The 270,281-nt window shown below is 43.1% G+C and overlaps 1 protein-coding gene across 2 annotated transcripts; it reads left to right on the top strand.

Annotated features, from left to right (window-relative positions):
- The first annotated feature begins 73,159 nt into the window (after window positions 1-73,159).
- On the top strand, window positions 73,160-231,691 carry RAPGEF4 (Rap guanine nucleotide exchange factor 4). Of its 2 annotated transcripts, XM_056861640.1 has the most exons (30): window positions 73,160-73,298; window positions 75,637-75,725; window positions 86,846-86,992; window positions 152,776-152,848; window positions 154,172-154,236; window positions 168,819-168,872; window positions 170,539-170,645; window positions 176,663-176,784; window positions 177,851-178,034; window positions 185,840-185,924; window positions 186,321-186,381; window positions 186,766-186,842; window positions 188,017-188,163; window positions 190,378-190,496; window positions 198,483-198,565; window positions 201,325-201,403; window positions 204,945-205,095; window positions 205,877-205,965; window positions 206,634-206,664; window positions 207,239-207,317; window positions 207,805-207,951; window positions 211,350-211,447; window positions 218,126-218,251; window positions 220,781-220,959; window positions 223,043-223,133; window positions 225,268-225,318; window positions 226,143-226,230; window positions 226,652-226,716; window positions 230,933-230,987; window positions 231,556-231,691. In XM_056861640.1, exons 4-30 carry the CDS (start codon window positions 152,791-152,793, stop codon window positions 231,681-231,683), a joined length of 2,619 nt encoding a protein of 872 aa, XP_056717618.1. In that variant the 5' UTR covers window positions 73,160-73,298; window positions 75,637-75,725; window positions 86,846-86,992; window positions 152,776-152,790; the 3' UTR covers window positions 231,684-231,691. The 2 variants fall into 2 exon arrangements, with proteins under 2 accessions (XP_056717618.1, XP_056717619.1); XM_056861641.1 differs by lacking the exon at window positions 168,819-168,872.
- The last annotated feature ends 38,590 nt before the right edge of the window (window positions 231,692-270,281 follow it).

Raw genomic sequence — 270,281 nt, forward strand, 5'->3', positions numbered from 1 at the left:
CACTGTGACAGTGTGATATCACTGCATTGACGTGATGCTCTAGGATTCACTGGAAACTCTATGGTAAAACCATAGTTTCTGTTGAATCCTGGAACATTACACTGATGTGATGATGTGCTTTCCAGGTTCACCCCAGAAGTATCATGCCATTGGAACGACAGTGACCCCTATGTCCCCACCTCTGAGTCACTGGCAGCTGCCAGCCCTACTTGTAACTAAAACAATAAAACAAAACCACTAAATACAAGCCAAAGCAATTCAAAGAAGCCAAAGCATAAAAGAAGAGTTGGTTTTTATACCCCGCTTTTCTCTACCTTTCAAGAGTCTCAAAGCAGCTTACAATTGCCTTCCCTTCCCCTCCCCACAATAGACACCTTGTGAGGTAGGTGGGGCTGAGAGAGTTCTGAAAGAACTGTGACTGGCCCAAGGTCACCCAGCAGGCTTCATGTATTGGACTGGGGAAACAAACTCAGTTCCCCAGATCAGAGTCCGCTGCTCATGTGGAGGAGTGGGGAATCAAACCCGGTTCTCCAGATTAGAGTCCGCTGCTCTTAACCACTACACCGTGCTGGCTCTCTAAGCTACAAAAGGCACAAAAACACGTACTGAGAAGCCTAAAATGACATAGTTAAAACAATCCTCAGCTGAGAAGCAGACCATAGAACAACTAAAAGAGGGAAAAAAAACCTGTCAGTTAAAAGCCTGGCTACAAAGGAATGTTTCAGCCTTGCAGCTAAGGGACTATAAACTAGGCACTAGGTGAACTTCATGGTAGAGGGCATTCCAATGGCGAGGTGCTGCCATTGAAACTACCCTGGCCCTGGTTGCTACCTGCCTCATATCTGCAGGCTGGAGCCCAGAGAGCAGGGCTACATAAGAGGATATTAACTGGCAGGCTGTAACGTATGGATAGAGGCAGTGTTTTGGGAGTCTAATCAGAAAGAAGCAAATGTAGATGCAGCTTTTCATGCCTAGCAATTCATGTGGTTTGTGGTTTCTGTAGCTGCTGTGGTTTTAGGGCTTCCTTAGGAACCACCCAACACTTTCACTGATTTTACCACTGTGTCATAAGTCTCTCAAGTTTCATGAACATAATGGTTGTACATGCTTATACATACTTGTATAAAAGATCCACAGGCAATTTTCCTCCAAAAGAAGGAGGTGATTTTTTTTTAATTAGAAGAAGAAGCATAATAATTGGTTTTTATATGCCAACTTTCCCTACCACTTAAGGGAGAATCAAACCGGCTTACAATCACCTTCCCTTTCCCTCCCCACAACAGATACCTTATGGGGCTGAGAGAACTGTAACTAGCCCAAGGTCATCCAGCTGACTTCATGTGTAGGAGCGGGGAAACAAACCCAGTTCACCAGATTAGCCTCCGCCGCTCATGTGGAGGAGTGGGGAATCAAACCCGGTTCTCCAGATCAGAGTCCACCTCTCCAATTAACCCCCTACTCTGCCCCCATATTTCCCCCCCACTTTGCTCCCAATGGGTCGGTCCCCTGTCCTGCAGAAGCAGAACTTCAGGAGCTCAGTGGGAAAGGGAAAGTTCTCTTCTGCTGAAGGAAGCACTTTGCTGACCCAGTGCTTAATTGGGAGGCAGATGGAGCCAGCTACCTAGGATGCCTATCTAGAGACAACCTGCATGGATGAAAATGGCCACAACTTTTATTGTTTTCAGCATAAGGGCATTGGCATAGCATAAGGGCTGGATCCATGGCATCAGCCAACCTGCCTGCTGACTGATGCATCCCTTACTCCCTTACTTCCCTCCTGGGAAGTAGCCTGGGATGGCAGTATGCAGGACCCACTTGGATGGGAGCCTGCTGTGTGCTCCCCTGCCGCTTGGCGGGAGGCTGCCCTGACAGACCCCAAGCTGGTCATGTCCTGTTCCAGGCCTCCCCCAAAATCTAGGGTTGCCAGCTCCCTCTTCAATTGGCCCATTTGAATTCAGGGGCGGGCCAGGGAGCAAGCAGCCGGGCAGGAAAGTTCCTGCCGAAGCAGAAAGATGCTGCGCCCCCTCTGAGCCTCCCAGCTGGCCACCATTTTGCGGCGGCACACCGGGAGGCCGTGCCAAGTCCCTGTAACCCCTACAAGGCCTAGGCCGAGCCGAACGAGCCCTCCGACTTCCAGAGCTCTCTCCAGCCTCTCCCAACATGGGCCAGCAAACCGGGACTCGGGGGTAAGTCTGAGCTCATGCTTATCTTAGTAGAGCACCACTTTTTATGTCATTGTGCAAAAAAAATTCTCATAAAATGTATGCCTTTTCAATGTTATTTACACATCATTTGCACATGGATAGCATATAATGTATAAAGAGAATATGTGATGTGTACATTGGGAATGCAAGCAACAAAAATGGGGGGATGAAAAGGCTCACAATGACAGCATACAAAAACAAAAAAAGGTCATTCGGGCATCCCCACTATCTCATCTCAGTCTGGTTAACTAGCTAATCAATCACCATTTGATCCATCTGAAATATCGAGATTTATGTTTGCACTTCCAAATACCTCTAACCCATTCTAGATATTTAGTTTGAATCCAATTTGTAAACTCCGAAGTTGTCTTTAGTACCCGATTGTCTAATTTCTTCCAGTCATGTAAATACTGATCTGGCTACAGGTAGCATATAGCCAAAGGTTCCTTACAGAACCAGTGGCTTGTTAGTACCTGTCACAGTGTTAACAATGCTGCCTGGGATGAAGAAATTCAGAATGATTCACAATGTTTTCCCCGCTCCCAATTCATAAGTGAGAAGGTGAACAAAGCAAATTCTGAAGATGTGGAAACACACAGCCACGCACCACCTCCTTTTGACTTTGGTCCCTGGCCATGAGTCAAACTACTGTGCATGTTTGGAATAATTAAAGTGTGTACTTTGTTGGGCGGGGGGGGGGATGCATTCCAGGAAGCAAACAGAGTTCACCGACATGCAGACCAATCCGGGTGCAGGTTACACAAATAACCAGACTTACACTCCCGACAATGTGGTCTAGGTAGGCAGTCAGCCTTTTCCACCAATCTGTTGTGATGTTTCTGTATGATAAATGTAAAGACAATGTTGACTTAAAATTTATATACTTGATTAAAAAATTTAAAAGAAAAAATATTTTCTGTTTGCTATATTATATTCACAAGGGACTCAATGTAGACTGGAAGGGGAGCTTCTTCTTTTTTTAAGCATTGGTTGTGAAAATGACCTGACTGCTTGGGTGCCAAAGTTTCAGTACCATAGAAACAAGCAGTTTCCTTTTAAACTTAAAGAACAGAGACATCTGTATCATAGAATCATAGAGTTGGAAGGGATCATGCAGGCTATCTAGTCCAACCCCCTGGTTAATGCAGGATCAGCCTAGAGCATCCCTGACAAGTGTTTGTCCAGCCTCTGCTTAAAGACTTCCAGTGAGGGGGAGCTCACCATCTCCCTAGGAAGCTGATTCCACTGATGAACAACTCTTACTGTAAACATCTTTTCCTAATATCCAGCTGGTACCTTTCTGCCTGTAATTTAAACCCATTATTGTGAGTCCTATCCTCTGCTGCCAACAGGAACAGCTCCCTGCCCTCCTCTAAGTGACAGCCCTTTAAATACTTAAAGAGAGCAATCATGTCCCCCTTCAACCTCTTCTTCTCCAGACTAAACATTCCCAAGTCCCTCAGCCTTTCCTTGTAAGGCTTGATTTCCAGGCCCCTGATTATCCTCATCACTCTCCTCTGCACCTGCTCCATTCTGTCCACATCCATTTCGAAGTGAGGCCTCCAGAACTGCGCACAATACTCCAGGTGTGGCCTGAGCAATGCAGTGTACAGTGGAATTATGACATCTTGCAATTTTGATGTTATGCCTCTGTTGATACACCCCAAGACTGCATTAGCTTTTTTGTCATTGCATCACACTGGCTGCTCATATTTACCTTATGGTGCATGCATACCCCAAGATCCTATTCATACATGCTGCTACCCAGAAGTGTATCCCCCATCCAGTATGCATGACCCTCATTTTTGTTACCCAGATGTATAACTCGGCACCGATCCTTGTTGAATTGCACCTTCATCCAGATCATTTATAAAAATATCGAAAAGTACTGGGCACAGAACCGAGCCCTGCGGCACCCCACTGGACACCTCTCTCCATTCAGATGAAATGCCACTGGCAACTACTCTTTGAGTGCGGTTCTCCAACCAGTTCCCTAGCCACCTAACTATCCTAAAGTCCAGTTCACAGTCCTGTAGTTTACCCATCAGAACATCATGGGGAACCCTGTCAAAAGCTTTACTGAAATCCAGGTAAACAGCATCCTCAGCATTCCTTCGATCCAGTAAGCTCGACCCTCGAGCAAAGAAAGAAACGAGGTTGGTCTGGCAGGACCTAGAATCATAGAATCATAGAGTTGGAAGGGACCACCAGGGTCACCTAGTCCAACCCCCTGCACAATGCAGGAAATTCACAACTACCTCCCCCACATACCCCCAGTGACCCCTACTCCATGCCCAGAAGATGGCCAAGATGCTTTCCCTCTCATGAACTGCCAAGGTCATAGAATCAGCATTGCTGACAGATGGCCATCTAGCCTCTGCTTAAAAACCTCCAGGGAAGGAGCACTTTCCACCTCCCGAGGAAGCCTGTTCCACTGAGGAACCGCTGTTAGAAAATTCTTCCTAATGTCTAGACGGAAACTCTTTTGATTTAATTTCAACCCGTTGGTTCTGGTCCGACCTTCTGGGGCAACAGAAAACAGCTCAGCACCATCCTCTATACAACAGCCCTTCAAGTACTTGAAGATGGTTATCATATCCCCTCTCAGTCTTCTTCTCTTCAGGCTAAACATACCCACCTCCTTCAACATTTCCTCATGGTCTCCAGACCCCTCACCATCTTTGTTGCCCTTCTCTGGACTCGTTCCAGCTTGTCTACATCTTAAATTGTGGTGCCCAAAACTGAACACAGTACTCTAGGTTAGGTCTACCCAGAGCAGAGTAAAGTGATACCATCACTTCACGCGATCTGGACACTATACTTCTGTTGATGCAGCTACCACATCACACTGCTGACTCATGTTCAGAATTTGGTCTACTAAGACCCCAAGATCCTTTTCGCACACACTAGTGCTGAGCCAAGTCTCCCCCAACCTATAATTATGCATTAGATTTTTCCTACCTAAATGCAGAACTTTACATTTATCTCTGTAGAAATGCATTTTATTGGTTTTAGCCCAATTTTCCAGCCTGTAAAGGTCATCCTGTATTATGGCTCTGTCTTCTACCGTATTTGCCACTCCTCCCAATTTAGTATCATTTGCAAATTTAACATGCATCCCCTCTATTCCTTCATCCAAATCATTTATAAAGATAGGCAACCCTGCCCGTGTCCAGTTCTCATGAATTTCTTTCCTGCTGTTGTGACATTTGTAAAGTTCTTGATGACGTCATGCCCTTGCTGAAGAAATCAACACTGAGGCCATTCTCAGCCAGCCGCTACCCCTTTTACTAACAGCATCTTTTTGGGAGAAAGGGGTGGTAACTTTGCATAGTCTATTGTATCTAGATGGCACAGGCTTCCTGAACCTGTGCCAAGTTCTGTTTTCAAAACAACTCATGCTCATTCATGAGTTAACTTTCTCTAGACCTGTGGGGGGGGGGGATCTTATTGTCTTTTCCAGCAAATCTGATGATAAAGGGAGCTAGTGATGCTATCGCAACATACTACATTTGGTTAGAGAGCTCTAGATCCAGTAAAATCAGGTTTACATTTTGTCAGTTTGTTCTCTTGGATAGCATATTGACCTGGATAGCATATTGCCAAAAGCCAGACATACGGTATGTGGAATTATTACGAGAAAAGTGGAAATTCTAGAGTATTGATATAGGTCCCAGAGGATGAGGCATGTACAGCCACAATCTGTACATAATGTGAGCAAAATTTTTAGTCTTCACAAACATTACCATTTAACTCCAGGTTAAGAAACCAGTGGGGCAGTGAGATGAAGCCACAGGCAAACAGTACAAGTTGAAGGAATGAGATCTCATCTTGTACTGTTCTTGTGACTGTAAATGAATGGCTGCATTTTTGTTTTGTTTTTCTTTCTCTGATGATCTGTGAAAATATCTTGTCTGTGGCAGTATACTATACTAATAACACAACCAACCAACAAATAATCTGAAGGAGATCGTAACTGGATTTACCAGAAGCTCATGGTTAGAAAGTGCAGGATTCTAATGAGATGACCTGCCTTGATTATAGGTAAGTCTGTATACCACTAGAAGAGAAATTTACATTAATTGAACTCACAGAGAGAATTATGAATTGGAAGATCTGGAATGTTTTGCTTTTAGAGGTACAACTGATGAGCAAAAATTGTGTATTTGATGCACTACAAGTTGATCACCTGGAAAGTCTCTGGGTATATTCTACACAAGTAGTCTTCAACATTTTCCAGTGCTGGATCCACTGAGCATGGGACTGGAAGTCGTGTGACAGTAAGAGGGGGAATCAAGGCCAGGATCCTGTTGAACTTACTTCAATTCAACATTTACTTAAGTTCAACATTTAAGTAAGTTCCAGTATAATGTAAGAATCTGATGTGTATGTTTGTATCTTTTGTTTATCTGTTTGAAAAATAACCACCAAAATTTGTTTACCAACTTCACACCATGATTTCAGATCCTGGTCTGGTGGACCCTAACTAACCATAGTTAGTGGAATGGCCTGTGTTCACAATGATCAACTAATCATAGATTAATGAAACCATGGTTTTACACTGTGTCTGAACTGAGCTTCTAACTGGTAGCCAATCAAGGTTGCCAACCTTCAGGTACTAGCTGGAGATCTCCTGCTATTAAAACTGATTTCCAGCTGATAGAGATCAGTTCCCCTGGAGAAAATGGCCGCTTTGGCAATTGGACTCTATGGCATTGAAGTCCCTCCCCAAACCGTGCCCTCCTCAGGCTCCGCCCCAAAAACCTCCCGCTGGTGGCAAAGAGGGACCTGGCAACCCTATAGCCAATGTAAGCTGGTAGTGTAGCTCATCCTAAGGTCTAAACTAGACCTAAGGGAAGTCATGTGGCTGCTCCCAGCCACTGCAGTCTCCCATGTCCTCCTCTCTTTAATCATCATCAGTCATCATCTTTCACCCCAGTAATCCCTCAGCAATACAAAATATGTATCATCATAAATGAACTTCTCCACCAACAACATGGTAGCTATTAAAGAGGAATTGAACAGTGAAACTTGGGCTGTGATGACATCATATCACTTTTTACAGAGAAAGCAGGGCTCCAGCTACACTTCATGGGTTCTAGTTCCATCTGAAAATCCAATGCAAAAGGGTAGCAGGAACAAGAGAGGTATGACAAGTTACCAGAGAAGACTAAACCTCCAAGCAGGGCATCTATCGATACCTTGCATGCACAGACATTCATGAACAGAACAGAAGCAGTCATCAGGCATATACTGAAGGCTGAGTTATCATTTATGAAGTTATTATACTACATGGTCCCCAAGCCAGCACACAGTCCAATAAATGGTAATGCCATTTGACTACAGCTGATTACAATCAGAAATATAATCATGATTTAGAACTGCAAGGTGTCTTGTCCCATTTCTAGGCCTCGAGGTGTTAGGTTTATAGTCTTAACCAAGATCCCACTGCCTTAGAAGAACTGCATTCTTTTGGAAGCATGATTAATGCTCCAGTTGACAGGAGTTTTTGGCTGGCTGAAACTCAGCTATGCACAGATCTCTATCTTAACTGTTTCAGTGGAGAAACATTCTTCATGCACCAATTCCATACTTAGCACAATAAAGCATTACTAGCTAATTAAAATGTACATGCCTATTACAGTGTCATTTATTGTGTTATTTGTGTTGGCTTTATCTGCATATCTCAGCTTAGAAAAAAAATCTAACATGCATGTATATCTTAGGCTTTCTGAAATCGATGTGCTGAACATCTAAAATTCTGCATCCACAGATGATGAGGTCATTGCTAGTGTATTCAAAAACATACTTCAGTTGCAGAATTTGGATTTTTTTAAAAAAAGCCATAGGAGAAAAAAATGCACTGAGCGCTGTGGGTAGCACTTAAGTCATTCTCATCTTAGCATATATCATTCATCATTTAATTTTTGCTGTCACTGGTAATTCAAGATAGGCCTCTTAATAACAGATGCTTTGTGCTAGATGTTTAAAGGCTCTAGTTCTAGGACTTGAGACTTTTGTTTCTTTTCCATTATTTTTAAGAAAACAATGGTCTCTGTATGTATGGTTTGTGTGTGTCCAATACAGCTAGCACATTTATAATATCTACCATTATTTCTGGGGGGAAAAGTACCTTCATTAGCTTTCCATATAGTTCCTGAGTGATGCAATTAAATCCATCCTATTTGTCTGACAGGTCAAGTAAAGTGTAGGACATAAGTTTTATGCATATATGAGAATGGATATGCTTTTGTCTACTGAGATGGAGGGTGAAAATTACAAATAATGGCTTAGTTCAAACATCACACAGAACCATGGTTTAATTAAACCAGTTACGGACCGGTTAGTGTGAGTGTCTGAACAGGACCAATCCACTGTCTCTGGTTAGCAAGGGTAGTTACATAAGATATGTGAGCTCATACATTCCTGGCTGGTTCCTTGGCCCTACCCTCCCTGGTGGCAGTGGAATATGAAAGTGGAATATGGAATATGAAAGAAACCAGCATTTGTCCAGGCAAACCAGGATTTGAGAGATCATCAGCTAACCAAATCTCCGTGTCACAAGCTAACAATAGTTAAAAGTAATTGGTAACTGGTAACTTGGTCTGAACTGAGTCAATATGTAGTTACAACAATTTCAATAAAATGCATCCTCCCTCACTTCAAAAAATGTAAAATGCCCAAATATATGTGTTTTGTGGAAAATGTTTTGTCTTAGTCTTGGCAATGTTGTAACCTTTGAGAATTTATCAATAACTTTTAAAGCTTGCCTCCAAGTATAGTTTGTCAATTGATATAATCACCTATTATTTCATTTGAATGTTGTTGCTGGCCTTGATTGGGCATATATCTGAAGGTCAATTCATGTTGTTTAGATCATTGGTTCCCAACCATATTAGTATGGTGACCCACAAGTTCAAACTTACTTGGTATAGTGACCCATTGATTTATTATCACATGAATTTTGGATCATAGGTTTTTGACAGCCATTGTTTTCATGTATTTTAGTGGCAAGTTTGCCTGTTTTATAACCATTACTTAAATTTAAGTTATCCAGGCAAAAACGTACTTAAAACACCTATTAATGTTTAATTTGTTAAAATATTTATTGCACATATATAAGTTGTTCACAGTTTTTTAATGCAAATGTGTAAGAACACAACTATCTGATTGCAGGTTATAGCTTCAAGAGCTATACAAATTACAGTTACAGCAACTGGATCTTGGTTACAGAAATACCTAGCCAGAGGAAACGTGATAAAACCACAGTTGGTTGAGGCAAATCAGGATATTAGTGATAGTCTCCAAGGAGAATCCTGGTGTCACAAACTAACCATTGTAAAATAAACCATGGTTACATAGGTCTTTTATGCATGGCTGTTTCACTCGCTGTCATCCTTCCGACGACTTTGGGTCTTTGTGTTGATTATGCATGCTGTTTCCAACGGTCAGAGGTCACCTCGCTCTCCCCCTGCATTTCCCCACGTTTTGCTTGCATTTTGATATTACCTCGCTTGCATTTTGCATTACCTCGAATTTGAAAAAGCCTCTCGTAGCCTAGTCTAGCCTAATGAGTAAGTTTTTATTGCAAACACATTTGTAGTCTGTTGTACTAGACATTTTATGTTTTACTATCTGGCATTTTCTGTAAATGACACCAGCTGCTCTTGCTGGGATGATTACTGTACTGCCATTTAGATTTCCCCCTAAAGCACACAGCACTTCACAAAATCCGGATTATAAAACATCCAGAAAATGACTGTAAGTCATATTAAATCTGTGACACTTGACAACAGAAATGGCACGAAACGGCACTACTGAAGCTCCTAATAGAAGACTAAGGATTTATACAAAAATAGAATGATGTTTACAATGTAAGTTCTTCTACATTTTCATACAGCCATGTGAATATTTACACTGCACAGTAAAATATAGTGATAAAGTTGCCTTGCATTATATTTTTGACTATGCACATTTCAAGGCTTGAAAGAAACTGGTGGCAGTAGGATACAGACGCATTACCAAAACAAATTCTGAGTCTATGTATTTATTGTTTTGCATATGCATTACCATACATACGGGGAGGAGTCATGACTCAGTGGTACAGCATCTGCTTGGCATGCAAGAGGTCCCAGGTTCAAACCCTGGCATGTCCAGATCAAATAATCTGGTTCTGTGAAAGAGCTTAACCCAATATCCTGGTGAGCTGCTGCCAGTCAGAGTAGATAATGATAATACTGACCTGGATAGGCCAATGGTCTGATTCAGAATAAGGCAGTTTCATGTCTTCAGGGATACAAAGCAATGCTTTTAATGTATAATTATGATGAGATTGATAACCAGGAGCTGCTTCAGACGCTTGACAGAAGCAGGGACAAAAGGGATCGTAACTTTTACACCCCTTTCTGTGCTCAAGCAAAGTGTGGAGAGATGAGTATTTCCCCTGCTGGAAGATAATGCACATCTCCTTACTGGGGGATATAAAGTTCTTCTCCTTTTATAGGAGATTTGGAGGTAGGAGAATGGGAAGCTGGAGTTATTCACAATTCTTCTATCACCATGAGAATAATCAGTGACAAGGTTCAATCCTAAACAGAGTTATGCTCTTCCTGTTGAAGTCAATGGGCTTAGAAACGTATATCTGTGTTTAGGACTCCACTGTTAGTGTCTGGGATGTAGGGAAAGAAATGTTTGCATGGTTGCATGCAGTAACGATTCTGATTGTTGTTGCGTCATGGTAAACTGGCTTGAAAGCTACTGATGAAATTACTGAGAACATCAAAATTGCGTAGCAGTGCTACTTGAAGTGGTTATGGCTACTGTGCTTTACATATGCAAGCACTTGTGTATGCATAAATAGCCTCTCTGAGTTTCAGCAATGATGACTGCTAATATATACAAGTGGAGGATGGTGAAAATTCACAAGGAAGTGTGAATAATAGGGGTTTGTGAAACCCAAGCTGAATTTGGAAGCAAATTGTATGGGGTCTTAACATTTTCCTTCAGGTTCTTTAATACTGGAATTAAAATAAGTTGTATTCAGAAATCAATCCATTAATCACTTCCACTGAAAAACACATTTCTGCTTGTAATCCTCCTTTTCACTGGGATGAAAATTTCTGCCATTGCTCTCCTCACCCAAGGGATCCTCTCTCCCAAATTTCAAGTAGATAGGAAAAAGCATCCCAGTTATACATGGAAATAAGTCTCTCAGTTGCCCAGTGGGCATGGAGAGGGACGAACTGACCTGTGGACAAACCTTTCACAATTCTCCAGTCTGGTATTTTTGTGCCGCTTTTAAAGAAAAAAGAGAATCTGCAGGTAAAGGGAGCTAAATTCTGTTCCTTGTGTGCTGGACTTTTGTGTTTTCTGCACCAAAGATTGTGCTAGGTCAGTGTTTTATACAGCAAAATATTAATTAAAGGTATAAACCTACTTAATTAGATTTATTAATGGTTTAATTTTTTAAACATTTCAACTTATTTTGTAGGTTTTCTGTATGAACCTAAAGGATTAATTTAAAAGATACTCTGGGTGATTTCTCCTCCCCCTTCTATCTTAATTGTTTTAGTAGAATGACTGGTATACAGAAATTAAATAGGTGCACAATTTGTTGAGGGTTTTCCTCCAGATGCAATTTCCTGAGTCTTTTAACATTCAGAAAGAGGACACACCTTTTTGAGTACTCTGATCTAAGAAATATATTTACTACAGTTATTTAAAGGTTAAGGCATATTTCTTACCAGATTGTCTACTCTCCCTTCGCCCCAGCTGCAGTTTATAGTTGGCCATCTGGTGCTCTTGTCTAGTCTGGAGTGAAAGGAGGCATATTATGGTTGCCTAGTAAGCAGTTTGCAGGATGTAGAGAACAAAATTTTCAAGACAACGCAGAAATGTATGAGGGGATTACATTGTGTGACTGATATGCTATTAAGCCCCACTTCCTTCCTAGACCAAGGAGAATGACCAGGTGGCTAGAACTGGAGAGTAACAGTATTGCCCAAACTGCTAAAACAACGACAGACATTTACAGGTACAAATCAGGGAAGAATATACTAGATTTGGATGGCTTTAAATACCTAGGTAAGAATCAAATGCCAGGTATATTTAATGTGAAAGCCTAAAGTTAAGAACTTTGAATTTAATTAAGTATAGTGAGTAAATCAACTGGTATCCCAACTGTGTTGTTGCCAAAATATCCAGCTGAATAAACAAAAGGATAAATGTGAAACATAACCTTTAGAAGACCTCAAAAGCACATACTGGGGCCCCATATAAGATCTTATCAATACCATGACTCTTTCAATTGAAGTTCTCTGCAGTTTGCAGTGATTCAGTAGAAATTATATGTATGATAAGGAATGTTTCTGAAGCTTGGGAAATATTATAGGTAGAATATATATGTATGTGTCAGTGCACACAAGGACAGCTCGATACCTGAGACTAATCTGATAACTGGCAAAAATATAAAGGTTGAAAAGAGCTCAACGACATCAATTTCAGAGGCAGACACTTGTCTGTTATTTATCTGCCTTAGCATTTATCAGAGACAAAAGAGTCCAAAATCTTCCTGGATTCTGGTTTATGAGCCCCTTGAGGAAAAGCTAAATTTAGCATAAAATAGCTGTAGTACATAAAATCACCAAAATGGAAAATTGCATTAACAAATCCTGTTCAAACAGAATTTATGATTCCATGCTTAGATAGTTTATTACTCAGATCTTGATTTTTATTAGTGCTATAAGTCATAAGTCATTAGACTATCTCTAAATATACATATAGAAATATAAATCTGGTTGGGGTTGAAAATCTGTGAAATATAGGCTATTTTGGCCCAAGATCAGTAACTCTTTGTTGTTTCATTCTCCACCCCCCCGAATTATAGCAGCTAATAGAATCATCCAAGGATCCTTGCATTCTCAACATCTGGAAAGTCTCTTTTACAGATATGATTAAAATCAGTGGATTATCTGGAATAATAGTAATGAGACCATGGAACATAAAAACAGACATGCCGAACCGGCTTAATGGTTCATCCTGTCTAGCATCCTGTTTCCAGCAATGACCAGTCAGAGGCCAACAAGCTAGGGTTGCCAACAGGCCTGGAGAAATGTGTCTCGTCCCTTTAATCAAACTTAATGTGTGGTAATGGGCAGCTGATAATAGCCCTTACTTGCTAACAGCTTCCCAGCCTATGACAATCAGAGCCATTCCCCCTCTGAAACTGGAGGTCTCATTAAGCTATCATGGTTAGTCCTATCCTCCATAAATCTATTCAACCCAATTTTAAATGCTTCTAGGTTAGATTTTATCACCACATCTCTGAATTCCACAACTCAGCTACCCATTGTATGGAAGTCTGTTGGTGAATCTGCAGCCATCAGTTTCACAGGGAAGGGCAGGATGTCCTAGCATCGTGGGACAAGGAGGAAAGTTCCGCTTTACCCACTTTTTTTACACCATGCATAATTTTGCCTTCAAGTGTCTATTTTTCAAGAGTAAAAAGCCCCAGAATCTTTAGCTTTGCCTTGTAGAGTACGCATTCCAACCTGATTGCTCCCTGGTTTTTACATGCTGATTTTCTCTACCTTTTTAAAGGAGAATCAAACCAGTTTACAATCGCCTTCCCTGCCTCTCCCTACAACAGACACCTTGTGAGGTAGGGGGGACTGAAAGAGTTCAGAGAGAACTGTAACTAGCCCAAGGATGCTCAGCAGGCTTCATGTGTAGGAGTGGGGAAACCAACCCAGTTCACTAGATTAGAGTCCACCGCTCATGTGGAGGAGTCGGGAATCAAACCCAGTTCTCCAGATTAGTCTACCATTCCTAATCACTACACCACATTGGCAGCAGCAGTGTGAAATTGGTGGACATCAAAGACATCCCTTTACATGAATCGAAGTGCTTCATACTAAAGCACTTCTAAAGTCTGTTAGACCCAAGCCAAGTTTTATGAAATTTTTGAACAGTAAGGCCTTTTATGCATGGGTTGTTTCTGTTACAGTGACCCCCTGACTACTTTGGGGCTTTGTTTTAATTATGCATGTATTTTCTGACCTTCAAAAGTCACCTCGCACTCGCCTTACATTTCCCCTTCATTTTCAGGATGCTGTTTTACCCCAAGTTTAAAGTCTGCCTCGATCCCAAATGAAAGCCAGTCCTGTGCATACTTGTCACTTTGGGGTTTCCCCCCCTCCCCTCGAAGCCATTTGCAAATACACTAGGGGAGAATGCTGGAATATTATGAGGCTGCTTATGTGGTCAGTTTCACAGTGAGTGTGGGTCAGTTTCAGCTTGAACAGTTGAGAGAACATTGCAATAATCACAAATGACTTATGCGGCTGCTTATTTAGTCTGTTTCACAGCGAGTATGGGTCAGTTTCAGTCCTCGGCCAGATGGAACAGAGCTGGGCTGATTTGCTGCCCTCCTCATGAGGCTACTTATTTAGTTAGTTTCAAAGGGAGTGTGGGTCAGTTTCAGTCCTCAGCCAACGGAACAGAGATGGGCTGATTTGCTGCCCTCCTCTTATATGCGTCCTCTTATAGGCATGAAAGCCTTTTTTTTTTTTGAGAGAGAGAGAGTGCAAGACTACCAATGGAGATAGCTGGAAACAAATTGGTTGGGGAGTGTCTGGACCCTTCTCTGCTCTGGCAGTAAAATGGCTGCTCGGTTCAGTTCAAATGAAAGAATCCCGCTGTGGTGCTGGGGGGGCATATGGCGTATTAAAAAAACCCACACACACTACAGCCAATTACAAAGCAGAGTTTTCAGGGGGAAGGGACTCAGAAACTCTGCATTTTTGCTGGGGATGCATAATTAATCACAAGGTATTCCTTGAATTTCTTCAGGGGAAAAAGTCCTTGTGCATAGTGAGAATTCGACTGCAGATACTGTGCAGTTAGAGAGCAGCAGATCCATTGGAAACAGACAGTGCATAAAGTACCTAAGTGCATAAGGCCTAAAGTACACAGATGTTGCTGCTTCTCCTCTTCCTCCTTTTCCTCCTCCTTCTCCTCCTCTGTGCAGCTGTATGCTGGCAGCATGAAACAATATGGCTGCTTGCATTGTTTGAACTAGCCCTAACATTAAATAATATAGCAATGCCTGAGTATACTCGGCAGTGTCCATAGATGTTTATCTGAAGCTTGTCTTCAGTTTAGGTTTTTTTTCTTGCTGTGCTGTTTTTATTTTTTGTGTGCGTAAGGTGATCTTGTTTCAGTCCTAGTCAAATAGAAGAAGAGTTGATGTTTATACCCATTTTTTTTCTGCCGTAAGGAGTCACAAAGCATCACCTCCCTTCCCCCCCTCACGACAGGCACCTTGTAGGTAGGTCAGACTGAGAGAGTTCTGGGAGAACTGTGACTAGCTCAAGGTCACCCAACAGGCTTCATGTGGAGTGAGGAATATGGAAAGGCTCCGACATGAATCCAGACTTCCATCATAGAGGTATTGCAATTGTATCATCCCAGTCTTCTTGTACATACTATAGCTGCTTTATAAATCTGGTCGCATACTGTTGCTTACAAAAAACAAGTAGGAGTATTTAAAAGCAGTTGCCAAAATACCAGTAAAACAAGTATTTTGGTTAGAAGATGTTATTATTTGGCTGAGCTCTTCAGTATCGGGTTGTATTATTTGTTTTAGTTTCTGTTTGTTCAGTACAAATACATGCCACTATTTCAAGTGAATGCACAGCTGCTGACCCCTACAGTAGAATCCGAAAAGATATTTGGAGATATGACATTGAAAAAGAATCTAGAAATAATGTGAGAAAAAATGCAAGGCAGGTTGTCTTTGTTGTCTATCTTCTCTGTTTCTCCCTCTCCTTTTTAAAAAAAAACCAGGAAGAAAAGAGGAATTTTAATATTTAAAAGTAGCAGTCCTGATTTAGTAAAAGTCTTGTTTAAGTTCCACTGAAATCAGTGATAATAAACCTATGTGTAACTAGGTTGTCTTACTAATTTTAATAATTTTTGCTCAAGCATGACTTCACTTTCTCTAGCAAAGGAATATTGGTTGTAATACATTCAAATAGAAATATATACAAGATCAGACTACAAGATACATATATATTAGCAACAACGATAATTACAAAGGGAGAATCAATGATCCAAAAAAAATTATCACCCTTTTAAAGCCTCTTATTAATTCTATGAACCATTAATTGTAGTAGTAATGAAAATAAATGTAGACTCTCACACTAATAATTGGGTCCTAATGCCAAGTATTTAATTATGCACGTGTGTGTTGCACGGGAGAAGGAATTTTCATTGTAGTCATTGCTCTATAGAATGGTAATATACATGTTGAAACAGGGCTAGTAAGAGGAACATCTCATGATATATTTAGCACATATTCTTCCCAATAATTCATAAACAGATGCACCTAGTCAGAAGTGTTGATTATTCACACATACAGAGTAACAGAGAGCAATCCTACGGAGGTTTTCTCCTTAAGTCTACTCAATGGGCTTGCTCCCGGGAAAGTGGCTTTAGGATTACACTGTAAATCCATGAATTAAACAAGAAATTCCAGGAGGTTTTTGTAGACATTCCATATTCACTGTATTTCTCAATGGAATTGTGAACCAACCAAGGACAACAGCTCATAATTTTTTTGCATGAGGCAAGAAACCTGGATCTTGTTAATTGATTTTAATTGCTGAATCTACCCTTGAATTTTGTAAACCAGAGGTTGAAGTGAATTAAGAAATGGTTATCCCAGAGTGACTATGTGACACTGTTGTCAGTGTTTGACTTCATATATTTGTATGTGTGTCCCCCTTCTGTATAAGTACACTCCTCTAATAAATGCAGCTGCTAGAATATTCAGAGTGACAGGAATGATGAATAACTTCATTGGAGCCTCTGATTCCTATGTGGGTTTTGTTTTGTTAAAACAGCAGCACATAATGGGAAAATGTTCTCTTCTACAAATCCTTTACGGTACTTTAAAATATATATGTGAAAGGTCTCATAGGTATTTATCTCATCATCCCAACCTGTTCTGACATATTTTTGTGCTCTCAAAATACCATGTCAAATATTCTGAATTTTTGGTGCCATTCGCCTGGGAAGATAATTTGAATTCCATGTTGTCATGGTAAAATGTGGCAATACTTGACCAGTAATGAACCGCAGGTTTACCCAGGAACCTACTCAGGTCTATTCCAGTGGGGCCTACTCTTAGGATGACACTGGATATAGCCACCTTGAAGACTTCCCAAGTATAAGACTTCCCAAGTATAAGAGCTGGATGTATGAATTTAAAATAAATAAACTGGACTTTTATCAAATTAAAGAAACCTTTGTCAACTTATTTTATGATCATCAATCTAATAATTAAATACGCATATATTGGCATATGCATAAAACAATAGTTGTGAAGAAAAAAATATTTGCTGATACATATACTTGTCACAGAAGGCAATATCTTTGAAAAGGCATCCTCTGTGGGAGAAGAGGAATGTCTCTTCAAAGATGGTGCCAGCTATCTACAGTTTTTGCAAGTACTGATATTAAAAACAGTCAACAATCTTTTTTAAAAAATGTAGTACCTGATTAATTAGGAGGATTAATCTAGATGTAAAATGGTTTGCTATCTTGGCAAGTTTCTGCAAAAAATGCAAGAATTTATTATAGTGGTTATGTTTTGGCCCTCTGGAGGCCATTAAAACCCTAATGATTCTAATTAAGAAAATATTGCATTTCAGAAGAGAAAATTATACATTTTGTAATACATATTTGCATCAAAATGGTCAACTTCTCTTACTTGGTGCACTGAAGGTCAAACATTTATAAAAATGTTAATGGATAGACTCCATTTTCAAATAATATATGACAGTGGTATCAGTTGGGAAACCAGAGGACATAATGTAATCTTGTTAAAAGTCCTCCACAATTAACATGATTAAAGAAATTTAAAGGTGTTCTGTATTGATGACAACAGATTCATTCCATTAAACCATGTCAGTTCTGTAGCTGGTTATCAAAATACTGGTGGGAGGGTTGAATTAATGTGCTGACAAACAGATGGAGCGTGTGTGTGTGTCTGTGTGTGTGTGTGTGAAGAATGAGACATTCAGTTAAGGGAAAATGGATAAAAAACCCTGGCAAATATTGTTGAAAGGAACAGGTTTTTTTTGTACAATATTACAATTATCTGAGATGTCTGTAGGCTTTCAGGGCATCTTGTGATGAATTTTCACAACAGAATTATTTTATAGTTGATCCAAAGAAACTCATAATTGCCGGGGGCTTGATTGTCTTTTGTGGTGCTGAATCCTCCATATTGCCTTATGGACACTCCGTGTTTACAAATTAGTTTAACTGAAACACTACTAGATATGGTTTAAGTCATGTGCTGGAAATATTTGTAAATGAAGGCAGAATTAAAAACTACAGCCAATACCAAAACAATAGCCTCATGTCTCTTCTTCCTCTCTTCCCTTTGTCATTTAATAAGGCAAAATGTGTGACATGGCATCATTACATTACAAGTTTACACATCACAGCATTTCGTTGGGAGGTGATTAAAGGCCTGGGAAAGCCCAGAATTCCCAGATATCACATCATCCTTTTGGCTTACTAAACATTATAAGAAGATTGGGGGTTGCTGGTTTTGGCCATGCATTAACTGTATTATGTGTAATCCTGGCTTAATTCCAATGGGTTTTCAAATCTAAGAGTAAAAGTGTGACTGATGACTTGTGAAATAAAGACCAAGAGATGGCTTAAATGACAACACTGGAAACATTGTAAGAAAATTAGAATGAATAATCAGAATCATCTCGTATTTGTCAAATTTCCACCCCAGTTCATTTTGAGTGGGCAACCATAATTAGGAGTATATACATAAAACATCCAAATGGAATCAGTTTAAATGAGATTATAAAAGCCAGCGTAAAACCCTAGTTTTCCATCCTGGAGACTGAATAAACATGTGCCATGGCTCTGATGAAGTATCTTCCACCATAGTTAGCCAAGAGAGGTACAAGTTTCCAGTGGAAGTTTTGCTGCTTGGTTACCCTTGTGCTAAGTTTGGGCTAAGAAGACCATGGAATTCGGACTAGTTTTGTTACCGGTGATACTATTTCTGCCATACTTATTTGCAGTGCCATCCTTTGAACGTTGTCTCAATGGAAGGCTTGCCTATAAAGATGCTAGGAATAATTGGTGATGAGTCTTGCAAGTGATTGCAACACTTGCATTCTCATCTTTCAAATAATGGGTTCTGGTCGGGGAAACGGCAGCGGCCTGAATCTTTACATCCCTGCTCCATCTCATCAAACTTCTACATAGGCACCAAGCAGCAGCATAGAGGAGCTCTAACTCTTTCATAAACCTGGTGCATTGAGTAGGTAATTTATAGTCATTACAGTCAATATGTGTTTCAAAAAAGAAAAAAAAAAGCTCGGGAAGAATAGGACTGGGGTTATTATTGGCCAGTGTTTGGAAAAGATGAAAAAGAACTAACAGGAAGATGTCTCATGGCTTTTTTAGAACCGCGACTCAAAGGAAATCATTACAAAGTGGAGAAGTAAAAGGCCAGTGTCACCGCCTTGTACAGAAGGATCTGAAAAGTTTTTGTATTGTCGATCTCTGATTTCATTACTCCTAATAACTCGTTTCCTGATGGAAGGTAAAGAGCTACCTGAAACGTAGATCCATGTCCTTTTAGTTAAACCTTTATCCCTTTGTCATAGTGGGCTTTTTTCCCTTCTTCTGTACCTCCATTCATCTGCTCTACTGGAAGAGCCGCACGGTGTTAGGATATGGCTGTTCGAAGCTAATATGCATTAACTTTAAAAAAAACTGTTTTATACATAACCTATTGTATTAATATAAAACACAAAGGCCATTTTTCCCGTTTCCCGGGAATGGCCCATTACATTGTGAGCAATCTACACGTGCTTTTTTAAGGAAAAAAAAAAGACTTTGAACTCGATACAAAAGGAAAATATAATCATGTACAACTATAAAGACCGCTTTCTTCCCCCCTTTTGTGCAGTCTAACTGAGGTGGATGAGTGGCATGGTAATGAAGAGATGGACCGTTTTTATTAGCACGCTCAGTGAAAAGGGTTCTTTTCAGAACTTCAACTTTTCTTATCTTCTCAGTTTTCGTGGTGTCTAAAATGGACACTTTCATTTTCTTCACTTCCTTTTAAATGCACCGAGTAGATTGGCAAAGCTAGGCCGGCTCACCTATCCAAAGGAGGCTGGAAGCAGAGGTCGTGTCATTTGGATGCTTCCATATGAAAAGTTTTCGTGTATTTAGACTTGTAATGCTACTAGGGTTGCATAGTCTCGGCTAAAAGATATCTTACATCTCAACGCATTACTTTTGTAAGAAATGTCCACGAGAAGTTAGCGAGTCAATATTTTTTTCCTAGAACCTGAGTTAGAAAGTACTAATGATATAGAGTTTTTTCCTGACTACCGTAATGAGGACTAGTTATCCTACTTAACCTACTGCCCTCAAAATTGTTTAATATAGCAAGTTTTCCTAGAACTGTTTGATGATCTCCAGCCCTCTTCACTATTATTTTCCTAGAGCTCTTACTGATATTTCTGCACTCCTCCTACCCAGTTTCTAGTTTTCTGGAGTGCTCCTCCCATTACATTTGCTGCTAGGCGTTTTTGCCGTACTCTGAATTTACTTTAATCTTTCTCAATTAAAAAGAAAATATATTGTTCAAAGAAGGCAGGAGACGATTCTGAAGGCCTCTTATAGACAAAGAAGCAAAAGAAGAGTAGACATAGATGGTTAGTCTCATAAAGGCTTCATCAAAAAGTGCTTTGTTGTCAACGGAGGAGCTCTACTTTCAGATCTTATTCTTAGAAATTAACTTAAAAAGGACTTCTGTACAACCAAAATTCAGTCAATGTGCAACATAATCTTTATTACATTATTATATGGACGTATTGCATGAACTTGCTATTTCTTCTCAGAACTAGTTCTTCCAAACATCTCTGTCTCTCAGCTCTTCATCAGTTGCCACTCAGTTTGTTTTACTGGCACATCAAGATTGTCCTGCCTCCTTCTACTTGGTTCATCCTCTCCCTTGGATTTCTTGGATAGATAGCCATATTTTATCTCTGGATTTTTTGAGGCTGTATCTTCAGTCCATCACTACCAGTTAACTTCGCTGCTAAGATTAATTACCTTGATCATATCAGGCTAAAGTTACCACAGTCTCTTCATTTACTAGATATCCTTTGTTGACAATTCTGTAGAATATATTAAATATCCATTACTTTAGATTTCATGGTTTAGAATATTCTACTTCCACCATACCCAGAGGAAATTAGACCATGACTCTGAACTCTACCACTGGCAAGATTCTGCCTTCATATTCCATGCCACTGAGCTTATTTTATTACCTTACAGGGAAATATACTGATGGATCATGATACCTAAAGACAATCATGCTAGGAAAAGTTGAAGGCAGCAGGAAAAGAGGAAGACCCAACAAGAGATGGATTGACTCAGAAAGCCACGGCCCTCAATTTGGAATACCTGAGCAAGGCTGTTAAGGATAGGACACTTTGGAGGACATTGATTCATAGGGTCGCCATGAGTCGGAAACGACTTGATGGCACTTAACACACACACACACACAATACCTAAATTTATTTACTTATCTAATAAATGTATACAGTGCCCTTCCTTCATTGAAAGGATGTTAGAACTAGTCATAAAATACCTGGTTTTCAATCACAATAACAAATAGGATAAAAATATAGTACCAAATGCCCCACAAAACAAGATAGGTTTGCATGGCCTACAAAAAGCTAATAAAGAACTATAATAAAGTACTAGATTTCTGTACCTCTTCTGACAGGCCATTCCACCAAGAGGAACTAAAAATGAGAAAGTATGATGGCCTATAGATTAGTTGACCAGATACCAATGTCAGCAGGGCAAAGGAGCTCAAGAAGGTCTCTATAGAGGCAGCATATATTTTTTAAATTAATAAGCTGCCTCAGGTATATTGGTCCCAAGTCAAGGGCATCATAGGTAAGAACCAGCATCTTGAATTGAAGCTGGGAACAAACTGGAAACTGATGTAGTTGTTTCAGAATCGGATGGAATATATGTGTGTGTGTGTGTGTGTGTGTGTGTGTGTGTGTGTACACACACGCACACATATGTATATGTATGTATGTTGTACAACTATAGTCATCAGGCGGACAGATACATTAATTTTGTACCGATTTAGGATTCCAAATTATCTTCAAGGGCAGTCCCATGAAGCATACACTGCAGTTTTACAGCCTGGAAGCTACAGTGGCATGAATCAGCACAGACGTCCGATCAGCTGAGCCTTAAAAACAATTTCCAAGCCAAATGTAGAAGGAAAGAAAAATTAGTCTTTGCAACAGTACTAATTGCTTCTCTAGTAGTAAGATTGAGACCAAACGTATCTGTAAGATCTTCACTTTAACAGAGTGTATCAGCGGTATTAATTACAAAACAGTCTGACAAGCCATTCCTGACTATTCCATCAACACTACCAACCAGCATCAACTGTGTTTTGTCTGGATTCTGTTTAATCTTGTTCTCCCTTACCTGTTTGATTATTGCATTCGAGAACTTTTCAGCACAACGATGGCAGCTTCTGGCTGATGTTAATAACAATTGAGAACCAGAGAGTATTTTCTCCACATTGAGAATACTGAAAATTGCTCGAACTACAGGCAGAAGGTACCACAGTGGTGACCATGTCTGGCCAATCCAGAGACTCTATAGTTCCAGCCAACTGCTGCTGTTGCTTGCTTCTATTCCCCTGGTACCCTTTCACCCCGAAATCTCATTTTCTCATTCAACATGGCAGTTTCTCACTTTCTACCCTCTATGGGCTGAAGCTGCCTCTGTGTTCCCACTTACTACTTCCACATAGTCTTTCTTCGATTCTCATGCCCTTAATAAGCACACAGGAAGCTTAAAATAATGTGCAAACTTGGAGGTATCTATGGATCAATGATGCACTCCAATTCTTTACATGTTTTCTCAGAAGTAAGGCCGCGATAACTTCGTAAGGGTTTACTCAAAGATGCATAGCATTGTAACCAGAACCTTATAATATAATTACAGCTTATTGACTTGGTCTTCATAAAAATAGCAAATATAAATTGAAAACATATTTTCAGGGGTGGATTAGGAAGATAATATGGCCCAGAAGCGGCCCCTGCCACAATGGTTAGCTAAAGGGGCTCGGATCTTTCTGATCCTGACCCTCCTTGGCAGTGGCCCACAGAGATCTTTCCCTGTAAGTTAGATGATCAGTCCAGCCTTGCACATTTTTCCAGCAATTAGTTGCTCTTGAATAAAGTACCAGTGTTGTTACAGGATTCGTTCCTTGGAAGCCACAGCAAATGGAAACCTCCACTTTTATGGTACTCAGATAGGGTTGCCAGCTCTGGGATGGGAAATACCAGGAGATTTTGGAGGTGGAGGCTGGCGAGGGACCTCAGCAGGGTATAATGCCATAGAGTCCACCCTCCAAGGCATCCATTTTCTCTAGGGGAACTGATCTCTATTGCCTCGAGAACAGTTGTAATAGCAGGAGATCTCAAGGTACCACCTGGAGGCTGGCGATGCTATACTCAGACAATTTGATCCACATTTGAGTTGAGTTGAGTTGAGTTGAGTTAATAAATCAAAATGCCCAACTCAGCTCTACGCAGTTGGTGTAATCCTGTGAGCTCTTAAACCAGCTCAATGGGCCTTGTTTTCTTTGCCTCCCCATCTGCCTGGCTCATCTGGCCTCTATGAGAAATGGGGCCTTTTTCATTATTTCACTGTTTTTCCATTATTGTGTCTTTCTGAGGCCAACCTCTTCCCTGTCATACTTCACGAAGATATCTAAAACAGGATACAATGGTTCCACATGCAGGATACAATGGTTCCACATTAACATACCACTCCCTCATTAACACATTACCTTGATACTTACAGGACAATGATTTGCACATTACCTTTAATACTTTGCAGGACAATGACTCAGCTCAAACCCAACCCCCTTCTGACTATATATTACTCTTCCTACACACATGACACTGAGAGACACTGTCCTTCAGTGTTATTCCTCTGAAAGAAAATACCAAGATCACGGTTACACAGCCTGGATAACCTACAAGAACCAATATCTAAAACAGTTCTCTATCAACGGGCTTTCTGCTGATGTTATAGAACTGTGATGATTGTGTAGCTGCAATTTTCTAGCTGGTGTGTGGCCTGGTTGGCCACTGTGTGAACAGACTGCTGGACTTGATGGGCCTTGGTCTGATCCAGCAGGGCCGTTCTTATGTTCTTATGTGTGATATTGCTAGCTGTTATTCTCAATGGGCTATTTGGGAGGGGGGGTTGGAGGCTTTTTGTACTCTTATTTTTTATACTTAACATTTTATGTTTTTTTTTAAACAGTATTGTTAGCTACCTTGAGTTCTTTTAAAATAGGTGGGATATATTTTTAAAATAACATCGATACATAATTGATAACTGGATTGAGCTGGGCTGATAACTGGATAACACATAGAGCATATTCTTTTTAAATTTTGCACTTTTCTCCTTATATTATGTCAAATCCAGTGAAAATACTGAAAACAAAGAAGTATTATGAATCAATTCCACTGCTCCAGAGACAATAATAATTATCAAGCAAGGTTACGAATTTCTAAGTCCCAATGATTAAATGGGAGAGATTTAAGTAGGTACCTGATATAAACTTGCAAAAATATTATTTTAAGATTTCTGCCTTTGCTGCATAGAGTCATTCCTTCCTTTGGCGATTCCTATTACAACATTTTGCCATCTTTGTTCCCCCAATAAATATCCACTGAGTCTCGGATTTGGTCTGCAGAAAATGAGGCATTAGAACCTGAGGTGGTTGACTGGACAGGGCTCTTGCAGACTGCAGGTGAGGATACTGTTTTTAATGTTTCACTCTATAAGAACTCCGTGCAAATAAAACACTGAAAGAAAGCATGCCCGGGAGAAAGATTCTATCCCAATTCTCTCCCTTCTATACTAGCTGTCTATTTGCAGAGATTTTTGCACAAGGGAACATTAACAGATATGTGTGTGCCCCCACCCCCATCTTCCGTTTAAAATGATATAGTACATTCTACTACCCATGTCCATCACATTCTGCTCTATGGGTAGGCCAGGCCTCTGGGGTATATACGAATCTGGCTCCGAGGCAGTTTCCTCATCTGGCTCTCCATACATCAACAAGGTTCCCTATTTGATATCCATGCAGCATTATAACACTATATCACTTTACACTGTAAAACACAGGCTGTCACAGCTCTCTCTCTGTGTCTCTTTCTCTGTGTGTAAATGTATAGATCTCTCTGCTCTGGATGCCTGCTTTCACCCCAGGCCATTTAAATAAACAGTTTTTGACTATATGGCATAATTTTGCAGGGGAAAATGTTTTAAAATAAAGTTCCTGCATTGATAACATAGAGCAAAATCAAGAGCAGAGACAGAAAGGATTAAAGATTGTAGGAGGACAGCTATAATGATTGGGTGAAATACAGGTAAATCCTGATCTACAAGGTTTTATTGTATGTAGATACACAGAGAGAAGAAAGAAGAGTTGGTTTTTTATATGCCGACTTTCTATACCACCTAAGGAAGAATCAAACCAGCTTACAATCACCTTCCCTTCCCCTCCCCACAACAGACACCCTGTGAGGTAGGTGGGGCTGAGAGAGCCCTAAGAGCTGTGACTAGCCTAAGGTCACCCAGCTGGCTTCATGTGTAGGAATGGGGAAACCAACCCGGTTCACCAGATTAGCGTCCGCCACTCATGCGGAGAAGTGGGGAATCAAACCCGGTTCTCCAGATTAGTGTCCACCGCTCCAAACCCTCTGCTCTTAACCACAACACCATGCATAGCCTTGACTTGCCACATGATTCACAGGGCAATCCTGAATAGAGTGACACCCTTCTAAGTCCATTGAAGTTTAGGGGTGGACTGTCAATATAGAAGAAGAAGAAGAGTTGGTTTTTATATGCCGACTTTCTCTACCACTTAAGGGATACTGAAACCGGATTAAAATCACCTTCCCTTCCCCTCCCCCCAACAGACACCCTGTGAGGTAGGTGGGGCTGAGAGAGCTCTAAGAGAGCTGTAACTTGCCCAAGGTCACCCAGCTGGCTCCATGTGGAGGAGTGGGGAATCAAATCCGGTTCTCCAGATCAGTCCACCGCTCCAAACCACCGCTCTTATCCACTACACCATACTGGCTCCCAAAGTATACTACTGTGTAGGCTTTGCTCCAGATGCAAAGAGTCCAGCTAAAGCCTCAGGGGAAAGTCCCAGATTCTCAGTGTGGCATCCATGGGTTCCATGGGACTTACCAGTTTGTTTCCTGATGCCCTCTTCTTTGTTCCCCAAGCGTCCATGGGCTCAACAAGTAGGGTTGCAGTTCCAGGTTGGGAAATACCTGGAGATTTTTGGGCAAAGACTGAGGGGAGAGGGGGAGGGGAGGGACTTCGATGCCATAAAGTCCTATTGCCAAAGCAGCCATTTTCTCCAAGTGAACTGATCTCTATCGGCTGGAGATCAGTTGTAATAGCAGGAGATCTCCAGCCACCACCTGGATGTTGACAGCTCTATTAACAAGGTTGGTGGCCCCTTCAGAAGACAACACTTTGATGGACCAATGATCTGACTCAGTATAAGGCAGCTTCATGTGTCTCTAGGAGCTAGACCTGATGTTCAGATGAATCCTCTCCATAGCACTTGGACCTTTCATTTGAACAAGATTTCCATGAACAAGGACATTCCATTGAACGTTGCAAAGACATGCAAAGGCAGAGAGTCTGCTGACCACACCTCTGCTCTATTGCTGGGTAGTTGTGTTACTGTGCAAAGCTTTTAACCAAATACTTGTTGCTCAATCCCCACAGGAGGCATTCCTGAAGCATGAATTGCAGTCTGGCATGTGCTGTTCCCAAAGCAACTGGTGTAGCTGACCAAATGATCATGCGGTAAAAAGAAAAAAAGCCGTTTCAAGCAATGGTGGATTGCTAGGTTTGGAATGACGGGGTATGAATGAAGGCCCTGAAAAGGAATGGGAAGGCCTTACATTAACATCAAGATTTAGAAAAGAAGAAGAAAAGTCTTTTTTTACTTTGATAGTACTGATCTCCAAAAATAAAAGGGTAATATAATGTATTTAAATGCCCTCACCATTCTGTACTGTGTTTCATTACTGCAGTCCTTGACCCTGTGAGTTCTAAATATATACATCCTAAATAGAAGCAGCGTTGCCAGTAAGCCTTGAGAATGAAGTCCTGTCCTTTTAATAGAGGGTTAATGGGATGTTATTTCATCCAGGCCATGAAAAATCTTCAACCACACAGTAAGCCTCTTCAAAGGAAAGGGGCATTCTTTTCCAGGCAAGTTGGCAACCCTAAATAGGAGAGCCCATGAGTGCATCAGTAGGGTTGCCAGGTCAATCTTCGCCACTGGCAGGAGGTTTTTGGGGCAGAGCCTGAGGAGGGCGGGGATTGGGGAGGGGAGGGACTTCAATGCCATAGAGTCCAATTGCCAAAGCGGCCATTTTCTCCAGGTTAACTGATCTCTATCGGCTGGAGATCAGTTGTAATAGCAGGAGATCTCCAGCTAGTACCTGGAGGTTGGCGACCCGATGCATCAGAGCTCCGATGTATGCAGAGGTCCTGCAGGCACCAGGACCACAAAGCCTGTTCACACATCTGAGGTGGGGTCTCAGTCCCCATCTTGTGTCCAGCGTAGCACAGTCATACAAGTTGTTGATTATCTTTTATTTCTGTACACACAATGCCTGATAAGAATTAGGACTGCAGTGCACATAAACACATGAACACATGAAGCTGCTTTATACTGAACCAGACCCTTGGTCCATCAAAGTCAGTATTGTCTACTCAGACGGGCAGCGGCTCTCCAGCATCTCAGGCAGAGGTCTTTCACATCACCTACTTGCCTAGTCCCTTTAACTGGAGATGCCGGAGATTGAACCTGGGACCTTCTGCATGCCAAGCAGATGCTCTACCACTGAGCCATGACCCCTCCCCATATAGAGAAGGGACTTCTCCTAAAACAGTTGGTGGGGGGCAGTATAAAGAAGAAGAAGAGCTGGTTTATATACCCCACTTTTCTCTACCTTTAAGGAGTCTCAAAGCGGCTTACAATCACCTTCCTTCCCCCATATCAGAAGAGCTACCCTGTGAGGTAGGTGGGGCTGAGAGAAGGTCACCCAGCAGGCTTCATTGGGAGGAGCAAGGAATCAAGCCTGGTTCTCCAGATTAATAGGGTTGCCACCCTCCATGTACTAGCTGGAGATCTCCTGCTATAACAACTCATCTCCAGCTGATAGAGATCAGTTCCCCTGGATAAAATGGCTGCTTTGGCAGTTGGACTCTAGGACATTGAAGTCCCTCCCCTCCCCAAACCCTGCCCTCCTGAGGCTTTGCCCCTAAAACCTCCTGCCAGTGGTGAAGAGGGACCTGGCAACCCTACAGATTAACCATTACACCATGCTGGCTCTTGTTGTGTGAACACATGTGTATTCCTGGAAACCTGTGGGGTTCCTCAAATAGCTCCCACCCCCCTGCCCAGGACTAGGGAGAACTAGGTTTAAACCCCTGCTCACCAAAAAGCTCACTAGATGATTTTAGGTCAGTTACCATCCCTCAGCTGAATTTATTTCTAGGGTTACCAACAGGCCTGGAGAAAATTTGTTCTGTCCCTTTGATAGAGACACCAGTGTATGGATGTTCACCAGTGCACATCTGAAACTTTTCATGGCCGGAGGTAAACAATATCACCTGGTGAATTACATCCCATTAAGCCTCTATTACAGGGGTGGGACTTTTTTCTCCAGAAAGCTGGCATCTTTGCCTACTTCACAGGATTTTTTTTTGGGGGGGGGGGAGGTGAGAAAAACCATGTGTGCTGCTCTGAGCCCTTGGGAGGAAGAGTGAGACAAAAAAAAATATTACAGGTAGAGCTTCTTGCCTTCGCCACATTGTCTCCAACACAGATCTTTGGATTGGAGCCACATGGGACAGCAAACCATGAGTCAGACAGTCATTTAATGATGTACTCATAATAAAACAAATAGGACTCTTCCTTTGTTTTTAAATTAATAGCACACATGTTTATGAATCTCTGCATCCCACAGGTATATAGTTCCGACTTTTCTATTTCTATTATTTAAATGAATAAATATAACCATGTTTTAATGTTATGGCGTGGATCTGATTGGCAAAGGGCTCTCCAGTGTAATGAGCCAGATTGGTGTAGTGGTTAAGAGCGGTGATTTGGAGAGGTGGACTCTGATCTGGAGAACCGAGTTCAATTCCCCACACCTCCACATGAGCGACGGATGCTAATCTGGTGAACCGGGTTGGTTTCCCCACTCCTACACATGAAGCCAGCTGGGTGACCTTGGGCTAGTCACAGTTCTCTTAGATCTCTCTCAGTGTCTGTTGTGGGGAGGGGAAGGGAAGGTGACTGTAAGCCAGTTTGATTCTTCCTTAAGTTGGAAAGTAGGAAAGAATTTAAAATTTGGACCGGAACAAATCAGATTCGAAGGCGCAGCAAATCTCCGTGAAAAATTCCCCCAACTCTTCTTCTTCTTCAGTGCACCTGGGCCTTTAAGAGTGAAAGATCAGGTGAAGGAAGTTGACTATGAGGTTTATCGCAGGTAATCTCAGAACAGGTTACTGGACGTGGTGCGCGGCATGTCTGGTCTGGCCTGGGAATTCCAAGGTTCAAAGTTCCAGCATGCCTGCCTGACTCAACTTTACAGGGACTGATCAGAGAGAAAAATGCGCCGTGCCATATTCATTAATAGGAAGGCAGGGAGGTGGGGCTTTTGCTTTGCAGGACAGGCAATGTCACTAATCAGTTTGGGTAAGTAGATTAAAGCTTGGCAGAAGGGCTGCTATGGCTTCATGTAACTGAAAACAAATGTCTCACTTCTGTACAAGAATGTCGAAAGATCAGGGCGAAAATCTTCAGCAAGCAATGCATTTTTGAAGTGACTCAGTTATAAGGGAAAGTTATCTCGCTTTGCATCGGAAAGACAGAAAGAGGGCACCAGTCATGCGTCAGAAAGTGCGAGGCTTCTCTTGAGATACCCCGAAGTGTACTATTAATGTAATATATGAGCACACCATTAATTTAGGGAGGTTGGGAATCCTGCCATGCCCATTTTTAAAAGATTACTAGGATTACTTCAGTTGCCAAAGCGACTTCATGTGCAATCAGAATTGCCATCATGTTAGGAAAAACATTTGAGCATCCAAATAAGGTTTTTTTTTTTTAAAAACACATGATACTAAAAGGGGCCCTGAAGTCCCCCTCACACTATTTTTGGGCATGCCTGAATGTTAGGGGAGGGGGTGTGGCTCAGTGGTAGAGCATCTGCTTGGCATGTGGATGGTCCCAGGTTCAATCCCAAGCATCTCCAGTTAAAGGGACTAGGCAAGGAGGTGATGTGAAAGACCCCTGCCTGAGACCCTGGAGAGCCGCTACTAGTTTGAGTAGACAATACTGACTTCGATGGACCAAGGGTCTGATTCAGTATAAGGCAGCTTCATGTGTGTTCATGTGTTCATGTCTTGTTTATACAAGACAAAAGTACAAGAGACTTTTTAAAAATCAGATGTACGTTCTGGTTAAGGGCTGACCCTAAACATTTTCCTGAAACTTTCACCAAAACATCTTCTGTTGCCACTGCTGCTGTTTTCAAAGGATCCTGGGAAGCATCTCTCTCATTTTGCAGCACTTCACTGGTTTCCCTAACAATACTGTCACTCCCCGCAGTGATTTATACTACTTGTTCAGCCATATAAGTGTTCACATTGCAGATGAGAAAAATGCAAAAACAGATTGACACTGTCATCCTAAACAGCACCTTAAAAACTAACAAAATTTCTGGCAGGGTATGAGATTTCGTGAGCCACAGCTCACTTCTTCTTCATGAAAGCTCGTACACTGCCAGAAATTTTGTTAGTCTTCAAGGTGCTATTGAACTCTTGCTCTTTTCTACTTGCTTTTCTACTGAGGGCCAGCATGGTGTAGTGGTTAAGAGCGGTGGTTTGGAGCGATGGACTCTGATCTGGAGAACCGGGTTTGATTCCCCATTCCTCCACATGAGCAGTGGATGCCAATCTGGTGAACTAGATTTGTTTTCCCACTCCTCCACATGAAGCCTGCTGGGTGACCTTGGGCTAGTTACACACTTTCAGCCCCACCTACCTCACAGGGTTTCTGTTGTGGGGAGGGGGAGGGAAGGTGATTGTAAGGCGGTTTGATTCTTCTTTAAGTGGTAGAGAAAGTCGGCATATAAAATACCAACTCTTCTTCTATTGACAGACTAACACGGCTACCCATCATGATCCTCAACAGTGTTATACCCAGTGACTTCTATAGACTTAGAAGAGTGTTATATCTGTTTCGGATTGCACTATCATGGCTGGAAGTACTCTGGATACTGGAGCAATCCTAATCAGGTCTACTCAGAAGGAAATCCCAGGTTATTGAGTGGAGCTTACTTCAAGGAAAGTGACTTTAGAATTGCAGCCTAAGAGAAACCAGAATAGAGCCGGGACGGTTAACTGGCAGCCTGCAAGAGGGCATCCAAATACATTCTCATCAAATTTTTAATCAGGATAAAGGTTTGCCCATGGCCCACCATGTCAATGTCAGTTACTACAAGCACAATCTTACACATACCCAGTCATTTCATAACATGAAACTCATAGGGTTGTGCCTGTTTGCATCCAATTTCATGTGAATGTTGGTATCCTGCCCTGTAGAGTTCTAGATCTTGGCCATTATATCCTAATGCTCAACAATTAACAGAGTAATCCCGTTTTCATGGTAGTGCAATCTTGTTTTTGACCTTGCAGATATTTATTTCATGGTGGATCACAAGCTATTTTTGGTTGGAAAGTATATCTTGTATTCAAACCTATATGCTGGATTTGGTGAAAGTCCTAAGCATAGGGTTGACAACTGGCCAGGGGGGGTGGAATCCCTGACCCTTTAATAAACACTTAATAAGGTGTTAGCTAGTAGTTGATGTTATTTGCCTCCATGCCGTGAAAAGCCTTGACTAACCATTTCCACACATTAAGCCTCTATTAAAAGGGCAGGGCATTTTTCTCCAGGCCATTTAACAAACCTACCTCAGCACAATTCTGGAGATTTAGGCCAACAGTACTGATTCATAACATAGATCTTTGGATCATTCTATTCTATAAGATACTTCATGAACGACAGACAAATGCGGACACCCAGTGTGGTGTAGTAGTTTGTCTACGAACAGCGAGACCCATGTTCAAATCCCCACTTGCCATGAAACTCATAGGGTGACCTTGGGCCAGCCTAAACTACTTCACAGGGTTGTTGTGGAGCAGGAATATTCATGTATACCTCCCTGAGCTCCTTAGGTGGAAGAATGGGGTGGATTCCCCAAGCCCATGTTAGCTTGCTAGTGGTAAGTCACTTGCAGAGAAGAGTTGGCAAGTGTGTACCATCAAGTTGCTTCTGACTTATGGCGAACTTCTGAATTAATGATCTTCGAAGCTTCCCACTGTCAGCAGCCTTGCTCAGGTCTTGCAAACTGTCCATTGGCAAATTAAGGAGTGCTTAACCCTTTCACCACCCACTGACTGTCTTCTGTGAGCTGACCTGTGCTTCAGTGGGATTTCCCCACTTTCTGTAGAAGTCTCTGAGATCCGAAATAAGCACAGTGGGGGATGGGTGAGGATGGTCTGGGGGAAGGGTTTTGAATAAATTGGTGGTCAGGGAAGGGTTAAGCATTTGGTCTCACCCTTAGCCTCTCATGTAAAATCCCCTGCTCCTGCGTTGGATCTGAACAAGAAGAAAAAGAGTTGGTTTTTATAGGCCGATTTTCTCTATCTTTTACGGAGAATAAAACCGTCTTACAAACTTCTTCCCTTCCTCTCCCCACAACAGACACCTTGTGAGATAAGTGAGGCTGAGAGAGTTCGAAGAGAACTGTGACTGGCCCAAGGTCACCCAGCTGGCTTCATGTGGAGGAGTGGGGAAACCAACCTGGTCCACCAGATTAGAGTCCAGCGCTCTTAACCACTGCACCACGCTGGCTCTCACTCAATCTGACCCAATTTCCCTCCTTAGTACAGCCCCCATATCACACATGCACATCCTATATGCTCAGCATAGACCTTTTTTGTGTCTGTAGCCAAACGGTAACCTTCTTTTCTTTTCATGAGAAAAGGTGGTGGGAACCAACCCGCTGTATTACTGCTAGATAGCACACATGTATTTTTTGCTAGTGCAATATGCAGATATCGGAATACCAGCTGCTTGGGGGGGTAAGAAGAGGGGGATCTTGTGGTGTAGTGGTTAAGAGCGGTGGTTTGGAACAGTGGCCTCTGATCTGGAGAAACAGGTTTCATTCCCCTCTCATCCATATGAGCGGCGGAGGCTAATCTGGTGAACTGGGTTTGTTTCCCCACTCCTACACATGAAGCCAGCTGGGTGACCTTGGGCTAGTCACACTCTCTCAGCCCCACCTACCTCACATGGTGTCTGTTGTGGGGAGGGGAAGGTGATTGTAAGCCGGTTTGAGTCTCCCTTAAGTGGTAGACAGAGTCAGCATATAAAAACCAACTCTTCAACTTTTTCTTCTTCTTCTCAATGTCTGCTTTTGGACTTCCCAGGAGCATCCATTTGACCCCTGTAGGAGACAGGATTCTGAACTAGATGGACCCTTGATCTGATTTAGCAGCCCTCCCCCTTGACAGACGTACATTCTAGAGACTGTGGCTGCAGTCCTAAGGGTACTTTTCTGAAAGTAAGCCCCACTGAATGGCATGGGACTTACTTCTGAGTAGACCTTTGGCTTGCTCCTTAAGTTACTGTAGAGGATGGTATACTACTCTAAATAAGAAGCAAACAGAAAGCAACAGTATTTCTAATGCTAATACAGCAAAACAAAGTTTTATCTATTGATTAGTCTATACATTTACTCTTCTTTAGGAACTCATCTTTCTGTATTGCTGTTGCTTCTACTGGGTTTTTTTTTGGTCAGTATAACAAAGCATTTAAAAAATTGCAACGCAATGTTGAATTCTTTAAGCTGTGCTTTTACGCTCTTTTGTAACTGTAGATTATGATCACACATAATCATTTTTTCCCTTTTCACAGGGCATAAAGTATCATATAATTAGCTGCCTTTGCTGAAGCCATGTAACATGGATTCAGCATTACTAAGCAAACACACCCTTTTGTGCCTCACGGGTGTGGGAAAACAGTGAACTTGTTCCACGGCCCTAAGATGCATCACTCGGTATACATACATATACATGGGTTCAGGAATGGGATGGAAATTGCCCTTTATCTTTTATACAGTGTAGTAAACCAGCAATCATTTCCATGTGTATTCTAAGGGGAGTTACTTAATTACCTTCTAATGTTCCTTTCAGGCTGTCTCCTTTTCAAAATGTAGGTCTTACAGTCCGAAAAAGCCAGAAGCTGGAGACTCAACCTGGGTGACATGCTCAAGGCATAAGAGACACCTTCCTGGAATTCACAATATGATGGGCTATTTCTTCCTTCTGTGGGCTACATGCAACAGTATTGAGGTTTATCCAATAGGAGGAGGAGGAGGAAGAATTGGTTTTTATATGCCGACTTTCTCTACCACTTAAGGCAGAATCAAACCAGCTTACATTAACCTTCCCTTCCCCACAACAGGAGTGGGGAAACAAATCCAGTTCACCAGATTAGCCTCCGCCACTCATGTGGAGGAGTGGGGAATCAAACCCAGTTCTCCAAATCAGACTCCACCACTCCAAACCACTGCAATTAACCACTACGCCACGCTGGCTCTCAGTGGTACCATTGAAGGGATTCCTGGCTTTCAGCACTGGATGATGGGGACAATAGAAATAGAATGAACAACTAATTTAGAGGCAAGTTCCAGAGCAGTTGCAATGTATCAGTGTGATGCAGGAAAAATAACCAAGTCTTGTGTCGTAGGCTGACTCCTATGACTCTTTTCCTCTAAGTCAAACCTTACGACTCCCTTCTACCAAGTCTTCCTCCCAAAAGTGAAAGTCTTCATTCAACAAAAAACAACAAGGCTTCTCCATCAGAAGAAGCCCTTCTCCATCAGAAAGTCATTCTCTGTTGGAGGATGTCTTTCTCCATTGAAGGAAGACTCATACGATCCAACTTAGTGGATAGGAATCATAAGATCCAACCTGTTGTGTATGTACAAATATACTGTATGGGTTCAAGGAAAACAATTCCTACTGAATGGTTTAAAGGGAAACAATTCCTACTGATTGGGTTAAAGGGAAACAATTCCCAGGCTCCTGAACTGCATGTTCCTCTTGGCTACTGGGGTTATCCTCCTCAATCACAGACTTGGGGGGGAGTGGCCACAGGCGGCCAAGCGGGCATAAAAGCAGGGGTCCAATCACAGTAGTTAGTTCTGTTCTGCCTGTTCTTAATAAAGTGTTGCTGTTGGAATGCCGTCTCCGTTCTTCGTGTATCACCCAGGCTACATAACAAAACTTTCTATGTGTATTGTGCCCAAGGACTAGAGCTCATTTCATGAGATATATGAAGGGTTGTCCTCAGGTGGTACAGACCTATTACCTACTGGCAGCGGGGGACAACAATATAAGTTCTGCTTATCTACCAGTATCACCAAATTATACAGCACTGTATCCTACACTTCTATATGGCCCTAGGTTTTTCTACATTCATTTGGACTTGAGGTCCCATTGCATTCCAAAATCCCTTGTTTGTTGGATGAATTCTACTCATCTGGACTGTGTAGCCTTTAAATGGATTCAGATCGTGACTCTGTTTAAGGTTAGCGCTCAACAGAATTTATTGTCGGGGTCTAATTAAAGCCCCTGTGTCCGAGAAGTCTTAGCCAAAATTATCATCCAGGCATCCTACAATGAGTACAATGAGAGATGCCAGCCAGGGCATCTCTGCAGAAATATGGATGTCTGCTGCCCATAAACTGATAATTACATAGGGCTCTGAACCATAACACCTGACTTTAAGAACTTCTGGATCAGACTAGTATCCATGTAGAAGAAGAAGAAGAAGAGTTGGTTTTTATATGCCAACTTGCTCTACCACTTAAGGAAGAATCAAACCAGATGACAATCACTTTCCCTTCCCCTCCCCACCACAGACACCCTGCACGGTAGGTGGGACTGAGAGAGCTCTAAGAGAGCTGTGATTAGCCCAAGGACACCCAGCTGGCTTCATGTGTAGGAGTGGGGAAACCAACCCAGTTCACTAGATTAGCATCTGCCGCTCATGTGGAGGAGTAAGGAATTAAACCTGGTTCTCCAAACCATTGCTCTTAGCCACTATGCTGGTTCAAGTCTAGTTCGCTGGCTCTAACAGCAGCCAGCGAGATGGTTTTGGATGTCGACAAATAGGACTTTAAGGTATCTGATTCTCACAGGTATAGTGCCTTTGAACAAGCAGGTTGTGCTTATTACAGCTCATAGACTTTGGTGGACCTCTCCTCTTAATCATACCTGAGAATAGTGATAGTTGGGAAGTTTTTGATTAAGTTGCTTCTTAATATGGCACATAAAGTTAGGTAAATAAAGAAAAGCATGGAGGTCTACTTCTTCAAGATGTCTTACTAAAAGGACAAGATGCTGGATAAGCCACATTTTCTGAATAATGACTTTAAAAAGATGGTTTCATGTTGTTTTTGATTTCTTTTAGGTTGGCAGCCAGCATCTAACATTTCAATTTTTTTGCCCCAGTTCCTTGTGTGCCTCTCTGTGTGACCCTATGTTTAATTCATTTTTATTTGATTTAGCCATTTATATCCAACACTCTTAGCCAACGCTTGATGCTAGAGGTAGTTCTGTGGGTCTACTTCATGGATAGATGCCCTTGGCAAGACGACAAAGACACAAATCAGAAGTAGCAACGCATTGTACGGCTGGGCTCTGAAAATGACTTGTGTACAAATTTTAACCTTAAACAATACTATAGCCTTCCAATGCTTTTATAGCCTTTGTGTCCCTTTAGGGTCAAATGACACCTGATGATGGTATCACAACATGACAAGTGTCATGTGAGTCACTATAAAGGAGTAAGGAGTAAGAGTCCTGTAGGGGTGGACAGGAGGAGAATGCTGAACAGGTTCTCCCTTTGCCCCCTCCCCCAAACTTTCTATTCCATGTTTAGCCTGTCTTTCTTTCAAGGAGCTTTGGGCAGCATGCACATTTCTCCCTTTTCTATTTTCTCCTCATAAGAACCCAGTAAAATAAGTTAGGCTGAAAAGGAGAAAAAGTGGTCAAAGCTCAGCCAATGAGCTTCATGGGATTGTGGGGATTTGAATGATGGTCTCCTAGATCCTAGTCCAATACTCTAACCACTGTACCCAATGACTTCTCACCTGCCATATTTCTCCTATTAGGGGATACCTCAAGTCTTGGAATCCCACTGCAGTAAAAAATGGCTAGGGAGGGTCCTTCATTCCTTCCTTGCTTCTTTCCTTCCTTCCTTGCTTGCAGGAGAAAGCACAAACAGCCCAAGTTTGAAATGTACAGCGCAATCCTAAAGAGAGCTACAGCCCTCTAAGACTTTGCTGGACTTAGATGGGTGTAATTCTGCTTAGGACTGTGCTGCTTCTCCCATTCCAGCTAGTTTGACCTGTCATGACTGATAACCAAAGCACCCCTGGAGAAGATGGACAACAAACATTTCACGAGGAACTATGAGGCTCTGAGTGGAAGGGAAAAGTGAGCCCTTCTGACCTCTGCATGGACTAGCCAGTTCCTCCAAGCAGCCAGTTCAGATGAGGGAATGCTTTGAAGGGCCATGTTCTACCAGATGCAGTCCTGTTCAAATATTTGACCTCTTTTCTTGTGCACAAATAGATTTAAATTAGCACTGGAAAAGCATCATGTGTTGAAATAGCACAGCTATAAATTTGAAATGATCCACCAGGATTATAAGTGACACACAACTTCAGACCAGAAATATTCTTACTGGGTGAAAGGGGAGGATGTCCTGCTGTCCAAAACATTAATGGTAAATAGAGCCATATGTTTTCTTCTCTGTCAAAGGGAGCACGGGCACCTCCTAGAAGGGAATGCCAAGCTACTCCCTGATTCTTCCACCCTGTTTCGTTGGGCTTGATTTATGTGGAATAACACATAAACACATGAAGCTGTCTTATACTGAATCAGTTCCACCTTCATCCACCAAAGTCAGCATTGTCTACTCTGACCAGCAGCGGCTCTCCAGAGTCTCAGGCAGAGGTCTTTCACATCACCTACTTGCCTGGTTCCTTTAACTGGAGATGCCGGGAATAGAACCTGGGACCTTTTGCATGCAAAGCAGATGCCCTACCACTGAGCCACAGCCCCACCTCAGATGATGGTGAGGCAAAAGGATCAACCTGTTTGACTTTGCAGATGCCCAGTATATTGTTTCAACTGTCCTGCCACACATGCAAAGCGGCTGCACATGCAGCATGAGCATCTTAGCGCAACACTGTTTGTTAAAATTGCAGGTGTGGAAGCTTAAGGCCCAGTTCAAACAATGCTGGTGCATGGAGGGCCTCAAGAGTCAATTCTTTTGCCCCCAGATTCATGCCTAAACCATGCCTTTTTTCTGATTCAGGGAGAACGATGATCCTTCCAAAGTCAGTTGGATGAGTGCAGGCAAAAAATTAACTGGCAATAAGGGTCAGATGACAATGCATGACCAGAACAGGGTGAGACCTTCCTTGGTCAAAGCCAGCGTGTGTGTTAAGTGCCGTCAAGTAGCTTCTGATTCATGGTGACCCTATGAATCAATGTCCTCCAGAATGTCCTATCTTTGACAGCCTTGCTCAGATTTTGCAAACTGAGGGCTGTGGCATCCTTTATTGAGTCAACCCATCTCTTGTTGGGTCTTCCTCTTTTCCTGCTGCCCTCAACTTTTCCTAGCACGACTGTCTTTTCCAGTGACTCTTGTCAAAGTCAGACTTGGCTGCTAATAGGTTGGGTTGATCTGAGTTGAGAGCAATGAGGGGAAGCAAAGGGGGGGGGGAGAAGAAGAGTTGGTTTTTATATGCCAACTTTCTCTACCACTTAAGGAAGAATCAAACCAGATTACAATCACCTCCCCTTCCCCTCCCCACAACAGACACCCTGTGAGGTTGGTGGGTCTGAGAGTGCTCTAAGAGAACTGTGACTAGCCCAAGATCACCCAGCTGGCTTCATGTGTAGGAGAGGGGAAACCAACCCGGTTCACCAGATTGGCATCCACTGCTCATGTGGAGGAGTGGGGAATCTACCGCTCTTAACCACTACACTACACTGGCTCTCCAAGAACAGCTTTTTTGGTTTTTCATTTTGCTGACTGGCAAGCCTGACCTTGAGGCTTTATGGGGTGGAGGGTGTCAGGGCATAACACCTGACCTCCTCTAGCCTATTGGGATGATGAGTTTTCCTTGTAGTTGTGGCTGGCTTCCTTCCAGGTACGTCAACCAGGGCTGGTGGTGGAAAGCTCAGTTCAAGACAGTTGTGGCCTCAAGGCATCATAATCCATCCGGGTGAAGGCTCAAAAGTTTTGGGCTAAAAGAACAGGTTGTGGCAGGAGGATCCAAGAATGGGGGAAGGGGTGGTCTTAGTGATTCTGGGGGCCTCGGCAGAAGCCCAGGATGGGGCCCCAGAATGACTGCCAGCCCCTACCAGCCCGACCCCCTTGCCAGCCTCTATTGCCAGGGCCCAGCTAGGGGCAGACCTCACCCCATGTGAGATGGATGGCAGCTGTAACCAGAAGCCTGCTGTCCAAACCTGGGACAGAGTGGGTACAAGTCTCTGCTAAGCTCTGGTCAAGGTGGATGTGAATGGCTGTTGCTGTGAGTGAGTGTAATGAACAACAACTCGCACCTCTATGTACTGTGTATGGCAATCCCGAATACAAACCACATAGGTAAGCCAACCACATGGATTTATATTCACAAAATCATGATTTAAGTGTGCAAAAATATAAATATGAACAGATTTATACATACATTAACCTTACAATAATATCATACTCTAATGTCATACAATAATAATCCTAAATAACTACCTAATGCACAATGAAAGTCCAAACAGTATAACACACTTCCACATTAAGTCAGTTCACAACGGTTGCAACTGAGCTGACTTAACGTGGAAGTGTGTTATGTGTGTTATACTTTTTGGACTTTCATTGTGGATTGGAGCGGTGGATTCTAATCTGGAGAACAGGTTTGATTCCCCACTCCTCCAAATAAGCGGTGGAGGCTAATACACATGAAGCCATCTGGGTGACCTTGGGCTAGTCACAGCTCTCTTAGAGCTCTCTCAGCTCCACCTACTTCACAGGGTGTCTGTCATGGGGAGGTATAGGAAAGATGATTGTAAACCGGTTTGATTCTTCCTTAAGTGGTAGAGCAAGTCAGCATATAAAAACCAACTCTTCTTCTTCTTCCTCCTCCTTCTTCCTCCTTTGTGTTTTAGCTCTGGTTTTAATGATCTGTGTTTTGGGAGTGTTGGTTTTAATGGTTTTAAAATGTGATTTTATTGTGTATAGTTGTTAGCTGCCCTGGTAGCCCTTGTGAGGGTAGAAAGGCCAGGATATAAATTTTTGCAAAATAAAAAGATTGCAGCCCTGATGGAAGTATGACAGTAGCATGGAAAGCAACCATGAGATATGGCAACTTGTATGAGCTACACTTTTATATGTCACTAGTGTGGTGTAGGAAACTGGGAAATAATTTGGTTTTGATGACAACCACAATCTGTAATGAGTAAACGGAATCCTTTGCTTTCAAAATAACTTTCTTCCAATTAAGCATGCTGAACACAGGATGAGCTGTATTAGTCTGCAGCAGCACAAAACCAACCTGGAGCCTTCTAACAGATTTATTGAAGCATCAGTGTTTGCTGGGTTTACCTTATGCACTTCTGAGTTTTGCATCGAGATGTCACAGACTGCACGTTTTGCATTTCATGGCCTTTTAACCCCACTAGCACAAACACACATGGGTAAAAATTGTATCTGTCTGCTGAGATCATGCTTCATGCATCTAATGAAAGTAGGCTTTATTCATGGACATTTATGCTACAATAACCACAAAAGATAAGGGAAGTGTTTTGAAGGTATGATTTATCTCAAATGTTATTACCGTAATCTGTTTATCTTCTAACACCAGTGGGAATTCTTGATAGATACATGTGCATACCAACATGGAAATTCATTATCCCAATTTCTTTGGACAGACTTATTGATTAAATGCATTTAAATTCACATTAGGATTCTTCTTGCAAGTATGTAGCGCCTGAAAAGAGCGGCCTTATTACAGATCTTCTGTTGTGGTTGCACTACAGGAAGCTACAGCCTGTTTACAGGCAACAAATATCTTCTGCTTTTCAGCAAGAAAAACACAGTTCTTTCCTAGGGGAGATTCCTTTAGCAATCAGCCATTCACCTTTATTCTAAACTTGCTGGAATATTTTCCCACAGAGTTATCCCCTTCTAGAGTAAAACTGTGTGGCTTCCATTTGTGATATTCATGCACACTCTTGTAGCAATTTAATAGCAAAGTATGTGTGTAGAGACTTAAATAGAAGGTTGTAAATATTGGGTGTAAAGTTACTTTTATGGCGAGTCCATGGACAGTGTGCCAGATAATGAACTATAAATGGCTCTGTTTGTTCCTGAAATCCCATTTGCTGAGTTTCGGTGTTTTTGTGCCACCAGCAGGAACACCGAGAAACAAAATGTTCCACAGAGAGAGAGCAAGAGAGAGAGAGTATCGTGTAGAATTACACTGGATTTATATGGAATTTCAGGGCAAAAGGCTGCTATTAAAAGAATATGAAATACCTAACTGTCAACAGTTCATTGCATGTAGTTCTGGTTAATAAATTTTATCTATTTATTTATGTTATTTATAGTTTGTCTGTCTCACTCGGACACACTCAGGCTAAAGGACTACACTTTAGGAAATCCATATTCCTAATTACATGCTGCCTCTCCCGAGTCCTGCTCAAGTTAAAAAAAACCCCCATCAAATCATCATAGATTATTAATATAAAAACAAAACAAACCATTAAACACAAGCCAGGGAAATAAAAACAGCACACAACAATTCTAAAAAATAGATGTCAGACCAGAAAATTACTAAAAAAACAAACAACAACAACAACAAAACCCTTTAGTTAAAATGAAGTTATGGCAGTTTAAAACTGATGGGGGTGAGATTCCTTCAGTGTTGCCTCTCACCCAATTTTTCCACTAAGAGAAAATGTCCTTCCCTCATGCTATGTTTTGCCCCACAAAAGGAAAAACAAACAAAACCAGGTTTGGATATTTTGTTTCCCTTGTGGATGGGAGGGTGTGATGTTTAGTCAGAAATTACATGAGGGTAAAGGGTTAAGTTAATGGTCTTCAGCTTTAGACACTAGTTAAACAACAACAAAAAGTTAGCAACTATTGTGACGTGGGTTGTTGTTTTGTCCATAGAGAAGCAACACAGTTTGAAAACCCTGGCGGCAATTCACACGTTACAAAGTCCTTGTGTCTGCCATGGGTTCTATCAACAGGTGTGTTCTGGGAATTCCATACATTGAAACTTTATTCCCAGGCACGCATGAGCTTAATTGGGATACATGGAATGAGGGGGCTTGTGCCTCTCCCTGTGACATTTTCCACTCCTGAAATTATCATGGAAGAGTGGGAATTTGAACCTGATTCTTCCAGATCCTAGTCCATCTCTCTAACCACTTCAGCACACTCTAAGCCAGGGGTGTTGAACTAGTTCATTACTTGGGCCGGATATGACATAAATGTCACTTGGTTGGGCCGGGCCATGCCTCGCCAGCCCAGATCAGGACTGTGGGGGGTGGCTGCCTCAGTTGGCAAGCCTGCAGCAGGCTCACCAGCCCAGATTGAGAGTGGGGTGTGTGTGTGGCTGCCTCAAGGGCCAGATAAGAGGTCTCAAAGGGCCGGATCTGACCTGCGGGCCATATGTTTGACACCCCTGCTCTAAGCACTGCCTCACACTTTACCCAGCAGCCTGGGAAAAACATCTCAAAACACGTGGTGGATTTGTGCCAATAGATGTTCCATCTGAGTTTCCTAATTCATGTCCCCAGATTTTTGGGCCACATCTCCCCTCCACTTTGATGACTTCATCATGGCAAATGCTAATATGTCCAGGCTGTTATGGAAAAGGTGAAGTAGCAGTCAGACTCTGGATACCTACTTGCAGCCCAAACGGCTCTTGTTTGGGAATTTAGCCTGTTGTGGGAGTTGCTGGACTTATTACAGAACCAGAGCATGAAGATTGGAAGTCCCATTTTGCACAATGGTGTTGCCATGTACTGAGTGATGTACTGAGTGATGAAACAGATGCTTGAAAGGATGGAGGTAAGTTGGTCCCCTGAAGAGTCTGGATGGCTACAGAATCCTCAGACCGCTAGTGAAATCCTGGACAGCTCAAACAAATATGTGTCTATATATGGGTGTGAAAGCTGGACATTGAAGAAAGCTGATAGGAAGAAAGTAGATTCCTTTGAACTGCGGTGTTGGAGGAGAGGGTTATGGATACAGTGGACTGCCAAAAAAAGTGGACATATGGAGAAACAACTTTACTTCTGGGTAGTGGAAAATATAAAGCAAAGAGGATGCCTACAAAGAAGAGAACAATTTTGGATTTACCAGCTGGAAACACTGACACCTGAAGGGTTAAACGATTGGATGTGCTGTGCTTGAATGGACCCCTTCCTTACTGCCACTTGGAGGGGGAAAATGCTGTCAAGTTTCCACCAATTCCAAGAGAGGTGTGACGTCACATCTGGGTTTCCCCACAAATCCAGTGCCCTCCCATGTCCCCTCCATCCAAAACAGGAGTGGGAAATGGAAAATACCTCTATGTACCTGCTTCAGAAGACCCCAGGAGGCCTTACCTTTTTTGTCTGCAGGGAACACTGATTTGGAAACGGCTGCCTCCATCTGAGGAGGATCCTTAGTTTGAACCTCCTTGCGTTTTGTGGAACCTCCTAACATCTTGATTTGATCCAGCCCCCATGGCAGCCATTTTGTGACAACACCCCCGGTTGCAGTCATTTTGTTGTTGTGCCCACTGCCCTCAACATTCTAAAAACGCCCACACAGGTTCAACAATGCCGGGGGGGGGGGCCCTGCAGCAGAGACTGAGGACAGGAAGCAGCAAGGGGAAGAGCTGTTCCTTACGCTCTTCAGCAATGCACTGGCCAGTTGCCCAAGCCCAATTGTTTTAGGAGCCAGGGACAACTGATAGGGTTGCCAGCTCCGGGTTGGGAAACACCTGGAGATTTTGGGGCGGAGCCTGAGGAGGGCGGGGTTTGGAGAGGGGAGGGATTTCAATGCCATAGAGTCCAATGGCCAAAGCGGCCATTTTCTCTGGGGAAACTGATCGCTGTCACCTGGAGATCGGTTGTAATAGCGGGAGATCGCCAGCCACCACTTGGAGCTTGGCAACCCTACCTACTGGGCATGTAGATTTTCACATGCCTGACTGGGCTTTCAGCCTTGTAGTTAAATAAAGGCATCACCATGTTCATTTTCATATAGAAGCCAATTAAAATATGTGACGCCGTTTTTGAAGTGGCATTGGCATGCTTGCATCTGTTTTAAGAGGCTTGGGCATCTGTGTGTGTCACCTCTTAGTGCTAGTGGCATTCCTGGCATGATTTCCCCCCCCCCTTTAGGCATGCAAGGGAACTTTGTTCTGAGTGAGAGGGCTGCCCAAAATCAAAGGAGGGCGGTTAAGCCCTCCATCCTGTGTCATTTTCCCACCCTAAAACAGCTCTGCAGAATTACTGCTTGTCTCACTGGGGAAACATACAGGTTCCTGTATGTTTGCCACAACTGGACAACTGGCAGGGCTGTTTCAGCTCAAGAAAATGGCACAAAAGGAAGAATTTACACACCCCTCTCCTTGTAGTTTGATCTGAATTTTGCTCTTGTGCATTTACTGTTTGCTTATTCAGGGTACTTATATACCCCTGTCTTTCTCCTGACAGGACCAACAGTGGATAACAACAGTAAACACACTATAAAAATAATAATCTGTTATCATCAATCTTTAGGAGAGTTTCCTAGGAAGAAGCCTGGAGAGGGGGAGTGTCACAAATGTAATAACATCAGTTCCAGTTATGCAGCCAGATGTGATGTCACAGCATCTGCAACTCTGTAGGAATCCACCAAATCTCTATGGTAAACATCATAGACATTTGGGGAAATTCCTAGAGTGCCATGGAACTCAACTAGAAGTGATGTCACAACATTCACACCGATACCCCTCCCCATTTTTCCTCCCATGCTCCATCAAATGAGGATGGGAGTCAGTCTGGAGACGGTGGGGGGCCTAAACAAGCATCACCAAACAGACAACCCACAGTATATAGCCTACAAGTGGCGCCATAAATTTAAATAATGTATTCCAGCTTCACAGGAAGGTCCCACGGGTAGTAACTGCCTCACCCCTTCCAGGAGGCTGTTCCACAATGCAGGACAGGAATAGAAAAGGGCCAAGCTTGGATAGTTGCAGACCATATCCTTGGGTGTTAGGGGACTACTAGGCGATCCTGTTGAGAGGGGGGAATAACCCACTGGGAATTCCATTCACAGAACTCCCAGTCTCACATCTGATTTGGCTTTAGGGTTACTGCCATGTGGAGGTTTTGCTGCAGTTTGGTGTCCAAACCAGTGTGTTTGGGGGGGGGGTTGTTTTTATTATATCACCATCATTGTCATCATCGTTTTGGAGCATCCACACATCATTCACGTTCCAGGTTTTCCTTGCTTTGTAGGGTTGCCAGGTCCCTCTATGCCATCAGCGGGAGGTTTTTGGGTGGAGCCTGAGGAGGGTGGGGTTTGGGGAGGGGCTTCAGTGCCATAGAGTCCAATTGCCAGAGCAGCCATTTCCTCCAGGTGAACTGATCTCAATCGGCTGGAGATCGGTTGTAATAGCAGGAGATCTCCAGCTAGTACCTGGAGGTTGGAGCAGAAATTGCACATGTACTAAAAGTAGTCAAGCTTAGAAGAAATATAGTACCAGGCTCTATGAAATACACACAAATGTTAGTGAAAATATGTGAGAAGTGAACATTCAATAAAGAAAACTTACAGTGTATATACTGAATACAACAAAACCAAGACAATACAAAATATATCAAAACAAAATAGTCTACTATGGGCGAAAACGCATGGTCGCTTTATCCTCCTTTAATCCCTGTTTTGGCCAGGATCAAACACACATTAGGCGAAACGCATGCATTCGATCCTGTCTGAATCCTGGCTGAAACAGGGATTAAAGGACGATAAAGTGACCATGAATTTTCGCCCTATGTCTTCTAACAATGCTTAGCTGTTGGTCACAAAGGACTCTTATAAAATATTGTCAAAGGCTTTCATGGTCAGAGTTCATTGGTTCTTGTGGGTTATCATTAGCACATTATCTTGATACTTACAGGACAATGATTAGCACATTACCTTTGATCCTTTTTGCAGGACAATGATTCAGCTCAACCCAACCCCTTTCTGGCTATATATTACTCTTCCTACACACTTGACATTGAGAGACACCGTCCTGCAGTGTGACTCCTCTGAAGATGCCGGCCACAGCTGCTGGCGAAACGTCAGGGAACAAAACACCAAGACCCCGGTCACAGAGCCCGGATAACCCGCAAGAACCAATGGACTCATATAAAGTTCATATGCATTCAAACCCCACAGGCGCAGGAAGAAAGCGACAGGCAGGAGATGGAGTTTTTTTTCCCTTCCCCCGCCTGTTTTGGGCCGGCCAGGGCTCCTTTTCCCGGGGCTCCCCTCTCCTTGCTCGCGAGCAGACCCAGGCCCGCCAAGCCCCGGCGCGGTGGCGCGGGCCGGGGAGGGGGGGGTTTGCATTGAGCCCATTGCGTCCAAGGGGCACTGCGGCGCTGCCAGCCGCCCGGGCGGGTGGCGATCGAGGAGCCGGGTGGCTCTGCCCCCCACCCAACCCACCCCGCACCACCCCGCACAGCGCCTGGGCCGGCGGCAGCCAGCGAGAGGCTGCGGGGAGGCGCTGCAGTGCAGACGCACAAAGCCTGGCGGAGAAGCGCAGCCAGCCGCCGCCGCCCGGGCGAGCCAGACAGCCATGGTGGCGGCGCACACCGCCCATCCCGCCTCCTGCAGCGAGTGGGTCGCCTGCCTGGACAAAAGGTACGCGCACCTGCCTGCAAGCCTGCCTGCAGCGGGAGGGGGAGCGAGGGAGGGAGGGGCCGGCAGGGCTGGCGGGCGAGGGCTGCCTCGCCGCGGTGGGTCCTCCTCCGCCGTCCCCCGCTCGCTACGACCCCTTGTAAAATTGCAGTACTACACGCCGGCGAGAAAAACGGGCAGAAATGCCTTTTTTGGGGGTGGTGGAGGTGGGTGTTCTGCATGCAGGTGGAGCTGCGGGGGGGGGGGTCTGGGTGACTGAGCATATCTGCACGGGCGTGGGTGGGTGTCTCCATCTCTACGCCGGGATGCATCTCTGCATCGTCCTGGCCCGGAGAGAGACCCCTTTCCGTAGGGCTCTGGGGCTTGTGAAATGCCGCACGTGCCTGAAGGGGGGAGGGGAGCCGCAGGGGCCTCCTCTCCTCCTCCCCCCCCCGCCCCGTATCTGATGTATAGGTGCTGCTGCAGTGAGACTTGCAGACGCGATACTGATCAGGATCCATCATCGGTCCAGCGGGGCGCCCTCCCAGCAAGCCACGGAAATGGGGTCCGACTGTTCTTCAGGGAAGGCGGGTAGACATGACAGTTAAATCCAGCAGTGATGATCGGATAGATCTCTCTAGGGCATGGGCACCCTGGGCAGTTGCCCCGGGGCCCCCACGATTATAGGGGCCCCATGCTAATCTATGTCTGTTGTGACTTGCTGTCAATGAATAAATAAATACTATCCTAAACTGTAAGTATTTGTTATGGGGAAATGCATATTTAGCATGTGTTTTGCTAAAGGTAATGAACAATATTAATGTTGATTTGGGTTTGGACTAAGAATAAATACTGAAGTATAATGTAAGAAAGGACTTGTTCATTATGGAAGCACCAATAAATGTATCTTTAATTTTATTGACTATTTTATTCCTGGGAGTGGTTGTGTAGGTAGGGGGGCCCCAGTGCACGGCTTTGCCCCGGGGGCCTATAATGCTGTTAAGATGGCCCTGGGTCTCTCCCTCCCCCCAATCAATTACTGTAATGCAAAATTATACTATATTATTTATTTAGACATCCCCGTTTTCATCCCAAATTGGGGTGCAAAGCAGCTTACACCATGGTGCTCGTCTCTTCCATTTTATCTGCACAACACTCCTGTGAGGTAGATTAGGCTGAGAGAGAAGCCCTATTTACATGTTACAGTGGACACACGTGCATCTGTTAGTAAGAAAGAACCAATGTGCGTTCACGTTACAAATGAAAGTGGTACCTGGATCCTTGTGGGCTTTAAATCACCCGTGTTAAGCTGTACATGAGAATTGCTCAATGCACGTATAAAGAAAAATCAAGTGTACACTGTACATGGATTGTATGTGCATTCTCTGCAACTTGTGAACAGGGCTAGAGCGATAGGCCCAAGGTAATCTTCCATGGCAGAGTGGGGATTTGAACCTGGGTTCCCCAGATCCTAATCTGACACTGCAACCACTACATGATGCCTCATAGTTAAATTGCGGAACTCCCTGCCCCAGGATATGGTGATGGTTGCCAACTTGGAAGGCTTTAAGAGGGGAGTGGACATGTTTGTGGAGGAGAGGGCTATCTATGGCTACTAGTCAAAATGAAATGCATACCTATTCTCTCCAGGATCAGAGGAGCATGCCGAATATATTAGGTGCTTTGAAACACAGGCAGGACAATGCTGCTGCAGTTGTCTTGTTTGTGGGCTTCCTAGAGGCACCTGGTTGGCCACTGTATGAACAGACTGCGGGACTTGATGGGCCTTGGTCTGATCCAGCATGGCCTTTCTTATGTTCTTAAAATCAGTATATACTGAGAGAGAAAATCTGCAACCCTCACCTTAGCTATGCTCCCACCCTACAGGTCCTTTAACAACTTTATTATCAGGGCCAGTAATTGTGATTGTTCCCAGATGCTGACAGACAGGATAATTTGCTGTTGGGCTGGATTGTAGGTTTAGCAGTAAACACTTCACTGTTAGTCATTGTTTCTCATTAACACCAATTAAAGGGTGAAAAAAGAGGGTAGTAAAATACCACTTTCTTTTAAAGCACCTGAACAATTTTTTTTTACATATTTGTTATAGATGGCCAAAAAAAGGGCCAAAAGTATGATTTCATCCTCCCAATATCTGCATCCTAGGCATATTGCAGAATACCACCTTAAGCTGATCCCGTGGGTGGTGAAAGGATATGGATATCGATAAATATTTCTTGCTAGTTTTTCTGAATTTCTTTCAGAGTGCTTGATTTATGCATGAAGCACACTGTATGTACTAGAAGATCACAGAGAGTGGGAGTGAGATGGTGGAAGGGAGGAGATACAGGCCTTAAAGACTCTGAACGTGCAAACCTAAGTACAGTCACACAGTCAAGAAACTCTAAGAAATAATATAGGGCTACCTGATAAAATCTGTATCCAACGGCTATTGGAAGGTAGTAACACGCAAACCTCGAGATGTGTGGCCAAATTTTGTGCTGCTATATATATGGCCCGAAAGGATGTAATGTACAAATGGGTACAATTTGATAGATAAACGTTTTAGAAGCTAGCTTGCTTATCTTTTTAGATATGGGATTTTATTGATATATTTTATTTTGTGGACTTTTCGATTGACTGATACTGTTTTATTACAAATTTAATAGATGTGGTTCTTGTAGGTTATCCGGGCTGTGTACCGTGGTCTTGGTATTTTCTTTCCTGACGTTTCGCCAGCAGCTGTGGCAGGCATCTTCAGAGGAGTAACACTGAAGGACAGTGTCTCTCCAGACACTGAGAGACACTATCCTTCAGTGTTACTCTGAAGATGCCTGCCACAGCTGCTGGCGAAACATCAGGAAAGAAAATACCAAGACCACGGTTACACAGCCCGGATAACCTACAAGAACCAATGAACTCTGACCGTGAAAGCCTTCGTCAATATTTTAATAGATGTGTTCTATTTTTGGTCTAATGGCTGTAAAATAAAGATTGATTGATTGCACAGTCACACCTTTGTAAATCCATGGAAGCCACTGGGCATAGAAGAGTGTAACTCTGCTTAGGATGGCACGGTAATAGTTTTATTAGGTGGCACTAGTGGCAGCTGGTAACATCCTTATGCCAAATCTATACTTATCAACTCTAAGCATCAGTACCACATGCCCCAGGTTCATAATCCAAACAACTTCTCCAGAATACAGGTCAGAACTATATGCCATACCTCCACTCAAGTTAGGTCTTTTATGCAGGGACGTTTCCCCAGCTGTTATCCCTACTGACTGCTTCGGGGCTTCCTTTTGATTATGCATGCCTTTTCTGCCTGTCAGAGGTCGCCTCGCTCTCCCTGTGCATTTTGCCCATGTGTTCCAGATTCTGTTTTAGCCAGAATCTGGAAAATGCAGGTAAAATGTGTGGGAAATGCGAGGCAGTCTCTGACGGGCAGAAAAGGCATGCATAATAAAAAGGAAGCCCCGAAGTCAGTAGGGATAACAGCTGGGGAAACGTCCCTGCATGAAAGGCCTTAGTGACATGATCCGACACTGCCGAAGGCCCTGCCCCATGATGCCATCATCTATCAATGTAATGGGACAGAGGCAACATGGTGGAAGGGAACATTTCTGAATAATGCAACTCCATAATAACCTTTGGCTATCAACTCACAAACCAAATCTACCTCGAGCAGGATACCAGAAGGATTGCCTCCTATTCAACCCTCTCCGTGGTACCACGAGCAGATATGTGATGAGGATGTAGAGCTGGCACGTTGAGAACCAGTGTAGTGTAGTGATTGGAGTAGGATCTGGGTTCAAATCCCCACTCTACCATGGAAGCTGACTGGGTGACCTGGAGTTGGTCACACATGCTCAGCCTAACTACCTCACAGGATGGTTGTTGGGAGGATAAAATGGAGGCAAGGAGAATGTTGTAAGCTGCATTGCTTCCCCGCTGGGGGAGAAAAGTGGGGTATAAATAGCTAAATTGAGAGCCAGTGTGGGGTAGTGGTTAAGAGCGTTGGTTTGGAGTGGTGGAGTCTGATCTGGAGAACCGGGTTTGATTCCCCACTCCACATGAGCGGCGGAGGCTAATCTGGTGAACTGGGTTTGTTTCCCCACTCCTACACATGAAGCCAGCTGGGTGACCTTGGGCTAGTCACATTTTCTCAGCCTCACCCACCTCACAGGGTGTCTGTTGAGGGGAAGGGAAGGTGATTGTAAGCTGGTTTGAGTCTCCCTTAAGTGGTAGAGAAAGTCGGCATAGAAAAACCAACTCTTCTTCTTCTTCTAAATAAAGCTTTCTGGCTGTGGTTTGGGAAAGGCTATGGCTCCATGACAGAACATTTGCTTTGTGTGCACGTGGTCCCAGTCCAATCCATACGCTTGCCAGCTAAAAGGTCTCATTGGGAAAGTCCCTTTTCTGCCTAAGACCCGGAGATCTGCTACCAGAATAGAAGATACTGAGCTAGAGCAACCAATGGTATCAGAAGAGAAAGTCAAACAGTTACTTGCAGTTAATTTTAACAGAATGCTGGGTGGGAGGGGATGTGACATACCACACTGTTGATTGTGGTTGTCAATCTTTTTTACACGCCAATGGAATTTTGACTATATTTGTGACTCTTTTGCTTCTATCAATGGAACGTTGTGCTATTACTGAACATCACAAAGCTGCTGTATGGGAATGTCAACAACATGTTAGGTAATGACTCAAGCCAATACCTAGTGGAAGAAGGAAACACAAGTGTGGTTCAGATTAGGATGTACTCAGATTTTGTTTGCGATCCATTTGTATAACAAAAAAGGGATGGATTTACACCCATGGAAAAGAAGCAGGATGGGTTTAGGTCCTCTTGAAAAGGAAAAGAAGCAGAATGGGTTTAGGTCCATTTGCCCTGCTCTGTATGACAAAAAGGGATCCATTTATGCCCATGGGGAAAAAAAAGCAGGATGGGTTTAGGTCCTCCTGAAAAGGGGTGAGATGACATTTCAGCCTACTCTGTGAGCATCACCAATACCCATTGTGACTGGTGATTTGGCAACAAAGCCCCTATAAATGACTGAAATAATCTGATCCATCTTTAGGAAAATAGCAATAAGGAGAGAGCATGATCTAAACGGATGCCTGCAGAGAGCTGATGCTGACATAGCACTTGGCACTGGTATCAGCTTGTGGGTGTTTTGTGTAAAAGCAAGTGATGCCTGGAAGCTTATTTATACCGCACTTCAGTTTGCTGAGCGTTTCTTTGTGTTCATTGTAGGTTGATAGCCTGATGTTATTATGGAGTTGCTTTATTCAGAACTGTTCCCTTCCACCATGTTGCATCTGCCCCCTTCCCTTTATTGATGACAGCATCATGGGACCTTTGGCAGTATCTGATCATGTCACTATGTTACACCGAGGTATCGCATAGTTCTGAAACGTGTTCTGGGGGAGTCGCTTGGATTATGAACCTGCAGCATGTGGTATGCATGCTTAGGGTTGAGAAGTATATTTGCTGATAGAAGCATTGCTGCTCCAAAGAGAAGGGTTTGAACCGATCAATTCAGATAATATTAACTGACCAAATTCACACATGCCATTTAAAGCACATGAACACATGAAGCTGCCTTATACTAAATCAGACCATTGGTCCATAAGTGGCAGTATTATCTACTCAGACTGGCAGCGGCTCTCCAGGGACTCAGGTGGATATCTTTTCACATCACCTCCTACCTGATCCTTTTAACTAAAGATGTTGAGGATTGAACTTGGGACCTTCTGCGTGCCAAGCAGATGCTCTACCACTGAAACACTCCCGCTGGAACAGCATAAGCAAGTCCTTTTCAGCCCCTGCTGGTTTTGTGTGTGTGTGTGTGTGCTGTTGTTCTTGCTGTCAAGTCATATCTGACTTATGGCGACCCTGTGGACTTTTCAAGGCAAGAGACATTTAGAGGTGGTTTGCCATGATGCCTCTGCATCATGACCCTGGTATTCCTTCGAAGTCGCCCATCCAAATAGTAGCCAGGGTCGACCCTACTTAGCTTCTGAGGTCTGATGAGATCAGGCTAGCCTGGGCTATCCAGGTCAGGGCCCCATTGAAGTACAGGTATGAAAAAGCTAAATGCACTGGTACCAGATTTCTGAATCAATTGTGGGAAGAATTATTTATAATGTTACTGAAAAGCAAGAAATGAGTGAGCTGGGCCCTTTCTCCTTGATACACTGTCTTTTTTAACCCATGGCTGTGGTGGAAAATGCCATCAAGGTATAGCCGACTTATGGCAACCCCATAGGGTTTTCAAGGCAAGAGACATTTAGAAGTGATTTGCCATTGCCTGTCTCTGCATAGCAACCCCAGACTTCCTTGGTGGTCTCACATCCAAGTACTAACTAGGGCCAATCCAAGACTGAGCTAGCCTGGGCCATCCAGGTCAAAGCTTTCAGAGTATTAAAAATGGCATTGCCCACTACCAATCTGAAGTGGTATGGTCCAGTGTAGCAGCTTGGGACTCTGCTGCCTCATGCCACTGCTTGGGTAGATAGGTCAATGTGGTGCACATCTATAGAAGAAGAGGAAGACTTGGTTTTTATATGCCAACTTTCTCTACCACTTAAGGGAGACTCAAACCATCTTACAATCAGCTTCCCTTCCCCTCCCCACAACAGACAGCCTGTGAGGTAGGTGGGGCTGAGAGAGCTATGACTACCCCAAGGTCACCCAGCTGGCCTTATGTGTAGGAGTGGGGAAACCAACCTGGTTCACCAGATTAGCATCCACCGCTCATGTGGAGGAGTGGGGAATCAAACCCGGTTCTTCAGATCAGAGTTCACTGCTCCAAACTGCTGCTCTTAACCACTACACCACACTATATTACATTGTCCTTGTGGTAGTGAAGTTTTTAACCTCCTCTGGATGGGGAGACACTGGAGACATGGGGAGACATCCTCCTCTGGATGGAATGCTCAGTGGCCCAGGGAAGAAAAGAATCCATCAGGGAAGGGAAAGTAGTCAGCTTGCCTAAGATTTACACACAGGTTGACTGAAGGCTGAGAAATCCTGTGACATCATAGCTCTGTGCAGATGTTAATGTGAAGTTCTGTTCATGTGAAGCAGGAGTCTGACAGCTGTGCATATTGGGAGTGCCTGGGTCCCTGCGATGCACTAGATTTGTACAGTCGGCAGGGTTCTGGTTCACATGAATGAAAGCTGTACCCACATGGAAAATCCACATGTTCCAAGAGAGCATTTCGTTTTGGCCGCTGGGCGGGTGGGGAGCTGCAAAAATCAGTTCCTTCCTTGCTCCCACAGAAATTCCAGGCAGGATCCAAGCCATTACACTAAATTTATTTGACCCCATTCTCACATGTGATAATCTAGTGAAAATATGCCATTGCTTCTAAGGATAAAAATGACTCTGGGATAAAAATGTGAGCACTCAGCACATTGGAGCCAAAGTTAAGCTCTTTTATGACCTTGCAGTGCAAGAGAATTAAGCATGTGTATGAATGAAATGGACTTAAATTCAGTGGAAGACATGGTAATTTGTTGTTGGCTTGTGTCCTTTTTGACAAGGTGGCTTGCTGCATTTTTAATCTCATTCAAACTTCTGAAATGGATGTACCCCGTTTCAGTTTAACACTGTGATATTAGCTTGATGGGGTTGACTTTTTTCATTGGTGTGAAACTATTTTTTTTTACATGATAGAATAGTTTCCATCTAGCATCAGGATATTGAACGGGTAAGCTGATTTACCATCTGGTAGCTCCTAATGAACTACCTCTAGCACTAAGCTTGCAGCTATCTGATAAACAAAGCAATTACTTCTTTGTGTAGCAACCAAAGGGCATCGCTTCATATATACACAAGCTCTGTGTGATTAACCTACATGTACATGGGAGCTTCTGGTTTTCTGTTCTCCAGGCCTTTTGATTATTCATGTATTACTGTGCAGGTGCAAAGAATACGTAGTCAAAATTCTAGCCTGAGTTTACAGGCTTTTCTCACCACTATATCTTTAACAGAAGCCAGTGAGGTGCAGTGGTTAAGAGCGGTGGTTTGGAGCGGTGGACTCAGATCTGGAGAACTGGGTTTGATTCCCCGCTCCTCTACATGAGCGGTGGAGGCTAATCTGGTGAACTGGATTTGTTTCCCCACTCCTACACACGAAGCCAGCTGGGTGACCTTGGGCAAGTTACAGCTCTGTTAGAGCTCTCTCAGCCTCACCTACCTCACAGGGTATCTGTTGTGGGGAGGGGAAGGGAAGGTGATTGTAAGTCGGTTTGAGCCTCCCTTAAGTGGTAGAGAAAGTCGGCATATAAAAACCAACTCTCCTTCTCCTAATTCTACTTCTTCTTCTTCTAATTCTAATTCTTCTTCTAATTCTAATTCTTCTTCTAATTCTTCTTCTTCTTCTAATTCTAATTCTTCTTCTAATTCTTCTTCTAATTCTAATTCTAATTCTTCTTCTTCTAATTCTTCTTCTTCTTCTTCTAATTCTAATTCTTCTTCTTCTAATTCTTCTTCTAATTCTTCTTCTAATTCTTCTTCTTCTAATTCTTATTCTTCTTCTAATTCTTCTTCTTCTTCTAATTCTAATTCTAAGCCAGGAGTCAACAATGCTTTAGAAGAGAGAATATAATTATTCTCATTGAGTCATTGTTAGATGCACTCAAAACTGTATATTCCAAGCAAAGGATAATAGTTCCGTTAGAGTATTGTACCAAAACTAGAGTCCTGTGCTACCTTGAAAACTAATAAATACCTGATGACTTAGAACTTAGTTAGGTCAGAGACCACATTGGCGGAGAAGCATCTACTACTTTAATAAATCTATTAATTACCATGCTCTCAAAACTGTAAAAGAAAATCAATTGGCTGTTAAGCTGTTTTTAGAGAAGAGATTGCAAGTTAGCTAGTGAGCTGTAAAAGAAAGTCGCTGGAGGGATTTCAGACAAGTTTATTAAATCTACTTGTCCAGTGACACATTATTTATTTTTCATTTGCTTCTTTTATAGCCTGCCTTTCTCACTGAGACTCAAGGCAATGTATACAGTTTTTAAAAAACAACAACAAGAGCATTTTAATACATATAATATGTACATGCAAAAATGCAACCCGGCTGGATTATAAAATTAGATAAACAGTGCCACAGTATAACACACAGCACTGAGATCCAGGTTCGAATCCCTGCTGTGCCATGGAAGCTTGCTAAGTGACCTTGAGCAAGACACCCATTCTCAGCCTAACCTAACTCACAGAGTTGCTGTGAGGATAAAACGGAGGAGAGGAGAACAATGTAAGCCATTTTGGGTCCCCATTGAGGAGAAAAGTGGGATATAAATGAAGTAAATAAAATACAATAAATAATGTATACAATAAGTAAAACAATAAAAGCAAACCAAAATTCCATAGGCCTTAACTGTGACCCCATTGTGAAAAGGCCTCTTTGTTAGCCGAAATGCGCTTTGAGTGGGGAATTAGCTGCGCAAACGGTAACTATAATATTTATAAAGCGGGATGCAACCAATGTATACCAGAGACGGAATTTGTGACCTTAGAATAATGACAGAGGCAAGGGATTCCAAATTAAGAGAGTTGATGTTTTCAGGCGTTCAATGGTGCAACACAAACATACACAGAGAATCTAGGAATTCAAAAGGGAGGAGTGAGAGAGACGATCGCCAATGTGGCAGGAGACGTTGACGGGTTATACGATACCTTTCCTGTAGAGGAGTTGTCCTGAGTTCCAGTAGGCTAAGATACAGAGAAATAGAGAGGGGCGAGGAATAGGGGTTCCCGGGGACTCGGCCAGCGAGGGGGGAGGGAGTGTGGCCAGGCTGCGCAAAACCCAAGCCAACAGAGGGACGGCAAATATGCCAGGGAAAGACCTAAGGTAACATTATGGGTGTGGGTGACCCCAGTTATACTGTTTTCTGGGGGCGGGGTGATGGGATTACCCCTCTGTGGTTCCCGTGTGACAAAAGATGATAATGACCCTAGGTACGATATCGCTATGTCTGGGGCTCATCACTCTTCATTGCCGGAGGAACGATTCTTTGCTGTTATCTCAACGGCTGTCGATGGCAGGTTAATCATAGCTGATGATGCAAGGGGGCGGGTGTTGGCGAAGGCTATGTGCTTGCCTGCTTTTGATGAAATGGCGTTTGTTGGAATGGAGGACATACAGGAAATGGAGTCTCTCTGGCTCACTGGAGAGGTTGACCTGGCCTCGGCTTCTCAGCTGCCGGCTCCTTGGGATACATAGGAGCATTCATGTCAGTTTCACTGGCGCGCGCGAGAGCCTTCCCCGTAGCATTTGGGGCAAGGCGTGCGGCTTGGAACAGCGTGCACACGTATGCCTGGGGTTGCCATGACCAGTCTGGGAGTTTGGGCACTCCGTTAGGCAACATCTTGCTCAAAGAATGGGAGAACATTTTAATCTTCCAGGTCATTCCATGGCTGACCTAAGAGTGGCAGTCCTCAAACAGCGAAGCTTCAAGGGGAGATTACAATGGGGGATTGCTGAATTTGAGTTCATTCACAAGTTCAGAACAATGGACCCTCTGGGGTTGAACATACACAGGATTCTTATCTCACTACAGATGCTAACTTTCTGCCTCCAGACATTTCCTCTCTGCTCTAATCAAACTGATTACAATGTGCATTGCACCTTTGCATCCTGATTCCATTGCCACTCCCTTCCCACCTTCAGACTGGGGTATAATGACTCAGATCTGCATTCTGACTCAGGTCTGATTAAAAGATCTCTGGAAAGCTTATGCCCCGAAAATCTTGTTGGTCTCTAAGGTGCTACTGGACTTGCTCAAGCAGTATATCCCATGTTTTCTTGCTTCATCCCAGCCCGCAAGCTGTGGTCTGCTGGGACCAAGTAAAGACTGTAACTGCTGTGTAGATATTCATTGCACAGATACACACTTAACAGCTCACTTTCAGATGGGCTGAATCATACCCAGTATTTCTAAACACACAATCTATAAAATATGCACACACAGCACACAAACAGCTCGGGCTTTGAACGAAGCGTGTGGACATATTCCAAAGAAATGTTCTCTCGTCCACATACGGATCCATCCCAAATCCTATTTAAAGCACAGAAAACATTAAGAAGAACCCGGTATTCGTTTCCCTGAATGAAATGCACCGAATCTCATAAATAAGAATTCAGTTTCACAAAGGCATGTAACATTTCTTCCTGCCAGATATTATTATACTAATTCAGCCTGCTATATTGTAACAGGTTTCTGAGATTGCTTTCATGTGCTATTTAGTTAGCGATGATTAAATATTTCCTTGAAAGGTACAGTGAAAGTGATTCATATGATCAGTGAAGAGCAAACTTTTTTCAGGATAATTCACTGAGGTCATAAAAACAGTTAAGCTGGTTCCATCAAAAAAAAATTTAATTTCCAGAGTAGTATTGAGTTTTGGGCTATGGGATGCAGTGCTGGCCAGTCACTTAAGTGACTTTAGAAAAAGAAAAAAAGTTGGATTTTGTATCCCACCTTTCTCTACCTTTAAGGAGTCTCAAAGCGGCTTACAATCTTCTTCCCTTCCTCTCCCCACAACAGACACCTTGTGAGGTAGGTGAGGCTGAGAGAGTTCAAAGAGCTGTGACTAGCCCAAGGTCACCTAGCAGGCTTCATGTGGAGGAGTGGGGAAACAAACACGGTTCACCAGATTAGAGTCCACCGCTCTTAACCACTACACCATGCTGGCTCTCTAAGGATTCAACAAATTTGGGGTGGGTAGGTCTGCCAAGGGAACCTTGTATTTCTGAATATCTGTGCTGCAAGGCCCCCACAGAGTGGTGCTTTGGCCTTTCTGGCCTCCTGATAGCCCTTCCTAGGGCATCTGGCTGGTCACTGTTTGAAAGAGGATGTTGGACTAGAGGGACCGTGAGACTGATACAGCAGAGCTACTCATGATCCACGTATTTCAGGAGAGGCTAGCAGGTGTCGGACAAACCTATCTGCTCTTTGTTGCAAAATCCCTGACTCCCTTGATGGAGTCTCAAGGTCCTCAAAAACAGTTCCCACAATGTTGGGCTCTTTATGAAAGCAATGATGGAGTCTATCATTTTTAATTTATAGCAGCAGCAAGATACCTTTATGAAGACTGAGCCCCAGTAATGTCAGATTCAAGAACACCCCTGTCTGTAATCGGACTTGACCATGTCTGCAGAACCTACCATAGACAACGACCCATGTGCTGCTCTATTGTGTCTATTATGAGTATTTACAGGAAGTTCGTATTGAAACACTGATAAAAGATATTTCATATCTCTCTGCAAAAGACAAAGTGGCTTTCCTTTTGGCTGACCGGCACTCTTGTACCTTGGAGAAGGTAGCAAAGTTTCTTCTAGCTGCCATGAGAATTCGGGGAACTAAGCGTAACCTACTGGTGGCTACCATGAATGAATTTTATTTACTATTGTTTATTATATTTATTGGATATCCGTTTATACGATTGCTATTGTAACCAATATGCCAATAAAGGTATTGATTGATTGACTGACTGACTGATTGATTGATTGATTCACTGAGCCCCAGTCTTGCACCAATAGAGTACCCAGGATCACTGAGTTAGGTCACTAAACCTAAGGGAACAAACCATAAAGGCTGAAAACCTTTATTATTAGAAAAGTTCAACAGAGATTCAAGTTACGTAGTCAAACAGCAAGCTGGCAAACAAAATAATAAACCTAGATGGCTGGCTCTTTACTTACTAAGCTGTTACATAGTTGCAGATCTTAATATCTATGATGTTGTTCCAAGCAACAGAGAGACATGCTGAAATCAGTGTAGAGAAAGAGTGGCTACCATAGTGCTTAGCCAAACTTATGGGAAAGTGACCCCAGGTCAGATGACCCACAATTCCAATCAAGGTGTGGACTCTTGGGATAAGTCTCTAGATGGTCCTAACTGGTCTGCACTGGAATGGCGCTCTCAGGAGAAAAGAGTGATCTCACCGCCTCCCATCTTCCCACAGATGTGGTGTAACGTGATGTAGTGGTTAAGAGTGGTGGTTTGGAGCAGTGGAGTCTGATCTGGAGAACTGGGTTTGATTCCCCACTCCTCCACTTGAGCGGCGGACGCTAATCTGGTGAACTGGATTTGTTTCCACACTCTTCCACATGAAGCCAGCTGGGTAACCTTGGGCCAGTCACACTCCCTCAGCCCCACCTACCTCACGGTGTCTGTTGTGGGGAGGGGAAGGGAAGGTGATTGTAAGCCGGTTTGAGTCTCCCTTAAGTGGTAGAGAAAGTCAGCATATAAAAACCAACTCTTTTTCTTCTAATTAAGATGATATGAGCAACTGAAATGGAAGACTAGGCCATTATCGTAACAAGCTGCAGGTGTTATTTGTGAGACTAGTGTGAGCTAGGCCTTTGGAAAATTACTGAGTGATGAATTTTAGACACAAAATGGATTACACTAAGGTAGCAAAGAACAAACTGGTTCTTCTCCTGTCTTCACTACCTTCTTGGAGATGACAAAGCTGTATCTGTGCTTTCGATTACTATTAAGTCCAAGCATTGTCCATGAATCCGATGTTGTATTGAGGATATTGTGATAAAGTTTTTGTTGTTGTTTTTTGCTGTCAAGTCTCAGCTGACTTAAGGCACGAGACATTCAAAGGTGCTTTGCCATGGCCTGTCTCAGCACTGCAACTCTGGTATTCCTTGGTGGTGTCCCATCCAAATACTAGCCCTTCTTAGCTTCCGAGTCTGACAAGATCAGGCTAGCCTGGACTATCCAGGTCAGGGAGATGTAGCATTACAAAAATGTTAATTGGTGGTTTCATTACACAAAACAAGTGAGGGAAGACATAAAGAAGGTGTGTTGGAATATGAGAAGTAATCTACTGATTATTAGTTTTGAATTGTATTTATTGTTGTTACCTATCTGATTGTGTGTTCTGATGGTGTCAGGAGTTAGGTGGGTGCAACCATAAACAGAGTTACACCTGTATAAATCCTTTGAGGACAGTAGGCTTAGAAGGGTGTAACTGTTCAGGGTTTCATTGTGAATACCCTACTAAAATGAAAAAAGGCAATGAAATCATAGACCTAGATGCTAGAGTCACCTATGCTGGAGCTCGCTAATCATGCATAATGGGACTGTACACTACCTATCATTCTTCTGATATGTATGATTAGTACATGCTCAGGGGCAGCATGCTCGTTTACCATGTTTGTACAGCCTTGATATGTAAGAACACAAACCCTGGAAAATCCAGTGATTATGCTGAAGAAGAAGAGTTGGTTTTTATATGCCGACTTTCTCTACCACTTAAGGCAGAATCAAACCAGCTTACAATCATCTTCCCTTCCCCTCCCCACAACAGACACCCTGTGAGGTAGGTGAGGCTGAGAGAGCTCTAAGAGAGCTGTGACTGGCCCAAGGTCACCCAGCTGGCTTCATGTGTAGGAGTGGAAAAACTAACCTGGTTCACCAGATTAGCATCCCCTGGTCATGTGGAGTGGGGAATCAAACCTGGTTCTCCAGATTAGAGTCCACCACTCCAAACTACCACTCTTAACCACAACACCACGCTGGGTATACATGCTGGCTACACCACGCTGAAGCTATACATGCATGGTAAATATGCGTGTTTCCTGTTTTCACACAATACAGTGACTGCATGTATTGGGAGGACACTGTTCAGAGCCGAATTGGCTACATGAGTGATATCGTTAAAGTAAGTATTGGGAGGACCGCAGTTCTCATGTCCTCCCATTACATGCGGTTGGTGGGCCCCTGCTATACATGATTGTATTGTCCGAAAAGGGCTATAAGGTAGTGAATAGTTTGACATATCAAATCAAAAAATAAGAAAAACCTCTACCCCAGGGCTCAAAAATTCAAAATGCCAGTTTGACATGGCGAGTGGAAGTTTGTTCATGGTGCCCAAAGCTTTGGTGGTCCTTGGCCTGTAAACTCTGTTACAGAGTTTAAAAGAAGGAGGAGGGAAAGTGAGAGTGAGCTAGGGTTGCCAACCTGCAGATGCTAGCTGGAGATCTCCTGCTATTACAACCATTCTCCAGCCGATAGAGATCAGTTCACCTGGAGAAAATGGCCGCTTTGGCCATTGGACTCTAGGGCATTGAAGTCCCTCACCTCCCCAAACCCCACCCTCCTCGGGCTCCACCCCAAAAACCTCCCGCCAGTGGCGAAGAGGGACCTGGCAACCCTAGAGTGAGCCCTTAAAAGGAATGCCCTGCACAACTTTTATTACAGAGCTAATTTGTTGCCAGCATACAAGTCCTGCTGCAAACAGAACTCAAATTGCTGCTGGCTCTCCTTTGTTGGAACCTTCTTGTCTCTCCTGCTATGGTGTGGGGGGGAGCTGAAGGCAGGCTGGTAGTTGTGGTTGGTGGGGTGGGCAAAAGCAAAAGACATTTTCCCCAAGTGTGTGTGTGCAGGGGGGTGGGAGCTGTAATTTTCTTGGGCTTGTTACCTGGCAAATAATACTAATTGACCACAATCCAGCATAGCATCATTAAAAGCAAACGGCTTGAAGCATGTCTAACGGTGTGTTGGACTGGCCGGTTATTCCACTAGACAGCCACTCACATTTTGTATATTGAAACAGGTTTGATTATTGGTTTTAAGATTGTGATGCAAAATGCAATTGATGATTTCTACCAGAATTCCACCATTAACTTTTAAGGGTCTTTCTGTGTATATTATAAGTATTTTGCAAGTGCAATCACTTTGTTTGACAAGCACTGCTTTTCTTTTATGTCCTGAAAAGTATGTAAAAATACAGAGTTAGGGTAAAGGTACCTGAGTCGCAGAAGTGTCTAGATTCTAAATTATTCAGTCAGATGTGCCCTCAAAACATCCCTGTGGTAGTTTAATAATTCATGAAGAGCCTGGCAAACATTCTTGGCTCACCAGGACAGCTGCGTGACATGCTTTGCTCTGTGATCAGCTCCTTCAGTTAAATACACCTGTCTGCTGAGGGCTCTGCAGGTCCGGTCACCTGCAAGGGAAGCCTAAGGATTGTGTCATATACTGATGTGTTTCTTTGCATCTGTAGCCCAACCTGGTCTCTGCTTCAAATTAAAACCTGCTAAGAAATTCAGAGGTGGGGGGGGGGGCTTTTGTGAAAACAAAAGGTTTCACTCGCCACAGGCACACACTGACCACTGCCGTGTGTTTTGAAGAGCAGGGGATTAAATGTCACCCCATCATGAGATACCATCCTATTGTCATAATTTACCTCCTGGATTTTGTTGCCCAAAAAGAAACACAAGTTGGATATTCTTCAGGTTCTCTCTAGGCACACACTGCAATCCTAGGCCCATTTACTTCAGTGGATATAGAATACTTCAGTGGATTTTCTACTCCTTGGCCCAATCATCAACCAAAAGGAAGACTTCAACCAAGAAATCAGAAGGAGAGTGAGACTGGGAAAGGCAGCCATGAAGGAGCTAGAAAAGATTCCTAAGTGTAAGGATGTGTCATTGATGGCGAAGATAGGGTTGCCAGGTCCCTCTTCGCAAACGGTGGGAGATTTTGGGGGTGGAGCCTGAAGAGGGCAAGGTTTGTTGAGGGGAGGGACTTCAATGCCATAGAGTTCAATTGCCAAAGCGGCCATTTTTCTCCAGGTGATCTGATCTCTATCGGCTGGAGATCAGTTGAATTAGCAGGAGATCTCCTGCTACTACCTGGCAGTTGGCAACCCTAGGCGAAGATCAAGATAATTCATACTATAGTATTCCCCATTTATTGTGTGGGTGTGAAAGTTAGACTGAAAGGAAGAAAACTGAAAGGAAGAAAACTGAAGGAAACTGAAAGGAAGAAAGTTGATTCCTTTGAAATGTGGTGTTGGAGGAGAGTTTTACGGATTCCGTGGACCACCAAAAAGACATATCGGGGAGCTCTAGATCAAATCAAGCCTGAACTCTCCATAGAAGCTAACATGACTAAACTGAGGCGTACTTTGGTCACATTATAAAAAGTCAAGACTCACTGGAAAAGACCATAATGCTAGAAAAAGTTGAAGGAAGCAGGAAGAGGAAGACCCAATATGAAATGGATTGACTCAATCAAGGAAGCCCTCAGTTTGCAACACCTGAGCAAGGAGATATCATGAATTGATAGGGTCGCCCTAAGGTGGAAGCGACTTGACGGCACTTAGCTCTCTCACACACTTAATTCTGCTTACAGTGCATTCCTGAGATGGATGCCTGCGCCGTTCATTGGAGGCAACGCGGCTGCGCTGCCTCCAAAGGAGGGTTCAGCCCCGCCGAAACCTCCTCGCGGCGTTAAAAATCTGTGCAATTCCTCATAGGGTTGCACGGGAGATACGCCACCTAAAAAGGTGGTGTATCTCGCCAAAATGAAAAAGGGGCATTCCCAGCCCGAAAGGCAGCTCCCAGCCACCTAAAGGCAGCTCCTCCCCCAGCCTGGCACCGGAACACCTCAGGAACACCTTCCGGGATGCCAGAACGCCCCGGGAACGCCTCCTGGGATGCCAGCACGGGCTTTGATGGCATTAGGATGCTGGTAGAAGGCCCTGTTGGTGTCCCGGGGTGGTGCTGCTGCGGCAGCACCCTGCAACCAGCGTCCAGGCCTTCCTGCCAGCGTTCGGGCCACTAACGCCAGCGTAAGTTGCCCAGACGCCGGCTCCCCAGACACAGTCACAGCGCCTTCCTGACCTAATGGCTTTCGCCCTTAGAGCTCAGGAATGCACTGTTAGGATGGCACTGTCAATCCCCCATAAGCACAGCTAGACTGAAAAGGTACTTTTTTAAATCCACTGAGAATATCCATCTTCTCAGGACCCCTGAATATAATTATTGTAGGTGTAGTTATTAAGGCCATGATCCAGAACACTTGAAGCATTTTAGAACCTCTCTGACTTCATGGAATCAGGGAGCTCTAAGTGTGCTTAATTTCAATGGCATCATACCTGGTTTCATTCTCAAATATTGCCCATAGTGCAGGAGCTGAATTCAGAGTTGCAAGCAGGGAAGATGATTTTTCGTATAGCGCTTCTGCATATTCCTTGTTAGACAGACCGCAGTTTGAGAACAGAACACTGTCTAATCTTATAAATAGCTTGCTATAATTAATTGCACAAGGCAAATGATATTACTCATTGATAAAACCTGAATTTCTGGTATGTGTAGGAATAATTAAGTGGTGTTTTATTGTTGAATGAACTATGAAGGCATCACCATTACATCTCTCAACCATTCTTATGAAAGCTTGTTCAACAGCAGTTGTTCAAAACCAGTGAGTGGGAAAGAGCTCCATTGGTTCAGAAAGAATCATCAGTGGGTCCGAACGTATTGCATTAGGGCAGAAGCATCACTTTGACACAAGTAGGAACTGTATATTTATTATAAAACTCTCTTGGAGAACCAGGGCAAATCGTGCAGTCAAAATAACGAGACACTTCTTTCAGTCAGAATCACTTCCTGTATCCTTGAGGTGATTATAAGACAATGAACTGCTGCCTGAGATCCATGTGTATATCGACTGGTCTGGAACCATACTTCAAAACTGCTTGGGCTCAGCAGTATTCTGCCATAAAGTGGTATGGCTGAAAAATGCAGCAAGATCCAAGTTACCATAAAAGGTAAAGGTCCCCTGTTCAAGCACCGGGTGACGCCACATCCCGACGTTTACTAGGCAGGCTTTGTTTTATGGGGTGGTTTGTCATTGCCTTCCCCAGTCATCTCTCTTTTACCCCCAGCAAGCTGGGTACTCATTTCACCGACCTCGGAAGGATGGAAGGCTGAGTCAACCTTGAGCGGGCTACCTGAAACCAACTTCCGTTGCGATCGAACTCAGGTTGTGAGCAGAACTTGGACTGCAGTACTGCAGCTTACCACTCTGCACCACGGGGCTCTTCCAAGTTACCGTACACAATTTTAAAAAATGTTCATCTGCTTCAGGTTTTCCTGAATGAAAGAAGTCAATCCGTAGTAAAAGCAAGTACGCTTGGTATATGTACGTCCATTTCAACTGATATTTTGGTGCGGTTTGGCTGCAAAGGTGAAGCAGCCCCCCCATTTCAGCACAGCATTGTGGTGCATTAATTAGGGTTGCCAATTCGGGTTGGGAAATACCAGGAGATTTTGGGGGTGGAGATTGGAGTGGGAAAGGTTTGGGGAGGGGAGGGACCTCAATAGGGTATAATGCCATAGAGTCCACTCTCCAAAGTAGCCATTTTCTCCAGGGAAACTGATCTCTGTTGCCTGGAGAACAGTTGTAATAGCAGAAGATCTCAAGGTACCACCTGGAGGTTGGCAACCCCTATGCATTAATGCGCTTGCCAGCTTTCTTAAAAGAAATGAGCACGAAAGCAAAAATATCTGTAGTAGTCTGAAGTAAAACGAACCCCTCAATGTTACAAACAAGGGGCTATTTTTTTAATGAAGCAAAAAGAATTCAACACCAGAGAGCATTTGTTTTCTTCACCTGTGTCAATAAGCAACGTATTTTAATCTTGGCTCTTCCCTTATTCACCTGAGCCATCCAAGTTGAGCTGAGATACCGGAGAACACCTCTTTAATCCCTCATGACCCAACACAAACTGTATCCGAGGCTTATGTTAGTTCTTCTCCTCAGGTGCTCTCTTCCCTTGTGCGAGCTATGGCCTGAATTTATTGTGATGCTGGTGGGTGAGAAGATCTTACCTGGTGATGTTGTACATGGGCACTGCTTCATTTCATTGGGGTCTCATTGAAGATTGTGCTTGCATTGGTTTCTCAGCATTTAGCTATGTGCTAGGGTAATAGAAAATAATAGAAATATTTAGAAAGTTAAATTTCAGTATTTTGTTTTAATCAAAAGATAGTGTATACACACACACCATTAACTATACTGAGTTATTGGATCTGCACCTATAGAGCCCCCCTTCTGGATGCACACCTTAACGTGGTGAGGGGGTTTGTGAGTGTCAGGGAAGCTGAGAGCAATACCGTAAGGGGTCTAGACTCTATCAAGAGACTAAACTCCTAGCAGAGTCACTCAAGACGGAATGGTCACAGCTGAGACACCAGACAAAGATGCATCCACCCCCTTAAGGGATCAATGGCCACATCCGCAGAAGAGAACAGGCAGTTCCAATGGGGATGGGGGTAGAGGAATCCCTGAAGGTTAGCTACTGGGGAGCAGCAGTAGTGGAAGGTGACACTGGCAGAAGATCTTTCGTAGACAACGGCAGTGCCACTATGGCTAACTCTGGTTAGTACTGCGCAGAAGAAGGCACTGGTAAACCACTTCTGACCAACCTTTACCTTGAAAACCCTATGATGAGACAATCCAAAATGAAAAAAGATATAGTGCTAGAAGATGGGACCCCCAGGTCGGATGGCACTGAATCTGCTACTGGGGTAGAGCAGAGGACAAGTACGAGTAGCGCTGTTCTTAATGATGCGATTGGACTAAAGCCGAAAGGACGTTCAGTGGTTGACATGAATAGATGCAAAAGGAAAGTCCGAAGCTGTTCGACGCATATAATAGGAACATGGAATGTGAGAATCATGAATCAGGGTAAGCTTGAAATTGTTAAACAAGAAATGGAACGCATGGACATTTCAGTCCTGGGAGTAAGTGAATTAAAGTGGACTGGATTAGGACATTTTCAATCAGAAAATTACAAAGTGTTTTATTCAGGGAATGAAAAAAAAGAGAAGAAACGGAGTTGCTTTAATAGTGAGGCAAGATGTAGCAAAGGCAGTCAGGAGCTATAATGCAAAGTCTGACCGAATAATATCAATCAGACTTCAGGGAAAGCCTATCAACATAAGCATCCTTCAAGTTTATGCCCCAACTACAGATGCTGATGAGGAAGAAATTGAAAGTTTTTATGCCAGTGTTCAGGAAGAAATTGATCACACACCTAAACAAGATATGCTGATAATCAAAGGTGATTGGAACGCAAAAGTAGGAAACAAAGCAGAATCAAATGTTGTTGGCAGATTTGGGCTAGGAGCACGGAATGAAGCAGGAGAACGCCTCATAGAATTCTGTGAAGACAACAATCTGTTCATTGCAAACACATGTTTCAGGCAACCAAATAGACGATTGTATACATGGACATCACCAGACGGCCAGTATAGAAATCAAATAGATTATATAATTGGAAGCAGAAGATGGAGAAGCTCTATTCTCTCGGCCAAAACAAGACCAGGAGCCGACTGCGGTACAGATCATGAATTGGTAATATCGAAAATCAAGATAAAGCTTAAGAAAAACACCAAAACATTCATAGCACCAAAATACAATCTAAGCAATATTCCGGAAGAGTTTAAAGACCATGTAAGGAACAGATTTGCATTACTAAGTTCAAGTGAATGTAAACCTGAAGAACTATGGGTGGAAACTAGAGAGATTATCAAGGAAGAATGTGCAAAGACTATTCCTGTAGCCAAAAGAAAAGAAAAACCTCGATGGATGTCTGAGGAAACTCTTAAAATTGCCAGAGATAGACGAGAAGCAAAAGTAGAAGGTGACAGAAATAGAATCAAAAGTCTAAGTGCAACGTTCCAGCGACTAGCACGTAGAGACAAAGAGACCTATTATAATAACCAGTGTAAAGAAATAGAAGAGAACAACAAAAAAGGAAAAACAAGAGATCTGTTCCACAAGATCCAAGAAATCAAAGGGAAATTTAAAGCACGGTTAGGCATGCTGAAAGATCAGCATGGAAATACATTAACTGAACAGGACAAAATAAAGAAAAGGTGGGAACAATACACTGAAGAACTATACAGAAGAGATGAAAGGATAAAAGATTCTTTCCAAGAAGAATCTTTTGAAGAAGAACCTACAGTTTTAGAAAGTGAAGTGCAAGCTGCATTGAGAGCAATCAGGAGAAACAAATCACCAGGAGCAGATGGGATATCAATAGAGCTATTCCAAGCCACAGAAACGGAGTCCATCAAAATCTTGACAAGAATATGCCAACAGATATGGAAAACAAAACAATGGCCCACAGACTGGAAACGATCCATTTACATTCCAATTCCCAAGAAAGGAGACATCAAAGATTGCAACAACTATCGGACCATTGCATTAATTTCTCATGCAAGTAAAGTGATGCTCAAAATCTTACAGCAAAGGCTGTTACCATATATGGAACGAGAAATGCCTGATGTTCAAGCTGGTTTCAGAAAAGGAAGAGGCACTAGAGATCATATTGCAAATATACGCTGGTTACTGGAGCGTACGAGAGAATTTCAGAAGAAAATCAGCTTGTGTTTCATAGATTACAGCAAAGCTTTTGACTGTGTGGATCATGAAAAGCTATGGCTGGTTTTAAAGGAAATGGGTGTGCCACTACATCTGATCATTTTGATGCGCAACCTGTACTCTGGACAAGAGGCCACAGTTAGAACAGAATATGGAGAAACGGAATGGTTTCCAATTGGCAAAGGTGTCAGACAAGGATGTATTTTATCTCCCTATCTCTTCAATCTATATGCAGAACATATAATTAGGAAAGCAGGATTAGATTTAGATGAAGGTGGAGTGAAAATTGGAGGGAGGAACATTAATAATTTGAGATATGCTGATGACACTACTTTATTGACAGAAAATAGTGAAGATTTGAAACAACTACTGCTGAAAGTTAAAAGAGAAAGTACCAAAGCAGGACTGCAGCTGAACATCAAGAAAACAAAAGTAATGACTACAGGAGAATTACACAATTTTAAGGTTGACAATGAGGAAATTGAAATTGTTCAAGACTTTCTATTCCTTGGCTCCACCATCAACCAAAAGGGAGACTGCACCCAAGAAATTAGAAGGAGATTGAGACTGGGAAGGGCAGCCATGAAGGAGCTAGAAAAGATTTTGAAGTGTAAGGATGTGACTCTGGCCACCAAGACTAGATTAATTCATGCCATTATATTCCCTATTACTATGTATGGGTGTGAAAGCTGGACAATGAAGAAAGCTGATAGGAAGAAAATAGATTCCTTTGAAATGTGGTGTTGGAGGAGAGGGCTATGGATTCCGTGGACTGCCAAAAAAACAATCAGTGGGTTCTAGATCAAATCAGGCCTGAACTGACCCTCGAAGCTAAAATGACTAAACTGAGGCTGTCGTATTTTGGTCACGTCGTGAGACGACAAGAGTCACTGGAAAAGACCGTCATGATAGGAAAAGTTGAGGGCAGCAGGAAAAGAGGAAGACCCAACAAGAGATGGATTGACTCAATAAAGGAAGCCACAGCCTTCAATTTGCAAGATCTGAGCAAGGCTGTCAAAGATAGGACATTTTGGAGGACTTTCATTCATAGGGTCGCCATGAGTCGGAAGCGACTTGACGGCACTTAACACACACACCTATAGAGCCAGTGTGGTGCAGTGGTTAAGAGAGGTGGGCTCTAATCTGGAGAACCAGGTTGGTTTCCCCACTCCTCCATATGAAGCCAGCTGGGTGACCTTGGACTAGTCACAGCTCTCTCTGAACTCCCTCAGCCTCACCTACCTCACAAGGTGTCTGTTGTGGGGAGAGGAAGGGAAGGAGATTGTATGCCGGTTTGATTCTCCTTAAAAGGTAGAGAAAATCGGCGTATAAAAACCAACTCTTCTTCTTCTAGTTCTAGTTTTGTTCTTGTGGCATATTGTATTAGTCTGGATTATGGTAGATTGATATTATTGGCCATGTATCATCTGCGGAAGGGCGACCTTCTTTTCCACCCATGATGCTTTCAGCCACTAGGCTTGCGATGATCACATGCTAGAGACTCGTAGCCTGATGGACGCTACAATAAAGGGTCCAAATAAATCAGAATAGGAACTATATTTCAAATACAAATATCTCCTGTCACATTATGGGGAGGGGGGCAGAGAGAGCAATTGTATTCGTGATAACTTTTAGTCACTATTGTATTATTGATCATTGCAATAAATGCATTTTTGTGTAATGCTTTAATAATTTTGCTTTTTTTCTTTTCTGTAATATACAAATAAAATTACATCTTAAGGTTCTTTTATAGTAGGTTTTCATTGAATCTACATTGGGTAAGCAATTTTTCTAGGAAATCGGATATATAATTAAGATTATCCAGGCATTTTAATTGTCTGGAAATCTTGTCCAGTGTCTTGATTTCCCAGACTTCATTGTGTTTATCCACAAAGAGAATGGGCAGTTGGAGACTGGTAAATGGTGCCCCCCTCTGGAATGTGTTGCTCAGAACAATTACTTCATGTAGCTTAATGGTAAGGCTGGTTTTTCACTTAGGAGTTAGTTCAATTACTAGGGCCTTTTATGCAGGGACATTTCCCCATGGTCACCCCGCTGACTTCTTTGGGGCTTCCTTTTGATTATGCATGCCTTTTCCACCCATCAGAGGTCGCCTCGCTTCTCCCTGCCCGTGTTTTGCCTTTGTTTTCCAGATGCTGTTTAAGCCAAAATCTGGAAAATGCGGGCAAAACATGCGGAGAGAGCGAGGCGACCTCTGATGGGCAGAAAAGCCATGCATAATCAAAAGGAAGCCCTGAAGCAGTCGGTGGGGGTGACCACGGGGAAACGTCCCTGCATAAAAGACCTGGGCCTACCCACTTTTCCTCATCCATATTGCACTCTACTTTTGACAAGAAGAAATGCACTGCAGTTGGAGGATAAGCATTATTTTGTTAGGATGAAATACCAACATAATTGGGAGGCAGGTGCCTGAAATTTTCACACAATGGGGTTTTACGCTGATTTTACACCCAGTTCAGGGTCCTGAAGGCGGCAAACAGTTAAAACATATTTTAAATTGCATATCTATGTGTGTTTGTGTGTATAAGCGTGGTGTAGAGAGCCAGCGTGGTGTAGTGGTTAGGAGCGGAGGACTGTAATCTGGTGAACCGGGTTGGTTTCCCCACTCCTCCACATGAAGCCTGCTGGGTGACCTTGGGCCAGTCACCATTCTCTCCGAACTCTCTCAGCCCCACCTACCTCACAAGATGTCTGTTGTGGGGAGGGGAAGGGAAGGTGATTGTAAGCTGCTTTGAGGCTCCTTAAAAGGTAGAGAAAAGCAGAGTATAAAAACCAACTTTTCTTCTTTTAAGCAGTAACAAAAACAGTTCAGCAAGACACCAACACATAGACACATACACATGAACGGAAAGGAGGGTCACTGAGGAAAAGCCACACAAAACAGAAAAGTCTTCACCCCCTGGTAGAAAATGGTGATAGAGAGGGGCAAATTAATCTCCCTGCGGTGGGAATTCTATCATTTCAGTGCCTCAACTGAGTAGGCTCATTCTTGGGTTGCCACCAGCCTAACCTTAAGATGATGGGGGCACCCGAAAGAGGACCTCCAACGATGACTGCAGTGGTCAAGTACGTTCGTATGCGAGTAGGCAGTCTTTAAGGTATGCTGGCCACTTCTTTGATGTTCTGCAATTTGACAGGCAGCACTGGGAGAATTGCCGCCCCTCTAGAAAATATTTCTAGTTACAGATGTTTCTAGGTAAGATTTGGTGTACATATAAAAATGTAATACATAAATAAAAAAATTAGGCTGGTATCTGTTGCTATCAGGGTGCAGTTATTAGGTTTAAGGTTTTAATATGGCTTGGTGGGATTATTACTATGATGTTTGATTTTTAAAAAAACGTTTAATTTTAAATGTACTCTTCTATAGCCTTTGGGATAAGGTGAACCAAGCATTCAAAACAATATATATGGCAATACTTCTTTGGCTAAACAGGTGATCTCTCTCTCCTCTGCTCTTGCAGGCCTTTGGAGCGTTCCAGTGAAGATGTAGACATTATATTCACCCGGCTAAAAGAAGTGAAAGCTTTCGAGAAATTTCATCCAAACCTACTCCAGCAAATATGTCTCTGTGGCTATTACGAGAACCTGGAAAAGGGAATTACATGTAAGATGTCCTTCTTCACGGATGAGTGAGAGTCTATATGAGTAAACCAGGCTTCAAATCAGAGTCTTCAGATTTTGAAAGTTGGTAGCCTTGAGTGTTCTTTTTTTGAAGATACACACACTGAGCAATAATCCTGTGGTTAGTTTAGCTTCCAAATGATCTGTCATGTGAGTCTCATCTACTTAGTTCCACTAAGAGCTTCACTGACCCTCTTTTTATTATTAAGAAAACTCTCAGCCTTATGTATAGAATACATTACAGTGGGTTGGATCCTGTGATCCATTGGCAGAAGGTGCTGGCAGCTGCTGATATTCTTGGCTCCTCTTCCCACCCAACAACCATTTCTGAAAAAGTTTATTCCTGTGGTCGCGGGACCCATGTGAAGTAGTAGACATACAGGTTGGGAGGTTGCAGGAGGGAGGGAAACAGGGTGGTGGTGCAATTGCTCTTTGCTGCTTCTTTCATCAGTGGAACTCCAGTGATGGAAGAGGAAGAAGGGAACGATTTCACCTCCTTTCCCCCATGTATCCTTCTAATCTGCATGTCATTTATTCCACATGTGCCCAGCAGCCATGGGAATAAACTCTCAGGGTTGCTGGAAGTGGCTTCTGTGGGGAGGTGAAAGCTGGTAAGATTTGGGATTCTTGTGTGGACTTTGCAAAGTCCTTTTGCTGAATCCAACCCAGTTAGATGTAGAGAAGCTGTCGTGGTCCTTTAGCAGATCCTGACCTGGATGGCCCAGGCTAGCCTGATCTCATCAGATCTCAGAAGCTAAGCAAGGTCATCCCTGGTCAGTATTTGGATGGGAGACCACCAAGGTATACCAGGGTTGCTACGCAAAGGCAGGCAATGGCAAACCACCTCTAAATGTCCCTTGCCTTGGAAAATACTAACTCTCCCCCAAATAAACTTATATTAAAGCATCCAAGGAAAAAATCAATCTTAAAGTGATAATTCTACCTACCTAATTAAGCTCCATCGCTTTTATAGAATTTATTCCTGTTTAAGATTTGCCAAATTTTTGGCACTTGTCGATAGGTTGTTAGGACTTTTCTTCAAAGCAGGCTTTTCATCTCCAAAAGTTTTAACATTCTCTCTAAAAGTGTCAAAACCAGGCAACTTTTAAGCTGCAATAAATTCCTTGTTTGTTGAAAACCAAGAAAGCGGAGGCACATGCATCAAAGGTTTCTTACTGGTCCTCAGTGATGGGATGTGAAGGGTGCTTCTGCAAGTATCCCAGACCACATAGTGTTTTAAAGGTAAGAGCCAGCCCAGTACTTTAAACTGGCCCTGATAGTATTGGTAACCAGAAGAGCTCCTGCAATATTGATGTTCCTGGTGGCTAGCACTCATCACCAGGCTAGCTCCTACATTGTAGAACAACTCAAGCGTACAAATGGCCTTCATGGGCAGCCCGATGTATAATGCATTACAGTAGTCCAGTCAAGTATGTTGTTCAGAGTGAGTTCAGTGCTTCCTGAAATTTTTTTTGTTTCTCCCAGTGACATCTACCTATTATCAAATCTGGTTGGCACTGAAGCATCTTGGCTTAATTCCAGAGGGGTTTTTCTGAATGTCTCTCAGATTGAGATGGAACATAGCTATGCAGAAAGCAATAGCACTAGATCTACACTACAAAAACTATCAATTCTGGATCAGTTAAACCAGTGGTTCCCAAACTTTTCAGGCCACCACCCCCTTGGTTCCACAAACTCAACCCCAGCTCTGCCTATCCAACAACACAGTTGAAGGGGCTCACCTCTAGTGCCCCCTGCTGCCCCCTTGCCTCTTAGTGCCCCCCTAGGTAATTCCACACACCCCAAGGGGAGGTACTGCCCACTTTGGGAGCCACTGAGTTAAACCATCATTGCATCCCCCCAAAATCATTCTGGGAATTGTTGTTTGGTGCTAAAAATTCTGCTAGCTAGTCCTATGGCCCAGGCTAGCATGATCTTGTCAGATTTTGGAAGCTGAGCTTGGTTGGCTCTGGTCAGTATTTGAATGGGAGACCACCAAGGACTACCAGGGTTGCTATGCAGAGGCAGGCAGTGGCAAACCACCTCTGGATGTCCCTTGCCTTGAAAAACCCTTCCGGGTTGCCATAAGTCAGCTGCAACTTGACGGCACTTTACGCTACCCGTTAGCCCTACTGCTACCCCACTCTTACACAATTACTGAACCCAGACTTCCTTGGGGAAGGGGAATAATTATTAAACCAGTTGACGTCTGTGGTGTGGTTATGCCCCAGTTGGATGTAAATCATAATAACTGGTCAGCCACACAGCAGTTGGGGTGAAATGTGCTTTAACATCAGTGCTTCCTCCTTTTTGTTATGCAGTATTCCGTCAAGGTGATATTGGAACAAATTGGTATGCTGTGCTGGCAGGATCTTTGGATGTGAAAGTTTCTGATACAAGCAACCACCAGGTAAAATTACATCTCTAGAACAACTCAAAAGGGGACCTATGAAACTTGGGGGTTCTGTGAGTGTGGCCTGCCTTTCTATCCATAGACGTTTGCAGAAGAACTGACTGGAATTATTTACAGCCCATTCCTGAGCTGACGGCGTACACGGACGGCGGAAAAGAGGTGCAGCCGCGCCTCCTCCTAAGCCGTTTCGCGTATGCCGTTTTTTTTGTTTAAACGGGGCCTTTCGCCCCATAGAGAACAGCGATGCTGCGCCTGCTAAAAAGCAGGTGCAGCAACGCTGTTCCCGGCGCCGGTGTACTGGCACGAATGGGGACAGGAAGCCGGCGGCTCCTCCCCCCTGCACCTGCGCGGCCATTGTACGCCGTGGTCTCTGCCACTGAGAGGCCGCACTGGTGGTGGGGCGCGGTGCAGCTCCAAAGCGCGTGGGCACCGGAGGAACTGCCCTCCCCGCCAGCATAAGTGCGTGTAATCGCGTGCTTACACGCACTTATGCTTGCAGGGGGGTCATTCCTCCTCCTAAAGAGATTCGTCCCAAATCTCAGGAATGGGCTGTCTCATACCACTTACCACTGTAAGTTTCTCTAAAAAAATAAAATACTTTGTAAGAGGTTTCTAGTAGGGGCAACATGGGTCCAACTGTTGTTGTTTTTTTGTCAGACAATAAAATAAAGTTCCTCAGCCACACCATTTCTCCTAGCAGTAAATGCCTTATTGGGCCTTAATGGCAATGCTGATTTTGTGAATTTAGGCAGATCTTGAGAGGAAGGGCAGGAAGGATTGAGTCAGTGCTCGGCTCTCATGGCCTTTCTTACATGCCCAGGGTAATGCCAGTCACCACTTTTGGGTCAAGAAGGAATTGTCCCCCGGGCCCGATTGGCCAGGGATCATGCTTCCTCTGGGCATAGAGCAGGGGTCACTGGGGGAGTTGGAGGTGGGGAGGTAGTTGTGAATTTCCTGCATTGTGCAGGAGGTTGGACTAGATGACCCTTGAGATCACTTCCAGCTCTTTGTTTCTATGTCCTGGAGGAAAGGGGTTTGTGGAGTACCAAAACCACTGTTCAAAAGTGAGAAGTTCCTGTCTCTAAATGTTGCAACCCCCTCCCCCACAGATTATCTCCATGTAGGAATTAGCATACACAATATCCAATACCATGTACAAAGGATCATGCAACCGTATTTGCCACAGATCGGACTATATCTGTGTAGGAAAAATATAACTTACGAAGATCTCCAAAGCTTGCGTAGAGGACAACCAGAAAACATAAAGCATATTCTCTTCTGATTCTTGTCCCTTTTTCATAGAATTAAAAGATGGAGGATGCCTAAAGACTATCCACCCCCCGGCACTATGCAGGATGACCAAAAACATCCCTGAAAAATAATTGTTCAACCTCTGCTTGAAGACCTCCAAGGAGGGAGAACCCACACCATCCCTGGGCAACCGATTCCACCACTGAACTACCCTTGTTGTTAAAAAGTTTTTTCTAATAACCTGCCAATATCTCCCCAACTGTAATTTAAACCCATTATTACAAGTCATATCCTTCACGACCAACTGAAACAGCCCCTACCCTCCTCTAAATGACAGACCTTCAGATTCTTAGAAAGAATAATCATACCCCCACCTCCTGTTCTCTAGGCTGAACATTCCCAGTTCCCTCAGCCTTTCTTCTAAGGCTTAGTCTCCCTTAATCATCCTTGTCACTCTTTCCGGCATCCGCTCTAAATTTTCTGCGTCCTTCCGATAAAAAGACCCCCAGTACTGGACACAGTACTCCAAGTGGGGTCTGAGTATAGAGTGGTGCTATCACATCTCATGGCCTAGACACTATGCATTTGTTGATACACCCTAATATCATGTTTGCCTTCTTTGCTGCCACATCACACTGGATACTCATACTCAATTCTCAGTCCACCAAAACTCCCAAGTTCCTGTTCACACGCTATTACGCAGAAGAATATCCTTCATCTGGTACATGTGCATAATATTTTTACTACCCAGATGAAAAACCTTACTCTTATCTCTATTAAATTGCATCTTGTTCACATCTGCCCTTTCCCCCAATGTGTCCAAGTCTGATAGTATTTTATCAGTATTGTATAGTGTTCACTATCCCACCCAATCTGGTGTCATCTGCAAATTTTCCTGAGATGTTGCTGCAGATTCAGCAGCTGTAGTGTGAATGGATAAGTGTGGAGGCCCCAGGTGATAAATTCCCACATTTCTCTTCCTGATAATGGCTGGGCCGTCTGGCTGTGAAGACCATATGAGATGATGCTCCCCTGGCCCACTAAATTATGAACAGCCTACATCAGCTTCAAAATAACACTCTGTTTATTATATAAAACATGTACAGGTAGCGTAGGCCTAGATATTTTAAGTTTGGGAATTTAACCATTCCCAAACCTATATTGGTCTGCAATATAGGGTCTGACCACGAGAGGGCAGTGCTAGAATGTGTAAGATTTTTCTCCCCTTTCACTGTAGTAGGCATAACTATAACCTTTTTTCTTCATTTGGGGAGATTTTCTCTCTCCTCACTATGCTGTAATGTTAAGTAGAAAGTATAAGGAAAGACTGAGCAGGCCAAATGAGTTATCAGTGGCCTTTTATGCAGGGCTGTTTCACCCATGGTCACCCTCGCCGATTGCTTCGGTGCTTCCTTTTGATTATGCATGCCTTTTCCTCCCATCAGAGGTCGCCTCGCTCTCCCCACACATTCTGCCCGTGTTTTCCAGATGCTGTTTTAGCCAGAATCTGGAAACTGTGGGCAAAATGCGTGGGTCCAGGAGAATAAGGTCCAGGAGAATACATACCATAAACGATGCACCTCATCTGGATCATACTGTTAGAAATGACTGAAATAAAGCCAGTGCATCCAATAAACAATGCAGAGGAGGGTCACCAGGTCCTCCCTCTCCACCAGCAAGAGGTTTTTTTGGGGGGGCAGGTGGTCACGTAGTCACGCATGAAGTGCTTACATCACTGCTGGGTTTCGTCCCGGAAGCGCTGCCATCGCGAAGGGGCCCTTCACCACTCAAACCCTCATGGGCTGTTGGATGGGCGGGCGATTGCCTGCCAGTTCCAGCAACCTGGCAACCCTAGTGGAGGGGAAGGGAAAAAAAACACATCTAAAATTTTCACACAAAAAATGACAATCTTGTTCCCAGTCTGCAAAGTGCTCTGTTGCATAAGTTTGTTTTACCGTGATGCTCGTTTGCATTATAGCTGAATGAAAATGGTGGCCTTGTGTCACCCCTGGGGGCCATCTTTCTTCATGAGGTAAAATTAGAGCAGCGTTTTCTGCTCTACGCTTTGAAACCATGCCAACAGCTGTTTTAGTTGGGCGGTACAAGCAAATCCCCAAGGATCAATGCTTGTGTATCTGCAATACCCGTGTGCAGGAGGATTTACCCGATTATTTACTCCATTGCCCACTCCATGCACAGCCCAGGACTAAGTTTCTGGATGGGCTACTAGTGGGTACAAACCTCCACTCAGAAAAGGAGAAAATCATATTCTTGCTGTCTGACTCCAATGAGTATATTTCTCATAGAACATCATTGTTTGCTCTGGCAGCAAGGAAAATAAGAGCTAAGATAGTTACCTCTAGTGCAGAATCCCACAAATGATGTTGTTTTTGGTGCTTCGTATCCATGTTAACCCTACTAGATTTTATTTTCTTGTACATGTCTTTTTAAAATATTGTATTACTTTGTGGATGATGTTTTGTGAAGGCCTATGGCCACATACAAATAAATTTCTCACCATTCATGAAGTAAAATTCCACCCTGGGGAGAAGCAGGGGGAATCTGATCATCACAATGACCATGGCTTTCCGTCACTGCCCCCTCCCTCTTATATTATACGGGGCATGATATTAAAATATCAGATTAAGGATGGCTGCTGCTTGAATCTCAAATACTGAATCATGTCCCGTTTCTGTTTTTCACAACAGAGAAGTAGAAATCTTAAAGGTAGCTGAGGAGGCTGAACGTTCCTGAGCAGCATTTTTCTTTTTCTGAAAAAAGAAATCTTTGTTCCTTTTTTTTTTTAAGGCTTCCTTTCTTATAAAAATGTAACATTGCCTTTATATTCTGTTTAAGGTACAATAGCCTGTTGGGAACAAAAAGGGGTAATGTTGAAGTAATTTTTCTTACTTGTGGAATATCATTTTTTTTGTAGAGTTTTTTCCCCCTCCCATGCACACTTCAATGAATTTGTGACCCTATGACCTAGAAAAGAAAGCAACAAATGAGTCGGGATTGGCCAAGCATTCAGGATTATTATGTAGCTCATTTTTTAATGCACGTTCTGTACTAGGAGTTATTAGTAAAAAGATTAAAAAGTAAAACAGCCAGTATCATAATGCCTTTATATAACTCTGTGTGTCAACTGAAATACTGTGTATGGTTCTGGTTGCCCCATTATACAACTGGAAAACCCAGAAAACAGAACTAAAATGATAAAATGTAACTTTCATCCTTAGAAAAGGTGGAATGGTGTTGGGCTTTTTAGAAAAAACAAGACTTGGTGCAGTCTGAAGTTGAATTATACCCTTTTAAGCCCATTGACTTCAATAACATTGCTTCAATAACTCTGCTCTGGATTACACTTTAAGGCAAGACATGAGAGAAGCTTGTAAAATAATGCATGGCGCGGAGAAAGTGGATAGTGAGAACTTGTCTCCCTCATCTCTTATAATACTGGAATTCAGGAGCACGCAATGAAGTCGATGGGCAGTAAATTCAGGACAAATGCAAGTATTTCTTCATATAAAGGATAATTTGTGGAACTTGCAGCCACAAGTTGTAGGCCGTTACCGCTCCAATAACTTACTGTGGAGTATCCTCGTTGTCGATCCATTAGGTTTGGCAGCAAATCCAATTTTTTTGTCTGCATGCTGCCTCTTTCCAATGTTTTGCCCTGTCCACATTTTAAAGAGAAACAAGCCATGTGTTCCCAGGGGAGCGTCATGTCGTTCGGGATGTCCCGGATGCTCCCCCCCTCTCTCCCACTTTTGGTTTTCGGGTATGTGCTCTAGCCACCAGGAGAAACCACAACGGGCAGCGAGAGCACACCTGCGAGTCACTTTTGACAGCAGCTGGGGGAGCGAGAGGAGCCGCGGCTGCTCGGTGCCTCCTTGTGCCTGCAAGCCGAGGCCAGCGTTGGCTTTTCCCCTCCACTTCCTCCACTGGAGAGATCCGCTCCAACATGTACCTTGCAGTCTCCTTCCTCCAATGTGAGAGCCAATGTGATGTAGTGGTTAAGGTTTGGAGCGGTGGGCTCTGATCTGGAGAACTGGGTTTGATTCCCCGCTCCTCCACATGAGCGGCAGAGGCTAATCTGGTGAACCGGGTTGGTTCCCCCACTCCTACACAAGAAGCCAGCTGGGTGACCTTGGGTTAGAAGACACACTCTCTCAGCCCCATCCACCTTACAGGGTGTCTGTTGTGGGGAGTGGAAGGGATGGTGATTGTAAGCCGGTTTGATTCTCCCTTAAGTGGTAGAGAAAGTCGCCATATAAAAACCAACTCTTTTTCTTCTTCTTCTTCCAAAGTCCCCTTCATGTGATCAATGTCCCTTTTAATCAGCTCTGCACATTGCCCCCCACACACCAGCACATAAATCATGCCCCAGCACAAAGGGGGGAGTTAGTCCAATGCTTTAACGTTTCTTTGGATCAACATTGCAACGTTATTTTGGTAGACCGATTACGTTTAACGACAACAACAAAAATCCTAAAAAGTACAGGAAATAACTAGCAAGAGGATAGGGAGCGTTGAGAAAGGAAAGGCAATGCGATGGGTGTCAATGAAGGGGCGGAGAAAGGAATGGCGTCTCCAGCTTGTCTGCACCTGGGGGATTGTCATCTTTGAAACGGAGTAAGGCATCGTCATATAAGCATTTATTGAAGGCACAGACATTAAACACTTTGAAATCATTTCCAAGACCAAATGGAACACCTGTTATGGGGAAGTGGCTTCAGTGGCTCCAGTGGGAACCTTGGCTCCTGTTGTCCCAATTTGTGGGCCTTCTGGGGAATGCTACAATCCCTGAAATTTTCCTCTCCATTAGGTAGAAAACAAAATAAAATAGCAGACAGAAATGTTAGATTGCTTAATATAGTTAGGTTAGCTTGTTATCACCAATGTGTGTGTGTGTGTGTGGGATGTGTAAGATTTTAATTAATTTAATTCTAGCATATTAGAAAAATGTTATTTTTCTATTATATTTGTAAGCTGTGGTTATTTATATAAGTCAGTAGAAAATAGTCCCGTCTAACTTAAACTGAACAAAGCAGGTGATTTTTCGTATCTGGAACAGGATATCACCGAATAACAGATGAGATCATATGCATGTGACCACAAATATGAGATCAGAGTTAGGGTGGATTTGAGAGGAGGAGATATTCAAATCCTCTTGAAACAAAGAACTCTGGAAAAGTATAAATATGAGAAATAGGTGGAGTCTGTTAGGAGAGACTTTCACTTTTGAAGCCAAAAAGGCCTGAAATGTCTCCCTCTTTTGCCTGGCAAAATAAAAAGCTTTTATTTCCTTTGTTTCTAAAACCTGGTGTCATCTCTGTCTCATGGTAATAAAATCTGGCCAGGGAACAGAGTGAATTTACATCCAACATGTGTGTGTGTGTATATATATATATATATATTTGTTACCCTGCTCGCTATCCCAATCAAGGCAGGGCTCAGAGCGGCTCACATCCATCAGAAATACAATACATAACATATAAAATCCAATAAAACTGAATACAATTTTAACATAAAATTAAAATGATCAGCAACCTATTTGCGCCTATTATTTATGCACTGGCCCATAATGAGCCAGGGGGCAGCAACTGGGACCCCCCCAAATTCAGTAGTTGGAGCAAAAGAACAGGGGTGGAAGGGAGGCCAGCTATGATAACACACTGTTGAGGCCCTCAACCGAAGGCCTAGTGAAACATCTCCGCCTTACAGTTGTTGTGCTTACAGTTGTTGTGAGGGGGAGTCATTTTTATATATTTTTGAGTTTTGCATAGCAGTGTTGCAGACTCTACATCTTTCCTTTTTCATTGCCTTTTTATCTGCTTATCAGGCTTTTCTTCTTCTACTGTACATATATCCTTTTGCCGATTGGGAATCCACTTCATGCATCTGATGCAAGAGCCCATGAAACCTTGTCATAATGCATCTGTTAGTCTTTGAGGTGCCACAGGGCTCTTTTTATTGTTTTCTGCAATAGATTAGCACTGCAGGAATTTGTAGCCAGGAATGTATTTGCCCTTGAAATGAATGGTAGTACCAAATAAAGCAAATGATCACATGTCATTGCATACATAAAGAAAATGAACATGCATGCATCAAGAAAACATTTTTTCAAGAACAAAATGAAGAATAAAGGAATACAAATTAAAATATTCTGCACATTTTTATTATTATCTGCTCATGGCTGAACATCTTGCTGTTATAGCCGTATGTACAGTGGCTTACTGAAAGGTTGGCAATCCCAATGCAAAGTCATTCAAAGAGGCTTGCATTGAAATTAGTGTGTGCCTGACTCTGCATAGAATCTCCACTGGGAATGGGCATGTCTATCAAGGGTTCCACCCCATTACACCAGCACAGGCAATTCCACAAATATGCCCATAAAATTAGTGTGCAGTATTTGTCTTAGGATGTGCCATTTTTTAAGGGCTCTTGCCAAGTGCAGTTTCCCCTGAATTCAGTCAAACCCCAAAGGTTCTAGCAGAACCGTAGGCAATTAAATAAACCACCAATAACCACATCTATCTGCTAGTGCGAATAATGCATCAGAAACAAGAAGTAATGAATTTCAAAACTGTGTGTGTGTGTTGGGTGCCGTCATGGCGTGCCCCCCCTCATGGGGACCCTATGAATTAATAACATCCAAAACATCCTATTATTAGGTCCTGCAAACTGAAGGCGGTGGTTGCCTTTGTTGAGTCAATCCATCTCATGATTGGTAGGGTTGCCAACCTCCAGGTGGTGGCTGGAGATCTCCTGCTATTACAACTGATCTCCAGCCGATAGAGATCAGTTCACCTGGAAAAAATGACCATTCAGGCAATTGGACTCTATGGCATTGAAGTCCCTCCCCTCTCCAAACCCTGCCCTCCTCAGGCTCTGCCCCCAAAACCTCCTGCTGATGGCGAAGAGGTACCTGGCAACCCTAATGATGGGTCTTCTTTCCTACTGCCTTCAACTTTTCCTAGCATCATTGTCTATTTCAAAATTAGCACCCCCAAATTCTTCTCCTTTTTGTTTTTAATGCACAACATTGTAGAATTTATACTAGTTTTTGATTTAAAGACAATAGGGCCTCCCCCTGAAAACTGATTTTTTAAACTCATAACTTTTGCCTCTTCAATGCAGAATACAGTGGGGAGGACTCATATTCACATTTAGGCTGTGTGCTCCCTTTTTTTTTTTTGGGAAACCCTGCCATCATTCATTTTAGCAGCGATGAAAACCCCCACGAGTTTTGTGATATGAACTTTGTACCCCTCTCACAGTCTGCACAGTGAGGTTTGGCAACAAACACCTCTTTCAAAGGTCCCCAGGCATTTTATTTTTAGAGCACTGTTTGGCTGACCGTTTGTTGGCACCCGAGGTTCCCTGCTGCTTCCTGGGATTTGGAGAGGGGAGAGCAGTGAAGGGCATCTAGATGATAGAATCCCTGAAGATAGCCCTTGGGAACAGCAGGAGTCCCTTGAAAGTTAGGGGGCCTAATTGGCAATGTGCGCTTGGTTTCCACAAGGTTGGTAGATATATAAACAGGGAGCAGGAAGAAACTGGGGGTTTGAAGTCTAGGAAACCAAATGGTTTACCCGAACTGAGGGGGCAAAAAACTCACTGTTAGAAGTATCTCTCCCCCCCCCCCCAGCTATCAATCTTCTTTCCAAAAAGTCTTAGGCCCTTTGAATTATGGACCCATACTCCCTTCTATTTTTCTGTGTTTTTGCACTTCATACTTTGTTTCCTGACTTGAACTTCTTGCTCTGTGTATCTCCAGGTGAATTAATAGGAACGGTTCTTTTAATGGTCTCAGTTCTTCTGCTTGGTTCTGTTGTTGGAATAAGTGTTTCTTAGCCTTAAAACAGGGATAAATAGGGTTGCCAATCTCCAGGTACTTGCTAGAGATCTCCTGCTATTACGACTGATCTCCAGCCGATAGAGATCAGTTCTCCTGGAGAAAACGGCTGCGTTGGCAATTGGACTCTATGGCATTGAAGTCCCTCCCCTCCCCAAACTCCGCCCTCCCACCAGTAGCGAAGAGGGACCTGGCAACCCTAGGGATAAAATTAAGTTTGGTTTTTCTAGGGAGTCAGAATGAAAGGCACAAGAGTTGTTTAATGATAAAGGCAGTCATCATTCAATTGAAATCCATAAGGTTTTAACTAGGATTCAGGAGTGCAGGGTGGGGGCAAAGGGGTAGTTGTCCCAAGGCCTCACAAGGCTGAGAGCTCCTCTCTGACTTTTCACCTTTGACCTTCAGGACAGAAAGTTAGGAGTCAAATACAAGGCCTCTGGGAAGGCCTACAAGACCTATCTAGTGAACCAGCATTTGTATCTGTGAGCTTATTGATCATAGAAGAGCCAGCATAACGTAGTGGTTAAGAGTGATGGACTCTTATCTTGAGAACTTGGTTCAATTCCCCACTCCTCCACATGAAGCCTTCTGGGTGAAGTTGGGCCAGTCACAGTTCTCTCAGAACACTCTCAGCCCATACAGAGACAGGCAATGAGCATCTCTTGCCTTGAAAACCCAACGGGGTCACCATAAGTCAGCTGTGACTTGACGGAGCACACAATTTATCATAATTAAATACTACATCCTACATTATATAATCAGAGTTTCCAGCCTCCAGGTGGGGCCTGGAGATCTCCTGGTATTTCAACTGATTGCCAGACAACAGACATCAGTTCCCTTGGAGAAAATGGCTGCTTTGGAGGGTGGACTCTATGGCAATGAACTCTGCCGAGATCCCTCCCTTCCCACCCCCAAGGTCTCCAGGTATTTTCCAACTCAGAACTGGCAGCCCTATGCTTAATACATTTATTGTAGTGATATTACATGTACTTTCAGTGTCTCCCTCCCCGACTGCAGACCTCTGCCTTCCCCATTATGTTGTTTGAAGTCCCCTGCTCTTTATCATGTTCAATTTTCTCCTCATATTCCTTTTTTTGAGACAAGCAAGGTGCATTGGTTCTTGTAGGTTATCCGGGCTGTGTGACCGTGGTCTTGGTATTTTCTTTCCTGACATTTAGCCAGCAGCTGTGGCAGGCATCTTCAGAGGAGTAACACTGAAGGACTGTGTCTCCTGGAGAAGTCCCTCCTGATGACACTAGGAGTAACACTGAGGGACAGATGCCTGCCACAGCTGCCACAGCTGCCTGCCACAGCTGAGGGACAGATGCCTGCCACAGAGGCATCTCTGAAGATGCCTGCCACAGCTGCTGGCGAAACGTCAGGAAAGAAAATACCAAGACCACGGTTACACAGCCCGGATAACCTACAAGAACCAATGAACTCTGACCGTGAAAGCCTTTGACAAGCAAGGTGCATGTTGTGTTGGTTTCTTTCAGGGGGTGATCAGTTTTAAGAAGTAGGTACCGAGGTTGGGGTTGACATCTTTCTCTGGCCTTGTCCGGTGATTTCAACAGAGGCCGGGCGCACAGAAATGTAGCTCATTCCCCTCTTCCCCCCACCATTTCTATAAGTCCTAAGATGAGAACACCACAGAACCATGAAACCAGGGTTCCAGCCCCCCAAGCTAGTGGATCTGAAATTCCTGTTCCCTAATGGCAAAGTAGTTGAGAGTGGTTCCTGTGCCAGAAAGCAATTCTCCCGTAGGTAATATATTTTATTATTTTACACAGTTCATGCGGGCTAAAAATCTTGAGCCTGAGGCCTTGGGCCAATTTAGTCATTGGGCTCTGGTAAAACCCTACTGTGCCTTTTTCGAGATTGCGATTTGTCCTATTGTAAAACTTTTCTTCACAATCGAAACCTCCCACATACCTAGTTGACCTATGGTGTGAATTCCACCCACATTCAAGGGTTGAGTGCATGTCTCTTTTCCTCTGATTCACAGGATGCTGTGACCATCTGCACCTTGGGAATAGGGACTGCTTTTGGAGAGTCAATCTTGGATAACACCCCTCGCCATGCAACTATCGTTACAAGGGAGAATAGCGAACTGCTTCGAATTGAGCAGAAAGATTTCAAGGCGCTGTGGGAGGTAAGCTCAAACAAATACGTGATCGGTGAACATGATTAGGAAGAGGACACAAAGTGCAGGGGGTCTGATCAATGAATGCATTGAGAACATACACAGCAGAATTGCGCTAATGGTGAAATTTCTTTGTGTCCTTTTGCTTTCTAGGACAGTATCTGTTTTAAGAAGTGACTTTCCCCCTCTTTTTTCTGACTAATTTCCTAAAATGTTGTGCATTACTCTGGATTTTCTGACCTTCATTTTTTGCTTCCATCAAACTTGCTTTCTTTAATTATTTGCTACAGTGAAAAACATGTTTTTTTGAAGCATTGATGTTGTTTTAGATTATCTTGTTGCTGCTTTTTATTTGGCCCACTTGGTGATCTTTTGTTCTGTTGCCTTAAAGATTTTTGTGCTGCTAAATGTTTCCTAGTGTTGTGGGTAAAGCCCTCTGCCAGAAGTCTGGGCAAGTTAGAATTGTCAGAAGGATGAGTTTGACTGGGGTGGGGAGAAATCTCATTAGTTGGCACGTGGATGACAAATGGTTGAAACTCTAATTGCTTTTAATTACTTGTGTCTTCATGCTTAATAAGCATCATTCATGTATTAACATATTAATCTGGCAGACACTCAAGAGGGCATACTTTTGAGGTTTGGAAATGTGATCTGAAAAATATTACATGCCCTGGGAAGGCTCGTTTCAAGTAGTCCGTACTACCTGAGAGACCTTCAGGTTTTGCTGTGTCCTCAGGATGGATGGTTTCTTTATATGAGATTCCATAGAAAGGGTGTAGATTACCTTTATATATCAGAATGCAAAGGATATCACCTTGAATTAGAAATCAGTTGTCAACAGTAATAGAGACTGTGACTCAGCTGTTTAGGAGGTATATGGCCAAGATCTTGGTAGGATATTAGGCCTTAGAAACCAGAGTTTGGTGTTGATTCTTACACCCACTTATATGGCAAAGATGTGGAGATGGAGATTGCTTTTTGGCTTCAAGCATATATGGCAACCCCACACTCCTGGATTTTTTCTTAAACTGTTACTATCTGGCATCCTCAGGTGTTTTATGCATGGGTAGTTCCCGCTGGATAGGCTGCTCTCTCAATGCACAGTATTTGAACTCAAATTCTCAAATCACTATGCATAGGGGCTCCCCCCCCCCCCGAAGAAATTCTTGGAGTACTTGGGGGTCAAATTTATGCATCACCAGGGAAAATGCAGAGCTTCTGAACTTCTTGCCAGCATTCCCGCTATCCACAAACAAAAAAATCTGTTGGATCAGGCTGAGGCCTGAAACTGACGTGCTGTGAAACTGACCAAATAAGCAGCTGCATAGGTTGTTTGTGATTATTTCAGCGTTCTTGTTAGTCAGAAACAAAAAATAAACTATTCAATCAGGCTGGGGTCTGAAACTGACCACAGTCGCTGTGAAACTGACCAGATAAGCAGCCTCATAGTATTCTAGATTCAAGGGGAGCGGTTGGATGAGGGAAAAGACAAGTGGGAGGGAGAAACAGGAATGGGTGTGGGGAGAAAACCCCAAATTGACAAGTATGCACAGGACCAACTTTTGATTTGGGATCGAGGCAGATATTAAATTTGGGGTAAAACATCCACAAAACAGGGGAAAATGTGAGGGGAGAGCGATGTGACTTTTAAAGGTTGGAAAATACATGCATAATGGAAACAAAGCCCCGAAGTTGGGAGAAACTTGACAGCAACGGAAACAACCCTTGCATAAAAGCCCTAAGAATTATCCCTCTTTTACTGCTCGTTCCTGGACCATGCATAGAAATTGCTAATATTTAACATACACTTTAGAAGAGCCAAAGACTTAACCACTGACAGTTGTGGAATAACTCTTACCTGCACTGTTGCAGACCTGAGGATGAAAAAGAAATGGATCATCAGGTTGGATCCTACCAAGCACACATGAGATCTCAGAGGGAAATCTTTTTCTGTCATCCCCTTCTCCTAGAGGCCCCAAAAGCTAATGGTGAAAGTCAGGGTAATTCTTGTGGACAAAATGCCAAGTGACGCTGCAGGGGGCACAGTGAGGTTCTCTGGTAATGCAAGGAGAGTAATTTGAATTCGTAGGATCCAAGCCATTGTTTTTATAAACTGCATTTGCCCTTTCCCTCTTACTTTGACAGTCTGTATTATTTAGCATGGAGGCAGGCAATGGCAAACCACCTCTGAATATCTTTTGCCTTGAAAACCCTATGGGGTCGTCATAAGTCAGATGTGCTTTGATGGCAAAAAAAAAATAAATTATTTAGCCTTGCCATAAATATGATTGCCTGGTTTTTCCACCCATCTGTGCCTGGTAACAGCTCTATGACAGGAAGACATTAGGCAGGTGAAGCGGGTTTCCCTTTCATTGAACCCCCAAGTTGGGAGAAACTTCTCAAGTTCCTTTTTTAAAAAAATTGCAAAGAAGATGTTAAAGGCACAGATCCTCTGCTGGAAACAAAAGTTGTGAAGAAATCACACATGGTGAGTCGGGAGGGTGGAGGGTGGGGGGAGGTTGATCCATCGGTATCTTCAGAAATTTACCTCAATTTGGAGAAAATTGACATGTTTTACTAGGCTTTTCATACAATATCCATTTTAAATGTTCAGTAAAAACAACTGATGTTACCTTTATGGCATCGCTTACCAGAAAAAATTGGCTAGGGTATATCCTCTGACGATTATTTCCACTTAAGTAGCACTCTGTACATGAGCATCTGCCCATCCATAGATCATGTTCTTCCTCAGAGATGGTTAGTTTTACCCAGGCAGCTGTTGTGGCAGACTGGAAAAGATAAAACCTCTTGTTAAGGGGTCTGATTCCTTATCTCTAAACCAAAAGGGTCTGAAAAGTGAGCCTTCAACTCCTTTGGGCTTTGAATTATTATTTTTTAAAGAAAACGTCTGAGAATTCCCAAGTTAGCTCTCCAAACAACTGTGCAGGCTTCAAAATCGGCTTCAGTTAAAAAGAAATGGCAGCCTTAAAAGCTGAGTCTACATGTGAGAGGCATCTCAGTAGTAAATGAGTAGTAAATGATACACATCCAGGGCTTTTTTTTTTTTTTGGTGGAGGTGGTACTCACTGGTGCTGAGTACCGGTACCTGGGTGGGGGGAGGGGCGCTTCCAAGTCCTGAGGGGAGAATTGCTAGAAATCATTGCAACCTTATATATGAGTGCAAACACCTTTTATTTTTCAAAAAATAGAAAAGGAAAAAAAAACACTGCTGGTTTGTACACAATATAGTGCAGTATGAGGGACCTCACTGTGTGTCTGTGCATTGTCCTTTAATTGTGTGGGTCACACAAACTCAGACAGGAAGGGAGTAAATTTGCTGAGAAGTAACTTATTTTTAGAAATCTTGTCTTTTGAAGTGTATGGCTTGAACTTCCTTTGAGGACAGCAGACCAGCAAACAAACATCTTATTCAACAGGAGAGAAAGTTTTGTCTAGTTAATATTGTGGGTAGGAGTCACACCAGCCAGAGGAGTGTTTTTCAGGATTACACAGTGTAGACGCCGTTACTTCATTATTTGGAGAACTTTCTGCAAAATGTGACTTTTCTTCTTAACTAGGTATGGTGTGTGTGTGTGTGTGAGTGAAGTGCCGTCAAGTCGCAGCCAACTTATGTCGACCCCTTTTTGGGGTTTTCATGGCAAGAGACTCAACAGAGGTGGTTTGCCAGTGCCTTCCTCTGCACAGCAACCCTGGTATTCCTTGGTGGTCTCCCATCCAAATACTAACCAGGGCTGACCCTGCTTAGCGTCTGAGATCTGACGAGATCAGGCTAGCCTGGGCCATCCAGGTCAGGGCAACTAGGTATGGTAACAATGGGCAAACTGTGGTTTTTATGTTAACACCACCTATATCTGATGTTCTTTAGATTACATGACTATCTGAAAATTAATTTCCAATCCAGCATTTATGTGTTTAAGAAATGCAAAGTTACTTGGTATGGAAACTATGATATAATCTTACCGAATGTCAGAATGACACTTAATGAACTCTTGAAAGGATCAGAGTGAGAGGATTTTTTAAAACCGTCAAAACAAGATTAAAAGCCTTCATTCAAATATACTATCCACTGTCTGTGCCCTTACATCAACCATTTTTTTCAGATTCATAAATGCCAGCTTTGTACTGAGATATTAACATACGCCGGTAAGAATTCTACTGATTAAAAACAGATTAAAAGCCTGTGTGTGCCTAAGCAGAAGTATGGTTCTAGGTGCTTTTATTGATTGTAGAGAGAAGGGGTTGTTTCTTTTTTACAAAAAAAAAAAGAGATTAAAAATTGTGTTCCAGTGCTCAAGAGATGTTGTTTGAAATTGATTTAGAAGAGACTTTGGGAACCACCCAGCTTTAACAAAAAAGCCCCATGGATTTCATTTGTTGGCTAAGAACCGGCATAATCTCTCTTATTGAAAAAAATGAGATTTTAATGTGCATTGGTTTGGCTAGATCATGTGCTTTGTTTTCTCATCAGCCCATGGGATGTGACATGTGCTAAATAGATATTTTAAGTATTAGCAATATTTAAATACCACTAGTAGAATCATAGAATCATAGAGTTGGAAGGGACCACCAGGGTCATCAAGTCCAACCCCCTGCACAATGCAGGAAATTCACAACTACCTCCCCCCCACACCTAGTGACCAGAAGATGGCCAAGATGCCCTCCCTCTCATGATCTGCCTAAGGTCACAGAATCAGCATTGCTGACAGATGGCCATCTAGCCTCTGCTTAAAAACCTCCAGGGAAGGAGAGCCCACCACCTCCCAAGGAAGCCTGTTCCACTGAGGAACCGCTCTAACTGTTAGAAAATTCTTCCTAATAGTTAGACGTAAACTCTTTTGATTTAATATCAACCCACTGGTTCTGGTACGACCTTCTTGGGCAACCGAAAACAACTCGGCACCATCCTCTACATGACAGCCCCTCAAATACAAGTGAGAAGCTTTGGGAGCAATCCTATGAAGGTCTACTCTAATGTAAGTCCTATTTTATTTAATGGCACTTACTCCCACAAGAGTGTGTTCAGGACTGCAGCCAGTATTGTATAGGGGTTGTACTAAGATCTGGGAAACCCAAGTTTGAATCCCCACTCTGCCATGGAAATGCACCAGGTAACCCCAAGCCAGTCATACACTTCTAGCCTAGCCAACCTTACAGGGTGGTTGTGAAGAGAAAATGGAAGAGAATATTTTTTTTATGTCTTCAATCCCTCCGAAGACGCTTGAGCTAAAAATGTATAATTAGACAGATATTTTGCTATAACTCTTCAGGCTTGAGGGGCAATAGTAACGCTGTGTCACTATCACCATTATTATTATTATTATTATTATTATTATTATTATTATTATTATTATTATTGCTTTTAAATGTTGCAGGGCAGAAATTTTCTCAGTTCGTTTAAGAAGGAGATGAAAGTTGATATAAAACATGAAATATATGGCAAAAAGTCAAGACGAACGTCAGATTCTTAGTCCAGCCACTTAAATTATTAGATTGATTTATAGAACACTATTCTGCCGTTTTATTGCTCAGTAATCGGCTCCAGAAATCTTGGCTATGATTTAGTGATTTCTCACTAAGCTGTAGAGGGATAAAACCAGGGAGTTAATCAAGGGCAGAATATTTGGCTTTATAGGATGATCACGTGATCTGAAATAGTGAAGACCCTCAGAAGTGCTAAAAGCTTAGTCAGAGAACACGCAGGTCTCTGTCACTGCACACTGTCATTCTCTTTGCCGAAGGCTCAGATTCATCTAGTCCAATATGGCTTTATTTGTAAAATTTAGGAGAAAGAGATCTGGGAGTGTAACACAGGGATCTGATTGCACTCCGCAAGACGTCAGCTGCGTTATTCTGCCTTGTAATATAGCAACGATGTACAAGAAAAAGGGAAATAAACAGGCATTCTTGTGTAATTCTGAAGAAATGCGTCCAATAGCTGATGCCAAGCAAAAAGAAAGTATCTTGTAGCACCTAAGCATTCCTGGGAGGTTGACAGTCGATGTCAGAGGCACAGAAGAAGTGTGCTCAGAACCCGCATGCATTTATATGCCTTGGGGGCAAGCGCTGAAAACAGTCTCTCTGAAGGTTTCTGACACCATTCAGGTAGAAACAGGAAATACTGGTCTTTTATGCATGGCTGTTTCACTTGTCCTCACTCCTCTGCCGACTTTGGGTCTATGTTTTGATCACACATGCCGTTTCCAAGCGTCAGAGGTCACCTTGTTCTCCTCCTGCGTTTCCCCACGTTTTACCCTCATTTTCAAATTTGAAATAAAACAGCTCCCTGAAAACACGGGCAAAATGCGGGGAAACGCAGGGGGAGAGCAAGGGGACCTCTGACGCTTGGAAACGGCACGCATAATCATCGGAGGGGTGACCACGAGGGAAACAGCCCTGCATAAAAGGCCACGGATTGCTCTTCTAAAAGCGAATTGACCTCTGTGTTGCAACTGTGGCAGGCGCTGTCTGGCTAGCATCTGTTAAATTACCAACACCCCCTCACATAACCTTAACATGCAGGGCAGTTTGGCAATTAAGAGCTGCTTTCTTTGCAGTTCAGCCCCAGGCACCCTTGTCAAAATATTGCAGCTCGCCAGACTGTTTTGCTTGGTGTACAGGCCTGGTTGCCTGTACCGGGGCTGGCAGTGCCGCTGAGGCTCAGCTTGCTCCTGGTCTCCAGCTGTTAGAGATCAGTTCACCTGGAGAAAATGGCTGCTTTGGCAATTGGACTCTATGGCACTGAAGTCCCTCCCCTCCCCAAACCCTGCTCTCCTCAGGCTCTGCCCCAAAGTCCTCCTGTTGGTGGCAAAGAGTAAGGTCCATAAAGTCCCCACAATCCTTGCAGGTATTAAACTCAGCCACGAATCAGGCAGTACAAATCAACTTCGTTCTCAGTTGCGGTCAGCTAATCTTGCATAGACCAATCAAGCAATTCAATTCTCGTTACTGCTGGTTGAGCCGGTTGTAAACGCTAGCATCCACAGCTATGCGTTAGTTGTTATGATGTTTTATGGCACATAGAAAAGTAACAAGTTCCCGGTTTTTTATCCTTGTTTCGCATAAAAGTGCAATTTGCTTCTTCAGACTGTGCTATATCTCTGACTGCAGACTTGCAGTTCATAAGAATGACCCATAGTCCCAGTTTGCGTGGTAAAGGCCTGTTGCGATGCGGCAATTCCAGGTGTAAAATGCACCACAAGGGGCTGTTTTCCACTCAAATGGCCCCTTGTGATGCGTTTTAAACTGGGAGTTTGAGTGGAAACCGGCCCTTTGCAATGCAGCCCTTCCGGGTGTGAACCGGAAATGACCTGTCCCTGCCTGCACAGATTGCCCGCCGACCCTCAGCTGGTCAGCGGGTGGCCAGGTGGATTGGCGGGGGTTTGCCCGCCACCACCTGGCACTTGGCAACCCTACCTGACCTGAATATCCCAGGCTATCCTGATCTCGTCAGATCTTAGAATCTTAGCCAGGTAGGCCCTGGTCAATATTTGGATGGAAGATGACCAAGGAATCTCAGGGTCATTAACCAGAGGCAGGCAATGGCAAACCATCTATGAACATCTCTTGCCTTGAAAATCCTATGGGGTCTCCATAAATCAGCTGTGACTTTACCGCAAACCCCCCCTCCAAAAAAAACCCTTCAGTCATACCTTGAAGATCCTTATCTTGTGGTGGCAGTCAATTATATCTCCAGTGGCCCATCAGAAGCCCTGATGGGCAAAAGCCCCACCTTGCCTTGCCCACTTTCTAAAAATGCTTGAGCACCAGGAAAGGTGCCAATGGGTATCATGGCACCCATTGGCCCATGTATGGGAACCCAGCCCTAGTCTGACACTCTAATCACTAAATTACACTGGCTCCCAAGAAGAAACATTAAGAAGGAGAGTTTGCAAAAATATTTCTATTATGCGCCTATTTCCTTTATGCTGATGTAAATCTAAGAATAATCCACTGTTACCATAGTAATGCATTACAGAGTTTGGCCCACACTCTTTGTCATTAAACATTTGATTACCTTTTAACCATATGTTTTATTTGTTTTCCTTGTTTGTCAGTCAAAATGTTTCTAGTTTTTAATAAGCAGTGCTCTAGTTGGCACTATAGTTAGACATTCATATGGAATAAAAATCTGGTGAACTGCGTAAGGAGACTCAGCAGTGCTAAGAGAACATAGTCAAAAGCCTTACAGTGCCGTCATAAGCAGAACTACACCTTTCTACTGTCTGAAATTCTTGGTAAGCCCTACTGGGTTACCTAGCAATCCTAAGCAATCCTAAGCAAAAACCCTAGCAATCCTAAGCAGGTGAAGTCAGAATTCTACTTAGGGCTATTTATTTGGGGTTACTTCTAGGGAAGTTTTTTTTTAAGGATTATGTGGCTATAATTCTGATCCATAGGGTTGCCAACCTCCAGGTACTAGCTGGAGATCTGGTGCTATTACATCTGATCTCCAGGTGATAGAGATCAGTTCACCTGGAGAAAATGGCCACTTTGAACACATGAACACATGAAGCTGCCTTATACTGAATCAGACTCTTGGTCCACCAAAGTCAGTATTGTCTACTCAGGCCGGCAGTGGCTCTCCAGGGTCTCAGGAAGAGGTCTCACATCACCTACTCGCCTAGTCCCTTTAACTGGAGATGCCAGGGTTTGAACCTGGAACCTTCTGCATGCCAAGCAGATGCTCTACCACTGAGCCTCAGCCATTGGACTCTTTGGCATGTAAATCCCTCCCCTCCTCAAACCCTACCCTCTTCAGGCTCTGCCCTTAAAACCTCCCACCGGTGGCTAAGAGGGACCTGGCAACCCTACTGATCCAGCACAGCAGTTGAGATGTAATATGAAGTGAGGGGGGTCTATATATGATAGGTGCTTAGGTGTTCATTTATATGTGGCATTTTCCTTACTATATGCTTTCATGTAATTTGCAAACTACTCCTGCACCTGTTCTAGAATTTTGATGATTTCCTCCAGCTTAGAAAAGATTTGTCAGAAAAGCCTTTTAAAGCAATGGTCTAGCTAACCATTCCCTTGTAAACATTTTTGTCTCTTAAGTGAATGTTTGTTTATGTCAAAAATATACCATTCTTCTCCCATCCTTGAATAAGAACATAAGAAAGGCCCTGCTGGATCAGACCAAGGCCCATCAAGTCCAGCAGTCTGTTCACAGAGTGGCCAACCAGGGGCCTCTAGGAAGCCACAAACAAGATGACTGCAGCAGCACCATCCTGCCTGTGTTCCACCGCACCCAAAACAATAGGCATGCTCCTCTGATACTAGAGAGAATAGTATGCAGCATGACTAGTATCCATTCTAACTAATAGCCATGAATACCCCTTTCCTCCATGAATATGTCTGCTCCCCTCTTAAAGCCTTCCAAGTTGGCAGCCATCACCACATCCTGGGGCAGGGAGTTCCACAATTTAACTATGCGTTGTTTAAAAAATACTTCTTTTTATCTGTTTTGAATCTGTCACCCTCCAGCTTCAACAGATGTTTATAGGGATTTTCATCAGTGCAGTAACTACTGTAATTTGTAAAACAAAAGCAACAACAAATCCCCTCGGTTTATATTTCTCAATTTTGAATTTACACAGTTCATCCTATCATGCTCATTTTCGTGGTCATGTGTGACTAAGGTTATTTTGAGGATTTACGTTTTTTAATCTGTCAGTTGATGTCATTCTTTGGCTTCTTTTCAAATGCATCTTGCTTCCACAAAAGAGGCATTATAATTCCTCTTGGTTTCAAGCAAAAATGGATCTGCCGTTAACTGTTGATCCTTTAACAACAGTTTTCTTTTAAATATATCTAGCTATGGTATTAGCTACTGCAATATGTTTCAGCTTGATTTCTGAATTATCCAAGTATCTATACTTGGATAGATACTTGGATAATACATGAATGAGGAAAATTCTGGGCTTTGTGATGAAGCAAGGATAGAAGATATTACTTTGGTGAGAAAAGTGTAATAGAAAGAAGAAACATTTTCTTTCCTTGAGCAGTGGTTTACACAGAATGGAATTAGGCCTAGTGATGGTGCCTACCAGTGTGTTTCCTGATGCCCCACTACTTCTTCCCCAAGAAGAGTTGGTTTTTATACACAGCTTTTCTCTACCGAAAGGAGTATCAAAGCTGCTTACAATCACCTTCCCTTCCCCTCCCTTCAACAGACATCTTCTGAGGCAGGTGAAGCTGAGAGAGTTCTGAGAGAACGGGGACTAGCCCAAGGTCACCCAGCAAACTGCATGTGGAGGAGTGGGGAATCGAACCCGATTCTCTGGATTGGAGGCCGCTGCTCATGTGAAGGAGGGGGGAGTCAAACCCAGTTCTCCAGATTAGAGCCCACCACTCTTAACCACTGCACCATGCTGGTTCTCAAAGCAAACAGCCAAATCTGGCTTTCTTTCACATAGTTGGAATAAAGAGTTGCTTCAGAAGAGTGCACGTAGCTTCATCTTTATGTCTACAGGGAGCACCAGTTTGGAAAACAACTGCATCATAGGAGGATGCTTGGCTCAAAACATCTTAACAATTTTATTGAACCTCCAGATGGTTTGGAATTGAACCCAGCTAGGGTTCCTAGCTCTCAGGAGCAAGATATGGGTGGAGACTTCAAAACTGGCTTTGACGATGCCATGACGACAGTTCCAATTTCGGAACCAAAAGTGACATCATGGTGTTGCCCTATGCTCTAGGAATTTCCTAAATCTCTATGGTTTTTACTAGGCTGGGGACTCTGGGTTAGATGAACACAGAAATCCTTAGTTGAGTGACTACAGCACCATTCAGTAAAGATCAAGAGAGCCAATTGTAGGTGTGATAGGAAACAAAAATGCTTCCTCCATCCTCTTCCTTTTTAGTTTGTTTAAATTGGCTGCTTTCTTACTGGCAGCATGACTGGAGATATTAGGGTTGATTAGTTGGTTTTTTCCCCAGACAGCAACGAAAGAGGAAAACTTGACACCCATCCAAATTAGGTATGAGGGTCATCATGTATGCCTGTGGGGTTCGTTTTGACTGAAGTGAGAAGACCATGGCAGTAAAGTGATCCTCCAGAGGGGAAGTGGCTTACAGCGCAGCTATGAGATACAGAAGATGGAAGCAAGAGAAGAAGAGTTCCCCTACAAGAATTCTGAACAAAAACTGAGGATTATGAAGCTCTGAGAATTCCAAATCGATAATCCGCCAACACGATTTACCAGTAAATTCACAGCAAGTCCTCCGGAGTGGTAGCAATAAACAAACTCCAGAAATTGTAGTTAAGGTTCAAACTGATGAAGAAAGTGACAAAGGAGGTGCAGGGAAACAGCTTCATAATGAGATGGAGTCTAGAAATAATACTGAGAGCCAGAGAGGATTGTCTGGGGATAAATTAAGAGCAAGCCTGTCAGCCAAGCGAGTTCTCAAAAGAAACTTAGTTCTTTATGACCAACTTAATTTTTTTCTGTATTGTCACTGCATTCAGACTAAGCAGCTGAACTACCAAAATGCAAGGAATACAGGGGGAAAATTCTCTATATGCACAGAGACAGCTTAAGCATTTGACTAGCTTTCATGACCAGTAGGGTCGGGGCTAAAGGAAAACCACCAATGTGTTAAAATATATGTATTTATTTAAATAATTATGCTCCACTTTTCTGCATAATGTGGACCAAGATCACCTTACAATGTCATTCTCCCTGCCTCTATTTTATCCTCACAACATCTCTCAAAGGACACCAAGGGAACATACACAACCATTGCCTTTGAAGAAGGAATATTGGTCATAGCATACTGACCATTTTTATGCAGTTAGATAAAGGCCTCCTGACTCACTTTTTTAAATATGCATTCCAGGGACCTTAAAATTACATAACTATGTATTTGTGCTGCTGCTCCCCGCCACCAGCATTAATATACAGGTTAGTAAAAATGATGCTTTGCTGCTTCGATTTTTCTTATAGGTGTTTAGTCGATCAAAGTCCATAAACAGCATTCCCCTCCCCATTTAAATCTACTGTTAGTTTTTGAGATTGCTTTTTAAGGCTGCATAAAGTCATGTGCACTTGGCTTGGCAGCGTGACTCTTGAGTATTTGTACTCCAATAAACACGTTTTTGAGAGCTGCAGTGTTTGAACATGCTCTAGCACAGTGGCTGCTATGCTACATCCTAAGTACTTATTTTCTTGGGTAGCAAAGCTTGCCTGGAAAAAAGGCTTACTTACTTACTTCCCTTGGTCATATTGCCCACAGCCTGGGGAAAGTATATGTCCGGGGGTATACTCTGAGCATAACAAGGTGTATATATCAGAACTGGTGCTAGAATAAACCATGTCAGTTTTCAGTTTTGTTTAGAAAATAGCTCAGTTTTGCCGAGTCTCCTTGAACCAAGAGGAGTTCACTTATTGCTAACTGCAGTTGCCATGCTTTTGGAGGTGGTTATGAGTGAGTTGTTAGCAGGGCTTTCTAAATCCTGTGCTGCAGTTGTGGATTGGCCCGTTGAGGGTTATTTCACCTTGGCTGTTAATGCATAGAAGAATCCAGTGCAGAGATTGAAACTGTTAATGTGGTGAGTCTCCATTTATTTACTTACTTACTTCATTGATACTGTGCCTTTCTTCCCAGTGGGGGCCCAAAGTTGCTAACGTTGTTTTCCTCTTCTCCATTTTATACTCACAAAAACAACCCTGTGAGGTTAGAAAGATAGTGTGCGACTGGCCCAAGGTCACCCCATTAAGCTTCCAAGGCAGAGTGGGGATTCGAACTTGGGTCTCCCAGTTGCCAGTCCAACACTCTAACCCAATACTACACTGGCCCTCCATAGCCCTCCTACATGATCCTGAAGTAGGTGTCTGCAGTCTGTGGCCATCGCCTTGCAAATTACGAGTGTTTCTTTGCTTCTGGGGATAAGCCGAGGGAAAGTTGCTTCCAACGGCATTGCTGTGGCAACTGCATTGTGTTCTTCAGCTCTAAGTAGCACTCTTTGTCCCTCGGATTACATTGGCAGGCCTCAATTCCCTTCTGAAACTCCTTAATGACACTCATAAAATTGTTGCTTATGCAACGGTGAGCCATATGACGAGTAGTAATTGTAATATTGTGCTATCTGCTGCAGCCTTGACTCACGTTGCCATTGTGAGGCAATAAAGGATGTTTAGACCAATATTGCTAATGGAATGCCAACAGAGACAGCAATACTTAAAAAAAGAATGTCTCACCTCAGTTTCACATAGACACGTGAAGCTGCCTTGTACTTAATCGGGCCATTAGTCTATCATTCCCTGTATTGTCTACTCAGACTGGCAGCAGCTCTGCAGGGTTTCAAGCAGAGGTCTTTCTACCAGCGCTCAATTTAACTGGTTACGCAGGGATTGAACCTGGAACCTTCTACATGCAAAGCAAAGGCTACACCACTGAGCCACTGACCCTCCACAGCACTTCTCAGCTGAGATGGTTGGTCAATAAAAGGGGGAAAAAACATGAATGCAAACATTTTTACCATTGATTTGTTTGCTGGGGGGCGGGCGGTACCACGCAAAGTGCCCTTACTGTTGTAACTGATGTCCCAATGGTGTCTAAGGTCATTTATGCATGGGTACTTTCACTCACGTTTGCCCCCAGCCTGTCTCGATTTTTCCTTGGAGTTATGCATGAGTTTTTCGTCCATTAGAGATGACCTCTCTGCCAACCCTCACAAATCCTGGGACTTCCTGTTCCTCTATTAACCCGATTCTTCCCTCTGCCCTAAGCTCAGCCCGGGTGAAATCCCCATGCATAAGGTAAAACATGAGATACACAATTGGTTTCTCAAAACCAATTACAAAGCAGCATGTAAAGAGGTGGGGATTCAAATGCTTCCTGGGTCCCGGGAGCTCTTTCTGAGCAAAAGAAAGGCTTTTTAATAGTGAGGCTTAGATTTCTCCCCCCACCCTTTCAGATTGCTCTGTTTTTTGTTTTTTATTCTTAAAATGCTTTTTTATGCAGCAATTGGGTCTTGGGGGGGATTTTCTCTCACATTAAGCTCTACAGAGTAAGCCAATTACAAAGCAGCATTTGAAAGGGCAGGGACTTGATTTGAGCTTGGACGCTGTTGGTGCATAGACTCCCAACAGGGAAGTGTGGGCCCAGCGAGCAACGAATCTCAGGTAAAACTCTCATGTATAAAAGACCTAAGTCGTGGAGGATGAAGCTCATCCAGCAAAGAGGTTAGTAAATAACCCAGGATACTGACTCCATCGTGACTTCTTATTTATTTTAGGCGTACCTGTGTGCTAATGGCTAACACACCAATGCATGTCTGGTCTGGCAGCAACTTTTTAGATAAGCGGAGGATGGATGGATTTCCTTGTATACCCAAGATATGTTCTCACATAAGCATTTTGATTGGTCACGAAAGCTACTTCAAGAGAAATTTGCAGAATGATGAGGTTTTATTACCGTTATTAATGGTTTTATTTGTGTTTTGTCATTTACCATATATTTACTGCTGTTGGTTGAGTTTAGTTCCCCCTTCCCTCTTTAGCTGGGTAGTCATGCCTAATTAAAATATAGTTATTTTCTCCTGTTGATTATAACGTGTTTGGCTTTACCACCCATTGCCTTGAGTAATTTCCTGCGCAAGTCTGCATAATTTATTTGCACGTTTGAAGTAACAGTGTGTCATTTGCATAACAACCTACGTAACCCCTTAAGCAAACAGGAGACTCGAATGAGAATAGGGTGTCTTCCTTTCCAGGTTGCCACTGAATGCATGTGGAAACGAGTTTGCATTTCCGTCTGGGTGTCATACTGATGGGGTTATATCTCACCAGAATATCAAAGCCCCCCCCAATCATTTTAATAATTAATTAGGAATTTAACAAGAAGCAGACCGAATCAATGTGATGAAATATGCCTTAAGAAGTAGATGTGGAGGGTGCACATACCTTTTCATCAGTGAGAACAAACAGATATTTCTGAGTTACATATAGGCTTGCCAGGTTCAAGTTGGGAAATTTGGGGTGGAACCTGAGGAAGGTGGGGTTTGGAGAGGGGAGGGACTTCAATGCCATAGAGTCCAATGGTCAAAGTGGCCATTTTCTCCAGGGGAACTGATGTATTTCTGGTGGAGATTAGTTGTAATAGCAGGAGATCTCCAGCCACTACCTGGAGGTTGGCAACCCTAGTTACATAAAAATGAATCATTATTAAAGCAGATGCATTTAGTATCTGAAGATTTTTTTAAAAATGGCCTAACCACAAAGCTTTTAGTACTTCAAAATGCATTGTCCAGCAAAATTGTTTTGTTGGCTGGTATTGTAAGTATTTGAAGTGATAAACATTTTGCATAGTACCACGGTCTGTTTGAAGAGACTGACAGCGAAATCTGGGGGGGGGGGTAGTTGCATTGCGGCTGGGGACGGCACACCCACAGCACAACCAAGCCGCCCCAGTCCCGTGGAACCTCTGTATGCAGCTCCATGGGGCTGCGCCAATGATTTTGCCAGCGTAAGTTTGTGGGCATTTCCAGGGCAAAAGGGCTCAGGAGCTGACGAATGCCAGCCCCGCCTCTGGTAATGCCCCCTTTGGTGCCAATGCCAGCCCCTGCACTGGAGGTGCACTGCCACGCCACTCCCCATCACTGGCGTAAATGTCCCAGCGCCAGCATAAGTGCCTCTTTCGCCCGCACAAGTACCATTTATGCTGGCGCCAGGGTCATGCCGCCTCCTCACCACTTCTGTCCCCCCCTTGTGGATTGCGCTGTAAGTTACATATGAAGAGCTGGATCACGCCAATGGCCCATCTAGTCCAGCATCATGTCTCACACAGTGGCCAGCCAGTTACTATGAGGGGCCAACAACAGGACATAGAAGCGAAGGCCTTCCGTCAATTTTGCCTCCTTAGCACAGGTGTTCAGTGGTTTTCTGCCTCTGAACATGGGGGTTCCCTTTAGTCACCATGGCTAGTAGCCACTGATAGACCTATGCTGCATGAATTTGTCTAATCCCCTTTTAAAGCTGTCTATGCCTTTCGCCATTATTACATCCTCTGGCAGTAAACTCCACAGAATGTAGAGTTACTAATAGGGTCAGAATATGGCTGGTCAAGTACACCACACTCACCCCACTATGCATCATAGCTATTACTGACTGAAGAGCAGGGCCGTAGCTGGGGGGGGGGGCGAGGAGGGCAGCCACCACCCTTGCATTTTCTACAGGAGGAGTGGGGCAGATAGTGGTGCCCCTCTGCATGCCACAGGGGTGGCGGCTACCCTCCTCGATCCCCCCCCCATGCTATGGCCCTGCTGAAGAGATTGACTAGTAGGGTATTCTGTGGTGTTGTCTGTTATGATCTGAACAAAGCAAGCGTTTGGTATGGGGCTTACTGCTTGGCCAAGGCTGTTGCCTGCTGCAGGCTGTATATCCGAGCAAACATGATAGAGGTGCTTAGCTTGGCACGAAGAGGGTGTGCCTACTGTTTCTTCTTACTAGTACAAATTGACACGTTCATAGTGGTTTGTTGACTTGTGGGCTCTTAGGTAAATTATGAGTATCGGATCTGAGCTGAAGCAACCCGATTGCTTCATCATGGCACAATTCACTGGTAAGACTTATCATGCATGAGCACCGGTATTGTGGTTGAGAGCTGTGTAAGATCTCATTCATTTCAGTGGGGCTTATATAGGGCATTTCCCAATGGATTATGGCCACATGTCTGGTTTTGTGAACAACCATACAATCCCTCTGCCTTTATGTGGAAATTTGATGGCAAGTTGACTTAGTAGTTACCTTTCAAACAACAAGCAATGATAAATCTTGTGAATCTTGCCGTGCAAGTTAGTCCTAGAGTTTAAACAAATTAGTTTCTTGAGACGAATATAACTGACAATTTATATTTTTTATTTTAAGATAAGTACCATAACAGTGCTATGGAACAGAATTAATTATAACGTCTTATAAAAAGTTTTGTGCTTTTATTTTTTCTACAAGACATCTGTTTTTCAAAATTGGTTGGCAATGGGGTGGGGGCACAAGTACTTAGCCTTGCCTAGGGCGCAAAAATGACTGGCACCAGCCCTGGGTGGAGCTCCACAGCCTTTTCTCCCCGGGAATGCCTCCTTGAGCAAAGGGAGATTTTCCCCCTTAAAAATTTTTTAGGTCTCTTTTTCCCTCTGCAGCGGCTGGGAAGCCTCGGAGAAGGTGACGCGGCTGAGCCATTTCCGGCCGCCATAGAATGGACTGTCCCCTTCAGGATTGAGCTGATAGACCTGTCAAGCCAGTTCTGTCAGTGAGTGCTGTACTGTGGCTAGCCACAAATGTGTACGAAATACACGATTAGATTTCTGAGATTATAAAGCCGACATTATGAGATTTAGAAAACATACCTGCCTGTCAAGTAGTTATTGTATCTTGTACTATAAATGACCAACAAAGCATAAATTATGCAGCTGTAGCTTTGCAGCATGTGGGGGTTCTGTTTTCCTTTGGGCTCTCGTTGTTATTTAGAGATACTTGTTCCTTATGTACTCCCATCTCTAATGTGCATTTTCTTTCCCCAACTGCATTTGGTCATGTTGGGCGACGGCCAAATTCAGATTACCGAATTGGCTTAAGTAAGCCTGTGCAGGGTAGAGCGGGGAGTGACGTGGTCTCAGGATTTTGTTTACAACGCACAGCTCACAAATCGGCTTGCATTTTTTCATGCCGTTGCGTAAAGTTTCTGGCTTCTCAAAAGTTGTCACGCCACTACCTGGTAACCAGTTTGCCCCATTGATTTGTATGAGACCTGATTGTGCTGCAGCTGCACATGACTGAACACCACTCCAGCAGCTTTCTTGAACCATGAGCAATGTGGGTTTGCTTGCAAACAGGGCGAGTGTTCCAAGTTAAAGCTGTGTGACCATTTCACTGCCTGCCAAATTCAGGCTGATCTGTTCGGTTTGCACGCTTGGAAAGCTAATTTGGTCATATGAGGAAATATGCTACACTGTGGGATGTGTGGGCAGCTTGTTTGCCTCACTGTCCTAGATCAACCTTTTAAAAGTTTCTTTCCCCCTAAATCTTCTCACAGTTCTTCTTGCACAAAATGCAAATGGCACGGTCATGTGAAATGTCTGACCTCCTACTTCTTTCATCCTTTAGTAACAGCCCATTCCTGAAAACTTTGGGTGAAAGTCTTCAGGAGGCAGCATGACCTCGCCGCCAGCATAAGTGCGTGTAAGGAAAATGGTAGAAGGAAATCTGTCTCATCTCTGGTTGTCAGTAGCATCTCGCCAAATAGCAAGGAAGATATTTGTTATTTCAGTATAACTGTGTGATAAAATGTTTGCCTGACCCAACCTATGTTAAACGTGTGTGTGTGTGTATTAAGTGCCGTCAAGATGCTTCCGACTCATAGTGACAGTGTAATCCTATGCAGACCTATTCCAGTCTAAGCTCATTGATTTCAGTGGACCTAACCTGGAAGTTACTCAGCTCAAGATATTCTTTGATACTTCAAGTATGCTAATATCAGATGACTTCTGAACAGATAAGACAGTTCAGGCACACATCAGAGAGGCCTCCTGATGCACAGTAAACCAATTAGATACAGACAAAGCCTACTTTTTAAAAAACCCTGAGTGATTCCTATTTTTATTAAGGAAGTCTTGGCCAAAACAACAATCAGCAAACAAACTGGACAAGTGGATCACATATGAACCATTGGGCACCTGCTTTGCAGTTCCCACTATAAAGGCTCAGCTTTAAAGGGGCTGTAAAACAGAGAGAAAGAGAGATCCTGTTATTTGCTTGCAGCCATTACGGATCCCATGACAGCATTGTGTTGTGGTTAGGAGCGATGATCTCTAATCTGGAAAACCGGGTTTGATTCCCCACTCCTACACATGAAGCCAGCTGGGTGACCTTGGGCTAGTCACAGTTCTCTTCGAACTCCCGCAGCCTCACCTACCTCACAAGGTGTCTGTTGTAGGGAGAGGAAGGGAAGAAGATTGTAAGCCAGTTTGATTCTCCTTAAAAGGTAGAGAAAATTGGCATTAAAAAACCAACACTTCTTCTTCTGGTTTTGCAAGAGCAGAAATTTTTATTATTATTATTAGTAGTAGTAGCAGTAGTAGTAATAGTAGTAGTATTTCCTAGTGGCCAAACCTATTCTCTGTTTGAATAACAATGCTATAACATCTACAGTCTTAGCTGGTTACCCTTGAGAGCTGTGGAGCATTACTAGAATCTACAAATGAAGATTCCGTAGTTCAGGGGTGAAGGAACAAGCCGTGCTATCTGTGTATGAAATGTCTTTCAACTCTGGGATCAAATATGCTGAATTGTGTTACTATTACTGTTTGAATGGGATAAAAGGTTTACAAAAATAGTAGCAAGTGAAATATTGTTTGGAAAACAATTCCATTTAGTAATTCTGTGCTTAGGTGGGTTATTTATTTTGGTATTTTTTTATTTAGTCCATATTTTCGATGTGATATTATTTACCCTAATAATTATAGCTGCGACTTGACGGCACTTTACACAGACACAATAATTATAGATCAAGGTAGCACCAATCTTGTTTACTTCTGTATTCTTTGAAGTGAATCAATACAAGTTTTCAGCTGGAATCTTAAATATCTCCTGTGTTTGCTGTCATTCAAAGAGCAGGTTTCTTTCCTTTGCCTTAAGGCTAATAACAATAGTTTTCCTATACTCAGAGTGGGGTGGGGTGAGATGTGGGGTGGGATACACACATCAAACTAGTGAGCAGGTTGATACAAATTGATTTAGACAGTGGGCAATCTCGTCAGCCTGTTCAGATTTTTAATGAATAAATGCTCTTGGGCATTTTCTGTTTCTTCTGAGCTTTCGAAAGTGCTTATGAAAATTTAAACTGTTTTTATCTTGTGGTGTCTTGGCTTGAAAATGCCATGAATAAAATATGGTTGCTTATTGCTAAGACACTCCTTGATTACTGGAAAAACCCAGAACAACGTAACAGAGGTTCGTTTCGTGTGTTCCTTGTTAATTGGTGTGGCCAAGTTCTTGGCGTCTCTCGGAGGCAAAAGCGTTAAAATAGCCAGCCCAAAGAGTGACTTACAGAACGCTTTAAAAGTCGGATGTTCCAAAATGAGAAGGAAACAAAGCCAGGATCTGAGTGTGAGAGACCATATGACCTACACATGCTGTGTAGTGTAATTAAACGCAACTCGTTTCTGAGCCACTAATGTAAGTTGTTCATGGCCACTAACGGATGTTAAATACATTAATGCCTGTCCCACTTTTGCCTTCCATTTCCCAAACATTGCTACTTTGAGTAGATAATAAACATTTGTGCGTTGCCCATTAACGGTGGAAAATTCCCCATTTCCTGCCTGCAGTTTCTCTGACTGCAACCATCTGTTCAACATATAAATACATCTAAGAAGAATAAATCACAACAGACCTTTGAACGACGGCAGTCTTATTTACAGGAGGGCACCTGTTTTGGCTACCCTTCCCGGCAGGGAAATTGGATAGTAGACAGTCAATAACATTTAACCAGAATGTTATTCTTGTATCTGTAGCTGCCTAGCAATTGTTTCTCTGGTGGTGGCTAGGAGGAGGGAGGACAGAATCTGTGCTACATTTGCCGTTTAATTTGGATTGCCAGCGATAATGCGGAGCCCTTCTGCTTAAGCAAAGGTAGGATGCAGAGGCAGGAACATTAGCGGCACTCCGCTGCGGAACGGAGGAGATAAATCAGCAGGGTTCGCCTCTCGTACATCAATAAGGGAGAATCGGAGTAAAACTTGATCATGTGCCTGAACGGTCACACCACTAAGAACAACGCAGGATGGATAACAAAACTAAAATGCATCCTTAGGGCTGCTTCCTGGATTCGACTGATGAGGACACTACAGTGTAAGTGTTAATGTTTTCTTATGATCTGTTGGGGGCCAAGGTGTTTTTTTAAAACATTAACTCTCAGCCTTTTCATGTTTGGAAAAGGAATGGAAGGTAATGCAATATAGATGACTGAGACTGTATGACTCTTGAAAGGGGATTCTTCACTTGGCATTCGTGTGTGCTGTCCCCTGTTCTAGTAGGAATTTGGCTATTTTACATTTGCTTTCTTAGTTGTTTTTTTATCATACACTGAATTGTAGGGGGAAATAACTTTAAAAATAAACAAAAAAAGAAAGCTTTTCAATATATTTTCTATTTGCTGTGCAAATATAATAATGTTATTCTCTATGTTAAAAACTAGCAATAAAAAGATGCTTTCAGTAGATATTTTTAGTTTTCCATAATTCAGTATAGACGGTAATTTTCATAAAGTTTTTTTAAAAAGTGAGCAATTGTTCAATTTAAAATCATTTCAGCATCTGGAAAAGAGGGGTGGGGGGATGATACGGGAACTGAATAAGCATTGATTGCCAGCATGAAAATGGCACTTAAGAAGTTTGTGCACAAATTTGATTTCATGGTGTACGTGGGGGGGGGGGGGTGTTGGTCAAAATAATCAAATTAGATTATCATAAATCACTGAGTAGTGTGCAGCAGATAACATTTTCAAAAAACAAAAACCTTTAAACATGCTTATCTTGCACTAAGGTAGAAAACTGAAGACAGGGGTAGTATCAAGGAAAACTCGGATGAGAGTCTTCAGAACAGCATGTGTGAATAATGTATGTGTAAGCATGGAAAGAAACAAGTGGAATTTTGCTGAACAGATGTGCTTTTTGTTCAGAGCACAACTTAAATACCGACATGTGATCAACACATATATTTTACAGTATTAGGGAATGATGGCAGAAAATGCAAATTCGAGAAATGTGAAGGTCTGTTTCTAAAGTCCAGCCGTCTGTGCTGTCAGGGGCAGAGGCAGGTGGCAATTCAGAGACAGGGCATTTTCAGTGGTGGGGTTTTTCCTTTGGAATGCCCTGATGCTTCAGGCTCTCCTGACGCCTAGGTGCTAGGCAAAAACCATTTCTTTCCCCCCAGGCTTTTAACTAAGGGACATTTTTAAATCTCTCTAGTTGTTTTATGGCCTGCTTCTGGTGTGAAGTCTGTTTTATGGATATTTTTTTAGGATGCTCAGTGGTTGTTTTAGTCTGTGCGTATGCTTTTGGCTTTTTTTTTTAATGGCTTGTTTTGTTTTTACAGTTTATGATGTTTTTAAATGATTTTTTGGGTGCTGTTTTTACTTGCAAGCTAGTATTTTATGTATTTATGAATTTTATAAGTTTATATGCATTTGCTTATGTATTTGCTTTTGGCTTTGTTAATGAGCAAGAAACCAAACAACTGTGAGTTTTACTTGCAAGCTACTTTGAGCAGGACTCTGGAGAGGCAGCTCATGAGTTTCCTGACTAAATACATTTTAAAAATTGTAGTGTGATTGATTAGATAAATGGGCTAAGTAACGTAGAGCCAAAGTTTCTGTGACAGGCCACAGACCATCCCGACCCATAATGGACAAAAAACTCTCAAAGTGGTGCACGGCTCTATCATATGCCCGAATGGTGGCAGGGGCCATTGAGCTCTGAATGCCGGTCATAATGACGTTTCCCCAAGAGCCCATAGCTCTGCTGGAAAAGGTTGTGGGAGCCGGTCCGCTTCTGGTGCCAGGAGACGGAATCTGTCCATCTGAAAACGAGACAGAGCATCCGCTAAGCAATTGTCTAGGCCTGGGACATGTTGGGCTGTCATAGAAATGTTATTGGCCAAAGATGTTAATACAAGGAAGCGCACAAGGCGCATGACCCTGACTGATCTGGATGTTTGCCTGTTAACCACCCTGACCACAGCCTGGTTGTCGCACCAGAAGCGAACCCTTGCATTCTTAAAACGGTCAGCCCAGATGTAAACGGCAACCACGATGGGGAATAATTCTAAGAATGTCAAATCCCGGCATAGGCCCGACCCCTGCCAACCCACAGGCCAACGCTGTGCACACCACTGTCCATTAAAATAAACCCCAAAACCGATGCTGCCTGCAGCATCAGACTGGACCTGCAAATCCCGTCCTAAATCAAGGCTGTGTTGCCAGAGGGATATGCCATTGTATTGCTCAAGAAACTGAAGCCACATTTGTATATCCTCTTTCATGCCCCTGGAGACCCTGATACGATGGTGTGGGGCTCTAACGCCCCTCGTGGCTTGGTTAAAGCGAGCACAGAAAGCCCTGCCCGGGGAGATAACCCAGCAAGCAAAATTTAGATGGCTGATAAGAGACTGTAACTCTTTCAAGGTGCACTTTGTTTTATTAGCAACTAAAGATAGCAAAGCCCTTAAAGCCAGGAGTTTTTCTTCAGGCAAGCTGGAAGTCCCATTGATGGTATCGATCTGAATGCCCAGAAATGTAAGGACTGGTGAGGGGCCCTCTGTCTTTTCTGCTGCTAGTGGCACCCCTAATTCCTCAGCCAGAGTGGCAAATGCTGTCAGAAGGTTGCCACATAAGGGGTCGTTACGAGGTCCGATAAATAAAAAATCATCTAAATAATGAGTTACTGTGGACGACCCTGTACGCCAACGTATTGCCCATTCCAAAAAGGTACTTAAGGCTTCGAATGCAGCACATGCTACAGAGCAGCCCATTGGCATGGCCTTATCTACGTAGAAGGACCCCCCAAATTTAAAACCAAGTAAACAAAAATCTTCCGGGTGTACTGGAAGTAACCTAAAGGCTGATTGAATGTCACATTTTGCTAACAAAGCTGAATGCCCACAAGATCTTACCAAACCCAACGCATGATCGAATGAGGAATATTTTACTGTTGACAGCTCGGGTGGAATCCCATCGTGGGTTCCCACTTTACCTCATGCTGGAATGTACTGGATATCTGTGAACATCCTTTACCTATGCTTCAGCATCTCAGTCTGCAAACTGAAAATAATTATCCATGTCATGAGAGAAATTGTTGTCAAATGCTATGCATCTATTACTTCAGCACGCTGCTTTGTACCGCTAAGACAGAACTGTATGGTTGTGCTTTTAGAGAACGTGTAATGCGGCTAGTGGTTTTGACTCAGGGATTCTGGCCATTGAGGCAAGGCATCGTATTTCTTGCTCCACTGGGGCACCCTTGCAGGAAGAGGGAACTACTGAGTTAATCTCCACTTGCTCTGCGAAGACCTTCCTTCAAATGGCCAGGGAGTGCGACTCGACACGGCTTTGCATCCCAGCGTGACAGAGTAACCTGAGGGGCAAATAAGGCTCCATTTGGCCTTATGTAACTGCTGACTCCTGTTTGGTGCTTAGTCTGAGCAAGCTGTCAGTCAGCGCAGATTGAACTGTCTAAATGCTGCAAGAACCAAAATGTGGTGTAATTATTAGAAAGTTGCCCTTAGGATGTAGGAGACACAGGTTCAAATCCCATTCTGTCATGAAGCTAACTGGGGGACCTTGGTCTGCTTACAATCCTCAAACTATCCTACTTCAGAGGTTTCTTTGTGAGGATAAAATGAGGAAGGGACATCCATGTATGCCCTCTCCAGCTCCTGACAGAAGGCTAGGATGAAAATTAGATAGAACCCTTACAAACCACCAGCCCACCTCTGGTCACAACTCCAAACATAAAGATAACTCAGCTGAAGAGTTGTGTTTATCATCGTTTATATATTGATTGACTTGTACCACCACAACTCCTTCAAGAGCTTGGGGTGGCTTATATATGCAGTCTCCCACTGGTGTTGCCAAATATGCAAGAGTTTTGTATAGGTACAAGAAATAAAGTAGAGGAAAACCACCTCTGCTCATCTCTTGCCTTGAAAACCCCATGAGGTGGAACTTCATGGGGTCCCCATGAGTTGGTTGCGACTCAGTGACACTCTTTATCTTTCAAGGAACAAGGGTCGACCTACGGGAGCAAATACATGTGATTACAGAAGAATAAAGGCTTGCTCAGAGTAACACTAACTTGAGCAAACCTGTAGCAGGTCCTAATGGTGGCCAGCATGACTCCGTCAAGAGCAGGAGTGAGTGATTATTCAGGACAGCTGGAAAGAGGGTAGGTTTCCTCTGTTTTACTGCTCTAGTTGATCCAACTAAATGAGATTTGCAGGGGGTTAGGTTACTGTCCCTGCCCTCTCCAGTGTGGTAACAGAAACAGTAACTGAAGTGTGTGGAGGAGAGGTTTTTCTTCCTAATGTCTTCCTTGTTTTGCTTGAGAAGTTGAGGAAACCACATATCATTTTAATTGACGTGAGGTGCGAGGGCTAGTAGACAAATCTGAAGTTGCTGTCTATTGGTCGGAGGTACGAAAAAGAAATTACTGAGGAATATGGCAGCTGTGTTTCTCCTGGGCATTTTCCTGGGATGAAATAGTTTATAATGAAGCTATGAGAAGAGGAGGAAAAGCCTAAATTTAGATTCTACCCTCCCTCAAATTCTGGACAGAATATTTGAATTTTGGGGCTATGGCTTGAGGGTTCCAAACGAATAATCTGGAAATACTGGTCACTCCCCAGTTTATGCTGTCCACATCTGGACAAGAGGCTGCTTAGATTCAACATTTGGTGCCTCCAGACTATTTTCTGAGCCCCATTAATGTCATCTAGTGTGGAGAATGGTTCTGTCCTGGCTGGTTTGGATTTGCCGTTCATGCCAGTTTGCTGCTCTGTTTGAACAGGCAAGAATTGACATGGGGATTGACTGGCATCAATTCAACATGCTTGACACTTGCAAAACTCTCCATCTGGAAACACCCCCTAGACACAGTAATGTGGAAATGAGGGCCTGATATTATAAAGTCACCAGGAGATTATTTTTACCCCATCAGTTTCATGTGGAGAATTGTGTGTATGTGTGAATGAGCTCTACGTTGGTGACAGCTGGTATTTATCACATCAAGAAGCCTATTAGTTCTCAAATCCTTGTTAAAATTGCGTTGACATATACACGTACTGTATATTCTTTTAACAGGAAGGTCTTTGGACTTATTGTCAGTGTCACCGTATCTGAATTCGTCCTCATTTGTGGTCCTTTGTTTCTATCAGTGTTGTCATGAATTTGGCAGCATTAGAAGTAGGACCCTGCCCAGGCCGAGTTGAGGAGAGCACTGATTAAAGCTCATAAATCAGTCATACCGCCAACAATGAAGTGGGTTAAACCAGATACAGTTAAGAGTTCAAGTCAGGGTTAATTGCCAAGACAGCCATTTAGTGGGGGGCTGGAATACAGAAAGCAGAACTGGGAAGATGGGTAGACCAGATAGCAGGAATACTCATGGGGGGGGGCAGACTCTTTGGGGAAGAAGGGAGTCTAAAGACACCTAATTAGGAACAGCATGTTATCTGCTGCTCTGGCAAGATTCCATGGCTCAGCAACAAAAATCAGTATAGACTACCACACCATCAGTTTACATTAACAATATTACTTATCTATTCATAATAACATGAGAAATACACATCTACCTCATATCTACAATTTCCTACAATCTAAACAATGCGTTCCTAAATTGTACAATTTTTAACACAATGAAAAAACTCATAATACCTTCATCTCATGCTAAATGCATGTACATTTCACAGCCAACAGACATATAGTTCATATTTCTACTTCGAAATTGAAGCAAGCTGTTCTGTCTTGAGAGCCAGCGTGGTAAAGCGGTTAATCCTAATATCCAGCCAGTACCTTTCCACCCGAAATGTATACCAATTATTGTGAGTCTTATCCTCTGCTGCCAACAGGAACAGCTCCCTACCCTTCTCTAAGTGACCACCTTTCAAATATTTAAAGAGAGCAATCATGTCCCCCCTCAACCTCCTCTTCTCCAAACTGAACGTTCTCAAGTCCCTCAGCCCTTCCTTGTAGGGCGTGGTTTCCAGGCCCCTGATTATCCTCATCCCTCTCCTCTGTACCCTCTCCACTCTGTCCACATTGGCTGAGGGACTTGAGAACGTTCAGTTTGGAGATCATCCTCATCGGTCTTCTCTGCACTTCTCTGCTTTAGGGATAGTGTGTGGGGATGGGGGTGGGGATTCTTGGACCTGGGGGGCCACTGGGGAACATGAATCCAGACTCCCCTTTAAAGGGACACTGCCGCCCAGCTGCCAAATCAGTGGCATCCTGGTATCTGTCAAAACGGAAAAGAGTTGGGATTTGGCCCATGCCATTTCCAACTTTTCATCAGGGGAGGGCTCCTTGTGGGGGGTTGGGGGTGACCCAGGGGACTTGTGTGGCTTGCCACACCAACTCAAAGGGGGTCAGGAAGCAGGCTCAAGAGGGCCCATCAGATTTCTCTCCACTGGTTGTGGTGGAGAGAGCCGGGAAGAGGAATGGGAACACAGGGGCTCAGCAACCTCCCCCCTCTTCTTCTTAGGCCCTTTAAGGCCGCATTAGGCAGGAGAGGGGCTGTGGCTCAGTGGTAGAGCATCTGCTTGGCATGCAGAAGGTCCCAGGTTCAATCCTTGGCACCTCCAGTTCAAGGGACCAGGCAGGTAGGTAATGTGAAAGACCTGTGCCTGAGACCCTGGAAAGCTGCTGCCGGTCTGAGTAGACAATACTGACTTGGATGGACCAAGGGTCTGATTCAGTATAAGGCAGCTTCATGTGGCCAACGGAAGCTCAGGAAGCAGACCCCCTAGCACCCCCCAGATCCTAACCACTAGACCACCAGGGAGCACCCCCCAGATAAACAAGGCTTTCCTCTCTAAATGGATATTTGAACACATGTTTTGGACTTGCAAGATAAGAGCAAATGCCTGGTATGTCATACTCAGATGCAATGGCTGTAAACCCAACATTTTAAAAATTAAATACAATGCATGTTATAACTGTGTTTCAGTACTCCATCCAGTACACCAGCCTTTAAACTAGTTTTATATACATATATCTCACTAACCTTTAATGCCATATCAGAACATAACATGTCTGTTTCCGTATGGCACATCAAAATGTTTAAATATAACATCTCCTTATCTATAAAACATAACACCAGCTGCCAACTTGATTTGCAACACTGAACTTGCCAGCATCCTTTCAAACTGAGCAGGTACCTTGCAAAACAGATTGGTTGGAAAAGGTCTGGGATATAATTAAAACATTGAAACCGGCTGGTTTGAAACAGGTTTTTAAATGTGGGGCTTCATCGGTCGTGCCTCAAGTAGGAGTTGGGGAGTGGGGTGTCCACCACCCCCACCGCTTTTCGCACAAAGTTCTTTTTCCTTCATCAAACTGCAGTTCGGGAAATAAGCCTGCTTGAAAAAAGCAGCATAGGATGTTGAACCAGCGTGGTGTAGCGGTTAAGAGCAGCAGGACTCTAATCTGGAGAACAGAGTTGGTTTCCCCACTCCTCCACATGAAGCCTGCTGGGTGACCTGGGGCCAGTCACGGTTCTCTCAGAACTCTCTCAGCCCATGGGGAGGCAGGTAGCGGCAAACCACCATTGAACCTCTCTTGCCTTGAAAACCCTTTGGGGTCGCCATAAGTCGGCTGTGTCTTGACGGCTCTTTGCACACACACACGTTGATCATCATCAGATACATTAAGGGTGGGGCACCACTCCTCCAAGGCCTCTTTTGAGCCTTTAGTCTAGCACCAGTCTTTGTTTATATGTGATGGGAAGATAAGTTTTAAAAAAACTGCAACATTTTATTTGTCTTGATTATACTGCCTGGGCATATGCAGAGTGTTTAGTAGTAACAAAATACACTAAGATCCCAAATAAGTCTACTCCCCCCTCTTAAAAATGCCTGCAGTTAAACCCAACAATAAGTCATAGCTTTGCATAAACAAGGGCCTGATAGCTCTAACAGGGCCAAGTGTTATGGGAGGAACAGTTTAAAAGGCCTTTAAAATGTCATATTCCTGATGCATGGTTCAAAAAATCTAGAACTCCACTGACAGTGCATTCCTAAGGAGACTTACTCCAGTCTAAGCCCATTGAAATGAATGTGCTTAGACTGGAGTAACTCTCCATAGGAATGCATTGTAACAGTATAGAATCATAGAGTTGGAAGGGACCACCAGGGTCATCTAGTCCAACCCCATGCACAATGCAGGAATTTCACAACTACCTCCCCCACACACAGTGTGGCACAGTGACCCCTACATGCCCAGAAGATGGCCAAGATGCCCTCCCTCTCATGAACTGCCTCTCATGAACTGCCTAAGGTCATAGAATCAGCCTTGCTGACAAATGGCCATTTCTTTTGATTTAATTTCAACCCATTGTTTCTGGTCCGACCTTCTGATCCAACCTTTAGCTAGCAGCTTCTACCTGTGTGCTGGTTTGGGCTATAGAAATAACTTGGGTTAGGAGGGCAAGAACTAGCTTTCACTATGTGTGCACCTTTACAAAATATTAGCTATCTGAAGCTGACTGCTAAACTAACTTCAGCAAGCTTTCCCTACATTTCAAATACCCAGTTAATTTTAATGGGGATCCCTTTCAAAGCAGCATAGGGCAATAGCCGCAGAGCTCTTACATAACAAATGGGTACTGATATTTAAATTCCTGAGCCAGTATGTAGGAGTTTAAAATGCAAGCTTATTGGTACTGCGGCCTTTTCGGGAGACGAAAAACCCTCCTGTGTAATCCCATTAATATAATATGATCCATTAGAGTGCATTCAGTATCTTCCAGGCCAGTTCTATCCATGTTTCCTCAGCAATAAGTCCAGCTGTATTCAGTGAATATTCACTTATTCTCAAGAAAGTGTGCCTTTGTTGATGCATATAGTAATTTCAACCTAATTGATGGAAAATTGATAAAGCACAGAATATGTTTGTAAAGCAATGAAATACCCAGAAATGGCCATTTATTTTACTGGGTTGTAGGTGATTCCAAAGGCAAGAAAGCTCTGGAAGCCTAACAAATGTCATTTACAGAAAGATGTTGTGCGGTAGTTGAATTAAGTTGCAGATAGTAATGCAACTCTTGCTGTTTTTTATTTTAGGAGCAAAAATGTGTGTAGTGAAATTGTTTCAGTTTTCCATTGCACCTGTCACAGAGCATGTTCCATAGCATAGGCGCAGACTATGTGTAGTCTTTGGTTTTGAGAATGACTTCATAGAATGGCCAAAGAGTCAGTCTGATATGTCATTCACCCTTTGCTTCAAAAGGCATGTTGCCTGAGCCAACAAGGAGAGTAGAGAGAGCCCCAGCCATTCCATTTTGTTGTAAACCACCGTAAGCCACGAGGACTGGAAATTATCCTGCAAAATCAAAGGCGACAGGCCTTGAGGGTTAAGATTGAATTTAAGCCACACTCTGATTTCAGTGTCTTACGATATGAAATTGTAAACTGCACAGGGCCGAGTCCTCTTGCTGGAGGTAAAGTGTAGATGACAGGGGAAGGCACTGGCAAACCACCCCGTAAACATAGTCTGCCTAGTAAACATCATGATGTGACATCATCCCATGGATCAGGAATGACCCGGTGCTTGCACAGGCGAATACCTTTACCTTTACCTAAAACTCCTTTGCAAGGATTCTCATTTAAGTTACTGGAAGTAACGGAATGAGAATATATCAGTGTAATTTATGTAACTATAAAGTTGGTCCGAGTTCCAAACTGTGGTTTTGGGATTATTAACCTGAGAGAACTGTCTCTAATATTGTAAACTGCTTTGAGTCCCCATTGGGGAGAAAAGCGGGTTATAAATGATTTTTTAAAAATGCATAGATATGAAAGCCTCAGTGTTTCAGTCCTGTCCTCTTGCTGTTTCTGGTTATGTCTAGGTCACTGTGTTTCTCTAAGGAACTGTGAACTGGTGAAAGAGAGGTGATCTGAGACCCCTAGATTTTGCCCGTGGTTCTTGGCCTCTTTCTCTGAGCATTAGCTTCTCACTCACTACAACCTGTACAGGGCTGGATCTTGGGGGGGGGTCTGGGGGGGCAAGCGCTCCGGGCACAAGGAGGTGGGGGTGCCAGCACGGGGAGGAAGAAGAGGATTGTGCCTCCACCCAGCATTTTGCCGCCCACCCTTCCTCATCGCATGCGCTGCGCCTACAGCAGCTGTGCGTGAGGCTAGGGGGTGGGTGAGTGAGCACGTGGCATCGTCACAGTGACTGCCCTTCTAACCACCAGCGCCTGGCTCCAGCACATGTGGCACACCCCCACATTCCCTCTCCCCTGCCCCAGGTGCTCCTTCCCCCAGCTCCATGCCTGAACCTGTAAAGACATTGGAAGACTAGTGGACATTTGTTCAGGGATAACAGGTTGTTAAAAAGCTTACAGTTATTATTTTTGGCCGTAGCTATGCAAGATTTGCACGTGAATGGTCAGATGCAGGGAGAACTGTATATTTAATGGAGATCTGAAAAGGAACCAGTTTTCTCTGGCATGCTGTTGTGTTTATCTTGCACAGTTTTATCAATATCAAAGTATTATAATTTATGTGCACCAATACTGTGGGATCTGTGCAATCACTGTTTCAGGACACCAGATTGAGACACATCCAGCGCTGTGATCTTTTTTTTTTTATTTCCCTTTCATTATGTACTTAAAGATCTGTCTAGTTGTTCATTCATTCCTGACATTTGATAATACTGATGACACTAACCTAAAGGGCATGGTATGGAGAGAGTGGACAGGGAGAAGCTTTTCTCCCTCTCTCATAATACTAGAATGTGGGGTCATCTGCTGAAGCTAGAGGGTGAGAGATTCAAAACAAATAAAAGGAAGTATTTCTTCATAAATTGTGGAACTCCCTGCCCCAGGATGTGGTGATGGCTGCCAACTTGGAAGGCTTTAAGAGGGGAGTGGACATGTTCATGGAGGAGAGGCCTATTCATGGCTTCTAGTAAAAATGGATACTAGTCATGAAGCAGACCTAGTCTCTCTAGTCTCATAGGAGCATGCCTATTATATTAGGTGCTGTGGAACACAGGCAGGATAATGCTGCTGCGGTGGTCTTGTTTGTGGGCTTCCTAGAGGCACCTGGTTGGCCACTGTGTGAACAGACTGCTGGACTTGATGGGTCTTGGTCTGATCCAGCATGGCCTTTCTTATGGCAGCTTAAAATAAAAGACAGTAGTTCAATTTGGACATCACACAAAAGCATGCTTTAATTCAACTAACTATGGTTAGTGTGACTGTACAAATGTAGGCCGCTCCACCAATTATGAGCAGGTGGGGTCCATCAGACGAATACCTGAAGCCAGGATCTGGAACTGATTTAACTACAGTTAGTCTTAACTGTTGTTTTCACTGTTGTGTGAATGCAGACATCTCAGTTGTTCTCTGGCGATGCACTCCCAGGCAACAAGGATGAAACCATTTATTGAGCCACACCAGGACATAAGTGATTGTGCACTGAACTAACCATCTTTCTGTGACTAAATGCAGTTGAACTATGGTTTCACATTGTGATTGAACTGAGCCAGCAAATAAATAAAACACATGCTAAGACGCCTTTTGCTCACTGAGGAAATTTCTGCTCACAGAAGATTCCTGTGACCTGAAGGTAGCTTTCTGTCAGTGAAGAAGCCATTTGATGAAGAAATCTGAACATGGAAGGAATCTTCCACTCTTGGAGGATTCCTCTTGTCTTCTCATAATGTAACCGAATGTATGACAGCCTCATAGGGTTGCCAGGTCCCTCTTTGCCACCGGCGGGAGGTTTTTGGGGTGGAGCCTGAGGAGGGAGGGGTTTGGGGAGGCTAGGGACTTCAATGCCATAGGTGAAGTGATCTCTATCGGCTGGAGATCACTTGTAATAGCAGGAGATCTCCAGCTAGTACCAGGAGGTTGGCAACCCTAACTGCACATTGTTCCCAAGATACAGCTACTAGGTTGCACCCATCTATGCAGAGGATTGTTTTCTTAAATGAAGTTTTAATTAACACTGCAGAACGGCATCTAGAGCATCTCATAGGATTAATGACTGATTAGGAAGAATTCATGGCCTGAAACCTACCAAAAGATCATTAATTTCAGCTTGTCATTAATCCTCCCAAAAGCCCTAGGCAGAGGTAATTGCTACATTCAGAGATGGAAATGGGGGGGAAATATGCTTATAGAATTTAAAAAAAAACACAATATTGTTACTTATAACTTTAGTCTCTAGTATAGTATTAAAGGATATGCCTTGTCTATGCATAGTGGGGGTGTGCATAAGGATAACATTTGAAATTGTGTCTGGACCATTTAAAATAGAAAGTTAGTGATTTTTTAAAACAATTGAATGTGTGGCAGATGCATGACATAAAGACCTTTCTCTTTTTCTAGAGAGGAAAGATAGGTTTGGATTGTGATACCATTCAGTCAGATGGCAAGTCTAGAAACGTTTCCTCAGAAAGTCCTTTCAGGGAGTTCCAACTTGGATTCTGTGAGGTCATTGGGGTAAATGAGAGCCACGGTGATTAAGAGTGGTGGTTTGGAGTGGTGGACTCTAATATGGAGAACCAGGTTTGATTCCCCACTCCTCCACATGAGCGGCAGATGCTAATCTGGTGAACTGGATTGGTTTCCCTACTTCTCCACATGAAGCAAGTTGGTTGACCTTGGGCTAGTCACACTCTCTCAGCCTCATCTACCTCACAGGGTGTCTGTTGTGCGGAGGGGAAGGGAAGGTGATTGTAAGCCGGTTTGAGTCTCCCTTAAGTGGTAGAGAAAGTCAGCATATAAAAACCAACTCTTCTTCTTCTAAACAATCATCATCATAAACATTGCTACATTTATGGGGTCCTTGGTCAAAAGATTGTGTGGACATCGTGATGATCCACTTGCCTTTCAAGAAGAGTACATGTGTAGCCTGTGACAAAATGCAACTCCAGATGTATTTTCAATCTTTTGACTAATCCTATTAGTTGTTTAATTATTTTTTCTGGCCGTTTCACAGCACTGCCATCCCGTTCTTTGCATATGATGCTAGATGTTTCATCATCTCTGACTGTAATAGCTATTATTTAGGTGCTCAGTGCGGACAATAGATAGAAGGACTGTTAATGATGCCAAGCTCAGGAGACCTGCCCAGAAGAGCTGAGATAACAGCACTGTCCCTCCATCTGGTGAGGTGAAAGGTTTTGGACCATTCCCTCAGGAGGGTTGGGATTACCCTGCGCTCCTACACATCTGAGGTCAGAGACATCATCACCTCTTCCTTCTTATCTCTGTGTGGTAACCATTAAGCAGCGGCGGTATTAATTTCACTCTGGGATTACAAGAGTTGAAAATGCTCTGATCCCTCCCCCACCCCACCCCACTATGGTACGATGGGAACAATAAAAAGTAAAATGCTTTCACCCTCCATTTTATGTGGTAAGTCTCTTCCACCTCTCACCGAATCGGGCTGAAATTATTATTAGTAGAATTCAGAAAATGTTGCAAAGAAGAACAATTTGTAATCAAGTATAAAAAAAATCTGGTAGTTTTTAGTAAATGGTCTAATACATGTAACACTTTAAGTGTAATTTTAAACAGATTTACACGCTTCCAAGCCCATTTAAATCAATGCATGTAGAAAGGTATAACTCTGTTTAGGATGGCACTGTTGAACTCATGGGAATTGAACACATGAACACATGAAGCTGCTGAATCAGACCATCAAGGTCCATCAAAGTCAGTATTGTCTACTCAGACCGGAAGCGGCTCTCCAGGGTCTCAGGCAGAGATCTTTCCCATCACCGACTTGCCTTTAACTGTAGATGCCAGGGATTGAACCTGGGATCTCCTTTATGCAAAGCAGATGCTCTACCACTGAGCTACGGCCCTTCTGTATTTAATGAAGACCTTAACTGGGGTGGGGAAAGAGCAAGTAGAAGCACGTCTCCAATTATTTGCCAGACTACTCTAGCAGTGAGTCATACAAAGTATCCAATGTGTTTGGATAGGGTTTTTTTAAAAAAGGTTTAATTCTACACCCCGCCTTCACTGTATGCTGTATAAAATCCAAGGATAATTTATGAAAAAGGGTTTCTCGCCCTTCACGTGTATGGAGAGATGTTTTAAAATGTGATTAAAATATCTTCATTAGATTCTCTTGTTAGAGTTATGAGCTAACTTCTTCTTATGAGGAGATTCTAATTCTTCAGATTTTTAATTCAAAAAAGTAGATGAATAAGGAGCCCAGTTAAAATGGGTGTGTTGGCAGGTTGGAAAGGCACAACGGATCTGTGTGGTATTTGGCTTGAAGTTGTGATTGTTTCACCAAATGGCAAGCTTGTAAAGCAACCCACAGAATGCCTCCATTTGGTCACATGCCAGACTCTACAGCGGCCTACTGAGACCCATTAACCCATATTCTGAATATACCAACTTTCCCTTCTAAATTCTTCCTAGGTGATAATTCCAGAAGTCTAGCTGCCAACTTGGAAGGCTTTAAGAGGGGAGTGGAGATGTTCATGGAGGAGAGGGCTATCCATGGCTACTAGTCAAAGTGGATACTAGTCATGAAGCAGACCTATTCTCTCTAGTCTCAGAGGAGCATGCCTATTATATTAGGTGCTGTGGAACACAGGCAGGACAATGCTGCTGCAGTCGTCAGACCAGAACTAACGGGTTGAAATTAAATCAAAAGAGTTTCCGTTTAGACATTAAGAAGAATTTTCTAACAGTTAGAGCGGTTCCTCAGTGGAACAGGCTTCTTTGGGAGGTGGTGAGCTCTCCTTCCCTGGAGATTTTTAAGCGGAGGCTAGATGACCATCTGTCAGCAATGCTGATTCTATGACCTTAGGCAGATCATGAGAGGGAGGGCATCTTGGCCATCTTCTGGGCATGGAGTAGGGGTCACTAGGGGTGTGGGGGGGTAGTTGTGAATTTCCTGCATTGTGCAGGGGGTTGGACTAGATGACCCTGGTGATCCCTTCCAATTCTATGATTCCGTGATTCTATGAAAGTGACTTGAATCTAGCCGTTCTACTGTAGAACAACACAGCTACCCTCTGAAACTATCTTCCAGAAGTCAGTTTGGGCAGTCACAGGCAGGGTATAATGACGATAGTTTCTGAGAGTTGAGGAAATAGGCTGCTACTGAAAACAAGCAGACCTGGGTTGAGTTTGTCCCCTCTTTGCATAACACTTAGGCAGACTTACAGTGCATTCCTAAGGAGCGTTAAGAACATAAGAAAAGCCCTGCTGGATCAGACCAAGGCCCATTAAGTCCAGCAGCCTGTTCACACAGTGGCCAACCAGGTGCCTCTAGGAAGCCCCCAAACAAGACAACTGCAGCAGCATCCTGCCTGTGTTCCACAGCACTCTATATAATAGGCATGCTCCTCTGATCCTGAAGAGAATAGTTATATACATCATGACTAGTATCTATTTTTACTAGTAGCCACGAATACCCCTGTCCTCCATGAACTTGTCCACTCCCCTCTTAAAGCCTTCCAAGTTGACAGCCTTCGCTACATTTTGGGGCAGGGAGTTCCACAGTTTAACTATGCGTTGTGTGAAAAAATACTTCCTTTTATCTGTTTTGAATCTCTCCCCCTCCAGCTTCAGCAGATGACCCCGCGTTCTAGTTACTCCAGTCTAAGCTCTTTGAAATGAATGGACTTAGACTGGAGTAACTCTCCTTAGAAATGCAGTTAGCATACCATTTCCTTTCAGCCAATCATGTGGAGCAATGATGGGAAAGGCCACTGATGTCATGACTTGGGTAAGAATGTATAAACATTCCCGGGAGAGAGAGGCTACTCCTAATCCTAATATGATGCTAGAGCAAATTTTGCTTCAATTCAGTCATTAATCTATCATGATTATTCTTTTGTTTCTCATTGGCTTTCTTTTTCTTTGAAGGATTTCCCCCCCAAATAAACATATACATATTATTTTTTTACAACTTCCTTCCTGGTGTTTTTTTTTTCCAGATTCCAAAATTAGAGCAAAGTACAATTCCTCATGGGACTTCTTGTGCAAGGAGGCATTGAAATTTGGCAGCCCCTCGCCTGAAGGTGCTTGGCCTGTGGATGGCCTATGCTTTTATGTGCTGATTATCCCTAAATTGGACATTATCGTGTTTTAGTTCCCACCTGTGCATAAATTGTACTGTTTGTACATTGTGACTCTCCTTTAATATATGTGCATATGATTTGTTAAAGACACCATTGAACCGAATCTTGCTTTATTGCTTGTTTGATATGTCACCTGATTATATCAAAATTAGTATTAATGATTGATTTGTCCAAGTTAAATCTCTTTCCTTGATAATTTTTGAGCGTAAGCTGGTGGTTGATTAAAAATGGCAACAACATTAAAACTGGTACTTTGTCTTTTATGTAAATTATAATTCCAGTCCATTTAAGGTGATCTGATATTTCTTTTGCAGTTATAGAACTTTGAGTTTTACTGGAGTGAATATGTGAATATTATCTCTATCAGTGCACAACCCATTTAATTCTGGAGATACTTTACTATATTAGGAGCAGTCAGATCTATTCCTTAGCTTGCTATGTAATGGATTAACACTATTGTTAACACTCTGTTCATAAATGTGCAAAGGTGCTGGCCCCATGGAATGGTTCTTAGCACTAGTGTTCACCTCCCAGTTAAATCAAGAGTTTCAGTTTACATTAGGATGTACACCATGGGAAAAATTGATATTTGGGGGATCAGGATATCAGGGCTCAGAAAAATATTGGTGTACTCAGTTATATGGGTCCTAAATACTGGTTTGGTATTTGGATGTGGGGTTTTTTCCAATATTATGCAGTTCCATTATTCCCTATTGGGAATTTTCCTGTAGGGCTGGAGGGGCTGTTTTTTAAGCTAAGGGCATCAGAACTGCAGTGGAGCTTCTCATGCCTGTCCGCTAAATCACTCCCAAGTTTCAAGTGAACACCTGAACAAGGTACCCTCAGCCATTCGCCATTGTTTCCTATTGGAGGTAGGGATTCCAAGCTTTCTCCAGGGCAAACTGTAACCAAACACTCAAGAGCAAGCTAAGCAACCACTGGCCAAAAGCCTCCCAACGCAAACAGAATCAACAAGCCCAAAGAATCAGCGCAGAACCAGGGAATCCCAGCAGAAGCACAGCACAGTGTCGCAAGCGTAACACAACAAATGTCAAATCAAAGAATCTAAACCAATCCAAAGCAATGTCAAACCAGAAAATCCTCCAAGCCAACCGTGTTTAAACAAGGAACGCTGTTCCAAGCCCAATGCATGTCAAATTGAAGAACCCAATCAACACCAAACCAGAGAATTCAACTCAATGTCAAACCTGAGAATCCAATGCAAAACAACTTGCACAAAGGAAACAATGTTGCAACTTGAGAGACCCATAGAACTACTGTCAAAGCACAGAATCTAAGCCAAACCAAACTGGCAAGCTGAAACCAAGCCCTGCCAAGAAGACACTGGCAGAAACACTCAGCAAAATTTAAGGGGGAAAAACCCAGTCCTTGGCATGCAAATTTATCTAGGAGTAAGCGTCATTGAACATAAAATGGCAGGGATGCCAACTCTGGGTTGGGAAATTCCTGAGGATTGGGGGTGGAGCCTGAGAAGGGTGTGGTTTGGGGGAAGGGAGGGGGAGATCAATGGGGTAAAATCCCAGTGTCCATCCTCCAGAGCAGCCTTTTTTCCCAGGGGAACTGATCTCTGCAGTAGAGTTTTTTGGGGCTCTCATGGCCTCATTGAGAAGGGAGAGAGTGCCATCACTTCATTCCTTCCCTCTCCCACGGGCTTCCCACTCAGATGGGAAGGCCCCTTGTGGTGTTCCTTGGCTAGCATTCTGGCCCCTTATGAGACCTGGGAAGCCAGCTGTGCAGGCCCTGTAGCAGGCCTTGGCCTCTCTCATAAGACAACGAGACTCATGGGAAGAGATGGTCTTGGCAGCCTGGCCCTGCTTTTATCCCACCTCTGCCCATTCTAGTCCGCTTGTGGCTATCCAGCTGAGCAAGGCATCATCCTCAAAGGTACCAGGTTGCTTCTACTGGCTGTTGCTGGCTGGTAAGTTTTTACTGGGCCTCAAGTGCACAGGCCAGCTTCCAATGGCTTGTTTTAGGTTCATCCAGGGAGATGCAGAGGGGCCTTTCCCTCCAGCGTGGAGAGCCAGTGTGGTGTAGTGGTTGAGAGCGGTGGTTTGGAGCGGTGGATCTGGAGAACCAGGTTTGATTCCCCACTCCTCCACATGAGCAGCGGAGGCTAATCTGGTGAACTGGGTTGGTTTCCTCACTCCTACACATGAAGGCAGTTTGATTCTTCCTTAAGTGGTAGAGAAAGTTGGCATATAAAAACCAACTCCTCTTCTTCTTCTTCTTCTTCCTCTTCCTCTTCCTCTTCTTCCTCTTCCTCCTCCTCCTCCTCCTCCATTTGAGGCTCTGGTTAGCAAGATAGGTCTTGGACCCTGACGTTGCTATAACTCTAAACTGATCTATCAGTTTCTCTCTCTCTCTCTCTTTTTTTTAAGAAAGCTAGAAAAATCCCTGCCCTGGCCTGGGTGGTCCAGGCTCACCAGTTCTTGTCAGATCTCAAGCTAAGCAGAGTTGGCCCTGGTTAGTACTTGGATGAGCAACCACCACCAGGGCCATTATGCAGAGGAAGGCAGTAGAAAACCTTCTCTGTTAGTCTCTTGCCTTGAAAACCCTACTGGGTTGTCATAAGTTGGCTGCGACTTGACAGCACTTTACACATACAAACACAGAAAAAGCCGTCCGGTCATGTGTGGTGGAGGGGGTGGTGGTTATAGAATAGCTGAGTGTGGGCAAACCTGCCATCATGTAGACTCTATTGCTGCCTGGAATGCCTCTGCAATAAGAGCTACACATAGAATTGTCACTGTGTGGAAGCAGCTCGTGTTTCTGTGAAACTGGCAACTGGCAACGCAAGCAGAAGAAGAAGAAGACGAAGACGAGTTGGATTTTATATGCCGACTTTCTCTACCACTTAAGGCAGAATCAAACCGGCTTACAATCACCTTCCCTTCCCCTCCCCACAACAGACACCCTGTGAGGTAGGTGGGACTGAGAGAGTGTGACTTGCCCAAGGTCGCCCAGCTGGCTTCGTGTGTAGGAGTGGGAAAACAAATCCAGTTCACCAGATTAGCCTTCACCACTTATGTGGAAAAGTGGGGAATCAAACCCGGTTCTCCAGATCAGACTCCACCGCTCCAAACCTCAGCTCTTAACCACTACACCACACTGGCTTACGAACACTGCCCATTGAATGAACCTGAGTAGGCCTGCTTAACATGACTCTCTGAGAACTGCAGTAGAACTATCCAGAACTGATCCAGATTTTGAATATTTATTTGCCTTGAACCAGGGGCGTAGATTTTCCGATTTCCCAGGGGGGGCTGGGGCTTGGCCAAAAACATTGCTATGACATTATAGGGAGGGGCCAGTGACATCACAGGGAGGGACTTCCTTTTCCACTATCTATGGAGGCAGAACCATAGGGGATTTAGGGAGGGGCTCCCCAGAAATTTAGGGGGGCTTCCCAGAAATTTAGGGAGGCTTCAACAAATGATCTTCAGACAGCTGAAATACAACTTTAACTTTTAATTAACAACGTAAACTGCTTCTTTATATTTTCAAAATTACAGTACAATCAAGTGTTCTCCTAATCCCCTATTATGTCTTCTGCTGCTCCCACAAGCATCCTTTCCTGCCATATTCCACCTCTCCTTCCCAATTTCCTTTCACCTCCCCACCCCAATACTTGGCATGTGTTGGTATAATTAGTGGTAAACCTATACAGATTGTATCATCTAGGTACAACCCACTCATTAAGATGTAGCAATTCAAAATACTCTGCACTTAAATGACGCATAAGAACACAAGAACGGCCATGCTGGATCAGACCAAGGTCCATCAAGTCCAGTAGTCTGTTCACACAGTGGCCAACCAGGGGCCTCTAGGAAGCCCACAAACAAGACAACTGCAGTAGCATTATTCTGCCCGTGTTCCACAGCACCTAATATAATAAGCATGCTCCTCTGATCCTGGAGAGAATAGGTATGTATCATGACTAGTATCCATTTTGACTAGTAGCCATGAATATCCCTCTCCTCCATGAATATGTCCACTCCCCTCTGAAAGCATTCCAAGTTGGCAGCCATCACCACATCCTGGGGCAGGGAGTTCCACAGTTTAACTATGCATTGTGTGAAGAAATACTTCCTTTTATCTGTTTTGAATCTGTCACCCTCTGGCTTCAGCAGATGACCCCGCCTTCTAGTATTATGAGAGAGGGAGAAAAGCTTCTCCCTGTCCACTCTCTCCATACCATGCATAATTTTATAGACCTCTATCATGTCTCCCCTTAACCTCCTTCTTTCAGGGGACTTAGAAACTGTTGAGCATGCCCTCCTGAACTGCAGTTCTTATACATTACCCCGTTCGAAGTTTATTGAGCCCTTCTTATCAAGAATGGGACCTGACAGGCCAGGAGAAAGGATTGAGATGCTCTTACAAGGGGATAATCCTTCAATTACTCTTCAGGTTGTGAAATTTTGCATGGCAGCAATGAAAATTCGATGCCATAGAACAGCCTCTGGGCCGGGCCATGAATCGAGAAGTGGGGGTGTGTGGCTACCTCGGCCGGCTCGTGGGACGAATAACAGCTCTCAAGGGGCTGGATCCGGCCTGAGGATATTATGTTTGATACCCTTGCTCTAACCACTATACAACACCTTTGGTGGACAGACCAGAAATGAAGGGAACAATTAAATTATGCATGAAAATTATGTTATTAATGGTGGAATCATCACTTGCAATGCTGATAGAATCCTATAACAGTAGACTCTTGAGTTTAGTAAAAGACTACGCTGCTCATTATGAAAATAACTTTTTTCTTAATCTGGAGGTGGTATTCTTTTTTTAAAGTTTTACATTGTGCCAAAAAAATATTTCCTTTGGAAGTCAGGTAATGAGGCACAATCTAAATTAATAAGCAGATCCTTTGTTCTAGAATAGCATTTTGTGTGAAGCCTGTGTGCTTTTTTTTTCTGTGCCAATGATAAAAGCGTATAAGTATGAGGACTTGGTCCTTTTCAGATAAAAACTTTTGGCATATGTGCAAATGGCTGCAAAATCGACTGGACACTTACGATGTATGCTGTTATTAAATCAGCACCTTTTGCACGCCTTCAGTTTGAATTTCGTGCAGAAACTCAAACCATTTTGAGTTACTTCATTATATGAACTTCCACACTTTTTGCGCAACTGGTTTGGTCTCAAGGTGCTTACCATAAATACTGGGGAGAAAGAAACCACACTAGAATCGGTGGCAAAAACAGGCTTAGGATTTCTGGGTTGGATCTGAAGTAAATTTTCCATTAATGGTAGGCATTCCCATCAAGAGAACGGAACCATTTTAATGCCCCCTCCTGCTGTATCCCATGTACAAGCGGAAATGCTGTTCCTATTGGTCCAGGAGACCATTTCAAGGAGCTCAATGGACTCTAGTTGAACGGGGAGGCTAAAAAGTTTTGTTCTGCGCTTGGAAATGCCTTCTGTTCAAAGAAATGGAACTTTGGCCTTTTAGGCATGCCGTCACCCCTCCGACGACTTGGGATCTTTGTTTTGATTATACATGCTGTTTCTGACCCTCAGAGGTTGCCTCGCTCTCCCCTTGTGTTTCCCCGCATTTTGCCCGTGCTTTCAGAGACCTGTTTTATCTCAAATTTGAAAACGTGGGCAAAATGCGGGGAAACGCAGGGGGAGAGTGAGGCAACCTCTGATGGTTGGAAATGGCATGCATAATCAAAACGAAGACCCCAAGTCGTCGGAGGGGTGACCACAAGGGAAACAGCTATGCATAAAAGGCCTTTGGCTCCAGTCGCCTATGTTTAAAACAATCTCTGTGTTATACATATTCTGTATTATACATTTACATAGATATATTGTTACTGTTAGATTTTAATAGTTTTGTATTGGTTGCATTGCCCTCACCTGGATGGCCCAGGCTAGCCTGATCTCGTCAGATCTCAGAAGCTAAGCAGGGTCAGCCCTGGTTAGTATTTGGATGGGGGACCACCAAGGAAGTCCAGGGTTGCTATACAGAGGAAGGCACCGGCAAACCACCTCTGTTAGTCTCTTGCCTTGAAAACCCGGTCGCCATAAGTCGGCTGCGACTTTATGGCACTTTACACACACATTGGTTGCATTGGCTTGTATGCTCTGTTTTATTAGATGGCACAGAATATTGTTAGCCACTCTGAGCCTGAGTTTGTTGAGACGAGCAGGAGAAAAAAAAAACCCTGAATAAATAAATAAATATACAGCAATGGCAAAAGAAGAATAGCCAACGGTTAACAAAACATTTCCTATCCTTCCCCATTTTCCAACCGCTGGATTTTTTTGAAAGCGACCCAAAAGTCTTTGAGCTGTTGAGTCGCTGTCCTAATTAGCTGTTTAGTGGCAGGCAGGTAGTGGGTAGTTGCATGTGGAATCTTAACATTTCAGTGTGGCCTGGGGCAAAATTGAGATGGTATTTCTCTTAGGACACTGAAACAGACTGCTGTCTCTCAGTTATCCTAATGAGAACCTTCAACATTAGTCTAAAATGGAATGGAAGATTTGCAGAAATATAACCAAAGCCCCCCCCCCCCAGATTTGAATCAGCCAGAAAAGTGAAACTGTTGAAATTACTAAATTGTGGGTTTTTTCCACTGTACTGTTTCCTAGTAGCCTCTTTTCTGGCAATTGTTCATGCTTTATAGCTTAGCACATTGCCTATATAATGTTTGTAATCTATCTATTGTAATCTATTGTACGGGGTGGGGGGAATCTATGATGCTACTTTTTAAAAAATCTGTAAAAAATCGTGCTGATTAAAATAGTGAAGCACAATATGTTAGTTTTGAAATTAATGGGCAGTTAATGTATCTGATACAGGTACGAAGGGAGAATAAGGAAATGCTTAGGTGCCATTCTTTTAGGTATCCACTCATACGCATCTTAAATATGGATTAGTTGTATAAAAAAACCCTTTGAACTTCAATTTGACTCACACTGTGAGTGTAGCTCCATGACTCCCCCACCCCCGGCCATCTTTTATCAGGAAATGCAGCTGTGAGTAGTCTCAGAGTGTGCGGAGGACAGATTTGGGGACAGGATTAGTTGTTTAACCCTTTTTGTTGGCTTGTTCAAAATCACACATGTCTCCCAAATGCTTTTTTTCCCACTCAGAAAATAAAAGACATAGATACCTCTGTATTTTTCTTTTTAGAAAAGAAGAGTAGGTTTTTGTATGCCCATTTTCTCTACCTTTTTAAGGAGAATCAAACTTGCAATCTCCTTCCCTTCCTCTCCCCACAACAGACACCTTGTGAAGTAGGTGAGGCTGAGAGAGCTCGAAGATAACTATGGGCGAAAACGCATGGTCATTTTATCCTCCTTTAATCCCTGTTTCAGCCAGGATTCAGCCAGGATCGAACACATGTGTTTCACCTAATGTGCATTCGATCCTGGCTAAAACAGGGATTAAAGGAGGATAAAGCGACCGTGCGTTTTCGCCCTATGACTAGCCCAAGGTCACCCAACTGGCTTCATGTGGAGGAGAGGAGAAACCAACCCAGTTCACCAGATTAGCCTCCACCGCTCATGTGGAGGAGTGGGGAATCAAACCCAGTTCTCCAGATTAGAGGCCGCCGCTCTTAACCACTACACCACTCTGGCTCTCTCAAGGAGAAAAGCAGCTTGGGAGCAGGAACAGTTTTGATTGGACAAACAGCAGGGAAGGAAGGGTATCTCACTCCTATCAGACTGAATTTCTTTGACTTAGAACAATGGGAAAGCCACCCCCAGCCATTTTGCATAAGTAACATGGTTTTGAACTATTCAGTGGGCACATCTAAGCTGTGGACTTAATTGTTAGTTATTACTCCTCCTTAGGGAATTCTGGAAACCGAAGCTCCACGAAGATTAGGTTCTAGAATAAAGAACTCTTAGTAAACGTTGGGCTGTGACATCACCCCATGGGTCAGGAATGACCTGGTGCTTCCACAGGGGACCTTTACCTTATAGGACAAGTGCATGCATGTAGATATTGGGCTGGATCCTAAGTAGTGCGAATAGAGTTGTAAGAGAAGAAGACCCCTCCCCGCTCTCTCTGCAGCCTTCTTTGTTCCCTGAAAATGTGCCCTTCGGGTCAGTAGACTCTCAGAATTAATGTAGGGGGAAGTGGGGCAGGAGGCGTCTGCAGGGGGAGGGCCCATCAGTGGAAATCACCTTCCCTTCCTCTGAAAATGAAAATGCTGTTTCATCAGCAGAACTACAAGTCCCACCGGTGGAACAGTCATTCGGAATCCAAGTAAAAAATGTGACCTTCCAAACATTTTGAAAGTATGTGATGATATGACCCAAGAAAGACATGGAGAATTGGGAGTCTCTTGGCTAGACAAAAGCTGATTTATGGCACTGATAAACCACACATTAAGTGGCCTGATGGGCACAATACAATGTGGAAAAAATACCCATGAGAATATGAGAATGTGAGTGAGATTGTGTTCTAGGGAATAATAAACTAATTCCCCCGCACACATACTTGTGGTAAAGCTTCTTGAATCATCTTTGATGAAAAATTAATTTCCTATTTATTTCTTTAGAAAATTTAAATGCTGCCTCACCAGAGACTTGCTGAGATCTTGATTTCTTTTCTTTGTTTGACTTTAACAGCTAAGTAGAAAGTTCCAACCTCAGTTGTGGGCATTTCTTTTAAAATTGATTTCAATGTTACATTGGTATTCCACCTGTTTTCCATTAAAAAAATTAAGGCCGTATATATAGGGTTCGTAGGAAGAACAAGAAGAAGAAGAAGAGTTGGTTTTTATATGCTGACTTTCTCTACCACTTAAGGGAGAATCAAACCGGCTTACAATCACCTTCCCTTCTCCTCCCCACAACAGACACCCTGTGAGATAGGTGAGGCTGAGAGAGAGTAACAAGCCCAAGGTCACCCAGCTGGCTTCGTGTGTAGGAGTGGGGAAACAAATCCAGTTCATCAGATTAGCCTCCGCTGCTCATGTGGAGGAGTGGGGAATCAAACCCGGTTCTCCAGATCAGAGTCCACCGCTCCAAACCACCACTCTTAACCACTACACCACGCTGGCTACACCAGACCTGTCCTGCAACACATAGGTAGCTGCATTGTGTCTTCTGACCACACATTGGGACCACTTACTGGCTTTTATTGTTATTAAGATTCCAAATTGCTTGGAACAGTGACTAGTTGGTATCAGACTGACACAAGGAAGACTGCTGGCCTTTGTCATTCCAACGCTTGGAGGAACTAGAAAGTAACCTGACATCAAAGCAACCTGACAACCAGCTCGCCTGCATTAAAAACATGGATGCTGGTGAGAAAAAGCCTTCAAAATCTTGACCTGCCTCTCCGCCTTTTTATTTTGTAACATCCAAATAAGGACGAGTTCTGGAGAACTTGAAGATTTGCTCACTGCTTTATGTCACTTGGGTTGGCCCCAGTAAATGGTATTGTGTGGACTGGAGTTAGTGTCAAGTGCCCATCCTCTTGTGCTTCTGTAATATTGGCTCAGACCCTGTACTTTCTTTCTGCTTGTGCTCCTCTTTGTCGATTGTGGAGGGGTCCTCTGCTGCAGAGGACACATTCCTTGAGAAATCGGTACTTTCGGTCCACAACACCAGTGTTTTTTCAATGAGCAAGGAAGTACCTTGAGCAAGAAGAATGGACTCCACAGAGGAGGACTGGTTCCACAGTGAATGAAGAGCAGCCCAGGCAGAAATAAGGCATAGGATCCAAGCCATTATATGTGGCTTTTGCATATATTGTGTAGACATAGAATAGGATTCCTTTGTGTGACATAATTTGCCTGCTTTGTTCTTATAGACACCCCAACCCCTTGCTGGCCATGGGATAGTTTAGTTCTGACTTCCAAAGCTGTTAATGGTATAATTACTTTTTCAGCTGTTCTCTATTTTAAAACATTTTTTATTGTTTTCCTTAATGCATTTTACAGCTTTCCTCACTGCTGTGGGGCCACCTGCTTGTCTCAAAAATATCATAGTTTTAGCTTCACAGATTGTACTGAGAAATAAGATTTATGACCAATCATGTCAAAGGTAACCATTTGGAGGATGATATGAAAGAAATGAAAGAACGTCAACTCAATTTCCCATATTCTTTTTTGTCATTACACAGGGCTGGCTGCCTTGGGAAAGTGTCTGGGAATTTCATTTGGTAGAAACTGTGACAACAAGAGTCTTAATTAGGGTTGCCAACCTCCAGGTACTATAGAGAAAACAATATCAATGTTAGGATTTACAGTTTATTGGCATGAATGTAATGCCAACGTACTAGTTGTGATTATATATTAAAAATAAACCATCATTTTGATTATATTGTTTTCCATAATAGAGCCGCGTGCTGTGTGTTATCTATAGCCTTTACTATTTCAGCATAGGTATTCTTGTTTATTACTAACCTCCAGCTACTAGCTGGAGATCTCCTGCTATTACAACTGATCTCCAGCTGATATAGATCAGTTCGCCTGGAGAAAATGGCTGCTTTGGCAATTGGACTCTATGGCATTGAAGTCCCTCCCCATCAAACCCTGCCCTCCTCAGGCTCCACCCTAAAAACCTCCCACCAGTGGTGAAGAGGGACCTGGCAACCCTAGTCTTAATGGTTACCGACAGGGTAGAGATATAATTCCAGTGGTCTTTCTTTGTGTTTCTGGGTCCATATGAAAGCGCTGGTAATAACCTCCGAAGCCCTACATTCCTTGGGACCAGAAGAAACCTGAAGAATCTTCTCCTCTCATATGAATCTATTTGTGATCTCAGGCCTTCACTAGGAGTCCTGATTGGACTTCCCATGGTGTTGGAACTAAGATGGGAGGGTATGTGGAAAAGTGACTTTTTGACTGTGGTACCTAGGGTTTGCCCTGACCTGGATGGCCCAGGCTAGCCTGATCTCGTCAGATCTCAGAAGCTAAGCAGGGTCAGCCCTGGTTAGGATTTCGATGGGAGACCACCAAGGAAGGCCAGGGTTGATGTGCAGAGGAAGGCACTGGCAAACCACCTCTGTTAGTCTCTTGCCATGAAAACCCCAAAAAGGGGTCACCATAAGTCAACTGTGACTTGACGGCACTTTACACACACACACACACACACACACACACACACACACATATATTGGTGTGATGTTATGCAACAAAAAAGTAAGAATGCATATTTTAAATAAATAAATATTGTGCCTCTCACCTTGTAAAAATGTTGTCAGACCCAATTTGGAGCCACTTTCACTGGCGGAATAAGGCATGGTTTACTGAGGTGGAAGAATGGACTGCACCACTTCAAATTGCAAGTGGGGTGTGTTCCAACTTGGAATGTTCCATCAGAGGTCGCCTCGCTCTCCCCCTGCGTTTCCCCACATTTTGCCCGCATGTACAGAGACCTATTTTTTCTTGAATTTGAAAACGCGGACAAAACGTGGGGAAACGCAGGGGGAGAGCGAGGTGACCTCTGACAGTCGGAAACAGCATGCAAAATCAAAACATAGACCCAAAGTCGTCAGGGGGGTGATTGCAAGTGAAACAGCCATTATTTATTGCTGGAGGAAGATTAACTTGACTGGTACCTCTACAGGAACTAATTGGGTGCCAGTAAACAAACTCTCTGCAATTTCAGAGAAGAAGGCATGTCTGCATTTGGAACATTATTTTGTTACTTGATTACTTGTTTCTCATTTCACCCATTGCTAAAAGCCCACCGGTGTCTCATTTTATCATGCATAACCATGTCCTCTATTGGAGACCATTCTGTTCACATCTGTTCATGCCAGGTTTTCCATACCAACCAGCTTCACAGTATTGTGAAATTTCAAAAAAAATCAGGTCAGCATGGCGAAATCTTTAGTGGACACTGCGAGTTTCCACTCTTCCTTCTTTTGTGGGCAAAAAAGATGTCTATATCATACATGGATCTCATTTGATATTTCCTTTCCTTTTCTTTGGCTGTTTCCAAAGAGCTGATCCTCTAAGATCATCTTTTCCTTTTCTTGGCTGGGTTATTCTTCCATTATAGCATTCAGTGTTTCACATCGATAGCTACTTCTGAGAAGAGAAGGAGGTAGGAACCGTCTTCTACCTCTCTGTAGGGAGAACAAAGCGTTTAAGAGAGGGAGGGAGGGGGAGAGAGAGGAAGCCAGCCGGGACACATACAGTTTCAAGCTGCTCAGCAGCCGTGGGAGCCCCTGCCTTTGAAAATTAGCTGGCAAGTTGAGCCATTGGCCTTGCAGAATATATTACAGCTGAGATCAGAACCTTGAGTTTATCAAAGGTAATGAATAATCCCTAGGTGTGCAGCACTAGCTCATAGCCATTTGGAGAATATGGAGATGATGGTGCAATAGTTTAAATCTCAGTCATAAGTATTGTTGCTTTTTAGAGGGTGGCAAGTTGATACATACATACACACACACACACGGAAGCTACTGCTTGATGTTGTGATCACTGCCATGCTTCTGAGCATTCCTCCCAGTCTAAGGTGCCTTCCCCCCAATGTAAGTAGCTCCTCTGCTAGAAGTTGGAGCAATGCCTCTTTAAGCCGGGGAAAGGTTTTTCTACCTTTGCTGAACGGAGTAGTCGGATAGGTGCCACCGAGTCAGGAATATGCATAGGAAAACCCGCCTTAAATAGACAACATGCAGAACAACCTGAATGCCCCACTGAAATAAATGGAATTTGTGCATGTTGTGAATCATAGATTGACCTTGGCAACTTAATCCCTGCTGTTGAGAGCAGTTAGGTAGGTCTGGAGAGGACAGTAGTTTCCTGATGGCCTGGCAGCAGTGAGATGGGGGGAAGGGGGGATTTTATCTTGTAGACTTGGGTGTACCTGGTAGAGCCTAGGAAAATGGCACAGCCAGAGAGGGAGGCCATAAGCAGGGCTGATTGGCTTTGGGAAGGGCTGACAACATGACTGAATGATGTCATAATTATGTGACACCCCCCCCCCCATGCATTGTCCATGCCTCCAGCTGAGTAGCCGGAGGAAGCAGCAGGAGCGGACCAGTAGAAGAAGAAGAGCTGTTTTTAATACCCCGCTTTTCTCTACTTTTAAGGAGTCTCAAAATGGTTTACAAATCACCTTCCCTTCCTCTCCCCACCACAGGCACCTTGTGAGGCAGGTGGGGCTGAGAGAGTTCTGAGAGAACTGTGACTAGCCCAAGGTCACCCAGCAGGCTTCATATGTAGGAGTGGGGAAACCAACTCGTTTCACCACATCAGAGTCCTCCGCTCATGTGCAGGAGTGGGAAAACCAACCCAGTTCACCAGATTAGAGTCTGCTGCTCATGTGGAGGAGTAAGGAATCAAATCCAGTTCTCCAGATTAGAGTCTGCTGCTCTTAACCACTACACCACCATAATGAGAACATGAAGGCATCAAGAAGGTGGAACTGGCAGAGGAATTGAGGAGGAAGAAGAAATTGAAGAAAAGAGGAGGAGACAAAAGAAGGCCAGAGGCTGGAGGATTGGATCCCCTTGGCCCATTGGGGTAAGGAAACTGGATCTTGTAGAGGCTGAATGTAACACACAGGTCAGCTTCCTGAGTCCTACCTAGTCAATGTCCCAAGTCTGGGGAATCGATAAGCTGTGGAAGGCCTTCCTTGCTTGTAAGAAGCATTGCAAAAGAAAGAATATACACTCAGAACTGTATTTCCTGGAGTGTTTATTAAAAATACGATGGAAGAAAACTCTGTAATTGGTCCCTGCTACCCAAGCCTTTTACAAACTCTTTGAGCATCTGGGCAAAAATTTACCAATGTCGGAATCTGTGATTTCTGTAGATAGCTACCATGCTGATGACCTCTTCAAATTAATGTTTCAGTTAAATATGCACGGATTAAAGGCCTCCTTTGATAGGAAATTAACTGAAGGAAAGGCTTTCTCTTGGATTTAATCATAATGGAAACTGGCTCCTCTTTGTGGGATTAGCAATCAAAAAGACTGATTGAATATTTAAAAGGCATCCAGGGTTGTTTGGCAAAGGCTGTTGTGAGAAGTATCGTGTAAGGACAACTCCAGTCCTGCTAAATTCAGAACATGTCATGTGTTTCAAAAATAATAAGGTCTGGTCAGTCAGTTCCTTCACAATAAAATGATGGATTTAAAAAGAAGGGTTTTGTTTTGTTTTGATTTGCAGTTTAGAATTGTTGCAGTTTGAAGAATTCTCTATCACAGGCTATTAAGTAAAGAAGACTAGTAATCTGTGGATTCCTTGTGAAACTTAACAGGATCTGAGAACCAATAAACAGAACTGCATTGAGGATTTCAGTGAGCCACAGTATAGTCCTAAACATTGTTACCCCCTTATAAGCCTATTGCCTTCAGTGGCTTTAGAAGTGTTGAACTGCTCAATGGGTAACTCTGGTATTGCACTGTCAAAGAGATTAAAAAATGGCACCCTCTTAAGAGAATGATGAATTTACATTGTCTGTCTTTGCAGTAAGATTTCATCTTAGTCTGCAGGATGATAGGAAGGACAGCCGATTAGGGACCTGCGCAGACAGCTTCATGTGGGGATAATAAATACATGAGAGGGGGGGAAGGAACTATCCTTGCCCACACATTGATTGGCTCTTCTGCATAGACCCTAAGCACATACAAGCTGCAGGCATATGGACTTGGTGGTGGAAAGAGCCATCAAGTCACAGCTGAATTATGGTGACCACATCGGATTTTCAAGGTATGAGACAAACACAGGTGGTTTGCCATTGCCTGCTTCTGCATACCAAGCCTAGACTTCCTTGGCGGTCTCCCATCCAAATACTAACAAGGGTTGACCCTGCTTAGCCTCCGAAATCTTTTTTTTTTTAATAATAAGGATACAGAAGAGAAATTGGGAAGGGAAAGTGGGGGAAAAAGGAAAATAACATTTCAACACAGATCCATGCCCAATGCAACCAGTCTATATATATTCACATCCTCAACATAGATCTCATATATTAGTATTCAATCCTTAGTTAGTTCTATTCAAATTTAGTCATATAAACTCATCTCATCTGCTTTACTAATAATAACGATAAGCGTTAGTAGTCAAAAATTTATAGAAACCTATCTTAAACTAATTCATAACTTATATTCAATCACATCCTTTAGCCTTGACTCAGACAAGCCTCCGAAATCTGATGAGAGAAGAGCTGGCCCCTTGTTCTTAGCAATGGCTGGGGATTTAGGTTGTACAGACATTTCAGATCCAAGTAACAAACGTTAATATTCTTTACCAAGGCATGGGAGTACAAGGCATGTTTTCACTCTCTGGTTCCATTGGAAGAATCTTTGTGCAGGAAGACAGGAATTGGAAAAGGACCAGGGCTTAGCAGTAGAGCATCAGCTTTGTGTACAGAATGTCCCACTTTCGATTAGGTAGTAGGTGATATGAAAATCTTCTGCAGTGTTCCTGCTGCCACTCTCAGACAATACTGTCTGTGATAGACCAATGGTCTGACTCAGTATAAGGCAGCTTTATGTGTTCAATTGGTTCTGCTTAAAAAAATCCCAGGCCCACTTTTCACGGAAGATTTTGATGCTCTCTTGCCGCGGAGCAAAAAGAAAAAGAAAAAGCGATTTATTATTTTTCATGGGCGCAATTTAAATTCATGTTTTTATATCCCCATCAATCCAGAAGTAGTTTTGGTTTTTCATAGGAACAAAGCAAGCAGTATTCTACAACGGTTTGGTCTGTCCCTTTCTGAAAAGCTCATGGTTTATGCCCGCTCCCAACTTTGCCCCAACTCCGCCCAGGGGATTACCCAGTGCAGTTCACCTCTGTGGACACAGCCCGAGCCAAAAAAAGCACCAGTCCCTCCGGTTTCCTTTTATAACTTTTCTATTTACCATGCTCCCCGTCCCCCCCTGTACTTGGCCACCACCCCCCTTTCCCAGACTTTGACAGACGGTCATCATTGTGCCCCCCACCATAGAGCTCCGGCCATCCATTGCCAAGAACTTCCATCCAGATAGAGAAGGGAGACTCAGAGCAGACTGGCTGCCCCTCTTCAGAAGGGTGACGGGAGTTTTGGCTTGGATTTGCTGCTCTCAGGATGCCCCCCCCCCAACACACACACACAGGATTGCACCGGCAGGAGGGAGACCCAGAGCAGACTGGCTGCCCCTCTTCAGAAGGGTGATGGGAGTTTTGGCTTGGATTTGCAGCTCTCAGGATGCCCCCCCCCAAACACACACACACACACAGGATCACACCGGCAGGAGGGAGACCCAGAGCAGACTGGCTGCCCCTCTTCAGAAGGGTGATGGGAGTTTTGGCTTGGATTTGCCGCTCTCAGGATGCCCCCCCAACACACACACATTCAGGATCGCACCAGCAGGAGGGAGACCCAGAGCAGACTGGCTGCCCCTCTTCAGAAGGGTGATGGGAGTTTTGGCTTGGATTTGCAGGAGGGAGATCTGTCCTGCCCTGTACCCCGGGCTTGAAACTCTCCCAGCCAATCGCCGTTCACAGGGGAGGAGAAATTAGCCAACATGGGCGGGGACAATTGATCCGAACCCAGGAACGTTTTTCATGGAGCGAAAAAAATGCGTAGCAACCATAAAGAACAGACCAACACAGGTTTGAGAAGACGTGGAGTTGATGAGGTTTTTCTGCTAAAGCTCGAAGCGTTCATGAAAAATCAAAAATTTGAAGTGGGCCAAAACAAAGGCAAAACCGTGCCAAACCTCCGTGAAAAAATGACCCCAGAGATAACGCCCCTTGTAAAAAAAAACATCTACCCTGGTAATGCTGTTGTCATTGTCAGCAAGACTCAGGATGTTCTGCTGGGAAAGTGATGCCCAAACAACTTAAATTATGGCTGTAAGAAAAGAAATTCTTATGCAAAGCAGAACACTGTCTGATTCAGTAGTTTGGCTCTCTGTGTGTTTTCAAGTTGTATCTGTTGACTTCATCATGGCAAATAAGTGCTTGCAATTGCTAGAGCTTGAAGAGGGATATTCTCATGCTGCCGGCATCATCTCCTAAACTTCCTGCTACGTTCTGATTGCAGAATCGCTACTACAGAGATAATGGAGGAGGCAGAAAGGACACAGCGTGACTTCTCCAATTCCGAGTTGTGTTTTCAGCATAGACACTTAGACAATTCATCATCTGATTTGTAAAGTGAATGTATTTAGTGAGGAGTTCCTGGAGGTAAATAAAAACGGCTGCATCTCCTAATGTTATTTTTATAGTCATTTTCTCCGACTTCAACAGCATGTAAAGAGCCGGGGGCTCGTAAAGCATGCTGGTATCTCATAAGTGACTTCCAGGACTATCCTAAGCAGAAAAATACCCTTCTAAGTCCATTGAAGTCAATGTGCTTAGAAAGCTGTAATTCTGCTTAGAATGGTGCTGTTTGTGCTGTATTTTTTTTCCTTTTCAGCTTTATAGTGAAAATGAATAAATAGTACCAATGGCCCTTTCTCCCCCATCACCCCGGGTGTATTTTTTCCCTTGTCCTCCCCTGGGTGTGATCTCTGCCTATCCCTCAGTGGGTTCCTCTAGGAGATGGAATTAGAATCTTTCTGAATTTTGACCCGGAAAACTGCATGACGTAATTTCTCCCCATAAATTAAGCCAAACAGAATAGTACTAAGCAATTTGTTGTTTGGTCATTGTTCATACATTAGTTTCCTTGGAGATGTGTTCTTCAACTCTACTGCCTTCCCTTGGCATACATGTCTGCTAGCTAAGCTGCCAATTATTTGGCATGGTTTCAGTGAGTCAGGCACATTTTTGCCTCTTGATTGAAATCCAAGAAACTAGTGTTCTCTCTCCACAGAGCAATACTAAATTAATTGTAGGGAAAGGCCTCAAGAAAAGTACAAAGAACCACACAGATCTATCGCTGGTTGCCTTGGGTTTGGTGCACCCATTGGCTATAGTGAGAATTAATAAACTGATAGAATCTAGAATTTATGTATGGTGAAATCCCTTTTGTAAAGGCTACCCCAATTGAGCAGCAAGAAAGCTTTTGAGTTCCCAGAAGTCTTGCAACTCTTCTGAGTCTAGTTGAAGGTGCTGGTGCTCACACGTAAAGCCCTTCATGACCTAGGTCTCGCGTCCCTGAAGGGCCACCTATCCTGATTCAAACCTATGCAGCAGCATTCCTCTGCTGGAGAGTATTTTACTTAATTCATGCATGATCTTTGTCTTTCAATGAGTTCAAGAATGCCTAGAGCCAGAGGAACACTCTGTGTGGAGGACTGCCCCCCCAATAGAACCCAGCTGGAAGCAAGGCTTAGGATCCAAGCCTTAGGATAAGGGACGGGAATACTTATTCTTTATTTAATCAATCGAAAGGGAGGCTGCAACCAACAAATCAGAAGCGGATTGAGACTTGGAAGGGCAACAATGAAGGAACTAGAGAAGATCCTTAAGTATAAGGAAGAGTCATTGGAGACCAAAATCAAGATAATTCTTACTATGGTATTTCCCATTATTATGTATGGATGTGAAAGTTGGACAATGAAGAAAGCTAACAGGAAGGAAGAAAATGGATTAATTTGAAATGTGGTGCTGGATGAGAGTTTCGTGGATACCATGGACTGCCAAAAAGACAAATAAGTGGGTTCTAGATCAAATTAAGGCTGAGTTCTCCCTAGATGCTAGATTTACTAAACTGAGGCTACTATACTTTGGTCAGACTCACTGGAAAAGGCAATAATGCTAGGAAAAGTCGAAGGCAGTAGGAAAACAGGAAGACCCATCATGAGCTGGATTGACTCCAGAAAATAAGCCATGGCCTTCAGTTCGCAAGACCTGTGGAAGGCTGTTAATGATAGGACATTTCGGAGGTCATTAATTCATAGAATCACCTCGCCATATATGGAAAACAGTTTAACAGCACACAACACACAAAAATTCATTTAAAATATTTATGCCCTGTTTTTCTCCCAGTCAGCAGTACACAAAACAGCTTCCTTCATTAAAATTAGCCTAAAACCCACATATCACAGAACAAATAATAACTGATCTCCACATGCAAGCCAATGCGGTTGGCTGCCCAGCGTCTCCTGACTATAGTGTATTCTTTTAAAAATATTAGTTATTGCTGTACTACAAGAAAAAACCCCTGCTGATTTAAATATATAATTTTAGCATATATTAAAAGCTTATGAATTAGGTTCTGGAATTCATTTTGTTCCCAGATGTCATTGATGCTTCCCCCTTGGTTGTTTATTTTTTTTATTAATTCCCCCCACCCCCGCAACATATTATAAAACATACAACATTCAACTAAAAACATACAAACCACACGACATAACAGTTCTGCCTATCAATACATCCCTAGGACAAGTTACTGTTTGTGAATAACTGGAATGGGTTTCTAATCCTTCTAACCTGAACCGATATAAAACTATTAAATGCTTACACAACATAATATTGGTTGGTTAAAACTACATTGACCTGCTATATATTTATCTATATATTTTATTTTACTAAAACATACTTTCATATGAGTGAATAGTTAATAGAATTACAGCGCATTCCTGAAAGGAATGCCTGCGCCGGGCTTAGGAGGCAACCCAGCGGCATTGCCTGCTAAGGAAGTTTCGGCACTGCCGAAACCTCTACCAGGAGCAAAAAAACCATGCAACCCTCATAGGGTTGCACGGGAGATGGCGTATCTCAAGAAAATAAAAAAGGGGCGTTCCCAAGCCGAAATGGCTCGGGAGGCCGACTAATGTCAGCCCCGCCCCCCAGCCAGCACCATTATGCCCCGGGAGCGCCTCCCGGGGCGCCACTGCGGCCTGTGCCAGCGTCTGGCTCCAGCGCTGCCGTGGTGGCGGCCAGGGACTGGCGCCCGGGCCTGCACACCAGCGTTGGGGCCACTTGTGCTAGCGTGCGCCTTCCAGGTGCCAGGGGTTTGGGCCCCTGCACCGGCAAAGGCCGGTGTCGGCCTTCCTAGCCTTTCGGCCCAAATTTCAGGAATGGGCTGTTAAACTCAGTTTGCTAATATCAAAAGTTAGCTTATATGGAATTAAAAAATCAGAATTTTTTAAAAATTAAAGATGATGAAATACTTTCATATAATATAACCTTATTTAGTTGTCTCATTAATATGTAATTATTCTGTATAACACTAAACTAGCATTGGTTACTGTGGAGTTTCTCTTATGGAGTGTTGGAAAACTAGACCTACTGACTTTCCAGAAGGTTTGCCCTTAACGTGTGTAGGTTTCTAGTTTTTAATTCTGCTCTCATTAGGTATGATTCAATACTGGCAACAGTAACTACGGTGTTATTACTGCAAAACCCAGTTTAAGATTTACTGGCCAATGAAAAATAGCCACAAGGCAGGCCCATTTTATGACAGTCAGGTAAATGGGATCGATCTGCAATGCAATGCATTTTTCCCTATTCAAACCTGCCTTGGAGGAATGCTTACTAATTACTCTCATGTACTGAACAGGCAGTGTCTTAAATTAGAATCATGCCGGTGAGTCTTCTGTAAATCTCGGAAGATAATATTTTATTAATGCAAATACACTGTATCAGGGTTTTGTTTTTGTTTTTTTGTCTTCTGAAGCCTGCATTAGGAAATAATACATCAGCAGATTTTTGGTGCGGATCAATGGAAATGTTTGGTAGTGGTTTTGCAAAACTGATCTGTACAGACAATGCAGATCTATAGATAGGGTTGCCAGCTCTGGGTTGAAAAATACCTGGAGATTTTTGGGGGTGTAGCCTGAGGAAGGTGGGGCTTGGAAAGGAGAGGGGCTACAGTGGTGAATAATTCTATAGAATCTATCTTCCAAATGGCCATTTTATCCGTGATCTGATCTCTATCGGCTGGAGATCAGTTGTAATCCCAGGAGATCTCCAGCTAGTACCTGGAGGTCGGCAAGCCTATCTGTAGGCAACTTTTGCAATGGAACAGGATGTGGTGGGATGGATCCCATGTCACTTGTTTTGATTGGGGGTTGTGTGACTATGCCTTTTTGTCTCTTCTTTCATTGGTATGTTGTTGTGAGCCTTTTCGAGTGACCTGTTTTCGTGCTTTGAATGGATGTAAATGCATCCTGCTTTATTATTCAAAGCAAGGTAGCATTTGAAATGAAACCATCTCCCTTCTGTTTTTATCTTTTTCCAGCGCTCTGAGCACTGCTTAGCAGACCAATTCAGATATAGCTGCTTGATCTCCTAACCGTAGTTAGGGCATTAGGAGCACCCTGCACAAGCACTCACTCCTGATCCCATTCAGTACACAAATTTCCCTTCATTTTCAGGTGCTAATATGGATTAGTATTTTAACCATGTTTGCAACCTGTAGTATGGAGATCAACTAGGGTTGCCATGTCCCTCTTCTCCTCCGGCGGGAGGTTTTTGGGGCGGAGCCTGAGGAGGGAGGGGTTTGGGGAGGGGAGGGACTTCAATGCCAATGAGTCCAATCGCCAAAGCGGCCATCTTCTCCAGGGGAACTGATCTCTATCGGCTAGAGATCAGTTGTAATAGCAGGAGATCTCCAGCTAGAACCTGGAGATTGCCAATCCTAAAATCAGCGTGACTTGTAAAAATCCCGATGCAGATGAAACACTACCTACAATTAACGCTGAAAAGGTAAGTCTGGTGTCCCCCAATTTTTGGAGCCTGTGGGCACCTTTGGAATTCTGACACTGGGTGGTGGGCACAACTGCAAAATGGCTTCCACAAGAGGCAGAGCCAACCACAAAATGGATGCCACAGGAGGTGGAGCCAGCCACAGGATTTCAGGGGGTGAGGTCATGCATAACTCTAGTAGCAAACTCTCAACATTTCAGGCAGAAGCTCTGTTTGACAGGATGCCTTTTAAAATGAACCCATTGTTTAAAAATATTTTCTTGCATACACACAGTTGACCTTTAGTCATTCAGTAAAGATCCTTAAGAAGCAACTTCTTAAAAATCATCCCAGCTAATAGCATCTTAAATGACCAGTCAGAAGCCCTACTGGGCAAAAGTCCTACCTGACTATTTCCACTTTCTAAAAACACTTGGCGGGTTCCAGGAAATGTGTCAGCAGGCACCATTATGCCCATGGATACCACATTGAGGGTATTATCCTCTTGGAGGGTGGAATCTTCTCTTGGAAGGTGAAAATGGGGGAAGCTAGCAGACCTATAGAGTGCTCCTAGTGGCATGTATACTGCCATGCAGTTCCTCTAGCAAAACATTTTCGCATATAGAAGAGGGGTGGCACCCACTTCTGACCCCTCATTTTACCAGGTGTGTTGTTCTTGAGGTCCCACTAAGGATGCCAGCCTCCAGGGGGGACGTAGAGATCACCAAAATTACAGCTCATCTCCAGACTACAGAGATTAATTCCCCTGGAGAAAATGGATGCTTTGGAGGGTGGACTAGATCTACCCCACCAAGACCCCTGTCTTCCCCAGGCTCCACCCCAAAATCTCCAGAAGTTTCCCAACTTGGAGCTGGCAACCCTATGCCCCCCGCCGGTGGCCAGGGGGGATCTGGCAACCCCTGGTCCCACTGATCTCTTTCCTCTGGAACAAAATTCTGGGTAGCAGCAACAGAAGGCAGCAAGCAACGGCCACTTTGCCAAGTGCACAGATGGTTGGATACACGCCAGCATCCACATTGCGTCATATGCTTGATTCAGATGTATGAAGAAAGCATGATTTGTTGCTTGGTCACTGAGCCTGGGGGGTTCTTGGCTCACATGTTCCCATGTTTTGCATGGCAGGGCAAGCACAAACTGTAGACTGGATGTAATGCCAAAGTATGGTTTGCTGCAAACCAGAATAAATGCTGTTAATCATGTTGCCATATACAAGGTGAGGGGAGATGGGTAAAGAGAGGAGGCAGCAGACAAATCTGAGGATTTCCATGCTTGTTGCATAGCATTGAATCATAGTTTGCTGTTAATACTTGTGTGTGTGTGCAAAGTGCCATCATGTCGCAGCTGACTTATGGCGACCCCTTTTGGGGTTTTCATGGCAAGAGACTAACAGAGGTGGTTTGCCAGTGCCTTCCTCTGCACAGCAACCCTGGTATTCTTTGGTGGTCTTCCATCCAAATACTAATCAGGGCTGACCCTGCTTAGCTTCTGAGATCTGACGAGATCAGGCTAGCCTGGGCCATCCAGGTCAGGGCTGTTAATACTTACCCAAGCCATAATATGCCCTACAAGTAGGGTTGCCAAACTCCAGGTATGCCCTGGAGAACTCCCAAAATTAACACTAAGCTCCACACTGCAGAGATCAGTTACCCCGAAGAAAATGCTGCTTTGGAGGGTAGACTTCATGGAGTTATACTCCACTGAGGTCCCTTTCCTCCCTACCCCCTCCACCCCAGATCTCCAGGAATTTCCCAACCCAGAGTTGGCAACTGTAGAACTAAGTCCCATTCATTGCTAGAATTAACAAAATAAATTACTCCTTCTACTAATAATCTGTGGCTGAAATGCCATGCGATCCCTTTGTTACCCGAAATGCTCCTTTAATTGGGGAAATTAGCTGAGCAATCGGTAACTATAATATTTATAAAGTGGAATGCAACCAGTGTATACCAGAGCCCGTACTCTGTGACCTTAGAATAACGACAGAAACAAAGGGAGTCCAAATTAAGAGAGTTTATGTTTTCAAGCATTCAATGGTGCAACACAAACGTACACAGAGAATCTAAGAATTCAAAGGGAGGAGGGCAGAGACGGTTGCCAATTTGGCAGGAGATCGTTGAGAGGTAATACTACACCTTTCCTGTAGAGGAGTTGTCCCAAGTTCCAGTAGACTAAGATACAGAGAAATAGAGGGGCGAGGGAGAGGGATTCCCGTGGGCTCGACCAGTGAGGCGGGAGGGGAGCGTGGTCAGGCTGCGCAAAACCCAAACCAACAGAGTGATGGCAAATATGCCAGGGAAAGGTTATGGGTGTGGGTGACCCCAGTTATACTGTTTCTCTGGGGGCGGGGTGATTGGATTACCCCTTCATGGTTCCCGTGTGACAAAAGGTGACAAAGGATTTAATGGTCGGCTGCCGGAGTGGGGAGATTGGAATTTGGAAATCTATTCTAAACCCAATGCCTTGTACAACCGGGAGAAGTCGGGAGTCTCAGTTCGCCATGTCTGGGACTGCCCATCGGGCGTTGCTGGAGGAACAACCCATCGCTGATATCAGGATCTCTGCTGATGGCCCATTAATCTGCTGATGTTGCAGTAGGAGGGGGGTGCTGGCACAGACTATGTGGCTGTCAGCTTTCCATGAAATGGCTGCGGCTGGAACAGAGATGCACAGTAAAACGGAGTCTCTCAGGTTCGCTGGAGGTTGACCCGGCCTCGGTTTCTCAGCTGCCGGCTCCTCAGAACGCACAGGAGCGGTCGTGTCAGTTTCGCCGGTGCGTGCTGCTGCCTTCCCTGTAGCACTTGGGGCCGGGTGCGCGGCTGGAACAGTAGTCGTGTGCATGCACATCGGGGTTCCCATGACCAGTCCGGGAGTTAGGCGGCCCGTATGCTTACACCTTAAGAAGTCAGTTGCCGACCTTCTAGGGTAATCATGGCGAAAGGGAACATTCAATAACTGCCAAGATAGTAGAAACTATGCTAGTTAACACCAAACGCATAATAACACAGTGTAATAACGTTCATGTTGAGTTTAAAATCTGAAAAAAACATTTTACTTTGTTTTTTTATGCTCAGAATTGTCCAAATGACAAAACAGAGTTTTAAAAAATCAAGAGAAACTACAAAACTCCTGCCGCATATGGATTCCTCTGTTCATAGGTCAAGGAAGGGATAAAGGAACATAAGAAGAGCCCTGCCGGATCAGACCAGTGGTCCTTCTAGTCCAGCATCCCATCTCACACAGTGGCCAACCACTTTTTCTAAAGGACCAACAACAGGGCATAAAAGCCAAGGCTTTCTCCTGATACTGCCTCTGGGCACCTCCGAATGTGGAGGTTCCTTTTAGTCACCATGGCTAGTAGCCACTGATGGCCTGTCCTCCATGAATCTGTCGAATCCCCTTTTAAAGCTATCTATGCCTGTGGCCATCAAAACATACTCTGACAATGAATTCCACCATTTAAATACTCATTCCTTTTTCCCCATCCTGAATCTATTGCTCATCAACTTGATTGGGTTCCCCTGAGTATTACAGGAGAGGAAGACAATGTTCTCTTTCTTAAAACTTTCGCCATGCATAAGAGGGGAGATATAGAGGTTATACAATTATCATAATTGTATAGACCCTATAATATCTCCCCTCTTAGCTATCTTTTTTTTTAAGTGAACAAAGATTCTTCAGCCTTTCCTCATAGGTAAGATACTCCAAGCCCTTGATCAACTTGGTAGCCCTCCTCTGCACTTTTTTCATGCTCTGCGATATCTTCCATAATATAAGGTGACCCAAATTGTACACTGTATTCCAAATAAGGCAGTATACAATAACAGTCTGAACTTATTTTGTGGCATGTGTGCTCCTTTTCACGGCATCACCTGTCATTTTTTTGTAATCCAGGGATGTCACAAGGCACAGTCGTCCTGCTTATGTTGGATGAGGTTGTAAAAATGTTGTGTTGTTACTAAAAATACGCAGCTCTCCTATTAAAAGCTGTTATATAAGAGTCTTTGCCAAATTGCATTAGGTTGGAGAAAGAAATACAAGAATGCTGAAATAGGATTTTGGAGTAGCAACTCAAGTCATACATAACATGATGAATAAATCCTGTAAAATACGTGAGGTTGGGTATCAGGAAACACAGTTTATACACAAAAACAGTCAGATTTGCAGTTTCATGGTGAGAGCAAGTTTTATTTGATTTATTTATTTACTTCAGGTATTCCCCACCTTTCTCCCCAATGGGTACCCATTGGCTTACATACTTATCTCCTCCATTTTATCCTCACAACAACCCTGTGAGGTAGGTTAGGCTGAGAGTTTGGGACTGGGCCAAGGTCCCCCAGTGAGCTTCCATTGCAGAGTGGGGATTTAAAGCTGGGCCTGCCGTATTAGGGTTGCCAGGTCCCTCTTTGCCACCGGTGGGAGGTTTTGGGGGCGGAGCCTGAGGAGAGTGGGGTTTAGGGAGGGGAGGGACTTCAATGCCATAGAGTCCAATTGCCAAAGCAGCAATTTTCTCCAGGTAAACTGATCTCTATCACCTATAGGTTCTTGTGGATGTAGATAGGGTTTCCAGCCTCCAGGTACTAGCTGGAGATCCCCTGCTATTAGAACTGATCTCCAGCTGGTAGAGATCAGTTTACCTGGAGAAAATGGCCACTTTGGCAATTGGACTCTATGGCAATTGGACTCTATTAAAGTCCCTACCCTCCCGAAACCCCACCCTCCCCAGGCTCTGCCCCAAAAACCTCCCACCGGTTTCGAAGAGGGACCTAGCAACCCTACCTCACATATAGGTTCAGGCTTGGTTTAGCACATTTCCAAATAAGAGACCTTTAGGGAATACATAGCTCACATGCTATCAAGCCTTCATTCAAAGCTTGCATCCCCCTTTATATTTGTTTGCAGGCAGTTGGGGTTCAGAGAACCTTTAGGAGAAGCCAGAGTTAGGGAATGGACAATCTTCAGTCCAGAATGGAATTGTCGCAGAGCCTCCCCCCGTTCTCTCGCCCCATAGCTGCCACAGAAGTCATCTAAATTTTATCAACTTATTAATAAGTTGCATTCTGCCAAATATAAAAACTAGCTACTGCGATGTGTGGGATAAAGATCTGTGTTACCTTTTTGGAAATATATGTGGGAAGTTGGGTTGAAGACGTCTGCTAACATTAATTTAACTGAGAATAATTATAAAAGGCGTTTGACATGTTACTTGACACTTGGAGGCTGAAACAATCTTCCAGAATACTTTACAAAATTATTGAAGAAGTGGGACAAAGAGAACTGATTTGTTGCAAATGTGGCAGGGCCATGTAAAAATTGGTTAGGACAGGAAATTTAGATGTAACAGGTCAGCCGTACAATCCTAAAAAAAATTACATCTTTCTAAGTGCATTGAACTCTGCTTTTGGAATGCACTGCTGAATGCCTATAGACCTCTTAGTGGTAATTTTAAGATTCGTCAAAGTGAAGGTCATATTTAAAGGAAGGGAAAGTCATATTTCATTTACAAAGCTTCAAAAACCTAGGTTTTTCTACCAAGCCGTTCTTGCCCCTTTCCTGTTTATTTTATGCTGTTTTATGCTCTAAGGTTCTTTAGGCACTTTTATACTTAGTGTTTCCCTTGGCTAGATTTTTTAATGGCTTCTTAATTTTAATTTTATTATTTTACCTTTGGGCTGCCTTGAGCAGGTTTCTGAAGAAGCAACACACACATTTTCTGAATCAATCAATAAACAGTGAATGGGAGAGAAAGCTGACTCTGCCATGATTGTTCCTGCCCAGCAAGGAGAAATTCCAAGAATGCATAAATGCTTGCCCTGTGCTGTTTTTTACTGAGCTTATGGACTTCTGGACCATGCTCAGAACCATCTATGTTAAACTGGGTTGCCTTTTTTTTTTTTTTTTTGGCCCATAGCATTTTTAAAGCAAGAGACTTACATAGGTAGTTTGCCATTGCCTGCCTTTGTGTAGCAACCCTGGACTTCCTCGGTCATTTCCCATCTAAGTACTGACCAGGGCTGACCCTGCTTAGTGTCCAAGATCTGATGAGATCTGGCTAGCCTGGGTTGACCAGATGAGGGCTGACCTAGGTTGGGGAATTTGAACCCCAGGATCTTCTAGTGTGAATGTAGAGATAAGAGAGCTCTAGCAGTGTTTTCTTTTCTCTGGATCATGGCTTATGTGAATACATCCTGCTGGGAATTAAGAAGATATTTTTTCATTCCAACTACATTGTGAGTGAAGTGATTTTGCTTCCATAGTTGAAATCATCAGTTAGGATTTTTAAGCTTTTTTGTAATCCCAATTACTGGGATATTATTGAAATACTAGACAAAGAGTTGAATAAGGTCAGAGCTCCATTTGGTTATGTTCTATTTTGTACAAATCTATTAAAATTAAATAAGCTAAATTGGTATGTTCATTAATATAGCAGTAGTGTAATATGATTTATCAACGCTGTAGTAGATGTGTATAGATTTATATGAAATTAGAAGAATGTTGCCTTATGTTTCATTGTATTCTTTCTCCGATTACTGGGATATGACTGAAATACTAGATGGAAAGTTACATAAGGGGTCTATTGATTATGTCTGCGCTGCCCGAGCACTTACGGGTGAGCTGTATCAAGGAGATAATACCATTTACAATGACAGCGATTTACTGTACATCACATCAATACAGAGGTTCAGAGAAGTTCTTCCACAAACTGTGTCATTATCTCCTTGTAGTAATTGAGCTATGGCAAATCACTATCTATATCATTCACTAAAATAAAAATCCCATCCCTAAACTGAGATAATGTGTCCTATCCAGGAACATGAAACAAGCCAGAAAACCAACGTATCGTTACTGGCACTAAATAATAGATCTTGTTTAACAGCTTTCACCTCTCTACAACATAACGTGGAATTAGTTTTCGATTTCATTCCAAGCAAACTCATTGTAAGTGTTGCGTGTGCATATACTTCACCAGTCCCCCCCCCAAGACTGCCACCATCACATTGAGTTGAAACCCTATGACTCCTGTCCATTGCTGGACCCTAAGATTCCCTCCTCCAGCAGAGAATGACTTCCTTCAACAAAGACAGACTGTCGGAGGAAACCTTTTCCATCAGAAAAAGTCATTCTCCATTGGAGGAGAGTCTTGAAGGAAGACTTAGCAGGAGAGACTCATAATCCTATTTAGTAGAAGGGAATTCATAGGATCCAACTCACTGTTTTCACAGGAGAAATCTAGAGGAGCTATGATTAGCAAAACTAGAATATGTAAAGAAACCATGATAGTTTTAGAGAACATTGAGATAGGAACAAACTTTTACAAAAAATAGTAGTGTGTACTGTGAAATCATGTAAGCCTGCAGAGCAGTAACTTTAATCAAAGTGATGTCTATTCTTTTCTTCCCCCCTCTCCCCCAGAAATATCGTCAATATATGTCAGGACTTCTGGCTCCTCCTTATGGTGTTATGGAAACTGGCTCCAACAATGACAGTAAGTATAATTAAGTTTTGAACGTCTGTGGCTTGGATCCACCAGAGTTTTTTCTGGCTTGCTGCTCAGGGAGCATGGCTTTGCTGGTCTATCACTTGCTTCTCCTCAGCCCATCCAAATCCCACAGGAGCAACCCAACCATCAGCACCTGGTTCTTGGGTCAAAAGCTACCCACAACAGGGGTCATAGCCCCACTTTTTTGTTGCTGCTGTTTTAAAAGCAGCCACGTAGTGGCCAGATTTGCATTGGAAATGCAGTGCAGATTTTTAACCAGCCCAGAGAAAGACAGAAAGTCAGGTCTAAGCCTCAGATTGATGATAATGAGGAAAATCTGTGATCAAGACAATAGATTTTCTAAAAAGGGTATAAGCAATCACACCAGGGAGAATGAGATACAAAATATTTAATCATTTTTCCTCATACCATTTTCCTGATAAAAATAATCTCCTGCAGACTGCCATTTGCTGTATGAGGAGAAACGTACAGATGTGTCTGTTTGCACTGGGAAAATGATACAAAGAAGAAGAGGAAGAGGAGGAAGAAGAAGAGTTGATTTTTATATGCCAACTTTATATGCCACTTAAAGGAGACTCAAACCGGCTTAAAATCACCTTCCCTTCCCCTCCCCACAACAGACACCCTGTGAGGTAGGTGAGGCTGAGAGAGCACTAAGAGAGCAGTGACTAGCCCAAGGTCACCCAGCTGGCTTCGTGTGGAGGAGTGGGGAAACAAATCCAGTTCCCCAGATTAGCCTCCGCCGCCCGTGTGGAGGAGTGGGGAATCAAACCTGGTTCTCCAGATCAGACTCCACTGCTCTTAACCACTACACCACGCTGGAGTGGAGAAAGAGTTTCAGAGTCTCTCCAACTCCCATGTTTGAGTCCAGAGAGGTTCCCTGAATGATCATGGATCTTCCATGATTGTTGAAGTTTGTCCCTCAGACTTCATACCATTCTCAGCCGTGAATGTAATGGGTTCCTTCTGAGCTGTAGCACAAGAAAAGCACAATTGTTATTTTGTGGCTATGAGGCAATATTTAACTATTTTATTGAATGGCTGCTTAATTGATAGGTATCCCGAATTTTCACATATACAAAAGAGAGCCCAAGATTTAAGATTATATGGTGCTGGGGAAATCCTCGGGGAAAGTGAAAGCACAGGTGGAAGGACCCCTTTGAAAAAAATTCTAGAAAGGTCTTCTTAGAATAGCAGTGATACTTATGTAAGCCTGTCTCTGATGTGAGTTCTATGAATGAATCATCTTTGATAGCAAATTTTATCCTCAAGTGGTCTTGTTCTGATATATTCCATATTTCCTTGTAGGGATGCCCGACAAGGATAATATGTCTAGTAGCAGTTTGTGTTCCATCTCAAAACATTGCAACAAGGTAAATCACATTTTCTTTTGTTAATCTTGGGAGTGCAAAGTGTAAAATGTGTTTGTTTGTGGAAACATTAGTTTAAAAGGTTTCGTACCTGTCAACCTTATATACTGACAGAAGGGGGAGATTTTTTGCTGATTTCCCCCCGACTGTAAGATTTTTTGATCTCATGCTAGTGATAACCTCCCCTAGCTCAATGGAGAATGCAGCATTGTCAGTAAAAGAAAATATTTCAGCAGACAACAAAAGACAAGTGGTGCATTGGGAAAATATATATGAATTTGCTTGGAGATCCCTACACGTTCCGCATAAGCTTCATCAGGGGGATCTGTAAAATATTATAGTCTGGACACTTCCCACAGCAACAGTTTTTGAGTAAAACTTCAGCCATGTGGGATGAAGTTACAGATAGCACAGTGTAAGAACATTTGCACGATGTGGCCACAAGTAATTATGCCATTTATTCTTACATTGGGCCTAAGAGACAGACATGGAAAGAAGCTAGCAAAATAGCCCGTGCTACTTTTGCAACAACTGCAAACTTTTAAACAAGAAAGAGTAAATCCAGCCAAATGACTATGAATATTCTGCAGTGGTCCCATTGGGGCATTAGGTGGCATAATTCCTTAGAATATTTACTTCCATTTTAAATTCAGGAGTCATTTATTTGGGATCATTAATTTTCTTCCATAATAGAAACGCTTTATAGTGAATAATGCATTTTTCTTAGTAACTCATTTGGCAGGGTTAATCTGGATTTTTATGGCATTATTTTTAAATTTTAGAGAGGGGAGGCTCTTGAATGGTGTATTCGTTTCCTGTGTCTGTAGGCCAGAGAATCAGTATGCTTGCAAATTGAGAGTCCAGTGTTGGATCATAAGAAGTAAGGCCTTGGCACATTTCATTCACATTAAAAACAAATTAGGTATGATGCTGGGTTTCCCAGTATTATTTAATGGAAACAGCAGGCCATGTGGAGGTCTAAGCTGGAGGGGAGGAGGTTTTACCCTCCATTTCATGCAGTTTTGCTTATCACCAACCACCAGTTATTGTCAGTCCTGGGAGAGAAAGAAATGCAGGGCCGACCTTACCTTTTGCTTACAAGCCTCACGCTTGAGCATTAAAATAGCTGTTGCATAAGAAAACAATTTGTTCTTTCTTATTTATGTCTGCCGCTTCCTGTCTGTTCTGCTTCCTATGAGAGGCTGATCTTTTTAATGCCATCTTTTTTAACCTTTACTGATCTTGCAGACGTCATAACATATACTTGATTTTGTTCTTGTTTTATTAAGAGAACAATACTTCTTGCTCTGTCCATCTCTGACATGAAAATAAACACTTCATGGTAGAAGTTAATAGCAATACATTGCATATTGTTAGTAATTTCCACTCTGATGAGTAACACTGGAGGAAAGATCAGAGCCCCAAAACATGGGCAGTACACAGCACACATATTTCTGTTTTTTTAAAAAAAATAAGCTAAATTTGATCTGTTCTTTGAGTGACGTTTCCATCAGATACAAAATAGGATTTTTGCATCTCTCCTTGTGAGGATATGTATAAGATCTTCATGTCAGGACAGTGATCATGCATAGAGTTATCAAAGGCTTGCGTCAAACATCCCAGACACAATCATGAGCCATTCTTGTATGGGAGGTTTTGGATTGGACTTGCCGCTCTCTAGATGCACATTTTCCCCATCCAAATTCTCAAAACTCAACAATAAGCCCCCATGCAGAGTTTTGAGAATTCAGATGGGGAAAATGTGCATCTAGAGAGCAGCAAATCCAAGGCAAAACCTCCCAGGCATAAATAGCCATGGAGACAGAAAGGTTTACTCACCCGTTCTGTCTCAGTTGTACCTATGACATTTCCAAAGCTAGTTCAGCAGGTGAGTTACTGTATGCTACACCGGCGTCATCTTCCCAGCATTCTTCAAATGCAGCCACAAAAAACACATGTGCAGGAGCCCTCAAAGTTATGAAAGCATGAATGAGAATTGTATGCTTGAGACAAAGGACGCCAGTTGCAAGACCTCAAAATCATGTGATAGCAAGAAGGGGAGCCAGAATTAAGGTCTTACCAGTGTTGAGGTCAGGACCATGGGCACCTGCTCAAAGGAGCTGGGGACAGGAAATGTAAGCCCAAGCACCACAAGATGTACCACAGAGAGGAGCAAACCAAAGGACAGAGCCATGGAGAAAGCTTCTCTGTCACTGAATGATTCCACTTCACCCTCACAACTTGCTGCTCTTTTCAGCATGCATGAAAAGTGAAACAGGATATAGTACCCTTGTTTTCTTTACAACAGCTCCTTCCAACAATCTGCAGCTGTGTGTGGGCTCACAGCCCAGCAGGAGGGACTCCACAACCCACCTGAGGGTCTCAAGCCTTAGACTGAAGCCCAGTGACCTAGAACATGCAGACACGGTGATCTAGAAGCAGCCGTGTGATGTGAAGTGCCATTTGGAGTGGGATTGAAAATTGTCCCCACTTCCGCTGCACATTCTGAATAGCTGTCAGTGAATTGGCTCTTCCATAGTATTTTCCAGTGCCATGAAGGTTTGGAAACAAATCCTATATTGGGAGGTGAAAGTAAATTTAAAAAAATCATTTAATATGCAAGGTGGAGAGGAGCTGGTGACAAATAGATCTGTCTTGACATGTGGTTCTTGACTTGTCATTGGTTGGTTCCTTATATAAGGTGAAATATTGAAATGCAGCGAAGTTAGCATAAGGTGCTACTATTTAGGTTACTGCTTAGGAAGCCCATAGTGTCAGTTTTGATGACATTTCATACTTGTTCTTTTCCATGTGTGAGAACTTCCAGGGTAGCTGGCAGAAATCTCCATAGTGGAGGATGGAGAAATTCACCAAAAAAGAAATGTACCTGTGAATCCTCCCAGTATTTGGTTTGAATGCAAGCATTTACTAAAAGATTGCTTTGTACATAATGATATAAACCTATTCAGTTTGGTTACTTATATGGTGTTGGATCCTATGTAAAAAATTTCTGTGTGCAGAAGCTCAACTTACTATTTCTACCTTCCTGAAATGCTCCAAAATGCTCCAAAATGCTGGGGAGCAGGGGACCTTTGGAAGAACATGGGTAGGGGGGGAGTTGAAGGGCTACTGGGCAAGAAGAGAATTGGTGAAAATCACCCCCCCACACACACACACACACATTTGGACCTTTTCGATGGGATCCAACTCATATTAAGGCTGCTTTCACACAAAGAGGTTTCTTTTTTAAGGGGGGGCTAACATCATTTGTTCAGAATCTGACAATGTTTCTGCCAGACCATTGCATTCTAATGTTGACTGTGTTATCCTTCTGTCTTTTTCAAGAAATGATTTGTGGCCATTTTTAACTGCACAGAAATATAGCGGGTGTTGTAGAATTTCAGTGGGGATATAATGTTTTGATTGATAGATAGATAGATAGATAGATAGATAGACAGACAGATAGATAGATAGATATAGTGCGTGTGTATCTCTCTCTCTCTTCCACAGCATCACTAATATATATATATATATATATATATATATATATATATATATATATATATATATATATATATATACACACACACACACACACACACACATATATATATATATATTGTGTGTGTGTGTGTGTGTATCTCTTCCACAGCATCTCTCTTCCACAGTCATTGGAAGTGGGGATATATATCTCTATCTCTATCTCTATCTCTATATCTCTATCTCTATCTAAACAAGCCTATAGTAAGTTCATCAAAGCTCAGGGTAGCCAAATCAAGGCAGCCCAGCAATCCCTTCTCCTGCACAAAAAGATGTACAAACTCTTAATCTCTCAGAAGAAAAAGGAGCACCTTAAGGAGTCTTGGAGAATATTAATTAAAGTGGCCAAGGCTAAAAATACATCCGTATTCTGGAGGCTAGTTACTGGTAGCAATTGCAAGGAGAACTCACCTTTAGATTCACATATGGCCACAGAGTGGTAAATGCTTCCTTGAGGGCAGGGGTTGTACCACCCATGCTCAAGGAGAAAGTGGTTAGACTGTTTTGAGGGGGGAACCCTCCGTAAGTCCCACTATATTGGAGAATTTCTGGCCAGTTGCCAGTCTTGGGCAAAGTGCTTAAGCGGGTGGTTGTTTCTCAGCTCCAAAGGCTCTTGGAAGAGACTGATTTTGTAGAAGCATTTCAATCTGTCTTCAGGCCAGGGTTTGGAACAGAAACTGCTTTGAGAGCCAGCATGGTGTAGTGGTTAAGAGCGGTGGACTCTAATTTTGAGAAACGGGTTTGATTCCCCACTCATCATGAGTGGCGGACTGTAATCTGGTGAACCGGGTTGGTTTCCCCGCTCCTCCACATGAAGCCAGCTGGGTGACCTTGGGCTAATCACAGTTCTCTTCGAGCTCTCTCAGCCCCACCTACCTCACAGGGTGTCTGTTGTGGAGAGGGGAAGGGAAAGTGATTATAAGCCAGTTTGAGACTCCTTAAAGGTAGAAAAAAGTGGGGTATAAAAACAAACCTTCTTCTTCTTCTACCCTTGAAGAGCTGGTAGTTCTGAACTAGTTCTTGCAACTAGTTCCAAATGCTGTGGCTAGACTGCTGGTTGGGGTCAGCTATTGGGAGCATGTGACCCTTATATTACATATGAACATATGAAGCTGCCTTATACTGAATCAGACCCTTGGTCCATCAAAGTCAGTATTGTGTACTCTGATCGGCAGCAGCTTTCCAGGATCTCAGGCAGGTCTTTCACATCACCTACTTACCTAGTCCCTTTAACTGGAGATGCCAGGGAATTGAACCTGGGACCTTCTGCATGCCAAGCAAATGCTCTACCACTGAGCCATAGCCCCTCCCACACTGGCTACGTATCCACTCCCCAGCCCAATTCAAGGTGTTGGTTTTGACCTTTAAAGCGCTACATGGCTTTAAAGTGTACCTGAAGGACCACCTTCTCCCATCTGTTCCTGCCCGGGAATTAAGATCACAGGGAGAGGCCCTCCTGACTGTTCCATCAATCAAAGAAGCTCATCTGGTGGGCTACACAAGAGAGGGCCTTTTCAGTGGTAGCCCCATGATTATGGAACAACCTCCCCAGGGAGTTGTGCCTGGCCCCTTACTGTTAATCTTTAGGAGGCAACTGAAGTCAGTTTTATTTAGGACTGTATTTAGTCAAGTTTACTAGCGGTCCTGAGTTGTGACTTTAAATTTTTGTTTTTATGTTGTTAATGTATTTTATTTTATGTGTTTTATTAAGCAGCCGTGACCACCCTGAGGAAGAAAGGCAGCTAATAAATGTTTTGGATAAGTAAATAAACTAATACTTTTTCTGAGACCAAAAGGAAAGAAAGCAAATTTTGCATTACAGGCACCGCAGCTTAAGCACTGAAATCACTTCATGCTGGTGACTGTACAAGCCTCAGTCTGATAACGTTTCTAGGATTGGAGACAGTCATTTTGCTTCAGAGAGTTTAAAAGAGGCAGTTTGAAAGAGTGATTACTTTTTGAAGTGTATGTATTCTTGCCCACTTTTGCAGATTTTTGTTCCAAAGCATATTTGACTGGAGTGGACTGAGGGACAAAAGAAGTAGCTATATGTAGTGGAATCACTCACAGATTGCTTTCACCTCTCTTGAAAGCTATTGTCTGTCTCTAACCCAAAAGGTTCTTTGCTGGCCTAGTGCCGAATTGGGCAGTGTGTTGGAGACGGCTACTTTCTGCAGCCCCCAACCATGGCCACCCTTGGCATGCAAGTACCACCCCTGTACCCTTAGCATACACATAACACATAACACACATAACACAAGCCTTTATTGGCATATAAAAAGGAAGAACATACATTTGGATAAAACCGAGTACAAATAAATAAAATTGGATAAAACCATCCCAAACCAGCCATTAAGGAAAGCTACACATCATTCACGAGACCTGATTGCTAGCTGTAAGAACCTTGCCACTGATTCAATTATTTTTGGGTTTTGTGTGGTCATAAGATAGGATGTCCTTATTTCACCAGAGATCCATTCCCTGTTTACGAACAGTGGCTCAATGAACTGGGATCGGCTACAAGCATAAAAGCAACAATTGAAACGGACATGCACAAGGGATTCAATTTCACCATTCCCGCAGAGGCAAACTCTGTTCGCAAATGGGATTTTATTAAATCTTCCATATAGCAAGGTGGAGGGTAGTGCATTTAGCCTGGCAAGCATATATGCTCTATGCTGTTGCGATGCAGTTAGATACGTAAAGTATAGTGCTATATGTTGTCTATTTGGCCAAGGCTCCCAACTCAAGGGGGAACATCTACTACTTGCATGGCTTCTAAGTTCCTGCATTTCTATGTCTAAAAGTCTAAGTTTGATCACATCAAACACTGACTTTTCTGTAAGGCAATACAGGGAGTCTAAAGAAATCCATATTGATCTAATTTCCCCTCTCAATATGTCTTATTCATATGGATGATTGAGATTCAGTTAGCGTATGAGAGATAAAACTATTTAGATCAGCCTTGAAATGCCACTGAAGACAAAATTTGATTGTTACCAGTGTCCATAAGTCTTTGATTTGTTTCTAAACACAAGGCTGCATACAGTTAAGCACACAGAGATTAAGCTGGAATGGAAATGGCCACAATGTTCATTGGTTACAGCATCAGGCACTGGCGATGCATAGGGGCTGGATCCATGGCATCTCAGTAGCCTGAGATGGCAGTATGGGGGACCCACTTGGGCGGAAGCCTTCTGTGTGGTCCCCTGCCATTTGGCAGGAGGCCACCACCAGGACAGCCCCCGACTGGGCATGTCCCTATTCCAAACCTCCCCCCAAACCCCTTATTGGGGTCCCTGGAATGAGGAAAAGGGAGTGCGCAGGCCGGCTTTCCCCCCAAACTGGATCCAGCCCCATGCCAAAACCTCCAAAAGTTGTGACAAATTAACACGAAATTGACATAACAACTAAACAGCCCAAATATAGGGAGGAAGGGCGGAACCAATCAGGAAGCAGACTCAGCTGGGTGCCGGGAGAGGCCTTCTTAAATACCTGGCTGGTGGACACGAGTGCAAAAGCTCAGGTCTGTAGATGGCCGGCCGGGTGAGCCCCTATTGAGCCAGGGCCTGATTGGCCCATTTGAAATATAGGACGAGCCGGGAAGGTGTGCAGCAGGGCATGAAAAGTTCCAGCTGGATTTAGAAATGCCATGGCTCCTTCCCCAGCTTCCTCACTGGCTGCCAGTTTGTGGAGGCGTGCTAGCCGCCCAGCTGAGCCCCCAGCACTCCCCTGACCCATGCCTCACCGGACAAGCCCCTGAATCTTGTGCCAGCTCCCAACCATCCCCAGCTCAGGCCAGCAATCTGGGATCATAGTTAAGTCTGAGCCTGTGCTTTTTCCGATAGGACAGGGATTTTGCAATCTGGCAGAAGGTAGAATCTGAGCACCAGCCTCATGTACATAGCTTGCCACCTGTGCCATGACAAAATATAGTCTTACCATTATGGTAAGCATGTCACAAGTAAATGTCCATTGTATGAGTCTGTGTCACTCTTGTGCATAGAACAGAACATACTTTGAGAATTTGGATGGGTTTGCTTTAGTCAGCAAGCCAAGGAGCAGTTGAACCTGAAGAGATGAGGCAAACAAGAGGGCATGCCTAATGGTGTGCTATAGAAGAAGAGTTTTATACCCTGATTGTCTCTACCTTTAAGGAGACTCATACCGGCTTACAATCACCTTCCCTTCCTCTCCCCACAATAGACACCTTGTGAGGTAGGTGGGGCTGAGAGAGTTCTGAGAAAACTGTGACTGGCCCAAGGTTACCCAGCAGGCCTCATGTGGAAGAGTGGGGAAACCAACCTGGTTCACCAGATTACAGTCCACTGCATATGTGGAGAAGTGGGGAATCAAACCCAGTTCTCCGGATTAGAGTCACAGTGGGAATTAAACCTACAGAAATGGTAGCTTTACAGTGCAATACTGTGCAGAATTACGGCAGTCTATATTCATTTAATTCACTGGGTTTAGAACGGGAGTAACTTTGCATAGGATTGCAGTTTTGCAATGCAGTCCTGGGCAGAATTATAGCTTTTTAAACCCACTGGGTTTAATATGAAGAAGAAGAAGAGTTGATTTTTATATGCTGACTTTCTCTGTCACTTAAGGAAGAATCAAACCGGCTTACAATCACCTTCCCTTCCCCTCCCAACAACAGACAGCCTGTGAGGTAGGTGAGGCTGAGAGAGTGTGACTAGGTCAAGGTCACCTAGCTGGCTTCATGTGGAGGAGTGGGAAAACCAACCTGGTTCACCAGATTAGCGTCCGCCACTCATGTGGAGGAGTGGGGAATCAAACCCAGTTCTCCAGATTAGAGTCCACCTCTCTTAACCACTACACCACGCTGGCACTACACCTCAAGGCCTTTCTGACCAGGAGTGGGCGGCTGATTGAATGTTTTTGGGATAGGTCTTTGCTTGACAACTGATACCTGTGTGTCCATCTGAACTGTGTGGAAGGTTAAGAGCCAAAGTAGACATCTTGAGGAACCATAGGTGTTTATTTTCATGTCTGCTAATTCCCACGTCAAGCTGAGGTCTGTTTTCCCCTCCAGAAAACAGTGCTCTTGGGTAAGGGGAGCTAAACCCTTCCCTTCCTTATGTTATGATGCTGTTGTCTGGTGCTTTCATCACTTTTCGTCCAGTCAAGTTCATTTCTGGTATTGGATCCAGGGTAGGCAAAAATCCTTAAAGCAACATGACATAACACGGTGGAGAGTTGGCTCACTGGCTCCACTCACACATGTGCTCAATTTTCTGTAAAAAAAGACACCCCAAGCCCTACTTTACACCTAAATGTGTAGACAAGTAAATACATATACTTGGGATGCTGTCGGGTCATTTAGGTTGGCCCGTGGCCTGATTGTCCTAAGCATCTGCCAAGCTAAGCATCTGCCAAGAATTTCCTCAGATCCCAGTTAAGCCAAGCTAACTGGAAGCAGTTGGAATGCTGCCCCTCACATTCTGCTGGCAAAGGAAAACTAACACAGTGGCTTCTTTTTTTATTTCCTTTGTTCATCGCTAACTGCTGCCAGAGAATCTCAGCAGGCCAGCTTGGCTTTCACTTTTAGGAAATTGGTGAAAGCTGTTTTATTCCAGTCAGTTTAGCAAGGGTTATTTTAATAGGAAACGGTTTAATTAGTGGTTGCTGTGCGCGTGCGCATGCGTGTGCACTAATTTAAACTTTTTATGCTTTAATTATTTATCAAGATTCTCGTTTTCATGAGATTGGTTGTGAACCATGCGCCTGGTGGATCCATGCGGTGAGATTGAAAACAAAATTAAAATAATATATTATTAATAAAGCACTTTATAGCAGCATCCGCTTTCAAAGTAGTAATACCAGAATCTGAGGAAGGGCTATTTTTGGTTGTGGCAGGTTTTGAGGAGTTGCATGGATGTCATCTTCCTTGAAAGGACAGGACATTTTTTTAAAGTCAAATGTTTGCACATAGACTAATGGGCATATGAGAATTATTAATTAAAAATAGCATGTAGTCATTCTACTTCCATCAAGTATAAGATTGCCTGGCATGGCACCATAGTTTATAGTGAAATTTGTTTGTTTATGAAGGGGGTTTATGCACCACTTCTCCTGGAGGACTGCTTATGTAATAATATCCTCAAAAAGAACAGTTAACATTAAAACAGTAGATCACGATGGGTAGCCATTTTAGTCTATCTGTAGCAGTAGAAAAGTGAGGTGAAGAAGTGAGCTGTGACTCACTAAAGCTCAAATTTTGTTAGTCCTTAAGGTGCTACTGGACTCTTGCTGTTGTCTATTAAAACAATAATCAGCAATAACATTAGCAAGAGAAACAAGTCAGCCTAGAAGCAATACAGCAGCATCCAACATTAACAGTGCATTCCTGAGTTTTCGGTGTGCGGGGACGCCGGGGAGGAGGTGCCGCTGTGGTGCCTTCTACCCCATTTTCCCAGCGTCGAAAACTAAAAAAAAAAAGCCTTTTAAAAGCTTTTAAAATTTTAAATGGGTCTTTTCACCCCATAGAGAAGAGCAAGACTGTGTCTGCTAAAAAGCAGGTGCAGCACCGCCATTCTCGCTGCTGGCGTACCGGGCTGAAAGGGGACATGCCCTGGGAATGCCCCCGGGGACACCGGAACACCTCCTGGAATGCTGGCGCAGGACTTTACGCCAGTGGAAGGCCAGCGGAAGGCCAGCGGAAGGCCCTGTCGGCATCCCATGATGGCGCTGCTGCGGCAGCACTGGGAGAGCAGCATCCGGGCCTCCCCGCTGGCATTGGGGCCACTTACGGCAGCATAAGTAGCCCGGATGCTGGCATGGAGGGCCCCAATGCCGGCACAAGTCAGCAGAGGGGTCAGCTTGCAAAGGCATAGTACAGAAGAACAAATTCAAAACGGCGGGCATCCGGACTAAATTTTCCGCTTGCGGAAGGAGAGGTGTCATTTCCACCAGCGGCCCCTTCCAGCTGCGGACCCCTGACCTGCACCTCATGGCATCCCTGAGGATCTCCTGTCACCCAGAAGAAGCATTTTGGGGAGATCTATGTGCTGCATTGGGAATGGGGGAGGCAGGAAAGTTCTCTTCTGAAGACTGGTGGCACTTACAACAACCAAAAATTTAGTCTGGAATCTCATCCTCTCAGAGATTCACCAGGCAGGAAATTAAAAAGAATAACAAGCCATAAAGTCCATAATGAAATGCTAGCATGGTGAACAAAAATATGAGAGAGAACTGTGTTAGATGCTGGTATCTGAGAACCTCTTCTTGGGACGGCATAAACGGTTTGTGTCAGGAGCGGCACCGAATTGCAAGGCGTTATAAGGTCAGAAATGCATCGGATGCTCTTGCTCCTTTGCCATTCTGTGGGAGTCAATCACAATGCATAAAGACATGCAACCATGCTCCGTTAGTTTTTGCAGTTGGACAGTTCCTGGGAAAAGTAATTACGGTGAGAAACAGGGTACCCTTTCAAGGTTCAGTTCTCCTGACCAGTCGAGCGTACCGGAGCAGCACATTTGGCAATTGCGATTGAAAATGGCAAAATGAATTTCTTGAATCTTTGCAATTATTCTTTCAACTTTGGCAGAGAAATTGTAAAAGGAAACCTTTTAAAAACTGAGATTTGTGTAGTCAGTCATGGAATCTTATAAAGACTTCTGCAGACATCTGCCTGCAAATAATTATGGAAATTGATGTTACCGAGTCAAATAGAATACAAAGCCAACAAAATAATCGATAAATCAATTGAGTCATTGTGACAGCCCCTCTTTCCTGGAAAACAAACAAACATCGGTTGGTATCAAACATTTCAGAAGTTAATAAGAATGAAGAAAAGACATAATATACTGTCCGCATTACATTTATTTGCAAATGATTTTTTTAAAACATGATCCTCTCTGTGTAGGTTGAGATGTAAACTCCACTGATTGTAATGGGCTTTCCTGTTAAGTGTGATTAGGATTGAACTTCCAAAAAATCAATCACTCGATCAATCAATTCTTGGTCGTCTCTCCAGGAAAGCGCTTGAGGCAGCTAACAACATAAACAATAAAAATCAGTCAGTCCACAATTTGAAATAACCCAGCAACAGCATTAAATCAGCATTGCATTATAAAACAAACTAAAGCCAGAAGAAGAAATGAGACTAGTACATTTCCATACCTTGTGCAGACAATGGTCCCATTATTTTCCACATTAATTATTCTGGCTTGAATCTCATGCAGAGCAAGGAGATCTGTGCTGAAATAAATGGGAACTTTCCTCAGGTGCTCGCAGGCCAGACAAGAGCTCTCAAGGGGCTGGATCATACCCGCAGACCGTATGTTTGAGACCCATGTCATATCGATTAAAAATTGGTTAAATGACAGGAAGCAAAGAGTAGGAATAAATGGACAGTTCTCCCAATGGAGGGAAGTAAACAATGGGATCCCACAAGGACCTGGAACCCTCTGCTTGTTCTTCTACAGAGCTTTGTTGTGTGTTATGTGCCATCAAGTTGCTTTCAACTTATGGTGACCCTATGCATTAATGACCTCCAAAGCATCCTATCATTAACAGCCTTGCTCAGTTCTTGCAAATTGAAGGCCATGGCTGCCTTTCAACTTTTAAATAAGGGCCAAAGACATGATGTGCGCACCCATGTTTTTTTTTTTCTCCTGCAGATAAAGATTGTAGGTAGAGGAGGCTTGAAAAATTGTTTTGGGCTGAAGAATTATAGGAAGGGGGAAGAGTTAAGTGGCCTCTCTGTGTCCTGTGTTTTGTCCACTCAGATGTGCCCTGTTGAAGACCAATCTGGGATTAGTGAGAAAGGTGGACTACAAACTACATAAATAATTATTTTTTAAAAAACCAGTAAAATGGAAGAAACTAATACAGAACTCTGTGTAATGTCGGTTTTGACTTAACGCATCAAGAAAACTCAAAGTGATTGTCCTCAGCTTTGTAAAGACACTTCCCCATTCAGAGTTCTTGGGGGCTCTTCAGATATCGTTTGCGGGCAAACAACTTTTTTTTACTGTATAAGGTGCGAAACGTCCATCAATGTAATTATCTTCTTTTTCTGATATGGAAAAGGAATCTGAGGATGAGAAAGGTTAAATTGGTGGATATTTCATACCTGGGAACAAAGTTGAAGCCCTTAAGCTTTTGATTCAGAGACTTTTTTCTGAATTTTTGCAGCTGTGATGCGAAAAACAATCACACATCCTGATTTGAATTATTTATTGGTCAGTAAGGTCTTCTGGCCCTGTCCTGAGCTAGCCTGATCTCACAAGCTAAGCAAAGTTGACCCTAGTTAGTATTTGGATGGGAGACCTCCAAGGAATACCAGGGTCGTGATGCAGAGGCAGGCAATGGCAAACCACTTCTCAACGTCTCTTGCCTTGAAAACCCCACCAGAGGTTGCCATAAGTCACATGTGACTTGATAGGGAAAAGAAAAAGGGCTTCTGACACATTTTACCTTTCTAAAAGGACATGCGAGTTTCCAGGTATAATATCCAGAATAGTGATTTTGTTATGTTACTGCCAACAGCTGGCTGCCCATGGGCTGGAAGGCAGAAGAAACTGGCTTCTTCCTGCAGCTGCCAGGGACAGGGTTGGTTGTATGAATCTGTCTTCAGTCTGCCATCCACTAAGATTGAGCCGTTTGCATTCTTTGAAGATTAGAGTCCTGACTTTGATCTGCTGAGCTGTTTATGTATTTAGCTATTTCCTTCATCAATCATCCACCTTTCTTGTTAGGAGGATTACAGAATGTACAGAAACAGTGCTGTACAGACCAATGTAATACATACAGAAATGAATGCAGGACAACTGGATTGAGCAATTAAAGAACAATGGAATAAATACACTGTAATGCATCCAATAAACCAGATTGTCATAATCAGAGAATAATGACATAAAAACAGTGTAACACATGCAATAAGCAATGCAGTATGATGGAAGAGGGAAAAAGGAAGGCGTCCTGAAATCTTCACAAGCAAACTAATTACAAATCTTAGACAGTAATCCTAAACAGGTCTATCCAAAACCCTACTAAAATCTGGTCAATGGGGTTTATTCCCAGGAAAGTATTCTTAGAAGGGCACCATTAAGTATATGGCATGGTTTCAATGTCCGTGCAAAATAGACTGGAAAAATGCGAATTGTGTTGACTTCAGCTCATAAAAACGATTGCATGAATTGTCATTTATGTGATTTCCCTTTTGATATATTTTTGATATTCTTTGAGCATCCTGTCTCCATGTTTGTCTGTAGTGCATCATTCAGGTTTTAGGGAAAGCTTCAAAATGGACTGTATTCCAGCCTTCCATGCATGGAGCGAGTTTGCAGAAGTGATCTTTGCTGCTTTTCCCAGAGCAGGCCTTGTGGCTCCTGTAAATCTCCTCCCAAGTTTGGTTGCTAACCTCATGGTGGGGACCAGGAGTTCTTCGAGAATTAAACCTGATCTCCAGAACACAGAGATCAATTTCTCTGCAGAAAATGGCAGTTTCGGACTCTATGGCATCACATTCATAGAGTCAATATCCATTGCTGATCTCCGTCCCCAGGCTCTTCCCTGAAATCTCCAGGAATTTTGATACCTGGAGTTGGCAACCCTTCTCCCAAACCAGGAGACCTTTGGGAATAGTGTTGAATTTGATGCACAAGTTTGCAGAAGGAAACAGGAAACAGAAGAAATAGGTTCCTCTGTCCTTGCATGAGCTTTTGCTCTCTGTGTGTAGCTTGCTCCTTTTGCACAAGAATTCAGGGAGATTTCTGTAATTCTTGCTGTAGCTCTTATACCATATCCCACAGTATTCCTGAGATTCTCTTTAAGGAGGTCACAGGGGTTCACATGAAAGCAGAAGGTTCTTTCTCTGAACCTTTTCCATTTGTGGAAGGTTGGATCCCACCTTCCTACAACAGGAAAAGTTGGGCTCTGAGAATTGTTGACACCTCTTCAGCCTCCAACTTTTTTTTTAGTATGTTTGTTTGACTTTTATTTTAAACCATCTGCTTCCACATTTATTTCCATTCTCATTGTTATATTACTTTTTCCGCTTACATTTTATTTTTCAGACTCCTTTCATTGAGCATCACATCCCTCTTCGACCAGCTAGAACCATTACAGAGGTAATGGGTGGTAGATATACTACAGGCCCAGACTGCTAGATAAATGGAAGTAATGAACCAAGGAAATATTGAGATGTTATTAGTATGCTTTCGATAGGGTTGCCATCCTCCAGGTGGTGGCTGGAGATCTCCTGCTATTACAACTGATCTCCAGGCCATAGAGATCAGTTCATCTGGAAGGTGGACTCTATGGCACTATACCCTGCTGAAGTCCCTCCCCTTCACAAACTCCACCTTCCCCAGTTTCCACCTCCAAAATTTCCTGCTATTTCCCAACCTGGAGCTGACAACCATACCTATCAGGGTAATGATGCCATGTGACCCCCCACCCACACTGTAATCCCATTACATACAGTGAGTACAAGTCAAATACTCTGTAGTATGAGTTGGAGCCTATGATGTCACAGTTGGAGCCTATGATGTCACAGAACGGCCATCTCCCACTCTCCATATCCCATGCAGTCCTGTTCAAAAGAGCCAAAGCAACAGCACAGTGTGGGGAGTCTATAGGGTGAAGAAGAACTGGTAAAAATTCCTCCATGGTTCCTCCACTGCACCAGCACAAAAAAACCATAAAATCCTACTCTGTGTTGTTTGCTTGGGGTGGTTTAGCGTGTGTCAGTGCAGATTTGACATGTACCCAGTTTATCTTTTACCTCTTTTTTCAGATCTATAGCAAAGCCCCTGCCCCCCGGTGTACACATATGATAGCAATGAGCATTTGACAAGTAAATGTGAGATAAACACAGGAGAATAGTGGCAATCACACTGAAAGCACACATAAAGCTGCCTTATACTGAATCAGACCATTGATCCATCAAGGTCAGCCTTGTCTATGCAGACTTCAGGGTCTCAGGTAGAGGCCTTTCACATCACCTGTTCCATGGTCCTTTTTAAAAGCGATGTTTTTTAAAACATTTCCAAACTCTTGATACATCGCTGGGAATACCTAGTGCAGTAACAGCCCTAAACTCAGGAAAGCTTTTATGCAAGCCAGGACTAACTCACTGCCTTCGGCGATCCTCCGTGGCAGATTCTTGAAAATACCTTATGAAGAAAGGGTCTGCAGAATTGGTGCAGGATGCCCTGACTCTCTGTCCCATATACCTTTGGACTGCCATTTATATAATATCCCAAGAGAAAATCTCATAAAACCTTTAGTCCCATACTCTTCTCCAAACAGCAGCAAGATGCTTCACAAACTACTAGCCGACTGTGATTCACAGATCACTGAAAAGATGGCAAGATTCCTGATGACAGTGGTCAATCAATGGGCACTTAGTTTGAAGAAGGACCACAGTACCCAGGATTGAATTATATTCAGACTCTATTTAAAGTTTTATCCTTTTATCCATTATTTATTATTTTTCTACAATCTGTATTATGCCAATAAAGGTATTTGAATTTGAATTTGATATTTGGGTTCTAGTTCAAAATTTGCCTGAAGCATTTTCTGTAGCTCTTTGTGTATCGCTCACCAATATTTTTGGCTTTTAGTGCAAGTCCACCACGGGTGAAAAAAAAGTTCCTTCTGCGTCTGAGCATTTCCACTTGGCTTGATCCGTTTTATACATCTGCTGGTGTCATATTTTGATGTTCAAGGTAACCATGGCAATTTAAAATACACTCACTGTTTTCTTTTATTGCTTCTTCATCGTCCTCCAAGGTTCCATCAGAAAAAATCCTGAGAGCTGGAAAGGTATTAAGGAACGCAATCATCTCTCGAGCACCTCACATGATAAGAGATCGCAAATATCATTTGAAGACATACAGGTATCTATGATACATTTGCACAGAAAAAAAATTAAAGGCCACACGCTGTACGTACATCGTTTTGTGAGTTTTAGTTGAGCCTTGCCATCCCTGGAGGTCTCCAAAGACCCAGATTTCTTGGGTAATAATCACAAACAAGACAGACGTAAGTCCATGGAACTCTTCCATAAGCCCTTTTAAGGAAGCACAGTGGTTAGAGTGTTAGGCTGAGATCTGAGAGACCCAGGTTCAAATCCCTACTCTGCCATGGAAGCTTGCTGGGTGATACTGGGCCAGTCACATACTGTGAGCCTAACCTCCCTCGCAGGGTTGTTGTAAGGATAAAATGGAAGACAGGGAGGACAATGTTAGCTGCTTCAGGCCTCCGTTGGGGAGAAAGGAAGTGTATAACTGAAATAAATAAAAAAGATAAGTAAAACTCTGGCCTGATTGCAACATGGTGCTGGGCATGTATGATTAACTGATACATGTGCATGGGAGGTCCTAAACCTTCTTTCCACTTATGCTCCTCTGTGTCCATTGAAGAGTAGTCCTCTACTGCCCAGCGTGTTCCTCTTGTGCTAGCCACTCTTTGGCTCTGTTAGAGGTGGTTCCTCTAACAGTTAGAGCGGTTCCTCAGTGGAACAGGCTTCCTCGGGAGGTGGTGAGCTCTCCTTCCCTGGAGGTTTACAAGCAGAGGCTGGATGGCTGTCAGCAAGGCTGATTCTATGACCTTAGGCAGTTCATGAGAGGGAGGGCCCCTTGGCCATCTTCTGGGCATGGAGTAGGGGTCACTGGGTGTGTGTGTGTGGGGGAGGTCATTGTGAATTTCCTGCATTGTGCAGGGGGTTGGACTAGATGACCCTGGTGGTCCCTTCCAACTCTATGATTCTATGAAAAGAACATTGGTCTTGCAAGAGTGCCTTGTGCCCAAGGAACACAAGCTGTGGAGCAGAGGACCACTCTACAATGGACACGGAAAGGAAGTGCAGGATCCAAGGCATTCGTATTCGTGGTTCCGGGGTTATGTTGGGGTCCTCAGCTACTACATGCGCCACATTGGGTCTTTTGGCTCCAAATAATGGGCCTGATAATGACCGCACGCCTAAGTCAGGCAACCTGGTCTAAGTGTGACAACAGACTACATGGGACGCCTCTCAGATCAGGGTTTCTTAATGTGTCCAATGGTACATTTTATGCAGGGTTCTGTCTTGAATTGTAGCCTGAGTATCTGAATGGTACAGGTTCAGCAAGTTTATTTACAGTAAATTTCTGTTTATCATTCATGCTTCTGTGTATCCTGGTGGTGGCAGCAGTGCCTTGTTGAAATGAAATATCTGGTCGGATAGGAGTTTTAAAGACATGAGAATTCCATGTCTCTTTTTTTATCCTTCTGGGATGGATGTTAATGTATAACAGCAATTGATCATATCCTTTTTAGGAAGTGGAAGAGCTGAATTAAATAACCCAGGGATGATTTTTTTTTGTTCTTGATTGTGGAAGTAGGAGTTGATTTACTTAGAAATAAAATAGGTTAAAGGATATATTTTATTCCGCCTGCAATCTTTTGTGTTATACAGAGCTCTTCATACGGTCGAAGTACTAGAAGCTGATTATAAAAAAGCAATTTAAAAGATTGAGAGTCAGCATGGTGTAGTGGTTAAGAGTGGTGGTTTGGAGTGGTAGAATTTCCCCTCCCCACAACAGACACCCTGTGAGGTAGTTGGGGCTGAGAGAGTGTGACTAGCCCAAGGTCACCCAGCTGGCTTGGTTCGTAGGAGCGGGGAAACAAATCCAGTTCACCAGATTAGCCTCGGCTGCTTATATGGAGGAGTGGGGAATCAAACCCGGTTCTCCAGGTCAGAGTCCACTGCTGTTCCTGTTGGCAGCAGAGGATAGGACTCGCAATAATGGGTTTAAATTACAGGCGGAAAGGTACTGGCTGGACATTAGGAAAACTTTTTTTACTGTAAGAGTTGTTCAATAGTCGAATCAGCTACCTAGGGAGGAGGTGAGCTCCCACTCAATGGCAGTCTTTAAGCAGAGGCTGGACAAACACTTGTCAGGGATGCTCTAAGCTGATCCTGCATTGAGCAGGGGGTTGGACTAGATGGCCTGTATGGCCGCTTCCAACTCTATGATTCTATGAGTGAAGCCCCCTCCAGGACAGGCTGACTCCTCAGACACACAAGTAGCTTTGTCATTGACCATCAGTACCTCAGCCTTGTCTGGGTTGAGATCCAGTTGATTGGTCTTCATCCATCCTATTACCTTCTCCAGACACCTTTTCAGGACTCCTTCAGACCTATCCAATTCACTTGTTAAGGAGGAAAAATGCTAAGTGTCATCTACATATTAGTGCCACCTCACTACACCTGTCTTCACACAATCTGGAATCCTTGATGTTCCTAGTGGTGCAGAGAGTGTCCTGTGTGAGCATATAGTTATGTACAAAGTAGGGAAGTGTCCTATTATATTTTTGTTTTGATTGTGATCTTAGGCATTATTTTATTATTCCTATTCTTCAAAAAATTCCAGATAGACCGAACGAATCGTATATTGCCTTTCTCCTCTCAGATCATGAACTTTGGATCACGGCTGAAGTGGCCAGATGTTGTGCAGCTGCACAAGTTTATCATAGTTCATTGATCCTTCCTTCCTTCCTTCCTTCCTTCCTTCTCGAATAATGTGAAAAAGATTCTTGTATAGTCCCATATTTGACAACAGTATATTATGATTATGAAATGATAGGTTTATTGCAAAACTGCTGTCTAAGTGACCCCAGCATGCCACCTGCTGGTGTGTTTCCTGCTGCCCACTTCCTCCTTAGAGATAAAATCTAAGGGTCTTCAATGGAATGAAGCAAGGAGTTTCAATTTTTTTCCTTACCAGTTGAGCACCCAACTAAGTGCCCAGCTCATCTCTAATAGGTGCTTCACTTGGTTTGGAAACCTCACCCTATAGAAATGTAGACTTCAAAAAGAACGAGCCTTTCAACCCCTCTGAGACATTTCCCAGTACTATTCTCTTTAACCCTCCTGAAAGCTGAAAGAGCACCACAGAAACAAGCTTCTTTGAAGTAACGTTTTGCTAAGAGTTTTGTGTCTTTTCTTTTTCCTGTCAGTTTGTTTTTGAAGGATAAACTTGGAAATTTAATTAAGTGCTATGAAGCCAGGCATGGAAGGCTCCATGAGACCTTTCTCATAAATACAGCCAGTTTCATTATAAATTACTGCTGTAATTAGTTCTGCTATATCTCTTGAGTAAAGAATCTCCTTGTCCTGTGCCAAATCACAGGGATGCTCTTGCCATATGGGCAATTGTACGGAACAAGATAATATTTTGGTTGTGTTGTGCTCACAGTGGGAATTAAACCTACAGAAAGGGTAGCTTTACAGTACAATCCTGTGCAGAATTACTGCAGTCTATGTCCATTTAATTCACTGGGTTTAGAACGGGAGTAACTCTGCATAGGATTGCAGTTTTGTAATGCAGTCCTGGGCAGAATTATAGCTTTCTAAACCCATTGGGTTCAATAATAAGAAGAAGAAGAGTTGGTTTTTATATGCTGACTTTCTCTGCCACTTAAGGAAGAATCAAAGCAGCTTACAATCATCTTCCCTTCCCCTCCTCACAACAGATACCCTGTGAGGTAGGTGGGACTGAAAGAGTGTGACTAGCCCAAGGTCACCCAGCTGGCTTTGTGTGCAAGAGTGGGGAAACCAACCTGGTTCACCAGATTAGCCTCCACCGCTCATTTGGAGGAGTGGGGAATCAAACCCGGTTCTCCAGATGAGAGTCCACTGCTCCAAACCACTGCTTTTAATCACTACACCACGCTGGCTTGGAAGGGTGATTGTGCTTGGGAAAGTAATCCTAAACAGATCTACTTACTCAAAACCCTACTCAGTTCATTCAGTGGGACTTGCTCCCAGGAAGCATTCTTAGGCTTGCAATGCTAGTCTATCAGCATAAAGTTGTGCTGGTAACCTTGCTATTAAACCAGGTGTCCATGCATTGTGACTGGCCTTTGTAGTTTGCCATTATTTGTGGTTGTTTCTAACCATGGTGCCTAGAGAGGAAAAATCATTTTGTACCAAGTTTTGCCGACATTCAGAGGGTGCAAGACTTGCTCTTGCTGCTTCTGAGTGCCGTCATAACATGGACATGAAGTGAGTAATTCATTTATTCTACCCATGTTCTGAAGTTACTCAAAAGCAGCAAGGATCCCCCCCCCTTGTTTCCAAATGTTTGCAAAACCTGATGGGAAGGGATAGGCTGATCTTTCCCTTATGGTGGAAATTGCTGTCAACTTGCAGCCAACTTACAGTGATCCCATAGGGTTTTGTAGGCAAGGGATGAACAGAGGTGGTTTGACATCGCCTGCCTCTGCATACCAACTCTGGATTTCCATGGTGGTCTCCCATCCAAGTGCTAACCAGGGCCAACCCTACTTAGCTTCTGAGATCTGACCAGATTGGGCTAGCCTGGGCCACCCAGATCAGGTTGATATGTCCCTTACCCTCTTGAATGCTGGGAAGTGGGGTTATTCACTCACTTATGCTCTCCCTACATACATTTGCGCCCTGAACTGGACAGCTGCAGGCTAACCTGATCTCGTCAGATCTCAGAAGCAAAGCTGGGTCGACCCTGGCAAGTATTTGGATGGGAGATCTCCAAAGAATACCAGGGTCGTGATACAGAGGCAGGCAATGGCAAACCATCTCTGAACGTCTCTTGCCTTAAAAACCCAATGGGGTGAACATAAGTCAGCTGTGACTGTACAGCAACCCCCCCCCCAAAAAAAAACACACACACTTGTATAATTTCTAGCAACAGTCAGGGATATATATCAACTAGGGTTGCCAATGGTCCTGGAAAAATACCCTGTCCCTTTAATGGCCTAAAACGCATGGTCACTTAGCCCAGTTCCAGCCCCGTTCCAGCCCAGTTCCCTCCCAGTTTCACCCAGGATCAAATCTTTGCAAACGGACGATACCTTATTTACTCTTCTTTCAGCCCTGTATCGAAGTGAAATGAACCCGCCTTTCCCCATTCCTCTTCTGGGAGAAACAGAAACAGGGGGAAACACAGATGATTGGCATCTCTCACAGCCAATCGTGAAGCAGTGTTTGAAGTGGCAGGGATTCAACGGTTTCCTGCCTGCTGCTACTTCGGAGCTTTTTCTGAGAAAAAGAAAGTCTTTTTTAAAACGAGGCTTGGATTCCCCCCCCCCTTCTTTCAGGTAGCTCCGTTTTTTGTTTTTTTAGTTCTTAAAATGCTTTTAAAATTACAAGCGAGGGGGGAAAGCCTCCATTAGTCAACTCGAAAGGACCAATCACCAGGAGCTGGGGGGGCGCTTACTCAGCAGGAACCCGCATTTTCTGTTTACATGGATCCATTTGCACACAGTTTAGTCCCTGCTCATTCCAGGTAATGCGAGTTCATTTGATCCTGGGTGGAACGGGGATGGAACTGGGCTGGAACTGGGCTAAGTGACAATGCGTTTTAGGCCAATAAAAGCTTAATGTGTGGAAATGAGCTGTTGAAGTTTTTCATGGCGCAGAGGTAAAGAACGTCACCTGGTAAATGACTTGCCATTAAATCTCTGTTAAAGAGTCAGGACATTCTCACCTCCCCTTTTATTGTGGCCCAGAATGTTCCTCGAAATTCTGTTCTTGGGAAGTCTTTTGTATACCTGGACAGGACGTCATTCTGGGCTGCAACAGGAAGGGGAAACAAGGAAGTCACACTCCAAGAAATGCTCCAGTGGATCCCAGCCATTGAGTAGTTCAGCCCAGTCTGTCCTTCCTGGGGAGACAAGGATATTGCATCGAATAAATCAGCATCATGTCTCCCGTGACTAAACTAGCTGAAGCAGAGTTCCTTGGTGCCATTATTCCTGATAATTGCTTCAGGTGGATTCCTTCTCCTGACCTGGTTGAGCTTACTCATAAATTATGACTTATAAAGTTCTTGTAGCCATTATGTGCACTGTAAGCATTAAAAATGAAACCTATTTTTTTTTCTTCCCTCAGACAATGCTGTGTTGGAACAGAGCTAGTAGACTGGATGATGCAGCAGAGTTCATGTGTTCATTTACGGACACAGGCTGTTGGCATGTGGCAAGTATTGTTGGAAGAAGGCGTTCTCAACCACGGTAAGAGGAACCCTTACTTTATAGGAAATTCCTCCCTTCAGAGCTTCTGCATACATTCTTTAGCAGCTCTGAGGGATCCTAATTCTGTAAGAAATACAACATATTCTGAAAACATTATCTGTGCATGTGTGTGAATCTATATATATATATATATATATATATATATATATATATATATATATATATATATATATATATACACCCACTAATACACACTACCACAACGTATTTAATAACAATTGTATTTGCATCAAGGGAGGAACTGTTTGTTGCCGGGTTCCCTGGTGAGATATATGTGTATCTGTGCACAGAGCCTTGTGGTGCCTCTGACTGGATTCCCATTGGTGACTAATGGGTCTCTCTCTATCACCAAGGGCCGTGGACATGTGTCATGCCTTTCAGCGGTGTGCCTAAGCTCAGCTTTTGCCTTTTATCCATAAATGTGAAGGGGTACATGGGTAAACCTGATTATTATCTGGGGTGAGGGACAAGTTTTACCTCTACCTCTTAACTGTGTAGCAAGTTACAGCCTGTTTACTTTGTCTTGTCATTCTCAGTGTTGTCACTAGCTGCATAGCCCTATCCCTTCATATGCCTAGCCCAATTCTTAAGAAGAAGAGGGAATCTAATGTCAAGAACTGGTTATGCCTAATGGCACCCCAAGGCTGATCCTCAACATGTGATGTTCATGCCATCAACTGTGTTGTATTTAGGGTTGCCAGCTCCAGGTTGGGAAATACCTGGAGATTTTGGGGTGGAGCCTGAGGAGAGCAGGATTTGGAGAGGGGAGGGACTTCAATGCCATAGAGTCCAATTACCAAAGTGGCCATTTTCTCCAAGGGAACTGATCTCTGTCACCTGAAAATCAGTGGTAATAGCGGGAGATCTCCAGCCACCACCTGGAGATTGACAACCCTAGTTGTATTGTTGTCTCATACAGTATTCTTTTGACAGCTGTGTGGTCCCTGTAGAATTGCTCCCCTAGACCACTTGGTTTTATGTTGTTTCACCTGTGAGCCCATGTTAATTGGTTAACTTCAAATAAACTTTATATTGGTACTTCCAGTGGATCAGGAACAACACTTCCAGGACAAATACTTATTTTATCGATTTTTGGATGATGAACATGAAGATGGCTCTATGCCAACTGAAGAGGAGAAGAAAGAATGTGATGAAGAGCTCCAAGACACCCTGCTCCTGCTCTCCCAGATTGGACCAGATGCCCATATGAGGATGATCCTTAGAAAACCGTAAGCTAACTAATAGGGTGCTATTTTGGGAACTCATTGGTGTGGTGTCTGAAAATGCCTCCTGAGATTAACAGTGCAATCTTATGCAGAGTTACTTCATATTTAGTCCATTGGGGCTTAGACTGGAGTAACACTGCATTGGATTGGATGATAAATTGTGTAGCTGTGGGAGATCAATAGGTTGTCTTTGGAGTTCATATTGGACTTTACCATCAAAATCTCTTTGGCCACCAGCCAGTGTTTGACCCTTACTATGCGCGGGAACAGTTGTCGAGGAACAATTTTGAGTGGACAGACAGCAGGAGCAGAAAATGTTTAGTATCTCCCTTCTTTCTTCTGTTTCTCTCATTCTCTTAGCTGCAGTCTACAACAACTCACACAGCTTTATTATATGGCCAACTCACCACTGTCAGTCATTCAATACCACCATTAAAGCAAATTTCAATCTAGAATGCTCTGATGTCAAGAAAAAAGGTTCAGGGAATGTTCTGCTTCTGTGGGGAGAATAATTTTAAGTTTTATTTTCAGTTTAAGAACGCTGGTTAGAAATCCATAAATTTAAGCGAGCTTTCTTACTGGCAAAGTGTAATGCCTTAGACTCAGCCGAGACACACGATAGATATTAAAAAAAAAAAATTGCAGAAGAACGCAAATGCCCATTTTGTCTGGATCAAGTAGACTCCCTAGCCCATATTGTTTTAATATGTTCTCAAAATAATACTGCATGAAATAAATATATCACCCCCTGGATAAAACAGCTAAAGATGCTTTATGAGAAGTGGAAACTGCGTTATCTGCTGTCAAGTAGATCAGTCAATTACGTGAGAGATGTGGCAACTTTTCTATAGTATCAAGAAAAAAATAATTTTAATTTCTCCCTTTTGAAAGTGTGAAATGGTAGGTGAATAGCCAATGGCTGTTAAATCTAGGGCAAGAGAAAGAATGAACAAGAAATGCCAAACTGAATGGGAAGCATGGCGCCTCCTCACAAATGTATCACTACCTAGCGGTTCTACATTATTTTGGCATAAAGAGCTTTGAGTAGCAAGTCAAGCCCCTGTAGGCTGCCAATAGTTGCAATCTCTCCTCTGAGGAAAATGGCTTCAAAACAGGGACCCCAAAGTTGGTTTGGGCTGGGCCACTCCGAATAGCCCTGCAAATGCCTGGGTAAGTTGTTCAAGTTGTGTCCTTAGCAGTTTCAGAGAATCAATGATTAAATCCACTGTTTTGGCTGTCAGCTCAGAAAACTTCCTCAAGACATTTCCTTCGTCCAACTAGCTTCAGCTTCTTGTGACAAGTTATTCAATTCCCCCTTCAGTCACTTCATGTGAAATAAAAGTATCTGCCAAAGGAGTAAAACGGTTTGAGGTTGGGATAGCTATAATGTTATGAGGGGCAAAATAATCTCCTATTTTCGTCTGTTTCTGGGCAGGAGGTGAAGTTAGGTCCTCTGACTCTCGCTGGCGTTTGTGAGCTCCCATTTTTTTTCAGTGTCCAAACAGGGACCATTCTTGCCTCCACTATCACCTCACTGGGATTTGATTGACATTACCCACAGGGCTTAAGTATCTTAACATAAAAAGGGCTTTTTTGAACTCTGAACCATTACTGGATCTTGGGTATCTTTATTAAGGCCAAGCTTTCAAAAATGGCGGAGGTGATAAACCAGTGACTGGAGTCTGTATCACTCCAGAAATAACATAAGAAAACAAAAATGTTGGGGAGACGGCCTTCCCTCTGAATAGGGTTGCCAGGTTCCTCTTTGCCACCGGCAGGAGGTTTTGGGGGCAGAGCCTGGGTAGGGCGGGGTTTGGGGAGGGGAGGGACTTCAATGCCATAGAGTCCAATTGCCAAAGCAGCCATTTTCTCCAGGGGAACTGATCTGTCAGCTGGAGATCAGTTGTAACAGCAGGAGATCTCCATCTAGTACCTGGAGGTTGGCAACCCTACCTCTAAAGTGCCAGTTTTCTGTCAGTAGGAATTGGGGTATTTCTTCATGCTAGTGCCTACTTTCTACAGTCCAAAGTAATATAGCTTAAACACAGGATTGCCTTAACACTCTGACTGCTGTTTGTGAGAACCAGGCTCATTTTGACTTGATTATTATTAAAACATACAAGAGGTTTAGGGCACTGGCTGGAAGCCTGACTCGAAAAAGACGCCCAGTTTGCAAATCGGCACAGCTGCTGCCTTTGAGTTGTGACTCTCCCAGAAGATACAAAACTCACATAATTACCAAGAAAGAAATAATGCAATTTCCACCCCCCACCCCCCAAAAAAAATTGCTGAAAAGATTACTTTGAGCATTTGATTGTATAATGAAGCTGTTGCTTTAAAAAGGTGCTTTCTATTGTTTCAAATCTGCAACTCACTTGCAAAACGTGTCACTTGTTTTGACAGGCAACTTAAAAATTCTCTATTTATTACATTAACTGCAACATTTTAACTGTCAGATGATGAAAGAATGTCTGTAGTTTAAAAAAAACCCAGAATAAAGCTGCAAGAGGGAAAACTGGCAGACTCTTGTTACTATTGGGAAGGGTTTTTTGTTTAAAACTCCCCCACACGTTGTGATAAATGTTAAATTAGCTTCTTTTCTTCAGTGTTGCAAACAAGGCAGCCAGCTTCTAATGATGCATGCAGTAAGACACACACTTCCATACTATGCTATTAGAAAAATATTACTTGGACAATTTAAAAAAATCAGTTCAATAATGACAATACCAATTACATTTTTTATTTTTTAATCTCTATTTAGTTGATTTAGCTGTTAGCAGAATGCTATTTCGCTTCCATCGAAACAGAAATGTAAACATTTAAAAAACTCCGAATCCAACACAGTTGAACCTGAGAAGTGTTGTTATAATTAGCGCTTGTTGTGTGGCAAGGATATGGTCGCTCTCTTGTTTACCGTATTTCTTGGTTATTTGAGGATTCTGAGAAGGGTCCCAAGTAGGGTTGCCAACCTCCAGGTACTAGCTGGAGATCTCCTGTTATTACAACTGATCTCCAGCCAATAGAGATCAGTTCACCTGGAGAAAATGACCACTTTGCCAATTGGACTCTATGGCATTGAAGTCCCTCCCCAAACCCTGCCCTCCTCAGACTCCGCCCCAAAAATCTCCCACCGGTGCCGAAGAGGTACCTGGGAACCCTAGTCCCAAGATCCAGGTTCTTCATTGATAAAAAGCATAGAATACTGACCTGGGTGACTTCCACATGGGGCTTTTGCCCTGTGTGGCCAGCAGAATGCCCCTCCCTTGGGGGGAGCCACCACACAACACCTTGCATGTTCACAGCATGTTGTTATGGGACTGTTGGAGCTTTTCATCTTTTGCTCTGCATTTGAGGGGAAAATAACAAAATTACTGCAGATGAAGCCTCCATGTCAAACCTCTAATCTAGACAGGCGGGTGGCATTAAAAGCTCTTTCAAAATGGTGGAGTTACGCTTTTCTTCCTTCCCCTTTGAGCCCTTTAATGGGCTTATTTGTAGGAGTTTTGTTTTTAATTCACAACTGATCCATGGTGTCACTTTATTTGTGACTCTGCTGTAGGGTTGACAACCTCCAGGTACTAGCTGGAAAGCTCCTGCTATTACAACTGATTTCCAGCCGATAGAGATCAGTTCACCTGGAGAAAATGGCCGCTTTGGCAATTGGACTCTATGGCATTGAAGTCCCTCCCCTCCCCAAATCCCACCCTCCTCAGGCTCCGGCCCAAAAATCTCCCGCCAGTGGCATAGAGGGACCTGGCAACCCTACTCAACTGTGAAGTGGGGAAAGGGGGCTGCCCATTGGGGGGGATGCAGTTTCTTGCCTTAGCACTTCTGCACGGACATGGCCAATCACAGGGGGGAAGGTGGAAGAAACAGCAGTGACCGGCATGTGGAAGCTACCCCTTCCCACCTCTGTCTCACTCTCTGCTGCTTCCACAGCAGGGGCACCATTTTGTGGCTTCCGTGTGGAATGCCCCCTAGTCTGGGTGTAAGATATCGAAAAGCTCCGTTCTGCAAATGCTGGCACCCTTGTCCTTGTGAAGAAATAAAAGCAGTGCTGTTTGACTTGGGTTTGATTTTAACCATTAACCTAAAGCAAGGCAGACTTGGTCTGAAAGCTTGTAATATGCCTTCGCAAGAGCAGCTGCGGGAGTTATGGCATACTGATTTTTCAGCATCCTGCCATTGTAATGCCTGAAATCCTAAAACCAAGAAATTTCAACCCTTTCATTTCGTAGACAGGATCTGTGTGGAGAGGGGTGTCATCTGGCAAAAGTGCAGACCAAAAGGCTGAGTAATAGATACCTTGATCCTTAAGATCTGTCCGTTTATGACCAGTAAGGCTGCTGCTTTAACTTCTGCACTGTGTGAGCACTGAAAGATCTAGTACAGTATGATGTTTGCCACTGGCTTACAGCTTCCCCTCCATATAGCTACATTTTGCCTTTTTCTTGTGGACGTATTGGGTGCAGTACTCAACACAAAGTCAGTACTGTATAAGCGTTTTAAAAGAATTTGGTTACATGTTGAAATCAGTGGTACTGAATTCCCTGTGGAAGGGAATTCTCGCCAGCCCAGATCGAGAGGGGGGGGGTCGAGTTGCAGGCTCGCCAATCCAGATTGGGAGTGGTGGGGGGTGGCTGGCTTGGCTGGCTCATGGGCCGGATAAGAGCTCTCAAGGGGCCGGATCTGGCCCGCGGGCCGTATGTTTGAAACCCCTGACTTAGATTATCTGGAACATGACTGCAAAGTGCTGTACAGGGCCTAGCATATGGTTGGAGTTTCATAAAGCACATATAGTAGTAGCAGTGTGTGTGAGTGTGTTGTGTGTGTATGCAGAGGCCATACTGTCTTGCCCTGGAACAGTTGTTGAGGAGACACCTTGCCGTCTCGCCCTGGAATCTCTTTTTCTTCACGAACAGGAGTTAATCCACGTTTATTGTTCAAGCGGAAAGGAACAGGCTGCTGAGCAGAAAGCATAACAGCGAACGCCGGATTCTGAGGAGCAATTCCTTATTCTTGTCCCCATTGCAGCGCTAGAGAAACTCGAGCGTCTGTGACCTTGATGGACTACTCAAACAGTCGACGGTGTTTATTGATCATGTAATTTCTCCTGAACTCTCCCTTCTTCCGCTAATGTGCAGCCTGGTTCTCTGTCTGCCTCCCGTTTATTATCCTCGGCTGTAACAGGCCATTGCTCACCCGATGAGTTTGCCGCAGAAAGTAGGTCTTCACACAGCAGGACTCCTAGAAATCTACATCAGTGGGCACCACACAGGCTTGTGGAAGCTGTGAGGGCTAATATTATACCTTGTGACACTGGGGGAAGCAGAAGAAGGGAACTCCTCCACAACTGATGGCAGCTTCTGATATATATTTTCACTCGGGCTAAAGGAAAGCTCAAGAGCGCATAAACAGAATACCTACCTATTCGAAAACATAGTGTATACAATTGGCCATTATGCTTTCTTGGATAATTCCTTGCCAGTTGCAAATAAGAAAACAAAAACACAAAAGGAATTCTTTGCGTCAACCTGCTTTGGTGAAATACAGTTTGTAAAAATGTACAGGAAAGGTCCACACACAAATATAGATTAGTTAAAGATAAGCAGTCACTCAAAAGGTACTGGTGTAGTATTTTTGACCTATAGGCTGCTATTCCCCAGGTATACAAATGCAGAAGTTGCTTTTGCTATTACGATGAGCAATGAAAATGATGCCTTGCATTCTTACGAATAGCTAACAACAAAACAAACCCTATGCTGAAACAAATAAGCTGAGCAAGTAAACCAATCAGCCTGCTGGCTTTGCAAATCTAACTATACACAGTGAAACCACTGAAGAAGTAGAACACTTCAAGAATTTTTTTCAAAACAAAATGCAACACGCAGTAGAACTAATAATATAAGCAGTATATTCCAACGTACGACATATAACATGTAAGGCACTGTAATCCAAGGTACAAAAAGCAAGGTACAAACAACGATACTCATATAAGCCGCTGGAAGGGAGTCCGAGTCTTTCAGTTTCGGGGCCGGCTTCAGTAGCAGCCGTGGACATGCGCGGTCAATCCCAACACCGCTGAAACGTTCATCCGAGGAAACAAATCAACTCTCGGCAGGGAAGAAACGGAAGAGGCTGCCCAGTGGAATGACCCAACTCCCGAGCGGGGGGAGAACGTGATTTAAATGGCCTGATCGAGTTGCCACACTCCCGCCAGTAGATGAAACACAATGAAGGGACTCCTGGCAGCAGCCAAACAGAGTGATCTCCTTACAATACCGAGGACAACAAAGGAAAAATCACAAGGAACGCACGGTCTAGATTCCAACACATGTTTTGCTGTGGCTTCGTTAGCCTTCATAAATCCTTCATAAATGCCAACATAGGCTCATGCCTTACAGTGTAGTCACCATCCAAAGGCTTGCTGGTACATTCTTAGGAAGCAGGGAGCCATTGCTAGACTTACAAACCCCATTTTTGAAAGGTAGCAAAGAAAAGACAACAAGCTCAGCCAACCAATGGCTCCTCCACTCTAGGAAGAGGTGCTTTGCAATAATTTCCTCCTCCCAGAGCACACAGTGTTATATAGTGGCTTTGCTAGCAATTGAAAGAGACCTTGTCGGAACACTGACTTCAATAATATAATCTCTGCATTTGCAAGAATGGAAGCTTCAATTCCCCTACATGCAGTGACCAATTCTGGTTGTGACTGTAGCATATGTGGAGAAGGGCTTCAGCCTTCCCACTGTGCTGTTTTCCTGACCTGAAATGGTCCAAGAGAGGCATTATTTGGCCTGTTTAAAAGAAAGAAAACATTAGTTTTCATTTGGGTTTCCCACAACGAGCCAAACCGTACCCCCTGGGGTGGCTTGGGTCCAGAAAATTGCATGAAATGGGAAGTTGAAGCCCCTTTACCATGTGCTCCACAGATGCAATCCAAATCAGACATTGTGCATGTGGGAACTAAGGAACTCAAGTGTTACTGTTACTCAGGACCAAGGATGTGGACCCCAAACCTAACCTGCCTACCCCATAATGTGGAAATCAGCCCTTTAAAAACACTCATCCTTAACACTACCCCCAAAATACTAGCAGACCCCTCCTTGTGACTCCATTTCAGTACAAAGTCAGAAGATCTAATCACTAGGGGTGCCAACCTCCAGGTACTAGCTGGAGATCTCCTGCTATTACAACTGATCTCCAGCCGATAGAGATCAGTTTACCTGGAGAGAATGGCTGCTTTGGCAATTGGACTCTATGGCATTGAAGTCCCTCCCCTCCCCAAACCCTGCCCTCCTCAGGCTCCACCCCACAAACCTCCCGCCGGTGGTGAAGAGGGACCTGGCAATCCTACTAATCACCAATCTCCTATATAACATGCAGTTTGGCTCTGCAGTTTTTAAAAAAAGGCAATACAAGTTATTACTCCTCTACCGTAAAAACAGTTGCTGTATATTTTTGTGTATTTTATTATTTTTATTTTATCTTTAATAATGCTGATTTGTTATTTTAATTTTTAATCTGCACTAGTCAAAACTAAGGCAGTATAAATATTAATCACACACACAGTTGCATAGAGCTGTGAATACAGTGAACTAATTCCACAACAGAGCCTATATAGAATAAAATATAATCTGTTGAGCATACACTGCAGAATTCTTCTTTTTTTTAAATGACAACAATTAGATTAAAACTATTTAAGCATCTTGATCTCATATGCCAGACAGTACAGTAAAGGCATTCAATTTGTAACATTCTTTTCTGTTTGTTCAATGTATAAGTGTTGTTGTTTTTTTGCTTAACAGGCCAGGCCAGAGAACTGTTGATGACCTAGAAATTATATATGAAGAACTTCTTCACATTAAGGCTTTATCTCATCTTTCTACCACAGTGAGTCTCTTACATTTATTACCGTTTGCGATAAATTAAGAAATATACTGTTTTCTCTTTGGAACATATGATGCTGACTTCCACCAAGTCAGACCACCTAGCTCAGAATTATCTACATTGATTGGCAGCAGCTCTCTGGGGTCTTTCTCAACACCTGTTTCCTGATGCTCTTGAACTGAAGATGCCAGGAACTGATCCTTGGAATATTTTGCGGGCAAAATGTGTGCTCTGCTACTGGGCCATGGCCCCTTCTTCAGGGCTGTTTTCAATGCAAGCTGGGGTGCCTCTTCCCTAAATTTGCTTCTTTTCTTTGGAATTGCATTTCTTTCCTTGCTCTTTTAGTCAGATGACTTTACACAAGTCAAAACTTGTAATTTTTTTTTATCTTGCTTTAAGGTAAAACGGGAACTCTCAGGTGTTCTAGTATTTGAATCGCATCCTAAAGCAGGAACTGTCTGTAAGTGAAATGAATTCTATGAGTTTCACACTTGTGTGTTACGTTGAGCAAATGATTTTTTTGTATTAGAACTGGAAATTCAGAAACTGGTTGCAGAAAACATAGTATGCTGTTGGTCAGGTTTTGTGATCCATAGACACTGGGGATTATGGTACCAAATTTGATTTTCTTGGAAGCCACAGTTTTCTTTTCTTTTCTTTATAGATATGCTATGAAATTTTAAAATAAAATGTCTATTTCCCCCCTAAACCATTTATTTAAAAGCCAGCAGAAACAGTTATTGCAAAGTTTATACGATAGGCTATGAAAATCAATTTATTTTAAAATTATGCCTTGTCAGTGAGATTGAACCACAAAAAAACCTTTCTTTCTCCCCTCTTTTAGTATTTAATCAAGGAGAAGAAGGAACATCTTGGTACATCATTCTAAAGGGATCAGTAAATGTTGTAATTTATGGCAAGGTATTATCTTTTAAAAATTCTTAATGTTTTATTTTTGAAGTTTAAGAAATGGCATAAGAATACTATTTTAATAAGCAATGAGGACATATTTTATTTTATTTTATTAATTCATTTATACGCTGCTTGTCTCCCCAATGGGAACCTAAAGTTACTTACATCATTCTCTTCTCCATTTTATTTGAAATAAGGATGTTAAATGTTAATTTCAATAAGGTCAGACATCACTTCAGTTTAATAATGTACTTTTCATAGCTGATGGAAATACATTCATGATTGTCTCTGTGTGTTCCTCTCCCCACCACGTGATAAGGGAATTTTTTTTATATGCACCATGCTTTAAGTTTAAGTTGATGCACATAAGTTAGCATGTGGAAATGAGTCTTCATGCGTAGAACCTTGAATGTTAATTGGAACTCATACATGTAAATATCTATGAGAATAGATCATGCTCATACAATTTTATCTTGTTAATTTTATAAGGATTTACACACGAATAACTTTCTGCAGTTTGTAAGCTGCAATATTTTATGACAGTCCCAGTATGTTTTTTTAAAACCCATGTTATCTTTTAAAAGAATGTAGTGTAACAAATGGTATAAATAAATAGATTTATAAGTGTTTGCTGTATGTTATATTGTCAGTAAATTGTAAGCCATTCTGATTTCATATTTAAAGAGATAGGATGGAAGAATTCTAATTAAAATATATAAAAATATGCTCATTTGATGTTAAGAAAAATCTAGAGCTCATAAACCCTTCCATCACCAAAAGCAACATTGTAAGTAATAACATTTGGCTCATCAGTATAATCTGTATATCAGGCTGACAGTCCTTGACGAACAAAGTCTGTTGTTCAAGAAACTTGATTAAAAAAACATTGACTTAAAAAAAAAATAGCGACTTGGCATCAACAGTGGAGCCAGAAGTCTGTCTGTCTCTCTCTCAATAAAATTTCAAACAATAAATCCCATTCTTTTCTTGCTCTTGCCTTTCTTTAGCATTAGTAATAACCAGCTGCCGTGTATTGTTATCTAGTCATTATTTGGGCTGTTGAATTCCCGCCAGATGCGTTTGTTGTGGTACTTGGCTTGGAAAGCCAGTGTTTGTGCATGGAGTGTCAATGGAACAAACTCTAAATTATGGTTTCTCTGTATAAATGTTGTGTTGTTTTTAGGGTGTGGTATGTACCCTCCACGAAGGCGATGATTTCGGCAAGTTAGCATTAGTCAATGATGCTCCAAGAGCAGCTTCCATTGTTCTTCGAGAGGATAACTGCCATTTCTTGAGAGTAGACAAGGAAGATTTTAACAGAATACTCAGGGTAAGTGTTGACTAAAGAAGACACCAATTCATTCGCCCTTATTAATAGCTTACCCTCAAATAGTAGCAAACAATTGTGTACCTCTCAGTTCATTATATAACTGGGATTCCTTCACTTGTATGTGAATAAGTAGAAGTTGTGGCATGTAGAAACTACTCCACTGCCGGTGTAGACAAGATGGCGAATTGGTGCCAACTCTCTGGAACAACCACTGAACATACCTATATGAAAACATAAGGTTGGATCCAAACTTAATTGGCAATTTCCTCTTTTGTTTTATTTATTAATTTTATTTGCATCCCGCACCTTTCCTGAAAAAGCTGGGCTCAGGGCAGCTTCCAACAAACCATGCAACCATCAACAAACACAGTAAATATACAAGTTACAACCACTTCAACCATCCAATAAAAATAATAAGTATCTTAGTCAAATATTTCTCATCAGCTTTACCTAACAAGGCACCCCAAAATTTCTCCCTTCTTATAAGTCTGGGCGTTGTATAATAGTTTACAGAGGAAGCCATAACATTGCTGGGGAGTGTTGGTTCAGGGGGAAATGACAACAGAAAAGTTCAGAGAGGAAAGGGGTGGGTAAAAAAAATGGAATGGGAAAGAAAGAAGGAAAAGAAAGGGGAAGGAGGGGGAAAGGGAGGCCAGCTAGTATGGAAGCCCTCAACCATAGGCCTGGAGGAACATCTCCACCTTATAGGCCCTGTGGAACTGGACTAGGTCTCGCAGGGCCCAGGTCTCACTGGTCAAAGAGTTCCTCCAGGCCGTGGCTCTGATTCTCCCATCCCACTGCAGCCCCCCATGTCAATCCTCTGGATCCCCCATCCCCCAGAAACTGAGCCAAAATGGGAAGGGGAGGCAAGAAAGTTCCATTCTGTCAATGGAAAATTTAGTCTACATCTGCTTCCCCCTTGCCCAGCAGCCCAAAATTGTTCCCCCCCAATCTTTCCTCGCACCTGTGGAAATGCTGGATCCAATGCCATGGCTACAATCTGCTGCTGTTACTGCTGCTGTGGTACCAATATGGTTATTCAGCATTTAGTCAGCACCTATTGCCGGGAATCATAACACACTTAAAAGTTGAAAAAGGAATCACAGTACCAAAGAAGTAGAAAATGGCTGTATCGAACAATATCGTTTATTGCAAACGGATGCAAATCTTCCCCCCTTCACCTTCTTTCCCTTCTGTATTTCTTAAAATATAATAAAAACTTTTTTAAAAAAGAAAAAGAAAATAGTTGCATCATTTGGAACTGTGAAAAGATTGATCTGGAAAACAGATTGATTTTCTACTAATTAAAGGGTTGTATATAAATGCTTCAGGTTCGATGCAGGAAGATGCACAGATAGAAAAAAATGAAGGCACGATTTCTGGTTGGCCCATTTGCGTCTCATTGGAAGTCAGTGATAAAGTATCCTGTTTGTACATAGGATTACAGCCTGCAGCTATGACCCAAAGAAATTCCTGATGAAATACTAGGACTAACTTGTCCCTTGTGATTTCACTGAAATTAAAGTACAACCTTCCACTGTATTGGAGCCCATATTTTGTTTTTCCCTGGCTAGTTAGAACCTTTACATTATTGCCATTCAATATTTATTTTAGAGTAGGGCAGCCCATTCCTGACCTCCAAGGACGAAAGTCCTTAAGAGGCCCAAAAGGTGTTGCACCTGCATTGGTGCTCCCTGTGCCGGCACCCAGGCTATTTATGCCATGCAGAATGGCCCCAACACCAGCAGGGAGACCCAGACACCGGTCTCCTGGTGCTGCTGCAGCAGCACTGCCCAGGGATGCCAGCTGGGCCTTCCGCAAGCAGCCCACCAGCGCAAAACCCCGCGCTGGTGTCCTGGGGGCATTTCCGGGGCGTGCCGGGGGTGGAGCTGCCAGTAGGCAGCTTCATGACCCCTCTCAGCCCAGCACACCGGCAGGGAAAACAGCGTTGCTGCACCAGCTTTTTTGCAGGCGCAGCCTCGCTGTTCTCAATAGGGCAAAATGCACCGTTTAAAATTTTAAAAGCCGTCGAAAGGCTTTTTAAAGCCTTTCGGCAGCCGGGAAACTACTTTGGAGGTGCCATGACGGCGCCTCGACCACACCGTCCCCAGCTGCCAAAAGGTCAGGAATCGGCTGTATGAAAGCCATCCATGTTTCTTTTTTCTTTGTTTTAAATGTCGCATCTAGAGAATTATTATTAAAATTGTCTTTCAGGATGTCGAGGCAAACACTGTAAGACTGAAGGAGCACGACCAAGATGTCTTGGTCCTCGAGAAGGTCCCACCTGGAAACAGGGCTTCGAATCAGGGCAGCTCACAGCCTCTTCAACACAAGTATGTTTTCATCCCATAGAGTCAATGCTAGGCTGCAATTAAGCAATTCCAATGATATTATGAATGAAACCGTAGTGTGTTCTTTCTGTCTGTGGAAGAATGCAGGGTGTCATATTTGAAAAGAAATGATCAGCTAATCACATGCCCAGCAGTGCACAATGCGTCGTCTTCCAAACCTCCCTATCTGGGGTCCTTCAGCTTCCCACAATAAATTATATATAGTTCTTACTGTATATATTCATTGTGCGTAACAGAAATATTATAATTATAGTATTATAATTAAGCAGGGTAATTACTGGGAAGAGTTAAAAAAAGCACATGGTGTAATTATTAAGGGAATATATTTTAATTTTTGGATTTTCCAATTCTCATAATGCGTAACTATCCATTATCCACTCTGCATCACGTTGCTGGGTCCAACTCCCACAGACTGTGAAGAATTTAGAAAGAATAGGTAAATATTGGCTTTCATCTTGAGAAAAAATTTGAGATCTCTTTTTTATGTTAAAAAAATGATTAGAAGCCTCAGATGAAAATATCCAAGATATCCCAGCTGATGCAACTCAAAGTAAATGAAACTGCTCAGATAGAATTGTGCTAGATTTCTTCTCTATTGAAATAAACATTTTAAAGAGCCACCCACATTGGAAAAGCAACTTATTTGTACTATTAACTGTAGTTCAAAGTGAGCTGTTTACCTAGCTGTCATTGTGGAGTACTGAAATACTGATCCTGATACTACTAGTTATTGATTCATGAAGTTTTTTTGTATGCAACCGATCCCATTCACATAGCTAGAACTTCCTAAAGCAGCAGGAACGAAAACCATAGTTGGCTGTTTTCAAGGACAACTTTTCTTCTGCAGGAGGAATATGGCTAAGTTATTTTCTGATCCCCCCACCCCCAGATCAGGCATCATTTCAAACTGGTTTAGTTACACTAATTGTGGTTAGAGTGTTTGTCCGAACATTCCACCAGTTATGGTTAGTTTAGGGCCACCAAACCACAATCGGAAACCATGGTCTGAAGTTGGTCGATTAACCAGAGTTTGTCTTTACTGTGGTTTTGCAAGAGACCCTGGATTAACCCTGGCTTGTTCCCAAGCACAGTGAAGCTGATGAAACCATTACTTGTGGTGGCAAATTGGGATTCGAGTGATCACTGCAAACTGAATCTTGCCGTCACAAACTAACCATAGTTGAAATGAATCATGGGTGTTCATATTAGTGTTATGATCCCTCAGGGGCTCGTTTATTATTATATCAAGGAATGCCTCTTTAGCCGAGTCTGCCTTGTGCTGACGGTTTCCTGCCTCTGGGGGCTGTGACCACTTAAGGTTTAAGGCCCATTTGCCCTGACCTGGATGCCACAGGCTAGCCCAATCTTGTCAGGTCTCAGAAGTAAGCAGGGTCAGCCCTGGTTAGCTTCTGAGTTCCATCAAGTCGCAGCTGACTATGGTGACCCCATAGAATTTTCAAGGCAAGGGACGTTGGGAGGTGGTTTTGCCATTGCCTGCCTCTGTGTGGGCTGAGAGAGTTCTGAGAGAACTGTGACTGGCCCAAGGTCATCCAGTAGGCTTCATGTGGAGGAGTGGGGAATCAAACCCGGTTCTCCAGATTAGAGTCCTCCGCTCTTAACCACTACAGCATACGGGCTTTTCTGCATGGAATGTCCCCTTGCTCTTACACCTAAAAGCTACGAATCAAGGCTTAGGAACACAACAGCCATGGTTACCTCTCCATATACGCAGAGGCAGGTGATGGCAAACCAGCTCTGAACGTCTCTTGCTTTGAAACCCCTGAGGAGTCGCCATAAGTCTGCTGCAACTTGACAGCACTTTCCATCATTGAGGCCCGTTTGCTGTCTAACAGGTTCCTTGCCATTTTGGTCTGGCCATACTGATCTGTGGCTATATCCTATCCATCCTGATAACTGCCTGGATCTCCGTTCTTTAGTTATTGCGTCATCTATCCTGCCCAGTTTTCCCAGCCGTTTTAGTGACCGCCAGACGGACTGTTCTCCATCACCTGATCTTGCATCTCTTTTCTGCTTTGTCTTCTTTCGGGCAATTTCATATTCCTGGGCCTCATAGTGGGAATGAACAGAAAGAAGTAGAATATTTCCTGATTGCTCATGCCCTTCCTCCATAAAGCCCAGCCAGTCTGTCATGCCCAGAGATAAGATACTAGGCTATCGCAGTGGCAAGTAAGCATCCACATCTTCTGTTGGCATCCGCTTTCCAAGATGCAGAATAGAAATCCTTTACTTGGTGATGACAGGGATTGATCCTGGAGCTTGCGGCAACCACGGTGTATGCTCTTGCTAAACTGTGGTCTCTCAACTGTGAGATGTAGCTGTGATAAGAAAGTCAGATTTCACACGCAGACTTCTGCAAAACCACTCTAACATTACCATGAAATTTTACATGGATTATCCTTCTCCCTCTCTGTGTTTTCTATCTACCTTGAGGTTCATTCTGTAAGTAACAGCATATACATGAAACTACTATTGCTATTTTTTAAGATTATTTTAATACGGTGTTTTATTATCTACCATACGGTACAACTTTTTAATGATACCGTTTACACAGGTTGATTTCCATAAACTCTTTTCTACACTGTGCAAACTTTAGGTCTGTTAGGGCAAGAGCTGCTTAACAGAGCTCAGCCTGTGAATTCTTGGGAGCTGACTTTTTGGAATTTCCCTCCAGTTTTTTTCCAGCTATCCTGATTCAAACTATTTTATTTAAACTGGCATTATCCAGTTTTGTATCCTGCAACTTGTACACAAATGTGTATTTGTTTTTTTCAAAATCTCCAGTGATTATTTTCCTGTGCGTTTGTCTCTCCCTCATACATATTTATTAAAGTTAGGACTGGGTTGAAACAGCTTGTTGCATTTTCTTTTCAATTTCATATCAAAATGCTCTTCCCATTTTCTGCAATTTTTGACACATTGGCAACACACCTGGTTCTTATTTCTCAGCGCTGTTGATTTCCTTCTTCTGACTTCTTCTTTGCTGCTGATGGCCCTGTTTGCACACACTTTCATTTTATTCTACTGGTTTTGGCAACCCTCATGATTTTGTCCAAGTACGAATTTTTCCTATCAATTTTCAGCTATTTTTGGACCACATTTAGTTCTTGGTTATCAGCTCTCAGTTATAAGTATGTTTTTGGAATTTATCTTATGGTCTTCCAGAAATCCCCATGCGCCGTCACTGCCATATTTGTTGAGTTTGAACAGAAAAAATGAAGAAAAAACCACCCACTATGTCTCTGTTCTATCTAAAAAAATGAACCTTTACTTCCATTATAGATCTCCACTCCTACACATGAAGCCACCTGGGTGACCTGGGGCTAGTCACACTCTCTCAGACCCACCTACCTCACAGGGTGTCTGTTGTGGGGAGGGGAAGGGAAGGAGATTGTAAGCCGGTTTGATTCTTAAGTGGTAGAGAAAGTCAGCATATAAAAACCAACTCTTCTTCTTCTTCAGATTGGGGCTAGTCTCCACTCTTCTTCTCCTTCTCCTCTAAATTAGAAAGACACATTGTTGTTCTGAAACCACTAACTGGCATGGCTTGCCCTAAACAATACTGGTGATTATAATTTCATGAGTTGAGAGATCTCCAGTGTCCCTCCCCCTCCTCACAAGCCTACAATCCCAAGAATTTCCTGGAAAAAAGAGATAGCCATTAAACCAGTATAACACCATATTGCGGATATGCTCTCACTATCAGGAAACTGGGACAGTAAGGATGAGAGGGCAGCTTCAGAATGTTCTTGGCTCACCATCTAGGGTTGCCAGGTCCCTCTTTGCCACCAGCGGGAAGTTTTTGGGGTGGAGCCTGAGGAGGGTGGGTTTTGGGGAGGGGAGGGACTTCAATGCCATAGAGTCCAATTGACAAAGCAGCCATTTTTTCCAGGTGAACTGATATCGATCGACTGGAGATCAGTTGTAATAGCAGGTGATCTCCAGCCAGTACCTGGAGGTTGGCAACCATCTTCTACATGTCTGGAGCCAGAAGTAAGGGCCAAACTAAACATTACTTTTTTAAAAGAACTCTTGCCCTCCCCCACTGAACTGGTTTCCTGTGTGAAAATATCACAGATAGGGTTGCCAACTGCCAGGTAGTAAATTACAATAATGAGGAACACCTGTGCCAAAGTTAACGTAGTTGAAGAAAATGGTAGCACGAGGGCTCAAAAGTATAACACCACACTGGGTAAAAAATACAAAATAATGATACAATCAATGAACATGCAAACTGTGCAAAAAATCATATAAGCACTTCTGAATGTGTAGACAATATTGTCTACACATTCAGAAGTGCTTATATGATTTTTTGCACAGTTTGCATGTTCATTGATTGAATCATTATTTTGTATTTTTTACCCAGTGTGGTGTTATACTTTTGAGCCCTCGTGCTACCATTTTCTTCAACTGCCAGGTAGTAGCAGGAGATCTGCTAATTCAACTGATCTCCAGCCAATAGAGATCAGATCACCTGGAGAAAAATGGCTGCTTTGGCAATTGAACTCTATGGCATTGAAGTCCCTCCCCTCCCCAAACTCCGCCCTCCTCAGGATCTGCGTCAAAAATCTCCCGCTGGTGGCAAAGAGGGACCTGGCAACCCTAATCACAGAGGAGGAGTTATTTCCCTAATTTTGCTGTTCCATGTGCACAGATACTCCACGTGGAGCAGCATAATCAGGAAATAACTCCCCCTCAGCATGGTTTTTATGTGAGAAAATACCTTGGAGTAGAGTTGCCAGCTCTGGGTTGGGAAATACCTGGAGATTTGGGTGGAGCCCAAAGAGGGTGGGGTTTGGGAGGGGAGGAACCTCAGCATGGTATAGAGCCATAGAGTCCCCCCTCTAAAGCAGCCATTTTCTCCCAGGTAACTGGTCTCTGTCGTCTGGACATCAGTTGTAAAAACAGGAGATCTCCAGACCCCCCCTGGAGGTTGGCAATCCTAGCTTGGAGGGAGGCAGAAGCCTTTCTTCCCCTGCAGCACTGTTCCCAGCCCATTTGTAGGGTTGCCAACCTCCAGGTACTAGCTGGAGATCTCCTGCTATTACAACTGATCTCCAGCCGATAGAGATCAGTTCACCTGGAGAAAATGGCCGCTTTGGCAATTGGACTCTATGGCATTGAAGTCCCTCCCCTCCCCAAATCCCACCCTCCTCAGGCTCCACCCCAAAAACCTCCACCGGTAGTAAATAGGGACCTGGCAACCCTACCCATTTGGGCTGTCCTCTTTTGAAATTATATAACCTATTCTCCTCAGCTACTGAGTGGCTGTAGGGAACACGAGACCCAACTCTTTTGGCCCTACAATTCCCCCAGTGCAAAAGATACAATCCCTAGGGAGCTTTTAACCCTGGCCCCTCTCGCTTTAGAAATGTTGGCTTTAGTTTGAGAAGCACAGTGCTAGAAATGCTGTTTGGGTCCTTTCTATATTCAGCAGTTCTCTGCCTCAGTTTCTACCATCTTTGTTTGAAGAGCTTGCTGCAAAGATGAGCCTACCAACTCCCTCTCCCTGGGCAATCTCATACCTCGCTAACAGATTTCATGCAGAGAGTGTGCCTACCAACTAGTTTTCACCTCCGGTGTTTCATTTTCACTTTCATATTTAAACTCTAGCAAAGTGAACTCCTTCTCTCTCTCTCTCTATCTTTCTGCTTTGCTCCCCCAAGGTAGTATCTTGCACTTGGCTTAACAAGGGTTTGCGTTCATGGGTTATTAATGCCGCTTTTCCCAAAGGGCTGGCAGGTAAAAGAACTGTGTGACGGCCAGGTCTCAAAGTGCGGAGGAGCTCCCCGAGCTCAGCTCCACCACTTATTTCTCAGCAGGAGCTTCTCTTTGCAAGGGGAGAAGTTTCAAACCCCACCCACCAACTTGAACGCAGTAAAAGGATTACGTTGTGAGCAAGTGGTGCATTATAATAAACCCCCTTTGCTCAAATTTGAACTGTGTTCACACAGTACACTTGTTTAGTCCATGTTTGTTCTGGGTTTAGGTCAATGCAAAACATCCCTTCATGCATAATTTTAGAATTTGGGGTCATCCGCTGAAGCTGAAGGGGTGGGAGTTTCAGGACAGACAAAAGGAAGTACTTCTTTACAGAAGATGTGGTGATGGCTGCCAACCTGGAAGGCTTTATAGGGGAGTGGAGAAATGTATGGAGGAAACGGGCACCAGTGTTCGCAATACAAGGTTATGGCTAGGGTTGCCACTGTCTGGGTTGGAAAATACTTGGACATTTTGGAGACAGAGCCTAAGGAGGGCGGGTTTGGGGAAGGGAGGGACTTCAGTGCCATAGAATCCAATGGCCAAAGCAGCCATTTTCTCCAGTTGAACTGATCTCTATCGGCTGGAGATCAGTTGTAATAGCAGGAGATCTTCTTCCACTACCTGGAAGTTGTGCAACCCCAAGGAGAAAAACTCAGTACACAGTAAGTGTAGTTTTTTTTCAAAATATTTTCTTTATCTTGCACTTAGCTTATCATAAACACGTGTACAACAACAAAGTTATAAGTTCTGAATATACTCAAGATTTACCGTGAAGCTTCACTACATAATATAACTAATCAGAACCTTTTAACAATGATGAGCACCCCCCGGAAAAGTCCAAAGGCCGACAGCAATTCCTTTTACTCGAAAGTGGGCGATGTTGTGGGGATCGTTATGATCCGCTCCATCCCTATTGCGGCACTACTTCCGCGGTCAGCTGATATGGAATGATCCAATCACACTGGTAGAAACTTGTTACTGCTGATATCTCTTAGTTGGCTGAAGCGGCTGTATATTTGGATGTTACAACCTTCCATAAATCATATGTAGCACATATAGCATACACAGAGCACATATATAGCATACACAGATGTTACAAGATCCTGGTTGTCTCTTGTTTCGCGTTGAGTACAACTTGCTTCCTCAGACTGTACATTTATATTCTACAAAACAAACAATCATAATATCCCATATGCCATATAAGACATGCAAAACCAACCCCCTTATCCAAAATGTTTATTCTTACCTGACTGCGAAACACGAGACAACTGGGATCTTGTAACATCTGTGTATGCTATATATTCAGAACTTATAACTTTGTTGTTGTACACGTGTTTATGATAAGCTAAGTGCAAGATAAAGAAAGTATTTTGAAAAAAACTACACTTAAAGTGATATTAGTGGCTGTGTACTGAGTTTTTCTCCTTAGGGTTGCACAAGCATAGATCAGTACACCTACTTTTCATAGATACTGCCTGGAAGTTGGCAACCCTACATAGAGTCCAGTTGCCAAAGTGGCCATTTTCTCCAGGTGAAATGATCTCAGTCAGTTGGAGATCAGTTGTAATAGTAGGAGATCTCCAGCTAGTACCTGGAGGTTGGCAACCCTAATTATGGCAGGGGCCACATTCTTCATGGGGCTGCCTGGACTCACATATCTTCCTCTTAGTAAGTAGCCAGTGCTTGTTGTTGTAACTTGGAAATAGCACTTCCCTGCTCTTCTGTCTATCATTCTGACTACTCACTGTATGAAGCAGGATGCTGGACCAGATGGACTACTGCTCTGATTCAATATGGCTCTCTCTTATATTTCTTCTGTAATTTTTCAGTCCCAGATTATCCTTGTCTAATCTGAAATAGAAGCCAATGCATGTAAGGCTGCAATGCTATGCTTACTTACCAGGGAGTAAGTCCCATCGAACAAAGCAGGATTTATTTCTGAGTAAACATTCACACGCTTGCACTGTATGTCAGGTGATAAAATTGCCATGTGTTAGGAAATATAGAATCATTCGTGTATGCTAAAAATCAAAGCATTAAAAATGTCTATGAGGGTTGTCTAGCTAATGCTAAACAAGTTTTACCTACATTAAGTAATATTTATTTGATACAGTTCTATCCTCTCCTTCCTCTTCCAAAAGGCTCAGACCAGTTCTTTGCTGATTGTTTTCCCTTTTCCTCATTCAGGTATACTGTGATGTCAGGAACTCCAGAGAAAATTTTAGAACATTTCCTGGAAACGTTGCGCCTTGAATCAAGCGAAGGAACAGGTAGATGGACTAAAATCCTTTCTGTGATTGTACATTCATATAAGAAGTGAGGGCCGCAGTTCTTCACACCAGCTACTTAAATTCTGCGTAATATAGATGTAGGGAACCTAACTCTGTGCAGGATTGCAGCCAAAACTTCCATTTGCAGTGTTCATAACTGGTGCAGCCCATGGGCGCTAGAAATAGCCATACATTGACTGAAATATGATACCTGATGCTTTATGTTATCGAGGTTGCATGTGACTTTGGTGAGAGCCAGCGTGGTGTGGTTGTTTACCTACCTGGCCTCTGTATTCTGTAGGCCCCCTAAATCCTGTGCCTCTTCGTAGCATCCCAGCTCTTTAATGAATGGTACTTTCAGGAAGAGCTGTTTGAATATTTGCAAAACATTCCATGACATCATAGCAGCTTACAGGGCTGTCAGAAACTGAGAGACATCTTCTTGTGGCATGGCCCTCCTTCAAAATTATGCTCCCTATGCAAAGTAGAACATTTGTGTAGACCAGGGGTGTCAAACTCATTTGTTACGAGGGCTGAATATGACATAAATGTCACTTGGTTGAGAGGGGCCATGTGTACTGTTATGGCCGCCTGCGGCCACTCCCCCCCAAGTCCATGGTTGGGGGGGGACCCCATTAGCCAATGGGAGCATACAGTTCAGGAGCCCTGGGAAACTCCATGCTCCACAGAGTGCTTGTTTTCCCCTGATGCAATTACAAGGAACTTGTTTCCCTTGATTCAATTACACATACAGACATGCATACATAACATGTACCATAAAATGTAATGCAAAATTTAATTGGCAAAGCCAATTAATGATATTATTTTTTACTTAAAATGCACACATGATTAAAACAATAGCACTAACAGCCCAGATCAGGACTGGGTGGGGGGTGGTTGCCTTGGCTGGCTCACAGGCTAGATAAGAGCTCTCAAGGGGCCGGATCTGGCCCCTGGACCTTAAGTTTGACACCCCTGGAGTAAACAGTTAAATATTCAAGAGGATCAGCCAAGGTAATATCTGAAACAGCTTTAAGGGAAAATATCTATCGGTTTGTTACATTTTTATCCAGCCCTTCTTCCAGAGTTAAAGGTGGCATATATGGTTCTCCCATCTGCATTTTATCAAGGGTATGTATGTATGGGTGTGAAAGATGGACAGTGAAGAAAACTGATAGGAAGAAAATAGATTCCTTTGAAATGTGGTGTTGGAGGAGAGTGTTACGGATTCCGTGGACTGCCAAAAAAATCAGTGGGTTATAGATCAAATCAAGCCTGAACTGACCCTAGAAGCTAAAATGACTAAACTGAGGCTGTCGTATTTTGGTCATGTCATGAGACGACAAGAGTCACTGGAAAAGACAGACATGCTAGGAAAAGTTGAGGGCAGCAGGAAAAGAGGAAGACCCAACAAGAGATGGATTGGCTCAATAAAGGAAGCCACAGCCTTCAATTTGCAAGATCTGAACAAGGCTGTCAAAGATAGGACATTTTGGAGGACTTTCATTCATAGGGTCGCCATGAGTCGGAAGCTACTTGACAGCACTTAACACACACACACACGTATGTTAAACTGATTGGCCCAAGATTATCTCTCTCTCTGTGTGTGTGTGTGTGTGTGTGTGTGTGTTAAGTGCCGTCAAGTCACTTCCGACTCATGGCGACCCTATGAATTAAAGTAAAAGGTGCTTAACAGTGCCATCCTAAACAGAGTTATACCACTCTACTTCCATTGAAGTCAATGGGCTGAGAAAGGTGTAACTCTTCTTAAGATGGCACTCAAGACTCTCACTGAAGTGAATTCCATAGACAGTACCATTTTCTGCAGACTTTCTCTGTTTACATAGAATAGTAGCATACATCTTTCTCTGCTCAGAATTATATATTTAGTGAAAGAACCTCTAATCAGTGAAAAATTATGGCCCGAAAGACGTATATAGTCTTTGCATAATTTGCTGAATGTGTACAAAAATTCTTATAATTCAGGGGCATTATACCGTGTACCAGTAGAAACTCAACATTAATTTCTAGAAAAATTCCGTTAGCTGGACATTTTATATATGGTGCAGCTAATATTCTCCTAGTTGTTTCTTTTGTCTGGCTTTTCAAATTTATACATCAGGACCAAACTGCATGAGATACTGGGAGTTCTGTGAATAAACAGCCAAGATTTTTTTTTTCACACAGGGCCCCAGGTTGTTGTTGTTTTTTGTAGAATTAATTGATTGCAAATGACCAAAGGACATTACAATCTTAAGTAAAACTGTGAATACAGAAAACACATATGGGAAATAACAATAAAAACAAGTTAGATAAAAATGGATAAAGAAAAACAGAGATAAAATTTCCTAGCTCCCCAAAATAACAAATACAACAACAACAACAACAACAACAAACATAAAAAGCATACGATGAAACTGTGTGAGTGATGTGTGAGTCTACATTGGCTAAATGCAGAACTCCAGTTTTGAATCAGGATTTGGGGCCCTGCGTGGCTGCGTTTTAAAGTGGGGGGGGGAGAGAGCTTGAGAGCTTATTCATGGAACTTACAGTGTAGTTTGGCCCTTCACATCTCATCACAGTGGAGTGCCCAAAAAAAGCTTCCTGTTCAACTATATCCATTTAATCAATACAAAATCTATCTGACTAAGCTGAATCGTTGGTCTGATTTACGGAACCAACATAGCCTCCCAACTGAAATAGAAAGTTATCACGGTACAACACATTTTTGGAACATAACGTTGGTCTTCTTTTCCCAGATCCTGGCTTTCATGATTTTGTTATGATGCACTGCGTGTTCATGCCGAATAATCAGCTTTGTCAGGCTTTGATGGCTCAATATCCTTTTTTCTTTAATGAAAAGAAATGAAATGGGGAAAAAACCCACCTTGCTTTCCTTTACAAATGTCAGCCTCGTGAGATGTCAGTATGCCCCTTGCAACTGATCCAAGTACTGATCCTTGCAGTTGATCCCTGCAACTGATCCATGGACTAAAATCTGAAAAACCGAGTATGCATTTGCAACAAGTATGGGGGGGTCTCATTGACTTCAATGGCAACCCTAATCTCACAGGGTGTCTGTTGTGGGGAGGGGAAGGGAAAGCGATTATAAGCTGGTTTGATTCTTCCTTAAGAAGGAGAAAAAATTGGCTATATAAAAACAAACTCTTCTCCTTTTCCCCAGTAATCAGTTAAAGCAAAACATGACCAACAAGTACAAAGGTATATATCTGTATGTATAAATACATATGTAAAGATTGGTGTTTTGCATGCATCTGCACTAGGGTTGCCAACCTCCAAGTGGTGGCTACAGATCTCCCGCTATTACAACTGATCTCCAAGTGAAAGAGATCAGTTCCCCTGGAGAAAATGGCCACTTTGGCAATGGACTCTATGGCATTGAAGTCTCTCTCTTCTCCAAACCCCGCCCTCCTCATGCTCCACCCCCAAAATCTCCAGGTATTTCCCAACCCAAAGTTAACAACCCTAATCTGCACCCATGCAGATACTCCAGCATTATGGTAAACACTGGACTAGGATTTCCTGTACATAATTGGAATAAGACACCTGATTGTATTTAGGGAGGCATCTCTTGCTTCAGTTTTTAGGCAACAAAATTTGCTGAAATCAGTATTCAGTCACAACATCATTGTTGATTAATACTGTAGAAATTACAGCCTCTGTGGCATTTATTTATACGTTAAGCTATTATTCTGATAGATATGCAGCTTGAACATTTCAGAAAGGTGTTTTTTTCCTCCCTGAGTTTTCTTGTGATAGCATTTGCATGGAGAAATTATTAGCAGAATTAAACATAAGTAGATGAGCAATGGAAATAGGGGAAAAATTACTAATGCCTGCGGTGAGTCACTTAATAAGCAGGTTAAAGGATATTAAATAATTACAGTGCTTGCGCAGTGGAAACTGCATGAGGAGACTGACTCAGTGAAATGTTTAGAGATTTCTGAAATATTGTAGAGACTGAAACTTAAACGCAACTATATTCCACCATAAAATAACCTATGTAGCTCTCCTTTCTCTTAACGAATATTTTCTAAAATAATTAAAATATGAGTTGCTATAAATATCCCCAAATCCCAGCAGCCAAATTGCTGTAGTGGAAGTCCTGACAGAATTACTTCAGGGAAACCATTATAAAATCATGGTTTACTAAGCTTCACTTCCTAAATGTGCCCCCCCCCTTTAAATTACCAATTTAGCTGCATTGTGTATTTTACTGTATCTTCTGGAGATCAGAGATTTCCCCCCCCCCAAAGATTTCTTGTCGTTTTGGGACTCCCTCCCCCTTTTTGAGCTGTTGAAAATCTCTGGAGTCATTCCAGAGATTGCATGTCAAACCTCTCATGCTTTGATTTGAAGGAAGCACTTTATTTTAAGAATTATTGTCACTTTGGGCCCTCTGCTTGTCAGAACTGTCATATGTGGAAAATATTCTGGGCCATTAATTCCACCTGGAAAGCGCGGGATACCACTGCATTCAATTTTCCTTCGATTCGTGAGCATCTCTCTCTGTATCTAGCAGCCAGTCAGACGATCTGCCTAGAATCGCATTCCGAGCAGAGCGGGACTAGAAGTCAAACCCGTCCGTATTTGTAAGCTCACGGCTAGTGACCATGACATTGGAGTTCAAGATAGTTGTTATAATGTGCAATAAACCTAAGGCTGTGCCAAACAATCATGTATGTCTAATTTTCCTGTCAAAATGTGCCCTTTCAAAAATGATAGGATTTTGTACCTGAATGAACTGGCTACTTTTTAAAAACACTGGTTGAAACCATTTGGAGTTCCACCACCTGTGAAACAACTTGAGGCTGGAGAGAGCCTCCTCCTCAGGAGGCACTAATAATCCCAACATCTGGGGGAGGGCAGAATACATGGTATGTGTTATCCCATAACCATTTTAAAGAACTTTTACCCCTTGAGCCAGCATGGTGTAGTGATGATGATGATGAAGAAGAAGGTTAAATTGGTGGATATTTCATGCCTGGAAACAAATTTGAAGCCCTTGAGCTTTTGATTCAGAAGAAGAAGGCTTGGTTTTTATATGCCGACTTTACCACTTAAGAAAGAATCAAACTAGCTTACAGTCACCTCCCCCCCACAACAGATACTCTGCGTGGTAGGTGGGGCTGAGAGAGCTCTAAGAGCTGTGACTAGCTCAAGGTCACCCAGCTGGCTTCATGTGTAGGAGTGGGGAATCAAACCTGGTTCTCCAGATCAGAGTCCACCACTCCAAACCACCACTCTTAACCACTACACCATGCTGGCTCTAAGGGGTAAAAGTTCTTTAAGAGTGGTGGACTCTAATCTGGAGAACCGTGTTTGATGCCCCACTCCTCCACATGAGTGTTTGAGGCTAATCTGATGAAATGGATTTGTTTCCCCGCTCCTACACATGAAGCCAGCTGGGTGACCTTGGACTAGTCACAGCTCTCTCAGCCCCACCTACCTCCCAGGGTGTCTGTTGTGGGGAGGGGGAAGGTGATTTTATCTTTCACTGCTTTTGATAGGAAATGGTATCCTATCAAAGTAAAGCGTGATGGTTAAAATCACGATGTGTGAAACCTTTGAATCAGACATGGCCTCAAACTCATGGTGCAAGGAACGTTGTGTGCCCACTCTTCCTGGCCACACAAAAAGGGTCAGCAACTTACGAACTGTACCTATGTCTTGTTATATAAACAATCAACCAGTTGTCATTTAAGATGAAATGGCCATTAGGTTTACTTTTCCCCCTTCTCATCAAGAATCTAAAGACACAAACAAATCTTTCAACCTGATCCGGCTTTGTCTGGGGAGGGCAGGCTGGAAATCATAAATCTTTTCCTTTTATTTCAGGCTCCTTTGACCGAAGGTCTTAAGCGCAAATATATAAGTTAATATAAGTTAAAATACTATAGTATACAAATTTAAAATAAACAATAAGAGTAACTTAGGATTCTTAAGATGCTTAAACATTAAAATCAAGATCATTTGACCAAAGTTCAATTACTCTACAGACACAGCAGGGACTGCAATAGTACTCACGTCACTCTACAGATGCAACAGATATAACAGCAACTACAATGGTAAACATCATGCTGGTCACAATGGTTTTAATCTTGTCGTCCCTTTAGAGAAATTACTATTACCAAATATTTCGTGATGAATTTAGTTATTCCTGGATCTGGAAATCACAAAATAAATAAACCAGGGGACACAAAAAATCTCATTGATTGTGAATTCCTCCTAGGCAGTTATGTTTCCTAGTGACTTGAGAGTTAATTTACTGAAAGTATGCCATGAGCAAAGTATGGGAAATTCCGGGAAGGAAGATAAAAGGTAGCTGAGTTGAATGTTTTCCTTAACATCTTGGCACTTACCACGCTCAGCCTTCCCAAGGCACCGAGCAAGAAAAAATGGATTATGCCCTAAACAATAAACGGCGAGTCATCCGCCTAGTTCTGCAATGGGCTGCTTTGTATGGAGATCTCCTGCATGAAGATGAAGCTGCCGTGGCCTTTCTGGAGGTAAGGGGCACAACGGCTGCAGTTGCCAGTTGTTTCAAGAATGAATATTTATTTAAAACATTTATTAGCTGCCTTTCTCCTTTGCAGAACTCAATGCGACGTACAATATAAATAAAACATTGTAAAAAACACCACAATAAAAACAACAATGATAAAACCCATCAAAGTCACATTTTACGGTATTAACCATAAGAAGCCACAGGTAGTAATTGCTAGTAGCAAATCTTTCAGAAATAATAAAAATATTAAAGGTACAGTATACTATAAAAAATCTCTAACCATAAGTGAAGTATATTAAACTTTCCTATGATAATCAAAATAACTTTTGTTGATGGGATTGCAAGATAACAATGACAAATTCATACTGTTTGGTTGACAAATTCATTTGCTGCATCACACTACATGTAATATTGGAGTTTCATAACCGGAACTCCTTATTGTCTTTTTTTTGTGTTCTAAAACGCAGTGGGGGGGAGGGGCTGATATGGATCATGGGAGGTTTTACTCTTTTTATTTCCCTATGCCATTTTTCCAGTTGAAATGCCTTTCTTCTCAGGTGCCTATTAATCCCAGTAGGGAAAAAAAGACAGCCATGGTAGGGGTACCTGTCTTTTTCCCTACTTGGGCTAAAAACACAGCATGGGGATGATTTTTGATTGGGAAAAATGGTACTGGAAACTTCCGCTTTCCTGAGCACCATGGTCCCCATGATATGATACCTTGATAAAGCAACAGTTTCTTTGAATTAGTGTTTGAAGAGTATTTTTTCATCATTTACCAGGAGTTTTATGTATCTGTATCAGATGATACGAGGATGATTATAGCACTCAAAGACCAACTCCCAGAGCTGGAAAAAATTATGAAACAACTGTAAGTATAGCCTTTGGTTCTCCACAGATATCTAATACTAGCCATAAACGGTTCTTGTTTTCAGAATAGCCACCAATGAAGAATTTAGCAAGACCATTTTTAGGAATGTTTATATATATACATGTGTGTGTGTATGTACATATGTATAATCTCCCATCGTTCAGCTTCATTGGCTGCTCCTTGAGGATGGCAGAGACACTGAGAGAGCAAAGATAGTGTGCCATTAACTGTGTAATATTAGATATTATCAGAGAGAGATGGCCCAGAGGAGGGGAAGCTTTATATATAAAGCCAGGGCAGCGGAATGATGGGCTGGAGGGGTTGACCTTGGGGCACATGCTAGGTGTTTTGTATTACTAAACAATATGGTGGAAAAAGGAACATAGAGTTTGTGAAAACACTTTTGAGCCTTATGGCTCTAAAAGCTATGGAGGTTGTGGCAATTTCAAGTAGACAAAGAGTGGGTATCTTCTGTTGCTTCTGAACAGTCTGTCCGGATTAAACCTGGGGCTTTTCTTCACGCAAAGCAGGTACTGCACTACTAAGCCATGGCCCCTCTCCATTATCTATAAGAAAGTTTTGTAAAACACACATAATTATTGAACTGATAGACTGTTGATCAAATCTTCCAAAAGGATTTCAGCGAATGCTGTATTTGCTTTTGATAGATCAGAAGAAGTTAAAGCACCTCAGAAAAAGGTAAATATTTTTAATACTTGATTATAAAAATAAAAATACATAAAAACTCTTGTGAAGGGCCATTGTGGTGTGGTAGTTCAAGTGTCAGACTAGGACAAGAAGACCCTCGGTGAAATCCCCACTCAGCCATTATATTCATTAGGTGAACTGGCTTTTTCAGCAACCCAATCTATTTCAGACTGTTGATAACAATAGGGAATTATTTAAGCCACCTTGAGCTCCTTGGAAGAAAAATGAAACAATAAATAAGTAAAATATCACCTCTTTACCAGGTGTTCTTGAGCCAGCTACATCTTTATCACACTTTGATGCAGTAACCAATCCTGTCATACTATCCATATAATATGTATTTTAGAAAACACATTTGTCATAGAGAGACATATTTATGTGTACATGTAAAACATTTGATTTGAACTCATTAAAAAGGTAATAGTTGAAGCCGCCCTTCAGAACAGGCTGGTATTCAATTGTATGAATATTTTTTTAATCCCTTTCTTGTGAATATCACAATTACGTGCAATAAATCTGTGACGATTGTCCTCACTCTTACGGGGATGGTGTTTTGTTTTTCCAGCACAAAGTTCTCCTGCAGCACTTTAATACGAGCGATGAAAGGACTCAAAAACGGCAGCCTATCAGGGGAAGCGATGAAAGTAAGTGAATGTGTGTTATCATTAAATTATAGTGTTAGAAGGGAATGAAAACTCAGGTGGGTGGTCCACCCAAGCCTGACTAATGCCTTAAGACAGGATTCTCTAAGCATTGAACCAAATTCAAATCCCGATTCCACTATGAAGTTCAACAGGTAAGGTTGGGCTAAGAAATAAATAATTTAAAATAGTGAAGTCGTGTGCAAGTAGTCAGACTGAAACTGATGCTTCTTCTCTTTCCTTAGTTTAATAGTGTAATGCTAAACAGAGTTACACACCTCTAAATCCATTGAGGTTGAAGCATGTAACTCTGGTTAAAATTGCTCTGAGAGTTATGTGCAATAGTTAAGTGTAGTTTAGAATTTTCAGTATGTTTTGAGGGCCGTTGTAAATATAAGGAATGAAGTGAAGTCCTTCATATTCTGCACCATACTGTCTGCCCTGTTGTTCCAGCACTATTTATAATTTGGTCTCTCCTTTCTGTCTGAAGTTTTGTTCAAGGTGTATTGCGTAGATCACACCTATACCACTATCCGGATTCCCGTGGTGTCTTCTGTTAAAGAAGTCATCAGTGCAGTGGCTGACAAACTAGGCTCTGGGGAAGGCTTGATATTAGTAAAGATGAGCTCCGGAGGAGGTAAGTCGTTTGCATAATCTTTAACACTCCTCATTTACCTTGCAGCTGCAGACCCTGATGGAATGGAAAGGACTGAACTGATTTTTGTAAAGACTTTTTTCAGATTAGTTTTAATTTCTGACAAACTGGACTCTCTCAGGAAGAGCTCATGAGCAGAGTGAGTTGAAGTTTCATGCCTGAACACATGAAACTGCCTTATACTGAATCAGACCTTTGGTCCATCAGAATCAGGATTGTCTACTCAAACTGGCAGTGGCTTTCCAAGATCTCAGGCAAAGGTCTTTCACATCACCTACCTGCCTAGTCCCTTTAACTGGAGATGCTGGGGATTGAATCTGGGACCATCTGCATGCCAAGCATATGCTCTACCACTGAGCCACCGCCCCTCAGCTTCTCCTGCCCCCCCCCCTTGTAATCTGCAATCTAAAATTTCAGATAGGAACATAACCTGTAGATTATGTACATGACATCATTACATTATTGGAAGGGATTGTAAACTTAAGTTTAAATTATGTAATCATTTCATTAAGCTTAGCCAGTGTGGTGTAGTGGTTAAGAGTGGGGGGTATGGAGTGGTGGACTCTAATCTGGAGAACCAGGTTTGATTCCCCACTCCTCCACATGAGCAGCTGATGCTAATCCAGTGAACTGGGTTGGTTTCCCAACTCCTACACATGAAGCCAGCTGGGTGACCTTTGGCTAGTCACACTCTCTCAGTCACACGCTCCCACCTACCTTACAGGGTGTCTGTTGTGGGGAGAGGAAGAGAAGGAAATCTCCCACCACTGTCTTCTGGAATTGGCTGGTCAAGAAATAATGGAACCACAGATCCCTCCCCCCACTGGAAATCCAGCCAGCATCTCTAGAATGTCTCCATGGTTGATGTTATCAAAACCTGTTAAGAAGGCCAGGAGAAAATTACCTTCCAGCCTTTCTTCTCACTGCAGTGCAAATTATACATGTACTCCTGCAAATAGGAAAAGGAGTGAGTTAAAGGATTTTGTCAAGCTGGTGTGAAACTCCTGTGTACATGTGCTGTGTCCATACTGTGATCGATTGTGCCTTTGTTCTTTTGGAGAAGGGGTTTGTTGGGTTTTTTGGCTATGGCTGACTTCCAACATGTCTATCTTCATTTTCTTCGTTTGATTACAAGATTAATATTTGACCTTTAAGGTTGAAAATTATGCCAAAGTAAGGATTTGGAAAAGGAAGCACTGCTTTGAGATACTGCTGGGTCCAATTTTAACATGGCACTCTGACAGTTCATTAAAACTACATTGAAATGCAAAAGGAACTCTTGTCGAGGACTGTTCTTTTGCAAATAAATTGGTGCCGGTGGTTTAGCTATTTTGCAATTTCAATAGGATTTCTTTCACCGGAGTCCATGGCTGTCTAATAGATATAAGCTATGACAGAGTGATGTATAAGTCAGTTAATAAGCCCTTCTGCACCTGTCAGGGATGCACATCTTTTGTTTTTTTTAAAGTCCTAAATAGAAGAAGACGAAGAAGAGTTGGTTTTTATATGCCGACTTTCTCTACCACTTAAGGGAGACTCAAACCGGCTTACAATCACCTTCCCTTCCCCTCCCCACAACAGACACCCTGGGAGGTGGGTGGGGCTGAGAGAGTGTGTCTTGCCCAAGGTCAACTAGTTGGCTTCATGTGTAGGAGTAGGGAAACCAATCCAGTTCACCAGATTAGCATCCGATGCTCATGTAGAGGAGTGGGGAATCAAACTCGGTTCTCCAAATCAGACTCCACCACTCCAAACCACCGCTCTTAACCACTACACCATGCTGGCTGAGTTTTAATTCTTGCGAGTCATTTGGCTTGCAAGGAATTATTGCAAGTCACCGGCTTGGATCCCGGGTAATATTTCTGTGATGGTAAGAACTTCTGCCCCTGAACGTCCGCCCCTGAAAAGCGATTTTCCTGCCTCCTACCCATGGGAGCAGGAGAGGCAGGAAAATCACATTCTGCAGGTGGAAGTCCTTCCACTTGTGGAAACATCAGTCTGGATCCAACCCACTATATGGATAAAAACAGCTGTTACATTCCTTAACAGATTATAGCATTGATTTTTTTAGACTTTCTAAGTGACAGTGCTTCTGATTTGGGGGTTACGATGGTTCAGTGGCTTTCAGATATCATCAATGTCTTCGGGCAAAACAATGATAAATCCCAGTGACAGCTGCAGTGGTACTTCAGGCATGCTTCCATTATGGTCATATCTCAATACTTTGTTATCAAAAGTGCTTCTGTCTCCACCCAGCATTAGAATTGACGCATGGGCACATTGGAATGCAGGTTGGCCTCCCCCTGACGTTGGAAGTCAGCAGTTTACTGCCTCTGAATATTTACTTATTATATTACACTTTTACCCCCCTCCCTGACCCATAGGCCAGGCTCAGGGCGACTCACAAATACAGAACAATAAAATCAATAAACTGGGAGTAATAGTCTCCTTGATGGCACTAAAATCACATAATAATGGCCTGCAGCATAATAGATGGAACTGACCTCCCCCCAAATAGGGGGAAGGCCTCAATGGCAGGATGGGGAAAAGGACTAGGGAGGCCAGTATTTATAGGGAGAACCGTCACTGGCCTCAACCATAAGCCTGGCGGAATAGCTTCATCTTACAGGCCCTGCAGAATTCTTTGAGGTCCCGTAGGGCCCTGATCTCATTCGAGAGACTTTTCCACCAGGTGGGGCCAGGGCAGAGAAAGTTGCTTAACGTTACCCTGGCTAGTACCAATTTCAAGTTTAATTTGCCACATAGTTTTTCACTCACCCAATTTAGTGAGATCCTCCTGTAAATCTTCTCAATCCACCTTGGTTTTCACCATCCAGAATAATTTTGTATGCTCTTCAAATTTGGCCACTATTATGCTCAACCCAAGTTCCACACCATTTATGAAAGTCACAGCAAGCCATGATTTGCACAAACAGTGGTTGACGAACTAGCCACAAACTCCAGTTTGAAATTTCTGGTCTGATGCCAACCTGGTTTGTTAGAAAATCTGCTCTCTTGCACCCCAACTAATCAGTGTAAACCACAGTTCATTATGGTGTCTGACCACAGCAGCAGAGTATTCATAGAGAGCAAGTCTACTCAGAATCTTATAAGCAATCTTATAATCTCATAAGCAAGTCTACTCAGAATCTTATTCAGGTCTGTTTAGTTGGGTTTACCCCTAGGAAAGTGCCCTGAGGATTGCACTGATAATCCAGTCATGAGACTAGACATATACTAGGAGGTGACTACAATGTAGAAAACAGTTACGTTCTACGCTGGTCAGCCATTCTGTTCTATACCAGCTTCAGTTTGTTGTTTTCATCCTTGATAACTTTTGTAAATTTTGCAGCATACTTCTTATGCTTTTATGTTTACAGAAAAGACGGTGTTCAAACCTAACGATGTTTCGGTGTTTACAACTCTCAGCGTTAATGGCCGTCTCTTTGCATGCCCTCGAGACCAGTTTGACTCACTGGTATGTAAGTATGTTGGCCTCTGACAAACATTCCCAATTCAGAGGTTCTCTTTAGAACTGGATCCTTGCTTTTGGCTCTTCCGGGGTGAACACACATGAAGCTGTTTACTCAGACCGGCAGCGTCTCTCCAGGATCTCAGGCAGAGGTCTTTCACATCACCTCCTTGCCTAGTCCTTTTAACTGGAGATGCTGGGGATTGAACCTGGGACCTTCTGCATGCCAAGCAGATGCTCTACCACTGAGCCACAGCCCCTCCCCAAGTCTTTCTTAGCCTGCATTTTTCTTCTTTTCAGCCTTTTAGCAAAATGTTTTTCCAGATTTTCAAAGCTCCTTTAGAAGGTGTTTTATTCTAATTTGCATCAGGATATACTGGAAAGTTCAAGGGTCTGATTAGACGCTACGTTAAACACAAGTTGGGTTGAGAGAAACCCCCAACCCAACTAGTGTTTAATATGTGACCCAATGCTCACCATAAAAATAGGGTGTGTCGAGAGGAAATTGGCTCCCATGTCTGGCAGCATGAGAAGCTTTATCATTCCCTCCCACCCTACACATTTTCATAAGCAAAAAAAGGACTGGGGGGCTGTTTGTCATACTGCTGGTTCTAGATATCTCCTGGGATTAGGCATTAAACATGAGTTGTGTTGGGTTTCCCCCCAATTTACATAAGTATGTGGCTGAGGGACATACTTATGGATTTAATTTATCATGTACAAAACTTTATGACTACCTATATATACTGACTAAAATACATCCAAGGTTACAATCAGTAATTCTACTGGCATTGAATCAAGAGTCGTTATGCAATTGTTCTTCCATGTGTGGTGGATATCTCTTCAACGATGCAACACCAGTAGACCAGTTAATAAATAAAGCTGTAAATCATCTCTTCAGTATTGGTAGAAAAATAGATATAAATCATCTCTTCAATACTAGTAGGTAAATAAAGAAGGGTAGCCAGCTCCTAATCCTGTTTCGTAAAAATCTTCTTCAGAACTTCACATTTGTCTTATTTGTCCAGAATAATATATGATCCGACAAACTCCTCATTCCATTTGGGGTTTCCCCCCAACCCAATCTGGCCCTAAATGGACAAGCTAAGCTGGGCAGCTGAGAACCAACACTACAGGGGATGCTCATCTCAGAGTCTTCATCCTTCAACGATGATCCAGTTTGCCAACGGGTGCAGGAAGAAGTAACTGGGGAGCTGACCCCAGTCACTGTTTTTACTGAAAGGTCTGTGTTCAGTGACTGCCATAACCCTCGTTGAGCTACTGCAACTGGGCTCTGCTTCTTCCTGGCCACCAACGGCCCACCAGGAACTTTCTCAGAAAGTGAAATGGCCAGTCCTCCCTTAACGTGTGTGTGTGTGTTTGCGCATGCCGTCAAGTCACAGCTGATTTATGGAGACCCCGTAGGGCTTTCAAGGCAAGAGACTTTTGGAGGTGGTTTGCCACTGCCTGCCTCCACATGGGCTGAGAGAGTTCTGAGAGAACTGTGACTGGCCCAAGGTCACCCAGCAGGCTTCATGTGGAGGAGTGGGGAACCAAGCCCAGTTCTCCAGATTAAAGTCCACCTCTAACATACCGAGTTTTAACGATCCCGACCCTTCCATTGCCAGAACCAGAGGTACTTAGGATCATTTACAAAACCTTGTCTCCCAATCATGGTTGTTTGCCTTAGCAAACAAGCAGAGATAAGCCTTTGTGTTCGTTGATTGATGATAACCAGTTCACAAAGCCTTAAGATTGGTTAGTGCGGTTAGCACTTAGGTTCACCCACAAACTACTCACTGAAGACTCATCTTTAAAAGTCTGTTTAAAATCACTGTGGCTTTAGAGTTTGTATTATCTTAGATCTATAATCTGAATAGCCATTGTGCAGGTAGGGGAGAAGGGAGCAGAGCCAGAACTATTCTGTTTTTTGACAGCAGCTGTTCACCTAGCTGAACAGATAAGTCTGCTTTTAAGGAAGAAACAGCTTTTCCCATCCACTGGCTGCCATAAAGCTTTTAAAAACACGTATCTGCTTGCCCCCTGCCTCCAAAATCTTTTGAGGATTCTGCCTTAGGAAACGGAGTACCAAGATCAACCAGAATAAAACTACTAGAGATTTACAGCCTGGCCATAAGCCAGTTAAAATGTGCTTTTATTTCAACTGGCTTGGTCCCAGTGGTCCCTAGATGATGCTTTGTCAGAATCATAGAAGAATAGAATTGGAAGGGATCACCGGGGTCATCTATTCCGACCCCCTGCACAATGCATGAAATTCACAACTGCCTCCCCCCCACACACATACCACAGTGACCCCTACTCTATGCCCAGAAGATGGTAAAAAAAAATCCTCCAGGATCCCTGGCCAATCTGGCCTAGGGGGGAAATGCTCCCTGACCCCAAATGGTGATCGGCATTACCCTGGGCATGAAAGAAAGGGCCACAAGAGCCAAACACTGATGCAACACTTCCTGCCCTCCCTCTCATGACCTACCTAAGTTCACAGAATCAGCATTGCTGTCAGATGGCTATCTAGCCTCTGCTTAAAAACCTCCAAAGAAAAAGAGCCCACCGTCTCCCAAGGACGCCTGCTTGAACTGTCAGAAAGTTCTTCCTAATGTTTAGCTAGAAACTCTTCTGATTTAATTTCAACCTGTTGGTTCTGGTCCGACCTTCTGGGGCAACAAAAAACAACTCCACACCATCCTTTATATGATAGCCCCTCAAGTATTTGAAGATGGTTATCATATCACCTCTCAGTCGTCTTCTCTCCAGGCTAAACATAGCCAGCTCCTTCAACCTTTCCTCCTAGGACTTGGTCTCCATTTTCGTTGCCCTCCTCTGGACACATTCCAGCTTGTCTATATCCTTGTCTATATCCTTGTCTATATCCTTGTCTATATCCTAAATTGTGATTCCCCAAGCTGAACACAATACTCTAGGTGGGATGTAACCAGAGCAGAGTAAAGCGATATCATCACTTTGCGTGATCTGGACACTATACGTCTGTTGATAACAGCCCAAAATTGCATTTGCCTTTTTAGCTGCTGCATCACACTGCTGACTCATGTTCAGTGTATGGTCTGCTGAGACCCCTAGATCCTTTTTGCACATACTACTGCCAAGACAAGTCTCTCCCATTCTATAATTATGCATTAGATTTTTCTTACACAAATGCAGAACTTTACATTTATCTCCGTTGAAATACATTTATTACTTTTAGCCCACTTTCCCCCCCTGTCAAGATCACTCTGTATCCTGGCTCTGACTTCTACTGTATTTGCTATCCCTCCCAATTTAGTATCATCAGCAAATTTAGTAAGCATCCCCTCTACTCCTTCATCCAAATCATTTATAAAGATGTTGAAAGACACAGGGCCCAGGACAGTTCCCTGAGGAACTTCACTTGTCCTCTCCAAGAGGTTGAGGAACCATTAACAAGCACTTTGGATGTGATCTGTCAACCAGTTACAGATCCACTTAACTGTAATATGATCTAAACCACATTTTACCAACTTGTGGACAAGAATATTGTATGGAACCTTATCAAAAGCTTTACTGAAATCAAGATAAACTATGTCCACAGCATTCCCCTGACCTAGCAAGGTAGTAACTTTCCCAAAAAAAGAGATAAGGTTAGTCTGACATTACTTGTTCTTGAGAAACCCGTGCTGACTTTTAGTAATCACAGCCATCCTTTCTAAATGCTCAAGGACTGACTGTTTGATGGTTTGTTCTAAAACTTTTCCAGTTATAGACGTTAAGCTGATGGGTCGGTGGTTACCCAGATCCTCCTTTTTCCCCTTCTTGGAGATGGGGACAACATTTGCCTGCCTCCAAACGTCTGGCTCAGAAATTACATCCACGAGTTCTTTTAATATCTTTGTCCTCAGGATATTAATATCTTTGTCCTCAGACTTCTCCCTATGGCTAGGTGTGTGTGTGATATCAATATCATACCAGGCATGTATTTCCCACCAGAAACCAATGTGTGACCATAACACTTCAAACTAAGAATGTAATAAGCATGTAAAACCCCTCGTACATAGGCTTGAAAAGCACAAGGAAGGTTTCTCAGGCAATCCAAGAACTGACTGCACAATTTGGACCTGAGACAATGGATTTTTCTTTCTTTATACCCAATTCAAATTTTATGCTGATACATAGGTAAGTCTAGGACAGGAATACCCAGAGTGGGCAGGTGCAGTCTCGTTGGCCAACACATTAAGGAGGAAGATAAGAAAGAACGGGTCATCTAATCAGACCACATTGGAGGCAGCATGCTTCTCAATATGTTGAGCGTTAAGTCAGAATTGACCTACTGAACAAATGGCACATAGTATGGAAAATTTGGAGGGGGGAATTGTCAATGAACTGCACTGCCCTCTCCTGGAATAACAAGTAACTAGAAGTATAACATTATTCACTCTCGGGGTTCTAACTGAAATGACTGATGCCAAAACCGAAAATTGTGGTAAAATGTCTGAGGCTGAGCCAGCGTCCCAGGGCTGCGCTGCAGCATGAGAGGCCCGACCCCGGCGTCTGTGCCAGTCTTGCCGGGCAAGGGGCACTGGCATTGGCGCAAGGAGGCATGGACGGTAGCACAGGCTCTTGCACTCCTCAAGGTTAGGAATGGGCTGCCTGTCACACATACGAACAAGCTACACAAACTGAATGAAACCTCTTGCAGCAATTTCAGTTAGTTCACGCTTCAACTTCCTGTGCCACATGGTATATTATTCTGGAGGGGACCCCCAGCGCCCCCTCCAGTGGCCTTTTCAGCTTTGGTACACATGAACCTGAATCTGGTACAAGTGTACCAAGGCTGAAAATACACACATTTCCCCTTTGAGACAAAAGGGTGGCCACGCATATTGGAAGGATAGGGTGCAAAGTACTCTGTCTGTTTGTGTGCTGAAACATAATTGAAAATGTCTAACAAGAGCTGGTGAGATACAATTTCTGAACAGGGCTGCGCTGCGGCATGAGAGGCCCAACCCCAGTGTCCATGCCAGTCTTGCCAGTGCAAGGGGTACAGGCACTGGTGCAAGGCGCATGGATGCTGGCATGGACCCTAGCACTCCTAAGAACTTTCCCGGGGAGGGGGTGTTTCCTGGGGCAGTCCAGGGGAGGAACCACCTTTAGACAGCCTCCTAAACCCTTTCTGGCCGGGAACACCCCCTTTGCCCTCACCTCAGTGTACACCACCTAAAAAGTGCATATCCCCATGGAACCCTATGGAGCGGTTCCACAGGACTCGAGGGTGAGGGCAGCATGTTGGCTTAGGTGGGGGGAGTGGCTGAATCCTTCTGTGGAGGTGGTTTGGCAGCAGCGCCTCTAGCCACCGGCTCAGCCCTTCCCCTAAGGAATGGACTGCCCATATGCTTTCTCCTTAGTTCTATAGCAATACCTGCTCCACATGGTATTTTGGTCTTGAATATCCTCCCGCCCTCAGCGGCAGCTTTATGGGAAGTGCTGGGGAAAGAGAGAAAGATGGAAAAGTTCCATTTGTGCCAACTCCCTCTGTTCATGGGAGCTTGGTTCCAACCCATTATAGATGACACATTTTTCTTATTCCACAGAGAATATCATGGGTGTACTTTTCTTATCCCACAAGGGCCACCGTATGAATGCATGCTCAGTTCGAGAAATCATGTTGTTTGAGTTGCTATTAATCAGTGCTGGCCTAAACTAAGCTGACTGCAAAACTCATCAGTTTACTAGTTTACAAACTGCCATGCTGCAGCGTAAAAGTGGGAGATGACTAACAGAAATCATGTGTGGACAAGCAGACTTCCCCTAGGCTATACAGGAAAGTGCAAAGCTAAATGGTGCTTAAAGTACAGTATAGGGTGTAGGACCTGGTTGCAGATCAGTATCAAACCAATGTACCTCTACACGCTGTCAAAATGTCACTGAAGATAAAAGTTAACTCTCACTTGGGAAAGTAAGTTGATTAGAACTTTGGGCCTTAGAGCAGAGATGACAGGCATAAGGAATCATTCTCTAAATATCATGTGCGAACAAGAGATTTCAAAGATATCAATTAACTAACCTTTGCTGATTGTCAAGTGATTTAGAGTACCATCCTAAGGAGAGTTATGCCTTTTTAAGTCCTTTGAAATCCAGGGGCTTAGAAGGCTGTCTCTGCTTAGGATAGCACTGTTAAATTGTGTTTAACAAATGTTAGGGAGCGCTGCCTAAGGCAAAAAACAAGAGTTGTGTAGACATCATCCTAGGTTATTATCATACACATGTCTGCTTCACAACATGTTTAGATGTTGTAAGATAGACATTTTGTGTCTATTATCTCCAGAAACAGAGGATCATGCCTATTATATTAGGTGCTTTGGGAGACAGGCAGGATGCTGCTGCTGCAGTCATCTTGTTTGTGGGCTTCTTAGAGGCACCTGGTAGGCCACTGTGTAAACAGACCGCTGGACTTGATAGGCCTTGGTCTGATCCAGCAGGGCTTTTCTTATGTTCTTAAGTATGTATGTGATCATCTCACATAATGCTCTACTTGTAGTATGTGTTTGTGAGGGACCTTCACCTGTATTTCTTCTGTAGAAATTCATGACTCTGGAAGAAACCTTTATATTTCTCATTCTTACTGTGTTTAAAAAAGAGAATGAAGAGATCAGATTAATAGAAGTCTCAATGTATCACCATTCTTGTCCACAGACCCCCCTCCAGGAACAGGAAGGCCCCTCGACAGGAACTATGGGAACATTTGAACTCATGAGCTCCAAAGACTTAGCATACCAAATGACAGTGTACGAGTGGGAACTCTTCAACTGTGTGCATGAGGTAATAAAAAATCATGTGTCTTGTCTATTCCATTTCAAGAGGGTTGCCAGCCCCAGGCTGGGAAATACCTGGAGACATTTGGGGCGGAGCCTGAGGAGGGCAGGCTTTGGGGAGGGGAGGGACTTCAATGCCATAGAGTTCGATTGCCAAAGCGGCCATTTTCTCCAGGTGAACCGATCTCTATCAACTGGAGATTAGTTGTAATAGTAGGAGATCTCCAGCTAGTACCTGGAGGTTGGCAACCCTACATTTCAAGCTTTTCCATCTATATGCGGCCTAGTTTATACATGGAGCAGAACTAGATAGTAGAACTCAGAGGTGGACTGGTATAAGACAGCTTGTAAAAAATGTTAGCTGGGGCATTGATGTCCACAGAGGCTATCCTATGCCTACCTGCACAGCAAAATGAGGTGCAAGTTATGTGGTAGAGTCAGTTTTCCCTCCACAAGCTGTGATTCTAAGTTAGAGTTTAATCCAGTCTTAGGGCCAAATTGAATAATGCCGGGGGTCCTTTGAATGACGTCCCCAGTGTTTTCTTCCTATCGAATCACAGCATATGGCACCCAGTTTGGATCAGAACCAAGGCACAAAGGAAGGCATGAAATGACTCCGCGGAGACACTGTTTGCCTCAGTGGTTCCCATATCAGTCAGCATCTCTGTATGTTTCCTCAGTGGAGTCCTTTCGGGTAGGGGAAATGGCACGTGGGCTAGGCCTGAAAGCTCCTCCCTTGCACTCAAGCCCCATTTAGAAGCTACTATTTAGGGAAATACTCCGGTAGCTCCACATTCAGAACTCCCAGCATCCCATCTGGTCTGGCCAGAGCCTTGGAGTTTGTGAGGGAAAACTTACTCTAACTAAGCCACACACCTGCATCTGTCCATCCTGTGTAACCAAAGTTAGTGTTAAACAGCTTAGGGCTGTTTAGCTTGGAAAGGAGGCGGCTAAGGGGAGACACAATAGAGGTCTATAAAAATTATGCATGGTTTGGAGAGAGTGGACAGGGAGAAGCTTTTCTCCCTCTCTTCATAATACTAGAACGTGGGGTCATCTTCTGAAGCTGGAAGGTGAGAGATTCAAAACTGAGAAAAGGGATTATTTCTTCACACAAAAGGTAAAGGTAAAGGTCCCCTGTGCAAGCACCAGGTCATTCCTGGTGATGTCACATCCCGATGTTTCCTAGGCAGACTTTGTTTCCGGAGTGGTTTGCCAGTGCCTTCCCCAGTCATCTTCCCTTTATCCCCAGCAAGCTGGGTACTCATTTTACCATCCTCAGAAGGATGGAAGGCTGAGTCAACCTTGAGCCGGCTACCTGAAACCGACTTCCGTCGGGATCGAACTCAGGTCGAGTTTGGACTTCAGTACTGCAGCTTAACACTCTGCGCCATGGGGCTCTTCACACAACACATAGTTAAATTGTGGAACTCCCTGCCCCAGGATGTGGTGATGGCTGCCACCTTGGAAGGCTTTAAGAGGGGAGTGGACATGTTCATGGAGGAGAGGGGTATTCATGGCTACTAGTTAAAATGGATACTGGTCATGATACATACCTGTTCTCTCCAGGATCAGAGGAGCATACCTATTATATTGGGTGCTGTGGAACACAGGCAAGAGAATGCTGCTGCAGTCGTCTTGTTTGTGGGCTTTCTGGAGGCACCCGGTTGGCCACTGTGTGAAAAGACTGCTGGACTTGATGGGCCTTGGTCTGTTCCAGCATGGCTTCTCTTATGTTCAGGATCCCTTCTTTGTGCTCTGATTGAGAAGAGAGTAGGGGCTATGTGCATTCAAGCTTCAAACCATGGTTTTCGAATCACAGTTTGGAGGCGATTTGTGATTTATTCATTTAATTTTTCTAAAAGCTCAAGGTGGCTAACAAAGCAACAACAAGATGCACCGTACGTAAGAACAACATAAGACTCCACCAACAAGATAAAAACACCACACAGAGTATAAAAAAATATCACACAAGATAAAAACGCACCAGATAAAAACGCAGCCAGGTCTGCCAGAACGGCTTACCCTCTGCTTAATTCCTTTTGAAGTAAAACCATTGTACATAACTTCCTGAATGCAGGAGAGTGAAGCTGCTCTCCACATCCACTCTAGTAAGCCATTCCCAAGGACTGGACGTGCTACAGGAAAACCCTGTGACCTGACTGTTGCCAGCCAGACAATCTGAAGAGAAGGAGCCACAAAGAAAACCAAGTCGCCTAACTGTAGCTTGTCTAGTTTAGATGCCTGGCAAAGCACAACTGAAACGAGAGAAGGGAATCAGCATATGGGTGGGGGGTTGAAAGAATGCATCAATCCATGGCAAATCCCCAATGGCAACTTTTGTTTAGACAAGTGGAAACGTGTTGTTTGAATTGATCCCTTTGCCAACTAGATAATGACAAATAGCTGCATGGCTAGATCCAGATTTCACGTCATCTGGAAATAAGTTTGTCCCCAAACTGTTTTTTAGAACATAAATCATCTATCTGCCTCCAATTCTTCCCTATGTCCTTTGTTGTTTTTTCCCCTTTTCTAGTTGGAACTAATCTACCACACATTTGGAAGGCACAATTTTAAAAAGATGACAGCAAATTTGGACCTATTTCTACGAAGGTTTAATGAAATCCAGTTCTGGGTGGTCACCGAGATTTGCTTCTGTTCCCAGCTCAGCAAACGCGTTCAGCTCCTGAAGAAGTTTATTAAGATAGCTGCCCAGTAAGTATAGTCAGTGGTATCAGCAGAGGTCAAAACATCCATAGAGGGGTCCATTGTGCACTTGGCGATGATTGCAGAGGACATTAGCGTGCCTCAGTTTATGTTCACACAATCAATCTGGGTTTCTGAAAGTACTTGTAACCGCTCTCCAGCTGGAGATCTCAATTTCATAACACATAACTCAGTATAGAACTTCAGCATTGTAAAGCATTTGGACGAATATTCCAAGCCTAGAGCATATGAGCCCTGACCTGGATGGCCCAGGCTAGCCTGATCTCGTCAGATCTCAGAAGCTAAGCAGGGTCAGCCCTGGTTAGTATTTGGATGGGAGACCACCAAGGAATACCAGGGTTGCTGTGCAGAGGAAGGCACTGGTAAACCACCTCTGTTAGTCTCTTGCCATGAAAACTCCAAAAGGGGTTGCCATAAGTCGGCTGCGACTTGAAGGCACTTTACACACAGAGAGAGGATATGAACTTCAATAGCATCACCAGTTAACATACTTGCAAAGGGAATCTTATCTTCTTTTTGGTGTATGAAAAGGCCATGCTGTAACTTGCTTGTACACAGCAGGTGTTGCACATTCTGATCAGTAGAGGGCAGTAGCATATATGCAAAAGAATGAAAATAGGATCCTTTTTTTTCCTTACTGGTACTAAGACAAAAATAGGGAGGGGGGAGTGTTACTAAATAAATTATTCGAAGTATTCCCATACATTTTTTTTTTTTACAAAATCAACCAATCATCATGCACGAGGGGGGGAGATAGTAGGGGGGGAAATTCAGAAAAGTTGGGAGTTAAGCAGCTAAACAGATTCCGAGTGTCAGAATAAGATGAAACTCATACAGGCCAGTTTGATAATCTCCTGTCGTTTCCCATGTTTGTTGGACCACTGCTTTGGTAAACTAAATAGCAAAAGATGGGCTTGTACTTATTTACTTGGAAAGGTCTGAAAATTTTCCAAATATAAACTTTAGTATTGTATTTCTTGCTATTACTTCAGTGCTGTGGAGTTCTTTCTGCCAATAATAATAGCTACTATGGCAACAGGTTTTTTTTGTTTTTTTGTAAAAGCAATAAATGTAAAGTGAATGCAAGTTAGCGAAGGAAGATACGCCACAGTTTGTTCAGAATAAATGAGTGCAAAGATTTTTGTTCATGAAAAGCCTCAGTCGAGCCTACATGTTCACACCTTCAACCGGAGCCATGGAAATCCAGGTCTAGCAGAAGACTCTTGTACCCCCAAACGCCCACCTGCTATATGGAGATCTGCTGAAATTGCATGCCTACAAACAAGACCTTCATCAGCAACCATTATTCCCAGACACCTGCTGTAAGAAGGGAAGAATATTCGGCGGGCCGGCTCTGCCTCCTAAAGTGGTTTGACTCGTCCTGTGACTACCACCTCTTTCCCCTTTTAGGTGGCAACTGCAGGATCAGGTAGTGCCCTTGACTTAGACAGGCAGTTTTCGCCCAGGGACTTATAGATGCAAACTCTTCATGCAAGTGCTTTCACACACCCTGAATAATGCACTTTCAATCCACTTCCAATGCTTTTTAGTGGTTGTTTGCAAGTGGTTTTTGCCATTTCACACAGTAAAATCCAGTTGCAAAGTGCAGTGAAAGTGCATTAACAGTGCAATCCTAAGAACACTTTCCTGTGAGTAAGTCCCATTGAATAGGTCAGAGTAGGATCAAGGTTGACTCAGCCTTCCATCCTTCTGAGGTTGGTAAAATGAGTCAGGAATGACCCGGTGCTTGCACAGGGGACCTTTACCTTTTAGGATTCTAGTAGATGTCCATTATTCATGGTGTGTGAAAGTGCCATGATCTCTAATTCCATGTGCTGGAGGCTTTGGAACAGCAGAGACTGTGTTCCTTGTCAGGACTGTCTGCCTGTTATTCTCCCTCTACGTAGAATCCACACTTCACTCAAGTATTATTCGTATGCTCTACTTTTTAAAACTTTTATGAGCATGTGCAAAACTAGGTTTTCTTTGCAAAAAAATTCCTTCTATTACCTTTCTTCTTCCTCAATTTCTTTCCCCTTTCTGCTAACTCTGCCCATTTCTTCTGTTTCAGCTGCAAGGAATACAAAAACTTGAATTCTTTTTTTGCTATAATCATGGGGCTAAGCAATGTGGCCGTGAGCCGCCTCACCCTGACATGGGAGGTAAGTGCCCGCTGGCCAGTAGCAGTGCAATCCTACGCAGCGCTACTCCAGCCTGAGCCCATTGACTTCAGCAAACTGGACTAACTCTGCAAAGGATTGCTCTGGAAGCTTACAAATACTGACTTAAATTTGGTCCATTACTTAGTTGCTGTTTCATTTGGAACATGTATAGACCTTGCTGGAATTTATTCTCCCGTGAGTGTTTTGCATGGGTTCAGTGGAATGCTTGATATTTTCTCCTTTGGTTGGCTGATTCATATTTACCACCCAGCACAACACAGACTGGTTTTGAAACTCCTCTCAGTTTCAGAAGCATTTGTCATCATGGATTGGCATTTGAGAAGAACAAGTCTAACAGTGCAATCCTGAGCAAAATTATACCTTTCTAAGTCCACTGATACCAGTGACTTCGCTTGCCCTGAGATGGATAGCCCAGGCTGGCCTGAGCTCATCATCTCTCAGAAGCTAAGCAGGGTCAGCCTTGGTTATTACTGGGATGGGAGACCACCAAGGAAGTCCAGGGTCACCATACAGAGGCAGGCAATGTTTGTCTTTTGCCTTGAAAACCCTGAAGGGTCACCATAAGTCAGCTGCGACTTGTCGGCACTTTCTATCACCATCTCGGCTTAGGACTGCACTGTAAAAGCCTTTAGAGAACTAGAGGTTTCTTGTCTACCAGCATAAATATTCCAGTAAGAGCCAGCGTGGTGTAATGGGTAAGAGCGGTGGTTTGGAAAAGTGGACTCTGATCTGGAGAACCAGGTTTGATTCCCCTCTCCTACACATGAGTGGCGGACGCTAATCTGGTGAATTGGATTTGTTTCCCCTCTCCTACACATGAAGCTAGCTGGGTGACCTTGGGCTAGTCACTCTCTCTCAGCCCCACCTACCTCACAGGGTGTCTGTTGTGGGGAGGGGAGGGGAAGGTGATTGTAAGCTGGTTTGATTCTTCCTTAAGTTGTAGAGAAAGTTGGCATATAAAAACCAACTCTTCTTCTTCTAATTTTAACCCAGGCTAGAGGGTTAGTGTGCCAACTTGGCCTAGCTGCCTGAGCAGCACAGTAGGATCTGAGAGACCAAGATTCAAGCTCCTGTTCTGCTATGAAGCGCGCTGAGGTGTCCTTGAACCAGTCACTCTCAGCCTAACCTATCAGGCTTGTTGGGAAGACCAGCTTAGAAGAATAGCACCAGTGCTGCCTTGAACTGTTAGGAGGAAGAGGAGGAGGAGGAAGAAGAAGAAGAGTTGGTTTTTATATGCTGACTTTCTCTACCACTTAAGGGAGACTCAAACTGGCTTACAATCACCTTCCCTCCCCCTCCCCTCAACAGACACCCTGTGAGGTAGGTGGGGCTGAGAGAGCTCTAACAGAGCTGTAAATTGCCCAAGGTCACTGGCTTCGTGTGCAGGAGCCGGGAAACAAAACCAGTTCACCAGATTAGCCTCCGCCGCTCATGTGGAGGAGTGGGGAATCAAACCCGGTTCTCCAGATCAGAGTCCACCACTCCAAACCACCGCTCTTAACCACTACACCACTCTGGATGGAGAGAGGATGGAATAAAAATGCACAGTCCAGTTAGGATTCTTGGTTGCAAAACAAGTCCAGAATCTATGTAGTGGTTTTCCATAAACGATGTAGCCAGCTTGCTACGACTGCAAGGTTAATTAGGTGTCCGATTAAATACAATGCACCCAAAAATAGAAAGCATGCACACCAGAAAAACCTTTTGGGAAATGCAGATTGTAAGATAAATTCCTTTGCTGCCATACAACTTTCTGAGGACCGAGAGGAAAATAATCCACACTGGGCATGTCCCCCCCCCCCCCGGTTTGGATCCAAATCTGTTCCAAGCTTTGTGGCTCTCTATTTATAATCTGGTTGCTAGGAGACTTACTGTATTTTTTCTTTGCTGCATTGTTACAAACAGGGTGGCAAAGGGAACAGTCTCTTCCATCTCGAGGCTGTACTAAAAGAAGTGTGGTGGCAATTATGTCTGCCCTTATGTGCGGCTGTGGGTGTGCTGCTGATGGGGAGAGAGAATCATGCACTTGGGGCAATGCATGCTGTGGGGGGGGGGACAAATCAACTTTGACCTGACATGAGATTTCTAATTATTATTATTTTTTTCTTGACAGAAACTTCCAAGCAAGTTCAAGAAGATCTATGCAGAGTTTGAAAGCTTAATGGTAAATGACAACAGAACCTCATGGATCCGTTCTCTTTCTGAGTACCTGATCTGAATTCATCTGTTTTCAACATTTTATATGTCCTTGTTTGACTTTAAGGAGTTTATGATCCCAGTATTAGTGCAGATAAAACAACCATGTATGACTAATAGATTACGCTCTCAGGGAACCTATTCTGAGAAAATGTGTGCCCCGCTTAAAGTCGATCTGGGAAATTTAGAAAACTATATGGTCCCTTTATATGTCTGCTTGATTTTCCCTGGCTTTAGATTTTATCATGCATTATTGTTACAGAGGCGTGGTTTTACAGCTTTAGGAGAGATGACTCAGCAGGCGCCCAGAAGAGAAAACTGAGAGAATTCTGTTCAGATATGCACATTGTTTGTCACGGCACCTGTAGCCTTCCCATGTGGGGAGGGGCCATGGCTCAATGGTAGAGCCTCTGCTTGGCTTGCAGAAGGTCCCAGGTTCGATCCCTGGCATCTCCAGTTAAAGGGACTAGGCAAGTAGATTATGTGAAAGACCTCTGCCTGAGACCCTGGAGAGCCACTGCCGATTTGAATAGACAATACTGACTTTGCTGGACCGAGGGTCTGATTCAGTATAAGGCAGCTTCATGTGTGTGACAGCAGACAAAAGTAATGACATTGTAATTAGAGAACCTGTAACTTATACAGAATAGGCAAACTGATTATGATGTCATTTGTGGATGTCTTCATTTTTAAGGAAGTCTTTTCTGAAAATTAGACCTCAGGATCATTGCAATGTAACATAACAATTTGTGTTTGCAAATACAAACACCTGAGCATTTCTTGTTTTCTTAGGATCCTTCGAGAAACCATCGGTCCTATAGACTCGCCGTGGCTAAGCTGGAACCTCCCGTAATTCCATTTATGCCTTTGCTTATAAAAGGTAACCTGTGGAAATGCAGCAAGCTCAATGCAGCAAGCTCAATTTGTCGTCCTTCTCATGAGACATGACAAAGGGGATGTTCAGTGTGCAATCCTTTTAAGTCCACAGAAACCAATGGTCTTAGAAGGGTATAACTCTGTTTCGGATTACACTGACGATCCCCTTTTAACAAACCATGCAAGCAGAAAGGGAAAGGGGTATTTTATAAATCTAAGTCTCTCTGGTGAATACAGGTGGGGAAAAGTCTTTCCATTTTTATACATCTACAAACAGCATTAAAGTTTACTGATTTCTATGTGCAAATGGAGTCTAATTGAGTACCTAAACTGAGAAACTGTGTGCGGGTTCCAAGTGTCTTTAATTTAATGCCATGGCTTTATTACTGACAGTTATATGAGCTCCGCTTTTATTTATGTTGCAGACATGACATTTACTCATGACGGGAACAAGACATTCATTGACGGTCTCGTAAACTTTGAAAAAATGGTATGTAGCATATATTCCAGAGGAAAATATTGTAATATTGTACAAAGGTGAAGACCCAGCTCTGTGTGGTTTCCACAACCTGTTGAAATCTTAGGTTGGTTTCAAATATTGGTTTCAAAAAATACTATCTACACTGTAAAGCTTAGGAAGTGTTGGAATGTGAACTTTACGTGGCCATCCATCATTCAGAAACCTGAAACTTTGGAAACCGCCATTCTGCTTTTCACACAAACAGCAGGGAAGAGGCTGAAAGGCATGTGTGAATTCAGTCTACAGTGTCATGGAGATCAGGTGCCATGGAGCAGGCAGGGAGCTTTCAGAATGGCAATCGGGTCAAAGCTGCAAAGGGTCTCGGATTCCAATGCACTCGTAACTCTGAGGCTAGAAGTGAACTGATAATTTAATTTTATCAGTCCAATAAAATTGCTCGTTCCTGTTTGTACTCCTGTTAGTTTTGTATCGCATTGACAAGTGAAGCCATAGCAGCATCTCTCATAAAACTATTATTTATCTCTCTGTTATTATTTTTTCTGAGTAACCAATTTTGATGGCAGGTATCACTTTAGTTTCCAATGGTTATTGATCTCTCCACTTCCTTAGAAAACAGGTTTCCTCGATACTCATCAGTTAAGGGGATGTATATTTCGATCTCTTCTCCCCCCCCCCTTCGAACTGTTCGAGTGAAAATTATTTCCCAGTAAGCCTCTAGAGGGCAACATCCTACATGCCAAGCCAGCATGATCTAATGTTATGCTGGTGGCAGCACATACCGCTTTAACACCCATTTAAGAACTATTTTAATTTAGCAAATGGGTTTGATATGGCATGTTGAGGAGGCAGCAACATTGTTGAAGCTTGTAAGGACTGTCTACATTTGATAACAGATTCAACAGTCTTTGTTTTTACTTGCCGGTGATAAAGATCTTCTCCCTGAGGCTTCTCACCAGTCACCGATGAGATGGTAATTCTGTACCTCGTGTGGAGACTGACATGATTTCAATACTCTCCACTTGTAAATACTTCTTGAAGGCAGAAAACTAAATGGCGGGAGGAAAGGATTCTAGCTTGATCTTGTTTCAGAGGGTAGCCATGTTGGTCTGCAGTAGAACAGCTAGATTCAAATCAAGTAGCACCTTATAAACCAACAAGATTTGGGAGTATGAGCTTTTGAGAGTCAAAGCTCTCTTAAGCAGATGTAGGGAGATTTGATTCTTGAAAGCTTATACCCGAATTTTTTTGTTGCTCTCTAAGGTGCTACTAAACTTAACTCTAGCTTAATCTCCTTTGTCTGACATGCCCTTTTTATGACCAGGGAATATCGTCTGATCCACCTGCACTCTGACGTGGTCCTCTCTAGGTACAAGCTGAACACCTAGGGTTGCCAGGTCCCTCTTTGCCACCAGCAGGAGGTTTATGGGGCGGAACCTGAGGAGGGTGGGGTTTGGGGAGGGGAGGGACTTCAATGCCATGGAGTCCAATTGCCAAAGCGGCCATTTTCTCCAGGTGAACTGATCTCTATTGGCTGGAGATCAGTTGTAATGGCAGGAAATCTCCAGCTGGTACCTGGAGGTTGGCAACCCTATGAACACCTCTTCTGCTCTTTAGTTTTTTACCTGCCCTCAGTATTTTCCAAACTTGTTTCCGTTGCCCCAATTACACACTCACCCATAAGGCCTGCAAGCTTTGCAGAAAGTTCTAAGCACTCAAGTAGTATTTGACATGTCTACTGTTAGGGTGACAGGCGGGCTATAATAAGAAGGCAGAGCTAAAAAGTGAGAAAAGCTGTTCAAATGTTTTTATTTATTCAGTGCCTTTAAATGCCACATTCTTGATTTAATATTCACAATAATCAAATGTAACCACCACAAGCAATTTGATTCTAAAACCAATGCAAGAACAAGAAATGATGCAAACATATTCAAAAGCATCCTAAAAAGGCAGCATCCTAATAAATTTTAAAAGTGTCCTATAGGACTGAAACATGCAGGAGAGAGGCTGTGTTTCAGTGAAAGAGCCTGCGCTTTGCATGCAGAAGGTCCCAGGTTCAATCCCCGGCATTCTCCAGTTAAAAAGGCCGAGGTCCTAGGTGATGTGAAAGACCCTGGGACCCTGGAGAGCCAATGCCAGTCCGAGTAGACAATACTGACCTTGATGGATTGATGGTCTGATTCAGTAGCAGGCAGCTTCGTACAGGAGTACTGTCTTTCCATCTGGCCATACCTTATTCGATGCCATGGTATATCCACACAGCTGCTTCCCTGCCCAGCCACGGACTATCCATTCTGCTCTGTCTGGGACACAGGGGTGAGTTGCTGTTACAGTCTCCCATCCTGCCCAGAATTCAGAGCATGTGGGGAACACAGATGGGCTGAAGAAATACTTTGAAGGCATTGCTGGAGCCTGCCCAAACCAACACTACACCCACAAGTCTTCCCGACAGCCTCATGTCTTCATATCGGAAGGCTGTGACGCACATGCACATAGACGAGCATTGTTTAGAAAACCTTTGCATCGAAGGAAAAGCAACCAGTCTCGTTATATACTGTGCTTCCTTGAGTATTGCTACCATGGCCCTTGCCAAAAGCAGCCGTGGGCTATTCCAAGGATTGGAATATTGTTGCGGCAACAAACTCTTCCATCCATGGCATGATAGAATAGCGCCATCAACCACTGGTTCTTTTGACTGAGGCTCTTCCCCCTTGAGGTATGAAATGAGGATTAGAGAATTTGTGCATATTGGTTTTCAGGTTTTACGGATCCAGACAAAGGAAGTTCACACACTGATCCTTATGAAAAGGGGGAAGGAGAGGGGGCAAGCATTATTTCGGTTTTGGAACATAACGATTATGCAAAAAGGATGTGACTTTAAACCCTTAGTAGGGTTTTTTTGGGGGGGTATGGTATACATGAATATTGATAGCGCTTTGAAGCTTGGTCTAGGAGCGGATTAGCAGATAATGGGCTGGCTTGCTGCCACTATTCTAGGCTGTGTGCAGTCTGAACTTGGACAGCTCCGTATGTATGTGGGTGAGCTCATAGCAGGCTCAGTGCAGCCCTAAGCAAAGTTTTAGGCCCATTGACTTTGAGGGGTTCAGAGTTCTAAGCCTACTGACTTCAAAGGGGTTATGATTCTGTTTAGGGTTGCACATCTGGAGTAACCATTGTCTCATGCGCTTGGTTCTGTTTTGGGTGGGTTGAGATTTAGGATGATACGGCTTTCCAGGTAATACAGTTTGAAGGCACTCACCAAAGCTAAATTGGGGGAATCTGTTTTTGCAACAGGTTGCTTCCTGGTACTTTAATCCCATCCATTGTTTATATTTGACTCAGAATCTAGCGACGTTTTTTTTTGGTCCCGTACTCTTACAGCAAAGAATTGTAGTAATAGAATATTGTTTATAATATCTGTATAAAACAATTGTACAATCAACTCCAAAGCCACACGTCTCTGTTTCTGAGCCAGCTTTATAAGTGGAATTGCTAAAGAGAAGGCACTTGGTGATTAGTGTCCCAGGGTTTATCCGCACCAGGTTTTTCTCCAGCTCAGCTTCTTAACTACATTGGGGTTTCCCCTCCCTCACACACAGTATCATTTGATGGTCCTTCCCCCCCACCCCATGTTTCCCCATGTTTTTTTCTGACCACCAGAATGGAAAAAGTTAAAACTGGGAAATAAACGACCAGCAAACGGTATTGTGTGTAAGGGAGGGGAAAACCTGATGAAGCTAAGAAGTCAAGCAGGAGCAAAAACCTGGTGCTGAAAAGCCCCAAAGAGGACATCAGATGTGTAATGGGCATGTGACTTGAATTCATTATGAGATTATAAACTAACCTGACTTGTTTTTACTAATATCAAGGAATATTAGGAATTTTCCTCTGTAGAATACCCATTTTTTGGTAGGTGTGTGTGTATAATTTATTTATTTATGTATACATAATTTATTGTATATATATGATATATAATTACATAGGGTGCTGGAAAGTGCCGTCAAGTTGAAGCCAACTTATGTTATATTTCAAGTAAGAGATGTTCAGAAGTGGTTTGCTATTGCCTGCCTCTGCGTAGCAACCCTGGACTTCCTTGGTGGTCTCCCACCCAACTACTAACCAGAGCTGACCCTCCTTAGCTTCCGAGATCTGACAAGATCAGGTGAGCCTTGGCCACCCAAGGCAGGGCAATTGTATATATCTAATTATTATTATTTTTTCCTTTTAGCGCATGATTTCCAATACTGTCAGAACAGTTAAATTCTGCCGGAGCCAGCCTTTCAGTAAGTATTGTAATGTCTGAATTATCATGACTAAAAATTTTCATCTTCTTCTAAAGCCAAGGGTTATTGACAAGTCTACTCCCTTTGACATCAGCTTTTGACTTCACAGTTCCCTGGGGTCTTTTTAGGAGACAAACGACTGTATAGTTTTGAGACACTGTAAATGTTATTTGATCTATTAAAGTAATGTGTAAAAATTCTCTAGTATCATGAAATGTAACTGTCAATATTGCAGTTAAGTTAATTAAAGAGGACAAAATTACCATTTCATCAGTTTGTTTACTTTAATTGGGCATGTTTCTGTATTATATTATTTTCTCTTACTATAGAATGTCCTGTATTTTGTAATCCAGTTTTATGAACTGTTGGCTCTCTGTTTTGCAACACTGGTGTTGCATTGTTTTTAATTGATCCGCCTTGAGTCCAAATGAGAAAGGGTGACTGTGAATGAAATAGATGAATAAACAAAAAGATATGATTTCGCTAGTGGCAAAGAGACAGTTACGTATTCTGTGCAGATTTCTGTTTGACTAAGAGTGCCAACGGTACGTCATTTCTTTTTCATTAGGCCCTGATGCATCTCTGGCAAATAAGAACCATCAGGATGTCCGAAGTTACGTACGGCAATTAAGTGTGATTGACAACCAGAGGACTTTGTCGCAGATGTCGCATCGCCTAGAACCACGCCGAGCTTAAACGTTTCCAGCGACGACGACGACCCCCTTTTTCTCCACTCCAAGGTCATTTGTTCAGAATGCCACCTTTTCGCTGCTGCTGCACTGCCACTCCAAATGTAAGAAACAACAGATCCCAAATGCCCTCGGTAATTGATGCACAATGTACCTGCCATTGGAGAAACAACAGAGGAATGAGGTCACTGTAACTGTGAGGGTCCTCACGTTGTATACACTTAGTTAATTTTGAAACGTATGGAAAAAGTCTTGTACATAATAGAAAGCTTTAAAAGGGCGGGGTGCGGAGGACAAGATTCTGGAAGGAAACAGTGAAATAGTTGGCGAACTAAAACTTCTGCCACTTCCAAGGAATGTATAGATCTCTTAACTAACAAAAGAAATTGCAGTATTTTCTCCTCCGTTATAAAATTCAAGGCCATATCCTGCCATGGTTTTGCATGTTTAGTCCCCCATGAGCACCAAACAACAACAAATAAACCAGTGGCATAAAGTAGGTATAGTAACATATTGCCACGGCTTTAGTATTCAGGGAATAATTAAAAGCCTTTCCCTGCAACGGAAGTATATTTTTAAAAGTCATCTCTTAAACGTATTTGCCTTACTACAGTAAAGCATCATGACCATTTAAATAAACCCCAGGATTTATGGGGGTTTCTTCTACTTAGGTGCCTATTGTTTACATTTCACTTCTTTTAGGGTTTTGTTTTTAATTGCTGATCAGGACTATACAAAATAACAGGACAAAATGAAAGAGGTCTTCAGAAAACAGACTTAAAAGAAGCAAAAAACAAACAAACCCCGACACAGAAACCTTCAGTGAGAGCACAATCTGCACAAATAATTTCAGGGTAATATTTTTCTGGACAATGAAACTTTCAGTATCAGCGATTTCTTGTAACTCTTGACTAGGTCTAATTTTGGCAAACTTTTTCCACTTTGACATAGGTGGCCTACAGAAATGTTAATGCTCATTCTGTGTTATAGAGTTGTTTTATGTATTCGTCATTGTGCCATAATAATTAATTTTTTATCAGTTTTTTATTTGGCATGTATTTGAAGTACAATTTGGTGTACATTTCACAGCTGGGAGAAAAGTGTGTTGTATGTTTTATGTAAATAAAATGCACTATTAAATGTTACGGCCAAGGGAAGTGTGTTTGCCGTCCTTTATTAAAAATTAGACCCATCTGTGGTTTTGTACTTTGTCCTCTGTTAATCTATTACTATAGATATTTCCTTTTTCCTAATGGAGACTGCAGCTGAACTCTGCTTAAGTGCTCAGAGTTTTCCTCTCTTAGTAACTTAATTAATGTGTACAGGTTCAGAAGTGTTTAACTGAAGAAAGCAGCTGCTGTATTGTATGATGAGCAGGTATCCAGGATATAAACCCTTTTCTGCAAGGAAATGAAGCCTCCGAAACTATCCAAAGAACACTTTGGCCATTTATGCAGGGTCGATTTTGATGCTCGCTCAAAGCTCCTTTTTTAAATCCAACCTTTAAAATGACTATTCATGGTCCTGATGCAAGAGGAGAAAGTCAAACAAATTCCACCCCCCCACTCGCCTGCTCCTTCATTTGTATAGCCATTAGCAATAGTCGTTTGTGTAGCTAAGCCGCGGCTGGGATTCTACATGCTTCCTTCAATGAATGCTTAGAGGCAGGGGCGGAGAAAATACAAAAGGTCGCGTTAAAGGGGCTCTTAAGAAATTCGAAGCAGGTCTGCGCCAGCTTCGCAGTGATGTCAAGAATGACGGTTCAGTGTGAAGAAATCAAAAAAGTATGCGGGGCACTTCAGCCTGGAATGCACTGCTAATTACCAAGCATAAACGGCCTGTGTAATAATTAAATAAAACTTGCTTTCTCAGTCGAAACAAATAAAGGCTACCCAATATAGTGCAAAATATGCACGTGTGCTCAGTGTCAAATGGATACAAGGGAGAATTCTGAGGATGAACAAGGAAAATATACTCCTTCGAAACTAAAGTGAAAGATACTGTCTCTTCCCAGCCTGGCTCATATTGCCACCTTTTAAAAAGGATTTTAACACACTAGGCTGTAATCCAGTCCATATCATGAACTGAAACTTAACCCTAAAATTGGAGCAGGACAAATATTGTTGGACCAAGATTTCTTGACTGATTGTGTGAGGGGTTGAAGAAATTGTCTCGTAATTTGCAGGAATCATAAAGTAGCCTGTTCAGGATGGTGATAACAGGTATTGGGCATGAGTCTGCCTGAGAAAGGGCTCCTTTAATTTAAAACAGGATATGAGTTGACTCCGTTGGTTACCCCCACACACCACCACCACCATATTTTAGGGTACAAGAAGCTCCATTGAAAAGGAACTTCGGGTTACGTTTTGCACAGAAAACGGAACCGGGGTTAAGAAAAATGTGATCTGATGCTGTTCAGCGATAATCTCGGAGGATGTCTGTGTTCCTTCCCTAATGGTATTAATTGTGGTGGCATGAATAATCGAGGAACACAGCTGGTGTGCAGGAATTTATAAATGATCAAACTAATGCTGCTTTTGAAACAACAGTATTCTCCTCTGTGCCACTCAAGCCACCCCCCATGGTCTCGAAGGAGCTCGATGTTGATGATAAAATAAACAGCTTAAATTAACACTCATGACAATTGATATCCTTCTCATTAGGTTTCATGTCAACATCCACCTTCAAGGATGGGGACAATTTACATCTCTTAAAGTAATTTTTTTTTGTGTGTGTGTGTGTGTTTTAAATGCACTGAGAGCTTGCTGGAACTTTTTGTTTTACTGCCGTGCTACAAGTGAGAGCTTCAGAGAAAAATATCAACAAGAAACAGTCATGGGGTGAAACAACAGTGCTTTAAAGGGTTTTGGGTGCTTTGCATTCTTTATTTTGTTATAACTGATGCTGGGTCTTGATTCAGAGGTCACATGAAGCCAGGGTTCGATTAATAATTGTTCATCTGAATTCAGGCCTCCCTATTAACTATGATGAGTCAGGTCTCTTTGGCTTGTTAACCAAACGTAACCTTAACAATGTTTTCACATGATGTGTGGATGCGGACATCCTGGTTTACCTCTGGCTTATTCCCTGATGCTGCTTCTCACCCTCCTCAGGCTATAGAGATGACTGGCAAGAATGCCTTCGACTGCTAGTCCGCCTGGCTACAGCCAAATCACGTTCATCTCCTCTGCCCTTTTAAAGGTCGAGAAACGCTGACTCTTGCCTTCCTTATATATAATAGGGAACATGAAGTGTCAGAGAAACCTTTGCCTGTATTAATCATGTAAGGTACTTGCTACAGAAACATTCACACAATACTCTGTTTACACCTGGTCTTGTTGGTTCCCTCCTTGTTGGAATTTGTTTATGAGGATGCTCCTGGTATTTAGTGGGTGGAGAACGCATATGAACACATGAAGATGCCTTATATTGAATCAGACCCTTAGTCCATCGAAGTCCGTATTGTCTACCCAGACTGGCAGCAGCTCTCCAGGGTCTCAGGCAGACGACTTTCACATCACCTACTTGCCCAGTCCCTTTAACTGGAGATGCTGGGGATTGAACCTGGGACCTTCTGCCTGTCAAGCAGATGCTCTACCACTGAGCCACAGCCCCTCCCCTCCCCTCCATGGTGCCTGCATGGGGGGGGGGAAATCCAGCTATTCCCCCCCCCCATCAAGTCGCAGCCAAATTATGGCAACCCGGTAGGGTTTTCAAGGCAAGACACATTCAGCGGTGTTTGCCATTGCCTGCCTCTGTGTAGCGACCCATGTATTCCTTGGGGGTCTCCCATCCGAATACTAACCAGAGCCGACCCTGCTTAGCTTCCGAGATCTGAGGAAATCGAGCTAGAAGTTATAGAGATATTGTATTTGTATATTATTGTAAGCCATCAGCCAGGGTATAAATGTCTAAATAAATTAAGAATGTGAGAAACCCCAAGAAGGGAGTGGATGGGTTAGGTATGCAGTAGTTGCTTCAAGAGTTTACCCTGGTAAAAGAGAAGTGATTGCATGTTGAGGTAGGTGTGTTTGGGTGAAACTGTGAGCTGAACCTGGAGGTGAGGTCTGTTAGACACTTGGCTGATTGGTTTGTATGTGTGGGGTACATTTAAATCTGTAATGGGAGATTGTGTGCCTGGTGTAATGAAAGAGTCAATGTGTAAAGCCAGACAGCTTCCTTTACAAGTAATGAAGGAATGAAGCATGGCACTGTGGCTGTTTGCTGTGCTGGCCAGTGATGGAGTTGGTGGCACAGCGAGGCTTGGTCTGTAGCTGGGAGCCCTGGTGGATCATGGGATGCTACCGAGGTCTCAGCTGGGGAATAGGCTCTGGAACCCGGATTTATTGAGGCACTCCGAAGAAGAAGAAGAAGAATTGGTTTTTATATGCTTATTTTCTCTACCACGTAAGGAAGAATCAAACCGGCTTACAATCACCTTCCTCTCCCCACAACAGACACCCTGTGAGGTAGGTGGGTTGAGAGAGCTCTAAGAGAACTGTGACTAGCTCAAAGTTGTCTTCATGTGGAGGAGTGGGGAAACCAACCCGGTCCACCAGATTAGAGACCACCGCTCACGTGAAGGAGTGGGGAATCAAACCCGGTTCTCCAGATTAGAGTCTGCCACTCTTAACCACCACACCTCGCTGGATAAGGCAGCTGCAGGCATTCGTGAGAAAACAACTACAATATCAATGATTTTAATATTTGTCTTGAGGCATCCAATAGTTCCAGTGACTGGAGGAAGCATCAGTTAATATGGTGTTATACCATTATTTGTTCATTCTAGTGATGTACAATATGATAAACTGAAAGGCAAAGATAAATTTTATTCAGTCCCAGAATTTTTTTTTCTTAATTGTGATAAAATCCTGCTTTGACTATTCCAGGATGCGCTCTCTTGCTAGGTCCTTGCAATGAAAGGGAAATTCTAAAAAGACAAAACAAACCAATTCTCTCTACTGAAAGGGAAAAGCAGCAGACAATTCTCAGCAAGTGAAATAATTTTTCATATAATTTTTAATGCCATTTAAAAATCTTAACAAAACAAGTTAGGAGAAAATCGAAGGGTTTAACCTGCAGGGGTACCCAGAAGGGATAATGAGTTTTGCTATCAAAAATAAAATGGAGAGGGGAAAAAAGAAAGAAATATTTTAACAAAATGTAACTGGAGAAAATTATAAGTCTAAATTGTTAACATAGCTTCTTAGTAAGGTCAACTGCATAATATAGGGTACCTTCACCTCTTCCAGCAATTTTTAAACACCATGCAGCTTAAATAGCCTTCTTCTGAATTCAGAGGTATTTCTTCTGGGAGACCTGAATGCAAATCAAGAGGTAATAGTGGAAGGAAATTAAAAGAGGTGCTATTCTCATTTCATTTTTTTTCCTGCGGATAATAAGAAAAGCAGCATAGAGTGTGCTATAGCAAAGTGAACCTCTGCCTCCTTGAATAGCTTTTCTTTCACCGTTAATCTGAAATGCATTACACCCTGCCTTTTCAAATAACCATAGTGTTTTTTACGCTGATCAGCATTAAAGTTCAGCAGGCTGAAGCAGCATGTGTCACTAATACATGTGTCAATGTATTAGCAATCAAGGGAAATAATAGCCAGATTTAAAAGTTTTCCTTTAAAAAAAAACAGAGATAGAAAAACTTCAGCAGCACCCTGACTCTCCTTGGAGTGTAAACATTCTGTCTACATGCGTGCTGTTTTTTGGGGAGAAGCTGAAGGATCGAAATCAATATGGGGATCCAAATCTAGGGGACTTCAGCTTGCTTGTGGGGAAAGGGGAAAGGGTTACCATCAAATGCTGTTTAATTCGCAAAGACAAAATTTTTGTTATCAACAGGGCAGAAAATGTGAAAAGGTCGTATCCAAGCTTGCAGAAAACAGAGGAGACCTTTCACTGCCTTCCTGTTCCGCGAACTACCTGCTGCGTGCTCCAAAAATCCTCTCTGAAGGTTGAGAGAGTGTCAGGAAAAATACGCCACGGTACAGGGTGCTGCAGTGATGAGACGAAATCTGGCTAAATTGCCTCTCTTTCCATCCTCCAGCGATGCAGATCGTGAGGGGAACAAAGCTTGATTCCGCCCTGCACTGCAGTGCCCTGTAGTGGGGCACATTTTTGTTTGTAAGGTTTTCCTGAACCTCCAAGAGCATTTTTGAGACAAACACAGGTGGCTGCTTGGGAAAGAGGAAGGCGAGGAAAGACCTACGTCACCACCTCCTTCTGTGAGCTTTTTGAGGGATCCAACCCCTTTCCCTCTTGTATTTATTTCCCTCAGGGAACACTGCAGGGTGTAAACATGGCCCCCACAATCACCTCCGTAGTGGATCCCACAGTGTGGATTTATCTGCCACCTGAAGCATGCCTGCCTTAGGCTTTGCTGGTTGTGAGGCATCTAGCTAAAATTTGGCTATACATGCAGACTTCTCTGCTGATCAGTGACTGCTGATATGAGCTGGGGCTCAAAGCTGCCTCAATGTCATGCCTGTGTTTCATGGAGGGGCTGTGGCTCAGTGGTAGAGCATCTGCTTGGCATGCAGAAGGTCTCAGGTTCAATCCCTGGCATCTCCAGTTAAAGGGACTAGGCAAGTAGGTGATGCAAAAGACCTCTGCTTGAGACCCTGGAGAGCTGCTGCCGGTCTGAGTAGACAATACTGACTTTGATGGACCAAAGCTCTGATTCAGTATAAGGCAGCTTCATGTGTTCATCCTGAAGAGGATGGGCTGGGTGTTCTTGATGGGACACTGTCTCAGAGGGCCAATGCCAAGGTGAATTGAGCCCAGAACCATAAGGGCTGTTCAGCTCTGTCCCAGTCAGTAGCCACACAGCTGGAGGTGCCAAACAGTTCACTTGTCATCTCCGTTTCAAGGGCTGTTGACTTGAACCTAGCCACAGAGCCGTGGAAGGAGGCATCCAACGTCTTCTCCTGATGTGCTGCAGGCCAAATTTAAGCCAAGTTCAGCTTTCTTTGTGATGGAGTCAATGGGCGCTTCATCCATTGCTTCTGCTGCAGGGGTTGCTCAGTTGAGACCCAGCTGGCAATGATGCAGGAAGCTCATCAGTGGCCAGGTGCACAGGTCCTGTAGGGACAGCTTGATTCAGCTTGCTCCTGGGCCATTTCAGTCAGCACCAGTGCCCAAATCCTGGTTGATGGCCCAACCAAACACAGGGAGCAGGTGAGAGAGGGAGAAGGTGCAGAGAGCCCCTCCCTCATTTGGGAGGATATCTCTCGGCGTCATTTTTATCTTGCCCTTCATGTAAGGAGCTCAGGGCAGCATATGTGGTCCTCTTTCCACCCTCACAATAACCTAGTGAGGTAGGGTGGGCTGAGAGAGAGTGACTGGCCCAAAGTCACCCAATTGATTTTTTTTTTTTTATATATAGATTTTATTGGATTTTATACTAAAAATTTTCCATTGCATTAAACAACATCTATGACAATATAAAATTTCAATTCTAACCTAAAGTTGTTATAGTTCCATAACATATAATAAAGAAAAAAAGGAAAAAAAAGAAATGGAAAATTTTGACTTCCCCTTCACCTCTATCTTCCTCTTAATAAAAAGTTCATCTCGTCGTGGTTAATCTAATCTTAATAAACTATCAATATCCTGTATAAAAAAAACCATAATCTGTTAGTAAATATAATTATGCTTATTCATTATAAAAAAAACCAAAAATAATCCTCTGGATCAGATTAGAAAATATTCTTCCATTCTTCCCAATTTTAACTCATATTCACAATAATGCATCCATGCCCCCCATTCCCCCAGAAACCGAACGTCATTTTCTTCATTTAGAATAGCTGTGAGTTTTGCCATTTCTGCCACTTCAAACATTTTAACAATCCAGTCTTTTTTTCTCAAGAATTTCTAGCCCTTTATTCCCAAAATGATGTCTTAATCTTAATTCCACTACATCATTAATAGCCATGCCACCCGTCCACACTATCAAAGCCTTTGGATCCAGCAATCATGTTTAAATCAATCCTTTAACCATGGTCTAATACTTCCTTCTGTAACTGAAATAGGCCAGTCAGGTATGGGAACAGGATTTCTTTGTTCTCTCTCATTTCCTCAGACAGGATACGTATCCAAAAATAACTCTTTCTGGGCTTCATCTCCATCGTGGCTTCAATCTGTATTCCTTGACCTGCTCTCTTCTTCCTTATATCCACACGTCGTTCCATGACTTTTTTAAATGAAAAGTCTATTTCTTGTATGTCTGATCTCTTTATCGCCGGCTGGTTGCTTTCTTGAACTTCTGTCTTCTTCTTTGTATCCTTGTATTCTTCCATGACTTTTTGGGCAGAAGAGTCCATTGCTTGTATGTCTGTATTTGTGGTCATCGTTTGAATTTTCAAGACTTTTATGTCTTCTATAACCAGATCCAACTTCTGATTGCCTACCTGTGATGATTGGTCAAGAGTCGTCATCATTGAAATCAGTTGAGCCATCTGTGTTGAAATCTGTTTTAATTGTTTAATTGTCGCCTCAGAATGTTTAGCAAGCATGTCCTGTATTTTTTTTTCCATGTTTGAATTCTGTAAAATTCCCTTTGATTTCATAGGAGCAGGGCTATGTATTAAGCCAAAAGAAACTGGTAAGATACATGTCCACAGACAGGGCCTTTAAAGTTCTAATTAAAAGATAATAATTCAAACATCAGCCTTATAATTTTTTCGGGTTGAAAAGAGTCGAAATTGGCTCTAGAATTGCGTTTTAAAGTTTTGAAATACCAGTGAGTTTTTTTCGGTCGCTCTAGGTCGGGCTGATCAGGAAGTATACAGGAAGTTGCTAGTGCCGTGGACCTTCTACCGCCTCTTCTCGATGGTTGTTCCTTCAGGAATGATTTCCAAGTAACTCGAGTGCGACGCGTAATCGGTCCTACAACTACTTCCTGTTATTTTAGTTCCGATGATAGATAGGTTGTTATAGAGGGTCTTCCGTTCCAGGCGCTCCCTTACTGCAAACGTGGCAGGATATTCTTCGCCGGAAAATCAGGAAGGAAAATCACCCTCCCCTTCCCTTGGACCCATTGGTGATAGTTCTTGTCAATCAAAAGGTATCCTTCCGACTCTTTATTATGGTTTAGGCTGATCGGATTGATAAGGCTCCTGTCGCTAATCCCGATGGCTAACTCAGATCAAACTTTTTCAGTTCGGATTAAGGAGGAATGGGGGTCCCAGAAATATTCTTATCAGCCCCCCGTCTGTTCAAGTTTCCAGTAAGTAGACGAAGAGTTCTTTTGTACTCACTTGGGTGTCAAGAGGTGAGGTTCTTTTCTTTATGTAGTCCTTATGTTGGTATTAAGGTGGTGGAGGGTGGAGCTTGATGCCTAAGTTGCGTTTTGGCGATGTCCTTCCCTAGTGCCCTCGCAGGACCGGCGTCCAGGACTCCGAGGGGCTTAAAAAGCCCCCTCAGAGTACCTAGGAGGTCAAACCGCGTTTGCGGGCTGCAGGGAGTTCCTGCTTTCCAACCCACTTGCAAGGGTCGGATTGGGGTATCTATGTACCCCAGAAATAACGCAAACTTGGATTTCTCCCAGGACAGCCTGGGGAAATGGAGTGCTCTCCCCAGCAGCACCACCGGAAGCCAGACATTGTGGTACCTAGGGTTGGCAGGTCTAGGTTGGGAAATTCCTGGTGACTTTTGGGGTGGACCCTGGGAAGGGTGAGGTTTGGGGAGTAAAGGGACCTCAGTGGGGTATAATGCCACACCTTCCACCTTCCAAAGCAGCCATTTTCCTCAGTTCCTGAGGAAGGTTGATTAATCGTAACAGGAAGAATACCGGACCCCTGTATTATTGTGCCTTTGATACGGGTCAAGGGAACCAGAATGTCCAAGCTACACTATACGTCGTTACTAATGCCAGTGGCTTGCTAAGAAGACCAGCTCTACAAGTTGATATTTGGTCTTGATAGTATGCGCTAGACTTGGACTATACTCTTGGGACCCTCGTGTTAGGATCCCAGACTTCTGTTCTGTGTCACGTATATTGTTTGTATGTATTTGTTATACTTTTTCACTTGCAACAACACTCACTTTTTGCATATACGTGGTATTGGTTTTGTACTGCTGTTGTTTGGCTTCAAGCCACCTGGAGGCTTGCAACCCTAGTGGTTCCTTGGGCTGAAAATCAAAACAATCCCCCTCATGATGGTACTAAAGAACTGGCATTTTATGGTACTCCCACAACTAACTTCAGATGAGGCGTTGTGAGGTGGGCTACCTCGCAATTCCTAATGGTAGGGGAGGCTCTGAGCACAAAATAGGTCCAATAAGAACAGCGGCAAATCCCATGAAGGATCATCTGTGCAGACGCACTTGTCAATTAGATTAGGCAACTCAGATGGATAAAACAATGAGACAGTGTAGATTCAAAAACAAGCACAAAGGGTGTTTAAAAACACACTACGCCACCCTGAAAAGCAGCTCTGAAATTAGAACAGCAATTTAACTCTATTGGCCTGCAAAGTTTAATACAAGAACTAGCATGAGGGCTATATATAAGATTAAGATTGTGTTTGGAAATATTTACAGTGTAGGAGTAACTGCCAGCTTACAGCTGAGTAAAGCCATCAGCTACAAACTGTGATTTGAGTAGAAATATTAAGAGATAAAAAATGGTTTAATTTCAGCATTTGCCTGTAAGTAAGGAGGGGTAGGATAGGAACACAGTCATGTATTAGACTTCTTTTAATAATAGATAAGCACACTCACAAAACAGAAAATACATACAATGTCTATATTTTTGGTACTTAGTTCTACTTACCAAGCATGACTTTTGTTCATTAGGGAAAATAAAAATCATTCAGAAACTCCCCTTTATCATGAACATTACCAATAATATGTGAAGATGTTTTGGAAAGTAACAGCAAAACATTTGCCTGTCTTGTATGCCTCTCAAAATACCATAATCTTCCAAAATGTTCTTGTAGTTGCTAATACATTCCCTAATCTCTTCAACCACTGTGTACAACTATGTAATGGACTTGAAACTGGATTTATTATGAAACTAAAACTAAAGAGTTTTAGAAGATATCTGTTTGTTGATATAGCAACATATAAATCATTTTTGCTGGGAATTGCCTTGTTCTCTGTTGGGTTGTCAGCCTCCAGATGACAGAGATCACTTCCCCGGAGAAAACAGCTGCTTTGGAGGGTGGACTCTACAGCATCACATAGAGTCCGCCTATAGGTTGTTTGGATTCAGAACATGACCAATGTTTACAAACAGGCATTACTTGGGTAGGATATTGATATTTCTAATGGGATATCTCTAATTAAAGCTTCACATAGAAATGTTACAGATTTCATGGCTTTTGAGACCCATGTTTTCCCCTGTATGTCCATGCATATGTTTGTACACCCGCTTGTACGCACATATACTGAGGACAGTGCTTCTGATGAAACGGGCCGTGTCTCCAAATGGTTATGCTGTAATATCTGTGTTGGTTGACACAAGACTGTGTTGTTTTTTGCTGCAACCGACTAACGTGGCCGCCAGTCAGGAATGTGCTTCCCTAAAATAATCTGATCTATACAAATAAGTTTTCCACAGGCTGCTCTGTCCGTGCAATCCTAAACAGAGTCACGCCCTTCTGAGTTAATAGGTGACAAGAGGCTCGAAAAGGTATAACTCTGTTTAGGATTGAGCCATCGGTGTGCCCTGAGACTGACTGAGGCAACAACCAATGACTCAAACAGTGTTCTATTTAAATCCCTTAACAAGTGATTTGAATAATTCACAGTTGCCTCAGTCAAACAAAAAAGCGGGGAACACAAAAAGCCTATATTACTCATCACATCTAAGGCATTTGTCATTTAGCATATTTTATGTGCCAATATATGAATACCAGGAGATATCTGTGGGTGTCACTCAGTTTGAATCACTGAGATAAAGCAAGAGTTAACATCAATAGATAAACAATTATTATTAAGCACCTGTAAGGGTTGCACTAGCGAATCGGGGAAGCAGCCCTTGAATGTTACACAAGTATTCCCACGGCCCTGGAATCTTCCACTTGGTAGGAATGCAGATACTTGTATTTAAGGGTTGGGAGGAAGTGTAAAGCAGGATGAAGGAAGGGTGTTCAGGGATGGGGGCTCATCGCCTATCCCGATATGGCAACTCCTGTAGGCAAGCAGCCTCTGAGGTGAAGGAGGCATTTGAAGCCATGCTGTCTCCTCAGGTTGGTGGTGACTTCTGGACAGTCAGGGTCATATCAAGGCCACGCCAGGAGAAGAATCCAACCCGTCATGAGCAGTGACGGACTGGGTCTAAAAATATTGGTTGCCAGGAGACAAAGGGGGTTCACCCACATCTATAAGACTATCATTTAATCACGATTGCATTAATCACATGAGTGGCAATGGCGGATCATATCATATAGAATACAGGGTGCCGGATGTATCCCTGTTTCGACCACTATCCCTGTTTCATCAGCTGCCACTGTATTAAAAATTGCAATGCCATAAATTGATATTTTACATAGTTATACATACAGAACCTGACATAAATAATATAATCATTAAGGTCTTGTATAGCATAAATTTTGCTCAATACAACATTATTATTGTCAAATGAAAAAGAGTCTTATGTGATACAAAATGTATAAAGTACAATTAATCATATAATACAAAATTACTCACACTCGGGCTGTATAGTAACACGCTCCACCATTGCCACTCATGTGATTCATGAGCTATTATACTCCAAGTCACAACAACAGAGGAAACCTGTTACCCACATGACAAAAGGCTTGACGCTTATGTGACTACATCTCGACGTCTCCTTGATGCAAGTTAGTGATATATTTGCGCAGGACTTTTTGATTTACATGTAATGCTTGTGACTTTAACAACGTGTGCAACAAACGTTTTGGATTCTTTTGCATATTATTGCACATTTATGGAATGAATATTATATTTGCCAGAATTGAATAAGATCACGATTGCATTAATTAGTATTGCTTAATTTTTTCTGCTGTTTTATGTTTGCTAACTAACTTTATAGCAGGCTAACTTATATTTACTCACCACCTGGAGGTTGGCAACCCTAGCCTGAGGCACTCCCCCCAATAAACGTTTCCTAAATTTTCTAAGTGGCGTTATGTTGGTGTAGGGGCTACGGAAGGGTTACAATACTGTTGTGCTGTGGTAATTTCTCTTCCTTCAGACTGAGCATATACAATAACCTCTCCACCTGCTCCCGCCTTTGGGGCAGCTAGTTCCTCATTAGCAATTTCAATGACTTGGGTTTTCCAAAACCCTCCCTCAGTTTCCCTTCACTCAGCTTTTTACAGGGAATTGAGGCTGCCCTTGCTTTGCTTCACACAGAATTATGGAGCCTCCTTGGTGTGTTTGGGATACCTGGGGGGAGGGAGTGACGTTCTGGAGAAAGACAGGATCTTGAAATAGATGGAGTGTTTCTCCTCTGCCAACAAAAACCTGGCTGAGTTAAACACCCTCTGGCACTGAACTGCAGTGGGAACCCTCTCCAAAATATCATCTCTGCGTAATCTGGAGATAAGGGGGTTACTTTGTTCTATTCATATTTGTCCGTGTACCATTTCAGCAGGGGATTTTATCCTGCTCTATTTCTTGTCTATGTCAGGATTAATACCTCATACGTAACAGCAGGGTATATGCACACAAATACATGCAAGGATCTTTGCCTATCTGTGGAGCGGGGCCAGACTCACTTCCTTTAGAAAGGAGACTTCTGAGATCAAAATGTTTGAGAAACACTGGGAGACAAAAATCGAAGGAGACGCAGTTACTGGCTCCTGGGAAGGCATGAGAAGTGGTGTTTCGAGTTCTGTGGGTTACACCCCATCCAACATAATGATTCAATTATGAGTTGGAGGAAGAAGTGATGCTATTTGGGTTGCTTTGCAGATCTACATGGCTGTGCCTTCAAATGTACATAAAATGTCGGATAGGTAGTCTTTCTCAGAGGATTCTTTTATAACCAAAAGAAGTAATAAATAACATTTTTTATTGGAATGTGCAGTGGGGAAATGCAATGATCAAGATTAAACTGAAACAATGTCCATTCTTAAATATAAGAAATGAATCTGAATAAAATTATCTTTGAGATCAGAGTGACTGGAAACCTTTTGATCATACACTGTATGATCTGTTGCTTCACTGTATGGTTTGGTTTCGCCGGAATCAGGAGACAGGAGAGCCTGGGGTAGCAAAAGGAACCAGTGAGTCTGAGTATATGATACAGAGGAAGAACAACAACAAAAAAAAAACTACTTTCAAACGGCTTTATTAATGTATTTAGATATTTATACTCTGCTTTTCTCTCCAGTGGGGACTCAAAGAGGCTTACAACATCCTTCTCCTCTCCTTCATTTGGTCCTTACAACAACAACCCTTTGAGGTAGTTTAGTCTGAAAGAGAATGATAGACCCAAGTGAGCTAGTCCTAGTCTGGTGGTCCTAGTCTGGTGTTATAACCACAACAACCATGCTGGTATTCTCCTTGTTGATGTTTCCATGCAAAGTGCTTCAACTTTCCACCAGTGGCTTTGGAAAGGTTTTTCTATATAAGCACAAATCCAGTGTTTGTGCAAGTTCTTTTGTTCTCTGTGGCTGTGTCTGCTAGCAAATGCTTTGCTAGTACACACTGGCAGACAGGCAGGTCACACTGAGGAAGGGCTAGAGGAAAAGGCTATGACTTCTATAATAGATAGACAATCCAGTCAGCTCACTTGGAAGCTCCTGTTGAAAGAGGGACATGTTAATAATAGTCTCGGAAGGAGGTATCACTTTCTCCCAGCACGATGAGCAAGTTTGCAGTTAGCAGGAAATTGAAAAACCCAACCACTGTGGACATCAGCAGGGGGACCAGCCTGAAACTATCCATAGAACTCTGACTAAAGCTCACCACTGATACTCCCCAGAAGAGAATCTATCCTCAGATTTCAAATAACGCAGAAAACTATCCAATGAAGTCTTAATCCAGGCTAGAGGTAATAAAACTGTCAATTAAGCATAAGTTTTAGTTCATTAGGAAGGCCTCCAAACTGCTAAATGTTAGAAAGTTATACAAAGCTGAGCTTTCTGGAAGGGTGTTTGGCTAATGGATTGGATCCATCTAACTTTTCTGCTGGCAAAAAAGGGAGGAGGGCATCCCTTGGACCGCCAAAGGACTATGCTGGGGGTCATAGGATCTGCACAGGTAAATGACATGTGGGATGGGGGCTGTAGAAAGAAAGGGATTGAGTGAAAAGGTTGGCTGGATCAACCCAATATTTTTGAGATAGGTTTTTCATTGCTATTGGTTTTAATACGTGGTTTTTTGCTGTTTTAAGATGTTGGATTTTTCACGTTGTTGTGAGTTGCCTTGAGTCCTGTTTAGGCCTATTTAGGAGAGAAATGGCCTATGATTGTGATAAGTAAATAAAGAATTTCTTCAAGAGTGTTGGATTAAGGCTTTGGAGATCCAGATTCAAATCACACTCAGGCATGAAGCTCACTGGGTGACCTTTGGCTAGTCACTCCTAACCAACCTCACAGGATTGTTTTGGGAATAAAAATGGAAAACTGAATAACCATGTATTGCCACCCTGAGCAGTTTTGAGGAGGGGTGGGATAAAGATGTGAGATAATTGGAGGCCACTTGGTAGATCAGTCTTGCTGAAGTTAAGCAAATCTGGGTCTGATCAGTGCCCATGTAAGATCTTGTTTTGATCCTATGTAAACTACCTTCAATTCCATGATGAAGGAAAGGTGGAATATAAACATAATTAATAATCTGTCTATTATGTAATGTTGTTTTCCACATTTGCCAATGTAATTTTCTTCAGATTTGACCCTCTTGTTTTCTTGTGAGGTTATGTGGATGTCTGGTCATTCGTTTCGCAGTAATAAAGCAAGCAAGGTTTGGTTTCGGTTCTGGTAACACAAATATTCTGCAAACATTTCTGTTCATGTCTGTCTGCTGATTCTCACTTTACCTGGGCTCTCATACATGTTAAAAAAAAACCCCAGAGAATTCTGAAAATACATATACTCACAGGATTCTGGGATAAGTCACAAGATAAGTCATAATGCATTAAAAATAGGAAGTGTGCATTTCTTCTTTACTTCTTTCATTAAATGCAGGCTTGGTTACAATTACCTTTGGTATTTTTTTTTAGCCTGAATTGCATAGTACAAATGAAGATGGCGATGGGTGACCAGGAAGTTTTAGAAAACAATTCCTCAGTATGAGTAACTATGTTAAACAACGCACATGAATATTTTTTACATTTTAATGATTCATTGTGATACTCTGCTCCTTTATGACTTTTAATGATGAGTGGTGCTTTGCATGTAGGATTCTGTGGGCTATTACATAACTTTCTATTGCATATTGCATATTGTTCTACAACTTTCATGATGTTCGACAACTAATTTCTTCAGAACAGGAAATTATTATTAGCAGAATCTTGAATGAATTAGATTTCTGAAGTAACAGGTCCCTACTCCTGGATGTTTAACAACATTTCAAGTTAGTCGTCATGAGTATAATCCACTGGGACATTTTGTTGAGTGAGGCCCTTTTGGAATGAATGAGAGCAAGATCATTTCCTGAATTGCTCCTACTCATTCCACTCACACAACAGAATTCCCTGGTGGATTTTGCTCAGTGTTTTGAATGTTACCTATAACATTCCCACAATGGTATTCTTGCTCCTTTCAGACACACCTATATTGCTGATGTGAAAATAATTTGTGCCTGTAGTAATAATACGCCAGTGGAGTAGCTGGGTTAAATCTGTTGCAGTGTAAACAAAAAGGAGTCTTTTAGCATCTTAAACAACCATTGGCATATGTGCGATAAATGTGTAAGACATTAATGTGTTACCAGTTTGCTTTAGTAATAATGTAACATCTGAACTGCTGATATATTAGTAGGCTGACCATATTTTCTTGAGACAAAAACAGGACCGGGGTTATGTAATATTAGTGTAACCCGATTGGAGCACTTTTTCTATGAGAATTTACCCAGCCATGACTGCATGCAGCATAAGAAATGTCAGAACTGAAGGAAACAAACGCTAGAAGTGTAATGAGGTGCAAAACGGGACAAAAGTGACATTTTAATTAAAAAAAATGGGACTGCTGGGGAATATGATAAAAACGGGACTGTCCCGTTCAAAATGGTACGTATGGTCAGCCTGAGTCTTAACCATGATCAGGTTTTTGTGTCCCCAAATCCTTTTGTATACTGATCAATTTCCAATGATGGAAGAGCATTTTTGTTGCTGGAGAGGGGATCATTTTTGCTGATTTCCCCCTCCCACTGCACACCCTCACCATGCTCCTTAGACTATTCATGAGGATAGGAACAGGGTGAGGGGACGAAAGGACAGCCTCCTCCATAAACTGTGCTCTGCATGCAGATTTTGTAGGATTACAAGCCACCGTCAGCACACCATTTAAATATTGATGAAACCTGTGGCCAGCTATTATTTTGTTACATTTGATTATTGGCAGGCTTTGTTTTTGCTGTCAAGTCACAGCTAACTTATGGCGACCCCATAGGGTTTTCAAGGCAAGAGAAGTTTGGAGGTGGTGTGTCATTGCCTGTCTTTGCGCCACGATCCTGGTATTCCTTGGGGGTCTCCCATCCAACTACTAGCCAGGGTCAGGGCTGAGAGTGTGTGACTGACCCAAGGTCACTCAGCAAGCTTCTATGGTGTGAGCGGGGATATGAACCTGGGTTTCCCTGGTCCTAGTCCGACACCTTCACCACGATACCGTGCTGGCTCTCATTGGCAGGTCTGGAGAAGTATAAATTATTCTGTAACTGGGATTTCTTGTAATGCATGAATATATTACTTTGTAGGATCAAGTTCTACAAGGAGGCACTTAGATGTACAAATGCTCTGGTATGTGGTTGAACTAATTACTCATGGCTGCTGAAAACTTAGCTGGAACTCTATCTGTTTCCCTTGAAATGATGCACGAAGTTGTTCTCAAGCATAGATTATTTCACAAGACAGGCGGCCCTTTTTACAACATAAAGTCAGATCAAAATCAAGAAGAAACGACAAAGGGGGACACATGGAAGAAATGTGGGTTGCACACCAAGAAGACAAGAAAATATGCCCTCTATTCATTTATTGTTTGGGGGAGTAAAATCAAAAGGAAGAAACGTGTTTCCTTCAAAAAACGGCATTTCAAAAGCAGTGTGCTTTTAGGAAGAGTTGTGAGGAAAAGGTAACAACTGCAAATGTAAATATGCTGCTGGAGAGTCTTAAGTATAAGAGTAGCGAAAGTCAAAGGGTAAAGCTGACAGAGGGAACAGAAGAGCTAAGACTGATTCATACTGGTATGATAATAACAACTAAGGCATTGTATAGGGATGTCAAAGAATTAAGGACAATGCATTGTACGTGGTTGAGAACAGTTTCAAAGAAGGCCAAGAATGTTCACATTAAGTACTACAGGGGAAGCGTGTTGAGGCAGTATGCAGACATCCAATATATCTCTCATCCAGGCAAACACATTTTACACTGGTTTCCAAAGAATGCATTAAGGCAGATTACCCATGCAGACAGCAATATGATGGCCACTTCGAATATTTAGAGCCCGTGTGGTTGAAAGACTAGAGCTGGAGACACCCAGGTTCAGATCCCTGCAGACTGTTGCAGACTAACCTACCTCATGGAGTTGGGACGAAAAAGGGATGGACCATATATACCATCTTGAACTCCGTGGATCAGATGTGGGATAAAATTGTAGGCCTACGTCCTGGTGACAGTTCTAGGTAGCTTCCAGTTGAAAAGGGATTTTTTTTTGTTTCTTTTGTGCTGTCAAGTCCCAGCTTGGTGTAGTGGTTAAGAACGGTGGTTTGGAGCGGTGGACTCTGATCTGGAGAACCAGGTTTGATTCCCCACTCCTCCACATGAGTGGCGGAGGCTAATCTGGAAAACTGGATTTGTTTCCCCACTCCTACACAGAAAGCCAGCTGGGTGACCTTGGTCTAGTCACAGTTCTATTAAGAGTTCTCTCAGCCCCACCTACCTCATGGGGTGTCTTTTGTGGGGAGGGGAAGGGAAGGTGATTGTAAGCCAATCTGAGTCTCCCTTAAGTGGTAGAGAAAGTCGGCATATAAAAAACAACTCTTCTTCTTCTAGAAACCCCTGTGGGGTTATCAAGACAAGAGACATTCAGAGGTGGTTTGCCATTGCCTGACTCTGTGTGGTGGCCCTGTACTTTCATAGTGGTCTCCTATCCAAATACTAACCAAGGCCAGCCCTGACTGGCTTCTGAGATCTGACAAGATCAGGCTAGCCTGGGCCATCCAGGTCAGGGTTAGTAGAGCAGGTAGTAAAATCAAATTAGGACTGCAATCCTAGCACACATTTCTGGCTTCTTAAATCCTATTGACTTCCATTTCCTTTCCCTAGATTTAACAGCCACTGGCTATTAATCTGCCATTTCACACTTTAAAAAGGGGGGGATGAAGACTATTTTTTTTTCTTGACATGTCTTTTTTTCATAATTTACATTGGCATCGTGAAAACCACAAGAACTTCACAGACAGCTGTTCCCAAAACCAGTTTGTCACATGGACATTCCTCCATATTGCTGAATGCATGTGTGAATTGGATCTTGGCTAAGGGTGTAAAAGCAAGCATTCATGTTTAATTTTTCAAAACATGAGTCTGTATTTCATTTACTGATTATTGAAGAACTGGGCTAATGGAGAGGCCAGGGGGAAGTCAGGTTTTAAAGTTCAAAGTCAGGAAAGTACCAATGGCAAAAGGAATATAAATCATTGTACCAGGTCCTGTCTATTGAACAAATGAAAGTATGATTTAAGTTAACCTTATTTATTTATTTTATTCATTAATTAATTTTCTAGCTTGCCCTCCCCAGCCAAGACCAGGCTCAGGACAACTAGCTGTTGAAAATATGGTTGCTGGATACAACTAATATTTGTTTGCCTGTAAATAATTTAAGGAAAATATTTGTACCTTATTTAAACATAATATAAGATTGTGAACTGCAAACTTTTCATACTAGATACGCCCTTTTCATTATTATTACAGAAAAGGGAAGAACAAAACACTGGGGGTGGGGGGAGAATTACCCTTTCCCCACTACAGGCATATAGTAGATTTGATGGCTTATGTACTATTTATGATATGAATCAGTGTAACTCTCATTTTGCATATCACGGTGTTTCAGTCCAAACTTTACTGGCACGAATTGTACACTCTATATTTCACAGATGAAAACAGGGGTGCAGTTGTAGCAACTCTCGCTTGGTCCCAATCCACAATCCACCCCCTAAGTACACACTGTTGAATGTCTAGAAGAAGAAAAGTTGGTTTTTATATGTCGACTTTATCTACCACTTAAGGGAGACTCAAACCGGCTTACAATTGCCTTCCCTTCCCCTCCCCACAACAGACACCCTGCGAGGTAGGTGGGGCTGAGAGAGCTCTAAGAGAGCTGTAACTTGCCCAAGGTCACTCAGCTGGCTTCTTGTGTAGGAGTGGTTAAACAAGTTCAGTTCACCAGATTAGACTCTGCCGCTCATGTAGAGGAGTGGGGAATCAAATCTGGTTTGCATGCAGAAGGTCCCAGGTTCAATCCCGGGGATCTCCAGTTAAAAGGGACTAGGCAAGTAGGTGATGTGAAAGACCTCTGCCTGAGACCCTGGAGAGCTGCTGCCGGTCTGAGTAGACAATACTGACTTTGCTGGACCAGGGGCAGCTTCATGTGTTCATGGGAGGTTTTGGGGGCGGAGCCTGAGGAGGGCAGGGTTTGGGGAGGGCAGGGACTTCAATGCCATAGAGTCCAATTGCCAAAACGGCCATTTTCTCCAGGTGAACTGATCTCTATCAGCTGGAGATCAGTTGTAATAGTAGATCTCCAGCTACTACCTGGAGGTTGGCAACCCTATCTATAGAACGCCAGGGCTAGCAACTCTAGACACACTTTCAACAAGCCATCCCCTAAAGCACAAAAAAAGGCCCAATGCAATCTTTGCGTGGCTTATCTGAGAGCAGATATTAAAAAGTAGGGACTGTTCCAAGTTAAACAGGGAGAGTTAGAGGATATGCATTAATTTAGTTCCACGATACCTCTAAACTATTATTAATGTCTCTGTTAGTTACTTCTTTTGGAAGTTAATTTCTCCTTCAGAAACAGCACATTTCTCAGCAACTGGCATCCTACTTTTCTGTATCTGATTTTTTTTATTAGCGTGTTGTTTTACTGTGTTAGTTTTGGATGAAATCCTGAACATGGATAGTGTTATTAAATCCTGCCATAATGAATAGTGTTTAAGTAGCCTGCAGGATTGCAATTTTATGTTTAGTTTTTGTTAAATGCTTTATTTTAATCCTCACTGAGCAAAGATTCTTTGTAAAGCTGCCTAACCTTTTCTGAAATAAATACCATGGGCCTTACTCAGAAGTAAGAGTGCACAGGATTGCCATTTGTGCTGCATACAGTGTGACCTGGGGTTGCCAACTCTGGGTTGGAAAATTCCTGGAAATTAGGGGGCGGAGCCAGGGAAGGGCAGAGATTGGGGAGGGGAGGGACCACTATGGGGTTTAATACCATATAGTCTGACATCCATAGGAGCCATTTTCTCCAGGGGGGTTGATCTCTGTGGTCTGGAGATCAGCTATAATTCTGGGAGATCTCCAGGCCCCACCTGGAGGTCAGCAACCATTGTGATCCCATGAATCAACCTCATTAAAGTATTGTGAATCAAGCCTAAGGTCACTTTTACACATCCTGAATAATGCACTTCAATGCACTGCACAGCTGGATTTTACTGTGTGAAACTGCAAAATCCACTTGCAAACGATCGTTAAAGTGCATTGAAAGTGGATTATTCAGGATGTGTGAAAGCGCCCTAAAGTGAATCCCACAAAGTTCAATGTGCTTTCTTGTTCCCAAGTACTGTGCAGGCTAAATTAGTTTTCACCAGTGTTACATTTGGTAAGGAAATTCCCTCACAGTCCAGAAGGCTAGCTTCAAATAAGAAAACATTTTATTGGGCTGTGATAGTTTCACAACTGAAAGCAAAAGTACAAAAAAATGTAGTGTTTAATTCTCACCCCTGTGCGTCCTTCAGCTATCTTCTGGGTGTACTTATTAGTGTAAAAAAAAAATGGATCTGAAAAATCATGCAGATGGGCCTCTTCTGGAGAAAGGGACAGCTTTAGTTTCTGTTGGCTTTCAGTATATTCTGGGAGGGTTACCGCACTTGTATTCCCGGCAATGTATTAAGAGTTTGAAAACGTTATAAAAAATACTGTTCGCACTTTCTACGTATTCCCACCGATGTATTAAGAGTTTGAAAACATTATAAAAAATACTGTTCGCACTGGGAAACGTTTCTGAACCCTTTTAAACCTGGAGCATTCCTTCCCCCACGCACCACATTTTCCCGTTTTCGTCATGAAACCGTTTTAGCGCCATATAATGCCCTCTGTATCCCAAAACAGGTTAACGACGCTTTAAAAACTGACCCCGTTCCCAGACCGTTTTCTCCTTGGGTGCGATAACGCCCTGGGTTATTTGATGCCGAGGAGCTTTCTTCCCTCCTAGCAGGGGCTTGGGGGGCAATAGTAAAGTTGGGCTCGGAGTCATTTGTCCGTTGGGCCACACAGGGCACTTCCAGTCCACTTCCAGGGCACTTCCAGTCCACTTCCAATGCACTTTAACGACAGTTCGCAAGTGGCTTTTGCCAGTTCGCACAGTAAAATCCAGCTTCAAAATGCACGGAAAGTGGCTTGATCATTCTATATCCATATTCTAGTTAATGAATTGTAGATAAAGTATGTAGCTTATATTTAAATGTGTGTGTGTGTTAAGTGCCGTCAAGTCGCTTCCGACTCATGGTGACCCTATGAAGGAAAGTCCTCCAAAATGTCCTATCTTTGACAGCCTTGCTCAGATCTTGCAAATTGAAGGCTGTGGCTTTTATATTTAAATAGTATAAAGTAATTTCAAATACTGTCAGGACAATTCTCCGGAAGTCCAGTCGTGGTGGGATACGCATGTAAGGTGGGTGGTGGGCACACGGGCACTGTTTATTTCATGGTATTATAGTAGAAGACGAAAAACGGTAGTTTAAGTTTAAGTGCTCTTTTTGTAATGGGCACTGGTGGGCACACGGGCACTGTTTATTTCATGGTATTATAGTAGAAGATGAAAAACGGTAGTTTAAGTTTAAGTGCTCTTTTTGTAATTTTGGTATTTTTTTCCCCTTTTTAGTTATTTGTTTATGCAATTTACAATTTGTTATGTGTTTTTTTTTTTGTTAAAACGAATAAAAATTATATATATATATATATATATATATATATATATATATATATATATATATATATATATATGTTTTAAAAGTGGCTCGAAAGCGCATGATCCGGTACGTGTGAAAGCGCCCTTTGTGCGCGCGTGGGGAGAGGTTCAGCTCCCCCCAGGGAAGTCCTTTGACACTGAGAGGAGGGACCCGCCCCTGCACCCCCAGCCGCCCGGGAGCCGGGCGGGCGGGCTGCCTCTCCGCTCGGCTCCTGGCTGGGCTGTGCGCAGGGTGGTGCTGTTTTGGCAAGCTCCGGAGGCCGCCCGAGAGGGCTGGACCGCTTGACTCCCTGGCCATTCCCCGGAAGCGTGGGAGAAGGGCAGGCAGCGCGCACACCGCCCAGCCGCCCGAGCCGCCAGGGACGAGCGCCTTGCTTCCTCCGCCAGCCCGGAGGGGCGTCCCGAGGGGGGAAAGGTAAGGGGGAGCCGGCGCGCCACGAGGGCGCGCGGCGGGGAGGCGGAGGCGTCCTGGGCGGCTGAGCTGCGCCGTGGCGCGCGGCGAGGGGAGGCAGCGCGCGCTCTGTGGCTCGCCAGGCGCCGCGCCTCCAGCCGGGGTGGTGGTGGTGGTGGTGAGCCTCTCCTGCCCGGGCTCGGAGGGTCACGGCTCTGGGGAGTGCTTTTCGGGCGGGAGAAGAAAACCCCTGGGCACCCTGGCGCTGCGGCGGGGCGAAAAGTGGGGCTCGCCGGGGAGGCTGAAAAGGAGGCAGCGGGCTTGCTTTCTCTCTCTCCCACCGACCCTCCCACCGCGACGGGTTTGGAGAAGTTTTCCAGCAAGTTGAAGCAGTCGTTTCTCGCCCTTCGAAGCCTCCCCGTCGGAATGGAACCCGTCCGCTCGCCTTCCCTTTTCCGCATTCGCACTTTCTTTCTTTTTTGAATGTTCTCCGTGGGAAGGTTATCCCATGTAGGCCTTGCTGCCTGTTGCAGAACTGAGGCCGATTACGCGCGGGAGGGTTCGCCTTGGATTGATCCCTCTCTAGATCAGTGGTTCCCAACATTTTTTGACCAGGGACCGCTAGGACTTTTTGGTTCCGTGCAGGGATCCCAAGGTTCCACATAAAAATTCTGAGCATTTGAAAATAAACTTTAATCATAACTGTTAGTTAAACATTAATCATAACTGTTAGTTAAACATTAAACTTAGAATAATATTTGAATATATATATATATATATATATATATATATATATATATATATATATATATATATATATATATATATATATATATATATATATATATATATATAATAGAGAATTTTTAATTGAAAATATTAATTTATTATGGGTTTATAACTTTGTTTCGCGGACCTTAATTTAGTTCTCGCGGACCCCTGAGGGTCCGTGGACCCCCGGTTGGGAACCAGTGCTCTAGATGCACACTTTTTCCTATCCGACGGATCTCAACAACAAGCCCCCCCCCCCTGCAGAGTTTTGAGAATTCGGATGGGGAAAACGTGCATCCAGAGAACTGCAGATCCAAGGCGAAACCGCCCATACATAAGTGGCCTCTGTATACCTGAGGCAGCCTCACCCTCCCAATGAGTGCTGGGGGTGATGAAAGTTATCACTTCTTATCTGTTTCTGGCTTTTTCCCACCCTCCAGGATTCCATAAAGTCCTTAGAATTGCTGTGCTAATGTCCATTTATGGGGCAGGATTTTCCCCCCCTAAGGGAGAAGACCTGAGGTCAACAGCCAGAATGCAAAAACTTTTAAATAAAAGCTCAGTCAAACTAGGAAAACTTTAGTGTTGACGTTGCTTCTGGAAAAGGATGCTTTCTAAAAGTTCATGTTCTGGGAAACTATTTACTTGTGTGTGTGTGTGTGTATTCCATGGTCTGCAATTAATGGGCAAAATAATAATAATAATACCGGTAATAATAATACCGTTTTGACATCCTGGTTCTATTTATGTAGGCTTGGAAGTAAGACCCACAAAATTTAAATTTGGCACATTGAGGCTTAGGTAGAGATGGGACATTGCATAAATTCTTATGAAGGAGAGCAGAAACATTGATTTACAAAATAATAGTCTGCAGAATTATAGACAGACAGATACAGCCTTATCAGGAGTATGGTACTTAAATCCCGCCTTTCTGGCAGCGTGAGCACCTTGCATGCCTTCCAGTACTATAAAAAGCACACGTAGAACTGGTGTAATGTACTAGTTAGAATGTTAGGCCTGGATCTGGGAGATCTGGGTTCAAATGACCTCTCCCCCCCCCCAAGTTTTATTGTTATAAAAAGGAAGGTTACAGAAGGAAAAAAGGGACAGGGTAAAAAATAAGGGTGTCCAACATGCAATTATATATATATATTTGAATACAACAATACAGAATAAATCAGGCACACTATGTTGCCCTGCAATTCTACACCATTTTGTGGTCAAATTTTCACTCTTGTTATAAGATAAAAAATATATTAAAGCTTATGATATATTCTTAAAACTGCCATTTTATAGGCTATTAAACATATTGAATATCTCTGTTATAACTCTGCCAACAGAATTATTTCTTTACATTTCTCTGCTGTTTTATCTCGATGGTCAAGATTATTCTCTCAATATAAAATTAGATTGAGTATCCTTGACTTCTGTTAGTATCTACTTTGTTATTTTATTATTGCTAGTTTTAAACCTCAACATATTTATAAAAATAATTTCCATTTTTCATAGAATTTTGACCACTTTGACATGAAGCTCACTTGCTGACTTAGAGCCAGTCGCACGCTCTCAGCCAAATCTACCTCACACAGTTGTTGTGAGGATACAGTGCAGGAGGGAGAGCCATGTATGTTGCCCTGAGCTCCTGGAAGGAATTCTGAATAAAAATATACCAGATATTAACACATTGACCTTAGAGAATTACTGTTTTAAAAAATGAGCCCAACTTGGGCTTTTTAATCATTGCAGCATTGGTAAAGAACCTCGTGTATTGGGGGGGGGGGAAGTTGGCCAAAGCCCTCACCTAGCCCTTAGAAGGTCCCCCTGTTACAGATGGGCTTTTTTAGAAGCTGCAGAGAGCCCAGTGGCTCAGTGGTAGAGCCTTTGCTTTGCATGCAGAAGGTCCTGGGTTCAATCCCTGGCATCTCCAGTTAAAGGGACTAGATAAGTCAGTGGTGTGAAAGCCCTCTGCCTGAGACCCTGGAAAGCTACTGCCAGTCTGAGTAAACAATACTGACTTTGATGGACCAAGGGTCTGATTCAGTATAAGGCAGCTTCATGTGTGTTCACGTGACTAACATCAGTAAGAGGGAGGGGTCATGGCTCGGTCGTGGAGAATCTGCTTGGCATGCAGAAGGTCTCGTGTGCAATCCCTAGCATCTCAGGCTAGTAGGATCAGGAAGTAGGTGATGTGAAAGGTTTTTATATGAGACACCCTAGAATGCCACAGCCAGTCAGAGTAGACCGGGCCGACCTTGGTACACCAGTGGTCTGATTCAGCGTAAGCTTTGTGTGTATGTGCTCAAGGGATTTGTTGATCTACTTTGTTTATACCCCACCTTTCTCCCCAGTGCAGACCCAAAGAAGCTTATGTTGTTCTCTCCTCCCATCAGAGCGGATTTGATTTAAATCAAATTGATTTAAATCACGATTTAAATCACTAGCCAGTAAGACCAGATTTAAATCACTAGCCAGTAAGACCAGATTTAAATCATGGGTTTCTATGCTCTTTTACAGCCTTCTGCCATTATAGGTTTTTTCCTCCAGGGAGAGAATAATATGATTAACCTCAGGCTGTACACACAAAGATCCCAAGACTTGTGGGTTATTCTGCTCAAAAGGCTTCACATTCATTTTTACTGCTCACCCCTCCCTCCTCACACTTAGCTCCTTGTGCAGATGTATTCCACTCCACACCATCTTCTATTCATTGAACTTCTTGAAACTTAGCACAAGGGGTAAGGAAGGGGTTGATTCTCTGTACATAGTTTTGCAAAGGAACAATGGGGTTAATGCCTTTTTTCAACTCTATGTTTATTTTATAACTCTTGCTATGAAGAAGAGGCATGTTATCTCTGCAGACACAAATTAACAGTTTTGAGAACTGCAAAACCAAGCATCTGTGATAATATCTTCTAGATAGAAAAATGCCCAATCTTACAGAAACCTCTGGAAGAGCATGACATTGTGAATGGATTAATGGAATTCATTTACCAAACAATTTTAAACATTGCATGAATATACAGCCTCATGCTACATAATTAAAAACTGATCCTTATTTCATACCATAAACACCATACCATATGTATCACAAATAGAAAACTATCTTGAGATAGATTTTCCTCAAAAAGCATTTAAAAAAATCCGATTTACATTTTAAAAAATCCAATTTTTTTATTTTAAAAAACCATTGATTTTTATCCATCTTGCACCCCATTTTATCCTCAGAAACAACCCTGTGAGGTAGGTTAGACTGAGCATGTGTCATCCCAGCAAACGTATGTGGCAGAGTGGGGATTTGAACTCAGGTCTCCCAGATTCTAGTCGGGCACTCTAACCCAGTAGTGTTGAACTCAATTGTTATGAGGGCCGGATATGACATAAATGTCCCTTGGTCTGGCCGGGCCATGCCTCGCTAGCCCAGATCGAGAGTGCGGGGTGTGTGTGGCTGCCTCGGCTGGCTTACGGGCTGTATAAGAGCTCTCAAGGAGCTGGATCCTGCCCTCGGGGCCTTATGTTTCACACTCTGCTCTAACCACTACACTGCATTGGCTGTCACTGGGTTTCAGCAATCACTGGGGGAACATTCTTCTTCCAGAACACAGTTCTTAGACCAGTCCCAACTGCTCCTTCCTCGGCAGCAGTGTTGGGTGACTGGAAAGGGAGGGTGTTTAACCTGCTCAGTCTCAGATTCCAGTTTTGCATGTTTTTGGGGGGCAGGGGGTGCTTTTATTTAGAAATTGGCTGCACTAGCACTTTCCATGCAGTATTATTTCATCTTACTGCATCTCTTCCTCCTCCTGCGCATAAATTTTATGCATGCGTTTCTTTTTCCAAAAGCACATTCCTGAAAGATGTTCTGTATGGAAAACCATTGCTTTTATTTGCTTGAAAATACATTGAGTTTCAGATGACTTCCTCTCCCAGTCACATCTCATTGATACCAATGAAGCTGACTTCTAATAGAAATGTGTTCAGGATTGCAGTCTTTATATAGCCTGATCCTACGCATGCTTAGTCTAATGTAAGCCTCCATGAACTGAATGAGATTTGCTTCGTAGCCTGTGTGTTAGGGCAACAACACTTTAAGTCAAGAATGGCCAATTTGGCAATTCACAGAGCAGATTGGGCCCCTGAAACAATATTATCCAGCTCTTAGTCGCCTGCCAAATTTTAATCATAGCATGCTAATAATACTCCCAATGTTTTGTTAAGAAGAAAAAGTTGGTAAAAGACATAAGATAGAGTCTGAACTTTAATGGTGTATTTGGTGGTTCTGCGTAATGTCCTGAGGCATATGCCGTATAACTAAACCCTTTACTGCTTTATACGGCATCAAGTTTATGACAGAATCTTCACAATGGATCAGTTTTTGAGGAATAATACACTTATAGTTCTTGGACTACTTCCTGGAGGATGGAGCAGCCTGAGAATATGGAAGTTGCCATAGAATCATAGAATTAAATCAGTTTAAAGTTATCTTTCTTCAGCCAAAACTGGGACAGCTAAAATGAATTGAGGCATCAAGACCATGTATTTTGTTTAAAGCCTTATCCAGAAGTCCTGGTTACCACACCTAAAAAAGGATATTGCAGAGCTTGAGAAGGTGTAGAAAACAGCAACCAAAATGATCAGGGGACTAGAGCAACTGCCCTATGAGGAGCTGTTAAAACGCTTAGGGCTGTTTAGCTTGGAAAGAAGGCAGTTAAGGGGAGACATGATAGAGGTCTATAAAATTATGCGTGGTATGGAGAGAGTGGACAGGGAGAAGCTTTTCTCCCTCCCTCATAATACTAGAATGCAGGGTCATCTGCAGAAGCTGGAGGGTGAGAGATTCAAAACAGATAAAAAGAAGTATTTCTTAACACAACACATAGTTAAATGGTAGAACTCCCTGCTCCAGGATGTGGTGATGGCTGCCAACTTGGAGGGCTTTAAGAGGGGAGTGGACATGTTCATGGAAGAGAGGGCTATTCATGGCTGCTAGTCAAAATGTCTTCTGGTCATGATGCATACCTAGTCTCTTCAGGATCAGAGAAGCATGCCTATTATATGAGGTGCTTTGGAACACAGGCAGGACAATGCTGCTACAATTGTCTTGTATGTGGGCTTCCTAGAGGCACCAGTTGGCCACTGTGTGAACAGACTGCTGGAGTTTGGACTTGATGGACCTTGGTCTGATCCAGTATGGCCTTTCTTATGTTCTTAAGTTGAAACTTGTTAATCTTGTTGTTGTTGTTTTATATACAGACACTCAGCGTAGTGTAGTGGTAACAGTGTGGGGGTGGGGCTACAACTGACTTATTCGCATTCTCAGTTTGCCAGGAAATGTGTTGTGGGTGTGCTTGGGCCTGAGGTTATTGTCAGGATACAGTGGGGAAGGGGAGAGCCATGTATGCTTCCTGGAGCTCCTTAGAGGAAGGGTGGGATGAAAATGAGAGAGAGAAAACTAGTTGCATAATTGAAATGCGTAGTTTTTAAAGATGTCACAAGACCTCTGTTTATCCCTGCTGCAGTATACTAACGCAGCTGTCCTTCTGGAATTGGTACATTGCTGCGGCTCATGCTAAAACTCAAATGATGCAACAGATCTAGCACTTTCTGAGGTCAGGGCGCTTGCATTGTAAACAAAATGTGCATTGTTCTCTATCTCCATTCTGTCACATGTAAGACCTAGGTCATAACTTATTCTGTATCAACATTATTTATATTCTTTGCAATTCAGAGGTGTGTAAGTACAATCCAGGCCATATGGGTGCAGAGCCACTTTGCAAAGGAGTCTCATGTGCTCAACAGAACGTCTCTCATATGCAAGTAATGTTAGGGCCACTAGGGTGCGTGGAATATCTACGCATGTCTTTTCACAGCCCCGTCCAGCTCTCCCCTTGCCTTGATACCAGCTAATTGTGTGGTGCACAGAGTAGAGGGGTAAGGCTGGATCCAGAAGTGGGAGGTATACACAGATTTCCTTTTTTTTAAAAAGGTATGCCTCCCCTGGTGCTGCCTGTGGGCACGTGTGCAGAGAAGGGAAGGGGAAAACAGGATGCCCAGTGCTGAGCCAATGAGAGGCATAGAGTTGTCCATTGATCCATGCGGGAAATCCAAACTAGAGCATTCCCAACAGATGACTGTCCAGCCTCTGTTTGAAAACTGCCAGCGAGGAGGAGCCAACCAACCCTTTATAGTGCCATTTTCATGCCCAGAGTTCAATGCTTTAGGGAAGTGGGTTTTTCCCTACTTCTCCACAGGGTGGATTTGATTTAAATCACTAGTCAGTAAGACTAGATTTAAATCTTGGTTTAATACATTATTTACGGCCTGCTGATATTATAGGTTTTCTCCTCCAGGGAGAGAATAATATGATAAACCTCAGGATATACACACAAAGATCCCAAGATTTGTGGAGTGTTTATGTTTATAACATTTTTGCTGTGAAGAAGAGGCACGTTATCTCTGCAGACACAAAGTCACAGTTTTGAGAACTGCAAAACCAAGCATCTGCGATAATATCTTCTAGATAGAAAAAATGCCCAAAATAATCTTACAGAAGCCTCTGGATGAGCATGACATTGTGAATAGATTAATGGAATTCATTTACCAAACGATTTTAAACATTGCATGAATATACAGCCTCATGCTACATAATTAAAAACTGATCCTTATTTCATGATGGATAACCTTTGGACGATAATAACCAAAGTTAGAATGGTAAAGTCTTCTCTGAGACAGCCAGCGTGGTGTAATGGTTAAGAACAGTGGTTTGGAGCTATGGACTCTGATCTGGAGAACCGGATTTGATTCCCCCACTCCTCTACGTGAGCGGCGGAGTCTAATCTGGTGAACTGGATTTGTTTCCCCACTCCTACACACGAAGCCAGCTGGGTAACTGGGCAAGTTACAGCTCTGTTAGAGCTCTCTCAGCCCCACCTACCTTGCAGGGTGTCTGTTGTGGGGAGGAGAAGGGAAGGTGATTGTAAGCCGGTTTGAGTCTCCCTTAAGTTGGCATATAAACACCAACTCTTCTTCTTCTTCAACCCACAATTTATAAACATACTTAAGGCTGTGGTTGCCAATTTCTTATTTCTTTGTCTGGTGATGCTCTTTGGCATTTAATGTAAGCTGAGGAAGCAGAAATTTGCTTGTGAAACTTTTTCTGTCTTTGGAGACTATCAGCCCATTCCTGAGCCCTGGGGCTGAGAGCCCATTGGAGGTGCGCAAGTGGCCGCACTGGAATCTGTGCCACTTGTGACGGCGCCCATGCCCCTTGCGCCGCCAAAACTGGCATGGACCCTGGTGTTGGGGCACTCACGCCGGCATCTGTAGACTGGTGCGGCAGCGTGGCCCTGGGAAACCGGCTCAGCCTCCTGCTGGCGTCCCAACGGCACAAGTGCCTGCACCTTCGTCCCGAGGGGCGTTCCCAGGGCATTCTGGGGGAGGAGCAGCCAGTAGGCAGCTTCTTAACCCCTTCCAGCCTGGGAACGCCCCCCTGCGCCTCAGCAGTGCTGCACCAGGTTTTTGCTGGTGCAGCATCGCTTTAGTCTAGGGGCTCCCCCCCATTTTTTGAGTTAAATGGCCGTTTTTCCTGCTCACGGCAGCCTCCAAATGTCTTTGGAGGCGCCACAGCGGCCACACTGTCCCCAGCTGCCGCCGGGCTCTGGAATGGGCTGTCAGTTTTGTCGGGGTTTTTTTTCTGCCTGTAGACAGCTTCCAAAGACAGTTTCTTGACAGAATTTTTTTTAAAAAGGCAACCCTGATAGGGCACATAGAATTTATACGCAAGTGTAAAGTTATACTAAACAAATCAAAGCAATGTTTAACATTTTTGAGCCAAATTTTTGTGCAAGTTTCCCCAGTAATATAGCACTCTTATTAATAGAATGCAGTGTGGATTATTTTCTTGTTTATTTGGGCAAATTTGCTTTGTTGTGGGTGCTTCGAAGGAACTGCATTTCAAATCTCAAGCGCTGAGTGCAGTTAGTGGGGTCAGAAATCACAGATCTGAAACTTGGATGGTCAAAGTTCTTGAAAGCCCTGAAACTGTTTTTCCAAATAAGGTAATTTGGCATGTTTCTGCTGTACGTTTTAAGCCAGCACAGACGGTCTACTACTTTATTGGCAGTAATTTGGCAAGCTGCCTTTCTAAGGAGGCACTGGAATCTACTTTGTGTTTTATTTGTTTTCTCTTGCTCTAAGCTGAAAAAGGGAAATTAGTGGAGAATAGTGGTTTGATACCTTGAAAATGTTATCGTTACAAATCCCAGCAAGATAATATTATTATGATATCTAGGTGCCTCTTTGTGTTTAAGTAAATCAGTTACAATGGGATGTAACAGATGGTGTTGCGGAGTTTTACAGTTTGTAGTTTGTTGATGCATGCTGATGTGTTGTGATATATTATTTTCATGCAATATGAGCACGTTATTTCGGCTTAATGGAATGTATCTTGTCATTATGTAGCCAGATACAATTTGGTGTATAAAAAGTAGCACAAAAATGGTAAATAAGTGTCTTTGATTTGCTGAAGGATTTCCTTAAATGAAAGCGCTGTAAAGCCAGAGGTGCAAATCTAACGTAATGAAGGAACTATGACTGAAAATCTAGTCTTTAATGTGTTTATATGTTTTCAAAAACATCATAATCCCAATATATTTCAAGATCAAACTTATTCATAATGGGATAATACATTGTAGTTCACTTCTAACTGGGCTTAAATAAAACTGTGAAGTTTGATTTAGCACAAGTTTTCAGTGATGGCTGTCTTATGATAGGTGTTCTCTGACTCATGACTGGTTTGTTTCTGCTAAGGTTGTATATTTGTAACTGGTCATTTTATAGCAGCCATTTCTTTTCTGCCCGCATGGTAGCCTTCTGCATATGCTGACCCCCCCACCACCGTGGCTTGCATTTAAAAAATATATATTAAAAATAACAACAATTAAAGCTATAATAAGTTATTTCACCCATCTTAAAAAGCATCATAAATGTCAGCATTTCACAAATGTTCAGGTTCCCCTAAAGGCCTGCTGAAACAACATGTCTGTGCTTTCTTCCTAAATACCAAATGTGATGGGCTGTAGTGGGCCTCTATCAGAAAGGAATCCTATAAGAATAGGGCCAGACCAGAGAAGAAAAAGAAGGAGTAGTTGGTTTTTATATGCCAACTTTCTCTACCAGTTAAGGGAGACTCAAACCTGCTTACAGTCACCTTCCCTTCCCCACAGCAGACACCCTGTGAGGTAGGTGGGGCTGAGAGAGTACGACCAGCCCAAGGTCACCCAGCTGGCTTCTTGTGTGGGAGTGGGGAAACAAATCCAGTTCACCAGATTAGCCTCCACCGCTCATGTGGAGGAGTGGGGAATCAAACCCGGTTCTCCAGATCAGACTCCACCGCTCCAAACCACTGCTCTTAACCACTACACCACGCTGGCTCTCTTAGAAAAGGCCTCACCATTTGAACTGTGGTGGTGGAAAGTGCCATTAAGCTGCAGCTGATTTATGGCGACCACGTAGGGTTTTCAGTTCAAGAGGTGGTTTGCCATTGCCTGCCTCTACGCAGCAGCCCTAGGCTTCTGGGGTGGTCTCCCATCCAAATACTAACCAGGACTGATCCTCCTTAGCTTCTGAGATCTGATGAGATCAGGCTAGCCTGGGCCATCCAGGTCAGGGCTCCCCATTCTAACTGGTAATATTTAAATCGAGGTCACTTCACCCACTCTTAATACAGGGGCTTGTACTTGTTTGGAATGCCCAATGTTCAGGGCTTTAAAGCAAAGCTTCTTAAACTGTGGGTCGCGACCCCATATGGGGGTTACGTAACTGAATGTGGGGGTCGCGAAAAATTTGGCAACACTGAAAGGTTTCTATTTTACCTATTTTATATACCTATATACCTGGGGTTGCGTAAAAATTTCTCGGGTGAAAAGGGGTTGCGAGTGGAAAATTTTTAAGAAGCCCTGCATTAAAGAAGTAACTGTTTGGCCATCAACTTCGAGTGCCATTTTAAGGTATTTATGCTAGTTTACTACTTTCACACCTTTGCTTGAGGCGGTGACCAAATTAATACAGTACTATAGCAAAACTCCAGTTCAAATAAATTAAAAACGTAACAATAAACATGCAAACTTTTACCACCCTAACCCCACCCAGCCTGAAAAACCCTGAAACTGTGTGGACCAGTAGCTGTTATCAGAAAATCAGCTATTGCATTCTTTGCAGTGGGGAAGAAGGATGGGGGTAAGTGAAATTTGGTGAGGTTCTGCATACCAACAAATCCAGTAACTGAGATTAGGGAAGAATCTGTGTATACAGTTATTCATCTGCCTGGTTTTCAAAGTGCCTTTATTGGTGTGGTTTGACAAGTATCAGGAGAAACTGCAGGCAGCATGAGAGCCAGCGTGGTGTAGTGGTTAAGAGCAGTGGTTTGGAGTGGTGGACTCTGATTTGGAGAACCGGGTTTGATTCTCCACTCCTCCACATGAGCGACAAACTCTAATCTGGTGAACTGGATTAGTTTCCCCACTCCTCCACATGAAGCCAGCTGGGTGACCTTGGGCTAGTCGCGGCTCTCTTAGAACTCTCTCAGCCCCACCTACCTCACAGGGTGTCTGTTGTGGGGAAAGGAAGGTTGTAAGCTGGTTTGATTCTCCCTTCAGTGGTAGAGAAAGTTGGCATATAAAAACCAACTCTTCTTCTTCTTTACCAGAAGTAGGGAGATGCAGTGGACTGAGAGGGCAGAGATGCTATTGGTGGAAAGAGGTCACATATGAACAAAGTAGACCTGTGAAGCAATCTTAAGATGCAATGATATGCAATAACTAGATACATATTCATATTTTACATATTCATGTAAACAACTGAACTTGAATGGTATGACAAATAAGCCCTCAGTCAGCAGAGGACAGTTTATGTTTTTGGGAGCTGCAGCCAACTTATGGCAACCCCAGGTAAGTAGCTTTTATACGAGCCCCGTGGCGCAGAGTGTTAAGCTGCAGTACTGCAGTCAAAAGCTCTGCTCACGACCTGAGTTCGATCTCAACAGAAGTCAATTTCAGGTAGCCGGCTCAAGGTTGACTCAGCCTTCCATCCTTCCAAGGTCGGTCAAATGAGTACCCAGCTTGCTGGGGGTAAAGGGAAGATGACTGGGGAAGGCACTGGCAAACCACCCCGCAAACAAAGTCTGCCTTGGAAACATAGGGATGTGACGTCACCTCATGGGTCAGGAATGACCTGGTGCTTGCACAGGGGACCTTTACCTGTACCTAAGTAGCTTTTATATTTATTTATTTTATTTATTTAGATACTTATACCCTGCTTTTTCTCCCAATGAGTACCCAAATGGATTGCAACATTGTATTCCCCTCTTCTGTTTTATCATCACAACAAAAACCTTGTGAGGTTGGTTACTCTGAGAGAAAATGACCGGCCTAAGGCAACCCAATGACCTTTGGTGTCACACTAAGGATTCTAGTCTGACACTTTAATAATGGCATCACACTGGCTAATTCAGCCCACCAAGACGTTAATTAGCTCACACGTCCTATGTTATTATTTTGTGGCCGAAGTAGCAAAAAGACCACCGCCCGCATTTCACTGTCTGGTTGCCAGGAGACAATTATTGTTTGCCACAGGCCCTTCAGGTCTGCAAACCTTGATCTTATATTAATGCTATTAATTTTCCAAACTTCAAGAAAGGTAGGATTCAAACTCTTACCTTTTTTCTCAAGGAAGGAAAAAGAGGAAACCTGTAACCTTCCAACTGTACTGTTCATTTCAGTGCTGAAAATTTCCTTTCGCTATGCCGATTATTCTCACTTTGGGGTAAGGGAAGCCTGCAGTTAAAGCTGAGCATAAATGCAAGCTATTGGATAACAGGAGCCAACTGAGCACACATTTAACTACACTGAACTGAGTGTGCTGTTGTTAAAGAGTTGGACTTACAAAGCACACACAACAATAGGCAGCTGGGCAGTAAAATCGAAATACAAAATGCAACAAAAGATCTCTTAGATCCTTTTTCTCTTTGGTGTGAAAGTCAACATTTTCTAAGCTCATGATACATATGAAAAAAATAATTACCAGTAAGTGAACAAATCCCCCCCAGACACCCCCTCCAAATATAAGTTCACTTCTTGGGTTTTCTGACTCCTGGGCCACATTAACTTATTTAGATCAAAATTGAAGTTCAATTCATCACAGGGACATTTCTAAAGAAAATATCACCTTGTGAAAACAGAGTGCTTTCCTTTCATAAGGTGATAGTTACTTTAGAAATGCTTCTGTGTGATGGATAATGACAGGAACTGTTTCCTCAAAAGTGCGTCATGCGCTATGTTGCTAATCGGCAGCAGGCAATAAAGCCGATTGTCATAACCTTCCCCATTGCTCTTACACAATAGCTGGTAGGAGCTCCCCATTGTGTTTTGGCCAATGAGAAGACTGTAGGACTTGGAAAGGAGGTTCAGGTTGTTGTTTTCTTTGTTTCAAAGGAAACCACTTAATGAGAATTATCAGTGAAATGTGGCTTATGTCTATAGAGATAGTTGAGATACAAACGTTTCGCTGTTTAAATGGAGTGATTGAAAATTTTCACTTTTTCCTGAGGAGTCCTTTGATTTCGGTAAAGCTTGATCGTGAAGTTTTAGGATTTGGGGTTGTCTTATAGTCCATGCGATGATGTTAGTTGGAATACCTTTGGGTTCCATCTTACCAGAGTATCAGCAGCTCTGTGCTTATAGTTAATGTTGTACTGCTAGGGTTGCCAGCTCCAGGTTGGCAGATACCTGGTGCTTTTGGGGGTGAAGCCTGAGGAGGGTAGGGTTTGGGTATGGGAGGGATTACAATGAGGCATAATATGATAGAGTTCACCTTCCAAAGTAGCCTTTTTCTCCAGGTGAACTGATCTCTGTCGCTTGGAGATCAGTTGTAATAGCGGAAGGTCTCCAGCCACCACCTGGAGGTTGGTACTCCTATGTACTGCACATATGCACAGCATAGCTGTTAACTGTGCTCAGACCATGAGGCAGGTACAGGAAGTTGCTGGTTGTACTTGTAGTGTCGATATCTGAGCAGAAGTTGCTGTGTAGTGAGTAAAGTTTCTGGTGTAGCTATACTGCTGTGCAAAAATAAATAAATGTATACATATACACACAGGAAATGCAGTGTGCCTAGCCAAGAACCACTTTCCCCTGTCTCCCCTACCCTCCTTTTGATGCCAGGAACCAGCGTCTTCACAGGTGGATGTTGTGTGTGGGGGGTGGGAACCTGGGCCAACAATTGCCTACTCCATCTCCATTCTTCACCATCTCTGTTTTGGACTATCTTTTGCACTTTGGCTAAAATAATAACGTAGTTGTATAATTTTATAGCATGGTAATTTAGTGCGTAATGAAATTAGACCAATATATTGATACTGATTCTACTGTTTGCAGAAGGCAGTGGAACAAATTAACTACCATCAACCATTCAAGCATAAATAGATGCTATCAGTCATTGGTACATGTGCCAGCCTAGCTTTTGCCCTAGGGATTGCAAAAGCCTCACGTTGCTGTTAGTCTGATATGCATCTGTTGAAGCGCACTTTACACTGGTCCATGAAAATGTATGCCCATAATAAATTTATTGTCTTTAAAGTGCCACTCAACTCTTTGTTGTATTTGTTGCAGGGCTTTAACAGGACTCCACTATAACCCACAGGATTTGACCACATTGTCATTGATATGAGACAGGGACAGAAGACACAGTACAACCATGTCACATTGTGCATTTGGTTTGTGTTAGACAGCTGCTTGCCTTCTTCATAATGTCTACTTTGGATCCCACGCAAAGATGCTGTACAGCGTTCCTTTTGCCAGCAATAAAACCTAGTTGTCATTTTAATTCTTGATTCCCTGACTGGGAGGTTTGCCTTCTTAGGGGTTCAACCAACAAGCGAGAGGCTGAGATTGCTATGTGCAAGTCTGTCTTCTCACAGCAGCAGACAAAATAGAAAGTGTACTATTGCAGTTGCAGGCTTTCCTAATAAATGAGGAAAAAATTAAGCCAACAGGAAGTCTGGGTGAAAGAAGAGAAAGTAAGAGAAAAGGTTTCAGCTGTGCCC

Source organism: Euleptes europaea, chromosome 15 (genome assembly GCF_029931775.1).
Source record: "Euleptes europaea isolate rEulEur1 chromosome 15, rEulEur1.hap1, whole genome shotgun sequence".
Lineage (NCBI taxonomy): Eukaryota > Metazoa > Chordata > Lepidosauria > Squamata > Sphaerodactylidae > Euleptes > Euleptes europaea.

What these genes read in the sequence shown, in the direction of transcription:
- RAPGEF4 (XM_056861640.1), top strand. Translation starts at nt 152,791, where the DNA reads ATGTCAGGACTTCTGGCTCCTCCTTATGGTGTTATGGAAACTGGCTCC. An exon ending in CAGCTAGAACCATTACAGAG is followed by an intron (nt 168,873 to 170,538) that starts GTAATGGGTGGT and finishes TCGTCCTCCAAG; the next exon opens with GTTCCATCAGAAAAAATCCT. An exon ending in TTAAAGCACCTCAGAAAAAG is followed by an intron (nt 206,665 to 207,238) that starts GTAAATATTTTT and finishes TTGTTTTTCCAG; the next exon opens with CACAAAGTTCTCCTGCAGCA.